At 46.1% G+C, this 240,722-nt stretch overlaps 7 protein-coding genes across 8 annotated transcripts; 3 read left to right on the top strand and 4 right to left on the bottom strand.

The window, feature by feature from the left end:
* Positions 1-5,359: 5,359 nt before the first annotated feature.
* Positions 5,360-65,625, bottom strand: SELENOI (selenoprotein I). 2 transcript variants are annotated; one of them, XM_056852491.1, is made up of 10 exons: positions 65,549-65,625; positions 27,733-27,801; positions 27,254-27,362; positions 20,919-20,993; positions 20,010-20,272; positions 14,054-14,162; positions 9,452-9,500; positions 8,128-8,308; positions 6,160-6,342; positions 5,360-5,746 (listed from the first exon to the last, which is right to left on the bottom strand). In XM_056852491.1, the coding sequence occupies exons 1-10, from the start codon at positions 65,603-65,605 to the stop codon at positions 5,618-5,620; spliced, it is 1,224 nt and encodes a 407-aa protein (XP_056708469.1). In that variant the 5' UTR covers positions 65,606-65,625; the 3' UTR covers positions 5,360-5,617. The 2 variants fall into 2 exon arrangements, with proteins under 2 accessions (XP_056708469.1, XP_056708470.1); XM_056852492.1 differs by having other exon boundaries at positions 5,681-5,746.
* Positions 29,259-133,195, top strand: CCDC25 (coiled-coil domain containing 25). The gene is made up of 10 exons (XM_056852494.1): positions 29,259-29,264; positions 117,710-117,743; positions 119,619-119,666; positions 121,422-121,461; positions 124,262-124,313; positions 125,260-125,335; positions 126,549-126,652; positions 129,512-129,714; positions 131,525-131,570; positions 132,908-133,195. Exons 2-10 carry the CDS (start codon positions 117,719-117,721, stop codon positions 132,935-132,937), a joined length of 624 nt encoding a protein of 207 aa, XP_056708472.1. The 5' UTR covers positions 29,259-29,264; positions 117,710-117,718; the 3' UTR covers positions 132,938-133,195.
* PBK (PDZ binding kinase) lies at positions 78,870-84,866 on the top strand. Its single transcript, XM_056852493.1, has 7 exons — positions 78,870-78,959; positions 79,641-79,734; positions 81,102-81,244; positions 81,883-82,052; positions 82,667-82,796; positions 84,024-84,206; positions 84,646-84,866. Exons 1-7 carry the CDS (start codon positions 78,902-78,904, stop codon positions 84,849-84,851), a joined length of 984 nt encoding a protein of 327 aa, XP_056708471.1. The 5' UTR covers positions 78,870-78,901; the 3' UTR covers positions 84,852-84,866.
* Positions 89,585-97,097, bottom strand: ESCO2 (establishment of sister chromatid cohesion N-acetyltransferase 2). Its single transcript, XM_056853413.1, has 9 exons — positions 96,036-97,097; positions 95,174-95,264; positions 94,964-94,994; positions 93,668-93,800; positions 93,349-93,480; positions 92,873-92,962; positions 92,167-92,307; positions 90,130-90,305; positions 89,585-89,717 (listed from the first exon to the last, which is right to left on the bottom strand). Exons 1-9 carry the CDS (start codon positions 97,095-97,097, stop codon positions 89,585-89,587), a joined length of 1,989 nt encoding a protein of 662 aa, XP_056709391.1.
* On the bottom strand, positions 104,823-116,175 carry LOC130480789 (serine/arginine repetitive matrix protein 1-like). The gene is made up of 5 exons (XM_056853412.1): positions 116,130-116,175; positions 111,715-111,757; positions 110,947-111,039; positions 105,757-107,538; positions 104,823-105,465 (listed from the first exon to the last, which is right to left on the bottom strand). The coding sequence occupies exons 1-5, from the start codon at positions 116,173-116,175 to the stop codon at positions 104,823-104,825; spliced, it is 2,607 nt and encodes an 868-aa protein (XP_056709390.1).
* Positions 133,196-178,148: 44,953 nt separating the features above from the next.
* SCARA3 (scavenger receptor class A member 3) lies at positions 178,149-217,846 on the bottom strand. The gene is given in 10 exon segments (XM_056853411.1): positions 178,149-178,588; positions 185,244-186,287; positions 191,645-191,743; positions 197,043-197,162; positions 197,973-198,029; positions 207,489-207,585; positions 207,587-207,634; positions 207,636-207,684; positions 208,614-208,659; positions 217,546-217,846. Coding segments are annotated over 10 exon segments (2,301 nt in total).
* A 7,788-nt stretch (positions 217,847-225,634) lies between these two features.
* On the top strand, positions 225,635-236,226 carry CLU (clusterin). Its single transcript, XM_056852464.1, has 8 exons — positions 225,635-225,749; positions 227,777-227,925; positions 228,907-229,077; positions 230,853-231,252; positions 232,988-233,101; positions 233,813-234,039; positions 234,768-234,949; positions 235,988-236,226. Exons 1-8 carry the CDS (start codon positions 225,662-225,664, stop codon positions 235,992-235,994), a joined length of 1,338 nt encoding a protein of 445 aa, XP_056708442.1. The 5' UTR covers positions 225,635-225,661; the 3' UTR covers positions 235,995-236,226.
* Positions 236,227-240,722: the final 4,496 nt, after the last annotated feature.

The following is a 240,722-nucleotide window of genomic DNA, read 5'->3' as shown; positions in this document are numbered from 1 at the left end:
AGAGGTAAGGGACTCTACAAGGCTAAAAACGGGCTTATAAAAATACTTCAGAATTCAAGACCTAATAAATGGTAGTAGTAGATTATGATGTTATTGTGCTGTCATGATCTACCAGTTGCCAATTAAGAAGGGTCTCCTGTGGAATGGGGGGGGGGGATGGCTGCCACAGGGCAGGATCTTAAAAAATGTACACCTTCTGGTCCATATGGTCTGCCAGGGTGCTTTGACTGTGGTCTTTCCAAAAAAGATTGTATCAAACCAGGTCTGGGGAAGATTGTGAAGCAGGAGTAAATCTAGTGGGCAATTTTAGAGGATGGCATTGTGAGGATGTTCCCCTCTTCCTCCAAGTCCAGTTTGGATGCCAAAGCAGAGCACAACTTCCATGTCGAAGCAACCGGATTGTGCTTCAAGGTCCCCAAATAATTTTTAAACCATTCTGTGAAGGAAAGTTTTGAGAATCACTTCCTTTGAAATGAAATAATCTGGAATATCTTTAAGCAGCCCTGACCTGGATAACCCAGGCTAGCCCAATCTTGTCAGAGCTCAGAAGCTAAGCAAGGTCAGTACTTAGATGGAAGCTCATTGAGAAAGTCCAGGGTTGCTATGCAGAGGCAGGCAACGGCGAACTTCCTCTGCTAATCTCGTCTTGAAAACACTACAGGGTGGCTATAAATCACCTGCAGCTTGGTGACACTTTCCACCACCACCTTTATGCATACCACGTATAGTCTTTTGTTTTCACCTGGGCATGGCTGCATGGGTGGGGGAGATCCCTAGTCATCGTTTATACTTCTAAAGTATATTTACTGGAGCACTTCCACAAGGCTTGTATTTTTACTGCTAAGCATGTGCAACTGCTAATCTCGATTAAGTTATTTGAAGGAACAGCTACAGTGTTCAGGGGCCATTCAAGAGCCATTGCTGTGTTACAGTTGGCTGTTGGGGGTAGGAGATGGATAGAATAAAGAATTCTTAAGTAGCAAAAAAGCCAAAAAGCAATTTGGGTCACTCAAAATCACTGTGCTATTCAGCTGTACTCCTTGTTCGCCCAACACATCCTGAGGAGTACTCAAGATGTGGCATATAAATTTCCTAAAACACAAGTCCTAAGGGCCTGCATGTATGTTCCCCATCATCTACAGAGACTCCTAGAAACCCAGCCAGATCTTGACAGTCTCCATCCTCCTCCAGTTATATAGGAACAGCTATTCCTTTTATAACCTTGACTTCAACCCTCAAAGCAGTTTCTTATTTTAAAGAATTCAACAGAAACACCTTCAGAGGCTGGAAGAGAGATCTTTAAAAAGCTTGAAAATTTTTTATTGAAGTTTATTTCCATAGTAATTTTTAATACAATAAATATTTACCAGTAATAGCATTTTATGGATCAGAATTCAAGTCCATCGTAAGACAGTCAAGCTTTCCAATAATGCATGTATAAGACAGGTATAATTCCTGGTGGAGGGCTGGGAGACACCCCTCCTCCCCCGGCTGTGACAGGGTGTAGTTTCCTATAGCAATTTTATTCCACTAATAATAATCTGTACAATCAATTTGCATTGATGCAGCCAGTCCTGGTCAAAGCCTGGTGGATTGAACCCATTGCAAAATACAAATTAGGGAATCCCTTGCCTTAGAACTGTGGTAAGCCCTTCCAGGCAGAAAGTACCAAGGACCGAGGTACCATGTGAGGGGTCAGATTCACAGGACTCAGCTTTTACATTACCCTAAGGGGGGAGGGACAGGAGCCAGATTTGAGCCTTCCAAGTATTCTCTTCTGGAGAATGAGTCCATCTTTAAGGCAACGCTCTGCAAATAAGCTTTTTTAAAAATGCCAAGATCAAGTCCCTGCCCCACAAAAAAAAGGATAATCCAGAATTTATGCGCAATTCATTTGTGATAGAGCTGGCACCTGCTTCCTGATGGGCCTACACTGAATGCAAGCAAGGTAAGGGCCCTTTCCTGTGCAGAGAAAAGGGCTTCCCGTACTCCCTTTCCAACCAGAAAATATCAGCAATGAACCCTTTTCAGCCTGGCAGATCTCCCATGTCTGAACAGGCAACATCTGTGGCCCTTGCTAGAGCATGGAGGGCCCAATTATATATACAGCTTTAGAGGGAGGCCTAATGTAACCTTTTGCTATGGAGGCAAAGCCAAGGCCTGAAATGCCTGCATTTCCAGATGGGCCTTCAGTACAGAATATGCCTCCAGTCCCAGAACAACTGGTAGTGAAGCTGGTGCTAAACCTGGGGACGGGTGGGGTGGAAATCAACTGATATGGGCAGGACTTCTCTCAAATCACCATCACACAACTGTACACCTTACGATTGCTTTGCAAAGTAACAAAGGGTGCTTTGGAATTGTGATGTTCATACTCCCACAATGCCCAATCGACACTGCTGGATTAAGTCAATGCTGTATTGTCAGCGTTGCCCAGAACGCTCTGCTATGAGACATAGTCTACAAACAGCCAGCAGGTCCTCATGAGGCATGCATCAGCCCAAATTATTAGGGTCCACTCCACAAACGAGCACATCCTCAAAGTTGGTACCAACTAGAAGGTTTGTAAGCCAGCTAAGTTTGCTATCCAGTTCCAATCCATTTTACTCCCACCTCCATGGCAGAAGCTGAAATTACATTCTACAGGAATTTTCTGGACTCAGCCAAGTCTCTCTCATCGGCAAGGATTTGTGGAGCAACTACGAAAGCTTCACTGGAGCACATTCCTGGACCAAAGTTCTGCCTCCAGTTTGGGCCCTCCAGAATGCAAACATCTCTGCCCTGCAGCAGGTCTCTGCCCACAGATTACTCTCTTGAGCAACTGTTCTTCATAGTGTCTTAAAGCGTCAAAAGCAGATGTTGAGGGGCAGTGAGTCAAGCCCCCAAAAGCAAAGCAGCGAGATGGAGCCATCATTTTAGATGGCGAAGAAAGGGAATGCCAGGGCGGGCAAAATGACCGACTCTGCCTCACTATTGGAAAGTAATGCCACTTATTCACAGAGGGAATCCAGGAAGCAGAGAAGACTCAGAACATCTTTCGGACTTTTGCAAATTCCTCTGGATGCAGGGGAGAAAGTGGCAGAATGCACAGTCACCCCCTGCAGTACGTAATACCTTTATTGAATACTTACAACACACACACACAATGGCGCTACAAACACCAGAGACAAAAAAATTGGTGCATTTCATTCCCATTAAATTTGTAATAATGCGTACAGTGTTACTAAAATTAAGACAAAACCAGCGCAAATTAAATTCATTCTCCTTATTTTCATATAAGAAGATGCTATCCTTACACCTTTAACTTGGACAGAAAGTTTTAAAAAAAGTTTTTAAGACAGCTGACTCCTTTCCTCAGCTTGAGGCCAAGTCATTTAAGGCACCAATTTCCTTGTTATCGAGAAGCTCAGATAGATACGGTATTGATACAGAAGGATACAGACAAGTGATCTGCCTCAGAATAAGCCAGTAACTTAAACACAGAAATATTGTCAAGTGGAAACTGTCCTGGTGCACTGGTGGGCCTGTGCAACTGAGCATGGATATTAACAATTATGCTTCCAGGCAGTGTCTGAAGGAATGATTTACTGCACAATATAATTGTCAGGGGTTTGCATGCAGGTAATATACCCCCCTTATTAAAATCTTCGGCTTCTGTGAAAAGTCAATCTTCTATCCAAAGGATTTGTACATGACCACAGCCTGCAGAACGTTGTCCTAGAACCCCCACCCCCCATTAGAGGAGCCCTGCTTCGAAAGAAAAAGGAGACTGAGCATTCCTGCAATGATTCTATGCACAAACACACATGCGCACACAAAAGCCATGCTCCTGCTCTGAATCAGCAGCCTCCAGAGCCAGAAAACATGGCTCTGTATGATTTTAACTCTGCTCTGCATTTTTGCAAGGTGCAATTTACAACTCATTACTATATTTGATTCCACTTGGTACAGCATCAGCTATTCAAGCACATCTGTACACCCCTTTTCCTGTGCAAAGTCATTTAATGAAAAAAAGGGAATCCCCTTTCCCATGTCTGTTTGACATTCATCAAACGAGCAAAATCAGAATTTTTGTTTTGTCACCCGTGCCCCATTGTCAGTCTCTTTTGCCCCTGCTCCTTTCTGCAAATTGTACCAGTAATTACCAGAATCTGCTCTTCTCTTGCACATTAAACATTACAAACAGAATTTGTGGTCAAACTTAATTTTAAAAAAACCTTATATACAGGAGAGAAAAAAGTGAGCTAAGAACCGGCTCCTGGATTTTACATTGCTTACATCTCGCTTGATGTAATGATTCAAGTTTACAAAACAAGGAAAAAAAGTTAAATAGCAATTTCACAATTGAGATTCCCCCCCCCCCACAGAAATATATCTCACCCACAAGAAGGATATTCCAAGCTAGATTCTCCTCTCGTTTCATAAAATGAAACTTTTACCCTGCTGTAAATTACATATGAACATCCTCGGCTGCGCTCCTTTTCTTCCGGGTGCGGCCTTTCCAAGGAACTTGGGTTTAGGCTGCACTCTTCATACAAGCACAAAAATTAAAAAAAAGTATTCTTCATTAAATAAAGCAACAGAAGAGAAAAAAAATCAGCACTTGAATCTTCACCACCACTTAATTTAAAACAGGATTAGGAACGGTTGAACACAACGTTGCCAGTTGGAGAAACAGAAACAAGCCACTTGGTTAGAGAGGTCTACTAAAAACAGGTTGTGAAATGAGTTGCTCTTTCGTTTTTCCGTCCTCCTCCCCCAAGAAAAGAGAAAGCAAACTAATCCCCTCCTCTCCCCATACTAAAACAACACAGTGCTAGGAAGGTTTATGTACGTACACTTATGTGCCTGCCGAAAGAGCCTCCCAATTTCACAATAATTGTAGTTGTCAGCGTACACATCACGAGAAACACCATACACCACAAACAGACAAACAGAACCCCCTGCAGTAAACATAACGTATGAGGATGTGACTATTTCACCAAAGTACCTCGTGCTCCAAGTGCGGCTACTCACATCTAGTGGGATGATGACCCCTCCGGACACATTTGAGTTTACAACATCTGCAGCATCAATATCTGCAGGGCCACAATGGTGGTAGGCAGAGGGGAGAAAGGTGTGTGCACATGTGGAGGGAGAACGTTTTACACGTTAGTCACGCTTCAACCAAATGACTTTCACTGAGCCTCTTCTACATTGGATTTTCTACAAAAGGCCCTTGGCACGACCGAATCTGTGGCAGGAGATGTGGACCAGTCCACCCACTTTGTCCTTTGATTCCAAGAAGTCACATTTTCAGCGCAGCCCTCGGATGTTCTGTGGCAGCTCTGTGGCTCCTGAGTGCCTGGTTTTTGTTTTTGGGTGTCTCAAGGGTTCCACGTGGCACTGCCCCCATGCCTGGTCTTGAGGTTTCCCTGGGCACATTCCGTCGGTCTAGTGCAGGCTCCTGACCGTGAAGTCTCTTTCCCTCTCGTGTGGCATGATGGAGGGGGCAGGGAAAGAATGGTCTCCACTGCCAGTCTCTCTCGAGTTCTCTGCCCCCTCCCACGACCTTCCAAACTGGGTCAATTTTAGTTCCATGGTGATGGCTGAAGTATATTTACACAGGCTGCTGAATTTACACAGCCTCTGCAGACTGCAGGCTGACTTTCTCCTCTTCTGCTGCCTCCTCCATGTCTAGTCAATCAGAGCTGGGCTTTCGTAAAGAGAAGGGCCGAATGTTGAAATGTTTGCTCAGTTGGTTCACCTGTGGGGGAGGGGGGAGGAAGGGGAGAGATCAAATGAAGAGGAAGGATTAGCTTGAAAGCAGGGAGGGAGAAGAAGAGCTGGTATTTATACCCTGCTTTTTCTCTACCTTTAAGGAGTCTCAAAGCAGCTTAAAATCTCCTTCCCTTCTTCTCCCCCACAACAGACACCTTGGGAGGTAGGTGAGGCTGAGAGAGTTCGGAGAGAACTGTGACTAGCCCAAGGTCACCCAGCAGGCTTCATGTGGAGGAGTGGGGAATCAAACCAGGTTCTCCAGATTAGAGTCCGCAGCTCATGTGGAGGAGTGGGGAATCAAACCCAGTTCTCCGATTAGAGTCTGCTGCTCTTAACCACTACACCATGCTGGCTGGCTGCTTGGTGCCACGTACACAAACACTGTGGAAACAAACTTACCACACTGACTCCGTAGTGGATGTGTGCCAGGGTGATGATGGCAGTGAGCAAGTAGAGGAGGAGAGTTTCATATTGCGGTACCAGCCCTGACATGACAATCAGGATGATCAGGGCAAGCGGCAGGAGCATCCAGTTGAGAGGTTGGCACCGGGTGTTGCTCATCTGGCAGACTATCAGCCGACACTGGAAGGGATGAAAGAGAAAACATCAAAAGGCGCTCCAGCACAACACAGCGCAAGAGCCAGACTCGCCATCAGGCACCGCATTCATCACGAACAAAAGCAACCCTCCCAGGGATGCAAATACCAAAGCAATCACAATTCCATCATGAGATTAAGATAGTTAGATCTGTATGCATTGGCGTAGACTGCACAAGTTTGTTCCCAGAAATCCAGAGGGGCAGCAGCTCAGTAGGAGAACACACGGCTTGCATGCAGAAGTTGCCAAGCTCAGTCTCTGGCATCTCCTGCTTGTCTACAGATGTTGGGAAAGACTTCTCTCTGCCTGATATTCTGCACAGTCGCTGCCAGTCCAACAATGGATCAGGGGTCTGAAGCTAGAAGAAGGCAGTTTCATATGTTCTACCATTGGATACTCTAATTATGGAAGTTCAGCCCTGACCTGGATGGCCCAGGCTAGCCTGATCTCATCAGATCTCGGAAGCTAATCCAGGATCGGCCCTAGTTAGCACTTGGACGGGAGGCCACCAAGGAAATCCAAGGCTGCTACACACAGGCAGGCAATGACAAACCACCCCTGTTCATCTCTTGCCTTGAAAACCCTGGTCACCATAAGCCAGCTGTGACTTGACAGCACTTTCCACCACTATGGAAGGGCAGGATGACCAAGACTCTAAAATAGCCTTGACAGAACAGACCAAGGTGGTTCTATGTATCCAGCATCTCATTTCCAAGAGAGACTAAATACTTCCAGCAAGGATGCAAGCAGGGCGTGAAGGCAAATCTCTCTCCCTTTTCCCAATCAACAGCTATCCAGAGCACTACTGCATCTGAATATGGAGGTTCCGTATAGCTATCACTGCTCATACCTGTTAACAAACCCATCCTCCGTACACTTGGCTCAATCTTTCTCCCTCTCATATTTTAAAAGGCAGCTTACAGAGCTGGAAAGCTAACTCTGGGAAAGGGTGGCTCAGTGGTAGAGCAGGGGCTTTGCAAGGCAAGGGTCCCAGATTGAAATGCGCACGTGAACACATGAAACTTATTCCGAACCAAACCAGCGGTTTATTAAGGTCAGCACTGTCTACTCAGACTGGCAGCAGATCTCCAGGGTTTCAGGTCCACGTCTTTCATGTCAGTTCCTACCAGGTCCTTTTCAGTGGAGATGCTGGGGATTGAACCTGAGACCATCTGCATGCAAAGCAGACGCTCTACTGTTCAGCCACAGTGCAGTCATTCATGCCTCCAGTTAAAAGGATCAGGGTAGCAGGCAATGTGAATTATCTTCATCTTAGACTCCAACCCATCACAGTAGACAATACTGTCTTTGACAGATCAATGCTTGGATGGTGGAAGTCAACTTCATCTGTAGAGCCCCAAAGCTACTGCTCACCAGGAGCCCTTCTAAGCCTACGCTGGAATCACCCATCCATTTTGGATGTTGCTCCATAACCTTAAGGGGTTGAAAAGCTGCCAATTCCAAGGGCTGGTTTTTTAAAAAGCAGTTCGATTCTAGGCTCATCCATGAATCCCCCAGACTCACGGAACATGGGCAAGCGTGAATAGGCGTGATCTTGGAGGCAAATGTGATAGCTATGTAGGAAACGCATAACTTGTGGAGGATCCCTTTCGTCACCTCTAGGCAGGCCACTTTCACCACAGAGTGCAGGCTTTCTCCTTCTTGCCCCACCACTTGACTTGGACAACTAACCTAGGCACTTGCCCTACATCAGTGAATGTTACTTTTCCCTGTGTGTTGGTTTTAACAGGGGCGTGGAGGAGGATTTACCGAAATATTTGCAAACGCTGTCCCAACCATGAAGTAAAAGAGGCGAGGGTGGGTCTCCAGGATGTCTGACGGTGACTGGAAGATCCAGATGATGCACAAGATGAAGAGCAGCACTGGTGAGAAAAAAGGCAGCATCGCCTCATAAAAGGAGTCGTGCTTCAATGTTTTGCTTGAGTAGGCTCTGAAAAGCAGTAAGTGGTGGGAACAGGCATCATTAGTGAGAGAAGAATATTTCGTACTAGCAAGAAGCAACAATTTGAGGGACTTTTAAAGACAGCTTGGGAATGCAGCATCTGGAGACGTCTTTTGGAAGTAAAGTTGACAAGGATGAAGAGCAGGGCCTTTTTTGTGGTGGACCCCTCTTCCGCAGCATTTGTTACTGAGGAGGCACTGTCAGTCCTATTTACCTGTAGCTTTTAGAAAGGTGTTTTCAGAAGGCTTTTGGGAAACAACAATTTGCTTACAGGTCATTGGGGGGGGGGTTAGTGTTTTTTTTATAGGTAGCTGTTTGATGACATTTTCTTGCTGAAATCTATGGTGTTACACGATTTGACTGTTTTCGTGAACTGTTTGTCTTAAAGGACCAAGTGGCAGCTTTTATACTTGAAATAATAGAAATACAGCACCCTTCCTTTCTTCTAGATACTCCATCTCAGTCAGGTCTCTGCCAGAAAGCAGCAGCTTCCTACATGCCCAGGCAGGCACTGAAGCATTCAGACATGAGAAAGGGAACAGCCTCACAGAAAAGCCAATGCCATCCCCCTACCAGGCTGCTTTCTTGGCATTCACATGCTCAGGATGGGAAACAAAGCTCTACTATCACCAAGCCTAGAATTGTCTGGGCGAATCTTAAGCACTTATTTGTGTTCCTGAGAGGAAGGGGAGATTTGGGGTGGGGGTGGGAGTGGAAGAGTGATCAAGCAGCAGAGCATGTGCTTTCCATGGACCAAGCCCCAAGTCCAAAACTCCAACAACTCGAACACTTGCGCTGGAAAATGCCTCTGCCAGGACTGAGATCCATCATTAAAATAGGCTGAACAGCAGTCTGGTAGCATTAGCAAAGGCAGGCCTAACAGCCTCCCCCCTCCCCCCCCCATTTTCACAGCTGCAGCAGAGAGCCGTGCACCCGAATGGAGCATTTGGCTTTGCTCACCAAATGGAATAGAGAAGTGGACAGCCAATATTTGCCCCCCCTTTTATATCCCAGGGAAAGTTCTTTGAGTCTCACCCATGGCGTCGTTAACAATAGCGCACTGGATGGGTGGCCCAGAAAGTGCTACAGCACATATCAAGCACTGACACTTGATTTTTGGAAAGCACTTACTTGTAGTAATTATGCAGGCTCATGGGAAGGGTCACAGTGAGCGCACAACCTAAAGGAAGAAAGGGCAGGTTACTACTCCACCAGAAGCACCTACGTTCCTTTAAGCAAAGTCCATCAGAAATCCTCCTCCATATTGCAGCTGCTTTGAAGTCAAAAAGCAGCCTTCACACTACGTTTTTGGAGCTATATATGAATCAGCCTTATATGGAGTCAGACCACTGGTCCATCAAGGCCACTGTTATCTACTCTGGCAGTGGCTCTCCGGTCTCTCATTTCACCTCTCATTTCACCTTTTAACTGCAGATGCCAAGGATTGGACCTGGAAAGATCTGCATGCAAAAGGAGATGCTCTACCTCTGAGCTATGGTCTCTCCAAGTTACTCCGACAGATCCGCTGCATAAGAATAAATGTACCTAACACGCACAAAAATGTCAGGAGAACACACATTTATGTCCAAGAGATTATTGGCAAGCTCCAAAGCCGGCTCTAGAGGCGTTCCCTTGGAGATTTATCCTGATTATGCAATTCTAGTGCCTTTTATGGGCATCTCTAATTGAAGATGCCACACACACACACACGCCCATATTTTCAAGCAGAAGAAGAAGCTTTTAGATAACCCCCCTCCTCCACTTCTCCAGTGTTTTATTGAGATTTTCTTGCTGATATCTGGAGATGGAAATGTACAATCTTTTAAGAGAAAATGCTGACCGGTTTCAAAACTCTTATTAAAATAGATGAAACAGAAAAGTCCAGAAACACAGAGAACAGAGCCTTTGTTTTGCAGGGATACTAGTAGGCTGTAATGGGCTCACTAAGGCACTCCTCCCACCCCCTTCACACTCCAAACTCTAGGTACCAAAAGGAGCAAGTGTTTCAGTTTGCTTAAAGGCAGACCACAAACACCACAAGGTAATTGTGTCAACTTGTGTTTGGCCTTGATGTAGACTGGAATGCTCTCCTGCTCCAAAGGCGATGCAAGGGGGGGACAAGCATAACTTTGCCCTTGCATAATTCTGCTGTGTTTAATTATTACAGAAATACCTTCTATATCATTTTGGTTATGAAACCGGTCTACTATATACATGGATGCAACACCAGCTGGGTAACAGGTGCTGCAGGTTGTTAAAAGAATTATTAACCAGCAATAACCTGGTACTGCATTGCCCCCTGTGACAAATGGCTTGGTTTTTAAAATAGTGAGCCACAATAGCAAGGTTAGAAAGTGATGAAGCCAGACAATGACTGCCTTCTCCTGGCCAGCTTGTGTCTCAGTCCTATTGGAGAGCAGCTGTGGCTCAGTGGTAGAGCATCTGTTTGGCATGCAGAAGGTCCCAGGTTCAATCCCTTTGGCCTTTTATGCATGACTGTTTCCCTCCCAGTCACCCCGCTAATGACTTCGGGTCTTCATTTTGATTATGCATGCCATTTCCAACCGTCAGAAGTCACTGTGCTCTCCCCCAGAATTTCCTCGTGTTGTGCCCATGTTTTCAGAGACCAGTTTTATCTCAAATTTGAAAACGAGGGCAAAACGCACGGAAATGCACTGGAAGCGCAAGGCGACTTCTGATAATCGGAAATGACATGCATAATCAAAACAAAAATCCGAATTCGTCAGAGGTGTGACCACGAGGGAAACAGCCAAGCATAAAAAGCCTTTCTCCCTTTAAAGACCTCTGCTTCAGCCAGCCAGAGCAGACAATACTGCTCTTCCTATACCACTGGTCTGACTCAGTTTGAGGCAACTCCATGTGCACATGTGTCTTATGACTCATTGTATAAAGGATTCTTCTGAAGCTCAGCTGATGTTCAGGTGAAAAGCTTTGCCTACAGAGGCTGGCCAGGCCAATACAGCATCACTGAAAAACCCTCACCCATCGCTTGTTTATTTACTTAGAGCAGGGGTCCCCAATCTTTTTGAGCCTGCGGACACATTTGGAATTCTGACATGGCATTGTGGTCACAGCAACGAGGTGGCTACTGCAGAAGGTGGAGCCAGCCACAAAATGATACCCACAGCTTAACTTCCCAGCACAAGGATCTGCACTGTTTTACTGATGGCAGCTGCTGCCAAAGCAACATTTTTAAAAATCTGCACAGCCAATCAAATCTCCAACAGTCAATCAGAAGCCTTGATGGGCAAAAGCCCTACCAGGCCCCACCCCACTCCCTAAAAACACTTGGCAGGTGCCAGAAAAGGTACTGGCATGTGCCACGGTGCTCATGAGCACCATGTTGGGGATCCCTGGGTTAGCGCATTGCTATCCTGCCTCTTCCAAGCTCTGTTTAAGGCAGTTAATAATTTTTTAAAAAATTGCTTGTACTATTAACACTTAGCTCAGCAAAGTGTGAAGCCTTCCTGCAGCCAAAGGAGCTTCCCTCTGGTAGAAGAGGCTCTTCTGTCCAGCGGAAGGGCAATTTGTCAGAGGCTTCAAACTTCACTGAGTGCAGGATACAAGCCAACAACGTCAATAACAGGACCGATGCAGTGGTTTTGGTGATCTGGCCGCTGTTTGTTTTTATTGCCGCAATGTTATGGTAATGTACATGTTCTAATGTTGATGATATCAGGGTTTAGGCCAAAGGATGCTTTCTGCCAGCAGAAGGGCAGGGAGATTTTTGCAAGAACTTCCACCCATTTCTCCCCGCCCCTTCTCTGAGTTCTCCTGCTCCTCCTAGAGTAACATTTTGGAGAGCTCAGCCAGCTGCAGCACAAAAGGGAAGACAGGAAAATTCTGTTCCATGCCAGAAGGCGCTTCCAGCAGTGGAAAGCAACATTTGGACCCAAGCCACTCTTTTATGGTGAAGGCCTTTTAAAACATATTTAAAACCAAAATTATAAAAAAATTACATTTCGCAGCTTAATCTCTTTTGGTTTGCTTTTATATTAATTGTAAGGTTTATTGTTTTTACTGCATAAGCCTCTGGAGAGGCAGCCTGTAAGTTTTCTAAATAAAGGATAACAAAATTAATATCCAGAAATTAGAAGCTTAAGTAAAGGAAATCTAAACTGAAGAAAGGTTCCCACCACTTGCACAAGTCCAATCTCAAAACCGTGAAAGGCAAAAAAATACATTAATCAGAAAAAGGAGCAAACTCAAAGGCTGACATGAAAGGAATGCTAATTCACCTGAATCAGTTCTGCTTTCACACACACTGGGATAATACACTTTCAGTGCGTTTTACCAACCACTTGTAAGTAGATTTTCACATTTCACATTTTAGCAAGTGCATCAAAAACACCATTACCCAATGTGTATGAGAGCAGCCCATGATACTGCAGCAAGGCTGGTACCTATTTTGCAAGGTATGGAATTCTGCATTAAGGTGGTGGTCAGAGAAGACATGGGAGATAGGCATGGCTTGTGCAAGTGGTTGGAGGCACATTTACCTATCAGGATGAGCCAGGAATTACAGTGATGTAGGTATACAGTGATGTAGGTATAACCTAAGCAAATTCCCCCATGTTTTCTAGGGCTTGTAGATAACATCCAATACGAGTTCAGCAGCACTCATTAGTGGCCTAAAATAGAATTTTGCAGGCTTCTCTTCTCTTTAATTGTGCAGCCTGTGTGCAAGCACCCTCCCTCCTGTCCAAGGCACAATCTGGCAGCCCTGATGCTGACACACCCTGCCAAACGCCCCACCCAAATCTCTTGCACCCATAGTCTTAACAACTGAAACCACATGGTTTCAGGGAGGGAGATTCTCGGTCTTTTGAAAATCCAGTTCTCCTAATCCAAAGCGAGATCATGCAATCAGCCAATTTGTAGTCCACCTCAGCCACCATTGTAATATCGCCTAAGCAGCATCATTCGATCCATTCCATTTAGCAGTCCTGTTATTTACAATCCTGTTTGCTTCTGATTAGCTCTACTGAAATCTGGACACAGGACTACTGTAATCTGGACACAGGATGGGCCAGGCTAGCTCGATCTTGTCAGATCTTGGAAGGTAACCAGGGTTGGCCCCAGTTAGTGTTTGGATGGGAGACCACCAAGGAAGTCCAGGATTGTTACACAGAGACAGGCAAACCACTTCTGCTTATGTCTTGCCTTGAAAACTGTATGGCGTTTTATGCTTACGTGAGAATAGAATAAACTAGGAGGAGTTAGCTAAACAGAAATATAGAAATAGAGAATAAATATATTTTAGAATGTTAGAGACTAATTTGGGACAAAAGGTACTTCTACACCCAGTGTATATATATTTGTCATATAATTGAACAGCAGATATAAGATTTTTGAAACATCATTGTAATCCTCTATTCTCCCCTTATCCCTTTTTTATTTTCATTCCTTTATTCTTTAGAAAATAAGACTTATTACATAAAAAAAGAAAAGAAAACTGTACAGTGTTGGCTGTAAATCGGCCGCGACTTGATGGCACTTTCTACCACCAATCTGGTCACAAGTCACTTGGATTCAAGAGAGAGTAAATTTAAACAAGGCTAGGCTAGAACAAGCGGCTTCTTAGCTGTGAACCAATTTTTAATACATTAAAAAAATAATACTCAAATATCAAGAATTTCTTTTACAAGCAACACTAGATTGTATCAAAACAGTGACAATTACAAAGATAGGCTTCAACAGGAAGCTCCTTACCAATAATCATTGTAGTGAATAGGTCTCTATATAAGAAATTAAACAGGAAAGGTTCATACCAGGCCTCCACTCCCACAATCGAGGTCACTATGTACACTATGGAAATGGTCTGGAAAAAGAATTGCAGAGCGTTAGCAGCTGAAGAAATTGATCTGATCAGGTATCCTTTTTCCAGCACCGCCTCACAATTAGAATGTTCTTACTTATATCATGTTACAACACAAAGAAACCTGCAGCCGCAGAGGCAGAAACTACACTAAGAGCTGTTTCTTCCTGGCTGTCCCTTTCCACGCACACAACTGAACTTTCAAGTTTATGCACTGGTAGCAACTGGCATCCAGACTCAACCTTAGTCAAAGTTCAGGCAAAATTGCAATGCAGCCTCTCCTAAAAATTCGTTTCATTTAAAGATGAAGAGTATGTGGGCTCCGAGCCAGAAAGCCAGATATGGGTCTCAACATCTGCCACAAACTTACCGGGTGACCCAAGTCAAGTCATGTGCATGGCCTCACTGTTCCTCATCTGAAACCGGGGGGTGGGAGACAGCACCTGGCTTACTTTACTTGCAAAGAGAACTAAGGTGACTTGAAGCATTTTGCATGCAGAAGGTCCCAGGTTCAATCCCCGGCATCTCCAGTTAGAGGGACTAGGCAAGTAGGTGATGTGAAAGACCTCTGCCTGAGACCCCAGATAACCGCTGCCGGTCTGAGTAGACAATACTGACTTCAATGGACCAAGGGTCTGATTCAGTATAAGGCAGCTTCATGTGTTCATATGCAGAAGAGCCCTCTCAAAAATCGTAAGGCTTATGTAAAGCCTTTTTCCTCATCCTATTCCTTTCGGCATCTAGTTTATTTCTATGGTCTTGCTGGATGCCAACTCTTCCGCTGTTTTGAACAAATCACCCTGCCTCACTATCGCTGATGAGCAAGTGCGGTGTCAACAAGCAGTCTTAGATGGGAGGGTTGGTGCTCAAATCCACAAGCAATCTTGGACCAGCAATTGCTCTCACAGGTGATGGGAGGATAAAAGGGGGAACTGACTGACGTTGCCCTTAACTCCGTGCAGGAAGCAAATGTACCAAGTAACAGCCGGCCCAGAAGCTGTGAACACCTTTACCCAAATCCATGACAGCCTCTAGCAACTTAAGTATACCTCAACTGCTTTGACGGTGTATCCATGCAGGTTCATACCAGGCAAATTATTTAGGGTGGTTAAAACAAAATCGGACTGTGAAAAGCTCCAAAAGGATCACTTAAAATGGCAAATGAGAGTCAATGTGAGCAAGTGTAAAGTGATACATGATGGGGCAAAAAATCCCAACTTCACATATACACTGATGGGATCTGGGCTGGCAGCGACAGACCAAGAAAGGGATCTTGGGGTGGTAGTGGATAGCTCAATGAGGAAGTCAACCCAGTGTGCGGCTGCTGTGAAAAAGGTAAATTCCATGCTGGCCATAATTAGATGAGGAATAGAGAATAAAACTGCTGCTATCATATTGTCCTTGTACAAATCTATAGTGAATACTGCATACAGTTCTGGTTACTACACCTAAAAAAGCAGAGTTTGAGAAGGTACCACAATGATCAGGGGGCAAAACGCTTAGGGCTGTTTAGCTTGGAAAGAAGGTGGTTAAGGGGAAACATGATAGAGGACTATAAAATTATGCATGGTATGAAGAGAATGGACAGGGAGAAGCTTTTCTCTCCAGGATCAGAGGAGCATGCCTATTATATTAGGTGCTGTGAAACACAGGCAGGATAATGCTGCTGCAGTTGTCCTGTTTGTGGACTTCCTAGAGGCACCTGGCTCGCCACTGTTTGAACAGACTGCTGGACTTGATAGGCCTTGGTCTGATCCAGCATGGCTATTCTTATGTTCTTATCGCTCAGCTCTTTCTAGCATTGCCCAAACCTTTTTTCTCCTGGGGCACATCCAACACTGACAGTGAATGCCACAGGCAAATGGCATAACTCAAAACCTAAAAATCCAACTTGAAAAGCAGATAGATTCAGCTGGAGCTTTTAAAAAAAAAAGGACTGCCACAAATTTTTGTTACACTACTGGAGATTTCAGCATCTACTGTTTTGATGTATGAAGCAACAGGTGTTTGTTCCAAGAACCTTCTTGCATTTATTAGTAGTCTTTGTGGCAAATTCCTTCACACCCTCCCCCCACACCCAAAATGTTGTCAACATGCAATTTATAAGCCAATGTCACATAGAGGGAGACAAGGAGCCAGGCCCGGGTATGAGAAATCAAAGTTCAGTTCCCTTATCAACCATTAAACCAGTGAGTTTCCAGTCAATGAAATCCCACTAACTGGGTGAGGCTACAGATGTAAGAGTGCAAAGGGCTTTTGAAAAGCTCCAGCGTAGTTAATTACTTGTCAAGAAATGCTACACAACGCTCCTCAAAAGCACAGGAGTTAGATCCTCTTTCTGCAAAACTCTGCTAAGCAAGTGAGAGACGGGGGGGAAAGCTGACTAATGGCCAAAATCTAGAAAACAATCCCTTCCCAATTATCCCAGACTCCAGAGCAATCACACCTGTCAAGTAACAGTGTCAGAGGCTACCCCATGGGATGACCCCACAAGGAAAGGGGAAAATACCCAACCAAAAAAAAGATAGAGTAAACCAAAAAGGTTGAGAAAACAGAAAAAAACAATATATGATGCAGTATACAAATATTTTATTTATTTACTTTATTTATATCCTACCTTTCTCCCCAATGGGGAAGAAGAAGAGTTGGTTTTTATATGCTGATTTTCTCTACCTTTTTAAGGAGAATCAAACTGGCTTACAATCTCCTTCCCTTCCTCTCCCACGACAGACACCTTGGAAGGTAAACGAGGCCGAGAGAGCTCTAAGAGAACTGTGACTAGCCCAAGGTCACCCAGCTGGCTTGATGTGTAGGAGTGGGAAAACCAACCCGGTTCACCAGATTGGAGTTCGCCGCTCATGTGGAGGAGTGGGGAATCAAACCTGGTTCTCCAGATTAGAGTTCATCGCTCTTAACCACTACACCACGCTGGCTCTCATAGGTTGGGAGCTCATTGGTGGTAGCACAAGTTTGGGGAGACTGGTCAAAGGGTCAACAGAGTGGCTGACTTCCTTAACGAGTCTCCTCTGAGCACTACAGCATGATCTTGGACACATCAAGCAAGACAGTACTCAGTGCCACTGGAGTTCAGGAATCGATCCCAGGCCCTTGTGGTAGCAACAGAGATGGAAACACTGGCAGAGGAAGAACTACAAGGTCATGAAAGACAGAGTGAGGACATGGGGATACGAAGAAACGGCATTGGAAGGAAAAGGAAAGTGTTGGTCATTGATGACTCTCTGCTGAGGGGTACGGTACGCCATGTGTCCAGGCCTGACCCCTGGGTCCAAGAGGTGCATTGCTCACCGGGGCAAAGATTAAGGATATTGCAGACCACATGCTGAAACTGATCAAACCTATAGATCATTACCCATTTGTGATGGTCCACGCAGGAATGAACGATATGGCCATGAACACCACCACATTAAGGCAAACTATGAAGTTCTCGGGATGCAGCTGAAGGGAATGGGAGTACAGGTGGTATTCTCTTCAGTCCTTCCTGTTAGAGGAATGCGATGGGAACATAAGATAATGGAGGTGAACCACTGGCTGTGTTGGCAGTGCCAGCAGAAGCAATTTGGATTCTGGGACCACGGGCTAGGTCTTCTGGAAGAAGGCCTACTAGCATGCAATGGACTTCACCTATCAAGGATGGGGAAGAATTTGTTTGGCATGAACCTGGGGAGATTCATAAGGAGGGCTTTAAACTGACACCACAAAAGGACGAAGATGATCAACACAGAGATTTCAATGAAGGCCAGGCCAAATGGAGCCAAAGGTGTGAGGCGTCAGGTGCCTATGTGCCAATGACCAAAGCTTGGGCAATAAGAAGGAAGAGCTTGACCTTGCAATGCATACAGAAGGATAAGATTTAGTAGGCATTACAGAGACTTAGTGGGATGATTCCCATAACTGGAATATAGTAAGCGGAGGGATTATGAGTTGTTCAAGAAAAACTGAAAAGGGTCAGAGGCAGAGTGGCGCTGTATGCAAGAAGAGGGTTTGCTTGTCAGGAAATACAGGCGGGTGACAGCCCAGTGGAAAGTACCTGGGTGAGGATAAGGGAAGGAAGGACTACCAGTATTTGCGGCTGGAGTCTGCTACAGACCTCCTGACCAGGCTGAAGAGGTGGACGCTGCCTTCCTTGAGCAGCCTGACAGTGTATCGAAGCAACATGACCTTGTAGTTATGGGTGACGTCAACTTCTCTGATGTGTGCTGGGAGAAAAACTCTGCTAAGTGCTGCTGACGCTGTTAACCTAGATTCTGTAAAGCTTTTGACAGGGTTCCCCATAATGTTCTGATGGGTAAACTGGAGCACTTCAGACTAGACTCTAGGATACTTAGGTGGATAGGGAACTGGTAGGAGAACCATACTCAAAGAGTAGTTGTCAATGGCATTTCATCTGATTGGAGGGAGGTGTCCAGTGGGGTGCCACAGGGCTTGGTTCTGGGCTCGGTACTTTTTAGTGTTTTTACAAATGATGTGGATGAGGGGGTGGAGGGACTACTCATTAAATTTGCAGATGACACCAAATTGGGAGGAGCAGCGAACACCCTGGAAGATAAAGATAGAATTCAACGAGATCAGAACACACTGGAAAAGTGGATGAATGTGAACAAGATGCAATTCAGAACAAGATGCAATTCAACAAGGATATGTGCAGATTGCTACATCCAGGTAACAAAAAAGAGAAGCACACATACTGGATGGGGGATACACTTCTGGGCACCAGTGTGTGTGTAAACAAGATCTTGGGCTACACATGGACCTTAAGCTAAATATGAGCAGTCAGTGTGATGCAGCAGTAAAAAAGGTCAATGCGGACTTGGGGCGCACCAAATGAGACATCACATCCAAGTCACAAGATGTCATAGTCCCACTGTACACTGCATTGATCAGTCACACCTGGAGTACTATGTGCAGTTTTGGTGGCCTCACTTCAAAGAGGATGTGGACAGAATGGAGAGGGTCCAGAGGAGAGCAATAAGGATAATCATGATCCCGGAGACCAAGCCCTATGAAGAAAGGCTGAGGGACTTGGGAATGTTCAGTCTACAGAAGAGGAGGGGGGGGACATGATTGATCTCTAAGTATTTGAAAGGTTGTCACTTAGAGGAGGGCAGGGAGCTGTTCTAGTTGGCAGCAGAGGACAGGACTTGCAATAATAGGTTTAAATTACAGGCAGAAAGGTACTGGCTGGATATTAGGAAGAATTTTTTTACAGTAAGAGTAATTCAGCAGTGGAATCTACTGCCTAGGAAGGTGGTGAGCCCCCCCTCACTGGCAGTCTTCAAGTAGTGGCTGAACGAACTCTTGTCAGGGATACTTTAAGCTGATCCTGTATTGAGCAGGGGGTTTGACTAAATGGTCGGTGTGGCCCCTTCCAACGCTATGATTCTGTTATTTAAAATGTGCTGGCCTATACAGGCATTTGTATGATGCAGCTTGGTAATCCAGTTTTTACAAGGGTGCAGGGCAGCCCTTGGAGGGAAGGAGGGATGGTATAGCCTGATCTTGTAAGTTAAGCAGAATGAGTACTTGGATGGGAGGTCACACCAAGGAAAACTCTGCAGAGGAAGGCAATGACAAACCACCTCCGCTCCTCAGCTGCTCTGAAAGCCTCTTGCTTGGGTCACCGTAAGTCAGCTGTGACTTGATGGCACTTATGTCCGTACACAGGGCAGCCCTTAACTATTTCAGAAGAGACACACATTGGGTGATAGCCATGCTCCATTGCCCGCCATGACTGCCTGCCCCTTGAACAGCATGCAAGCTGGACTAAAGTTCCTTCAACAGGTCCTAGGGCTTTCCTTGGGAAATTCACAGGGCAGAAAAGTCAACACTTACCACCTGGCTGATGTCATATCCCCACGGCAGGAAGAGAATCCCCGTGTTATATTTCTCCCAGTGGGAGAGGATAAATGAGAACAAAACCACCCACAGGAGTAGGTAGAGGACAAAGACGCTGACGCCATTGGGGCCCCGGCCGAAGGTGGAGTAAACCGTCACCACGAAGAACATGCAAGCCCAGCTGTCGAGGCCATGGTCAAAGAGCTCGCCAAGCGGGGTGCTGGATTTGGTCCGGCGAGCCTGCTTCCCATCCACGCCATCTGGGAAGGGGGCACAGAGAGTATAAGAGGAGGCCTTGTTAAAATTCACCATAGCCTAAAACTGCTTGCAGCCCCAGTGACTGGCTGCAACTGACATGGGAAGAAGAGAACGACTGGGAAAAATCCAAACCTACCATATGTGTTTGTTTAAAACAATCAGTGTCAACTTTCCTTTTGCTGTCAACCATCTTGACTCTAGTTCAACTCATAATAGAGACCCGGAACTAACTAATAGCCTCATAAGTATTTCTCCTAAAGGGCTTTAACAGCTGAGGATTACTTCAAACTAAGGTGCTGGTGCCTTCCAGAGCCTGTCCTCTTGCCTATAATCAGTCTGAGATGGAAGGACAACAGTCAGCTCAGAGATGAATACAGATACCCTGCTACAGGGATAGCCAAAGTCAGAGCTTGCTGGCTTCTGAACCATTCCTTCTCAGCCTCAGGGAGAATTTCCTTATCACTGCACAAGTTAGTTGCAGGAGGAAGCTGTGACAGGCTCCACACCAAGGAAAAAGGAGGAGAGCCTGCTTGGAGTGTGCATTTTGGGATTAGGGGTGCGAAAAGTATATGGCAGTCAAGGCTAGGGAGTTTGCTCATATTGTCTACTACATACAGATGCTATATGCATGAAGTTGGAAACTCTTACCTAGCGTGTAAGCAACGAAATTGAGAAGGCCCACTATGACCCACAGTTTGTTCGGAACGTGCACATGATCAGGTGCTGCAGAAAGAAAACGTTGAGATAAGAGTCAACTAGGCACGACGTGCAACAAATGCTGTCAGGGAACACGTTGAGACCAGGGGCCATTCTCTTCTTGGCACACAGCTCATTCAGCCGCCTTCAACCAACCTTCTGTGTAGGCATTAGCATGAACTTAGTTGCAACAGGTTGGATCCAGCGATACACAAGCAGAAAGGACAATGTAATTAGTGCAGCTCTGTTTGCACAAGTGGTAGCACAAGGCTTGTAACAGGTAGGATTTCAATATAATTTTTAATGAAACAGCAATGGAGCCAACACAACGCACAACAGATGTTTTGCACAATTTCATCCCATGTGCTTCTGAGATTGGCTCAGAACAGAAACCTTGTGCTAAGTCTTGGGCACGCAGACAGATAAAACAGTGGGGATACAATCACTTTCTCTTTAGCACAAGTAGACAGCAAGGAGTAGTTTTAGTAGTTCCTCTTGAGCAAGGACTATTCTGCGCGTGGTGCTCTTCGATGGGATCCAACCCAACAGCTGCTAACCCCACCTGCTTCTGACCACTCTAAGAGAAGGGTGCATGAGGAAAACTGGACTGGTGCCAAATGTGTTCGCCTGTTCTAACTAATACCTTAGATTGCCAAAGTGATGCCTCCAAGCTCCTGCCTTCTCAGGGCACCCCACATTTCCAAACAGCACCCAGAAGATAGACAGCACCTTTGTTTGACTTAAGTTAGAATCTATGGGATGCTAAAGACAGGAAAATGTTGGTCCAGAAGGCCAAGGGCAGATATCACAATCCTTCAAAAACTCTGTGGTCATGAGGGTTGTCTGCTCTGGGTTGAGAAATACATGGGGTTTTTGGGGGTGGCGCCTGGGGAGGGTGGCATATAATGCCATAGCGTCCACCTTTCAAGGCAGCCATTTTCTCCAGGGAAACTGATCTCTGCTGTCAGGAGATCAGTTGCAATAGAGGGGGTTCTCCAGGTACCACCAGGAGGGTGGCAACCCTAATGGTCATGCACATGATCACTGAATGCAGATTACAGTAACTAGGTGGTGTTTTGAGGTTGTAATGTGTCAAAAGTTAAAGGCAGAAAAGCACAATTATTTCCCAGGTTCAATGCATGTTTAGGGCTGAAGGCTGGGAATTTAACCTGGGGCAGTGACTGTCAGCCCAGAACTAGGCCCAGCCATTTAATCCAGAACTATGTTAAACTGAATTTACATACTGAAGTGACATACATGACTCTTGTGGTATGTCAGCAATGACAAGAAGGTGCTCTTTTGCTTTGAGATTTCCCCCCGAAGGAATTTTCATTTATAAAGGTTACAACATTCTTTCCCCCTCCTCCATTTTACCTTAGCAACAATCCTGTGAGGTAGGTTAGGCTGAGATAATATGACTGGCCCGAAGTCACCTGTTATGCTGCCCTGTCTGAGTAGGGATTTGAACCTGGGCCTCCCAGACTCTAGTCCAGTACTCTAACCACTACACCATGGTGGCTCTCAATCTATTCATTTTTCTGGTGAAACAGAAACCTTCCTGTAGTCTCCTTCAGTGATTTTGGAGTATAATACTACCCTGAGATAGATTAACTGGAAACAAAACAACGCAAGCAATAATGCAACTGTCAAGGGTGGGCTCACATAGGACGAGGACAACAAAATAAAAAGCAACATACCAGCAGGAAACAAGGGGCAGGAACAGATGTATCTCTAATGATGCTGATGAATGCAAGGAGGAAAAGGGACTATAATGCAGTGACCTGAAGAGGGGAAGGAGCGCCTGGTCAGCAGCACTGTACTTAATACAGGTTTATGGCAGCATTCCAGACCGTTCAAGGTCAGCAGATAATGTGAAAATTGTCACCTACTCATAAGATGCCCCTTCAACAAATTGACAGCTCCTTACGCATGTCAGGCTGGAGCATTTTTTTGGAGTTCCCTTAGGAAAGGACACACTGCCACCACATTCCCAACATAACTACACTGTCAAGAGTTAAGGAAGAGAACATCCTAAGCTAGGGTCCCTGACATGGTGCCCGTGGGTGCCATAGCACCCACAGACAACTTTCCTGGTGCCCACCAAGTGTTTTTTAAAAAATAGGAAGGGCCAAGCAGAGCTTGTGACTGGTTTTGCGGATTTTTAAAGAGCCGCTTTGGCAGCAGCTGCTACCCCAACACAAGGATCTGCACTGTGCGACTGAAGGTAAGCTGTGCGTATGCAAGAAAATATTTTATTCATTTTTAAAAAGGCATCCTGTTAGAGCTTCTGCCTGAAATCTTGAAGAGTTACTCTTAGGTAAGCATGACCTCATTCCCTGACAGTTCGTGGTTGGCTCCGCCTCGAGTCCTGTGGTAGCCGTTTTGTGGCTGCGCCCACCACCCTGTGTCAGAATTCCAAAGGTGCCACAGGTTCAAAAAGGTTGGGGACTCCTGTCCTAAGCCAATCAGACTGGTGTGTGTGAAGGGGGGGAGATCTGTGGTCAGCAAATGGCAGCAGAATGTAGCCCTGGTACTCACCGAGAGGGTTCTTTCTGCTCTGAGGTAGAAGGGCTTGGGTTTTCTCGCCCTTTTGCTCGGGGAGGCAGGACTTAAATCAAACTTCCTGTCTCTCTGGCGGGAAAGCCCTCAGCTTCCACTTTACATCACCAGCTAAGACGGAGACAGGAACATTCTGAAAAGTAACTATTGTAATTCACGACAACCATGTGAACAACATGTAACAAACTTTGGGTAACAACCGAACACTGGACTACTGGACAAACGGAACACAACGAGCCAGAGCCCAGGAAGAAGACATGAGGAAGACTAATTGATTGGTAGCATCCCTTGCTTAGCAAGCCACCCTTGGTGTTGTATTGTTCTCATCGGGTGGGGCAAGATGCCCTTCTACCTCAGAGCAGAAAGAACCCTCTCGGTGAGTACCAGGGCTACATTCCCGCTCCGAGGGAAGGGCATCTTGCAAGCTTGGGATGTCCAAGAGCTACCTTTCCGGGTGGGATTAAGAGACTTGCATGTCTTCCTCAATGACATGTTGCAGAATTCTTCTGCCAAAGGCCGCTTCAGCAGATGCCAGTGTGTTAATCCAATAGTGTCGGATGAAGGTAGAGACAGACGACCAGGTGGCTGCTCTGCATATCTCTTCAAGAGAGGCCTGTTTGTGAAATGCCGCTGTACTAGTGGCGCTACGGAGTGCTTGCTGGCCCAGTATGCCTCCGTGATGCAGAGTTTAACGTAGCGACTCAAGGATTGTCTGGACATCTTTAATCCCTTATTCGGTGAAGTTGAGATGAATAAGGCTTCTGAGCGGCGAAATTTAGCAGTCCGATGGATATAAATTTTGAGTGCCCGACGGACGTCGAGGTAGTGGAGTTCCCTTTCCTTTTGGTTTGAAGGATTTGGGCAGAATGAAGGCAAATGAATCTCTTGCTGCCTATGGGAAGTTGAGTTCACCTTTGGGATGAATGTAGGGTCAAGTCGAGGTGACTTTATCCTTATGAAAAATACAGAGATCTCTGTTGATGGAAAGTGCTCTGAGTTCTGACATCCTTCTCGCTGAAGTGATGGCGATCAGAAAAATGGTTTTCATGGTCAGGAACCGAAGAGGGACCTCTGTCAATGGCTCGAAGGGAGGCTTTAGAATAGCCTGCAAAACGGTGTTGAGGCGCCAGGTAGGGAAACGGTTAACAACTGGAGGATTAGACTGAGTCACTTCCTGTAAGAATGCCTTGATTTGTGGATGAGAGGCCAGCCGATGACCCTCCAAAACGGGTATGACTGAAGCCAAGGCTGCCACCTGTTTGCGTAGGGTACCTGGTCTAAGTTTCTGAGCTGCTCCATCCTGTAAGAAGTCAAGAATGGATAGTAGTTGGGCAGAGAGAGGGAGCAGGCCTTTTCTTTTGCACCATAGTGCAAATGTTTGCCAGGTGTAATCGTAAATCCGCCTGGTGGAAGGCCGTCTGGCCTAAAGGAGGGTGGTGATGACCTTCTCGGATCCAGCTGGGTTAAACGGAACCTTTCAACATGTCGGTCCTGATCAAGATGTTCTTGCCCTTGATGACGGAGAGAAACTGAGGAAGGGCCAGACGAATGATTCTTAATTCCAAAATGTTGATGTGGAGACTTCTTTCTGTCTGGGTCCAAAGATCCTGGTTTATTAAGACTCCAGTCGTGGCACCACACCCATCTAAGGAGGCGTCTGTATAGATCTGTATCGGTTCTGGTAGGATGAACCGGTTGCCCTTGAGGAGATTGGAGTTCTGAGTCCACCAGTGAAGGCTCCTCTTTACTTCTGATGTGAGAAGTACTGATTTGTTGACCTTGTGGGCAATGCTGAGCTGGTGGGGTCACAACATCCATTGCAATGGATGGGCATGTAGTCGGGCCCAAGGAACAGCTGGTATGTAGGAGATCATCAGGCCCTGAAGTTTTGTGAGGGTGCGGAGAGAGGACTGACGGGATCTGGAAACAGACTTGGCCAGGAGGGCAATTTTTTGTGCCTTTTCCTGTGGGAGAAAGACGGTATCTGTTGAGGTGTCTAGAATCATCCCTAGATGAAGTAGCCTTTGGGTAGGATGGAGATGGCTCTTGTCGCGGTTTATGAGGTATCCGTGATCCTCGAGTAGTTGAATGACCCTTGTTGTATGAGTCAGAGAGGCTTGAACTGATGGTGCGCAGATGAGAAGGTTGTCTAAGTATGGGTGGACCTGAATCCCCTCTCTTCGTAGAACCACCACGAGGGTCACCAATATCTTGGAAAACACACGAGGGATGGACCCCAGACCGAATGGGAGGGCCTTGAACTGGATGTGAATGTTGCTGTAGGAGAACCTCAAATATCTCCTGTGGTCTGGGTGAATGGGCTCTTCCCTGGTTTCCTCTACATAGGAAGAGTCCATAGAAATATCGTCCTCCATTGGCCGGAGTGATTTTAATGCTGCTTTTGCTAGCCAGGCTCTAGCATTCCCCCCATGAGAGCAGCCCGGTTCACTACCATACTGGGAGTGGTGAGGTGGTGGTATTTGGGCTACGTTCTCCCTCCCTACTGAAGGATCCAGGGGTGGGGTGGGGTAATTGTTTGCTTGAGTCCAGGCAAAGGCTTGGGCGATCATGGCAGCCACCTGCTCGGGGGACATACAGTGATGTTCCGTCCTGTGAAAGGCTGGGGGGGTGGGTGCATTACTCACAGCCGGCCTCTGCGTCCCCTGATCCTCACATGGATGGCATTCATCCACTCCCCGGACGGTGGAGGGAAGGTCCGCAGATGAGACCAGCGGGGTGGCTGAGCAGCGCTTCGGGCCCCGCGGCCATTTGGTGCGACTGTGAAGCGGCGCTGTGCCAGCCGCATGCCTCTTCGCCCCCGCCTTCCCCCCCCCCGATTTCTTGCCGGGTTTGCCTGCTGCCGCGGCTCCCGCAGCGCCGGTGGGGCCGGCATCAGTGGCTTCTGCCCACTCCCCGGACTCCTGGGAGCGGAGGGCAGAGTCAAAATCGCCCACCAATAGGAGGTCGTCTTCCCGCTCTTCGGCAATAGCCACCATTTTTAAGGAACTGGGAGCCGAGAAGACGCGATTACAATAACGAAAGAATTTTTTTAAAAAAAAATAACTTTAAGGGACTAACAACAGGGAAGGTAACGTAAAACGAACACAGAACACAGAAAAACCTAGGTATTCTAGTCGATTCACAAGAGCAGAGCTACTAGCGAGCCTTCCCCGGCAAGGCAGGAAAGAAAAGTGGAAGCTGAGGGCTTTCCCGCCAGAGACAGGAAGTTTGATTTAAGTCCTGCCTCCCCGAGCAAAAGGGTGGGAAACCCAAGCTTGCAAGATGCCCTTCCCTCAGAGCGGGAATGGAATCTAGTGATCAATCTGGGGCAAAGAACACAGACATCCCCTCCCATACCTGAAGATAGCCCAGGAAAAGACATAAGCGTACACTTGTAGCATCCCTATCTTTCCTCTTCTACTCTCACAGGCCATTACTCTTCCACCTTCTTGGGATGGGCAGGACGCTGGGGTCATCTTCACCTGCACTTTCCAAAGCAGCCCTACAACAAAAATCCAAGTTGTCCAGCTCCTGGAACATGCAGGGCCCTCACATTATTGCAGTCAAATTACTACTGGGGCCCTCACATTACTGCAGTTAAGTGAACAAATAAATCAATCAGAACCCTTCAGTGCGCAGACAGTGCCAAGAACATGCATCTCACATCTCCATCATTCTGGTGTCCATAAACATATATACTTTTTGTTTAAAAAAAGAGGCAGCCTTACCAGATGCATAAAAGTCAGGATCAAAGTATGCCATGAGGAAGAAGTTGAAGACAAGCAGCAGGAAGCCAGAAAACGTTATCAAATTTGGGGCCAGCCACGCAGGGAAAATCTATGGGAAAGCAGTAAGAACACATGCAAAAAAACCCACATCAGTTAGCATGTACAAATGGCCTCTCTGTGGCATTTTAAGAGAGGAGAATGTGACTGTTAGTGCCTGACAAGGCTGGCCTTTAGCAGCTATCGCTGTGCAGCAGCACAAGAGCTTCAGGCCGTAATGTGATTTGTGTCTCCAAACACTTAACATCCCCTTCAAAAGGCCAAGCTTTTTGCATTAGTCACAGACAGACAGGGTTCATGTCAACCAGGAAGAACCAGGCTGCTCTGGAGATTTCTCTGCTCACAGGGACGTTATGCAGATTTACTTCAAACACAGACACACTCAAAAAGAGCAGAAACTAAAACTAAGGAAAACAGCTCACCTTAACCACCGTATTCCAAAATGGGTGCATAACATACAAGGAGAGGGGGTTGTTGTCCACCGCACTGTACTGTGAAGGAAACAAAACGGGGAGAGAGGTTACGCCGAAGGCCTCAGCGAGCCTTTCAAGAAGCCCTCTTCTAACAGGCACAAAGAAAGATGCACCTTCTTCCCCACTGCCAAACATATTACCAAGCCACAGGACACCATTCAGCTATTTGGAAGCTTCTGCTCACCTTTCACCAGCAAACTTTGAACCAGAGAGGTTCAATTTGCATCTCTTACTCTGTGGTACCAACACAGCACGATCTTAAATACACCATGACTCCAACATCAGATGTCGCTCTTGTGGTGTAACAGCAGTAACCTTTCAGACAAGGAGGGCAGGCCCTACACCAAAAGGATCCTATATATCAACTCGTCCCCTTGGCATTTTCAGAACCTGTCTAACATCCATTTCTGAACACACAACTTCAAAGTGGTTGAGGAGGTAATGAGATTTCAGTTAAATGGAGGGGGATACTTGGCCGATTGTTTATATCCCATTATCTCTATCCCTCTTGCAGAATTAGAAAAAGTCTGGCCTGGTCGCTTGGAGTCGGTGAGTAGAAAGGATCTCTCAAGCCAGATGTCTGCCTGCACTATACAAAAACCTTAGGACAGGAGGTGGCTGGAGGGCAACCTGATTCAAAATTTAGCCTGAAGACAATGCCATATATCTACTAGTTCCACCCCCTATCTGCTGCAATTTGGAATGGCACAAACATGAAACAGATGCCAATAAGTAAGAGGTCTGCAGAGGAAAGCAGAAATTCATCACAGCCAGCATTCTGCCTTGGGGTACAGCAGACACTAGAGGGAGATGGAACCTTTCCGGCTCTAAGTGGTCACACAGAATGGACCTGAAAAGATAACTTTCCAGAGGCTTAACCTATTTCATCTGCAACCCCAATGTCTTTCCATTTACATTTTTGCACCTGTAGCTAGATGAAGCTTTTGATTTCCAGTTATATTTTTCAGCTTCTAAAATACATTTTGAAAAACCCTGGATCCCTCCAAAGCTGTTAATATCCCGATTTATAAAATGCTATCCATGTAATTGGATCTTCCAGATTACTTTTAGAGTGTCTGGGTGTGCTAAAAGTAAGGACACCAAAGATGGAGGGTCAAGGATAATAGGAAGTGAACAAGCATAGCTAATTAATACATTCTCAAACGCTGCTGCTGGGGACCAGGGGATTAAGGGGTTCCTGGAGAAGCTGGTTTTTGAGGAAGTGTTTAAAGGCAGTTTCGGCACCTAATAGGCGATCAGCACAGAGAGAAATTTTCAGGGCACAAAGAGAAGCAAGAGAGATCAGGCAGGAGAGTTTCAGGTAGCTCTGGTTAAACAGAATGTGTACAAGCAAACAGAGTGCACAGCGAGCAGAATGTCTATTTCTAATTAAGCATCTCTTACCTTAATATCCTTAATTAGTGTAACAAATACAGGGCCCAGAATTAGGGTTGCCAGTTCCAGGTTAGGAAATACTTGGGATATTTTTGGAGCGGAGCCTGAGGAGGGTGGGGTTTGGGGAAGGGACTTCCATGCCATAGAGTCCAATTGCCAAAGCGGCCATTTTCTCCAGGTGAACTGATCTCTATCGGCTGGAGATCAGTTGTAATAGCAGGAGATCTCCTGCTACTACCTGGAGGTTGGCAACCTTACCCAGAATCCAGCTTTCCTTGGTGCAGAATTTTGGTTACATGCATTGGTCTAGCACTCTGATGTTTCTAAAAACAGCATAGTGTTACATGCGCCACCTCGCACAAATCCTTGCTGAAACTAGTCAATTTTAATTTCACAGCCGGTTGAATCATCCCATTAGATGAAGTGGCCAGTCTGCTGCCCTGAACAGCTCTGGCAGCCACAGTCTATCCTCCAGGCTTGTTCATTTCTCAAACCTTTCAGCACTACCAGTGGGTCAGATTACTACCGGGAAGTATCACAGCAACACAGAGAGAAAAACCACAACCACATGTGGGGTGTGTCAACCAAGTCTGGAACAATGGAGAGAGAAGCAAGGCTGTCCACAAAAAACAAACAATGTAATCACACCAGTTTTAAAGTGATCCAATTTAAAGGAATCCAGGTAAGAACCTCACAACCTTTATCAATACAGCCAAACGATATGGCCACTTAGATGTTCCCTTACAGGAGATAGGAAAAAAATCTCTCCTTATACCTTTGTTATGCTTGCTAAGCATAACAAAACATAAGCAAGGAAGTCTTGAAACTTGCGCCATTGCTGGTCTAATTGAACCAAGCCTTGGCAACTTCTTCTCTTTGTCCATCACGAGATGCAGCCATCACCACCCGAATGCCATTTTCTTTGATTCGGCTCCTGCGCTTGAAGGACGATACCAAGCAGTTCAAAAAGCGCCCACATTTTAAAATCCTATAGCAGAAGGGTAGCCAACTAAAGTCAATAATCTTCCAGAGTTTGAGAACTGGTAATGTGTGCATATGCTTTTTGCTGGCACTCAAACTGTTTGAAGCTGATTGCTTGGGTCCGTTCCAATAAGGACTGCCTACTCCCATACAAACCCGCCCAACTGCTAAGGCCTTACAAGGTCCTGCTTCAGATTAGGTGGGTGGCAACCTGAGAGAAGGCCTTCTCAGCCATGGTGCCAAAACTCTGGAACTCTCTCCCCGGGGATATCTGTCTGCCTCCTGCAGTCATTGTCTTCCACCAGCAGGTGAAGAACTTTTTGTTTCATCCAGCACTCACTCAATAATCCCTCCTTCCTGCCCTATGTTTTAATTACTGTTTTATCGGCTTCTAACACGCAATTTAGTTTTGGTTTTAATAGTTTTTATGATATGTTTTTATGACATTGTGTTTTAATATTAAGGGGTTGGAGCACCTTTCCTTTGAGGAAAGGCCAACGAGCCTGGGACTTTTCAGTTTGGAAAAGGTATGAAAAAGGGAGGGGAGCATGATAGAGGTTTATCAAATTATGCGTAGTAATTCCAGGGTTGTGACCTAGAGGCAGGCAATGGCAAACCACCTCCAAATGTCTCATGCCTTGAAAACCCTGTGGGGTCACCACAAGCCAGATGTGACATGACGGCAAAAACAAAAAACAAAAATACAAAGGATAATGGACAGCATCCTCCTACTCCCTGCATGGTATACTTTGTTTTCCCAGGTTCCCTTTTGTTTTTGCAGCCCTTCCAAATCCTGGAAAGAATTCCTGGGACTGAAAAACCTCACACACACACACACACACACACACACACACACAGAAACAGCCAGATAGGTCAGGGGCCTAGAATGAGGAGGCCAAGTGTGCTGTGACTGTTCTTTCTTCCTCTCTTGCAAGCACGGCTCCACCAAGGAAGGGGGTCAGACCGCGACGGTGCGCGCTCCTTGTAGAGCTATTCTTCCTATTTCGTGAGTAACAGGGGTTGAGTCTCTCATCTGGAGAGGGGACAAAGAGGATGGGGTTAGCCCCCCCCCTTCCAGAAAAGGCCAGTTTGGCGAGCAAAGATGGCTGACAGCAGCAAGCTAGGCAAGACGTCTGCCCACTTCTTGTGCTACCCTCAGCTGTAACTGGCAACGGGTAAAGTGGTGCCCACACAAGACAAATGAAGGGGCAGAAAGCAGAAACTGGTACCATGGCTAACCTCATTTCTTTTTTATTTTCACCCCACACTCCTCTCCGCGGGCTCCGAAATATAGAAGGGCAAAGCAAAGCAATCCACTTCAGCACCACAGCTGGGTGCAGGGAGCAACTGGCATTATTAAGAGGGAGAAGTGGGATGACCAATGGGAAGGGGGAGAATACGAATGCTGCGGGAGCTACACAGTGGGTTGGAGCACAAGCCACACACTACCTATTAAAGAACCACACGTGGCTTCTGATCCACGGTTTGGCCACCCCGCTATAGTGCAACTTTCCAAGCCTCTGGAAGAACCTGAAGTCAAGGAGCCTCAAATGATTCTCCAACGCAGGGATCCCCAACGAGGTGCCCATGTCACCTTCCAACACTTTTTCTGGTGCCCACCAAGTGCTTTTAGAACATGGGTGGGGTCAGATGGGGCTTTCCCCCAGTATGGCGTCTCATTTTTTAAAATGTTGCTTTGGCAGCAATTGCTACCACAGCACAAGGATTTTACTGTGTTACTGAAAGTAAGCCGTGGCAGCCATATTCTGGCTGCCTCTCGTGGCAGCCGTTTTGTGGCAGCCATGTTTTGGCTATGTCTACCATGCTGTGTCAGAATTCCAAAGGTACCCACAGGCTCAAAAAGGTTGGGGACCCCACTCCAATGTATGTGAGCAAAGGTCAACTGTGGACTTGCTGTGGCAGTGAAGAAACTTAATCTACACAAATCCTGATAAACACAAAACCATTATCCCCCTCATCTTCCAGGGATTCTAATCTTGATCCTGCTACCCCGAGCACCACCCATCTTTCCAGATGCCTTCCCCCTCAGAGTGAGAACAGGTTCATGTTTCAGAATTCTTCCATCTGCAGCAATTTTAGTGAGGGTAGTTATGCAGGAGCCCCGTGGCGCAGAGTGTTAAGCTGCAGTACTGCGGTCAAAAGCTCTGCTCATGACCTGAGTTTGATCCCGACAGAAGTCAGTCTCAGGTAGCCGGCTCAAGGTTGACTCAGCCTTCCATCCTTCCGAGGTCGGTGAAATGAGTACCCAGCTTGCTGGGGGTAAAGGGAAGATGACTGGGGAAGGCACTGGCAAACCACCCCATAAAACAAAAGTCTGCCTTGGAAACGTCGGGATGTGACATCACCCCATGGGTCAGGAATGACCCAGTGCTTGCACAGGGGACCTTTAACTTTTTACCTAGTTATGCAGACCTTCACACAGAGAGAAGTAAATCTAACCATAGTCCTACCCTGAAGATTTTGTCAATTTATACTGCTTTATAATATTTAATTTCACTGCTTAGTTGACTGAACATATGTTGTTCAGTACTGTAAAAAGTTAATGTATACTCACATTACATAAAACACACATTGATCTAACATGCTCAATTTGAAGAACAGTTTGTTTAAGAGTTCCACCTGAGACTGAAAATGCACTGGGCTTATTTACCTTTGAAGGTCTTCTCCAGAACTTCAAATAAATCTATTTGTGCGTCCTTACACAAACTGTCCTTTTGTAAGCAAATGTAAACACACAAAGTTTGAAGGATCATGTAATTACTCCTGGTTTCAGTGGACAGAATTTAGACTGAGTGACAGAAGGATTCTAAAATGGTAAACCCAGGAGCAGGGAAGAAGATAAATGTCTGTTGAAAAACGACAACTGAAAGGAGTTAGAGAGGATACACACATGAACACATGAAGCTGCCTTATATGGTGGGAGCTAGCGTGGTGCCCTGACCTGGATGGCCCAGGCTAGCCTGATCTCGTCAGATCTCAGAAGCTAAGCAGGGTCAGCCCTGGTTAGTATTTGGATGGGTGACCACCAAGGAATACCAGGGTTGCTATGCAGAGGAAGGCACTGGCAAACCACCTCTTGTTAGTCTCTTGCTATGAAAACCCCAAAAAGGGGTCGCCATAAGTCGGCTGCAACTTGGCACTTCACACACTCACACACAGCGTGGTGTAGTGGTTAAGAGCAGTGGACTCTAATCTGGAGAATCGGGTTTGACTCCCCACTCCTACACATGAGCAGCGGACTCTAATCTGGTGATGAACCAGGTTGATTTCCCCACTCCTACACATGAAGCCAGCTGGGTGACCTTGGGCTAGTCACAGATCTCTTACAACTCTCTCAGAGCTCTCTCAGCCTCACCTACCTCGCAAAGTGTCTGTTGTAGGGAGAGGAAGGGAAGGAGATTTGTAAGCCGGTTTGATCCTCCTTAAAAGGTTGAGAAAGTTGGCATATAAAAAACCAACTCTTCTTCTACTACTACTGATGTAGACCACTGGCCCATGAATGTCAGTATTGTCTACTCAGACCAGCGGCAGCTCTCCAGTGTGTTACACAGAGGTCTTTCACATCACCTATTGCCTGGTCCTTTAACTGGAGATGCCAGGGATGGAACCTGGGACCTTTTGCATGCCAAGCATATGCTCTACCACCAAGCCACCGAAAGCATGAGTGAGAAATAAAAGCACACAAGGAGGAAACAGGGTAGCAGTATTAATATTTTTACGTAATAGCCATAGTTGTGTTGAGTTTGTTAGCCTTTTATTTACTTAATTTATAGCCTGCCTTTTTATACCCTGCCTTTCTCCACAGTGTGCAAAGCACCTTATATCACTCCCCACTCCTACACTGCTAGCCTCTATTTAATCAAAGATGCAGGAAAGCTTGACATATTGATGGGAGGTGTACGGCGAGTAGACTGCCTTTAAACAAAGATGCCCTACAGCAGCGTCTATCCTGGCAGATTCTCCAGATAAAAATGAGAGCTGCCGAGAACCAGCACAGACAAGGAGAGGCTACCCAAATGCTGGTCTACAGAGAAGATCTCTAGCAGCATACAAAGAGGAGCTGGACCAGAAGGGTCAGTACTTATGCCAGCGCCAAGCCGAGAAAAAAGAAATGCTGCAGAAGCTCTCCATGACCACCCGGCAGTTAGAGTGAGAGCTGAAGCAGTGTATGAAGGGCACAGTATTTGTTTACCAACACTGGTTATTTTAAATGGCTGGATAAATAAGATTCACCCTTGTGCTAAGAAAAAACACACACATTATAAGTGCATTTGGATCACCCAAATCCAACACTGACCAGGGTTGGACACTCACCCGCAAGAACCGAGAGGGATCACGCTAGTGTCCTAGAAGTCACTGATCCCCTAACCATGCCCCTATTTTATCCTCACAGCCACCACCATGCTGTGAGGTAGGTTGTGTTTTTTGGTCTTCTGACCTTTTTTAGGAAGCCACTTTGGGCTACTGAGGAAAGAATAGTGAGAGTATTTTAGCATAACAATTGCATTGCATAAAACATTAATGGACAGAACAGCAAAACAATCTGCAGGCCTCTAATTTAAAGGCATTTTTAACAGGGAACTTATTTGAAATACAGTTATTAAGATATTCTTGACAGGGGCTAGGTTAGAACAGATGTGTCTCTACTTGGCAGGAATAGAATCAGTATAACTGAGACTGTCCTAGGAGGAGGGAAATGTTTTACTTGAGAGCAGAGTCCATCTGTAAAGCGGCATATATTCTTTTAATTCAGCACTGACTACTTATTTTAATCAAACGTCTACTACATTAATTATCATTGCAGAAAATGTAATGTACTAAATGCACTAACACTGAAGAAGGGATGTAAGGAGATATTTCCTCAAGAGCCCGTAAAAAGATAAAGGTCCCCTGTGCAAGCACCGGGTCATTCCTGACCCATAAGGTGACGTCACATCCCTACGTTTCCTAGGCAGACTTTTGCTTTATGGGGTGGTTTGCCAGTGCCTTCCCCAGTCATCTTCCCTTTACCCCCAGCAAGCTAGGTACTCATTTTACCGACCTCGGAAGGATGGAAGGCTGAGTCAACCTTGAGCCACCTGAGACCGACTTCCGTGGGGGTCGAACTCAGGTCGTGAGCAGAGCTTGGACTGCAGTACTGCAGCTTACCACTCTGCGCTACGCAAGAGCCCGTAAGACAACCAAAAAACACACAACACTGACAGGAGAGCCTTGTGAACAAAATAGCATGGGGGAGGTCTACAGTGGAGTAGCAAGTCAGACAAAATGGCCTACCTATTTGTACCAATGGAAAACTTGTTCTGCTTCCTCCATCAATGCAAAAAGGAACTAAGGTGATTTGCTCAACACCCCTCTCACTATGGCACCCTGCACCTTGAGGTATTTTGTCCACAAAGCTCCCCTGACCTCTAGCACTGGGTTTTTTTTTGGGGGGGGGGTTAAGAGGAAGACAAGGAACAAGCCACCTCCATGAGGGCCTTGTACTTATGGTTCATAGGATGTACCAAATATGGTCACCCTACATCTAAATTATGAAGGTTAATAGTAAATTTCACAATAGTAAAACCCTAGCCAAATCACTGAATGACAGGCGTGCGGCAGCAGACATTTGTTTAGTAGCTCTTGAGTTTACTTACTAATGTTTGCCTCTGCTGTAAAAATAAAAGAATGCCTGTTTAACATACTGGCTAGGAGTAAAAAGAGAATGCCCACAATTAAACCTTACCTCTGCTATGAACTTAACAGTCATCTCACTTATTCTCGACCTCAGCCTTCCCCCACAAACCAGCAATACAGGATAATAACTGCCTAATTTACAGACCTGAATTAAGGATGCAAGTTTATGTGTAGATTGCAGACTCCATAAACAAGAGTTCATAACACTTAGCATATAAAAACAGGAACATAATGAAAGCCATCTGACAGGACATGGAAGCCAACCTGGATACTCCATTTGTGATCTTACACTAATTGTAGGCACTTCACACAATAGGATTTCTTGCATGGATATATCACCCCTGTTAACATGCAGTGTTCACATACATTGTCAGCCTCCATTTAAATGATTTTCCTACATAGACCATACATGACCATGCAGGAAACTCATACATGAACACATGAAGCTGCCTTATACTGAATCAGACCCTTGGTCCATCAAAGTCAGTATTGTCTACTCATACTGGAAGCTATCCAGAGTCTCAGGCGGAAGTCTTTCACATCACCTACTTGCCAAGTCACTTTACCTGGAGATACCGGGAATTGAACCTGAGACCTTCTGCATGCCAAGCAGATGCTCTACCACTGAGCCACGGCCCCTCCCCATGAAAAGATTCCAGGGCAAAAAAGATGGAGAAGTACAGTATGGTAGCCCTAAGGTTAAAGTCAGGGTTATGGGTTAATGAAAGGAAGAGTTTTTTGTACTTCGAAGTCCACCCCCACTTCCTAACACACAGATTATGCAGTTTTTCTTTTTAATACCTCAGCTATCATGTGTTATATATTCTTTTCAGACAGCCCTTTATTAATTTTATCTCTGTACACAGAGGCCCACATATTTGCTTGTGGCTGCAAATTTACTTCTCTTCGGCTGGGTACGTACGATAAGTGACCACCATCTTCCTGAGCAGGAACTAGGAAGGGCCCACAGGAAATGTCCCTCAATTTTGTGCTGCGCTGAGGATCAGTTATCACATCTGAGGCAAGATCCCACCCATTCCTCTGAGTTGTGGGAAAGGCAGGCCTATAACAACCACACATTTTGACAACAGCTGCAGAAGTAGGCAGTACCTAAGTGGATCCTTTCTGCACGTCCTGCATCTGTCCACCATTTTGTTTTGCATCAAGAATTTGGACACTGAGGCTCTTGCCTATGAAAGCTGATGTCACAATGAACTAGCTCTAAGTATTTGAAGGGCTGTCAGTTAGAGGAGGGCAGGGAGTTATTCCTGTTGGCAGCAGACAATAGGACTTGCAATAATGGGTTTAAATTATGGGCGGAAAGGTACCAGCTGGATATTAGGAAATTTCTTTTTACAGTAAGAGTTGTTCGACAGTGGAATCAGCTCCCTAGGGAGGTAGTGAGCTCCCCCTCGCTAGCAGTCTTTAAGCAGAGGCTGGACAAGCACTTGTCAGGGATGCTCTAGGCTGACCCTGCATTGAACAGGGGGGTTGGACTAGATGGCCTGTATGGCCCCTTCCAACTCTATGATTCGAACGGTGCCACAGAAACACTACCTGTTAGGCTGAGGCCTGTGCGCCAACTTGGAAGACAACAGTTGCAAATTTTTCATGTCACCCATTTCTGTTTTTCTTGGGGGGGGGGCAGTATTTTTAATGCATGACACAGCATGTACACAATTAAACCATGTATACAATTAAAAAAATAGAAATGGACCCCTATATTCCGGTTTATTTTTCAACAATGAATTCCAGGAGGAGGAGAGGGACCGATGTGACTGCCAAGGTCTGAAGTTCACCTTGCAGGACTCTAATTACTTGTGTAAACTCCAGAGTTCATATAGCTTAGCCCCAGTTCCATTACATAAGTACTTGTTCTTATTTCAGAGCTCTACAGCACAAATGAGTGCAAATCCACTCTTTGGAGACAGCTTCACAAAAACACTTGATCTTACTTGAAACTGCAGGGCTCCTGTCTCTTTTAGCCAAATGCTGTTGAGCCTTAAAATGCGTGGGGCTTAGCTTTACCACTGATGGACACTTAAAAGAGCTGGGGGCATACAACCCATAGTTTGCATGTTTGGTATGGTGTCAAAAACAACACTCTGGAGGATCTCTGTATCCCTCTATCAGCTGAGGCTGGTAAAGCTAAGCCAACTGTGACCACTCTTGGATAGAGGTAACCTGGCCATAGACACCCATCTTGATGCTTGTCAAAACGAACTGTACATAGGGTTGCTTTTGAAGAGTATTTGGAAACTGATCTACAATACGGCAGCCAGGATGACTGAGACTGTCCAGACTATAGTACAGCAATATTAAGAGACCTATAAGGCCAGCTTTGGGGAAGGGATTTATTTGAACAGCTGAAAAACAACTCCAGGCTATGTAACTAAGTTGACCCCAACCTAAAGTTTCTTGCTAAAAGGCAGAGCATAAGAAAACAGATCCAAAGAGAAACAAGGTAAGAGGCAGCTATGAACTTGTAGGAGGTCTTTCTATGATTTCATACACCAGAGCACTATTAGAGCGCGGCCGATCACGGTGTCTAAACAGAATTCAATATAATTCAGTCTCCACAACAACAAAAAAGGCAAGACTGAACCAAGCTGACTATATATACTGCCAGAATGGAAAAACTGCACATATTTCATAGAGGTTAGAGAGCCAGCATGGTGTAGCGGTTAAGAGTGGTGGACTCTGATCTGGAGAACCGGGTTTGATTCCCCACTCCTCCACATGAGTGACGGACGCTAATCTGGTGTACTGGATTTGTTTCCCCACTCCTACACATGAAGCTAGCTGGGTGACCTTGGTTGGGGTAGTCATAGAGCTCTCTCAGCCCCAACTACCTCACAAGGTGTCTGTTGTGGGTAGGGGAAAGGATGGTGATTATAAGCTGGTTTGATTCTTCCTTAGGTGGTAGAGAAAGTCGGCATATAAAACCAACTCTTCTTCTAAATACAGCACAGATAGTTCCATAACCATACCACGGAAATGGCTTTTCGATGCTCCCTATCTACTATAATCTCTGTTCGGCACACACAGGGAGCCAGAGCTCGGGACAACCATCTTGCGCTCAAGCCCCTTCCACAATTCCTGCACCTCCTAATTCGTCCAATTTTCTTACAGCTTCAGTAAGTCAAGACACTTGCAGCGAAACACTGACACCAAATCTCTGTCCCCAGGAAGAGATTTGGGTTACCAGTATTTCTACAGTACTAATATACTCTCCACTGCGTTTTCTTCTTGCATCACAGGATTAAGCAAAATGCTCTACTCAGAGACCTTGCAGGGGAAGGAGGCAGGTGATGTCATGGAGCTAAATAAAAAGTGAACTTGCTTCAGACTGAAGTCGGTTGGCTTTTAATTACAGCTACGGGTGCATGGAAAAAGAATACTCAATTTCACTGTTATCTCAGTTGCATGTTTAAAAATTACGAACATACAATAACTGTATTGACTGGGAATCTAATGACCAAGAAGCAATTTTTGTGAATCATTGCACAGAAAAACAAATTCTGCTGCTGGTTCAGCTCACATGCCCTACCGTCAAACCTGGGAAACTCAAGAATGATATGGCATTATGTCCAAATTGACAAAACAAGAAGGGCAAGCAGCTGTAATCCATACATCTGCTTGCTGCATGTTTGGGAGCTCAAGCAATGGCTTGGGTTCTCAACTACATGAAGTGCAAAGAAAAAATTGTCCTCATGTCTGAACTGAACCTTTGTTTGCCTCCCAACTTGGATTGCAACATGTTCTACTTTTCTTAGGTACATGTTCCTGCAATAGCCAGGAAGGAAGAACACACAGCTTTACTTGCTTACTAGAAAACTGGTGATGCTGGACACACGAGAAAAGAAACCGACTCACAAGTATATGCTGTTCACTCCTCTGGCGTATCATACCCAAGTCAGGCCCACTGACCCCCACAACCAGTATAAAAAAGCTCACACTTACTGTCATATCTTTTTTCTCCAGGCCAGAACTGTTCCATGTCTGGACTTTGTCTGCACCAGTGGCTGGCCTTTGAGCAATTCACAATTCCAAGCCAGTGCCGAAAACACACAGAATATCTAGAGTGCAACGTGCCCAAAACCTTAGCAAATCCAGCTTTTCTCCTTACTGCAAAGCAGGATGGATTTGATTTAAAACAAATTGATTTAAATCACTAGCCAGTAAGACTATATTTAAACCATGTTTTTCTACCTAAACAGCACTTCTCGTGATGTTTCATTTGGGCCACTAGGCCTCGCATTTCCTTGTCGCAGTGTTTGCGCTTTGCACACATGCCTGCCTTACGCATAGGTTGAGGAACTTCATTAAAATATTCCCAAAGGGGGTATTTTTACAGCCTGCTGCCATTATAGGTTTTCTCCTCCAGGGAGAGAATAATATGATAAACCTCAGGCTTCACACACAAAGATCCCAAGACTTGTGGAGAATTCTGCTTAAAAGGTCCCCCCTCACACCTAGCTCCTCCTGCAGATCTACTCCCCTCCAATCAATCTTCTATTCATTGAACTTCTTGAAACATAGTACTTAAGAAGGGGTTTATTTTGTTTACATAGATTTGCAAAGAAGCAATGGGATTAAGGATTCTCAACTCTGTTTATTTTATAACATTTTTTGCCATGAAGAAGAGGCATTTTATCTCTGCAGACACAAATCCACAGTTTTGAGAAAACAAGCATCTATGATAATATCTTCTAGACAGAAAAACTGCCCAGGATAATTTTACAGAAACTTTTGGAAAAGCATGACACTGTGAATGGATTAATGGAATTCGTTTACCAAAAAATGTAAGCATTGCATCAATAAAAAGCCTCATGCTACATTAACTAAAAACTAATCCTCCTTTCATGATGAATAACTTTTGGACTATAATGTATATTAAACAGATTTTTCCTCAAAAACATTTTATTTAAAAATCCAATTAAAACTTTTAAAATCATTGATTTGTATCCACCCTGCTGCAAAGTGAGACTGATGGAGAAGACCCACACACAAACAGAGAAACCATTCCAGACCCCTGCAGTATATTCCTTCTGAACGGCAGTATATCATGTTGGCCTATTAACCTGTCAGGAAAGTGAGATTGCTGCTGTCGCCAAGGAGCAAACTCTAGAGAGAATCATTTGTGTGCATTAGAAAGCAGAGCAGAGACCTTATGTGCAATAAATCATGCCACAAGGATGTCAGAGGACAAGCAGATGATGCATTTTATAGTTGAACAAAATCAATTCAGATTCCATATATGGCTGTTTTTCCCCCAGCCTAAAATTACTCCCTTCTAAGCTCAATACAGTACAAGGCACTGATTCAATTATGACTATTGTTGCCAGTCCGACTTTGGTACTTGACTTCCCCCCCCCCTTAAAGCCCTTCAAGGTCAGTATTGGTTCTCGTAGGTTATCCGGGCTGTGTAACCGTTGTCTTGGTATTTTCTTTCCTGACGTTTCGCCAGCAGCTGTGGCAGGCATCATCAGAGGAGTAACACTGAAGGACAGTGTCTCGAGACACTGTGTCTCTTGAGAGACACTGTCCTTCAGTGTTACTCCTCTGAAGATGCCGGCCACAGCTGCTGGCGAAACGTCAGGAAAGAAAATACCAAGACCACGGTTACACAGCCCGGATAACCTACAAGAACCAATAAACTCTGACCGTGAAAGCCTTCGACAAGGTCAGTATTGTCTACTCAGACTGCCAGCAGCTCCCCAGAGTGTTAGGTAGAGGTCTTTCACATCATATACTACTTGATCCTTTTAACTGGTGACGTTGGCAATTGAATTTGGGACCTTCTGCATGCCAAGCAGATGCTCTACCACTGAGCCACTGACCCCTCCCCTCGTAGAGTTTGCACACAGTAGAGTCAACCGGGAGCCTCAGCCAACTGGCAATCCTTGAGAAGCCATATCATCCCTGTACAACAAATGTGCTTGCTGCAGTCACGCTCAAGCATTTTACATGATTATAAGGTAAAGGTCCCCTGTGCAAGCACCGGGTCATTCCTGACCCATGGGGAGACGTCACATCCCGACGTTTCTAGGCAGACTTTGTTTGTGGGGTGGTTTGCCGTTGCCTTCCCCAGTCATCTTCCCTTTATCCCCAGCAAGCTGGGTCCTCATTTTACCGACCTCGGAAGGGTGGAAGGCTGAGCCAACCTTGAGCCGGCTACCTGAAACCGACTTCCGTCAGGATCGAACTCAGGTCGTGAGCAGAGCTTTTGACTGCAGTACTGCAGCTTAACACTCTGCGCCACGGGGCTCCTTGCATGATTATACGCATCACATATTCTACACATTCCTAAAGGAGACATGTGAACTGGTCCTAAGCTAGCCTACCTCAATAGAGGCCATTCAGAAGTTATGCGTTTAGAGTGCAAGGGAAACAAAACACATGATTTGCCCACTGTAGTGCATCAAGAGCCCTTGGGACAAAAGCCGATGATCTGTGCAGCTAAAGGACAATCACCACTAATTTGGCTGCCTGCCTTCATGTAAACAGTGACAAGCAAGTTCAAGTACATTTACTGATTTATGCTTCTGGTCTGGAGTCAGTTGAGTTCAGGAAGGTTTGAACCATCAAAATTCCTCCACCCCCACCACACTCTAGTGTATCCCAGCTGAAAGAGTTAATCCTCTGAACTGCAGAATATTAAAGCAGTTCAGCTTCGACATGGCCTAGGAACAATTGGGCATTGATTAACTCAGGTTCAAAAAGATCATCTGTTTCCCAGAGGCTTCTGTATGTTAGGCAGCTGCCATTTTTCTACCACACATAACTTTTAAATTCACAAACTGGAATAAACCATGATATGGAAGAACTGTCAGACATGTGTCTGGCATGAGACTGGCTCAAAAAGCACAATTATCAACACACATGGGATGGTCATGTGAAAAGGCCTATAGGGATCTGTATCTCTTACTTGCCCAAGAAAAGGGGTCTTCACCAGCATCAGAAGCCACTTTAGGATTGAAGAACTCTGAAACCAGTTCAGTTTTTCTGGAAAGAAAATGTGCTTAACTGCTATTTTGTTCTGGAGTATTTGCCCACTGACATGGTCTGCCAGTTCCCTGACAATTCAAGCCACTGTTAGAAGCATTTTCCTCTTGCTGCCAGCAGTCACACGCACATTCCTTGCATGAGTTAGGAAGCCCATGAGCAGCTTAAGAGGAAAGCATGTTTCTTCCTCCTACTCCTCAAAGGATTTTCAAAAACTCACAACTAATTCTTTACTAAGTTTATTCCAAGGCTTATGAAAACACAATGGCACCGATTCTGTACCTTTGTTTCCTTCCTTGCCCAAAAACATGTTGGGAACTGCTGAGGCAGTCCTTACCAGAACCCAAGTGTCCTCAGGATTTCATACAACAGGCTTACGTGATGTAGAAATTAGCACTTTAATATGCCATGCTAGCTCTTCAACTATGCCCCGTATGACACCTGTGCTTTGAAAGAGTCATTACGCCACAATCCTTCAGGGCATAATATTACTCCTACACATTTATGAAGGAGGTAACTCACCAATATACTTTTTTCAGACAGCAAAATAAACCTATTTTGCTCCCTCATAGTTAATGTCCTGGTCTTTTGTAGTTCAGGGAAGAAAAATCTATAAATTTGTCTGTGGCCAGGATCCAAAACAACTACTTTAGGTGTACCCGAGGAGCTTGTCCAGTGGGAATTACTTTCTTTGAACAGCAAACTGCTTTTGAAAATCCCCTTAACTTCCTTAAGGAGGCATTCCACAACTATACCACCCTTATGATGAAAGTAAAGTGAGGTCTATTTCAAAGGCCCATCGAAAGGATTACAGATAATGACATGCTTGGAATACCTAATTGAGCTGCATGAATGCTAAAAAACTGACCCGGATCTGGCAGTAAAGTATGCATTGTCACTGGGCTTTGAAATTGCAGGCCTAAAGCCATGCAGTTCTAGAGAGATTTCTGTACTTTTAAGCCAACTTCTGTAAGAATTCTGTACTTTTAAGCCAACTTCTGTAAGAATTCTTACATTTGGGACCTTGACAGGTTTTGTTAAAGAAACAGCCTGCGTGTATTTTCTGTGCTTCAGTCCTGTGCCTCAATTCCAGTTTCTCTGAGCAGTCATTTGTTTGGATGTTTCCTAAGATAGTCTGTCCAGAAATCCTCTGCCACAGTATTTGTAATGACTTATATCCATCTCAATGGGTAACATAATAGGAGTCCAGGAAAGCCAATTTCCACCACATTTCAAAGGAACCAACTTTCTTCTTTATCTGGTTTAGCAACCTTATTCATGTCAAAGCCAGATAAAAATTAAGAACTTCAATGGTTATGATTCCTTGGTTTTTGTAGGTTATCCGTGGCTGTATAACCGTGGTCTTGGTATTTTCTTTCCTGACGTTTCGCCAGCAGCTGTGGCAGGCATCTTCAGAGGAGTAACACTGAAGGACAGTGTCTCTCAGTGTCAAGTGTGTAGGAAGAGAGACACTGTCCTTCAGCGTTACTCCTCTGAAGATGCCTGCCACAGCTGCTGGCGAAACATCAGGAAAGAAAATACCAAGACCACGGTTACACAGCCCGGATAACCCACAAGAACCAGTGAACTCTGACCGTGAAAGCCTTCGACAATATTTTGTTATGATTCCTATTTGCAATATTCCCTTAGACACATTTTTCTAGCTTCCTAGCTTAAATACTGCATGTGTAAATTAACAAGAATACGTGTTACTGAGTCCCAGAATGGCACGTGTCTCAGTTTTAAGAAAAAGAACTGTGCTTCAGAAATCAAGTGTTTGAAAAATACTAGTCTGTGCCTTGGTATACACCACTGGTCCCATACTAGCAAGATGTTTTTTGGTATTTCAAAAGTACCTGTGGGAATTAGATGGCCTCAGGGCTTCGAGGGCTATTTGCCAGCATAGCATAGTGGTTGGACTAATATCTAAGAGATCCAGGTTCAAATCTTCACTGCCATGGAAGCTTGCTAGGTGACCCTGGGTCAATCGCATACTCTCACAAAGTGATTGTGAGGATAAAATGGAGGAGAGGAGAATCATGTAAGTACCTTTAGGCCTCCACTGGGGACAAATAGTATATTGCCACATGCATACAGAATCTGTATGCTTGTCCAACAAGGCAAACCACAGCAATTGGGGTAGGGAAAATGACACAAGGGAAACGAGCCTTGGATACTCACTGTGAAGGCTCCTTCTGCTCTGGAATACGGAGGTCATCTGTAAAGTGGGTGTTTCCGTTCCTCTTGCTTCTGGGAGGCAGGACTAAAACTTTGACTTCCTGTCTCTGAGGAAACGCCCCCTCATTTCCAGTTTGAAACTTTCCGAGCTATAGGGCACAAGAACGCCTAAATTCCCCCCCCCCTTTTTTTTTTAAGGACAGGAAGGTTTAAATAGAAGGAACAACAGTAACTGTGAGAAGAAAACAACAAGTGTTAATAACAGCAACTCAACTAAGAGCCGTGGCTCCATTGTGGAAAAGGCAGGAAGTTGCTAGATCCCCAAACGAACTAGCTAATCCTGAACAAAATGCTAAATTCCTGAGAGGTGGGCCAGATGACCTCCGTATTCCAGAGCAGAAGGAGCCTTCACAGTGAGTATCCAAGGCTCGTTCTCGCTCTGGAAGAGGAGGTCATCTGTAAAGTGGGACTTACAAGAGCTGTCCCTGGCCCGGGTGGGTTAAGAATTTTGCAGAATGCTCTGAAGGACTCTGCGGCCAAAGGCCGCGTCCGCAGAAGCGAACAGATTCAATTTATAATGACGGACGAAAGTGGAGACGGACGACCAGGTCGCCGCCTTGCAGATTTCCTCTAGGGAAGCCTGTCGATGGAGGGCAGCTGTGGTAGCGGCACTCCTGACAGAATGGGCCGTGATGCCTTGTTGCACGGCCAACTTGTTTGAGCTATAGGCCTGGGAAATGCAAGATCTGATGGTGCGGCTTATTGCCGTGCGAGACATGGGTTTGCCTTTATTTGGGGCTGACAAATTGATAAACAAGGATTCAGAGGTCCTGATGCCCTCAGTGCGTGAGATGTAGATCTTGAGTGCCCTCCTGAGGTCTAAAGTGTGCCATTCTCTCTCTTTGGGATGTTGGGGGTTGGGGCAGAAGGAGGGCAGCACTAATTCCTGGTCCCTATGGAATTTGGTGTTGACCTTAGGGAGGAAGGACGGGTCTGGGCGAAGGACCACCTTATCCCTGTGAAAGGTACATAACTCTGGGCTAACCGAAAGAGCCCCCAACTCTGAGACCCTTAGAGCCGAGGTAACGGCCGTTAGGAACAAAACCTTCATTCTCAGGTGTCTTAGGTCGGTAGAACGTAAAGGTTCGAAAGGTGCCTTGGAGAGGGTGGATAAAACCGTATGGAGACTCCATGTGGCAAATCTATGGGCCACTGCTGGGGAGGAGAGACTGACCCCTCTAAGGAAGGCCCTTACATGAGGAAGTTTAGTTATCTGGATGCCTGAGATCTTGGGAACTAAGGTGGCTATTGCAGCAAGTTGTCGGCGAAGGGTGGCTGGCTTGAGACCCTTGATTCGTCCAACTTGGAGAAAGGACAGCAGGTGAGAAACTCGGGGTTTTAAGGGCTTTGCATGCTTGCGGGTGCACCACCTAACGAAGGTCTTCCAGGTCGTGCCATAGATGCGACGCGTGGATGGACGCCGGGACGCAACGATGGTGTCCGCAATTTCTGGATTGTAGCCTAAGGCTAAGAGCTGGTCCCTTTCAACAGCCATGCGGTCAAGCGGTACCACCCCGGGTCCGGGTGGCATATGGGACCCTGTTTGAATAGATCGTGTCGCACTGGGAGTCTCCAGGGATCACAGATTGACATCTCCACGAGAGTTGGAAACCAGGGAGGTCTCGGCCAAAATGGTGTGATTAGAATGATTGACGCTTTCAGAATCCTTACCCGTCGCAGGAGTCTGGGGATAAGTGGAAGAGGAGGAAAGACGTAGAGAAGAACTTTCGGCTACGGAGACAGCAAGGCATCCGTCATTTCCGCCTGAGGATGATAGTAGCGGGTAAAGAATCTTGGGAGCAGGTGGTTTGTAGCTGACGCGAAAAGGTCTACCTGCGGGAAGCCCAGGCGCTGGGAGAGGAGAAGGAAGGTTTCCGGATGTAGGGACCACTCTGACTCGTCCAGATTCCATCTGCTCAGCCAGTCCGCTTGTGTGTTGACTGTCCCCTGGATATGTTCCGCTGAAATGGAGGCGAGATGGATCTCTGCCCAGGATAGGATGAGCTTGGCTTCTCTGTGCAGGTTCAAGGACCGAGAGCCCCCCTGTTTGTTTATGTGCGCTTTCGCTGCCACATTGTCGGTCCTGATGAGAACGTGTTGGTTTTTGACCTGAGCAGGAAAGTGTTGTAGGGCCATCCGGATGGTTCTGATTTCCAGGGCGTTGGTGTTCATAAGTCGTTCCTTCGAGTTCCAGAGGTCCTGTGCCGGTTGGTTGAGAAGGGAGGCTCCCCAACCCGAGAGGGATGCGTCGGTGAACAACTGGATAGGAGGAGGAGTGATATATTGAAGACCCTGAGAGAGGTTGCTGGGACAGGCCCACCATCGGAGGCTTGACTTGACAGCTTTGGGTATAATCAAGCGTTTGAGAGACCAGAGGGAGATCTCCCTCTGATACGGGCGAAGGAACCACTGAAGGTCCTGGCATGAAGTCTGGCCCACCGTACTGCTGGAATGGTGGAGATCATAAGGCCCTGGAGCTTTGCTAGGTTGATGATCTGAGCTGACTTGGAGAGAAGAGTGAACTTGGCTAAGGAGGAGATCTTGGTTACCTTGTCCTCTGGCAGTGACAGAGTGTTGGAGACTGTGTCTATGTGGACGCCCAAGTGAAGCAGATGCTGGGAAGGGGAAAGATGACTCTTTTCCTTGTTTATCAGGAAACCATGGACTTCCAAAAGCTCCATGACTATCCTGGTGTGGTTGAGGCACAGATCCCTTGAGGACGCACAGATCAGAATGTCGTCTAAGTAGGGGTGCAGTCGGATCCCCTTCTCCCGTGCCCGGGCTATCAAGGTTACAAGCACCTTCGTGAAGACCCAGGGGGCGGATGACAAGCCGAAGGGGAGCGCCCGTAACTGGTAGTGTCTGAGATGAAAGTGGAAATGGAGGAATTTTCGATGGAGGGGATGGATCATGACGTGTCGGTAGGCTTCCTTTAAGTCGATGGATGTGAGGAAGTCCTGTGGTCGTAGAGCCTCTGTGATTGAACACAGAGTTTCCATCCTGAAGCGTCTTCTGAGGATGTGTCTGTTGAGGAACTTGAGGTCTAGGATAGCCCTCCAATCTCCGTTTTTCTTTGGCACCGTGAAGAAATAGGAGTAGATTCCCGATGAGTGCTCCTGTGGATTGACTGGTTCGATGGCTTGGATGTCGAGTAGATGACGGATGGCTTCTGCTGTTCTGAGTTGCTTTTCTCTGTTTGAGGTGCGAGCCGATGCTACCAGACGGTCTGGAGGAGTGGAAACCAGTTCCAGCTGGTAGCCCTGATGGATAACGTTGAATACCTAGGCATCTGGGTGGGAGGTTTTCCACCGGTGACGGAATTGGGTCAACCTGCCCCCCACAGGCTGAATGGGAGCGTCATTGTTTTGATGGACGAAAGAATTTGTCGTTCCTTTCTCCCTGGAAGTTGGTAAAGCGTGAGGGTTTGGAAAAGCGGCCCCCCCTCCGAAAGGAACCCCTGGAGGAGCTCCACTGACTTCTTCTTTATTCCGGTCTGTAACTAGACAGGGTGTGGGAGGTGCGAAAGGAACCCTGGGAGGAAAAGCTTTTTTGTTCTTTACTGAAGACCTTGGGTAAGGCCTTCTTCTTATCCTTGGTTTCGACCAAAATCTCTTCCAGCTTTTCCCCGAAAAGCTTCTTTCCCTGAAAGGGGAACCCCATTAAAACTGTTTTGGATCTGTGTTGTACTTGCCAAGGGCAGATCCATAATGCCCTTCTAGCCGCCGCAGTGGTTGCCATGGCTCTAGCCGTGAAGGCCATCATGTCTAAGGAGGAGTCTGCTAGAAAGGACACGGCTTTTAGAATCCTAGAGGCCCCCTCCAAGGCATTCCTGTCGTCCTCTGGGATAAGTTGACTCAGTTTTATGGTCCAGACTATTGCCGCACGAGAGACAAGGGCTGAAGTGATGGAAGCTTGGATGGCCCAGGCTGCTGCATCGTGGGACTTTTTGCAAGCCAAGTCGGCTTTTCGGTCGACGGGGTCCCTAATAAGGCCCTGGCCCTCCTGTGACTAGGTCAGAGGTATGGAGAGCAGTGACTGCGGGTTCCACTAGGGGGACCTTGAATAGATCAGCAGAGTTACTGGCTATGTTATAAAGCTTCTTAACCACTGCTGGAGGTTGGCGAGAAGCCAGGGGTTTATCCCACTCTGCATTGATAAGGGTTAAGAAATAATCAGGGACAGGGGCTACATGTGGAGGAGCGTGGTGCATATGGAAGAACTTTTTGGCCCCTAACTGCTTCTCTTGAGGCTGGGAGTCAGAAGCTGCATTTAAGTCAAGGGCTGCTAGGGTCTTGGAAAGTAGGGATTGATAGTCATCGGGGCTAAATAACCTGAGTTGCTTTTCCTCGGTAGCGAGGTCCTCTCCTTCGGAGGAGAACTCGCCTTCTTCCCTCTCATCGTCAGAAGAGGCAGGGGAAAAAGTGACTGTGGTGGTGGCTGATTTGGTCGGAGGAGCCTTAAGGGCTGCTTTGGTAAGCCACTGGCTCCCTCCCTCCCTTTGGGGTGGTTGGGAACTGGGTCCCTCCCCCGGGTCGCTAACAGAGAGTTCGGAGGAGTCACGGACGGAGGAGGTAGGGGAAGCGAGCTGCACCGCTCTGATGCCTTCTGCAAAGGCCTCCTTAATTAGGGCCGAGAGTTCCGCCTTAAGGGACAGCAGTCCCGTCGCCTCTATGGCGGCTAGGAGAGGGAGCGCGTTACCCTCCGAGGAGGGAGTCGGCGCCTTACCGGCTGGAGGGTTCTCCGAGGTTGCGGCTTGTGGCGCAGCTGGAGCCGTCGGGTTCTCCGGCCTCATCACCACGGAGGAGAGCCTGCGTGGTGCAGCTGCGGCAAGAGAGCGGGGGACAGTAGTTGTGCGAGCTCTTTTGTTACTTTTAACATGAGCCGCATCGGTTCCTTTCCTTTTAATGGAACCGTCTCCCCGCTTCTTCTTGCTCTTCCCCTTAGAACCACCGGAGTGGCTGCCAGGGTTTTTTTTGTTGGACTTGCGGGGCTGGGACAAGCAAGCCGGGGTCCAAATATTCCTGCGCGATAAAGGCATCAGGAGGAGCGTCCGCCATTTTGATTTGGCGGGAAAGCCAAAAACCTAACTAAAAAGGCCTATACTGTGCAGCAGGAAGACAGAAAAAGAAACAGTACAGATTAGAAAATAGACCTCTAAGAGGAGGAAGAAAGAAATTTTAGAAAAGTAGACTTCTAAGAAGAATTAGTAGAGAGCTGCTGATAGAGCCTGCTCTCCCGATGCGAGGCAGGAAAGAACTGGAAATGAGGGGGCGTTTCCTCAGAGACAGGAAGTCAAAGTTTTAGTCCTGCCTCCCAGAAGCAAGAGGAACGGAAACACCCACTTTACAGATGACCTCCTCTTCCAGAGCGAGAAAGGCTTGAACAATCTACCCCACCTCCATACCATGATGGAATCTGGGTTCTGCTACTTATTCAAAGCAAACAAACAAACCCTGGACGCGCCATACATGGAATTCCCAGAGTCTCATCTTTGTTCGGTGTGAGGCTTTCAAGTTCTAGGCGCTTCAGAGACTGGAATGGTCCCAGCAGGAACAGTCGTTTTTGAAGCTGACAGTGCCAAGTTGACATCTAAGGAGCTGTTTGGTATATGCACCGTTCTTTTCAATATGAAGGTGGGCTAAAATTGCTTTTGGGTCCTTTTCAGCTAGTTCACAGAATCATAGAGTGCAAGGGACCACCAGGGTCATCTAGTCTAACCCCCTGTACAATGCAGGAAAATGCAGGAAATTCACACCTCCCCCCATACCCCCAGTGACCCCTAAAAAAGATGGCCCCCCAAAAACCTGGTCAATCTGGCCTGGAGGAAAATTGCTTCCTGACCCCAAAGTGGTGATCAGCATTATCCTGAGCATGTAAGAAAGGGACACGAGAGCCAAAGCCTGACACAACCCTTCATGCCCTTCCTCTCATGATCTGCCTAAATTCATAGAATCAGCATTGCTGACAGATGGCCATCTAGCCTCTGCTTACAAACCTACAAAGAAGGAGAGCCCACCAACTCCCAAGGAAGCCTGTTCCACTGAGGAACCGCTCTGTCAGAAAGTTCTTCCTAATGTTTAGACAGAAACTCTTACGATTTAATTTTAATTCTATCACCTACTATTGCTCCTTCAAATATTCAAAGACAGCTCCTCTCCACAATGGACTCTTAAGATCATCTGTTTGGACAAAAGTAGTTGGATAGGAAAAAATGTTCTCCAGAGATGAAGACCAGAGTTAAATGCCTTGGTTGCATAATGCCAGGATCAAGTCCAAAGGAAGTAGCGGAGATAGCAACCGAGGAAAACCCCTCAAGCCCAGTTAATAGTACAGGTACACCAGCATAAACAAATTCCCGGATGACAAGCAAACAAGCAAGTTTAATTATGGAATTTATGAGCCTGGTTCTGCTTTTGCCCTCTGGGGGAAGGTCAGTGAGTACAATGGATTTTTGTTTTGTACTGCGAATTCCCAGGGAAAGACAGAATGAGATATTAAAGCAGCCACATATGCCAGTAAGAGCACATACCTCAGCAGCAAAAAAGGCACAAGATGTTTAGAAGCACAGTGGTTCAAGATGTCTAAAGCGCTGCTCTGCAACCACATGTCTCAATCAGATAGGTAAAATAACTAACTAACCTCACATGTTACATGCATGCGTGAGAAATCTAACCTGTTAAATTATGCAAGGTAGCATCACAAGCAAGCTCTAAATACATTCCTAATCAGAGTGGATGAAGAGCAAAGCTTTGAAGCCAACAAAGAGACTGGTTGTCGTCCATGTTGAACAGGCACATGGGCTGCTCGCTGAATATGGGCTTCACCTCTAAGGACAACTCTCCCTCCTTCCTCTTGGGTTCTGACTGTGAGAATAGGCTTTCCATCCCTGAGGGGCTGCCCTGGGCCCTGGCAAGGGTGGCAGCAAAGGAAGAGGCTTGCAGGCCACCTTAGTGGGCCACGGTAAGCAAGGGTCCTGGTGGGATGAAGCATGTCCCTCCCTATGCCTGGTCCCTTCCCTAGGGGCATGTGAGGGTGACCTCAGGTTGGAGCACTTGGAGCCCTGAGATGGGTGGGGGAGAAGTGCTCTTGTATCCCTTGCAGCTCTTATCTCATGACTCTCCTTAGAAACTCCATCATCTCAGTCAAGCAAGGATTGGTGCTGACGGTCACCACACTGGGGACCCCTGACTTACTGAATCACAAGACATGAAAGCGCTTTATAGAAACAAACAAAGGAAAGACCTGTAACGAAAGAGATAACACGACAATGCAACTAACTCACAGGGTACGTTATTGGATAAATTCTGGAAACCAAGGGTGGGTGCTCTAAAATTCTTCTCAATTCACTGCCAGTGAGACTTATATCCTCACTTCATCTTTCAGTGAGTGGTCAAATGGGAATCTATAAGCATGACTGATCAAGATTCCTGGACACGTTCATTCTGGATGTTTTCAGACCCATTTTGCCCCCCTTCTTACATTATTACATTTCCTTCAGTCACATGTTCAGCTTCCACAGGACATGCCTAGTTCGGAGAGGCCAACATCAAGTATGAGCACAAACAGTACATAGTGGACAGATCACAGATGTTCATAAAGCCAAGAGAGAAACACACAAAACCCACGCTGTTCATAATAACATCGCATTCAACCCCACCCCTGTCCTTTTTATTGCTTCAAAGAACCAGAAAAAAAGCCTACAAATCATGGTGTGGCATACATTTTATATGTAGGGCAGCAGTGTGTGAGAGAAAACCAGAACTGCAACCTAGAAAAGCCACATGTTAGCAAAGGCTAATCCCACAGAAGACCAAAGCAGTTAACTATTTGCTTACTAGGGGACAAAGCTGCAGGCAAAGTGACAGCATTTCCTCCTTCCTGACCTTTAAAGATCTACCTGCAGAATTACGGGATTCATTACAAATGACCACTGGATATTTCTGTTTCTCCTTCCTAACAGCCAGATTTAGTGCATCCCCCACCCCCCGAGTCTTCCATTTTCCCTTGCATGCACAGCACACTGGTAACATACAGCGCTCATCTCTGCACTCCAATTTTTAAATGCTTGGCTACACCTTTGTCTCCAATCCCAACGGAGACAGAACATGCAAACCTTGTCCGTGCCTGGACCATCCTCATTGGAAGAGGAAGACTTCACCTAGAAGGGAGTCTTCAAAAGGGAAGGGCCCCTCTATTCTTGGCCCTCAGGGTTGGCCTCATTTGCAAGTCAGTCAAAATGACTCCTCCTCATAAATGAAACTTTATTTGACCTGCGATTTTAAAAGCCCAAGGTCCAAACAACCTTACAGTTCCTGTGATACATACAGTAAGATAATTAGGGCTTAAGCCAGGGATGGGGAATGTCAGGCCCGCGGGCCGTTTACGGCCCCCGAGGCCATTTTCGGTGGCCCTCGGGAGCTCCAGGGCCCTGCCACAGAAACACAGCGCAGCACTACCCTCTCTGAAGCCCCAGTGTGCAGGAACGCTGTGGCCCCTTTAAACCCCCTCTCTCCGACTGTCAGCTGTTAATCGGGGAGAGGAGGGGGGAGGGAGAAAGACGCTTCCCCCAAGGGAAGGCGCGTTCCTGCACACCGCCTCTCTCGCCGCTGAGGGGGCCAGCGGCGGAGCAGGCGGGTGGGAGCGGATCAGGTGGAGGACTTTTGTGGACTGAGGGGGGAAGTTGGAAAGTCTGAAGCCCGGTCGCATGGAGCCGGCTGTGTGTGTGTGTGTGTGTGTGTGTGAAGGCTTTTCTCTCTTTTCTTCCTTTTTCTGTCTCTCTCTCTTATTCTTTCTCTCCTCTTTTTCTGTCTTTCTTTCCCCCCTCTCTCTTTCTCTCTATTTTTCTTTTTTTCTCTCCTTCCCTTTTCTTTTTCTTTCTTTCTTTCCCTGCTTCCTTCTTTCATTCTTTCCTTTTTTCATTCTTTCCTTCTTTCTTCCCTTCCCTGCAGATCGACTGCAGGCTGCAAGCTGCACCCCCCTGGCACCTCGTTTGCCTGGGCCCACCGCTGGCTGCCCTCCCACCTGGCAGGGGGGGGAAGACCTGGGGGAGCAGAGGCACCCTCCAAGCCTTCTCTGCATAGCCTCCCTTAGGGTTGCCAACCTCCAGGTGGTGGCTGGAGATCTCCTGCTATTACAACTGATCTCCAGCCAATAGAGACCAGTTCCCCTGAAGAAAATGGCCACTTTGGCCATTGGGCTCTATGGCTATGCAGTCTTCCACCCCAAACCCCGCCCTCCTTAGGCTCCACCCCCAAAACCTCCCACCAGTGGTGAAGAGGACCTGGCAACCCTAGCTTCTCCCCCCCCCCACCAGGAGATCTACACCCAGTATGGCCCCCGAATGATGTTATAAATATGCAAATAGCCCTTGGCAGAAAAAAGGTTCCCCACCCCTGGCTTAAGCGGATACAAATGAAGTTTCTAAGAAAGATCCAATGAAAAGACCACGGCCTTTCCCCAGGGTTAAAAACGAGGGTACCTCTCAAGGAGATGGAGAAAAACTGTCATTGGGACAAGCAACAACAGGAAAAAGGAAGTGCCCGATGCCAAGGAAGAAACTGTGTCACATGGCATTCTGCTGCAACTGCTAACTAACAAGCACCTCTTCTTAATAGTACACTAAACGATACACAAAATCTACTAACAACAGCCCTACAGGGCAGCACACCCTCTACATTTCCCATCACATCCCAGGCTTATTGCCCTCCACTCAGGATATTCAGAAGACCCCCCCTGCCATCTGTCACAAACTGTTCCCATCCATGAGCCAGAGGCGGATTAGGACCTGGCTCCTACCCAAGACTTAGAGCCCCCGGCAGAACAAGAGCCCCTTGAGTGGCCCCATGTGCCACAAGAACCCTGATAGTCTCCCCAGGACACAGAAAGTCAGTGGCGAAGCCTGGACCAAGTGGGGGGGGGGGACACGTCTGGCAGCCTGGGGGACTCCCTCCTTTAGTTGTGCACGAGAAGACGCCAGTCCTGGAGTCTTGGCAGGATCAGCAGCCCAACACCGGCTACAAGAAGGTCATCTGACCTAGCTCACAGTAGGTTTTGGGCAGCAAGGCTCCTGCTTGGCCTGAACTTGGCTCCCCACTAGTGACCCTGTGCCTTCATCCTCAGGCCGGGTAGAAAACCATGAAGAAGAGCATCTTTTAAGCCCATTTTTATTGGTTAGTGACACATTAGTCAATCCTGGACTTATTAAACCACTTGTCACAATTTGTGGTTTGCTATTGTCACAGATACTCCAGGAAGGGCAGAGGAAACCAGAGTTGGAGAGTCCTACTTTCCCAGCCTCCCTGGAGCCCCTCTGGCTACTTCTTGCCCCTGAAACAATAGCCCCCTCCACATTCATCAGGTAGCTGCCACCACCTGTCACTTAGAGATCTGAAGCAAAGTCTGACACGTCCACGCCTGCATTTAAGCCAACACGCACTTCAGAGAACAGAACCTAGTCCTTTCACATCCGAGCAATCTGGGGAGGATACAGGCTACCTTAAACAACAACTTTATTTGGAGAAAACTGAATAAGAAAGAAAGGTGGATATAAATAGAGGGGAGAAATAAAGAAAATAGAAGGCTTTCATGCACATGGAGTAATGCAAAACATATGAAATATGATTCTCTAGTTTAACAGCTTACAGTTTTCTATAGATCCTGAGCCATGTCAGCCTGATATGGACCTATCCTTCAAGAGACTCCTCCTTTGCTTGCTCCTGGGAAAGTCAACTGAAACTCTCCCTTCAGGGTTTTATCATTTTTGCAATAGTCACTCTTCCCCACCCCCCTTGGATAGGTGCTCTTTTCCTGCTCTAGATGGAGCTAAGCCTTTTCAGTCAGTCCCTTGTAGAAGAAAAACCCTATCCCTCCCTCTGGGGCTGTGTGATTTGCTGTTCTGTTTTCTTCTCTTACCATAGAGCCTGCCCAAAGGGATTGTCTGAGTTTGAAGCTGTATAGGGAATCATGGGGACCAGGTGGGGATTCATGACAGTTACGCTCAGCTGTCCCTTGGAAAGACATTGTCTGCTTTCCCCAGAGATCAACCAAGCTTTTGAGCGAAGAAGCAGAAGCCTGAGAAAAAGCTACAAGGGTTCTCCTGCCACTCGTGCACTTACCACCACCTTCCATCTAAAAAAATAAAATACAAAGTGTGTTCATATTTTACATGGGTAGCTCGAATGGCAGACACTAAACTGATTTGCCCCAAATTAAAGACAAGCTAGGGGTTTCTTTAAGTAGTACTGACATCCATGAACTGCAGACGAAGATAGCCAGCCAAACATGCGTCCACACCTTCCCATGTTCAGAAAAACAGATCAGAGGATTGCTATCAAGTCTTGTTTTCTTACAGCAGCCACCATGTTAATTTGTTTGCCATGTGTCAAAGTTAATCACTATGGGGAACAAATTATTTTTAGCCTTGAAAATCCCAAGGGAATCTGAGAAGTATTACAGACTAAACTGCAGCAGAAAGCCACCACACATGCACCATGTTTAAGCCACTCTTTCCACTAGACCCTGCAGGACTGGAGAGGATGATAGGAGTACACGAGGGGAATAAAAAAGGAAAGAAATTTGGGTTTTTATACAACCTTAATGACTAATTTAAAGATGACTACCAATTTACTCTCAAGATATAAGAGACCCATGCATGGAAGGAAACAAGAATAATCCTCCTTCCTCGCCAGTATATGCAAAGCAGGGAAATTAAAAGATATCATCTCCTTTCTTGCTTTGTCAATCATTTCACTATTTCTGCACTAATTAAAGGGCATGGGTTTACTTCTTATTGATCAGCGGGGTTGACTCTTGACTCCACAACTGTCCCTTTATTCCCATGTATAAGAAGGCTTCATACGTTTATTTTAAAAGCTGAGCCTTCAGGATGTTGCCTTCGAGCCCCACTTGCAAGCTCTCCATAGGTATCTCATTGGCTGCCTTTAAGAGACAGAACGGAATTGGACAGTTGGGTCTAGAAAGGTTCTTTTTCTACTCCTATAGATAAACCTCTGCAGCCACTCAGGGCTCTGGACAGATCAAAATTTCTACCCCCCAGAGCTGCAGAGAAAAACCTGAAGTCATCAGCTATGGCTGCTAAACACTGGAAGTAAAAGGGGATTGCAGAAGGTTTCTGTTCCTCAGGACTCATTATGCCAGCCTACAGAACCATAGCCACAACCCACCTTGCCATCACTCTGTGCCTTAATCTCCCCTCTTCCATTCTGCTACACAATTCCAACTTTTTTCATAACATCAGAGCTAAACAAAATATAGAATCTAAGTCATGCAGTTCCTAGAATCCCTTAGTAACCATGCCATTTCCCCTGCTAAGGGGTAATTTTCAGGATTTATATTCTCCCTGGTTCCATTTCCAGGGTGAGCAAAAGCTAAGAGGAGGAAAGAGTCCAATGGATCCAAGTTTCATTAGGGCAAACTGAAACTGGCCACCTGGAAGTTAGCAGCTCTCTTGTTTCTTTATGACCACATTTTTCAAAGGTCATAAAAGCTCAAATCTAAGAAACCCACTCATCTTGTGTGTGTGGTTTTTTGGGCACAGGCTAAATGCAGTACAGAGGCATCAACAAATAATATACACCAGCTCCCAATTTCTTAAAAACTGTTCCCTGTAATGAGCCAATAACAATAATAATAAATCATCACAGCTCACAGAAATGATAAAAAATACAGCCTAACCACAGAACTCCAAACCAAAGTTCATGCCCATCAACCATATCATTAAACTAGGAAATGAAACTGAACAGCCATCTGCCTACACTCTAGAATTGTGCAACCTTGGCTACGATTGAGCTCACTAATACTGCCAATATCCAAAAGTTCACACTGTAATAAAATAGCCTTATGAACCTTTGCCAGGAAAGGTACTCCATGCATCTATTCTGGTAAGACAGTCTACAGGGTGGGTCTTGATCTTATGGTACACAAGTACACCTCCCTCTGAAAAAGGCACCAGGCTGGCTAAGCTGGGAGGTGGGTCTGAATAGGGAGAGGCAGTCCTTCAAATATGTGGGTCCCAGGTTGTCGGGGACTTCAAATATTAAAATCAGCACCTTGAGTTGTACTAAGAAACAAACAGGCAATCCGTGTAGCCACTGGAAGACTGGCGTTCTTGCACAGCATGCTGTCATTGCCAAAAGATGGGCTGCCACATTTTGCAAAAGGTTCTGTGATACCTTCAAGGGGAGCCCCATGAAAAGCACACAACAGTCCAGTCTGGAAGTTACAGAAGCAAAGATAAATGTGGCTAGGTTGACAGAGTCAAAAAGGGAGACACCTTTCTAACCAGACAGAAGTTATAGACTGCACTCCTGTCAGCACCAAACTTTGTATCAGAAGACAAGGCAGGGTCCCAGACGCACAGCCAGACTATTAATATCATTGGACAGAGACAACCTGAATCCATCCAGCCAAGGTATATCAGTCCCAACATCTACCTTCCCACCCAACATGTCCGCTTCGTCTAGATTCAATTTCAGCTTGTCTGTCCTCTTCCATTTGACCATGGCCTCCAAACACAGATTCCAGGCAGAAACAGCTGTAACTATAGGCGATGATAAAGAAAAATATAGTTTCCACAATACATGGATGACATCTTACTGCGAAATTCCAAATGGATGCTGAATTAAGCTCTCTGAAGGAAACTGCTACTGATACATTTGTTTCAGTCCTACACCAAAACTTTGACCAAGATTGATCAACAGAACAGTACGGTCCCTGTAAAAAAGATTTTTAAAAATACTGCAGACAGCTCCAACAGAATTCATTTTGCATCCAGAGATCATTCATTGTCAATACTAAAGCAACCTCATGACTGGCCTGGAGAATAGTTTTGAAATGGTCAAGGAAAACACACTAATTCAGGTGAGCCTGGAGCTGCTCTGTCACCTTCTGGGAAATCACCTTGCCTAAAAGAAACAGCATGGCAGGACAACAGTGAGTGACCCTGTCCATAAATCCAGACAACATGGAAACAAAAAGAATCCATAAGTCTCTGGACAGGTAATGGGTCCACCACCATGTTGGGGGAAGAGGGAAGAGAAGAACAGCTAAAACCAAATTAATCCTTTGAAAGATGATGATCTGACCATGAAAGTGATCTCCATTCAAGCCCCATAACCAGACTACCTGAAACCTGCTTGATGGAGAAGATCCAACACACACCCCTTTTCACACATCAGGCCCTAAGAAACCTGGGATAGTACCATAGCTGCTATGTAGGCCATGAAGTCCTTACAAAAGCTCAATAGGATGAACTTGGCATAGATGCTGAAGTCCCAAAATAATTTCATCTAGGGCTTCCAGCATGAACACCACCTTCACAAGCTGAGGCAGGGAACTCACTGGAGATACATGGACGGTATATTAGAAAGGTTCCTAGATCAACACAAGAAATGTACAGTGAAAGACATTCAGTATTTGCATTGGAAAATTGTGTAAGTAGAATAATTTGAGACAATTATTGCAACCCCAAACTCAGCCTCCTAACTGAGGCTGGCAAAGGATCACAAACCCAGCTGGGTCAGAACTGGTTCACTACTGAAATCCACGGAGATAGATCACAATGAACAGTCGTGTCAGTCTGCCTGTAGCAGATGAAGAGAGCAAGAGTCCAGAAGCACCTTCAAGACGAACAAAGGCAACACTGCCAGCAATTTCGTTAGTCTTTAAGGGGCTACTGGACTCCTGCTCTCTTTTACTGTCATCCAGTCAGGTTTTACCTATGCGAATGTTTCACATTCTCGCCTCAACCTTCAAGATAACAGCAGACAGCATCTGCCTTCCAGTGTTACTCCTCTGAAGATGCCTGCCACAGCTGCTGGCGAAACGTCAGGAAAGAAAATACCAAGACCACGGTTACACAGCCCGGATAAGCTACAAGAACCAAAGAAGATGCGGAATTGTACCATGCAATGAAGCAACTAGGTATCCAGCTAGCAGGAGACATCAGAAGCCAACCATAGTCTCTTGCAGCAGTGAGCCATCTGTGACATCTGCTTCCCTGAATCTCCCTCTCATTTAAGCAAGTATTTGGTCCATCACTTGAATGAGCAGAGATAGCTGATCACTCCTTAATCTCTTCTGCCAGAGGCACTGATTCAAAGAATGAAACCCCAGGGGACTTTGCATTCTTTACAAAAAATGCCTGATCCAGAGTCACAGGACAGCAGCAAGAGATGTGCAGAGCTGTAGAGTCTGACCTTTATGAAGCTGTGCCACCACTATACAATGTCTTTGTTTTGTTGTTGTTGGGGGGGGGGACTATCACCCTTGAAGAAAACCAGGCAGCAGTTCTCCATGACCCAGACTCTGAATTGTCAATTCTGCTTGGCTTCCGGCTGGTCTTGACAAAGAACAGTGCTATTCTGGAGACAAAGCACTGTGTTATTAAGTTTTGCTTGCAGAGATGTGATAAGATCAGATTTGTCTTAATCTTACACTACCCCCAGAAACAGTGCCCTATGCTTCAAGCCTCGCCACTAACATATTCTATCAGCAGAGAAACACCCCAGGGGCACAGCTATGCCCAGTGAGAAGATGCATACTGGATTTCGGGAAAGCCAGAGTTGAGCTGGGCCAAGAAAAAGAAGTCAGAAAAGGATACCCACCTTATGAACAGAAACATTTCAACTGGGTAACATTGTTCCATCAAGGCATTCTACAAACTAAGTACAGAAATTGGTTCCTGTAGGTTATCCGGGCTGTGTAACTGTGGTCTTGGTATTTTCTTTCCTGACGTTTTGCCAGCAACTGTGGCAGGCATCTTCAGAGGAGTAACACTGAAGGACAGTGTCTCTCAGTGTCAAGGTGTAGGAAGAATAATATATAGTCAGAAAGGGGTTGGGTTTGAGCTGAGTCATTGTCCTGCAAAAAGTATCAAAGGTAATGTGCTAATCATTGTCCTGTAAGTATCAAGATAATGTGCTAATGAGGGTGTGGTATGTTAATGTGGAACCATTGTATCCTGAAGTGATCTGTTAACATGTGGAATCCAAAGCTAATCCACATGGCTATTGTGGACTGTAGTCTTTGTTAGTCTGGAGGTTTTCAGGACAGGAAGCCAAGCCTTATTCATTCTTAAACTCTCTTCTTTTATGTTAAAGTTGTGCTGATGTTTATGAATTTCAATGGCTTCTCTGTGCAATCTGACAAAACAGTTGGTAGAATTGTCCAGTATTTCAGTGTCTTGGAATAAGACCCTGTGTCCTGTTTGGGTCAGTCCATGTTCAGCCACTGCTGATTTCTCAGGTCGGCCAACTCTGCAGAATCCTTGTTTGTATGCTGCGTTGTGTGGTCCCAATATAAACTTGTCCACAGCTGCAAGGTATACGATATACTCCTGCAGAGGTGAGGGGGTCTCTTTTGTCTTTTGCTGATCATAGCATCTGTTGTATTTTCTTGGTGGGTTTAAACACTGTTTGTAGGTTATGTTTTTTCAAAAGTTTCTCCATCCTATCAGTGACTCCTTTAATAAATGGCAAGAATACCTTTCCTATTGGAGACATTTTCCTGAGTTTTCTGATTTTTGTTTGGTTTAATGGCCCTTCTGATTTCATTTCTGGAATAGCCGTTTGCTAGCAGTGCATGATTTAGGTGATTAATTTCTTCCTTGAGAAACTGTGGTTCACAGATCCGTCTTGCACGGTCCATTAATGTTTTGATTATTCCTCTTTTCTGTCGGGGATGGTGGTTGGAGTTTTTACTTACACAAAAACTCCACCGCCACCACCCCCCGACAGAAAAGAGGAATAATCAAAACTAGATTCTAGTTTTCCCTTGGGACATTACACTTTAGCAGGACTTTTCTTTAGACCTTACAACCATCCCTTCATTTCTGTCATTAACCAATGGGACAAGGAAGAATTGTTGCTGTGGAGACTAGATCTACTACAAACCTCATTCAGTAGGCAAAAAAAAAAAAAAAGGAAAAAGGAAAAGATATCAGCAAAATGTGAATAATTATCAGTTAGAAATCAAAAACATCAATATAGCCCAGATATCCTTGAATTCTGTTTCAGCCCCTTAATAGAGAAACCAGTAAACAAGTTTCCAAAAAATTAGACCTGCAATATAGACATTACTTGCCCAAAAAGCTCAGGCTTGTGAAAGGCCATTTGTTTTTGTTAAGTTACCACACCCTCGAGAATACACTAGGAAGACACAGTGAGACATAGCAGAGCACACTACCCATGTCTGTTCCCATTCATCTCAAAGGAAACACACGCATCTCATTAAGGTAGACAGTATCGCTTAATGATCAAAATAGAAAGAACAACTGAGCACACCAAGGCCATAATCTCACTTCTGTATTCACTCCAAATACTCAGATTTTTGAAGTCTACTTTTGGGGATGGAATAAACTGTTACATTTAATGTATATCAAATGAATTAATGAGTGCTTTATTCCAGTGGTACCAACAAGTCTAGGGGCAGGGAGAAGTGTAAAGCTTTTAAAATTACAGACAAAGAGGCTGCCTGAAAAATAAAGGTAGGAAGGGGGTGGGGACTATGGTTAGTATCCAAGTTTTATCTCATACCATGCTCTTTCAGCTTCTTCCATTTTCAGTCAAAATTACCACCAGATTATCAGTGCTTTCTTAACAACCATCAGAAGCTTGTTGTTCATGACAGTGATGGAGGAAAATTCAATTCTGACCCACGGCAATATGAAAGGTGTAGGCACTAGCCTTACATAGTTGGAGGGGGGAAACAAAAGTTATTTGGCAGATAGGCACCTGGCATTTTTATAGCCCTACTTTCTGGAAAATCAAACCCGTGATCTAAATAAACAACAATTAGATGCATTGCCGGTTTAATTAAACTAGTTCTAATTGTCAGGATTTCCCAGATCTATGAGAGAGTTCCCATCACCAGTTTTGCAACCATAAACCCCACCTATTTGGCTGCCTTAAAAAAAAAGTGTTATTTTGAGTGATCACCAGAGCTAAATTCCCACAAATCCCATAAGCAACTGAAGATTCTTCAGATGAGTCAGATACCAAGAAAAGCCGGTAGCATGGACAGGCCACTACAGATCCACAGCTATTGGCAAAATTGCATCACAGAAAGAGAAACATGTGTGCTTGGTACACTTGGTACAGTTTGTTAGTTTCAGGGAGCAAAACTGAATGGAGGAAAATGTTGTCTCTTTTTGGGCTAGCTACTGTTAGAAAGACAAGAATCTTTTGCCTGAAGATACAGATTTACCATGGCAATCTGCAAGTGAAAGTTACGCATGTAACCACCCACAACAGGACTTCCAGAGAGAAGCCAAGTGTGTGCTACTAGCTATAGAACTCAAGCATCAACAACTGCCACAGCGCCTCAGCTCTGTTAAAACCCCAGCCTCCAAAATGTCCTCTCATTAACAGCTTTGCTCAGGTCTTGAAGACTGAAGGTCATGGCCTCCTTTATTGAGTCAATTCTCTCATGTCGGGTCTTCTTTTCCTACTACCTTCAACTTTTCCTAGCATTATTGTTTTTTCCTCAGTGAGTCCTGTCTCATGATGTGACCAAAGTAGTAGTAAGGAGCAAACTCATATCAGCATCTAGATAGCTCTAATAGGTAGCACACAGGCAGGCAAGCATTTCTCTAAAGCAGTCTCTTCTGCAATAATGAAAACTTTGCATCTCTTCAAGTAGGCTAGAGAAGTCATGCAATTTCACCTCTGTGCTTTTGCAATTGCAAAAAAACTTTCATTAGATATAGTCTCAGCACACATTTGCCTCTTCAGCCAACAATCCAAACTTGGTTGACAAGCTGATTCCTTTAATCATTGAAAGATCCCTCACAAAGTCCACTGTGACAGGACCAGGAAGAAGAGAAACCCAACAATTATCAGAAGCTCACTGGGCAGGGCCCGTATCACCTGCACATATCTCACTGTTGGCACTGCTTTCAAGTGCGTAGGAGGACAGCACATCCCAGAGGCAAGTGTGGTTGCACCTCCACCCTCTTCCCTTGTCTTCTACATTCTTCCCACATGTACCCTAGGCAGGTCCTTACAGCATAAAGAAAAAAAACCCCAAACAACTCCATGTTTGAAAGCCAGAGAGAGATTAGGGAACGTCTGTAAAAGCATTCACACAGGAAGCCAAATGGGTTTCACACAATGTATGTATTTTTGCCACCATCCAACTGCCATGAACAATAAACAGGGCACTGAGAAGAGAAACTATGAAGACTCAGCACACAATCTGCTGTGCACATCTTCCCTTTTAAGTTGCAAGCAGCAGAAAGGTACAGAGACACCTCAGTGGAAGATACCTCTGCACTGCTGCTTCCATCTCCTCTTTCTCATGCCAATGCAGATTTTGCTGATGCTTCCAGTCAGATGCACACAAAAGGGGAAATGCCTTACAGAACAGAGAGGAGGGAAACAAGCTTCCCACTTACATACTATCTTGAATACTGTAACAGGGAAATTGGTATCTTGAAAGGATACCCAATGAGCGTGTGTGTAGGGGGAGAGGTAACACTCCCAATCCAGCCATGCCATTCACACCACCTCAAAATCAAGTGTGTGGGTGGGGGAAAGGCAAGGAGGAGAAAGTGAAGTGGCAAAGGAGAAGCACAGCCTCCTCACTGAAAGGCAGTCAGGAGAAAGGAGCTGTGGACCGGGAGAGGGTCTTGCACAAGAATCTCACATTTGAAGAGACCTTAAGCAAAGCCGGAGCAATGGTTTGGCTAAGCCACTGCAATAGTTGTTAAGAGACAGGGATTTTTTTTAAAAAAACCTTTTCTAAGCACTGGGGATCAACCTTCTATATGAAGCCGTGCATTACCAAGCACCCAGGAAACATGCCCCCTTCCACAGCTTCCCAAGCCAGAGACCTTCTCCAGCACAGCGCGCGTGCAAATTAATGTTCAGAGACACCACATACCAAAATCAGACTATAGCCAAGCTCTGTAAGGCAGAGAAATTTGCCACGTATCTTCTTGGTCTTAACAACTTTGGAACTACGAACTTATTAATAAGTATATATATAGATACTCTTTTGTATTATCTTTTTTGTATTATTTTATGTATATATATAAATTTGCCACGTGAAATCTTTTAACTGGACATGGCAAGGGATTGAACCATGGACCTTCTACATGCATACCACGCCATACAACGGCCCGCTCCCCACAGCACTTCAATAACATGCGACGTGCGGGAACGAAGATGTCTTACACCGAGTCAGAGCAAAGCCCAGCAGCCTCTGGCCGAGAAAGGGCGCTCCCATGTCCACTACCCAAGACCCTCTTGCATGCAAACCATGTGCTACCAGCACCTCTGCAAATTCCCGGGAGCAGCCATTCAGCATCCATCCTCCCTCCCTGCCCCAGCCTCTTGCCCCTCACCTCTGTGCTTCCCCCCTCATTGCCGGAGGCTCCTCCCCTGCAGGGACCCCAATGGAGAGGGGGACCCCCCACCCCCTTGCACACCTTATACTTGTCGAAGCCGGCCAGCTGCTCGGCGCTCACGTACTCGTAGCCGGCCATGGCTACGATGCAGGGAGAGCGCGGGGCCGGCGGGTCGCTCTGTCCTCCCGCCTTGCCTTCCCCACCTTCCGACAGAAAACAGCAGCAGCAGCCGCGGCCTCACATGCGCAGTAGAGCCGCCCGGCTTCGCGCGCGACTGGAGCGCGCGGCGCCCTCCCCGGCTTCCGTACACCACGCCGCCTCCTCCCCGACTAGTCATCGCCCGCCCCTCTCTTCCGCCTCGCCGTCCGAGATCAGCCCACGCGTGACGCCGCTTGAGCGACACCCCGCCGCCCTCTTGAAAGAGGCCGCGCCCTCCTCCGTCATCGCCCGGCAATGACCCGCCTCCTTAGAGTCGCTTGTGGCTTATTCCCCACCCCCACCCCCTGACTGGGCCTTGCTGTTGTCAGTCAAAATATGGGATCCAATACAATCTCGTGTTTTCTTTCCGGCTTTCCTACTCTTTGATTTACGAACTGCCTTATAGAAGCCTCTGATTGGCCATGCTTGCATAATCATCATTACTGAGGGGGAGCCCCTTGAGTTAGTTTTTGGGCAGAAATAAAACAGAACTCCTGTTACAGGAGCCCAACAACATGTTAGAGGTAACGAAATTTATCCCAGTACAAGCTTTCTTGTTTCAGAGTTCACAGGGGGTAGCCTGACGCGGAAGCCAAGCGGATTAGCAGTCTTGTCCAGGATACCCATCAGAAAGTCCACTGCCACATAGAAAAAGTGTAGTTTATTTGTACAGTGCAGAAATATATACAGATACGCCTTTCACACTCTCCGCTCATAACATCCCGCATAGAACTGCGGTTTCACTTCATTATATACACCTGGTGGACGCAGCCACCAATCACAGTAGATTCCCAATTATCCTGGCATTGCTACTGCATTGCATCAGTCACCTGGCTCTAACTGGATCAGGCCAGCTTTCTCTAGCTCCCCAGGTACTTTCCAGGCTGATTACATCATCCTTAGATCTCACTGATCTATCCTGCACCTGTCAAACTATCTGACAGACTTGTAATCTTGACACTCCTTCTCAAGGATTTCAGATTAGTTTCATGAATCTATTGCAATCCACAATTTTTAGTAAATAGATCTGCCACATTACCAGCACTGGCACACTTTACAATACATACCAAGCCTTTGTTCACAGATTCAATTACATTGACATATCTGATTCTTATATGCTTACTTCTGCCTTTAAAGTTTTGCTCAGTCGCAAGTTGTAGCGCTGATTGACTGTCAGTATACACCTTTACTGGTAATTGTACAGACACATTGAGTTCCTTCATGAGATAGACAAACCATTCCACCTGATTTATACATTCACTCACAGCACTATATTCTGCTTCACATGAACTCATGGCTACAAATGACTGTTTTACAGATTTCCAATGTATGGGTGCTTCACCAAAATACAACACATACCCGGTCGTTGATTTCGCGTTCCCCTGATCTGACCATGATGCATCTGCATACGCAGTCAGTTCCCCATTACATGCATTCAAGCATAACTGGTTGTTCACAGATCCCTTCAGGTATCTGAGTACACGCTTAGCTGCTTTCCAGTCACTCTGCTTTGGTGACATATTTTTCCTGCTCAGGCAATGTACCGCCTGATATATGTCTGGGCGAGTCCAACAAGCAAGATATAACAAACTTCCTATCAGGGACTGATACAGAGATTTGTCACACTCTTCTTGTTCCTGAGACTCTTCACATAAATAACCTGTGACCATTGGGGTTTCAGCTGCATTAGCATCAAGCATGCTAAACCTTTCCAGCAACTGTTTTATTTTTTCTGTTTGAGACAAGTAAAAAACACCTTTACTGTCTCTGTTTATTTTTACCCCTGGAATCACATCCAGGTGCAGCCAATTTACAAACTGCCACCTGTTAGATTAGAGTGAGAAACCTTGAGCTATTGGCTTGCTTCCAGTTCAGCCTTCCTTGCTCTGAACCACAATAGCTTTTCTCTTTCATTATCAGCTACTATTCTTTCATAGCTGCCAGGTTCACCATCATCCATACTGTAAACATGATCACAATCTTCAAAACCATATCTTGATGGAGGTACTCCTTTATTACTTCTTTCTGATCGTCTGACCACCGTGCCACTAGACTTCCCTCCTTCTGGAGTCTCAACCTTTACTGTTTCCCTGCTTGCAACAACTTCAGGAAAAACACTTTCATCTGCCTCTGGCTGTCCATTAGCCGGCAATAAAACTTCTTCAGAAACCTTCTCATTTCCATGTAAACGTGGCCAATTAAAAGATTCTCCGAAATTCGCAGATTTGCTAAAAGACACCTGGTTCTGATCATTAGCAAAGCGATAAGATTTTGCTGCATTCTGATATCCCAGAAAAACCAGCGGTTTGGATTTCTTGCCACCTGCTCTGCGGTTCTTTAAAGGTATATTCACCCAAGCCTTTGTACCAAACACTCTTAAATGCTTTAAAGAGGGATTTCTATTGTACAATGCCTTGTAGGGAATATTGTTAATGCTGGAGGTCCAAAGTCTATTAATCAAATAACAAGCCACCTTGATGCCTTCCCCCCAGAACCTGGGTTTTAGATTAGCATCCTCTATCAAAGCTTGCAACATTGACTTTAGATAACCAATCCTCCTCTCAGCCACACCCTTCTCCTGAGGAACACAGGGATTAGCCAATCTGTGCTCAATTCCCTTGCTTTCTAACCACTGGGTAAATGCACTAGAGACAAATTCACCGCCTCTGTCAGACTGTATACTGGATACCTTGAGGTCTAGCTGCCTTTCCACCCTTTTAATCCAATACTTGATGGTTTGACATGCCTCACTTTTCTGCTTCAGCAGATACACCCAGCCATAACGAGAGAAATCATCCACAATGCATAAAGCGTATCGGTTCTTAGACACACTCTCAGGAAATGGAGATCTAAATGAGATCTAAATGAGTAGATCTAAATGAGCAATTTGCAGAGGTCTGCTTGCCACCCTTTGGCTTACCTTAGCCACTGGACTACGTCTGCTTTTAACAGATTTGCAGACAGTGCAATCTAGGAAAGAATTACACCCATTCAACTTAATGTCATCCTTCCCTAACACACTCAGGGTCTTTTTTAGAATGGAAAAGGAGGCGTGGCCAAAACGCCTATGTAGAAGGTGTATGCACTCATTATGTGGATTTTTATTCACAGACTCCACTACCATAGAAGTTTCTCCTGTCCTTCTATGCACCACATAGACATACTTTTGCAAGTGCCCTTCTAACATTACAACCTCCCCCTGGCTTATCTGGCAGGTGTTTCCTTCAAACTGCACCTTAAAACCAGTCTTAGCCAGCACAGAAACACTTAGCAAACTATGCTGTAACTCAGGCACACAAAGTACATTTTTAAACTTATGTTTTAACTCTGGGAAAAACACCTCCCCTTCAGAGTGTACCTTTAAGTGTCTCCCATCTGCTAGACTTGCATAAGACTTAGCAGACTGCTTTTGGTTAACTAACATGGAAGCTTTGTTAACAAAACATGTACTTGCCCCACTGTCCAAGAGCCAAATGTCCTCTTTGTCTCCAGCCTCTGCCAGCACAACAGCAGTGTAAGTTCCATTCACTGACTGTCTCTTTGGTTGCTTATTCCTGGCCAACTGGGGACAATGTCTTTTCAAATGTTGTGAGGACCCACAAAGAAAACACTTTCTGACAAACATCACGCATTCCTCATCTTGCTTTTAGCTCTTACTCTGCCTTCCGTCGCCTCCCCTCTGCTGCTGCCACTGGCTCTGCGCTGAGTAGACCTCTTGCCCGTCTCGGGGTTGTCTAAACAGCTCGGCTGCAGTCCTCGGCGTAGACTCTATCCAGTCTCTCTGCCTGGGATGAAAAACGCGCTGGGGGGCTGAGGTCTCGGCAGATGGGCGATTCGTTGATTTAACCTCGGGGGTGTATCTCAGCTGGGCTGCTGTCTTCTGCTTACGTCCCTCCTCCCGTCGTTCCTCTTCTTCCAGAATTCGTCCAGTCAAGTATTCATAGGTTAATTGCCCTGCTGCCAGGTTCTCCAGCGAGGTTACTAAAACATCAAAGCTCGCATCCAGAGAACTCAAAAGCAAATACACCCGGTCCTCCGCAGATATAACTTTTCCCCTCAACTCCAGCTGTCTAAACAACTCTGCTAGGGTCTTCAAGTGGGCTGCGGCCGGCATGTGCAGTGATTTATGGCATCTATAAAGACGCCTCATTAGTGCTAGCAGCGTGCCAGCTGAGTCCCGTAGATACACTGCTCGCAAACTATCCCATGCCAACTTTGCATGCTCTTTTCCAACAACATAAATAAGCTGGTCATCTCCCACCGTCAAGGTGATATTGGCAAGGGCTTTTATGTCCTTGGCAATCTCGGCTGCTGTAGTAGGGAGTCTTTCCACAGCATCCCATAAATCCTCCCTTTTCAGATATTGCTCCAACCTCACAGACCAAACGTGGTAATTCTCTGAGGTGAGTTTATCCACCGGGATAAATGATTGTTGTGCCATTGTTACTCACACACAGCCGTCACTTCTCCAGTAGCCTCTGAAAATCCTGGACTCTGCTTAACTACCACCACACATAAAACCTGCGCAGTGTAGCAGAAACACTCCTGTAACGTAGAGGAGCTGGGCCCATAACCCTGACGCGGAAGCCAAGCGGATTAGCAGTCTTGTCCAGGATACCCATCAGAAAGTCCACGGCCACATAGAAAAAGTGTAGTTTATTTGTACAGTGCAGAAATATATACAGATACTCCTTTCACACTCTCCGCTCATAACATCCCGCATAGAACTGCGGTTTCACTTCATTATATACACCTGGTGGACGCAGCCACCAATCACAGTAGATTCTCAATTATCCTGGCATTGCTACTGCATTGCATCAGCCACCTGGCTCTAACTGGATCAGGCCAGCTTTCTCTAGCTCCCCAGGTACTTTCCAGGCTGATTACATCATCCTTAGGTCTCACTGATCTATCCTGCACCTGTCAAACTATCTGACAGACTTGTAATCTTGACATAGCTGTGTTAGTCTGTCTGCAGCAGTAGAAAAGGGCAAGAGTCCAGTAGCACCTTAAAGACTAACCAAAATATTTTCTGGCAGGATATGAGCTTTCGTGATATCTGAAGAAGTGAGCTGTGGCTCACGAAAGCTCATACCCTACCAGAAAATATTGTTTAGTCTTTAAGGTGCTACTGGACTCTTGCCCTTTTCTACTATTGATTCAGAGTGTAAATTCATAAGGCTGTAAACAACGGGAAAGGGGATGAGAGTGGGAAGATGTAACAAAGAGTGGCTGGTTTAAAATGAGATCCAATCTGGGTCATGATATAATGCTACAAAAATGGGAAAGGCTTTGGACGAGAGACCTGAAACTTATATCTTCGCAATTACTAAGAGAAAATGTATATAAAATGATGTATAAATGGTATTTAACACCGATAAAATTAGCAAAATCGTATGCTTTAATGTCACCAAACTGCTGGAAATGTAATAAATAGGATCTTTTCATCATATGTGGTGGACTTGTGAAAAAGCCAAGAAATTTTGGGAGATGATAGATAATGAAATAAGGTTGATTTTACAACAAAATATCTCTAAAACACCTGAAATGATGCTACTGAGTATGATACCGGATACCATCTTTACTCATAGAACTTTTTTGATTTATGCCACCATGGCTGCTCAATTGATATATGCAGCTAAATGGAAGACAGTTGAGATACCAGACAAAAAAGACTGGATAAAAAAGATGCTGGAATTGACCGAGATGGCGAAGCTTACTGCTTTGATAAATCAGAATGATAATGAACAATTTTTTGGGGAATGGGAGGCTTGAAGAATATATTGTGAAAATTATTTTTTAACGGGACCATTTAAAGGATACTCATTGATCTAATCCCTTACTCATATTTTGTGTTAATTTTTATACTTTGGTAGTGATTTAATAATGTTGGATATGACAAGAACAGGTTAATTAAAATAATATAGGGATTAGTTCCGTTAGCAAAAGATTATACAAATTTAATTTTAGATGGAAGAGGGAGAGGGGGAAGTCATTTGATAGTTAAAATAGAAATACTATTTGTTTTTCTTTCTATTATTAGTATTATAATGTTGATATTTTTGTTGATATATTAAATGAAGAAAAATAAAAAATTATTTAAAAAAACTAGATACAATCAAAAAAGTAATCGATGCTCTCAGGATGGGTGAGGACCACTCCCATCTTTTGTTAGATAGGGCTGCGTAGCCTACGGTGAAATCAGATTTAAAGAAGGGGTAAAAGTAGATAAGCATGTTGGATAGCGGCTACATACAGCCTTAGCTGAACTACCGGTAATTAACATCTGTAAATGGTGGATGGGTTATATTAAGATATTAGCACCTATAGTGGGTGGGTGAGAAAACCCAAATCCTTGTTCTGTCTTGAGGGAAGGGGAAGATATTTTATTATTTATTTATTAAAACATTTATCTCCTGCCTTTCCTCTTGGTTCGAGGTAGCTTACAAACGTCCCCAGGTAAAACAAAAAATAAAATAACAAGGCCCAAACCCCTCTGCCCCCTTAAAAGATGCCTGGTATTCAAAACCCCTCAAAAGCCCTGGCAAACAGGCAGGTCTTGCAGCACTTCTTGGAGGTCTCCAAGGAGGGCCCCCCTCTCAGCTCCTCAGGGAGCCTCTTCCACAGAACCAAAGCCATGATGGAAAAGGCCCAGGCTCTGGTTGATGCCAGACAGGCCACCCTGAGTGGTTGAACAGCCAACAGATGGCTGCCTGATGACCATAGTTGGCACACAGGGGCATATGGAAGGTGGTGAGCTTTCAAATATATGGGTCCCAGGTTGTGAAGGCCTTTAAATCATACCCAGAAAGTTGAATTAAACCCAGAAACAGACTGGCAGCCAAAGAACCTGTTTCAAAATAGGCTACATATGTTCCTGGTGGCTAGTTCCTCGCTGCAGGTAGGCCACCACATTCTGAACCATTTGTAATTTCTGGATAGTCTTCAAGGGCAGCCCCACATAGAATGTGTTGCTCTAATCCAACCATGAGGATTATTTTATTAATCCTTATTCATCACTTGAGGGTTGAAAGATCTTTTGTAGGAGGATAGTGACTTTTAAATCTGCAGTAGTAGAATGCCATTGAATATTAATCCTATTGAATATTAATAGCTATTGAATATTAATCCTCTTGACCATAGTTTTCCACCGATGGCCCTCTTCTACTCTGATTGTATTATTCTTTTTATTGGATCTTGTTTAAACTAGCCTCTTCCTTTGTAACATATCACTTCTTTCTGTTATTTGTAGCACTTAGGTATACATGTGTGACATGTACATCCATTACACAGATACATCTGATGAAGTGAGCTTTCAGTCAAAAAATTACATGGGAATAAATATTGTTAGTCTTTAAGGTGGCACTGGACTCGTTTTATTTCATTTTTGCTGCAACCAACATAGCTACCCATCTGAAATTTGTGCAATCAACCTTTCTGCCCCCCCTTCCCACATTTGATTGGCAAGGTTGCAGGCAAAATGGGGGGGGCTGCAATTGACACCCACAGCCCCTCTGTCTTTTCCTTCCCCACCCCACCCTCAAATAAAGTTACACTTCTCATCCTTTAGGAATGTTGTGATTAAGCACAGGTTTCCTGACAGTGTCATCCTAAACAGGTCTTATAATCATACATAGGTCTATTAAGTGATGCTTACTTCCAAGAAAGTGCTTAGGATTGTATTGCAAATGAAACAGAGGAGAACTTGGCTAAACATGGGAGCCTTAGGCATATTAAGCTGGGGGTCAGTGGCACTTACATCCAATTACATGTGCTTAGAACTGGGTATGAATTTTTGCAGTAGGCGTGTGTGGCACATAGGACTGACAACCAACCTGGAGGAAAAAAAACATCCTGTCCCTTTAGTAGAAGCTTCATGTGTGGAAAAGAGCAGTCAAACCTTTTTATGGCATAGAGACAAATAATATTCTATTAAGCCTCTATTAAAGGGATATAACACTTTGCTCCAGAGTTGTTGGCAACCCTAGCGCATGCTGTAAATCTGAGTAAAACATGATGTGCAGGAGGCACAACGCATCTACAGGAGTTTGCACTCACATAACATCTGGTGTAAACTAAGCTGCTACCTATGCTTCAGGAGGGTAGCTGTATTGGTTTGCAGTAGAAGAGCAAGATCAGAGTTTATTAGCATTTAGAAACCAACAAGGTTTCCAGGGTGTACGTTTTTGAGAGTCAAGAAGGGAGCTTTGGCTCTTGAATGCTTATACCCTGGAAATCTTGTTGGCTGTAAGATGCTACTGAACTTGAATCTTGCTCTGCTTGTGCAAAGTATTTTATTACAATTTTTATATCCTGTTTCTTGCAGTTTACAGATTAGTATTTAAAACGTACAAAATAAAACCTCAAATAGAATAATAGAATTATAGAGTTGGAAGAGGCCATACAGGCCATATAATCCAGGATCAGCCTAGAGCATTCCTGACCAGTATTTGTCCAGCCGCTGCTTAAAGACTGCCAGTGAGAGGGAGCTCACCACTTCCCTAGGCAGCTGATTTCACTGCTGAACAACTCTTGCTGTAAAAATTTTTTCCATATAGCTGGTACCTTTCTGTCCATAATTTGAACCGATTATTGTGAGTCCTATCCTCTGCTGCCAACAGGAAGAGCTCCCTGCCCTCCTCTAAGTGACAGCCCTGTGAGTCCTATCCTCTGCTGCCAACAGGAAGAGCTCCCTGCCCTCCTCTAAGTGACAGCCCTTCAAATACTTAAAGGAAGCACTCATGTCTCCCCTCAACCTCCTCTTCTCCAGACTAAACATTCCCAACTCCCTCAGCCTTTCCTTGTAGGGATTGGTCTCCAGGCCCCTGACCATCCTCGTCACTTTCCTATGCACCCGCTGGATTCTGTCCACATCCTTTTTGAAGTGAGGCCTCTAGAACGGCACACTTTACTCCAGGTGCGACCTGACCAATGCAGTGTACAGCGGAACTATGACATCTTGTGATTTGGATATTATAACTCTGTTGATGTACCCCAAGATCGCATTAGCTTTTTTGTCGCTGAATCACACTGGCTACCCAGTAGTTGGATTAAAATAACTGGAAATGGTTTATTTATCACAATGCACAAACCAGCAAATAAAGTAACACAAAAGCAATAAACTCTTCAATCAAAGATAAAAATGAACTTATAAGACACTTTGTGCTAAGCATCCAAAAGTCACAGACGAATGAATAAAATAACATAAATGACTACATAGCAATATGATATGCAATAGCCTAATCTCCCAATCACCTCCAGCCCGTCTAGTTAAAAGCTAAGCCCAGCCCTCTAAGCCATCCTGTGATTCTACAAAGCAGTTTGTATAGCCAGCATGGTGTACTGGTTAAGAACAGCGAACTCTAATTTGGATAACCTGGCTTGATTCCCCACTCCTCCATACTAAGCCTGCTGGGTGTCCTTTGACTAATCACAGTTCCCTAAGAACTCTCAGCCCCACCTACCTCACAAGGTGTCTGTTGTGGGGAGAGGAAGAGAATTTGATAGTAAGCCACTTGAAAACTCCTCAAGGTAAGAAAAGTGAGGTATAACAACCTACTCTTCTTCTACCATTTCTTCATCTTAAGTTCCCAGATGGAATACTCCAAAAATACCCTCAAAAGACAAACCAAGGAGAAAAGGAAAATACAACAATCAGAAAGAAGCAAAGCAACGCAAGAAAGAAAGGAAAGGGGAGGAGGAAGGGTGGGTTGAAGATGGGATACTGTTTGACAATTGGGAGAGGAAAGTCTACCTAAGATATGTTCCACTCTAATTTTTCATACTAACTAAAAGTAATTTACACATTAAAAAAGAGTATGATACAGGGGGGCGGGGGCGCTGTGGCACCCATGCCACAGACACCCCAACAAAGGGCTGCCGCCTGGACCGTGTGGCTATTCCAGAGGAAACTTGATGCTCTCAAGGAGAAGCCCCTCTTGCCTTGTTGGGGTGTGTGCTGCTAGGTATTTTTTAATGTTGCAGGTAGATAATCCACAGGTTTAACTTTGGCAGCGACTGTTACCCACCATGCTGCAGTGTGTCTTGAATGGCTCCATTCTGTTGATTTCCATAGACATCTGTGAGGCTTGTCTCCCTCTGGAAACAAGCAGCAGATGCTATCATCCTGTTGGGTTTATATGGCTGGTGGGGTAACTCAGTCACACTGAGAGGCCCAAATGTGGTCAGTGGAGGCAATGTGGTCCATGCTAAGGTAGACTTGGCTGCCAATAACCGGAGGCCGAGCATGATCCCTGTTGCCAAGGCAGCTTGCCCAGCATTGATAGGTGAGTTGGAACTGTTGCCCACATAGAGCACAAAAGCTGTCCGTTAAAGAAGAAAAGACAGAGCACACGGAGAAGAAAATTAAGCAAGGAGGAGAGGAAGGGAGTGAGAAGGAAATAGAGGACAAGGAGATAGGAAGAGGCAAGGAGACAAAGAAAGGAGATAGTGGAGAGAAGGTCATGGAGGTTTTTGTAGGAAAACCCCAGAGGGGAATAATGGCAGAGCAAGAGGAAGGAGGAGAGAAATGGCTGACCCATGGGGGGACCTCAAGGGAGAGAGTCTTGTGCCCATGGTGAAAACAAGGGCAGAAAAGGCCTTAGAAGGGAATGTGTTTAGAATGGACAATTGTAATTGCCCCACACGAAAAGCAATAAGAGACCAAAGCAGTGACAGGCTTTTTGTGCAAGAGCTGATGAATTCAGACCTTTAAAATGTGTCCTTCCTCCCTTATGGGATTCTCAACATTCCATTTCCAAATTCTTATGAGACACTTTCTCTTGAAGTCTAATAAATATTAGATCACTATTGGTGTTTAGGCAGAAAACATTATTGCAAATGAATCCAAACTTTTGATGGCAACGCTTACACCTTGGCATCAGTATTTTACAACTAATATGGAACGTATGAAGCGGCCTTAAACCAAGAAAAACCATTGTCCCATCTAATTTAGTATTAAGTATTCTGACAATCCACCATAACCTTTCGCTTCGAGGAGAACTGCAGTCCCCATGCCTATTGCAGGCAGGGTTGGACAAGAGACACGCACGTGAATCCACAGACAACCACACATTGAGATGTTGGCAGTCTTCCTCCCCCATTCTCCTCTGAACATCTCCCCTCTCCGACCTACGGATGGACCCGCCCAGCAAATCTGTTTCCTTCTCTCCCCCTTCAAGTTGGGCCCTTCCATTGCCGCCTGTCTGCAAACCACGACCAATCGTTTTGGACCTTGGCGGCCACCGTCGCCGCGCTCGGGGGCGTGGGAAGAAAAGTGCGCGCGCCAGAATTCAAAAGGCAACCGGACGGGGGACAGAAGCAACTTTGGTAGGATTTTCTATTGTCGGATTCTTTCTTTCTTTTCTCTCTCCCTCCCCCTCCCCCCTCCCCCTCCCTCTCTCTCTTATTGATGGTATGCGTTTCTTTTCAGTGGGAACCCAGCGTGGCTTACAACGTTCTCCCTTCCTCCGTTGTATCTTTGCAACAACAGTCCCTGTAAGGTAGGGTAAGCGTAGACACACACACACACACAGACAATGACTGTCTCAAAGTCACCCAGTAAGCTTCCATGCACAATTAGGGATGAAAAGCTGGGTCTCCTAGAGCATAGTTTGACAATCTTAATCGTTACATCACGTTTGCTGTTATATCCATTAGTAGAAAAGGGTAAGAGTCCAGTAGCACCTTAAAGACTAACAAAAATATTTTCTGGTAGGGTATGAGCTTTTGTGAGCCACAGTAGTAGAAAAGGGCAAGAGCCCAGTAGCCCCTTAAAGACTAACAAAAATATTTTCTGGTAGGATATGAGCTTTCTGAAGAAGTATCTGAAGAAGTGAGCTGTGGCTCACGAAAGCTCATACCCTACCAGAAAAGATTTTTGTTAGTCTTTAAGGGGCTACTGGACTCTTGCCCTTTTCTACTACTGCAGACAGACTAACACGGCTACCCACTGTGTGTTATATCCATTTTGTGTTGCAGAGGATTCTGGGATGCTCTCTCAGGTCTTGCATGCCTCATTGTATAACTCTGCATGACTTCAGAGTACAATGTGAGGGGTAGGATCAGTAGTGACTGTGCAAGCTTCTTCCTAACCAAAGATTCTTTTTTTCAGGGGGTCACGGTTGTGCAGTTGCTGTTGCAGCTGTAACTATAGCATATTTCCCTGTAGTTTTCCTGCCTCAGAGCAGCAGGCCCCCCCCACCTCCATGGCTTTAAGTTTTTCAGCAATTGAATATTGTTCTGTTGTGATATTGTGTTATATGTATTGTGTTTTCTGAATTCGATTTTAATTTTTAAAGGCGTTAGCCCCTTTTGTTGCACAGATATGCCTTTCCCCCTTATATCTCTGCAATATTACATAGTGTTATATTGATATAACAATATTCAATTGCTGACTTAATAAAGCAAAGAAGCACTTTGGTGGTGGTGATGGGGGAGGAATTGGCAGCAGTGGGGGCGAGGGCAAGAAAAATGGCTAAGACCAGGAAAATTCAGACTTCCGCAACCACATGGTAGCCATCCAAGAGCTGCTGCGATCTTTCCCAAAACTTTGCAGCAGGGCATGTTTAGGAAAGATCAGAGAAAACTCAGGGAAACCCTGGGAGGTGCACAAATGCACTGGATGCTATGGGAAAGTAAGGGTGGGGAAAACCCAACAGCATCAAGCCTAGTCCAAATAACCTGTGTGGGAAAGGTCAAAGTCTAGGGGAACTGTGTGATTCTCAATTTCTGCTGTTGTGAATGGTCTCTGTACTTTTCTTGATTACATTTGCATTGTAGATAATTATCTCTTACCTTGCATCTTCTTGGCACCAGACAGACCAGCTTCCTGCTCTTTGACCCTGCTGTTTGCAACTTTTGCCCCTTTATAACCTTGGATGTCTGCTTACCGAGGCCTGGTTACATGCATTTGATGAATGGGACTCTAGTCCTGAAAAACGTATGCTAGAATAAAAATCTGCAAAATCTTTAAGGCGTCACATCGTTCCTGTTTTTGTTTGCATCTGCAGAAATGCTGATGTATTTACTCTGGGCACTTATATTGCACCACTGTGTTCCACAGAGCTCAGTTTGTTTTCTACTGAGGAACCTGATAGGCTTCTGAAGAACCCAAGAGCTCTCCCATAACTGAGCACTGGTGTATGGGATACTGGATCCCTTCCCAAAAGCAAATGGTGCAAGTTATGATTGTCACAGTGTGTACTTTTTCTCTCTTCTGCAAGATAATTCTTGACAATGGAAGCAGAACCTGCCTTCAAGACCCCCAGCAAACCATCTGAGAGAAAGAAAGCAGGTGAGTCTGTACTTAATCAGACTTGTAGTGAGAGACTATTTTTTTAAATATTCTAAACATTTCCAGCTAATAACAATTCTTTAGCAAAGCCTGTCATGCTTAGGGTGATTTGTGTGTCCCAAGTGGGTTGTTTGCTCCCTATACCCCAAAATGAGATTTGGACACATGTCAAGTTCTAGCATCTCAAGCTGAGATAACAAAGAGCAATGCTGTAAATCAAGCCTTCAGGGATCCTTGTCCTGTGCAGCTGCATTTCTTCCACAGTCCTAGGAACAAATAACTTCAGGTGGCAGACAACTACTTCTCTCCTTGAGGAAACTTGCTTGAGGAAAAGTGTGGTAGACTTTAGTACAGTAAAGGCTTCAAAAGGAGTGCAAACTTGTAGTGTTTTGTTAGAAGAACTGTAGCAGGAAGTCAAGCTTGAAATCATTAACATGATTCCCCTGAAAATAGACAGGTTATTTTAAGGTTATTTTAATAGGTTATTTTAATAGAAAATATCCTATTATTTTAAGTGAGGAACCCATAGAGTGGCTTACCAGAGATTCCACAGGAATCTTGTGGAATACCTTGATCACAGGTCAGAAAAGTCATTTTTCTGGATTAGGTTACCAGAATCTAGAGATGAGACCATGGAACTACTAAAGGATTTCTCTGTCTTTTTTTCTTTGTCCAATATAGGACCAGCTAATTCACCTTTAATATCTATCCCAGCTTCTCCCTTCATGCAGAAACTTGGCTATGGAACTGGAGTCAGTGTTTACCTTATGAAAAGGTAACACCTATATAGTAAAATAAGTTATTCATGGCTACAAACAAATGATTTGAGTGAAACAGACTTAATGTGGGACAACTTCAAAAAGATGGGCAGTGGGGAGAGAATAATTAGTTTTGCTTTTGGAGTGTATATGCCAAATTTGCCATAAAGAAGAAATTATTCCCGTTTCAAATTAGCTGGTGGTACAGAATGTGGCGCAGAGTGGTAAGCGGCAGTACTGCAGTCCAAGCTCTGCTCATGACCTGAGTTCAATCCCGACGGAAGTTGGTTTCAGGTAGTTGGCTCAAGGCTGACTCAGCCTTCCATCCTTCCAAGGTCAGTAAAATGAGTACCCAGCTTGCTGGGGGTAAAGGGAAGACAACTGGGGAAGGTACTGGCAAACCACCCCATTAACAAAGTCTGCCTAGTATACGTCAGGATGTGATGTCACCCCATGGTGACCTGTTGCTTGCACAGGGGACCTTTACCTTACCTTTACAGAATGTGGGAGTAGGTCAGGGCAAGCCTTCGCAAATTTTCTTTAGCTGTAGGAGCCACTGCATAAATCAAGCTTTGGAGTCATTTTTCAGCCTTCAGGATTTTAATGGTACTCTTTTCTAATTATTGCTGCTCCAAAACCTAACCCTAGATTCTTCAGTTTCTTGTAACTCTAGTCAAGCTATGACAAAAGTGTTGATGTATATAAATAAGTTGGGGAAGAGGGTTGTCATGACAACAACCTAACCTGTAACCCTTACCTAACTTCTCCCCCAGTTTAACTGAAAGTTGGAGCCAATATAGAAAGCAACTGGTTGAGAAATTGATTCATCTACCACCATGAAATGGTGTAAAGTTAACATATAAGAAAGCAGTGGCAAGAACATGCATTTATATGTCACACAACAAAGCGTATTATGATGTGAAACAAGCAAGCTTTGTACTTCCACCAAGGATTGCTGAGAGCAACTGCAATAAATTCACTGATGGAAAATATTAGGTGCCACAATGAAATTTCTAGGCACTAGTCAGTGTGTCTTTTCCTTAGTTGCTGTTTTCAAATACCATCAATAGTGTCCCTTGTCTGTTCTTGCTGTCTACTTGTGGTATGCTTGAATCTGAAATCACCTAAGGAGTAGGCTCTTGGTGGACTTCGTGATACCTAACTACCTAAACAAGAAAGTTAAATACATTCTGGGTTTATTAACCAATCTCATTTATGGTAATTTTGAGGTGGTACGGTACAGTTCTTTCGTGAGCATAGTTATAGTCATAGAGACTCAGATTGAAAGTGGTGGTCTGTTAGCTGAGTCAAATCCCTACCGTTGATTCTATATATGGCCCTAGCAATCAGAGTCCCATCTATACCTGAGGCTTTTTGGTTTTAGGTCTCCAAAAGGCATCTCTCACTCCCCCTGGGCTGTGAAGAAAATAAATCCTAAATGTGACTCCAGTCACCGAGACACATATCAAAAAAGACTGAATGAAGAAGCTAAGATTCTGAAAGATCTTGAACACCCTAACATTGTGGGTAAGTTGGAATGAGAAAAGGGGAGGGTAGCTTCTTCATTCTGAGATTCCTGAGTCATCCTCAGTTTATTGGTAGATAAGTGGCAGCCAGTCTAGCCCCTATTGACAAACAAGGGTAGTTTCTGAAATTTTCTACTTTTCTGCCCTGGTGCGTCTATTCACCGGAAGCCACCTTGAACCAAGAGGAAAGGTGGGGTATATTTTAATAAATAAATAAATATAGCAAGGGTAGTATTTCAAAACTCTTGATCTTTCAGGGTAAAATGTGTTCAAAGAGATTCACCTTTAAGCACAAGGAAATGGAGCTGGAGATGTGGAGATAAACTTTAAAGGATCTGTAGTAGTCTTGGTGGATATCTGCTATGCCCTGGGGAGCAATAGGAGAAAACAGCTCTTGCCATCTTCTCCAGCTGTGAAGTAGGAATGAAGGGACCTACTGCACAGTGGTGTTGGGAACTGCAAAGTATATGCCTGTGGGGAAATTCCATATAAAAGGATTAAAAACTGGTCTTTTCCTACCACTTCAAAATATGCTAAAGGCATGAATTTCTCTTTTGAGTGTGAATGTTGGGAGGCGTTGGGCTGAACACGCAGGCTTTCACGAGACCCTAAACAAAAGAATTGTATGTGTGCTTGAAGGGTATCGTGCATTTACGGAAGCCAGAGATGGGAGCATGTGCCTTGCCATGGAGTATGGGGGAGAAAAATCTCTCAATGACCTAATAGAAGAGAGGAGAGCACAACACCAGGGGCCCTTTCCAGCCACCACCATCCTCAGAGTTGCGTTGCACGTGGCAAGAGGGTTGAAGGTATGTGTCTGATCCTGGTTGCAGACTCTGTCAGAGCAGACCTGTTCTAGCAAAGTTTGTAGTACGGGGAACAAAGGTGTGGCTCTCTGGGTATACGCTAGAGGAAAGTCATTTGTCTATGGCTCAGGTAGTGGGGTCAGCCTTTGTTGGGTACTGACTGTCTATTACAATTAGTGGGTCTATATTTACCTAGTACCAACAGTGCAAGATGCTGTAGGTAACTTGGAAGTAATTTGGTCCATACTCAGGGGGCTTAATGGCCCACGTTAAAATAGAGAAGACACAGATGGGAGTAGGCAGAGTGCTGGGATTAAAATATGTAGAAGGGAAGGGTGGTGATAGAGAAGATGAGGTGAAAGGGAAACTAGGGAGAGATGTTTAAAAGCAAGGGTTGGAGGAGCAAAGAGGTATGGGCATAACAATGGAAGTAAGGAAGATGAGTCTAGCAGGAATGTTTTAAAGAATCTGGCAAGGGAACCAGGGGATCGGGCATTGACTGAGTGAGCAAGCTAGCTGTCTGGCTTGCCTTCTGCTCTTGGTTTCCTGTCAGTGCTGCCGTAAGCAAAACCACTCCCTGAAATCTCATCCTGCCCCCTTCCTTTTTTCTTCTTCAGTATCTACACAATGACAAAAAATTGCTTCACGGAGACATCAAATCTTCCAATGTTGTCATTAAAGGTGCCTTTGAGTCAATAAAGATCTGTGATGTGGGTGTTTCATTACCTCTGGATGAGAACATGATGGGTATGTTGAACTTGTGGCAACCTCTTTATGGCCTTCGGCATTCTCTTGGATGCCAGTCTTCAGCTCCTTTTTCTGTGACCTGGGACAGCACGTGGCCTTTGTGCTCAAAAAGCTGCAGAGGATTTTTAGGATTAAGAAACCAGAGTTTCTCTGTCAGGATACTGGAACAACCTGTGGCTGAGCAGATGTCTCAAAGTAGCTAAATAGCCAAGAGGGAGATATCTCTTTAAAAGATTAAATGACCATTAAAGTTCCTTGTCTGCATTATTGCTCAGTAGGTAACATCTAAAAATATAAATACCTGCTTAAAACAAGAAGTAAAGCTGCTGTACTCCAGGAGAGAAAGGGAAGCTAAAGACTCAGTGTAGCTTAGCTATTCAAGATTTCTAGGAACCAAGGCTTGATGTCCATCTGGTCGTTCTGCTGCCAATCCCCTTTTCCACTAAGCCTCGTAAAATTGTATACAGGGAAGAGATGGAGGCTTGGATATGTGAGTGGAATCCTTTTAAATCGGTTTTGTGGTCTTCCCAACTTGCTCCCTTACCAGTAGGAAGAGAAGGGGCAGCAAGGAGAGGCTGAGAGACTTTCCTTTCTCCATCTAAGTACAGAAACCAATGGTTTCTGTGCCGTGTAAATTATATAGATTAAACAAGTAAAACAAGTAAAAGGTAAAGTTCCCCTGTGCAAGCACCGGGTCATTCCTGACCCATGGGGTGACGTCACATCCAAACATTTACTAGGCAGACTTTGTTTACAAGGTTGTTTGCCAGTGCCTTCCCCAGTCATCTTCCCTTTATCCCCAGCAAGCTGGGTACTTATTTTACCGACCTCGGAAGGATGGAAGGCTACCTGAAACCAACTTCTGTTGGGATCGAACTCGGATCGTGAACAGAGCTTGGACTGCAGTACTGCAGTTTACCACTCTGCACCACGAGGCACTTCAGATTAAACAAGAGCAGTACTGAATTCCCCCTCCCCCAAATTATGCTAATCCACCTGTATCACCTCAAACACCTGAAGTTTCACCAGTACATCATCAAACCACAGTTGCTTGGGGAGGTGGGGGTGTATGTGCATGACTTAATGGGGGGAATTTAGTTCTTTACATGGCTCTTGTTTCATCTGTAATAAGGTATACTTTCACCCTTTTCCCTGGGGACTTGGGAGGTGTTGATTGGCTCCTGCAGGTGGCTCTGCATTTCACTTGGATTCTCCTTTTCCACACAGTGAGTGACCCAGAGGCCCACTACATTGGCACTGAGCCCTGGAAACCAAAGGAAACTCTGGAGGAAGACGGCATCATCACCGACAAGGCTGACATCTTCGCATTTGGTCTGACCCTGTGGGAAATGATGACGCTTTCCATACCTCACCTTACCCTTCCTGGAGATGAGGAAGTATCAGACGAAGGTGTGCTTGGTGGGGGTTCCTCTGGCTGAGCAATGGCTTTCATGGCACTTCTCCCTCTTTTGATAGAGGTGGTTCAACAGGAAGTTAATCTGTGTATGGCCTTGAGTGGGGTGGGGAAGAGACTCTAGTTCAGTCATTTTAGGCATGGGGCTGGGACCAAACACGTTCTTCCAGTAAAAAGGGAGCTAACCAAGAATTGGTTGAAAAGAAAGCAGTTAAATTTTTAACATAAAAATGCCCATTAGCGCTAGGGCCTCATTGAGTTCGTAAAAATGGCTCTCGAGTAAAAACCCCTCTTAGAATTACTTGCTTTCTTTGTGCACTTAGGCACACACAGGGTGTCTGATGTATTCTTTGGGGTGAAATGTGGAGACATTCCAGCTTGTGACTGGCTTAGTGGAAAATGGCTCCCACTGACCTGATTTTAATGTCTTCTCAGATGCTTCTTTTGATGAGGATGACTTTGATGAATCTGCGTACTATGATGCTCTTGGGACGCAGCCACCACTCAATGTGGAAGAGCTAGGCCCACCCTATCAAAACGTCATCGAGCTGTTCTCTCTCTGCACCTTGGAGGATCCGAAGAAACGTCCTTCAGCTGCACTTATTGTCGATTGCTTAGAGGCAGAGGGGTCCATACCATAAGTGCTGCCTCTGTGTCCCTGCATTGCTGTGGCAGCTTCTCTTATTTTTCTTGAAGTTTCTTCTTTTGGCCACCATTGAAATCACTCAATGTTGGATGTATATAGTTTAATTACATAGAGAAACATGAGGATACCTTAACTTAAATGCATAGAAAATAGGTGGTCTTACACTACAGTGAAAACATTTTATAGTCTTGAAACATTTTCCCAAGTAGGATTTTAAGTGGTGGAAATACTTTGACTTTCTGATAAACTGATGTTTCAGGGACTTTTGGAAGGCTCTGTGTTGTATTGTTTCCTTTCTCCATTCCCCATTGTGTTGTGAAATAATTTGTCGCTTATTTCTTGTGATTAAAACTTGTGAATTATACCCTCCCTGTTGATCTCATTTGACCATGGGTACATAAAACTAGCTGTAGGTCTTCATTAATGCAGTTTCTCACATAACTAATGCAGTTTTTCACATTACTCTGCTCTGGTTAGACCTCAACTAGAGTACTGTGTTCAGTTTTGGGCACCACAATTTAAGAAAGATGTAGACAAGCTGGAACGTGTCCAGAGAAGGGCAACAAAGATGGTGAGGGGTCTGGAGACCAAGTCCTATGAGGAAAGGTTGAAGGAGCTGGGTATGTTTAGCCTGAAGAGAAGACTGAGAGGGGATATGATAACCATGTTCAAGTACTTGAAGGGCTGTCATATAGAGGAGGGTGCCGAGTTGTTTTCTGTTGCCCAAGGTTGGACCAGAACCAACGGTTTGAAATTAAATCAAGAGTTTGTCTAGACATTAGGAAGAATTTTCTAACAGTTACAGCGGTTCCTCAGTGGAACAGGCTTCCTCGGGAGGTGGTAAGCTCTCCTTCCCTGGAGGTTTTTAAGAAGTTAGATGGCCATCTGTCAGCAATGCTGATTCTGTGACCTTAGGCAGATGATGAGAGGGAGGGCATCTTGGCCATCTTCTGGTCACTAGGGGTATGGAGGTGGGAGGTAGTTGTGAATTTCCTGCATTGTGCGTGGGGTTGGACTTGATGGCCTTGGTGGTCCCTTCCAATTCTATGATTCTAGGGCTGGTAAAAGGCACTCCTGGCCATAGCTGCCACCTGCTTATCTTGCAGCAGGCCTGGGTCTAAGAGTACCATCCAGGACAGGTGACACCTTAAATCCTGGGTCAGACCTGCTTGCCAGTAGCACTTCTGTCTTGGCAGGACCAACCTTCAGTTTATTAACCTGCATCCTCTCCAATACTGCTTCCAGGCATCGATTCAGCCTCACCGGGATCAGCTGGAAGTGCAAGATTGAGCTGAGTGTCATCCAAATATTTGTGACAACCCTGCCCAAATCTCCAGCTGGCCTCTTCCAGCAATTTCAGATCGATGTTCAAGAGGATAAGGAACAAGATGTAGCCAGCTTATGGCAGCTCAAACATGCATTAACATTCAATTACAAATTCCTATTGTCCACTTAAATTATGCCAGAATGTAGCCAACCTGAGGCTAGTCCAAGAAAAACCACTTTGAAAGGAATGGTATATATACCCTTTTCTGCTTGTGCCAGGAAATAAATAGGATATTTATGTCGGAGATATGTGAGTGGTCTGAGAGAACCACAGAATGGCTCTTGGATTAGGATATTAGACTGCCTTCCTGGCTGTTTCTCTTGCTGCCTCAAACTCACCAAAAAGGAGATCACCCCTAGATTGATGAGCCATACCATTGCCCACTGCACATTTCCCTGTCTTCCCTGTTGCTGTTTATTTGCTACACCCTTCTCTTTTCTGCAACCCCCCCTTTGCTTGCTTCCTCTTTTTTGTGACCTTGGTCCAGTCAGTTCTCTCAGCCCACTTGGAGGCAGGCAGTGGCAAGCCACCTAAACTTCTCTTGCCTTGAAAACCCTATGGGACCACCATAAATCAGCTGTGACTTGACAGCACTTCACACACACATTTTGCATTCTGTAATATACTCTGGCATTTAATGTAAGGTGTGACATCAAGATAAAGCCCGATTAAATGGGTCAAGCTCATTGGGGCTATTCAAGACAATGGATTGCCATTTCCATGATTCAAAGTCACTAAAGGCAACCTCAGCTTCTTTTTTTCATTGCAACATAAACCTTATTCAAGGGAGAAGGGCAGATTTGCATGACAAGCCTACTTTTACCTTTAAGTGGCATAAAGAAAGCACAAAGGAGAAGGGCAGATTTGCATGACAAACCTGCTTTTACCTTTAAGTGGCATAAAGAAAGCACAGAACAAGATACAGTATAATCCACTCTGACATCTCCAACTGTTCATAATACTCAAGCACCACCATTCTGAAAAACTAAGGAAATTCTTTGTGAATGTCTTGTTTCTGTCACTTAATTACAAGACTGTTCTGCTTTGCTCCTCTGCATTCGCAAGCAATTGAGTATGAGGTGGAAACATCTTGGCTGGCTATCCAGTTTATTTGCTCTTAATGAGAGATTACTGTAGTTAAGACCAACACAGCATCAGAGGTAGAGGCCTGGGTTCAATCCTTCCCATCCAGTCAGCTAACAGCAGCTCCTTCTCATACCATGAACCTTATCTTTCCTTGAGCCTCTTGCTTGAATGCAGAGTGCTGCTATTAGGAGAATCCCTGGAACTTATGATCTTGCACTAGAGAAAGAAAAAGCTGCACAAGTAATACGTAGCTTCCTCTACTGTGAATATATCTTGAAAGCACTACAAGGATGTATGAAGGAAACTTTGGTTTTCAGAACAAGTTAAACAAGTCCAGTAGCACCTTAGATTCCAACAAGATTTTCAGGGTAATAGCTTTTGAGTCAAAGCATCTGACGAAGGGAGCTTTTGACTCTCAAACATTTATACCCTGAAAATCTTGTTTGACTCTAAGGTTCTACTGGACTCCAATTTAACTGTTTTATTGCAGACCAGAAGTGGTATCCTCTGAAATTTGGTTTTCAGATACCACCTTTGAGGCTTTATTAAACCTTTACTTACTTCCTAAGTGCCATCTCTTGCCAAGTGTGCTGCTTTAGCTCTGCTGTGGCACTCATAAAATATTAGGCAGCCCTGCTGGGTATCAGGAAGGAGGCAGAAGTGCACAAGAGAGCCAGCATGGTGTAGTGGTTGATTGGAGCGGCGAACTCTGATCTGGAGAACTGGGTTTGATTCCCCACTCCTCCACATGAAGCCAGCTAGGTGACCTTCAGCTAGTCACAGCTCTCTTAAGAGCTCTCAGCCTCACCTCCCTCACAGGGTGTCTGTTGCGGAGAGGGGAAGGTGATTGTAAACCGGTTTAACTCTTCCTTAAGTGGTAGAGAAAGTCAGCATATAAAAACCAACTCTTCTTCTGTGCCCCATCTGAGGGCAGGCTCGATATTTGGAGCACTGCCTAGCATTAACAGTTCTGGGGCATGTGTGCTGGGGGAGGAGATATTATATACAAAACCCAAAGAAAGGGAGTCAAATTCTGAGAGCTTCATTACAAGCAAAAATGTTGATGCTCTAAGACTACTTAAGAGCACAGGAGCCCTGGTGGATCAGACCAATGGTCCATCTAGCACAGCATCCTGTCCCACACAGTGGCCAACTAGTTCCTCTGGTGGGCTAACAGCAGGGCATAGAGGCCAAGTGTTGCCCTGGTGCTGCCTCCTGGCACGGGGGTTCAGTGGTTTACTGCCTCTGAATGTGGAGGTTCCCTGTAGTCACCATTGGCTAGTAGCCACTCATAGACCTATCCTTCATGAATCTAATGCCCTTTTAAAGCTGTCTGTATCTGTGGCCATCACCACATCCTCTGGCAGTGAATTCCACATTTTAATCACTGAGTGTGTAAAGATTTCCTTTTGTCTGTCCTGAATCTACTACCCATCAGCTTTGAGTATCTTGGGAGAGGGAGAAAAGTTCTGTCTACTCTCTCTACCCTGTGCATAATTTCATAAACCTCTATCATGCCCCCCTTAGTCGTCTCTTTTCTAAATTCTCAAACTTCAGACTTTCCTCTTAGGAAAGGTACTCTGACCCCTTAATCATGTTGGTTGCCCTCTTCTGTACATTGTAGGATGGATCCGCTTGGTAACTGTTGGTTCTTAGTTGTTGCAGAGAGCACATACCACTACCATAAAGAAATACAGCACAGGCTAATTCACAAACATTTATTTGAACAGATGTGATCAGCTCACAAAATTTAGTGCAATAAATTTAGCGCTTTGTAGACACAGCCCATGCAGTCTCTACCCTCATCCGAAATACTTCAAGGTTACCGTCCCAGTGCTGCACATTCACCACCAGGTACTACAATATAGCTCATTAGTCCATAGCAGCATACAACTCCTCACGCATTATACCCATTTATTTTCTAGGAAGCAGATTTTACTGAGTTCCTCAGCCCAGAGCTGGTTTTGCTAGCACAGAAGATTCTCATATCTCACACCTAGAAGCCCAGCTAAGAGCAACCCACCAGGTTTGCCAAGAACATGATGGGAACCAAGAGGCTGCAGATCTAGGTAGCTAACAATATCAACCAGAGAGATTAGATAAAGTATTAGTCACTATTCTCTTCCAAATCAATTTTAGAAGTTTTAATTTTGGCAATAAACTTTACAGAAGCAACAGCAACTTGATACATTTCTCAGTTAACATCGAACACCACTCCACCTCATTGTCAACTTCCTGAAGAACAGGCATCCTTCCCCATAAAAAAAGATAACCTTTCAGTAACTTCATTGAAACATACTGAAATTGTGCATGCCCTAATTAAGAAAATTATAAACAAGAAAGTTGGGAGTTTGGCAGTATTTGGCTGCAAACAGCTTGCCATCTGGGGTGGGATCTGAGAAGGCGATTTCATCAGTGCTTATGCAAGAGCCAAATACGAATGTACGCCTAGAACAGAAAATAAAAACTGATTACCAATGCAATACAAATATCTAGTCCTAGAACCACCACATAGAAAATATGTTGTTTAAAACAAGGTTCGTGAAAACTTGCAAGCCATGGGACCATTTCACTCAAACTTACTCAACATTCTTCTCTGGCTCAAATCCAACATTTATATGCTCCCCAGATCCTGCTGGGGGTGGGGGAGAGTTGACAAACAAGCTCAAAGCTCTCTGTATGTTGCTCTATGTAGAAGGTGAACCAGCTTAAGGTGTAAATGACCTGTGTGCTTCCTTGTTATTTCTCCCTTAACCCAAGCTAAATTTGGGCTGCATCCCAGCAAATATTCCAGTCTTGTGTTGAATTCTGGACTTCAGTTCATTTTTTGTATTGGAAGAGACCCACTATAGTTTCTTACCTGACCACATCGACCAAACGTCTGGCAATGCCCTTTCTCCGCATCAGGCTAAACACCCAGATTCTACTGACCCCACAGACCACTTTTTCCGGCTTCGTTGAGCAGCACCAGGCACGATGATGCTCCAGGCTGTTCTTAGTGGGAGATTCCGCTGGCTCAGAAAGCACCCGAAAAGCCTAGGAAAAACGCAATAGCTTATAAAGTGGTGGAATGGGGAAACATCCACAAGCCTGAACCAAAAGGGACAGATGATGATGTCTGTGGTTGCTTAAGCACATGTCACTTTGGGTGTGCCACTGTCTATCAAGAGCTGCAGATCCTGTGATTGTTCTTGGATGCTTTATTTATGTCAGGCTTTGTTATCCAGCACTTGATTATCTGGAGTGCACCACTCAAAGGGCAAACTCCCCCCTCCCTCCAGCCACCACACCCCTGCCCACCACCCCACTCTGGCTTCTCCAGATGGCCAGCTTGATACCTCTGGCTGTTGTTGGGCTTCTGACAGTTTGCACTGCCTATGGACATCATCCTCTGTGCCTCCATCCCCCTCAGCCTGCCTCCCCTGAAGGGCTCTCCAGGCAGCTGACCTGCTTGTTTCCTGCTACATAGGATGGCTCTGTGGCTTGGGGGTGGTCGCATCAGGCATGGGGGCTGTTGCCATGGTGTTTTCAAGGGTATGAGGCCTGGTTGCTGTGGATTCCAATGAGTAGGGGCTGGGGCAGAACAATAAACCTGAATATTTGGAACATTCAATCAATCGGCAACCCCATTCTCCACAAATACAGCAAAGCTTTTACTGTACTGAATTGTGTCTACAAGCCACTCAAATCCCAGATACATCATGCTGTAATAAAACCTTTCGCCCTTAGGAAGCCATGAGACTACTGTTTCTGTTGCAAGTGACTAATATAACTACTAGTGGCAACAGCTACAACCAATAAAACCCCAGAGGAATAAGAGCCAGTGTGGTACAGTGGTTAAGTGTCAGACTAGGACCTGGGAAACCCAGGTTCAAATCCTCACCTGCACCATCAAAGCTTGCTAAGTGACCTTGGGCCAGTCACACACTCTCAGCCCTGACCCTGGCTAGTATTTGGATGGGAGACTACCAAGCAATACCAGGGTCATGACTTCTGAATGTCTCTTGCCTTGAAAACTCTATGGGGTCACCATAAGTCAGCTGTGACTTGACAGCAAATTAATAATATTAATAAAGAATCCATTAATTCATAGGAAGCCATGAGACTGTTTGCTTTTGTTGCAGCAGACTAATTCAGCTACTTGTGTCAACAGCTAGAACCAAAACAAAAACACTCAAAGGAATAAGGCCTGCATCTCAACAAGAAGTTTCTCAATAAAAACTGCATCTCAACAAGAAGTTTCTTAAAATAAAATGAATAGCTAGTTGAAGGATTCTGAAGACAGACTCATTGTGAAGAATGGTCAGCAGCGTGTGCATTTTCATTTTACTTGAAACATTCCTTTCCCCCTATACATTTTCTTTACTTAGGAAGAGTTAAGGATTAAACTCTAATAGGAGTGGGCAATCCACCTCTTGCAATCATTGCATTTCCCTCTTGTCGCTGCAGAAGGAGCACAGCTGCAGAAGGAGCACAGCTGCAGAAGGAGCACAGCTGCAGAAGGAGCACAGCACAACAGGCAGCCCACTCATTTAATAAATTACAGCTGACCATAACTCCTTAAGCAAGGGCCTAGAATTAACAGGCACAAAGGAGATCCTCAGCCAATGCTCTCAACGAAGCCCCTTACAAGCTTACAGAAAGCAAAGAGGATTTGCCAAAGATTAGAGAGGAACAATTACATTGCTAGCAACTATTCATTTTTGAGAATTTGCCAAACCATTTTACTCATACTTTGGCAAATAGACATTCCCTGCTGTCCCAATGCCTAAATAAAAGCAACGGATAAGTAGCTCAAGTGTTAGCGGAGCCAGAAGCACCTCCAAGAATGAGTTTTTTCCATCAAGGATATGCCCGGAATGAGCTTTGAACACTCTTCACGTTGCATGTTACTCACTTGCCTGACTGGTTCAGCAATTAAACAGCCAACTATTTTGTTAACTGATACAAACAGGTACGTTTGAGTCTGGGTTGGACAGGCCAGAGCCACTTGTTTGAACCCAAGTTCATTATCGACTAGCTCCCGTACATCTTCCACCTATACATGAAAAACGAGACATGTTGAAGTAAGTTATTGAGTTGAATCAATGTCAAGGTAGTTACAATAGGAACACTTCTTGATAAAGCCATCCATTGTACCTTGTAGCAGTTTGGTATGGAACTAACAGGAGGAGACTCTCAACTAATCCTAAATAGCAGTCAAAATTTGGTGCAAACTGCTTGGTGCAATCTACTTGGTACTTGTGTGGCTAAAAAATTGTTCTTTATCACAATCCTATTTTGCATTAAATAAAATACTTTGAAAAGTCAAATCGATTTAATTTCTATATAGTCAAATAAAAAAGAGAAAGCTACTAAAGAAAATAACTGAGTTGGGGAGATGAACAATATTCCTTATTAAAAAAACCCCAAGCTACCGGGTTATATAATTCGAGAAGGATTTTTGCTAGATTTTATACAATTATTACTTGTGTCATGTGACATGGGGGGGGGAATCACTCAAAAATACAAGAACTTTGGATTATCCCAGAAATTGATAGGCAGCAGCTTTATACTACTTCACAGTAGGAGAAACAATGCTAGAAGAAAACTCTAAAGTGTACCTTCTTGATAGCATATTTGGGATCATCCTGCCGGACCAAGATAATTTTCCCATCCCAGAATTCTGCAACTACACGTTCGTTCTTCCAGCCCTGCCAAGAGGAGAGAAAATTAGGGGGAGAAAAATGTAGATCTTTATTAACCTGGAGCTCAAAACAAAAAAATCTCAACATATTAAGACTTCAATTATTAAGAAAACACCACACCCACTGCTTGTTCCTCACTATTAAGCTCTAGTGGCAATCTGCAAAATGCCAAAGTGAACTTATACACCAACACAAAAAACAACCCCAGAAGAGATTGCTGGAACAAGTGATTATTAGGAATTTTCAGCTGCCAGTCAGACAGTTCTGCTCAGTTTCCTAGCAACTGCAAATTGATATTCCATTTAGTGAGGTGCATTCCTGGGATCTCTGTTGTCCAGAACAAGACTATTCACTCATAAAGGGGACTGTGGCCCATCCAGCTTTTGTCTTACCACATATTTTATTCCCTCAAGAAACCTCTGATGGTACTGGACATGCTGTGCTTCATCCTCTGGGTTGGCAGCCGAGTAGACCATGCCACATGCTTTGCAAACAGTGGCGCCAAAATGTTTCTGACCAGCATCCTGTCAGGGCAGAGACGGTATGACTATTTTAGAGAGGCATGAATAAATTGACATCTGAGTTGTAAAATACAGATGCACAGAAAGGTCTTTCTGGCAGCTACAGGATGGGTTACTTCATTCTAACGGTTATGTGGAAACCTTTAAAGTATACAATACTACAATTTACCACACACAGAAATATACTCACAATGACCATCTGATCTTTTAAGTCTTTATGCAATTCCTTAGCCTTCTTGCTGGTTTTCAGTTTGGCAGGAACCTTCTGTACAACAGGACTGCGCTCCACAAGTGCAGGCTGCTCATCTGGGAGAACCTGCGGCCTGGAATTATTTATTTAGGTGTGTCACCAACATAATTCTGTGGAGACTCCAGGACAATCCATATTTCCTTTTTTAGCTACCCATGCCTAGAAAATGTTGTGATGGGACATCACCCCATGGGTCAGTAATGACCCAGTGCAGGCACCTTTACTTTTATTCTGCACAAAGGTCAGACCACACTGGTGAGTTGATCCCCGGAACAAAGCAATCAGTCCCTGCACCCCACCAGAAAAATCACAACCAGTGTGACTTGGATTCGCCTATTTACAGAAGTGAGATTCAAGAGTGGCTCTTTTTCCTCACAGCATTTGGAGCATGTTCCAAAACATTCGTTTTGACCTACACAATCCTAAAATTTTATGCTGGCAAGATCATACCTGCTGGTACATTCTCCTGCACATCTTGTCCAGTGTGAGCTAAATAAATAAATGGATGATGCTTTACCACACATCCAGCCAGAACAACAATTTGTTCTATCTGTACCGGGGATTCCAAGAATCAGTCCACAGCTTAGATACTGAAAAGACGAATGGTGACAACAAAAGGTACAGAGTCTGAGATTAAGTGTTTTTTTTAAAATTAAGATCCATGTCCAGATGGAATATTTAAATAGTTGATTTGTAGTTACATTGTGTCCCCAAAGTATTGTAGAAGAAGCTAGAGATTTACGTGTATTCCATCATGTCAAGTAACAGTAGAAGTATGTGACAGACTACACTGATGCTAAGAGTGCCCTTGTGCCATGCAAGCACCTCATACTTGACCAGCACAGCCCCTTTTTCATAGGCATTATTCAAGGATCCTGCATCCTATATTAGCCTGGGGCTGAGGCATTACCTTGGAAACAGTTAACAAGCCCCAGGGCTGGGAAGGGGTCAACCCTCTTCCATACACAGAATTTGCTAAGACCCTCTCCCAAAGAAGAATTTTGTTAAATTACCATTTAATTGCTATTTGTATTGGATTTCACTAAGCCTCCATTTGATGTTTCTTCCAGGACCAATACAAAGACAATGGTGAAGTGGGATTTTACTACAGCTCCAGTATCATAGTAAGTTTTCCCATATTTTATGCCACATTTGGACTTAAACCAAGAACAAAAACCAGTTCATAAAAAGTATCTATACACATTTCATTACTTAAGAAAACCAGGATAAAATTACCTTTTTTGGTTGTCATCTGCCACAGAGGATGCTGAGGAGAAAAAACAAACAAACCCTTGAGATTTCCCCCATGTACTTCACTTGAGTATTTGAGCCAGGCACCAAATGCATTACATTACCAGTATTAGTTTGAAAATGTTGAAGAATGGGATAATACCAAATTTTTATGACAACACAGTAAAATGCATAGAGGATAGCAATGCTACTTACAATTAGTAGTCTTAACAGGGATCTTACTGGAGGAGGCATTCTCATGCTCATCCCTATTTTTGGTTGGTCCTTCTGATATGTCTGCAAAGACCTGTGACAGAAAAACATTTTCTAAACACATAACTTTTCATGTGACATAATTTTCAATATGGACTCTTAAGGCATGACTCAGCAAGCTTGCTGAAGGTAAGCCAGTATAGTTCAGGCCAGTGCTGAAAGACTATCTAGGTAACTTATATGAACCCTAAATAAAATCTGCAAATTGCAGTAACCAGTCTTGCCTTGTTACTGTGTCTGTTTGAGCAAGGCAAAATGCAATAAGCAATATTCCAAAGCACAATTACACTTTCAAATGCTGCAAGACTGCATCACCATCACTGTATCGTACAACATCACTGAACGATTTTCTCAAAAGATGTGATAGTGGAGAGAAAAAGGGCTATTTCAGAGAATAGAACTGTACTTGTGTTAATTTCGGGGTTTGGCAATAACCAAGGAAGTGTTTAAGGGTTTTTTAGGCCTAAGGCTCACTCTGGCCCAACTTGTCAAGAAAAATTAAGACAAAATAAAACAAACAAAAAATCCAAGCATCTGGTACTGCCTATTACAATACTGTTAGGATCAGGCAGGACTACAAAGTAATTTTCAGCATCTTCAAAGTTGCTGTACCTGTGTTATTTGGGAACAGAGACTGCTAGAATACTGATGTTGCAAGTTACAACTTGTTCACATACAGCACTTTGTAACATTCCATACCCTTCCAGAGAACAAAACAGCAATGTCCATCACTACAGAAGCAAAAAAGGTGTGAACATTAGTGTGCACACTGAACAACTTTCCTGCTTTCATAAATTCTACATACCTCTGTATCAATTGTCTTTTGATCTAGGGTGTTTGAGTCATCAGAGTGAGAAGGTTGGAGGACCTCAGTTTTCTGCAAAAGGTTCACTTCATATACAGTCTTCATATCTTGGCTTGTGTTAGTGGAAAGTGTCCCACTATTCTCCACATGGTCTTGTTTCTTCTGATTTTGGGTCTCATATGTTTGGTTTCTTTTCTTGCCAACCTCAACTGCTTTGCCTTCAGTGGACAAACGGAGCTCTGTATGGGCTCGGACTCCATTTTGCTTCTCCCTCATCACGGACTTGCTAACAGAGTGCAGTGATGGAGATGAAAGCTCCTTCTTAGAGCCAAAAGGCCTCTTCTTCCCAGTGGTGAAGAATGCTGCACCTGTCTGGAGTTTCAGTAGAGGTTTGAATTTCATGCTTAAGATTCTGAAAGGAGTTTCCATTTTCTTTTCAACAACAGAATTAACATTCTCTTTCTGCTTAATAGGCTTTGCAGGGGTCATGTCTGTTTTAGTCTTTTTGGCATTTCTTGACAAAGTCTTGGCTTGCCTCAAAGCTGCTGAGCGCCTGGATATTTTTGAACTGGTATTCATGGCTGGCATTACTTTCACCCAGGCTGTCTCTGTCATGTTGGCAATAGGTAGGTTGCCTTCATCTTTTCTTGGACCAAGAGGAAGGCTTTTGCTGGCCAGCTTTCTATCCAGGACATTGAGATATGGCTTCCCTTTGCTATAAAAGGAGTTGGAGGACACAATGGAACTGTTTGTGGTCGCTGACACAGGGGACATTCTCTGCTGGAAATCCCTTCGTGTTCCGCCTGGCACACTGGCTGTCTGTAGTGGAGAAGAGTCCAACTTCTGTGATTTCGTTGCCCTCTGGAGTAAGCGCTGGTTTTCTTTATCATTATCTTGAAAGCCAGGAGTTTGCTTTGTTGGAGATGCTACACTCTGACCTGCGGGCATTTTTACCATAGACCGATCTTCAGTGAACTCCAGCATCAGTTTTTTTACTGGATTCCCATATACTAACTGCAAGCTGCAAATAGTAAAATTATGGTAATATTTAATCCTACACATTTCAATACGAATTCAGCTATCTTGGCAATGTTTTAGCTCAATAAGAATATTTATGTCACTTTATGAATCATGGGACAATGAACTTTCTTTGTGAATACAAAAATACAGTGAAGTATACTGCTGCTCCCCTTTTAGACTGGATTTGAACAAACATCATACTTCATTACACCATTCTCACTCACCCTAACAGTGTCCCTCTAAACAAGAAACATGTCAACAATGACTCTGTATTTGTCTATTTCTGAACTTGTAGAGGGAAGAACTAAAGATGTATGGGAAACAACCTATCAATTACACATTATGAGTGATATAACTGCCACAAAACAAGCCAGCTGCTTTTAAAAGTATTCATTCTGTTTTGTGATATTGCAAAATGAACAGGAATATGTCCATGTATATCAACAGTTTTATTCATGCTCGACAGCTGTGACAAATAGTAGACTTAGGGGTAAGAAGTCATCCTAAAACTCTCGAAATGTGTAACACAAGCCTCACCTGTCAGAAGTAGAAGAACAATATTTTCTTTTTCTTGGAGTAATGGTTGCCATATTTTCAGTAAAGTGCCTAGAAATCAGAAACATTTACACCGTTTTTCAGCTACAGCACTGAAGTTAGAAAAACGTGATGCTTGAGTAACAGTCTTATGGCTGGGGGTCAGGGAAGGTACATTTTCTGCATATCTGAGGGCAGAGATAGTAACTCCCTGAACCAGTTTATTCTGTGAATCTGTTTACCGCATGCAATCCTTACTTACAGTGGATCTATGTCTATCTAGATGACTTCACATGGATCATATGTGAGGTGGTAAGAGGGCAAAATTCTCTCCATGCAAACTGAGATTTCACTCCCTCACCCCAGCACATGTTACACTATCTGCATGGTGACAGGACCTGCCCTTCTACTATGCAAACCCAACATAACACGTATACCAGGAATTTATTCACTTCATTTATATCTCACCTTTCTCCCCAACAGGAATCCAAAGTTACATACATCATTCTCTCCTCTTCCATTTTATCCTCACAATAATCTTATGAAGTAGGCGAGTTTGGACACCAGGTATGGAGTGTGACTGGATGTCTGGCTAGGAGATGTGAGGCTAGGATTGTGGCCTAGCTCAGGGCTGGGCAAGCTTCCAACACCAGGGCTTCTGGAGAAGAAGCAGGCACAGCTGTTCAGACCATAGTAGCTTTGTAGTAGGTCCAGCTGTACCCATCTAGACACACTTTCTTGTTTACGCATTGTGAGTTAACTGGACAGTTTTGGGAGCCTCAATTCTGTAAGACCACCTCTACCCATCTGTTCCCACAAGGTGGCTTCAACTATCACTGGTATGTAAGTAAATATTTATTATGGCCCTAGTCCAGAATGTTGTTATATACATAGAAACTATTACTGGTAGTTCTTCCACTTAGGTCAGTAAGAAATGCCATTGTTTGGACTTGCAGTTTCTCTGAGGTTGCACCTGTGCTGTGGAACAGGCTTCCTGAGGATGTTAGGAAGGCCCTAACCGTGAGCAGGTTTGGAGTCTCTGAAAAGCAGAGTACTTTCATGGGGCCTTTAGTAGCCCATGAGAGAAAGTTGGTGAATTGCTTCCTTTCACCTGTACTCTTTTGAGGAAATAGGCTAAAAGTGTGTGACTGGCCCAAGGTCACGGAGCAAGCTTCCATGGCAGAGTACAGATTTGAACCTAGCTCTCCCAAATCCTAGCCTGACACTACACCACACTGGTTCAGCTTCCAGCAAACTCAAAACTCTCTCTTCCAAACTGTCAGGCAACTTTTTCTTCACACATAACCACCTGCTCCTTTAAGCTGATATTTCCAAACTCTGACAGCACTGGAGACCATCTTGTAACAACTAGCACCCATGGAGGAAACACCCACAGCCAGTTATTTTAAAATAAACAAATGCCATGTTAGCTTTGGCCCTAAAACAAGGATCCCCAGTGTGGAACCCACCCACCTTTCTATGGCACCTATCAAACTTTTTTGAAAGTAGGCAGGGCAATTGTAAGGCAGATCTTGCTACTAGCTGCCTTCATAAAAATGAAAGGGTTTTCTATACCCGTAAAAGCAGCCATAGCCACTGTAGGATCATCAAGACTAGTAGGCACCCACACTTTCCTTAGTTAGTGTGTGGGTCTATTTACTCTTCAGGCTTTCATTCTTTTTACTCCTCCTCCATTCACTATTCCCCTTCTGAGATTCTTTTGCAAAGCAAGTAGGAAGGTGACATGTGTGTCTCCACTGCCCGTGGCAGCCATTTTGGGTGGTGCTCACCACCTCCTCTCAAAACTCCAAAGGTGCCCACAGCCTCAAAAAGCTTGGCTTTTTGCCCAAAGGCCCAATCCCATCAATCCTTGCTAACAGTTACTGTCCAGGGACCCTTAAAAGTTAGCAGGACTTTCTGCCCAGTGAAGCCCCACCGAAACAAGTAGTTTTTCATCAGAATACTGAATAGCATTTGGGGAAGGTTTCCTCGATGTTCTCTAACTTTTGCCTCCAGTCTCCTGTGGCAGATATACACAGTCGAGGCAAGCAGGCTTTACCTAGGATTGCACCACTTCAAGCCGCAGGAGGCTGACTGAGATCGGGCTGCATAAATGGCTTAAATGCTTATTTCTCTCCTCACTTAACTTAAAACGCATCCGAGCCTGTATGTACATGGGGGTGGAGGGGGGAACTGAGGCAACTATGGGCCTTCCCGCACGTAGAAAGCGAGCAAGATGTGTACTGGCCCAGCCTCCTTCCCTTTTTTTTTTTTTTTAAGAATTTTTTATTATTTTCAAATTGGTTTACAATCTTAATTATTTTTCAATTCACAAAATACATAATATAAAAGATTTCTATCTTCTCTCTAAGCAAGTATATATATTTAACTTCCCCTCTCCCCTCCTCAGTCCACTTAATATCCATGTTTCTCTCTTTGTATTCAGTTCTAATTCATTATAATAAAGCAAATCTGTCAATCCTACAATAGATTTTTTTAACTTTGGTAATTTAATTACTCCTAACATTGTGAATTAGATCAATTCATATCCCTTGATATTTCCCAATTTAAGTTCAGTTGGACAATATGTTGTCCACGCCTCCCACTCTCCCAAAAATTCAGCATTTTCTTTTTGATTTATTAATGCAGTTAATTTTGCCATTTCGGCCAGTCCCTTCATTTTATCGATTCCAAACGGTCTTGTCTGGTATCTCAGAAGTTTTCCATTTCATTGCACAAACCAGTCTTGCAGCAGCGGTGGCATGTATCAAAAATGACCAGCCTCCTTCCTGGCTTGCTAGTTCTCTACGCGCAAGGAGGCATTTTCGTGTGCCTCTGGCCTACTTCTGAATTGGCGAGGTGGGGGATCGCGCCTCCTCTCGTGCTCTTTTTTAGCCCGTTAAACTGCCACAGGCCCCGACTGGTTCGTTAACTCCTGAAACCGAGCTTCCAGTTTTCACCTCCTCGTGTCATGAAGCCAAAGGAGCTTCTTCCTCCCACCACCGCCGTTTAGCTCGTGACATTAACATTTTCCTTCCATAGGGAAGGGGGAAAAAAGGGTCCATTACCTCAGAGAGGAAAAGAAGCCGCAAAGGGTCCGGCTTCCCCGCCAACCGCCTCAGCTGACGCCTGGCTTCTCTCGCACCTTTCGAATCTCCGCCGCGCGCGCGAGGAGCCTCGCCTGCTCCTATTGGTCGATGTTGAGGTTGATTCCGGGGGTTCTCAACTGCCATTGGCTGCTTTAATAGCCAAGGTTGGTCTCCTCATGCCAAGTTGAAGGGGAAAAATAAATAAGCCCGCCTTAGCTGATTCTGGACCAATAGAAAATCACAGTCGTTGTGTCAAGAAGGCTATGAGCCAACGAAATCATAAGATACTCCGGAAAAGGGCGGTGTCTCCCTGTAGAGTTTGAAAAGGCGGGGAGAGCGAAGAGTTGCGCTACGTTTTGTGGGAATTGTAGTTTTGAGATGGTTTGGGTTTCTGGGTCCTTTAACAAACATCTCCTTTTGACAACACATGAGTTGTACAAGGTACAGAGAACAACAGAGCTCTCAAGAATGCTAACAGCTTGCAAGTGGCAGAGTCCAACAGCCATGCTTTTCTTAGGCCCAGACTTTCCTTAGATTCTAGTCCAGTAGCACATAAGAGACCAACATGATTTTGGGGGTATAAGCTTTCGAGAGTCAATGCGCTGGAGTTTTGACTCTTGAAAGTTTATACCCTGAAAATCTTCTTGGTCTCTAAGGTGTACAGTTCTGGTCAACACACCTAACAAATGATATTGCAGAGTTTGAGGAGGTGCAGAAAAGAGCCAGTAAAATGATTAGGGGACTAGAGCAACTGCCCTATGAGGAGCGGTTAAAACACTTAGGGCTGTTTAGCTTGGAAAGAAGGCGGTTAAGGGGAGACATGATAGAGGTCTATAAAATTTTGCATGGTGTGGAGGGAGTGGGCAGGGAGAAGCTTTTCTCCCTCTCTCATCATACTAGAACATGGGGTCATCTGCTGAAGCTGGAGGGTGAGAGATTCAAAACTGATAAAAGGAAGTATGGGCCGTGTGTCGTATTTGCGGGGCAGCGCGGTTCGTTCGTGCGCCTGAGCTGTAAGTCATCGCAGACTTACTGCCTGCAGTAGTCTTGTAGTCATTCCAGGTTGCAACGCCAATGCGGTCCACAAGTCACTTATGCTCTTAGTCCCCGCGTGCATTCAAACTGAATCCCAGTGAGTGGAGTTGTCATGATGCTTGAAATGCATATGATTAATAGCATGACTTTCTGCTTCTTTATTTGGAAGTCAGTCCCACTGATTTTTCTTTATTCGTTTTTTTTAATTTGGTAATTTATAACCCATGTTTCTCTCTGAGACGTAAGGAAGATTACATTGTGTAAATCAAGTGCAATAGAGTTTGGACTACAAAAATCTCAGCAGAACTGAAACAAAGCATAAGCTTTTAGACATGATGTAGAAACTACCCAGTGTGGAGCATACATACAGCAATAGGCAGTAATGCAGTAGTGTAGGCCACAAATTTTGCCCATTTGTGGGATGGTACCTGCAGAAAGCCCTGGTAAGATGAGCAATGCTTTTGTGGCAGAGTGTAGGGAGAGAGGTGGTCCTCCAGACAGAGGGACCCAGGCCATGAAGGGCTTTGTATGTGATAGTCAATACCTTGAATTGAGCCTTGATTGGTGGCCAATGGAGTGACTACAGAATGGTAGTGATATGCATGTTCCGCCTGGCTCCTGATAATAACTTAGCTGCATAACTTAGAGACACTGTCCTTCAGTGTTACTCCTCTGAAGATGCCTGCCACAGCTGCTGGCGAAACGTCAGGAAAGAAAATACCAAGACCACGGTTACACAGCCCGGATAACCCACAAGAACCAATGAACTCTGACCGTGAAAGCCTTCGACAATATTTAGCTGCAGTGTTTTGAAATAACTGGAGTCTTCAAATTGACTTTGAGAGGAGTACTATATAGAGTGCATTACAGAAGTCCAGTCTCAATGTTACCAAGGCATGGATTCAGGTCACCAGATCTTCAACCTAGTGAGTATGCATCAGATTGCAGCACAATTTACTTTACAATAAATTCCATCAGAGGCAGTGGGACTTACTTCTGAGTAACCATGGCTAGGGGCATCCTAGATACACTTGGGAAATAGGCTCTTTTTAAACCCGAAAAGGAGACATTTTAGATAGCATGGTAACATTTAACAAAGGGTGTTTAGGACTGCAGCCTTTGTTAAGATGAGGCGAGTTTGACCTCAGTGGGATTTATTTCTGAATATGCATGTTTAGGATTACAATGAAAGCTGTCAAAGGGACAAGATATGGAAGGATGCAATTTATGTTCAGAGTTGCCAACAGGGCTGGAGAAAAATACCCTGTCCTTTTAATAGAGGGTTAATGCATGGAAACAGGCATTTAAAGTTTTTCATAATGCAGAGATAAATAACATCTCCTGGTTGTTTTTTTTAAAGCCCATTGAGCTTATTATATTCTATAATATTGTTTTCTTTTCCAGTTGGTATATTACACATTATATTACCTTTGAAGCCACGTGCTGCCATTTATTATAATAACCTCCAGGTAATAGCAGAAGATCTCCTGCTATTACAACTGATCCCCAGCCGATAGAGATCCATTCACCTGGAGGAAATGGCCGCTTTGGCAATGGGACTCTATGGCATTGAAGTCCCTCCCCTCCCCAAACCCCGCCCTCCTCAGGCTCTGCCCCAAAAACCTCCTACCAGTGGCAAATAGGGACCTGGCAACCCTAGATTCAGAAGTTTACTGCCTCTGAATGTGGAGGGTTTTCTTTAGTCACCATGGCTAGTAGCTACTGATAGACATATCCCTCATTAATTTCCTTTTAAAGCCATAGATGCTTGTGGCCATCACTACAACCTCTGCCAATGAATTCCACATTTTAATTTGTGTAAAGAAATATTTCTATTCTTCATTGGATATCCTCAAGCGCTAGTATTTTGGGAGAGGGAGAAAAAGTTCTCTTTGTCCACTCTCTCCACCCCATACACAATTTTTATAAACCTTTATCATCCCCTCTGCCCCATTTTCTTATTTTCTAAACCGAAAAGTCCCAGCTGGACTTTTCAGCCTTTCCTCACAGGAAAAGTGCTCCAACCCTTAATCATCTTGGTTGCTCTCTACTGTACTTTCTCCACCTCGGCAATGTCCTTTTTGAGATATGATGACCGGAAGTGCACACAGTGTTTCAAATGAGGCTGCACTGTAGATCTGTCCCCCACCTCCCCATCATCACAGTCACTGTATGGCAACCCTGTCGAGTTTTCAAGGCAAGAGATATTCAGAGGTGGTTTTGCCATTGCCTGCCTCTGCGTAGCAACCCTGGTATTCACTGATTGTTTCCCAACCAAATAATGACCAGGGCTGATCCTGCTTAGCTTCCAAAAACTGACGAAATGAAGCTAACTTGGCCTATCCAGGTCATGATATAGATCTATAAAAGGGCGTTATAATGTTAGCCATTTTATTGTCTTTCCCTTTTTTAATAATTCCCAGCACAGAGTCTGCCTTTTTCACTGCTGCTGCACCCCTGGTTGACACTGTCATTGAGCTGTCCACTACAACCCCAAGGTCTCTTTCCCTTTCAGTCACAGCAAGTTCGGACCCCGTTACCAAATACTTGAAGATGGGATTATTTTGTTTCAGTGTGCATCACCTTTTGACAAGAGCTTTCGTGGAATGCAGCCTGAATAACCCACAGGCTCAGAAAGGTTGGGGACCACCACGCTAAGCAAAGTGTACACCCTTCTAAACCTATTTAAAGGACTGACAAAGGTCTATCTCTACTTCGGATGGAACAGGCAGCTTCCCTGGCCACCATCTTCCTCCATGTCTATATCTCCATCCAGCCTCCCTCCCTCCTTGACTAGTTCATCCCTTTCCTTGGGGTGACATTTTGAAACTTTCAAACCTTCCTGAAGGAGCTGGGAGGAAAGAACCACTAATTCATAGCCCCCTCTCCCTAGACTTTCTGAGTGAGTTGGGAACAGGCTGACCATCCTCCTAGGACTAATGACAGAGCGACATAAGAGTCCAGCCAATTTATTTGCAGCCGGGAAACAAAAACAACACAGACCTGCTGTGTCCCAGCAGTGAAAGTGGATGTCGGGCAGCGATAAGTCCTCGCAGGAGAAAGCTCCCCAATGGTGAGCAAGACAGGCATTCTAGTCAGAGTCCAGGTGTCAGACAGCCTTGGGGATTCTTGTCCTGGAGGCAGACTTCCTTACTAAACTGGGGGATTTCTTTGGCGTTCTAGGAGAAGCAGGCTTTTTATGACTACTGGATCCTCTCCTGGAGACTCGAGGTGAATCTGGCTCTTTAAAATGCGGGGATCGCCCCTTGCGGTCCGTTGTGGGTGTACGCTTGGCAAAAGAAGCTTTTTTTGCTGTAGGGGTTCCCACTTTTGGGGAGGTCCGAGGAGAGGCTGATTTGCTGCGAGAAGCGTCTTGTTTGCTGGCGAGCAAAGGAGAGGCTTGCCTGGCGTTTGAAACGTCTCCTTTCGTTTGGGCCCCAGAGGCGGGGTACTCAAGTGCAAGAGCCCCTGGTTTTTTACGGGGCTCAGGGGCAACACGGGCAGATGGGGGAGTGCCTGGCTTCTTGGAGGGAGGGGTTTTCTCAGGGGATAACGTCTTGGAACACAACTCAGGGCACTTCTTCTCTGCTTCCTTTCGCACCTTGGCCCAAATGTGCTTGATGGTGGAGAGCAGCTGTTTCAGAATGGAGGGGGGGTTTTCAGGAGTCTTAGGAGGGACTTGCCTTCGAGCTGGTGGGGGTGGCCTGGCAGGTGGCCTGGCAGGTGGGGGCGGCCTGGCAGGTGGGGGCGGCCTGGCAGTAGTCGGGGGCTGCCTGGCAGTAGTCAGGGGCGGCCTGGCAGTAGTCGGGGGCGGCCTGGCAGTAGTCGGGGGCGGCCTGGCAGTAGTCGGGGGCGGCCTGGCAGTAGTCGGGGGCGGCCTGGCAGTAGTCGGGGGCGGCCTGGCAGTAGTCGGGGGCGGCCTGGCAGTAGGTCGGGGCGGCCTGGCAGTAGGTCGGGGCGGCCTGGCAGTTGGTCGGGGCTGCCTGGCAGTTGGTTGGGGCGGCCTGGCAGTAGTCGGGGGCGCCCTGGCAGTTGGTCGGGGCGGCCGGCCAGGCGGTGGTTGGAACTGCGTTTTAGGAGTTTGTGGGGTTGCAGATGTTGGGGTGGTTGCAGTAACCCGCGCAACCTGAGGAGTAACCACTGGATTTCTGGTCTTCCGGTCACCACTCTCTGGGAAATGCTTCCTAGCAACCTGAGATGACATATCTGGGGTCTCGGGGTCTTGGGGTCTGGGTCCGGCTGCACGGACTTGGCTCTTTCTATGCAGCATGACTCTTTCTGTGCGCCTACTCTTCTCTCTCTTTGAGGGGCGTTCTTTGTCGCTGGGTGCCTTGAGCACATCTGTTCCTTGCGTCAACCCCCATTGGTCGGCTTCAGACCTCTTGATCTTAAGGAGGAAGCCGAGGGTCATATATGCACCACCATCCTGCACATCCAGCCGGGGGTAGACCAGGAGGCTGGGGCTGTGCTGCGTACGGGGGTGGGGGCAATATGGGGTGCAGCGACCACACAGCAGGCACAGGGGGTACTCCACACTTGGTTGGCTGAGCCCTTTGGCCAGGTGTGTTTGCAGGTCCCGCATGGCTTGCTCAGTGTCCAAGGACTGTACGATGGAGTGGGCCAAGCACAGGGGCTTAGGAGTTCTCGCAGTGGGACACAGAGGGGGTTGGGCAAACGGGCAGCTTTTCTGCTTCTGTTCTTCTAGCGCTGCCGCAATGCAGGGCAACTCTAGTTGGTTCTGGCACATAAAAGAGGGGTCCAAGAACTTCGGCTGGGCAGGTTGTTCCTGGGCCAGACTTGGTTTCTGGAAATCAGGCATGTTAGTCCAGCTCAAGGTGTGGAATCTCTGGTCTTTCCTCCCACTGACCTTGACCTCCGCTTGCTTGTCCTTGGGACTGCCCGCTGTTTCCACCCTGCTGAGATCTTCCTTGGGAGACCCAGGTCTCCTGGCAGGGCTGTGACTGTCCTTCTTTTTCTCCTTGGGGGTTCCGGGTCTCCCAGATTCTCTCAATGTGGGGCTCTTGCTACGCCCTACCACGGAGAGCTTTCCCACCCATTCCTCCTTGGGGGCCCTGCCTCTCACCTTGACTTCCACAGATTCATGGGCATTGCTGTGGATATTGTCCTTGCAGATGAGTATGGCGGAAGGTGGCAAGTCTTCTGGAGGAGGTATCATTGGCCGTGCACAGGGACCTGGACTTTGTGTGCGAGGGGACTTGGGAGGTGTGCGACGGCCTTGTGCGACGCTTTGAGGGGGTGTGTGGCTGTATATCCCCTGACCCGGACGTGGCTGCTGGGTCACCCAATGCATCATCCCACCTGCCTGAGTTCTGTCATTGCCAGGAAGTGCCCCGGTGGCGGCCAGGGCCAGTTGCACGGGTCCTGCTTCCTCCTCCTGGTGTTTCTTCTGGATGTGCCAGTTGAGCAGCTCCTGCTCCTTGTAGCTCAGGATCCTGGTCCCTCTAATCTGCGGGTTGGGATTGGTCCTTTTGGTTGCTGGATGCAATTTAGGGGCCAAGGGGATCAGTCTGGTCAGAGACTCCATGTGGGGCGTAGGTCCTCCCCACAGCTCCTCAAGTTGCTTTTGACGTATGTTGAAATTGACCTTGCGATGAGACAGGGCCTCTAGGCGGGCTTGCTGGAACCCAGCCCCGGGGGGTCTGATGAGATGCTGCTGTTGCTGCTCACTCTGAACATCTTCTTCCAGAGTGGCAGGCACCGGGGAAGGAGGTGTTCTAGACCGGCTATCTGCTGATGAATGGGTCCAACTCCAGAGTGAAACGACGCTCTCCACAGAGCTGTTGGATGCAGAAGAGTCTGCAGACCTGGGCAGGTTTGGGGAGGAGGGAGGAAATGTCAAAAGAAAAGGCATTAGGACAATCCTTGTGTGTTGGCCCCAACTGCAAGCCCAATAACACTTTCCAGGGACTAAGCCCAATTGAATCAAGTGGCGCTTACTTCAAAGTAGAGTCATAGAATCATAGAGTTGGAAGTGCCCACCAGGGTCATCTAGTCCAACCCCCTGCACAATGCAGGAAATTCCAAACTACCTCCCCCCCAAACCCCAGTGACCCATACTCCATGCCCAGAAGATGCCCAAGGTGCCCTCCCATGATCTGCCTACGGTCATAGAATCAGCACTGCTGACAGATGGCCATCTAGCCTCTTCTTAAAAGAGGTTTAGGATTGCTCTTTAAGTACCGTAGCCCAGCATCCTAGTCTCCTAATATGTTCAGGGGTACACATGTGCCATGATTCTATGAGAGCGCAAAAAAGGGGGGGGTCAAATTTTTTTGGGGGAGGGGCCAATCCTTTTAAAGACATTAACCAATATACAAAAGAAGCTGCCTTCCTCTGAGTCAGTCTATTGTCCCTTTGAATAGTCTACTGTTTTGTGGCACCTTAAGATGAACAACAATTTATTCCAGCATAAACTCTTGTGGACTTCAGCCCATTTCTTCAGGCACTATGATGTTTAGCTTGCTGGAGAAGTGAGTTCGAATCTACAAAAGCTTATGTTGGAATTTAAAAAAAAATGTCTTCAAGGTAACCACAAGGCTCTGGTTTATTTTAGCAGCTATAAAAAAAATAAAACAGGAGTCCAATGGCACTTTAAAGGCCAACAACATGTGCTCCAGCATAAAGATTCATCAGTCAGGTAAGCTTCTACTCAGAAAAGGTTATGCTAGAATACATTTTGTTTGTCTTGAAGGCGCTGCTGGACTCCCAAGTGCTTCCGAAGGACAAGTACTGGACTCTTTTGCTGCTACAGACTATGGCTACCTATCTGAAATTTTCCAGCTACCTTTATTCTTGCAACACACAACAGGGGTACCCTTCACACTGCATGAAGGAACATTCTTACTGATTTAAATTCCAGATATGGTTTAGAGGCAGATCGTAGTTCGTAACAAAAGGTGGTCACTTAACAACATTTCTTGTTCTGCTGTGTTGTTATAAAGCAGTGAGATGGTGGAGTAAAGAATGTTATTGAATCCTCCTTTCTTCAGCTGAGTGCTTGTTGATAGTTCAGGAAGATCAGCTCATATTTCCTCAATGAGAGCTAACAGCTGAGGATGTTTTCTGAAAGGGAATTTCCTACCTGCAGGGTGTACTTTGCCAGTGGGACACAAATAGGTGTGGGGGAACAGTTTGGGAATCAGAAGACAAGGTCTGCAGCTGGTTGAAAAGAAAAACCTTGGGAAGGAGGCCTCCAAGTTTGCTTTTAAGGAAACCAATGCTGTTTAATGACCAGTGTTATCTGTCTGGGTACCAGTCTGCTCAAAGCATATATTTGCATTGCAAACAGGTGCATTCACGTATGTGCTTGCCTAGCTGCAAGTGTATATGTTATTTTGTCAAATGCATTTGTGGTGCCTGCCCCAGCTTAAAGGTAGAGATGGGTATGATTTGGCTGTGATGCAGGTCTTGTCTTTTGGAGGGACTCAGAAAGCAGCAAAGGAATTTCAGTCTGCTTCTGAAACTCAGCATGGCTACGGTAATAAACAGTGGTGGGTTCAAGTTACTCACAGGGCCATCCTAAGCAGAGTTAAACCAGAGTGTAATTCTATTTAGAGATGGCCGTGTCAGCCAGTTTCACATCTGAGCAGGGGTTCAAATACAGGGTCTCCCTAGAACAAGTCCAGCACTCTGTCCATTAGAACATACTGGACATCTATACATTAGACATATTAGACATCTATACAGTCTGTACCTGTGTGCTTCCTCCTATAAGAATGGAGCCATTTTTTAAGGAGAGATCTGCTTAATGGGCTTTTGGTATTATACCACATTTGTGCAGAACCTGACATGCTTCTGTTTGAGTTTGCTAGAGGGTGCAAAATTATTAAAAGGGGATAATGGGCTTGAGATTATATTGCTGTAAAAGGCTGTAAAATAGTCAGGCATGAGCAGAGTCAGGAGGGAAAGGGCTTTGTGAAGAGGTGCATGTGTGCAGATGCAATTTTGGCATTAGTATAAAAACAATAGTCAGTATGGTGGTGGAAGAGGCAGATCCAATGGTCGAATTTCTGCTAATGGAAGAAGAAGGTGCTGTTGAGTTGCAACCGACTCAGGGCAATCCCATCTATGGGGCATTCCAGGCAAGAGACAAGCAGAGGTGGTTTGCCTTTGCCTTCCTCTGCCTAGCAACCCTGGTCTTCCTTGATGGGCTCCCGTCCAAGTACTAACCATGGCTGACTCTGCTTAGCTCCCAAGTCCCAACGAGCTCAAGATAAACTGGGCTATTGCTGGGGTGGGTGGTGAGAGAACATTCACCAATTCCCCCCTTCCACTGCAGATTTCCAACTTGCTCCATAAGCTGTTCCTGGAAGTACCCTGTATTTCAGAAGCAGCATTTTGGACAACATTTCAGGCTGCAGCAGGACAGGAGAGGTAACAAAGTCCCATTCCACTGATGGAAATCCCTCCCGTCAGCAGAAATTACTGCTGGATCCACACTAGCGTAGGAAAATCCTTGTCCAAATCATCTTTGCTTGTGCTAACACCAATTCCAAACTCGCCTGAAAACTGAGCTGCAAACAGGAGCAAGGAGTCCTGGCTTTGTTAGGTGTGGGCTAATCTACTTGCTGTAAATACTAGAGTAAACCATGCGAGAATTTACCAGTGTGGAAATAGTCCTATCCCAGGATGTTTTTATGCCACTTCTATACTATAGCAGCAGTTTCTTGGTATCTCCACTTAAACGGAACTCAGGTAGCAGGGCTGGGAAAGATTCTGCCATAGAACATGGAAAGCCGCTGCTGGTGAGAACCGACAATTTTGGCCTATGGATGGACCAATTGTCAAGACGGTTTAACATATTCAGACCTCCAACTCGTTACTTTTGCTTCTGTCACCGCTAGCCTACTACTGGCCCGGTGCTGAGAAGCTTGCAGTTTGGCATGCATTTAATTTCATTTCTTGGATTTCTATCCTGCCTCTTTCCGACTGGAGCCCCCCTGCCAGTCCCCCTGCATGGATCCTGACCCTCTGACGTGCTCTAGTAGTAGTCGCCAACCTCTAGGTGGTGGTTGGAGATTTCCTGGGATTACAACTCTCCTCCAGGTGACAGAGATCAGTTCACCTGGAGAAAATGGCTGCTTTGGAAGGTGGACTCTATGGCATTATACCTTGAAGTCCCTCCCCTCCACAAACCCTGCCCTCCTCAGGCTCCACCCCCAACATCTCCAGGTTATTTCCCAACCCGGCGCTGGCAACCCTATGTGCCTTACGGGCCAGTGATGCGTTGCATTTGCCATGCGAGATACTGGATGTTCCTGTCCAATGTACGCAGAGTGTACTCCAGGTTCAGGTCCTCAGATGATCTAGTGAACATGGAGAGAGTGGGATGTTAGGGTGCTGGCATTGTGCTGTTGTGCCATGTGATTTTCCCTTGTTGTTTTTCTCTCCTCTGGCTGTTTCAGAATACCTCTCCTAAATTATTTTTCTCTTCCTATTGCTATAGTAATCTCTCCCCTCCCCCAAAACCCTATTCAATTAAATGTCCCCAAGGTGGTTTATGACACACGCACCAATAAAATACAATACAGTAAAAATCAATCACATACAGTAAAAATTGATAAAAGTCCGTTTTTCAAAAGTGTGTCCCCCCCCTGCCGAACCATTGATTGATCCAACTCAAAGGCTCTTTGGAAAGGCTGGTCTTAAGACCCGACTGGAAGATCTTTAGGGAAACAGCCATTCTCCACTCTGGAGGGAGGGACTTCCAGAGTTGGTGAGCAACAGCTGAAAAAGGAGCAGTCCCAATACCCACCCTACCTCTGTCTCATCTTATGCTTTACTGCAGAGAGGCAGTGGTTCAACGGGACAGCACTTGCTTTCCATGCAGAAAGAAAGCCCCAGATTCAGTTGTGGCATCTCCAGTGCAAGAATCTAAGTAACAGGCATTGGTGGTGGTGGTGGGGAACTTCCTTGGCCTGAGTGGCAGATGTTGGGTGTTTTTTATTTTATTTTAAAGGAAGGGCCTTGGAGCGGCTCACCTCTCTAGGTCTTCGCCTTTGTCCTTTGTCCCTTGCAAGGATGCTGTAAAAGAAAGACAGGAAAGTCACATGAGCCTGGTTGGGTGCACGGAGCAGCATCTCAGCTGCCATCTCATGAGCCAAAAAGGAGGAAGTACATTTGGCCATATCTGGCTGCTTACTTAGGCATGGTGTCAAGTACTTCTTCAATTTCTTCTTGGAACCAGGAACCTGTCAGAAAACCCCCCCCAAGAAGAATTAGAAAATGCCTCATGTAAAGAGACTGGACTGGACCTCTGTCTCCTGATTTGTTTGCTTACTTTATTGATAACCTGCCTTTCTCCCCAGTGGGGCCCCAAAATCGCTTGCATTGCTCGCCTGTCCTCCGTTTAATCCTCACATCAACAACCCTGTGAGGTAGGTTAGGCTGAGAGTATGTGATTGGCACAAGGTCACCCAGCAAGCTTCCATGGCAAGTATGGAGTTGAACCTGTGTCTCCTGGACCCTAGTTTGACAGTCTAACCGCAACACAGTGTTGGTAGTCACAATGCTCTCGAACACTGACAGTGTGCACACATGTTCCAAATGATGTCCAAGCTGGAGAAGGGACAAGATAACACGTGCCTGCAAACATACCATCACAAAGACAATTTCCAAGAAACTATTCCTTCTCCAAAGTCAGGATGAAAAGGTATCGGCTTGACTACTGCAGTGTGTTATACAAGGAGCAGCCCTTGAAAACTGTTTGGAAATGTACACATGAAGCTGCCTTATACTGAATCAGACCGTTGGTCCATCAAGATCAGAATTGTCTGCTCAGACTGACAGTGGTTCTCCAGGGTCTCAAGCAGAGATCTTTCACATCACCTACTGCCTGGTCCTTTTAACTGGAGATGCCAGGGATTGAACCAGGGACCTTTTGCATGCCAAGCCAATGCTCTTCCACTGAGCCACAGCCCCTCCCCAATGCCAGCTGGTTCAGGACACAGAGCCTAGATTATGAACAGGAATGTACCAATTTCTATTGGTATTTATGTTGTAAGCCTCCTTGAGCTCCGTAAGGAAGGCAGCTAATAAATCTTTCAAATCAATATTTACTGATTATATTTTTGTCCCATTCTTTCTGCAAAGAGCTTGGAGTAGTATACATGGTTCTTTAGTGGTTTTATGTTAATCCTGCTCTGCCCATCTTCAGCTGTCAGGTGTGGTCCTCCCCTATTCTAAATGGATCGATTTCTCCTTGATTGGTAAACTCTCCCCACTCCTGCCTTTCTGTTGCCTGTAAATTCCAGTATAAATAACTGCTTGGATGTACACCTCATACATCTGATGAAGCGAGCCCTGACTCATGAAAGGTCATCCTTTTGTGAAAAATGTTGTTAGTCTTTAAGGTGCCGTTGGACTTTTGTTTAATTGTGCTGCAACACAGCTGTCCCTCTGAAATTAATACCATGATCCCAAATACATGATCTGAATTTCTGGTCACGTAGAAAAAATAAACAAGCAGAGGGAACTAGTCCTTAATTTCTTGGGGCGGGGGAGGATTCTATAACACATCCTTCTCAATGTACGAAGCCAGCATCCTAAATTGAGTCTGATCCAAAGCCTGCCTCTTACCCAGAATTTTTTTATCGTTTGGATGGTCCAGCGGGTGACAATCAGAAACAAAGGGACCAGTAGTAAGTGGCAGATGCTTGGGATGTCATGGAGCAGAAACATCAGCATGATCCTGTGGCCAGGTTGGAATAACAGCAGCTGCTCTGACAGCCACCAGGGTGGGAAATCTCAGGGCTCTTCCCCCCCCTCTTGAGGTCATGCCTGCATCACAAATGTCTTTTGCAGCCCATCCTGGCTTGGCTACAGGGTCTTCTCTTATCCCTGGCTGGCTGTTCATTCATCCCTCTACCTGTCCATCTGAAGTGTGGCTTCGTCCGTCCAGCCGGAGCCCGTATAAGTGCTTAGTACCTAAAATGAGACAACCTTGTGCTCGGATCAAGCCTGCCTGCATAGAAATTACACTCCCTGATCAAGAAAACCCCTAAACCCAGATGAGTGAGACCCCTGGCCACGAAAATTCATCCCAGTGGACAAATGGCACCTCCTCTGGGCTATTTCATGTGAGGAAAACAGTTCCGGGGAAAGTCCCAATCTGTAGGGCTGCCAATTTCCAGGTGGGCCTGGAACTCTCCTGGTATTACAATTGCCTTGCAGTCCATATAGATCAGTTCCCTTGGAAAAAAATGGCTGCTTTGGATGGTGGGCTCTATGGCATTATACCCTGGTTGAGGTTCCTCCCCTCCCCAAACCCCACCCTCCCCATGTTCCAGCACCAAATCTCCAGGAATGTCCCAACCTGGAGCTGGCAACCCAAATTTGGGCCTGCACAAAACCCCCAGAACAATGTCCATTGTATGGGGGCGGGGGTGGATGGACATGGACTTTGCAGTGCGTTAATTGCCTATCAGGTTAATACATTGAGTATTCCAGAACATCTCATCATCTCAGGAATCAATATAATATCTGAAAGACACACATCTTGGTGTCTGTACCCATTTGGAATCAGCCACCTCCATTATGGTAGGATGCTTGGTTCGTTTTTCATATTTTGCCTGCTCCTAGCCACCAAGAATGTAAAGAAGGGGGTAATTGTTAATTTCAGGTCTTTGGGTACTTTTCCACAGAAGAGCAAAGGGGGTGTTTTTTGGAAATATCTCTGTGCAACCTTTGATGCAGGCAGGGATCCAGATCAGCAAAACAGTGTGGGGAAAAGCCAGGTCCTCAGAAGCATAACATGAGCCAAAGGCACTCCTCTTCCACCCTAATGGCCATAAGTAGCCCTAAATTGTACGTTAGGAGCCAAACACCTCACTCACCTTGTTGCTGTAACAAACCTCCTCAAAGCTTGGGGCATGGATTTGACGGAGCAGGCAGCCTCCAAAAGACCTGATACTCAGCAGTGCAGAGCTTTAGGAAAACCTTCCTTCAGAGGTGACTCTCAAACTTTTTGAACAGAAACTTAATATACTTTTCAAATCCACTTCTAAAATTGCTGTGGTTTTCACAACCCACTTGCAAAGTAACTCAGTGCAATTTCCCCCCTCTCTATCTTAAACCACAGGGACCTCACATCAGTTAGCAGTGAACACACTAATGGTTTTTCATGTTTAGTATTTATAATTATATAGCATATATATGGGATGTATTTCTCAGCCATTTCACACATTGCGTGTGTAAAGTGCCATCAAGTCACAGCTGACTTATGGTGAACCATAGGGTTTTCAAGGCAAGAGAAAAAGAGAGGTGGTTTGCTATTGCCTGCCTCTGCGTAATGACCTTGGACTTCTTTGGGATGACCCTGCTTAGCTTCCGAGATTGGGCAAGCCTGGTTCATCCAGGTAAGGGCAATTTACAAATAAGGGAGAAGCAAACCCAAATTTGCCATCAAGACCCTCCCTCCCGAGCCTCCTCTCCCAGCTCAACCCATTTCTCTTCCTCCACACTGGACTTGTAATCAGCCTACAAGAAAGTCATGACCCACTGCCCTATAGCAGTAAAGGAGTAGGACAAGCTTTCTACATGCCCTCTAACCTAAGCTCTGTAGGACAACAATATTCTATTTCTTTAATAAGAACAGGGACCCCCACCACTTTCCTCCATCAAATAGAGGAGGAACCATTGTAAATCTCCCTTCTCTCCTGAGAGCCAGCATGGTGAAGTGGTTAAGAGCGGTGGACTCTGATCTGGAGAACCGGGTTTGATTTCCCACTCCTCCACATGAGCGGCGGATGCTAATCTGGTGAGTCAGGTTGGTTTCCCCACTCCTCCACATGAAGACAGCTGGGTGACCTTGGGCTAGTCACAGCTCTCTTAGAGCTCTCTCTGCCTCACATACCTCACAGGGTGTCTGTTGTGGGGAAGGGAAGGTGATTGTAAGTCGGTTTGATTTTGCCTTAAGTGGTAGAGAAAGTCGGCATATACAAAGACATCTCTTCTTCTAGATGATGCTGGAGGATATAAGTTCTTCCCAACCAAGAAGATCAGCGAAACATCATTACATCACAGGATGCCATACTTTTGAAGCCTTTCTCTTTTTTCTCACTCCCAATTGGATTGGAGTGGGGAGCCAATGCTTTCATGACAGAAGTTTAAAGAGATACATCTGATCATGACTCTCCAACATCTTATCTAGTATGGCCCACAGCTTGCTTCCACTTGCATCAGCACTCACTCTTTTTTGTTTTCCTCTGGCTACTCTCCCCTTTTGTCTTTTCTCTTGTTTCTTCTGTAGCACATATAAGCCATAGCTTATTTGGATAAACAAACACACACAAACCCACTTTGACATTCCACCAATTTTAATCAGGATTGTCTTCCTCAAGTGCCAGGATCTCAGAATAAGCCCAGTTTCCTTCTCACTTCCTTGATCTCTCCTCACTGTTCATCTGCCAGCTCTCTTCCCCTTCCACCATTCCAGAAACCATGGCAACAGTTGCCTGGAACCGTGCATGCTCTCTTGATCCTAGGTGGACCATTTTGCATTTGCTGACATTTCCTTTCCCTTTCACCCCCCATCACCATCTGTTGTGATTTTACTGAGAAGTTTCTAAGAAGGGATAGTTTGGGAGATACAAAATCAGTGAAATTAACATTCTAAAAAAAATTATTTGAATGACAAAATATGGCTCTTGTTTGGAAAGAGAATATGAACTGGATGATAGCCTTTTGCTGTGGTTGTATTTATTGTAATTTTAAAGTCCTGTAAGTATGGATGTTTTGTATATCTGAGTAGTCCTATCCGGACTTGTTATTAATGTTGAGGAAAGAAAGCATTATGATCAGCTAAGGCATTTTGTTTTGTCATCTGGAGACTTTCTCGAAGGATCACCATCTAAGTAACCATTTATGTAATGCCTTCTGACGGCCACTGGAAACATAATAAATTCCTATAGAAGCCTGGAAGAAACCAAAGGGCCTTTGCCTTCCCACCCCTTCAACATGCTGGCACTACCTCCACTGTGTCCATGTGCTGCCTTATCATCTGATTTGGTGTAAATAGGACGTCAAGCAGCACACAGCTGATATGCACCAAATCAGATGTATGAATACCTCGGGCAATGGAGGAGGGTCTGGAATGCCAGGTACTCCACCACTCAGCAGTACTTGGACAGAAAAGAGTCAGAAGAGCAACTCATAATTTTAGAACCCTTATTCATATACAAGATCACCTCAACTCTTAATGGGACCATTTAAAGGATACTCATTGATCTAATCCCTTATTCATATTTTGGGTTTTTATATTAGTTATTGATTTCATAATGTTGGATATGACAAGAACAGATAAATTAAAATAATATTGGGATTAGTCCTGTTAGCAAAAGATTATACAATTTAACTTTAGACGGGAGAGGGGGAAGTCATTTGATTGTTAAATTAGAAAAATATTTGTTTTTCTATTTATTATTATATTGTTTTTATGAATATATTAAATGAAGAAAAATAAAAAATTATTTTAAAAAAAAGATCACCTCAACTCAATCCCATCTTTGAACTTTTCTGCCTGCTTTCTTCCCACCCATTAATGACCTTTCTCTGAGAGCAAAAGAACTCCCGCACCTGCCCCGATTTATTAGAAATTTCAAATGCGATCGATCCCCCTGTACTTCCGCCACTCTTGCCTCGCGCAGGGAGGTTTCGCCGGAAGTGAGTTCTTGAATACCCCAGTACGCCGTCAACGGTCACTTCCGGTTTTCTTTAACATCCAATCTCCGGAAGCCTGGCGGGTTTTCATCATAGAGATGGCCAGCGCGAAGCTACTCTGCGCCAGTCGAGGATCGTAGCGGTTTCAGTCCGTAGGTCATTCTTCTCCATGGGCGGGGCTTAGAAAGCGTCATTTCCGGAAAGTCGGTGTGGCTGAAACAGGAAGTAGTAATCTGCGGATTGCGGTTGCCGTCTAACGAGTGTTTCCGGCTTGGTCTCCAGGGCGCAAGAAGTGCTCGTTGCAGGCGGGTACCGCTAGCTGTTGCCATGGTGTTTTACTTCACGTCCAGCGGTAAGTGTGGCCTAACTTTGCCTGTAGGGCGTTAAGGGTTCCTTATGGTGGCCCCCCCCCCACCCCCGCTTTGGGTTTCCATGCCTGGGTCTGTCCATATTATGAGTTGATTGGTAGAGCTAGGGACAGACTCTTTCAGCCGAGACTGTTCTCAAAACGGAAGGCAATCAAACATTAAAACTTCTCGGGGGGGGGGGGATCCACAGTGGTGCCAGCCCTAAGGTTCAACAGTGTGAATTTCACAGAGAGGTTGTGAAGGGGGAGGAGGGAGGTGAGGGCAAAGTGGAGAAGGGTTAGTAGAAAAGGGCATCTTCATATTTTTGTTTGTCTTTAAGGTGCTACTGGACTCTTGCTCTTTTCCACTACTGCAGACAGACTAACATGGCTATCCACTGTGGAGAAGGGTTGACATAGATTTGCATATATATAATAAAAACCACAACAGTGCAGCGTGGTAGACAGAAATTCAGTGGCTGTAGCATCTCCCACCCAAAGGGAAAAAAGGGTGGAAGTGCTCCCTCTCCCTCACAATCCACATAATTGGGATTTCACCAGCCCGTTTCCCAAACTGCTGCCTGCCTGATAGATATAATTCCTTCCTGTTCACTTTCTTCTGGCCAGCTTCTGCAGGGAGACTTGTGCAGCCTTTTTTGATAATGGGATTTCCCCCCTTTGGGCAGTGTTTTATTTGTTTGTTCCATGTATATCCTGTTCTTCCTCAAGCGATGATAGGGTGGGATGTGTGCGGCTTTCTCTTTTCGATCTTCTAAAGTTACTTTAGATGACGAGATGGTGCTCGACCAGTGCCTTTGGAAGTATGTGGTCTCCGAGGTGCAAATTTGGCATGCTTTCGCTATTCCTGTTCTTCCCTATGTGACCAAGGCTTATGATTAAACCTGAAAAAGAAATCAAAATAGGATTAGGAATCATGAAATGGAATTAGTATTCATGAAGCCTTATACTTCTTCACTGTGTTCATATGATAGAATCATAGAGTTGGAAGGGACCACCAGGGTCATCTAGTCCAGTCCTCTGCCCAGTGCAGGAAATTCACAACTACTTCCCCCCCCACATGGAGTGACCCCTACTCTATGCCCACGTTCCCCACATGAACAAAACTGCGAAGCAAAAATTTTGTTTTTGTTGCCCATCAGTACTAGCAAATGATGTGAGTCATGTTTCAAACAATGTAAAGGCTTTCTTAAGTTAAATACATCTGCTAGGTATGGTGCAAGTTTATATTTGCGTTTAAACTGAGCATAATGTGGAATTTTAGACTTGGAAACTAGTTGTAGATCATACCTTATTTTATTGATTTAAGTCCCTTTACTTTTTGGGTCAAGGTAATAATTTTGTAAGTGCAATTAAACGATAATTCTCTTGCTACTATAAATTCTGAAGACTTTTTAGGCATTTAGTGTGTGCGTGAAATCCTCCTTCAATGAAAAAGTGTCCTGTGATCTGCTTGCATTGTAAGGGATGTGATTTGAACTCCTGTCTAACTTGTTTCAGAATGAATAAGAGCCATGCTTCTTACAATACTCTGTTGAGGACTGATGTTTTGGGTTGCTAATTTTTCAGATTGAATGCTTCCTGATTCTCCTTGAGAGTCAGCACGTGTACTTGAAATGCTGCCATGTTAAAACTTCATAGCTGAATTTGGCTGCATTCAAACATCACGTCAAGGTGACATTTAGCCTGAAGAACCTGGTTGCCAGGCTTGTGCACTTCTCCATACTTGCAATGAATGCAGTGAAGGAGTCTGGGTTTAAAACTGACACTCTGGGTCTGTTTTCTGGAGTATATCTGTTTGTGCTGTACATCTGTGTATGGTTTGATCCATAACACTTTCTATTTTCCTTTTTAATCCCTCAGTTGTCCCCTCTGCTTACACCATTTACATGGGAAAAGATAAATATGAAAGTAAGTATGAAACTCCTTGTAGGTACCTGACAAGATAAGGTCAGTCTTATATACTTTGTTTTAAGCAAAGGCCCTGTGGCCTTTATTTAAACTTTGATGTTCTGATGAGTTATGCCTATTCCCTAGAGACCTCATTGGCTCTTGTTAATGGAAGTTGGAGTGACACAAGCCATCCCTTCTCCTGCTAAAAGGCTGTTTATTGTGAGCTCTGTATTCATGTCTCTTGAGAGTGGCTAGACGCATGCAAACTTCACAACCACCATTACTATGTCACACACAATTCAATATAAGATTGCACTATAAGGCCACTTATGCATGGGAGGTTTTGCCTTATATTTGCCACTCTCTAGATGAACATTTTCCCCGTCCGAATTTTCAAAACTCTGCATGGGGGCTTATTTTTGAGTTCTGAGAATTCAGATGGGGAAAATGTTCATCCAGAGAGCGGCAAATCCAAGGCAAAACCTCCCATGCATAAATGGTGTAAGAGTCTTTATTCCTTCCTACAAATAATTACATTAGCATGGAGTTGTACACAGTTCAACTTGGAAAGGACACGATTTTTGCCGATTCCCCTCTTCCACTGTAGAGCCCCACACTGCAGCCGATGCTGTTCCTGGCACCCTTTGATACTTAGGGGCAGCAGTTCATGGGGTGCTGTGGCAGGGAGAGATTATTATTAACTTCATTTATAGCCCCCTTTCTTACAGAGACAGCAGATGGGTTATGGTATGATCCTTTCCTCTTGTTGAGCTCTTATGCAACTTTGAATCCAATCCAAAAACTGCAGGGCTCTTTCTTGTTGTTCTCATCCTGTAATTCTAAATCATCTCTAAATCTCAGATGTAGGCTGCTTATTCTTTTCAGAAAGTACTGGGTGGAGTGGCAGTACTGGGTGTGAGAGCGCAGGTTTTGTATACATGAGGTCCTAGGTTCAATCTGCGAACAAAAAGGACCACGAGGAGCTTGGTGGGAGAGATCTTTCTGTGCCTTGGTAATCTGTTCTGGTTAGAGAAGACACAGTACTGGGCTATAACTGGCTTTGCATAAGGTAGCTTCCTTTATTTAATGGAGTTGGGCTGTGTCTCAATGGTAGTACAAGCTTTGCATACCTAAGGTCTCTGGTTTATTCTCTGTGATTGCCAAGTAAAGGTTTCACAACTGAGAAAGACTTCTGCCTGAAACTTTAGGGTGCTGCTTTTCATCACAGTATGTACTACTTAGCTGCGGTCCGTCTTGGTATGTGGCGTCTTCGTATATTGTTGATACAAACTGAATTAGACAGTTAATTTGTTTCTAAACCGTTAGCAAAATATTTTGCTTGAATTTTTGAAAAGCCTGTTGAAACACTGATGGTAGTAGATAAGCACTGAATAGAAAAGATTGAAGCTCATTGTTCTAGGATGTTTTGTGCATACCACAGAGTGCTTCCATCCCTGATGTGACTGTGGAAAATATGCATGCATCAGTCTTTAGAGATGCCAGTATTGTGATGTTCCAATCCTCCTTTCATCGAGGCTGCAGCTCTGTCATATCTAATGAGAGGCCATCACTCAGAATTCAGACTGAATAACAAGCTATTTCTTGGGAGCTCTGTCTTGGGTTCTCTCTCCCCACCCCCAAAGAGATCTTTGGCATGCGCTTCAGTGTGCACTGTAATCTGTTTAAATGATAAATGTGGCATAAAAGGTTAATCTCTTGATTTGAGAATTGTCTACTCAAAATTGACTGCTTTTCCCCCCACTTCTTTATTAGATGAAGACCTAATAAAGTATGGCTGGCCAGAAGACATTTGGTAAGTTCTGTAAGCATCCTCTTTGATTGCATTAGGGGTAGCACACTGTCAATTAAATGCTAGGGTATTGTTAATTGGCTGCCTGTTATCTGCTGGTGGTCAAATACTGTCAGATAAGGAAAGACTAAACTGAGGCTATCGTATTTTGGTCACATCATGAGACGACGAGAGTCACTGGAAAAGACAGTCATGCTAGGAAAAGGAAGCCACAGCCCTCAATTTGCAAAATCTGAGCAAGGCTGTCAAAGATAGGACATTTTGGAGGACATTGATTCATAGGGTCGCCATGAGTCGGAAGCGACTTGACGACACTACACACACACACACAAGGAAAGTGAAGAATGCACACACACAAGGAAAGTGAAGAATGGCAGCTTACCTCTTTTGTTTTGTGGCGCAGTCATTTGTTAGGGCAGACGTTGAAGGCCACTTGATCACTTAGGGTACTTCTAAAAATTACAATAAGTGAAATCATGGCACAGCTGCTCCTACTGACCACCTACTACAACTCTAGGTACATTTGAGCAGAAAGTTAGCCTGTTCAATGGACTTTTATTTAATCATTGTTACTTTGATTTCTTTCTGTTTCCATTTAATTTTTTAAAAAACCTGAACCTTTACGCTGACACTCATGGTCCAGATAAAAGCCAAAGAGTGTAACTATTAAGTGAAGCATTTATAGAATATTTTATTTGTATTTATTTATATTTGACAAATACCCTGCCTTCAATCCACCGGCCATTGTTAAAAATTATTGACGTTTAAAAAAACCTCTTAAGTTAACTGATTTATTTTTGTAGTGAGGAAAAGTTTCAAGCCTGAAAACAATCCAGGTAGCTTTTGTTCTAAAGATGTTAATGCTTTAGAAATGTTTGATCAATTCACCAAATCTTTTTTAACCTGTCAGGTGAACAACTCAAGGGCGCAGTGAGACCTTCATGAAGTTGATCAACAAATTCAGATAATCATAAAGCAGGCCCTTTTCCCATGTACCTGCCACTGGGGGCTGTTAAGTTTTTGAATACTGTTCCATATAAGAAAAAACAAAAAGTAAACCTCTGTGTGCATATAAACATCTGCCACACCAGGGAGAGGTCTGAGACATTTTACCTTGATGTCCTAGTTTTCTAGGACTTTTTAAGCAAATAGGCAGCATTCAATTGGGCTACTCTCTTTGATTCAATCCTTTTTTGCAAGAATTTTATAGTCCGGTTGCACTTTTGGGGTCTTGTCAAACGACTCTGATTTTAGGGATATCCCATTTTGCATTCTTCTCTAAGCCCAGTTGGCTTCGTGCCAGCTCAAGGTCTAAAAAACTTATCAGATTTCTGGCATGCAAATATGTTACTTTTTTTGCTTAGGTTAGATGGTGGTAGCCTCAGATGTAGAGGATCCAAAAACATTCAAATGGACCTTCTGGTAGACTTTAGTAGATCCAGTGAGAGATTTTACTGGTAACATTTGGATGTTATGCAAGCGAATTGGCAGGACTCCTTTCACTAGGCCCTGTCAACCCATAGAGAAAGTTGGCTGATACCGCTCATTCGTACATAAGCCCATTTAAATTGGGCTGAATACGTTGACCTAAAAATGGCTTGAAGATCCCATCCTTAGTTCTGGCAGCGTGGGTCCTACAAGGACCTGGTGGTATTTGCCAAGAGCCAAACCTCTGCCTGTATTAGTTATTCTCTGTAGACTCTTCCTCAAATTGTCACATCTTTGGCTCATGTAAAGGTGAGGCTGGCAGGCAAGAAGAACTGAGTGTGGTTACACTGAGCTTGACCTGCACATAGAGCAGCTGAAATGCCTGCCTGGGGTGGATCTTTGGGATACCTGCTTTACTCTGAAGTGGCTGAGGGCTCAGGCTTAATGAGACACTGGGCTTTTCCACCATGCTTAAATCAATCCTTTCACCCCTGGCAAGAACTGAAATGATAGGGCTGGTTTGTAGGCTATTCAGAGTGGGTGGGTTTGTCAATCATCTGCTGGAGTGATTTTGCGCATGGGTATCTAATTTAATTTTGTTTTAATCCTGCCTCTCTGTTGAGGGTTTTTGAGATGGCTGATAAAACTGCCATTAAAACATCAACAATCAGTTAAAGCGTCAATAATGTCTCAGTGCAAGGTAACAAGCCAGTAGTATTTGTTTTTAAAAGACCCAACAATTGTTGAGCAAGGTAAAAGGAACAAAAAAGAAGATAAAACCAAGTATGTACAACCTCTTTAACCAAAAGCCTGTCTCAATATGAATGTTTTTGTCTAATGCATGAAGCTGAGGAAGCGAGATGCAGGGAGGCGTTTCCATAGCCAAAGTGCCAGTGCAGAAAATATAACTGTATATACGCGCCACATACAGTTGGAAATTAGGACCTAAAACACAACTGAGTTAAGAAGTCCAAGAGATGGGAAGATATTGAAACTAATATCTGGAATGATTCATGAACTGGCTGATATTTCTTGGCAGGATAATATCTAGAGGATTTTGCAAAGGAACACTTTCAGCTGTGATCTCATTGATTGAATGCTGGGATCACTAGAGGGAGCAGTTGGCCACACATCTTTACCTTTTTTTTTTAATAATGCAAAGAAAACGTTGGCCATTTTAGCAGATGTTTCCTTCAGCCTTTTCAGTCTCCTCTTGAGGCCGCAGGAATATTTGCTCAGAGATGTGAGTATGATAAGCCATAAGAATCCCTTCTCATGCTATAAAATATGCATGCTTTAAAATGGCCGCATGAATGGAAACGTTGCTTTTGGATTGAATCATCGCCTCTGTTCAATCTGTGCTTGTGTTGTGTAGGTTCCATGTGGACAAGCTCTCCTCTGCTCATGTCTACCTCAGGCTACACAAGGTAATTGCAGGGCTCTACTTCTCCTCCTCGATAGGCAACGGTGCTTGGTTGAGCTTTGAGTTTGCTCCTCACACTGGCTGCTGGCATCCCATCAGGAAACATGCTTGCGGGGGTTGAGGTGCTGGAAGCCGTTAATGGCTGGGTCTACACATGCAGCAGGAATGATGTGGAAGAACAGTCTGTGCCACTTCAGGTACAAGGTTGCCCTTTTTGAATGCTCCCCTAAAACTGTAAACTTGTGCAGGTGGAAGCAGGTGGAATGAAAACTTCCTTCCCCAGTATTATTTACCTGGGGGGAGCATTCCAAACTGGCGTATTCCACCCAGATTTCTTCCATTGCCACGTCATTTAACTGCATGTGTTCATGAAAGTCAAGAGCAATAGAGCTGTGGCCCAGTGGGATGAAGAGGCCCAGCACACCTAATGTCTGCTTGAATGTCTAATGTCTGGTTGAAGATCAGTTTTGCAGTGCCTCTGGGTGGGATGGAGCATGGCATGCAGGCCCAAGGTTGCCGGAGAGAAAGAATGAGAGGCTTCATCTGCAAAGGCTACATGTAATCATTGAAGTGCCTAAATATCAGTTGCAGTAAAGAAGGCTGAGACTGAGCTTCTCTGTGACAACTGCATAGGAAAGTAAGAGAATGGGAAGACTTCAGTCCCTGGTTCAAATGTTGTCTTGGCCACCAGGTGATCTCTCACCCTCAGTGGTAGGAGGGAAATAATGCTGCCTTGCCTTACAAGACTATGGTAAGGATTACTGTGGGAGAGAACTACACGAACTAATTGAAAGGCTAAAGTGGTAGTAGTATACAATAGGAGATAGTCTATTAATAGTTTGTACGGTGCAGAGGCCCATTGCTATGTTTAAGGACCAAGTTGTTTTCATAGCATTCATTTTGACGTCTGCTGCTCATGGATTTCTCATGTCAACCTTGGACTGTTTTAGGGGCAAACAGTGGATGACATCCCGAAAGAGGTTTTGATAGATTGTGCACACCTGGTGAAGGCCAACAGCATTCAAGGTGAGAAATTAAGGCCATTGCATTGGTGACGATACCGACAAGGGAGCAAGAATTCAAGAGGCGAGTGGCAGAGGGTGGGGGAAGGCTTAGAATTTGGAGAGATATGGGGGTACCCTGAAGCAGAAGGGGCTTAGGACCGTGATCCATGTGGGTTGAGCTAGCAGATGTGCCCCAGAGAAGTTACAGAATCTGTTTGTCCAGGACTTGAAAATGGGTGAGTCTCTTCTAGAGCTGGTTTTGAGCCTCAAGGCTTTTGGGAAAACTTTGTGTGAGAGGTGTTTACTATATTTAGGAGGTAACCGGATATCAAGTGCAATGAGGTGATGTCGAACCCTATTTTCCTGCCAATTTGGACCTTATGTATTTTGAATTGTGTTGGTTCCACTCCACCCCTGAGCACTAGGGTCCGAGTAATGAAGTCTTAAAAAGCACAACAGGCAGTGAACTGAACATAGAAAATGCCACACCAAATGATATGAGCCTGATCCTGTCTATCAAAGGCCAGTGCAAACCGGAAGGTCTGAACAGTACCAAGGCTCTGGTACCAAGGCCTCCAAAAGAAGAGAATTCCACATTTGTGGGTGAGATGTACATGAATGGGCTTACCCCAACGAGTAGACGTGACTCTTCCTCAGAAGAATCCCTAGCATGCATGGGGCTTCGTACACACCAATACTGTGGCTGGGTTGCAGCCCTCAAGTTTTGAAGCACATTTCATGTTTTGCTGTTTCATGTGAAGTAGATTTCTTGTTCAGTGACTGCTGTCGCTATTCAAAATTTTCATCTTGAGCATCCTTTAAACCTCTTTTGAGTCCTTTGTGTTGCTTTCTTGTTGCAGCCTGAGCCAGTTGAGGTAGGGGAAGGGGGGCCTTGAAGTTCTCTTTGCCGTTTGTGTCCTTCTGGGGCCAGTTTAGCTCTGATTTAACCCTCAGGTTTGCACGAAGGGTGCGATGTAGCTTTTCTTTACATGGGCAGCAGAGCAAGAGCTGTGCCAGACTTGCTTCTTTTCCTCCTAATCAATAACAATAACCAGCTCATCACCGTATAATTTCCTATCTCTCAAAGAGTGACTACAGGCACTGTATTGTTACAACAGAAGAATTCTATTGCATAGTAAATACATAGATGAGGAGAGAAATATTGGCTTTGCTTCTTTTGCTCTTGGTGAAAGGAGTGACTTTACCCCTCACCTCTCTTCTCTCCCCGCCCCCAGGCTGCAAAATGAACAACGTCAACGTTGTGTACACCCCGTGGACTAATCTAAAGAAAACAGCAGACATGGACGTGGGACAGATCGGGTTCCACAGACAGAAGGACGTAAGTGTGTGTGTTCTTGCCAGCTTCTCCCAAGGCACCACCTTCCTCCTCCAGAGCCTTGGCATGCTTCCCAAGAAACTAGTGGGAAGCTTCGCAGATACGCCCCATAGAGAGGGGCAGGGGATTTTCCATGGAAGGCAGATTGGTGCAGGCACATCTCTGAGTCGCTCCATTACTGCATTGACAGCCAGTGTGAGGCACGGAAGGACCAGGGATTACTTAAGGAGGGCTGTGTTGGCAATATAAAGCTGTATAACTATTCAGCACCCCTAAAGGAAGAGTTCTTGTCCAGTTAAGCTGCCTGTGTATGGCTTCAGGGGAGTTGTAAAAAATTAATGATTTAAACTGGTAATGGCTGTACAGCTTTAATGTCTACTGGGACAGTGCTTTGTGGATTGATGCTCATTAGCTTGGGATTTGGGAGAAGACGTAGCTCACTCATAGAGGACATGCTTTCAATCCACAAGGGCTCTGAGCAGTCCTTGGTGTCCCCAAGGATCTTGGGTAGCAGTTTGGGGCAAGATCTGTCTCTGTTTGAAATTTTAGAGAGCTGCTCTCAGTCAGAGGAGGGTAGCACTAGGCTAAGATGGACCAGTAGTCTGCCTTGGTATTAGCTGCATATGAGAGCCAGGGCGGTGTAGGGGTTAGAGTGTGGGATACCCAGGTGCAAATCCCCACTTGGTTATGGAAGTTTGCTGGGTGACCTTGGGCTGGTCACACACTCTCAGCCTAACCTACCTCACAAGGTTGTTGTGAGGATAAAATGGAGGAAGGGAGAATGTTGTTAGTTCTTTGGGACCCCACTGGGGAGTGAAGTGGGGTATAAATGAAGTAAATATGTATGTTAATTTCCCTTGCTTTCATAGTTCTTCTAAACAACCATCAGTTGTGCAATTTTTAATAAAAGCTAAACTTCAAGGAATCTGAAAGCTAGAAGCCAGAAGCGAACTGTGAGCTGTAAATACAACCTGTACCCTTTAATTTGGAACAAGAAACTTCACTTTCATTAGCTCTGGTTTTTCTTCAAGATCACAAAACTCCAGAGGTGCTTTTTAAACCTCAGAATGTAAATGAATCCGTTGCTTGCTGAGGCCTTCCTCATTTCTCCCCTCCCTAGAATGAGTGACCATGTTGTGAAGTTGCGTGTCAGAGATCAGGCCAGCGCTGAGTACAAAGAGTGGCTAGTTTCCAGTAGGGGAGAGAGCCATCCTGCTTCACCTCCTGGGGTTATATTTTGGCTGTTCCTTAGACTTCCTCTGTTACCTAGGATGAGTGATGTCATCTCCTGAGCCTGGAAAAAGAAGCCTTTCCAATTAAATTAAAGAGCTAGGAATTGGTTACTGGAGGCCCCCACAGCACAGCGAGGTTTTTTTCCCCCAAGGCAGGAAGCGTATGTGCGAATATTTTGACCTTATGACATTATGGAAGGGCGAATGAGAGTTCACAAGAAACTCCATTCATAGCCAGTATAAATAAACTAGGGACAACTGCAGCCTTCCATTCAGTCCTGGCAGCAGCGGGGTCTTGCCCATTCTGAGATTTCTCTGTAATCCAGAGGCTTTGCTTGCATCTCACAGCATTAGCTTTGCAGGAGTTGGGAAGATGCATTGGCAGGAGCTCTGGCTTTATTGCCTGCCGGTTATCCTGCCACAGACTCTGGGATCCAGGAAATTGCCAGGATCCTTGATACGTCTTTCTGTCCGCCTCCCATAATCCAGTCCATTGCCTCTTCTGTTGCAGAGGACCATTTTAAAAGGTCTGCTAAATTCAGAGGAGCTGCGAGTGGTTTGGGTGGAGGCTGTCATAACTCTTGAGCATTCCCATGAAGCCCCATTCCAGACTTCCTTCTTTTCGCGCGTCTTCGCTTCCTTGTTCCCTGGTTCGGTAGCCTGGATGTTGTGGGCCAGGGAGCATTGATCTGCATAAGTAAATAATGATGTGCAAGGGCCAAATTTTTGTCTGTGCCTATAGTCTGATAAGGCATTTCCATGTTTGCATAAATTGTGTAATTCTGCTCTGTTAATGGCTAGTAGCAGAACAAAGAAAGTGGCACTGCAGTGCAGGCTTGTCAGTAGCCCTTTGCCTGGTCCCCTGGGGCAAGTCAGAATCTGAACAAGTGGAGGGAAAATTGGTTTTTGTAGCTTTGAGGACATCAACGAGGTCCAGCCAGCTAATGCAGGTATGCATGGCTAGATGGGGCTGTAAGAATCTTGAGTGGGCTGCTAGCTGGATTCAGGAAAAGCTCTGAATGGGTGAGATTTGAGAATGGCCGAAGGAGGAGTAGACAATGGCCATTTCCAGAATTGAGATTAGAGAATGGCCATTTCCAGAATTGTGGGAGATGGGAGGATGCGAAGGAAACAAGAAGCTGAGTGGAGGGCAGGTGAGAACAGAGATGTGTTCGGGATGGAGAAGCTGCAGGACAGGAGGGGGAAAGCGGAGCAGGGATTTCAGAAAAATGGATTTCAGTAGAGGATTTCTGAATAAACTGAGTAATAAAGAAGACAGCCGGAGGGAAGGCTGGGTTTAGCTTTCCTGAATTCCAGCTGCTGGGGTTTGACCTGCTGCTTGTGTGGAGTCTTACACTTGTGCAATTGTGTAGGACATCTTGCCTTCTTAAGTGTGTCACAGGCTCCCTTGCAGTGCTATAGAGATTGCCGTGGTGCACCTGCTGCATTGGTGCCTTCAAGAGCACTACCTTCCCTTGTGGTTTTCTTGTGCATTGGGATTGCTCTAGATTTACACAGCTCATCTGCATCTCATATGAATGTGGTTTTAGGGGTTTCCTTTCTTTTCTGTCCTTCTGTTACATACCCGTTAACAGAGTTTTTTCCATCATGGTTCTTTCCTTGCCCCAAGGTGAAGACGTTGACAGTGGAGAAGAAGGTGAACGAGATCTTGAACCGACTGGAGAAGACCAAAACGGAGCAATTCCCAGACCTGTGTGCAGAGAAGGAGGCCCGTGACCGGGAGGAGAGGAACGAGAAGAAGGCCCAGATCCAGGAGATGAAGCGGAAAGAGAAGGAGGAGATGAAGAAGAAAAAAGAGATGGAGGAACTCAGGTGAGGGAGGATGGAGGGGCCTGTTGCATTTGCCAGGGTGCTCGGTCTGTCAGCTGCTAGAATGTTTGTAGTTTTTGTGCCTGATTCACTAACAGCCATGAGAGCAATAAAAAGCAAAGGGAGGCTGCTCTGGTTTAGGGCTTATGCCGCTTGTTACCCTAAACGAGCAATGCCTGTTCTCTTCCTAGTGCAGAAAATACATATGTTTGTTCATTTAAAGGTGAAAGTTGGCAGGCATCTTCATTCTTGACACCTTGGAAACTTTTTAAAGTCTTTTGGTGGCAAAAATTAGACTCGGATTTGTGTTTAGCTGCTACGATCTGTATTAAGAAAAATGCGGGATCTGACTGAACCTTATACTGAATCAGATCCTTGGTCCATCAAAGTCAGTATTAACTACTCAGACCGGCAGCATCTCTTCAGGGTCTCAGGCAGAGGTTTTTCACATCACCTACTTGCCTAGTCCCTTTAACTGGAGATGCCAGGGATTGAACTTGGGACCTTCTGCATGCCAAGCAGATGCCCTACCACTGAGTCACAGCCCCTCCTTCAACAGACTTGTCGAGTTTGGTTTTTCCTTCTGTGTTTTTTTTAAAAATATTTTTTATTATTTTTCTTCATTTAATATATCCATAAAAACAATATAATAGTAATAATAAAGAGAAAGAAATAGTTTTCTAATTTAACAATCAAATGACTTCCCCCTCTCCCTCTTCCGTCTAAAATTAAATTGTATAATCTTTTTGCTAACGGAACTAATCCCTATATTATTTTATTTAATCTATTCTTGTCATGTCCAACATTATAAAGTCAATACCTAATATAAAAATTAATACAAAATATAAATGAGGGATTAGATCAATGAGTATCCTTTGAATAGTCCCGTTAAAAAATAATTTTCACAGTACATTCTCCAAGCCTCCCATTCCCCCCAAAATTGTTCATTATCGTTCTGATTTATTTATTTATTTATTTGCTTTTATCTCTGTAACTTTTTTCTTCTTTTTGTTTTGTATATAATCTGTTGGTCGTCTAACCATCACACCACACAGTCCCTGAAGTTATGGAGAGCCTTCAGATCAAAGCACTACTTTTGAATAACAAGATTGCAGAGTTGGCTTCGGCCTGGGTGTGGCTTTTGCCCTTGGCTGAACTATTCTCTCCTCTGAAAAGTCATTAGAAGGACTGTCAAGAGTCCAGTGGATTCTGGGGCTTCAGCCTTTTCCTCTCTCTGGCAGCTAACACATAGAAAACCATTTTTTTTTTTTTTGGGCTGGAAAACAGTATATTTCCATCTCCTGTATTTTAGCGAACATCCCATTAGTACAAGGCCTCTCTCCGGGACCTTTGTTGCTTTGTTGGTATGAACCAGTAAGGTAGAAGAGTTGGTTTTTATATGCCGACTTTCTCTACCACTTGAGGAAGAATCAAACTGGCTTACAATCACCTTCCCTTACCCTCCCCACAACAGACTCCTTGGGAGGTAGGTGGGGCTGAGAGAGTGTGACTAGCCCAAGCTGGCTTCATGTGTAGGGGTATGATGAGTAGTCTTACGTGCCTCAGGGTAAAGGAGAGGCTGGCACTGGTGGAAACTTCTGCTGTGGAGCTCCTGCTGGTAATGCAAAAGAAGCAGGGAGTGCAGCACAGAGAGCAGGCACAGCTGAAGATTTTAGACTTCCTCTTGGATGGTCCAGTGTGCTTCATAAAGGCATCAGGAACTGTGGGCTAGCTTAAAGCAGTCTTGAAGCAGCGGAGGTTGTACACCCATCGGTAGTTGGTAGCTAACAAAGTTTTTCTTTTTCCTTTGCAGGAATTACTCTTCCTTAATGAAGGCTGAAAACATGTCCTCGAATCAGGTATGTCCAGGCTGCTACAGTGAGGCGCTTGTGGCCGAAAGATTGAATCCAGTGATTTGTTAGTGAAAGTTGCTGAAGGTCATGGATCTTTCCTGCATCCCCCTCTCCCTGTAGTTCTTTCTGACTCTGGGAAATTTTATTCACGAGGCTCTGAGACCCTAACCCTTTTCTTCCCCACTGTAGACTTCCAACCTGTGTGGCTATTAGATTATACGGCCCCTGGGGAGAAACTTTCCTGAGGTCAAAAAAAGATTTCTGGTGTAAGGGAAACAGGGGCAAGATCCGCAGTCACTACCCACATATCATGGGCTCCAACTGAGAATGGCCAAGTGAGTTGTGGCTGTCACATCAAACTCATTTCTGTTCCCCTCACCACTTCCCTTCTGATGTTTACTGAACAGAATCTTAGACCTCTAGAATCTAGGCTCACTCTTGGATCAGCTGGTCACCAATCCATGCCCTTGGCTCCTTTGCACGCTACTTCTGCAAGGAAAGTGGGATCTGTCCAGTGCCTCTTGGCAAGGATGGACAACAGAGCCTTGTGTGGAAATGTGACGTCAGCAGTGGGATAGAGGAATGGAGGACACTGGCTGGCTGACCTCTCCCTTTTTTCTTATTAAAGTTCAGGGAAGGAGTTCGATATGATTCTTATTTGTACTTATGAGGGCTGTAAACCACTTTTGTGTTGTCAAGTCGCAGCTGATTTATGATGACCCCATAGGTTTTTCAAGGCAAGAGAAGAAGAGAGGTAGTTTGCCATTGTCTGCCTGAGCGAAGCAACCCTGGACTTCCTTGGTGGTCTCCCATCCAAGTACTAACCAGGATGGACCCCCTTAGCTTCTGATATCCGATGAGATCGGGCTAGCCTGGGCCATTCAAGTCAGGGTGTAATCTGCATTACCTTTGGTGATTCATATAGCCGCTTTTGACCCAAACATCAAAAGACTGGTCATCCCATCAGGTTTCCTACCCCAAAGCAGAATCCTTCACACACATCAGTCCCTTCCCCACATACACACCAATTAAATCATCGTGGGCTGCATCCACATAATTCATTATCAGACAGTGAGGCACCTGAGGAGCACCATGTCAAACAGATGAACAGTAGACAGCCAAGCCAGAAGAGAGAAGCGGCCCATCCCCTCACATAACGTACACCTTAGTTACGTGTCAGTCAGAGCTAGGGAGAAGTTTCTTCTTCCAAGTGTGGTGATAAATTAAACCTTGAGCAAGAAAGAGAACAGTTTTGGACTGAAGACTTGGTACCTGACATCCTGTAAAATTGTACGGTACTCAAAACATCCATCAAAAAATCTCTTTTCCCTTTCCTCCTGCAGGATGGCAATGACTCGGACGACTTCATGTAAACCAAGGCGCTCACCTTTCAGAAGACGAAGATGGACCGTGACATCATAGCTCTTTGACGCTGATGGCAAAAACAAGCAAGTGAACCTTGGGAGTCTCCGCACTTGTTTCCTCGTTGGCCACGTCTGGGAGGAGGTGGGCTAATCCTCCTCAAGTGAGCATCCCCTTGGATGCTCTGAGAACGTGAGCTCTGTCTTGTAAGCCACTATGATGTGTGTGTTATCTGGGGGATGGGAAAGAGGAGGCTGCTTCTGGAAGCTGTTGAGCCAGGCAGGCGCTTCTTCTGCCGTAAGCCTCCCTTGGGAACAGATCAACTCGATAAGCTTTGCTGTTAGAACTGCTGACCTGAGGACATCATCATCCTCATCTTGCAGGGGAGGGGGTCCTTCTTTTTTGTGTGCGCATGTGCAAATTTCAGAGTGCACCAGAATTTTGCTATCCCTCTAAACTGCACACGGATACGATCTTTGCACAGCTGTGTTTCCACACTGTAAAAACGCTTGCCTGGATCCTTTGTGCGTCGACACCGCAACCTCCCCCATTGCACGAATTAAACCCTTATTGACCAGATCCAAGTTTGGGGCAAAGTGCAGAACAAGAGCAGACGGCTCTGGCAAGTAAGCCGGTCCTGAAACTATTGTTCACTCAGCCCGCGTAGCCATCGTGTAGGTTTTGCCTCAAGCACCCTGCAAAGGCCGTCACTGCTGTTTGTTTGGTTTGAGATAAAGCAGCATGTGCCTGAAGCTTCTGGCCTAGTCTCCTTGGTCTTATCCCTCCAATTCCGACCACAATGCTGGTACCATAATGTTCCAGAACTATACCCAGAGAACTGGCACTCTTCCCTGGACTCACCCCAGGAGGTCCTTGACTGTCTGCACAGGCCTGGAGGGCGGGCCAGCACTCTCCTTTTCTTTGTGATAGCTGCACTCAGTAAATGTTCCCTGTAGAGTTTCCCACCACAGCCAGCCTGAGGCCCGGCCTACTGCCTACATGTTACAGTGTCGTGAGGAGGAGTCAGAGGAGAGCGAACGGACTGTGCCGCTTCAGACTGCAGGTGAGGGATTACATTGTTCATGGATCCTTCGCAGTAATGGTTCCTTGTAAATGACAGAGGAGTACAGTGTACAAAGAGCTAGGCTAGACTCAGGGAAAAACAGAGTAGCCTAGCTCTTCGAATGTTGTGCCAGTTTGCCATTCTCAGGGAATTAATGTGGAGGAACTGTGAACAGTTTAGAGCAGGGGTGTCAAACATAAGGCCTGAGGGCCGGACCTGGCCCCTTGAGAGTTCTTATCCAGCCTGCGAGCCAGCCAAGGCAGCCCCCCCCACTCTTGATCTGGGCTGACAAGGCAAGGCCCGTCCCAACCAAGTGGCGTTTATGTCATATCTGCTCACGTTACAGTTCAGTTCAACACCTCTGGTTTAGACCTTTCTTACAGTCTGATGGGGTACATTCAGTCGTCCTGGAATTCATGCCCCTGATTCTGCTACATTTGTTAAACCAGGCCTCAGTGTGTCTTTTCTCACCTTTTTTAAAAAAACCTTATTTTTGTGGGCTTTTTAGTGTAATTGGGCATTCTCTTCTGAGTTTTCCCATGCTCCCCGATGGAATGAATAGAAGACATGGGGGGCTGCAGGAAGGCCTCTGCCACAGATGAGCACGATTGCTGCTTGGTTTGTCTTGGCAATGAGCCCGTGATGGACTCCTGCCTGCGTTGTTTAAACAATACCGAGTAAGCATTATTATTTTTTTAAGTTATGTTATTTATAGTCAGCCTGTCTCACTTAGACTCAAGGCAGATTACACAGAGTGAGTTAACACAATCGCCTGGATGGGACATTCATTAAACAATACAATAGGAATTAGGGTTGCAGAGCCAACCGGAAGTCTAAAAACAGAACTGAAGCAAAGCATGAGTATTAATGTGACACATTAAATGATGCAAAAAATTGCATAGCAGGATCCTAGCTTCAGCAAGTCACACACAGCAGTATAGACCACAGTCCCTAATAATTTATCCAAGTAACTAGTACAGCGCATGTTGCAGTTGTCCTTCTAAGCTTAGATTGGCATTTGCTTTTGGATGCAAAGTGCTGGTTGCCGCTATTTCTGATCAGTTTATGCAGTGCCAAAGAAACCTGGCCTGGATTCCACGGATCCGGTCTGCGTATGGTGGCACTTTCCTCCAGGATGTTGGGGGAAGTTCCATGAGCTTGGAGGAAGGGCTTCTGTTCATGGACTCGATCCATGGTGTCCATCTCCTCCCCCCCCCCCGTGCATTCAGTCCCAGCTGTTCCAACATCATAGAGTGCGGAGAAGGAACAGTGTACATTATTCAACACCTCCTTCATGGCAGAGGGTTTGCAGCAGAGATGAAACCCGGAAAGAAGCCTCTGAAGTCATGTGCAGAACCGTGAAGTCTCCTTTTTAAGCGAGAGAGCCAGTTCCTTCGCTAGAGCATTGGGATTATCTGGAGCTGCCTCCATGTGCAGGCGCATGATCTGCATGTGTCAGAAAACAGTGGTTACAGGTTTTTCCTATGAGCCTTGGCGCAAGCCCTTTCTTCCCAATGTTGGCCGCTTCTGGTTGTCGGGGATGCACTTTGGAACCCTCCCATAAGCATGGAGCTGATGGGAAAGCTGCTGCCTCCCCAAATCTGTAGTGTTACAGGGATGCTGCTATGCCGGGGGTTTTTCCTATGAGAGAAGTCATGTGCAGAAGCCTCTGAAGTCATGTGCAGAACCTTGGTGGTCTCCCATCCAAGTACTAACCAGGATGGACCCCCTTAGCTTCTGATATCCGATGAGATCGGGCTAGCCTGGGCCATTCAAGTCAGGGTGTAATCTGCATTACCTTTGGTGATTCATATAGCCGCTTTTGACCCAAACATCAAAAGACTGGTCATCCCATCAGGTTTCCTACCCCAAAGCAGAATCCTTCACACACATCAGTCCCTTCCCCACATACACACCAATTAAATCATCGTGGGCTGCATCCACATAATTCATTATCAGACAGTGAGGCACCTGAGGAGCACCATGTCAAACAGATGAACAGTAGACAGCCAAGCCAGAAGAGAGAAGCGGCCCATCCCCTCACATAACGTACACCTTAGTTACGTGTCAGTCAGAGCTAGGGAGAAGTTTCTTCTTCCAAGTGTGGTGATAAATTAAACCTTGAGCAAGAAAGAGAACAGTTTTGGACTGAAGACTTGGTACCTGACATCCTGTAAAATTGTACGGTACTCAAAACATCCATCAAAAAATCTCTTTTCCCTTTCCTCCTGCAGGATGGCAATGACTCGGACGACTTCATGTAAACCAAGGCGCTCACCTTTCAGAAGACGAAGATGGACCGTGACATCATAGCTCTTTGACGCTGATGGCAAAAACAAGCAAGTGAACCTTGGGAGTCTCCGCACTTGTTTCCTCGTTGGCCACGTCTGGGAGGAGGTGGGCTAATCCTCCTCAAGTGAGCATCCCCTTGGATGCTCTGAGAACGTGAGCTCTGTCTTGTAAGCCACTATGATGTGTGTGTTATCTGGGGGATGGGAAAGAGGAGGCTGCTTCTGGAAGCTGTTGAGCCAGGCAGGCGCTTCTTCTGCCGTAAGCCTCCCTTGGGAACAGATCAACTCGATAAGCTTTGCTGTTAGAACTGCTGACCTGAGGACATCATCATCCTCATCTTGCAGGGGAGGGGGTCCTTCTTTTTTGTGTGCGCATGTGCAAATTTCAGAGTGCACCAGAATTTTGCTATCCCTCTAAACTGCACACGGATACGATCTTTGCACAGCTGTGTTTCCACACTGTAAAAACGCTTGCCTGGATCCTTTGTGCGTCGACACCGCAACCTCCCCCATTGCACGAATTAAACCCTTATTGACCAGATCCAAGTTTGGGGCAAAGTGCAGAACAAGAGCAGACGGCTCTGGCAAGTAAGCCGGTCCTGAAACTATTGTTCACTCAGCCCGCGTAGCCATCGTGTAGGTTTTGCCTCAAGCACCCTGCAAAGGCCGTCACTGCTGTTTGTTTGGTTTGAGATAAAGCAGCATGTGCCTGAAGCTTCTGGCCTAGTCTCCTTGGTCTTATCCCTCCAATTCCGACCACAATGCTGGTACCATAATGTTCCAGAACTATACCCAGAGAACTGGCACTCTTCCCTGGACTCACCCCAGGAGGTCCTTGACTGTCTGCACAGGCCTGGAGGGCGGGCCAGCACTCTCCTTTTCTTTGTGATAGCTGCACTCAGTAAATGTTCCCTGTAGAGTTTCCCACCACAGCCAGCCTGAGGCCCGGCCTACTGCCTACATGTTACAGTGTCGTGAGGAGGAGTCAGAGGAGAGCGAACGGACTGTGCCGCTTCAGACTGCAGGTGAGGGATTACATTGTTCATGGATCCTTCGCAGTAATGGTTCCTTGTAAATGACAGAGGAGTACAGTGTACAAAGAGCTAGGCTAGACTCAGGGAAAAACAGAGTAGCCTAGCTCTTCGAATGTTGTGCCAGTTTGCCATTCTCAGGGAATTAATGTGGAGGAACTGTGAACAGTTTAGAGCAGGGGTGTCAAACATAAGGCCTGAGGGCCGGACCTGGCCCCTTGAGAGTTCTTATCCAGCCTGCGAGCCAGCCAAGGCAGCCCCCCCCACTCTTGATCTGGGCTGACAAGGCAAGGCCCGTCCCAACCAAGTGGCGTTTATGTCATATCTGCTCACGTTACAGTTCAGTTCAACACCTCTGGTTTAGACCTTTCTTACAGTCTGATGGGGTACATTCAGTCGTCCTGGAATTCATGCCCCTGATTCTGCTACATTTGTTAAACCAGGCCTCAGTGTGTCTTTTCTCACCTTTTTTAAAAAAACCTTATTTTTGTGGGCTTTTTAGTGTAATTGGGCATTCTCTTCTGAGTTTTCCCATGCTCCCCGATGGAATGAATAGAAGACATGGGGGGCTGCAGGAAGGCCTCTGCCACAGATGAGCACGATTGCTGCTTGGTTTGTCTTGGCAATGAGCCCGTGATGGACTCCTGCCTGCGTTGTTTAAACAATACCGAGTAAGCATTATTATTTTTTTAAGTTATGTTATTTATAGTCAGCCTGTCTCACTTAGACTCAAGGCAGATTACACAGAGTGAGTTAACACAATCGCCTGGATGGGACATTCATTAAACAATACAATAGGAATTAGGGTTGCAGAGCCAACCGGAAGTCTAAAAACAGAACTGAAGCAAAGCATGAGTATTAATGTGACACATTAAATGATGCAAAAAATTGCATAGCAGGATCCTAGCTTCAGCAAGTCACACACAGCAGTATAGACCACAGTCCCTAATAATTTATCCAAGTAACTAGTACAGCGCATGTTGCAGTTGTCCTTCTAAGCTTAGATTGGCATTTGCTTTTGGATGCAAAGTGCTGGTTGCCGCTATTTCTGATCAGTTTATGCAGTGCCAAAGAAACCTGGCCTGGATTCCACGGATCCGGTCTGCGTATGGTGGCACTTTCCTCCAGGATGTTGGGGGAAGTTCCATGAGCTTGGAGGAAGGGCTTCTGTTCATGGACTCGATCCATGGTGTCCATCTCCTCCCCCCCCCCCGTGCATTCAGTCCCAGCTGTTCCAACATCATAGAGTGCGGAGAAGGAACAGTGTACATTATTCAACACCTCCTTCATGGCAGAGGGTTTGCAGCAGAGATGAAACCCGGAAAGAAGCCTCTGAAGTCATGTGCAGAACCGTGAAGTCTCCTTTTTAAGCGAGAGAGCCAGTTCCTTCGCTAGAGCATTGGGATTATCTGGAGCTGCCTCCATGTGCAGGCGCATGATCTGCATGTGTCAGAAAACAGTGGTTACAGGTTTTTCCTATGAGCCTTGGCGCAAGCCCTTTCTTCCCAATGTTGGCCGCTTCTGGTTGTCGGGGATGCACTTTGGAACCCTCCCATAAGCATGGAGCTGATGGGAAAGCTGCTGCCTCCCCAAATCTGTAGTGTTACAGGGATGCTGCTATGCCGGGGGTGACCATGGTGAAGACTGGAACAGCAATGTACATACACTAGAATTAATTAAACACTGTTTTATTGAAAAGGGCCTGTATTCTTTGAGTCTTGTATTAAAACAGGAATTGGGGGTGTGGGGAAATGTCTGCATCGTAGGTAACTCAGGATGCTACCAGACATGACATGTTTTATTGATAATATGCTTAGCACCTTTACAGAACTTTAGATTGTTCAGAATACCTCACAAATTTTGATGTGATCCTTAAGACAAATATGTGAGGTAGGCCTGTGTGGTTGGGAGTGAACGAGGGTAGGGGATTGGGAGTGGCTTACTTAAGGCCACCCCGTGAGTTGATGGACAACGAGATTTGAACCTGCAGCTTCCTGTTTCACAGATCCAACTTTCGCTACAGCAGCACTGGCGCTGAGCCTCCTCTCACACAAACTCCTGCAATATTTTAGCTCATTTCTATGCTAGTTTACAGGCTATGATTTCTGCATATGTGGTCGGTACTGATCCTCTTCTGCTTTCCTTCCAAGCCATGCTGAAAAAGTAGGAAGTTATGTGTATTTCAGATTTCAGTAAGAGGAGTCTTTAGGTCATGCAGATCCTGCAGTCAGTGAATTTTGCTGATGAAGTACATGGCCGTGGTTTTATCTCATCTCAGTTGATTCTCCTAATGCTGTTAATGGAAGGGCATGGAGGGGTTTGGAGCATTCCAGTTTGGTCCCCTGACCACTTCTCAGAGGTGCTCTGGCTTGTGAGATCTCGTCTGATATTGCCCACATGTTTGGAAAGTATCTGTTGCCAGCAGGGCCTGAAATCTAAAGGAGGAGTGGAATAACAAAAGCAGAATTCTTGGGGAGCTAAATGTTGGTTCCTGTGTGTGTTTGATTGTGAATGTCCAGAACTTCCACAACCTTGTTGATAGCATTTTAGAAAACTAAAGAAAAATAAAGGCAAAAAGGGCTATAGCCATGAGTGTTGTAGAACTGGGGAGGGCCTTAGCACATGCCTAGCACAAAGAAGATTGATCACTGGCATCTGGTTAAGTCCTTTGCTTGCATGCCAGTCAGAATAGTTCGTATTGGGCTACATAGGATGAGATTCTTAAGCAGAAGAGTTGGTTTATATATGCCAATTTTCTCTACCTTTTTAAAGGAGAATCAACCTGGTTTATAATCTCCTTCCCTTCCCCTCCCCACAACAGACACCTTGTGAGGTAGGTAGGGCTGAGAGAGTTCAGAGAGAACTGTGACTGGCCCAAGGTCACCCAGCAGGCTTCATGTGTAGGAGTGGGGAGTCAAACCCAGTTCTCCAGATTAGAGTCCACTGCTCTTAACCATTACACCATGCTGGAACCTTCCTATTTGAGAGAGGGACTGATGAGTACTGAGCTTTTCACACTGTGTAGCTTGGTATTAGAGATCATTTAAAGCATATTCCTCCTGTGAATTTCCCCGGAGCATTTCCCATGACTACATTACACAATGCAGCCTATGAATGAAAACTACTGGTGACATGCTGGTTCCAGAGCCCCTTGAAATGCACTGAGGGGGACTCAACTTTCTCCAAAGATGCTCTGTTGAAGTGAGGTTTGCCCAGTCCCCTGGGCATCTGGCTGGCTGCTTGGGAACAGGATGCTGCACTAGAGGAACTTTTGAACAGATGCAGCAGAGGAGTTCTTGATTCTTACCGTTTGTGCGTTGTGTAACCAGGGAAAGAATTTGTTTTTCTTTGAGCTCCAAGTAGATTAAGAAAATCTGTTTGCATGACCTTTCTCCACCCCCCAAAAAAACCACTGTTTACTGAGGCTTTTCACTGTGCAAAAATAAAGTAACTTATGCAACTTGGATCATGCACAGTTGAAGCGACATGCCTTTTAAAGATAGCATTTTGTCTCTAGCCAAAATGTTATTTGAATTTAAAGATGAATTAGATGAGGTTCGGTTTTTTTGCTTTTGTTCGAACATGAGAGAATTCCGTGTGGCTGCTGCCCCCATGTTGGATGGGAATCCTGGAGGTTAAATACTGTTCATAGGAGAGACTGGCACCAATAAAGGGCACTGTGGCCACTGCTGTAATGCCAGCAGGAGGAAGGCAGCCCACAGTCCTGTTTAAAAGTTGTGCCGAGGGATGAGAGGATCTTTGTACAGTGATGTAAACGAAAACTATGGGGGAGGATGCTCTTCTTATTCACTCGAATAATGAACTATTGTATCTGAGGCATAAAACGGTATCATTTATATGCGTGGCAGTTAAGACAGTAGCAGAAGGCAAAGCTCCTTCATGAAGGAGCCCTGCCCGCTGCAACCACTCTATCAATTAATTTATAAGCACTTTTATTTTTTGATGCCATTATTTGTTCTCCAAACAGCCCAGGTTTGAGAGCAGGGTCAGAGACTGGCTTGCCCAGGGCCACTGAGTGCTTTGGTGACATGAAGTGAGCACTTGGGTCCAATTTCAGCATTGGAGCTGCTGAGCTGTGCTGACGCTTTCTGCATTTAGCATGAACTTGCTCCATTGCCAGAGGAGGTGTATTTTTGGTGGTTCGATGGAACCTCCATTTCCCATGGCAGTTGTGCCTCTGGATACCAATTTGGGGGGGGGGCACAGGGGAAAGGCTTTGGTTTCTGTGCCCCTGTTTGTGCCTTTTCCAGGGAATTTCATTGCCCTTGTAGGGAGTGGGAATTCGGATTTGCAAATGGACTGTCATTCTGATCCAACAGGGCTTTTCTTATCATCCTAAGTCGGTAGCTTCTTCTGAGCACAGTGTATGATGTTTTGTTGATGCAGAATTTGGGCTTAGTGTTGGAACGTCTTAATCCAAACTAGATGTGTGCCACAGTGGCAAAGGAAAAGCCTCCAAGGAAGGATTGTGCAGGGACACATTCTCTTGCCTCCCTTGTGTGTACTATATAATGGTTCATTTTGTCTCAGCTCTAGTACAGGGTTAGGAGCTGGTATACTGGGATGATATTTGCCGGCACTGCAAGGCTGTTGTCAGCATTACAGCGGAGGGAGAAGTGTATGTGAAGCATGCAGAGCCAGCGTTATCAAGCGCTGAAATATTGGGATATCTTGTCTTTCCCCCCACTTTGCCTGCTAAAAATTGTCTCCTGGTTGCTGCCCTTTCAGGAAAGCAGAAGCTGCCACATGGGCAAGGAGCTCCACCTTTCTCTCTGAATTCTGCCGTGCATTCTCATTGCAGATGCAGCAGCTTGAGCCAGTGCCCCTCCTTGCTTTCTGCGTGGTGGCCACCAGGGGGCAACATGGCTTAAAAGTTCTCTGTAGTCACACACGTGCATCTTTTTCACAGTGTCTTTTTCTGTTATCCAGCTTTGGTTAATATTGTCTGTAAAGCGGAGGAAAATAATAAAGGATTTTAGAAGTCCTCAGGGGGCAGCGGAAAAAAGATCTGGGTGTCCTCTCTGGGCATTCTGGATGCCAGGTGGCTGTTACAGTCCTTTTTCTGGTAGGGAACAAGTAACGGAGGCTTTGTGTCAGCGGCGTTAATGCTTCTGCTTCTCCCCCTCCCTGATTAATGGGACTGCTGTGATCTCTGATGCTGGGTCGTTTAATTTGGTTGGTCAAAGGGCTTCCGGACGTGTGCGTCTTTCTGAGAGGTTTCTGCATTTTCTGGGGTCTTAGCAGTTATTCCAAAGTGTGAAAAGCAGTCTCCCGAGCAGGGAAGTTATGACTTTAGAAAGTGTCCGTTTGGCTCAGCGACGCCAGCAACCCAAGTGGGCAGCTATATTTTGGTGGGCAGAAGATGGTGACAGTGCTCAGAGGTGCACCTCGGGCTCGCTTGCAAGGTCACACAGCATGAGCAGGTATGCAGGCTGATCCTGCATTGAACAGGGGGTTGGGCTAGGTGGCCTGTATGGCCCCTTCCAACTCTATAATTCTATGACCATATGAGGCACGGTTGGCAACTCCAGATTCCTGGAAGTTTGGGGGTGGGAAGGGCAGGTGTGGGGAGGGACCTCTGTGGGATATAATGCCATACAGTCTACCCTCTAAAGCAGCCATTGTCTCCAGGGGAACTGATCGCTGTCATCTGGAGATCAGTTGCAATTCCAGGAGATCCTAGGCCCCGCCTGGAGGTTGGCAGACCTAAAGGAGCCTTAACCTAAGTTAGACTGCTGGGTCATCTGGCTCAGTCTTGTCTGTTCTGACTGGCATTGGCTCTTCAGTCAGCAAAGTGAAAAATATTGTCCGGCACCTGCTGCTTTGAGGTCCTTTTAAGTGAAGATGGCAGGGAGTGAACTTGGCCCTTCGGCATGGGAGTCAAGGACCATAGTCCCTCCCCTCAGGGTACCAGAGGTCTCTCTGATCACTTGCAGTGACAGCAAAAATGTCTTGAGCCAGTCCTGACAGCTCTTGGGTCAATAGCCCACAAAGCAAAGTAAGAATGGATTTGAGATGTGGGAGCTCCATCTATGTCCATTTGTATGGCACCTTAAAGAGTTAGGTAAGTTAAAAAAGGTTCTTGCCTCAAGGGAACTTTACAATACAAAATAGACAATGGGAATGGGAAAAGAGGGAGAGACTTGGGCTGGAAAGGATGAATGTGGGCAGATGTCTTGGATCTCCCAGATTATGAGTCTCTAGATCACTGTGATGGTCCAGGAGTCCTGTAATTCTTCATGTTACAGCTGGGATAAGTATTTCTCACTGAGAAATTCATTTTTGGCAATCTGTGTGGTGCAAGTCTACACTATTCCTTACCCTCCCCCCCCCCCAGTGGTGAAAACTATGGGCTGGTTTCTGTGATGAACAGGGAGAAGCTTTCAAGTAGAGTTTTCAGCAGGGTTGTGTGAACTTACAACAAATGCCGCAATCCTACCCCAAGGTGACCCAACTTTGTGCCAAGAAAACCCAAATCCTGTGAACTGTTTGCTTGACTAAAATCAAACAGAAAAAGCAAATCTTTGCCTTAGTGCACATAATTTTGCCTCTGACAATAAACTGGCATGAAAAAGAAATTAAGCAACTGAAGTTTTCCTCACCATTTCTCCCCAGGCCTGGAGAACTTCCAGGCAGCTGTTTATAAAGCCACAGGAGCAGGGCCAGTCCCAAAGACTGGCAACCCTAACCCTGCGTTGTCATTTGATTGCATACTTTTCAATCCTCTTCACTGCTTCTGACTATGGACCTTGGAGTTCTTCCATGTTCATTCACAATTGCATGTTGGGAAAGCTGCTGAGCTCTGTTTCCGTCTTGGGGTTTTCTGTCAAAGTGGTGGTTCTGTTTTGAGGGAACCCTTTCCCTCTGGGGCTTGTTTGGCAAGGAACTACTGCAAGTCTGCCATGGGAGTTCCTGAGGGGTTTCTGGGGCATATTTGTGTGGGCCACTAGTCTGGCCTGTTTGCTCTCACGAGTAAGGGCCAAACCAAACATGGCGGCGTCCTTGTGGCCGCCATGGGGATGCCGCCACCATTTTTAAAGTGATTTAAAAATGCTGAGAGAGACTGGTCCTAATTAGGCTAGCAGCATGGCGCTCTTGTCCACACACCCCCATGCCTTTCCAAGTGCCAAAACAGCTGGGGGGAGCTGTTTTGGCATTTGATAAGGCACAGGGAGGACAAGAGCCCCCCAGCCTTCTATGCTGTGGTGTTTGTAAATCACTTCAAAATGGTAGCAGCGCCTCTTTGGAAGGCATGAGGACACGGTCATGTCTAGTTTGTCCCTCGCTTCCAAGGACTGAGCAGGCGAACTGTACCCTGTGCTCTCCTTGGAAGATGTTGTAAGGGCAGGCAGCGGTGCTTTGGTGTGAAATTAAACATGTGAGGTCCGTCACTGCCTCTCCCAACCATATTTAATGTACTGTAAAGTTCCCTCCATGGCATTTTCCTGCTGCTGTTGATCCCTAGGGTCTTTTGAAGCTTATGTGCTCTTTACTTGTACTCTTACCTAGCTGATAACATTTGTAAGGAGCCAGAGGTTACCTTGAGCACAGGTTGAAAATCTCTGAATCGGCTCTTGTTCCCCTTGCCTTTCATCCTCAGTAAACAAGAACTTTGTTTCTGATGGGTGAACTTCACAGATCCACAATTAGACACAATTATTTGAGAATGAGGTAGTTTAAAAAGGGGCATATGGCTGAAATTGTCCTGTAGTCCTTCTGGTGTGTAGATTAACTTTCTGTTAAATGATGGTTTCTATGTAATTTTTCTCCTGCTGATGTAAAAGGAAGGTGCAGATTTTGAGAGAAATGTGACTGGAAAGAGGTTTAATGTATCTTGCCATTTTTCTACTCAGTCGCCGCCTCCCCTGGCTGTTCTTAATTTTTTTTTTTTAAGACAACTTACATGCATCTCTAGCAGTGTCTAATTTCACCCTGACCAATCCCTTAATTCAGGCCCCCCCTAACCTTTTGGAGTCTGAGGGCACCTTTGGAATTCTGACCTAGGATGATGGACGCAGCCGCAAAAATGGCTGCCACAGGAGGCGGAGCCCCACACACAAAGTAAGCCCAAGTGCAGGGGAGAAGAGGGATAATTATAAAATATGCCGGGAAAGAAGAGTGAGAGGGAATAAAGCCAACAGTGTTGCGCCAGCTGCCACTGAACAACATTTTAATCTGCATGGTCAATCTGATATTCCATGGCCAATCAGAAGCCCTGCTGGGCAAGAGCCCAACCCACCTTTTCACACACTTGGGTGCCAGGGAAGGGAACCTCGGCCTTAACTCCGAAATCCTTTTTTGCTTCTGACCTGTGATGGTGTGATACAGCTTGGGGCTGTGATGGAGCTGTTCTTCCCTAGCTACTTTGTTACACACTGTATGATCGTAGCCAAGTTAGTTTCACTGGACCTGAGATGACTTCTGTGTAATGAGGATGAATGCATGGAAATCTCCACAGGGGGTATGAGGCTTGGACTAGAAGGCAGCCAAGACCATTTGCTTCCTCTTTTGGCCAGTTTTAAGAAGAAGAGGAGTTGGTTTTTATACCCCAATTTCTACCTTTAAGGAGTCTCAAACCGGCTTACAATTGCCTTCCCTTCCTCTTCCCCACAAGTGGGGCAGCCTCTTTTCCAGGCTGGTTGGCGGGTGCCAATCTCCAGCCGCAGCTGCGCAAAGGGGAGGCTGTTGGGTGGGGTCATCTTCTCATTTGCTTGTTCTGGAGGCCTTTGCAGAACATCGTGAGTCTTTCCTGCTGGTCGGCTGCCTCGCTCACTTGGCTGCTTCTCCCCCTGTCTGTGTGGGAGGCCTGCTTGGATCCAGTAGGTGTGGTTTTCAAACGGAGAACTGGCAGAACATTCACTGATGGGTTCTGGCTGCCAGATGTAGGAATTTGCCCTTGCTGTGGGTCATGCCACCTCTGGTTTGACTTCACCAGCCACTCTATACAACCCTGTCAACCTCACGGCTTTCTCTGCAGCAAAGGGGGAATACATACATGTGAAATATAAAAATTTGATGGTGTATATGAAAATCAATCATTGCAGATTTTCCCTAATTGCCTTTCCTTCCCCTCCCCACAACAGACACCTTGTGAGGTAGGTGGGGCTGAGAGTTTGGAGAGCTGTGACTAGCCCAAGGTCACCCAGCTGGCTTCATGTGCAGGAGTGGGGAAACCAACCCAGTTCACTAGATTAGAACCCACCACTCATGTGGAGGAGTGGGGAATCAAACCTGGTTCTCCAGATTGGAGTCCACCACTCTTAACCACTACACCACGCTGGCTCTCCTGGAATCCTGGAAACTATAGTTCTAGGAGGACAGTTTGGCTCCTAGGGCTCTTTTAGAGGGAAGTCCTGATGGGTTAGTAGTGCAGATGTGATTGAAATCCAAGCAAGTGCTTTTGCGGGGGTGGGTTTAAAACTAGTTTAAACAAATAAAGTACTTGCTTGTTCTGCTTCACCCATTTACATTTTAGAAAACGCTTTTCATGTTGACTTAATGTGGAGGAACAACCCCCATTCGTCTCCTGCAGAACATCTCTGTGTTGCAGAAGGTTTTTTGGGAACAGGCCTGTTGAGCAGGTCATTCTGCATGAATGGAGCATGTGCTCTGCGACGCACCCCACCTTCCCATGCCCAACTGCATTGTATGGGACCAGAGGCAGTGGTGGACCAGTTCTCTTCCCATGAACCTTGTCCATCATTGTTCTTTCATTGAAACGTGTGTGCGTGTGTTAAGTGCCGTCAAGTCGCTTCCGACTCATGGTGACCCTATGAATCAATGTCCTCCAAAATCATTGAAACACGCTCATTATTATTGTTTGGCCTGCAAAACCTGGGCCAACTTTGTATGTCATAGCTTCTCCTTTCCACTCCAGTGCTTTCTAGCTGTGGGCCATGCTGTCTCTCATGTGCAGATGAGGTTACCCTAACTCATACTTGGATCAAACTGAATGGGGCTTGAGGGCACTTGCTTCCCTGCTGGTCCCTTAGGATGGCTGAGTCAGTGTGTGCGCTGGGGCCAGCTCTGGGTTGTTTCCTCCGCCTCTTGCCTTCCCTTGTGATCTAAGATGAGCAAATGCTCTCATGTGACTCAGCCCACACAAATGCACACACTGTGTGTTGCAGACACAGATTGAGCACCACATCTTGCCAAGCTTTGACGCCATTTTTTTTGCTTTGTTTTTGATAAAATCCAGCACAGCCTCAGGTCAGTGAGCACCCTATCTTGGGGTAGGAAAATTTGGAGCCCCGTCTAATCGCAACCCACAAGCCATGAAGAGTAACCCTGCAGGCTTTCAATAAGATATCTGTTTCTTTGCTGAGAAAAAGGGCCACTCAAACATGCCCTACAATATGTAGTCGGGGTTGTATTGGGACTGATGGGTCACAATATTTTAAAATAGTTTCAAATATTTTTGCCTTGCCTTTTCATCCACATTTGGCGTGCTGGAGGCCATGGTGGTAAGCACTAGTAAGAACACCACTATAAAAAAGGCATTCCATTGAAACAATACAGCAGCAGATCCAAAAACAAAGTAGCAAACCAGTTACAAGCCCAATAGCTCAGAACTAGTCAGATCAAATAAGCTTCCATTTTCTCTAGGGGAACTGATATCTGTAGTCTGGAGATGAGCTGTAAATTCCGCGGGATCCCTGGGTCCCAACTGGAGGCTGGCATCCCTATGAGACAGCCAAAAAAGGTAGCCATTACCATTCCACTCCAAGGCATGCTGAGATTACATCTTTACCCGGTATGTTCAAATGCGAAGGCAAGAAGCCAACTGAGCCTCCCAGAGCAGAGAATTCCAAAGGCTGGGTGCCGCCATCAAAAAGGTCCTGGGTTGGATCCTATGAATCATGAGCATAAGGTGCTTGGACTGGTGGATATTTTCTCACTTCCCTTTTCACTGGCAGCCTCTTGAGATGCTGTCCCAAGCATCTGCTGGTCTTTGGAAGAGCCTCATGGAGGGGCAGCTGCAGCGAAGAGGCACAAGAGCTCCTCTCCTCCTTATGCTGAGAGAAAGCTCACTGCGGGGCATTTCTGCCACCAGTGGAGGGAAGGAAGTAAGGGTGACATTGCCTGTTTCACACTTTTTGTGGTAGCCCTCTTTGTACTCATAGCATTTGTCTGCAAGGCTCTTTCACCTTCCCTGCCCAGCCTGGCCTTAGTTCTGCTGGAGGAAAAGGAGGATGGGCAAAGATGCACTATAGCAGTTCATAGGAGCCAATCTCCTGTCATCTGTGCTCACTCAAGACTGTACCTGAGAAAAGTGATGGGTCACAGCAAAGGTTTCCCATGGACCCAAACACATGGGTAGGTTCACATGGACTGAGGAATTCCTTCAGATGTTCTGGTGCCAAACTCCTCAGAACTTCAAAGGTCAAACTCAGCGCTTTGAGTGTGGTTCACAAGCAATGATTGTATAGGCCCAACCTAGAGACTGGCCTCACGACATCCAGTGTTGTGTAGTGCTTAGAGGGTCAGACTAGGATCTGGGAGACCCATGTCCAAATTCCCAACTTGCTGTGAAAGCTTGCTGGGTGACCGTGGGCCAGTCATACATGCTTAGCCTAACCTATCTCACAGAGTTCTGAGGATTAAATGGAGGAGAAGAGAATGAAGTAAGCCTATTTGGTTCCCCACTTGTGTGTGTGTGTGTGGGGAAAGGAAGTATATAAATAAAGTAAATAAATCATGATCTATACATATGGTAAGAAACAATAATGACTTGTTTATGGTGTCAGGTATAATAAACCAACACAAACTCTTCTGTGCAAGGGAGAGGTTATCTGTGTTTTTTCAAGGGCTGGTATACCCACATCACCTCCCTTCCCCTACCTCTGACCTAGAAGAAGAGGAGTTGGTTTTTATATGCTGATTTTCTCTACCTTTTTTTTTAAAGGCGTCTCAAACCGGCTTTCTCCTTCCTTCCTCTCCCCACAACACACACCTTGTGAGGTAGGTGAGGCTGAGAGAGCTCTAAGAGAACCGTGACTAGCTCGAGGTCACCCAGCAGGCTTCATGTGGAGGAGTGGGAAGTCAAACCTGGTTCTCCAGATTATAGTCCACCGCTCATAACCGCTACACCATGCTGGATCCCAGAATCCCAAGTGTTGGCAAGCCAGCTGTTATTTTTTTCTGAAATGAAACGAATATGATCACAGAGGTACTTTTTCAGGTCTCTCTCCCCCCAGTGCCTGTTTTTGCTCCTGTTCTGACTTTTTTTTTTGCCAGCCTTGGCCCGGTGTAAGCCAGACCTATTTAACCTGCTCTGGCCCTTCCTGCCCACGTCAATAGGCCCTTTCATCAAAACCCGATATTTGCCAGGCTCCCAAAAAAACAAGGAGCATCTTTTTAAAGTTACTTTGTCATCAGAATCGGGCGTGCCAGCAGCCCCAACAGCTGTGGAAATGTTGTCCTTGGCCTGGCCCGCTGGAGCAAGCGAAAAACCGGCAAGCCCCGAGTTGAGTTTTTGGACCGCTCCTGGCACTTCACTTTATGTAATCGCTTGTCTTCCTGCTGAGCCAGCACTGCTGGGGAGTTCTTGGTTGACTGAGGGGTAACATGACTTTGGGGGGGACTGACGCTTTGTCCAATGCCCTCCTTGAAAGGATTTTTGGAGGGGGATAATTTATCTGTGTGTTTTGTAGCAGACTGGTGTAGAGAGGAGAGGAATTCTATGACCTCAGAGTCCATTTACATAACTTTTAAAAGCTTAATATTTATGTGAGGAATCTGCCATGCTAATTAAACCTGGGGAGAATTTTGGAGAGGGGTTCCTGGTAGGTTAATTTCCCAGTTGGTTTTGGAAACTCCTCACTATGGCCTGAAGAACTGTCAGAGGCTTCAGTCATGATGATGTGGTGAATTACAAGCATTTCATAACGTTTAGAAAATTATTTAATAAAAGTCTAGCTTGTCAGTCTGGGCACAGCCCTAAATCTGCCCCTGTAGCCTAGATGGAAGACCTCTATGTAGTTACCAGTTGGATAAATTGCATCCTCTTGATTTTGTCTTCTTAAGTGGTGGGAAATCCTCTTCGCAGAGATTCATCAAAGTTAGGAATGAGCATCTTCCAGAAGTGGCATTTATTTTATTTATATCCCGCCTTTCTCCCCAATGGGGACCTAAAATGGCTTGCAGCCTTCTATCCTCTGTTTTAACCTCACAACAACCCTATGAGGTAGTTCACAGTGGGTAGCCGTGTTAGTCTGTCTGCAATAGTAGAAGCGGGCAAGAGTCCAGTAGCACCTTAAAGACTAACAAAAATATTTTCTGGTAGGGTATGAGCTTTTGTGAGCCACAGCTCACTTCTTCAGATACAGCTAGAATGTGAATCCATCTGTCTTTAAGTAGAGGAGAGTGAATTCAGACAGGCATTAGTATGTAAATGTTAACAGTATGTAAATGTGAATAGCAGGAATGATGGGATTAGGTGTGATGGGATTAGGAGCACAGGGTGGTGTAGTGGTTAGAAAGTCCCATGTTCAATCCCTGGCATCTCCAATTAAAAGGACCAGGCAGTAGTTGATATGAAAGACCTCCGCTTGAGACCCTGGAGAGCCACTGCCAGTCTGAGTAGAGAATACTGACATTGGTGGACCAAGGGTCTGGTTCAGTATAAGGCAGCTTCATGTGTTTATGTGTACCTTCCCAAACAGTTTCCCAGGGCTGCTCCTCGTATAACACACTGCAGTAGTCAAGCCTAGGAGAGGGAATAGTTTCTTGGAAATTGTCTTTGTGAGGGAATGCTTGCAGACAAGTCTTGTCTTGTTCCAAATGCTGTCCACACCAGAGAAGGGACGTGTGTGTACACGGTCAGAGTTTGAGAGCACTGTGACTACCAGCACTGTGTTGTGGTTAGACTGCCAGAGTGTGATCTAGGAGATGTGATCTGTTCATGTGATCTAGGAGACTGCAGGTGTGAATCCCCACTCTTGCCATGGAAGCCTGCTGGGTGACCCTTGGTCTTGTCAAACACTCGGCCTCACCTACCACGCAGGCTTGTTGTGAGGATAAAATGGCGGGGAGAGCGACGTAAGCTGTTTTGGATCTCAGTAGGGGAGAAAATAAAATAAATTGTATCACCTGAATGGAAATTAAACAGGAAATCGGTTCATGGGTTGGATCCAACCCGCTTTTCTGCTGGAGAAGAGAGACTCCACTGACTCACAATAACAACCCTCTATTAAAGCACGCGGAAGGGAGAGGGGAAATAGGGTTGCCAATCTCCAGGTAGAGCCTGGAAATTCCCTGGAATTACAACTAGTCTCCAAACTACAAAGGTCAGTTCCCCTGCAAAAATTGGCAGCTCCAGAGGGTGGACTCTATGGCAGTACATCCCGCCACTCCCCCAAACTCTGACCCCCCAGGTTCTGTCCCAAATCTCTACGACTATCTCAACCCAGAATTGGCAACCCTAAGGGGAAATCATTCTCAACTTATCTCCTGTTCTCTTAGCAACTACAAGGTTAAATTGTCAGCATGCTAAGAAATGTGTGGGGAGGGAACCATCCAACACTGTCCCTCTGCCCAGATTTGAAGGAGGGGGGTCAGTTTCATTTCCAGGTCTCTGGGGAATCTGTTTCTCTCTCTCGCTTCCTTATCTTATTGGGTGGCAATTTGTACTCGCCACTTGGCACCTGCTGATAACATGCTCAATAAATGTTACCAGCTGCTGCACTGGCACAGCCTGAAAGGGCTTTCTTGTCTTGCTTGCCTTGGTTACGTAAAGGCCGGTCAGGCTGTTCCCAGGGCCTTTGGCATGGACCAGGCTGTGTTTGGAATAAGGGCAAGGGGAAATTGCTCGGCAAGCCCAGCCTAAGGCGATCTGATGCCTTGAAGTGGGAAATCCAAATGGCACCCCTTCCCGTTAGTTGTCATGAGGCACGACCTGCCAGGAAGCTCTGTGGAGCAAGCCTCCTTGCAATGAACAAAGTACACAGTCGTCCACTCAGCCTGCCCCAGGATGTGGTAATGGTTGTCAATCAAATTTCTATCCTGCCTTCCCTGGCCAAGAGGGAGTGGACATGTTTATGGAAGATAGGGCTATCCATGGCTACTAGTCATGATGCATACCATTCTCTCCAGGTTCAAAGGAGCCTGCCTATTATATTAGGTGCTGTAGACACGGGCAGGATAATGCCGCTGCAGTCATCTTGTTTGTGGGCTTCCTAGAGGCACCTGGTTGGCCACACTGCGAACAGACTGCTGGACTTGGCCTTGTTCTGATCCAACATGGCTTTTCTTATGTTCTTATCCAAAATACGCCACTTCACCTTGCCTTAGATTCAGGCTAACACTACAGATGGTGTTGGGACTGGGGCCCCTGCCCCAGCCTGTTTCTCTAGGGGCCTTTTGTACTCACTTGCCTGTAGGGTTGCCAACCTCAAGGTACTTCAAAAGTAATTTGAGCAAGTGTGCTGTATTACTTTTGAAACCTCCAGGTACTAGCTGGAGATCTCCTGCTATTACAAAGGATCTCCAGCCAATAGAGATCGGTTCACCTGGAGAAAATGGCTGCTTTGGCCATTGGACTCCATGGCATTGAAGTTCCTCCCCTCTCCAAGCTCCGCCCCAAAAACCTCCTGCTGGTGGTGAAGAGGGACCTGGCAACCCTACTCGCCTGCCTGTTGCAGCCAGTGGCAGTTTCCTGTATTTCTTTTTTTTGGGGGGAATGTACATGCTGCCTCTCAAGATAACTGCACAAGGCAGCTCACAAAGTAAAAACAACACAATAAAATCATTTTTAAAAGCAGCATAAGAATTATCAATAATGAAACAAGCTGGGGCATAAAACCAGCATCCTGCAGCCTAAAATAATAGCCATAAAATGGAACAGAAGCAAATAATAAAAACAGAAGAGGTGAAACCCCTCACTTAAAAGGCTGGGTAAAAATCCAGGTTCTGGCTGGGTGCCTAAGGGACAGTAAAATAGGCACCAGGCAAACATCAAAAGGGAGGGCATTCCACAGGTGAGGTGCCACCATTGAAAAAGCCCTGTCTCTGGTTGCCACCTTCTTTACCTCTGCAGGTGGGACGCAGAGAGTACCAAATGTTGGAAGAAGGTTTTAACTCAGGGGCTGGACTGAATGCAGGAGGAAACAGTTCTTCAGGTACTCTACTCCAACCCATTTAGAGCCTTAAAAATATGAACCAGCCATTTTAATAGTGTCCCAGAAATATTTTCCAGCTGCTCCACTTTATGTCCCCTTCAACATACTGCGACATCTAATTCTTTCCATCTTATTAGCCAAGTGTCACATTTCTTTGTGCCAACTCTCCCTTTTAACACTGGCTTGTCAGTGCTGCTTGAGCATTGGTGCACTGTCGAGCATGGAATCTGCGCTGCTTTATTGAGGTGTCTAGTTCCCACTATTATGTCTGTCATGGTACGAATGGGGTTTCTCATTTTGTGTATGTGATAGTCTTTTATTGTTTTATGGCTCCTGCTCTCCCCACTTCCCTTTGCTGATGGCGTTGCACGAGATGTCAAAGATTTGTGCACACACACCCAGGCAGTATCGGAAAACGCTTGGCTTTCGAAGCCCAGAATGCTGAAGAAATGGAAACTGGCAACACTTTTGTAATCTGCTGGCCCAGGACACTACCACTAGGGTCGACAGCAAGGTGGACGCGCCAAGTGATGGCGATGCTGTGCCTAGACCGATTAGCAACTCTGCTGTGGCAGCTGCTGGAAGGCAAGACAGCACATCTGGCCTTTGTTAGCAACCTGCTTTTAAGAAAACACCCTGATGTTAATTTGCCTGGCGGGTTCCTCTATCACCTCCCCCCTGACCCCGGCTCCCTTGGGCCTTGCTTGGATTCTTTACTGGTCTATGTGTACACTTGGATTCATGACCATGTTGTGCGGGGAGCCCCATTCTGCTTTGGCTTAGCCTTCCCAGCGATCCAGCTCACCGCCCACTCACTGTTTGCCCAGCTGGACAAAAGAATCAGCCAGCCTCTCTCCCCTAAGGAACAGCAGTGCCAGAGGACTCTTATCAACCACCTGGTGCGGCTGCTGCAGACAGTTCTGCATTCCCAGTACTGTCTTGCCCTGAGGTTGAGATCCGGGAGGCAAAGACCGATTTTATGCTTCCACAGGGCGGCTTGTAACTCGATCTGCAAAAGATGTTTGGGTGCAATCATAGCCAAACTGGGGTAATCGTTTCTCACTGGTAGTGATTCCTCATTGCAAAATGTACGAAAGTTGCAAGAAGACTTGGGCTGCTTCTACATGGGTGTTTTGCTCCACCCTGGCTCTCAAACTGGGGTCTGCTTTCATTTCGAGCATCCACACCACGTCATCCTCCAATCGTTCTCCTGTCTCCTTCCATAGTTATCTGTTGTTTCCCAAGACTGCTTTGTTCCGATTGGAGTCACAGTAGATTTGACCTTCATATGGACCAGACTGTTCTGATTTCCATGCCTCCCTGCACACGTTGGTGCCATCTTGCCTGGCCTCATGCCTGCCATTCCTGAACCCCTCCTCCAGAGAGGTTTTTTGCCAGCTTAAAAAAAAAGGTACTTGCTGTATTGCTATAGCATTATAATACTACAGTGATATAGCTATTACTTTTTTAAAAGTCAGCAAAAAGCCCTCTGGTGGCATGGGAGGGAAACAGCAGCCATGAGTAGTTCCTGAGGAAAGCATGGAGAAAAAACCCTGTATGAATAGTCTCTTGCCACTCAATTCCTCTGCATTCGTAGCAGCCATGAGTGCACACTGGAGAATCGTCTCCATGTAGAAGCAGCTTCAGGCACACCCATTTAGTCCCTGCCTTTTCTAGAATGAACATGTACTCTTTACCAGTTTATCACATCTTTATCCCACTCTTCCCCTAAGGAGCTCAAGATGGCATACGTGACCTTTCCCGCCTCTGTCGAATCCTCACAACAACCCTGCAAGGTAGATTACAAGGTAGAGATTTTGTGACTGGCCCAAGGTCATCCAGTGAGTTACATAGCTGAGTAGTAGGGTTGCCAGCTCCATGGTTAGACAATAAGTGGAGATTTGGGAGGTGGGGCCTGAGGAGGGCAGGGTTTGGGGGAGGGCAGGGACCTTGATGTGGTATAATGCCATAGAGTCCACCTTCCAAAGCAGCCATTTTCTCCAGCTGAATGGATTTCTGTCGCCTGGAGATCAGTTGTAATAGCGGGAGATCTCCAGCCACCACCTGGAGGTTGGTAATCCTACATGGTGTAGCGGTTAAGAGCGGTGGACTCTGATCAGGAGAGCCGGCTTTGATTCCCACTCCTTCATATGAGCGGCGGACCCTAATCTGGTGAACCAGGTTGCTCTCCCCATTCCTACACATGAAGCCAGCTGGATGACCTTGGGCTCGTCACAGCTCTCTTAGAGCTCGCTCAGCCCCACCTGCCTCACAGGGTGTCTGTTGTGGGGAGGGAAGGCTGGTTTGATTCTTCCTTAAGTGGTAGAGAAAGTCAGCATATAAAAACCAACTCTTCTCCTCTTTCTGACTGGGGATTTGAACCGAGAGCGAGACTGGGATGCTGAAACAGCCCTGGAGTAAGCTAAGCCCAGTGGGCCCCTGTGATGCTGGCCATGCCACGGGGTCTACTCAGCTCAGATCCAGACTGTAGCAGCAGTGATTATGGTGTGGGCTTGCCCAAACAGACCCTGCAGCGCTACCAGCGCCACAAGGGGCTCTTGGCTCAGCTTGTGTCTGGCTGCCAGTGGCCTTCCTGGGCAACAGCTCGGCAGGCACTTTCCTAGTGAGTCAAAGAGCCAGACCATCCCCAATCTGAATTCAGGTCTCCCACAGCCTCACCACATGCTCTAAGCACACCACCACACTAGCTCATGAAATCTGGCCTCCTCCCCCTTCCTTTGTTTCCTCCCTTGCCTCACATTTAAAATTGTAAGCTCCTTGGGGCAGGGCCTAGTTTAAGGTTGCCACCTCTGGGTTGGGAAATACCCGAGATTTTTGGGGTGGAGCCTGAGGAGGGCGGGGTTTGGGAGGGGAGGGACTTCAATGCCATAGAGTTGAATTGCCAAAGTGGCCATTTTCTCCAGGGGAATTGATCTCTGGAGATTGCCTGGAGATCAGTTGTAATAGTGGGAGATCTCCAGCCACCACCTGGAGGTTGGCAACCCTAGCCTGGTTCCCTGTACTCTGTAAAGGGCTGTGCATCTTGAGGGTGCTATATAAATAAAACTCCGCAACAATATTAATAAAGGCAACCAGTTTTCTGAAGGTTATGTATGTCGCAAAGCCAGGATATTTCCTGCCTCTGAAATCTATTTAGGCAGTTAGTGCAAGGCAAGAGAATGATGGCCAAGAATGAAACTGCTAATTCAGCTTGCCCAAAGCTGGGTGGGGGTGAGGGTTTGAGGCTGGAGGAGGGGGTGGAGGTCAGAGCTCCAGTACAGGCTGAAACGTGCCGTTCTCCACAGCCTAAATCTAGTTGACTTTTCAAGAGTTTTTGCTAACATGTTTGAAATTCTATTCTGCAATTCCTGCCCTTCCTCTTGCCAGACTCCCTGTTCCCTTCCTGCATTAACAACCATAATGTGCTACTTTAGCAGAATTTCCACCCATAAAAGAGAAAACCAGTCCTCCCTAACACATTTTTAAAAAATAAAGATGGGAAGAGCTTCCATCCTCAAACAATGGCCCATTTTGCTGCCTGATGTTATCCTACGGTGGTTTCTAAGGAACCTCAACCCCCTCCTTTGGGAGGGTTTCAAGACCTCCCCCCCCCCCCACCGTCACAGACCTTGGGTGTCTCTGATGGGCCTCTGTTTTTCCTTCTGAAGTCTGGTATGGTTCCAGGAATTCATGGGAAAGAGGACTCCGGCATTCTTTTGCAGTTCCGTGTAGAGCACAGGTGTTTTGTGGAGAGAGGCTGGTTCCTGTCTTTGTCAGCTAAGCCCCTGCTCTGGCCTGGGGTGACCTGAAAGAGGCAAAGCACATGGATCCTGCATCCAAGTTCTTTAGAGGGACAGAAGTATAATAATTAAGACTAAAGATCTCTGGAGCTGCTCCATGTGAGGGGCTGTGGTAGAGCATCTGCTTGGCATGCAGAAGGTCCCAGGTTCAATCCCTGGCATCTCCAGTTAAAGGGACTAGGCAATAGGTGATGTGAAAGACCTCTGCCTGAAACCCTGGAGAGCCGCTGCTGGTCTGAGTAGATAATACTGACTTTGATGGACCAAGGGTCTGATTCCGTATAAGGCAGCTTCATGTGTTCATGTGTTTTATGTGTGTTCAAGATAGCCAGCAAAGTAAAGGGTTATTAAAATCAGAAATGCAGTATCATGGTTAGTGATAGCAGGATGGTTTCCCTTCTGCTGATGGTGGCGCTCCTGCCACTACAGGGAGCCTTTGCAAGATGCAAGAACCTCCCTGCGCTGGGAGAAAGCACCACTGTTACCAAAAGGGATCCAGCCTCTTATCTCCAAGGAATTGTTGAGAGATTCACTTTGTTCACATTGGTTACCAAGGTTTTGGAAGGCTACATAATGAGGAGAATCAGAACCATCTTCCCTTGCCAAGTGAACATTTGGAAGATACCAAACAGGCTGAGTTGCAAACTTACCTGGAAACTCATCTGGAGTTGAAAGCACATCACATGACCCCTTTGAGATGGGGTAACATCTGCTAGTACCAACTGGTAGGGTTGTAGCTGGGGTTGCCAACCTCCAGGTGGGCCATGGCAATCTCTCAGAATTACAATTGATCTGCAGACTGCAGAGATCAATTCCCATGAGAAAACAGCTGTCTTGGAGGATGACCTACATAACATTACGCCCTGCTGAAGTCCCTTTCCAAATCCTTCCAGGCCTAGGCTCCACCCCCAAATATCCCGGAATTTCCCAACCCAGAGCTGGCAACCCTAATAGCCAGGGAGGGGTCAGTGAGCACTTGGAGCACTGTTTGGCCCCAGCTCCACCAATACCGTGCCATCTGAACCCGCTGCATTTAGTTCAGTATTGCCTGTTCTGACTGGCAGCTCCCCTTCCGTCACCAGCTTCCTGGGACCTTTCGCTGCAGATGCCAGGGACTGAATGTGGGGTACCTTCTGCGTGCAAGGCAAATGACCTGAGCAAGGATCTCCCCCTGTCACAGTCCAAACCAACCCTGCAAGCATGCCACATGCTAGTCGCGCTCCAGCGTGCATCCCACTGAGGAACGAAGCAATGGTTAACAGACATGATTTGGAATGTCTGTGATTAAGAAAATAATTTTGGAAAGAAAAAAAACCAGTACAGAGGAGAGCTCTTTGAAATGGAACTGAAGAAGAAGGACGAAATGGAGTAATCTCGAGAAAAGCCGTCTTCCAGATTCTCCTGTGCACTCTCCTGCAAAGAGAAGTTATACATATGAACTGTTCAAATTATAAGCTCCAATGTACTTTTGAGCTGGGAGCTCACATTTATACTATCACAGTTTTTGTTTGTATATAGACTCTCTTGTTTTCGTTTGGGTACAACTACTTGTATTAAGACTCTCTTATGTGTAGACAACTGTGAGTTTTGTAACAATATAGAGATATTAGGTATCTCTGCCTTTCCGTGTTGGATTTTGGTTGAGCTTCAGTATATAACACAGAGGTGACATATTTTTTATAAGCCTCCAGAAGGTGGCTGGAGATCTCCCGCTATTACGGCTGGTCTCCAGGCGGCAGAGATCAGTTCCCCTGGAGAAAATGGCCACTTTGGCCATTGGACTCTCTGGAATTGAAGTCTCTCCCCTCCCCAAACCCCGCCCTCCTCAGGCTCCACCCCCAAAATCTCCAGGTATTTCCCAACCCGGAACTGGAAACCCTAACCCCCTGGAACCCAGTTCTCCAACTGTGGTTTACATGTCCAGCGCTGCCGTCAGCAGTACTCTTGTCTCCCATGATGCGTTGTCAGCATTTCTGCTCAGGCAACCGGAGGTGGCAGTTTTTTGCCCTGTTTTGCAACATGAGCCCCCCCCCCCCCCGTGCTTGTGAGTCACTTGGGTGCCTGAGGGGGTGGGCTCCATTCCCAGTGACTGGGCTGTGTCATGCCAGAGTATAATTTAATGGAAAACCTTAAAGCCCAACCAAAACAATCACTGAAGCCTCCCCCTTTCTACCCCCGCCTTGGAAGCTGAGCAGGCCCTGGCAGTGAGCACGGGCCCAGCAGCTGTTTGGGGGCCAGGCAGGAAACGTTACACCACTTGGTTACGGAAGATGGAAAAACACACCGTCCTTAAGCAAGCGCAGTAGCCGTCAGGGCAGAGGCGGGGTAGTCTGGAAGGCCGAGCAAAACTGAACTGGGTCTTCACCTACCGCAGGCAGGATTACTAGGGTTGCCAACCTCCAGGTGGCACCCGGAGATCTCCCACTATTACGACTGATCTCCAGACAACCAAGATCAGTTCTGCTGGCGAAAATGGCTGTTATGGAAGGTGGACTCTATGGCATTATTTCCTGCTGAACTCCTTCCCCTCCATGGGGTTGCCAGGTAGGTGGTTTCGGTGGGCAATTGCCAGTCAATCCACCTGGCTGCTCCTAAGCGGAGTTTGAGTGCTAAAGTGGCTGCGGCGATGTGGCGCTTCTGGGGGTAAACCCGGAAGTGATATAATTGTGTCACGCAGGGCAGCCCTAAAACCCGACCCCTAAAACCTCATACTGATGGAGAGGGGGGACCTGGCAACCCTTCCCCTCCACAATTTCCAGCCCTCTCCAGGCTACATTCCCCAAATCTCCAGGTATTTCCCAAACCAGAGCTGCAACCCTAAGGGTTACCAAAATCAAGGAAGGGCCAGAATTACCTCCAGACTGCAGGCATCAGTTCCCCTGAGGAAGCGGCATCACGTCTCCACTGAGCTCCCTCTCCTCCCCAAACACTGCCCTCTCCACAGGCGCTGCCCAAAGACCCACACTGATTCAGACAGCATCTCATTGAGTGATGGCTAGGCTTTTGAAAAGGGTACCACCTGCCAAATCCTAAGCATGAAATATTGCTGCTTGTGTGCATAGTGCAAATCCCAGTAATGGCACCAGGGCTAGATTAACCATTAAGCAAAAATAAGTGCATGCTTAGGGCCTCAAGGGAAGGGGGGACCACAGAAATTTTCCATTTCTGGATTTACCACGGACCGTATGGTGCAAAACTGCAAATGGTGCAGCTGAACCAGGGTCCACAAAAAGTAGGAGAAAACTTTTCAAATATGAATAAAGTGGAAGTATGCAAAAATAAGTGTTATTTTCCATCTTGCTGTAAGTTTTGTTTCCTTTCAAAAATATTTTTTATTTGATGTTTTATTATTATTTATATTTTGAATTGCATATATATATATATGCAATTCAAAATATAAATAAGCTAATATATATATTATATAATATTAAGTGTGTGTATATATATATATATATATGGGCACCAAAATCTTTTAAGTATTTAAGGCCTCTAAAAGTCTTAATCCGTCCCTGAAGGGCACCTACTCAAATGATCTCCAGAACAGACTCCCGTGGCACCTCAGCAGTAGACCATCCGCCATGCATGCAGAAGGCCCGGATTCAGTCCCTGCCATTTCTAATTTAAAGGAACAGGAAGTCAGTGATGTGAAAGACCCTGAGACCCAGGAGAGGCGCTGAAGTCAGAGAAGACCATCTGACTTTGTTCAACCACTACTCTGACTCGGAATAAAACAGCTCCATGACCATTTATGTGTATATCTGAAAGATTAGACAATACGAAAGTACAGAAAGGTGTGACATATCTGTGAAAAAGATGTATAGTGAAACCAGCTTGAACCCACTGATTGAAAATATTAAATATATTAAAATGATATTTACAATGGAAATGTTAATTATTACTATTTTAACTGCATTAAATAGCATAAGGAGCATAAAAGAGCCATACAAAAATAAATACATTACAACTGAGAAGTGATTCAAACACAATTCCTCCAAGCATATGCTGCATGACAGTATGCTAGCAATTCCATTTCAATGGTTCTTCAAAAACACATAATCTTTTTAAAATGTCACCTGAATAATTCAGTTACTCTAAACACTCATTAATGCTAATGAGGACACAAAATGATATCAGCAGACTGTCTCAAAGTCTATTAAATACCAGCAAGTTTTGAAAAACCAAGGTATACAGTTAATAACTAATATCAACCATTAACTAGCAAAATAATTTTAAAAACTCACATTTACCAATGAAGTACAGAGCAGTGTAAGAACATTCTTGACAAAGGGGCTTGAGTCAGCATTTGGCTAGCAGCTGCAAATTAGACTTGTTCCTTGATATGGGAGAAAGCTTGTGAGTCACTGCTTATTTGTTATCTTCAAATAGTAATATTCACTTGAAATAGTAATAGCTGACATATCTATTCTATATATTATTTGAATGTATTTGTCATTTTCAGTCAGTGAGTTCAAGGTGGTTTCACTGTACATCTTTTTCGCTTATATGTCAAGTCCTTCTGTACTTCTGTTTTGTCTGTTCGTTGGAAGGGTTTCCTCTATTTTTTTAAAAAACTTTTGACCTCTTAAAGATAAGTCCATTAATAGTACCACCAGCATTCATTGGTTAGTTAGTGCCAACTTCACCAGAGGCACAATGAGCTGGTAGGCATTTGCCCGTTGGAGGGGCCTGGTGCAAAACAGCTGGTGTATGTGTGTAGTGAATAACTGCCATTAGTATCATTGGGTTGGATCCTATGCATCATGAATGCAACTGTACTCGCAACATGCAACTCTCCCCCTTTCTGCTTTCGCGTGATGTGCTTGTCAAAATTCACCTCCTGGGAGTCTGGCAGGTGGATCCTTGGAAAAGTGTGGTGTACCTAAAGGGGGTAACTGTAACATGAGTGAAAGAGTCCTTTGTACCAGCAGAAGAGTCTTAGGATCCATCCCAGTGCCTGGAACCTGCTGTAGCCAGGAATGTGTATCCGCTGCTGAATAAATGAAACGTTTCACCAAGCTAATATAAATCCTACCAAGAAATGCTGAGTCCTGGGATGTACATGATCATTTAGATATACATTTATTTTAGCTGTGGTGATGGCCACCAGCTTTAAAAATGGTGGAGCAAATTCATGGAGGAGGAGAGGCCTACTGACAGCTGTGAGAACTGAAGGGGACCTCCATGGTCTGAAGTGGTGAATCTGAGTTCTTGGAGGGAAGGGCAAACAAGCACCCAAAGGCTGCTCTTTCCATATCTTGCATGTAGGTTCACTGTAATTATCTTGCAGCTGGCCATTTTGAGAAGCAAAATATCTCGCAGTGACTGAGGGCACAAGCAGAGGAGGCTAAGATCACATGCATATTCTGTCAATAAAATGCTAATTGCAATTCAAGGCTACCTCAATTTGCCTTGGGGTTATGCGGGGAAGAAAGAAGAGGATTAAGTCCACCGCCATTAAGTTTTGCTATTCAAAACTGGGTCCTGACTTTGTTCTTAGCATTATAAAAGAGAAAAAGACATGTTTTTATGGGCACATGTGTTATGTCTGCTAGCTCATTTGTTGCAGGGACTTCTCCGGTTCCAACACACAAGTTTTTGCATCGGTCCTAATCATGGCATGGATTGGGAGCAGTTGCAGTGGACTGGGCTATCAATTTGTTTCATTAAGCACCTTACCAAGATCAATAGTGAACTCAAAGGCCTGTTCCCCATGACTCATCTGGCCACTGATGCTCCCTCCTTCAGACTGGAGGGAAAAGGTCTGGTGGTGTCTCACTTCCTCTGAACAGATGCCAAACCCAATGCTGCAATGGGAGGGGGGCTCTTTTTGTGAACAGCTCCCTCTCCCACAATCCAAGGGTAGTGTGCAACCTTAATGGGCCATTGACAAGGAACTGGGCCAAAAATCTGCCTGTAATCTGACCCAGGCCGTGGCCCAGCTCGGGGAGATCCCTTCCAATTGATAACAGGCATGAGTATTTTGCTTCACTTCTCTCCCAGTCACGGAAATTAGTACTTCATCTTTTGATCATCCTTTTTAGTTTGTGGAAAGCTGACATTTTGCCAAGCAAGGCTGTTCTTGGGTTGAATTCCTTTCCTTTTGCGACAGCAATTGTTTGGTTCCACATTGTTTTTTTTCTAGCATCTTGGGAGGAAAGTAACACGTTTTCAGTGGTAACTTAAGACCAAATGGCTGGTGGTCAAGTATTAAGCCTACATAGGTAGAGGCACTTGCCACATAACAAGGTAACCCAAAGTCCTGTCAGAACACTTCCAAAGATACCAACTCTAAAATCTGGGGCTGAATCTATAACAACTGCATTGTGTGTATGAGTGTGTTGGCTGATTTTTGTGCACAGCAACTGACACAATTTAACTGGAGAAGGAAGAGCAAAGAATTTGGCCAAGGATGGTATCCTCACTTCCTGAGCAATGAAAATCCTGGTGAACTTCCTCCTGGCTTTTGAGATGCTGCTCAATGTTGTTCTCACAAGCCCTGACCAGGATAGCTCAGGATAGCCTGATCTTGTCAGATCTCGGAAGCCAAGCAGGGTTAGCCCAGGTCAGTATTTGGATGGGAGACCACCAAGGAATACCAGGGTTGCTATGCAGAGGCAGGCAATGGCAAAACCACCTCTGAACATTTCTTGCCTTGAAAACCCCATGAGAGGTTGCCATACCTTGGCTGTGACCCGATGGCAAAAAATAATAATAATAAGTTTTTGCAAGTATTGTTCTCTCAAGCACTGTGAGTGGAATGCAACATTATCACTTCCCCTTCCTGTGGCAGCCTGTTGTGATGCCCAAAATCCATTTCCTGAAGTTTTATGGACACTTGGGAAGAGTGTGGGTAGCCTGTGGGGTGGGGTGAGAAGCAGTCATCTAGCATGAGCACAAATGTCCCTTGCACGAGTAAACAGGATCCAACCACTGGCAATGATAAGGACTTTAATCTTAAAAACAAAACATCCGCTCCCAAATCCCATGGCTGCACAGTACATTTCAGAAATATGCACACCCTTGGCCATATTGTCCTCTTCTGTTTCTTTCTCCTTTCTCTCCAAGGTTCATCTTGCACTTGCAAGCTTCTTTTAGCCTTTACCCAGAGACAAGCTATAGCGATTCGGCAATACCTATTATTTTTTAAAGCCCTCCAGTGGTGGTGGGAAAATGATGGCCGTGGAGGGAAATGCAGGGAAAACATTTGTGTGGCCTGCTCTGTTGCCACTGCAAACACCTCTGCCTTTGCAACAGCAGCAAGAGCTACAAACAGAATTGCAGCCCTGGTTCCCCCTCTACACTTCATCCTTATATTTTTCTGCCTCTTTGCTAGTAAGAAACTTAATTTTTTGTTTGCATCGGAGTGCTCTATTTTTAGGAAATCAAACAATACCCTCCTCCTCCTCCTTGGATCAGCTTTCCCAGATCTCAGGGAGGGTGGGTGTTGTGGTTTTATTCAACCCTTCATTTGATTTGAAGGCCGTCATCAGTCTGACTATTTCCCATGCTGTTGGCTGTTCCCAAACTGTAGGGTGGTGGGGTGAGGGGATGTTTGGAGAAGGAGGGGAGGACATGCTTTGTTCCAGTTCCACCCTGCAATTAGACATCAGCACTGGTGGCGTCTCTCTGGCCAGGCAGGCGAGGGGGTGGGATGATAGGGGATAGCTTTTGTGAGCCAGAGATTGCATTTCAAGGACCCCCAGCTGTGAGGACCCCTCTGGAGACTCCACCCCCAGAAACTGAACAGCTTGGAAACTGTTACATTCCCAGGGAAAATGTGGCTGCTCCCAGTGCCTGAAGAAAACAGTTCTTGCTATGTAGGGTCCAGAGTTTCAGACAGCGTCCTAGAGTAAGAAGGGACCTTAAAGTTCATCTAGTCCAGCTCTCTTCTCAAAATACATGAAACCTAAAGTTAGAGCAATCTAAACAGATTGCCTTTGGCAAATGACTTAAGCTGATGGGCGGGCACATAGATGGGTCTTTAGATACCCTTGTCCCAGACTGTTTGGGGGTTCAAAGGACCAGCACTTTGAATCATGCCTCACAGTCAACTTGGTAACCAGTGTAGTTTTAATAATGTGGGGGAGATGTGATCCCAATAGTTTTGAGCCTGTCAGCCATTGATATTCTGCACTGTGAACCAATTAAAGCTTCCACGATAAAGCTGCAAAGGTAGGCATTATGTAAATGCATTACAATAGCCTAATCTAGATGTTATCAGAGCATGGAAAACCATGATCAGATCCTGCCGACTGAGGAACTGTAGCATCTGAAGAACCAGCCACCTCAGGTGCTGCATACCACAGGAGAGAACTACGCATCCATTATTAGCTATAGATCTAGTTGAATCCCCAAGGTGTGGATCTGTTCCTTCAGAGCAAGGGCAAGCCCATCTGGTACAAACTGACTCTTTAACCCTTAGTAGGATGATCAACCAACAGCACCTCAACAATATCTGGATTGAGCTTAGTTTATTGGGCCTCATCCAGTCTTTTATTGCATCCAGACATCCAAACAGCTGAGAGTCAAGTCAGCAGTCTCTAAATATAGAAGGAAAACTACCAGTACTGGCAGAGTCTACTAGGTGTGCGATTTGTTCTCAGTGGGTGCATGACCGTGAACAATACTGTTGTGCAATTCCTTTTCATTCTTTGCAAAAGAACTCAGTAGAATGGTGAACATATTAAACTGCCTTATCCTGAATGAGACCGTTGGTTAGGGTTGCCAGCTCTGGGTTGGAAATACCTGAAGATTTTGGGAGTGGAGCCTGAGGAGGGTGGGTTGGTAGAGGGGAGGGACTTCAATTGCCAAAGCGGCCATTTTCTCCAGGTGAACGGTTCTCTATTTGCTGGTGATCTCCAGACACCACCTGGAGATTGGCAACCCTACCATTGGTCTACCAAGGGCAGCATTGTCTACTCTGATTTGCAGTGGAGCTCCAGGGTCTCCAGGTAGGGGTCTTTCACATCACTTCCTCCCTGATCCTTAAAAAAATGAGAAAAACTAGAGATGCCAGGGACTGAACAGACTTCTGCCATTGAGCTCCTATAATACCTTACAAGCCATATGTATAGTACCTTCACAAGCCATGTGTTCTTGGTAGTATGTACCAATATTTCTTCTGTTCTGCATAATGTTTTCCTTTTGTGAGCTATGCTGCATGTTCAGGCCCATAGAGTGAACAAGATCTTAGCATGAGAGGAACTAGAGGGTCAAAAGTTTGGAATAGAAACAGTCAGGGAAGTGAAAGAAGAAATGTCTGTTAAGTTCTTGGGCAAGAATTTGGAACATCATTCTTTTCCCATATGTGATTTTAAGTATTGATAACAATTAGCCAGCTGCAGCTAGACTTGAATAGGTCAGCAAATCTCTGATGAAGTTAGGAAAGGTCAGCAAACGATCAGCAGATGTGTGACCTGACCACAGAAAGAAAATGGACATGCTGTATATTTCAGGCCTATTTTGGGCCAATGGGAGGATCCTTCCCGGATTACAGACACATCCCTAACTGAAGCAGCATCAGATATGTCACATGATAAGAGCTGATTCTGGACAGAGTTTTCTCCTTCCTTCAGCCTCAGATCCTGGATGCAGTTGCAAAGGTTGCTTACAAAAAGACCAGGAATGTATAAACCAAGATTTGTGGGGACTAAGGGCCAACTTTAGTGTTATATGGGAGATGTAACAATCTCTCAACAACAACAACAACAAAGATAAAAAGAAAAGAAAAGCTGCAGGGGGTGGCATAGGACCAGAGTAATGTCAGGGCAGAAGAGGTGGCTTAACCCTTCCCCTCTGGCTGTTTTCAGCTCAAAATTGCTTTCTCTTCAGGGTATTACTTCTCATAGTATATTTTAACTTCCAGTGGTGACTCTTGCATCTATTTTAAATGGGGAATCTGACAGTCATTTAATGTCAAACACATATATGCGCCAGTGAGGCAGGGTGGAGTAGAGTTAATGTGATGAACGCGGCAGTGGAAGAACCAAAATCAAATCCCCGCTGAAGTTGCTGCGTGACTTTGGACCAGTTGCACTGGCTTAGCTTAACCTACCTTCTGAGGTTGTTGTGAAGATAAATGAGGAAAGGGAGAACCCTGCATGCTACCATGCATGCTTTAGGGGGAGGGGCCAGGGCTTAATGCCAGAGCATCTGCTTTGCATGCAGAAAGTCCTAAATTCACTCCTTGGCATCTCCAGTCCAATTGCTGAAGGGGCCATTTTCTCCAGTTGAACTGATCTCCATTGGCTGGAGATCAGTTGTAATAGCAGGAGATCTCCAGCTAGTACCTGGAGGTTGGCAACACTATTGATAGACCAATGGTCTGATTCAGTATGAGGCAGCGTCATGTGTTTATGTGTGCCCTGAGATCCCGCAAAGATGGATAACATACAAGTGAGATCATTGATCTTTCTGTGCTTTAGAAAAAATATATAAAAACTGGCTAACTCTCATCCGGTTGGCTGTGGCTCTTTGGGTTTGACAGAGAAAGGACTTTCATGGGCTCCCTCTCTGAGATCTCTTAACATGAGGGGCTGGAGGAAGTGCAGATTTGGGCTCAGACTACACTGTGGGGTTAGTGTTTGAACTCTTCCCCCCTGCATCATCCCACATGAAAATGGCCTCTGCAGAGCTGCTACTTGCCCCACTGGGTTGATATAAAGGCACTAGAGCTGCCAACCACCTGGAGAAAAAATGTCTTGCTTCTTTAATAGAGGCTTAATGGCCAATGTGGTGTAGTGGTTAAGGTGTCAGACTAGGACTTGGGAAACCTAAATTCAAATCCCCTCTCTCGCCACGGAAACTTGCTGGGTGACCTTAGGCCAGTCACACAGGATAGCATTTGGATGGGAGACCACCAAGGAATATCAGGGTTGCTACACAGAGGCAGGCAATGGCAAACCACCTCCAACATCTCTTGGCTTGAAAACCCAACAGGGTCGCCATACGTCAGCTGTGATGTGATAGCAAAGGGCAGGGTTCCTGGTGATGTTATTTGTCTCTGTGCCATGAAAAGCTTGCCTGCCAATGCCATAATCAAGGCTCTGTTAAAGGGGCAAGACATGTTTTTTTCTCCAGGTTGTTGGCAACCCTAACAGGCACCCTTCTGACAGTGAAGCCTGGGTGGACTACAGCTCAGCATGTCAGTGCTTAGCTATTGTGGCCCTTTCTTACATGCCCAGGGAAATGCTGATCGCCACTTTGGGGCCAGGAAGCAATTTTCCTCCAGGCCAGATTGGCCAGGGATCCTGGAGATTTTCTTTCCCATATTCTGGGCATGGAGTAGGGGGTCACTGGGGGTGTGGGGGGAGGCAGTTGTGAATTTCCTGCATTGTGCAGGGGGTTGGACTAGATGACCCTTGAGGTCCCTTCCAACTTTATGATTCTATGTTGGACCAGGACTAAGAATATAAAGGTTGAAAAAAAAAAACCCCCAATCATATAGTGTGCTTGCTGGGTAACCTTGGTCCACTCACTATCGTTCAGACTAACCTACGTCTTAAAGCTGCTGAGGAGATCAAATAGGGAGATGAGAGGATTCAACCTGTCCTGAAGGAAAAGGGTGAATAAACAAGTTGCATGTTTTCCCCATCAGATGCAATAGCAGTTACCCTGGAGAGCCTGATGTAATGAAAATGGTGCAGGAGCAAAGAGTTAACCCTGTGCCTTGGTCACAACCTGAATCATGCCTCCCGCAGCTGTTATTTACAACAGAAACCTGCTGGAAAGCCAGTCCTGAATCTTCCACTGTCTAATCTGGTTTGACCTTCAAGGCATTCCAATGCTCTCGAGAGCTCAACTGCACAATGTTTACAACCTTTGTTGCCAGTCTTTGGTCCCCCAGTAACATCAAGCCCAACCCTTCACATGTTTACTTGGAAGAAAGTCCTACTGAGTTAATTGGGATGTCATCCGTGGTACGTGTACATAAGGATTTCAGCCTTCATCCTGCTTGGAACACACCTCCCAAAGAGCTCCAGCTTGTTGTGCAATCGTTCATGTTGATCTGATAATCTGTCACCCCTGGGGGGGGGAAATGGTCAGAATTCAGGCGGATCGCAATCAATTTCCTCAGGGCCACTCACCCAACTTGGGGTCTTGGCATTTCTCTGGCTGGTGTAGTTCTTCCCTGAGATCAAATATATAGCCTCATGAAAGCATTTCCTGATAAATAAACACATGTTGTTCACCCTCCCAGTCTTTTCTCTTCCAAAGTATTTGATTTTGTGTCTCAAAAACAACAGAAACGCTTGCTGGTTGGAAAAATTACAAATATTTATTTCCTGGATAAAGCTAGATGATACTTATCTTGCATATTCAGTATTCAAAGTACTTAACCCCCACTATCCTGTAATCTTTACAATAGCCCTGTAAGGTAGAACAGCATTATTTCAGATGGGAGGCTTTCTGTGTGTGTGAGTGAGAGAGAAGACAACACCTTCACCTGTTGAATTTCGGACTGTCATAGTAAAGGCTCAAGAATCCTGCTAGAGAACTCCTATGGTGCGGGGGAGGGGGAGATGTGAAAATAGTAAGCTTAAAAGCACAAATGAGGCCCTTCGGTTCCAAAGCAGAAGCCTTTTGGTCTCCCAATACCTAATTCCGTTCTCCCATTTCTGTCACTGTGTTTCAAGCAGAGTTTTAGGGATGCCAACTCTTTTTTGACTAGGCCCTGCTTCTGGGGGTCTAACACAGACTTGCCAACACTGATCATTCTCATGTGTGTGATGTGAAATATTATTTGCTGATGTTTTGCAGATAAAGGCACAAAAGCAACCATGATGGCCTTTTTTCTGGTCACTTGACAACCCTACCTGATCCAGATGACCCCACCCCCATTTTTCTAGATTTGGTACTCTCCAGTCCTGTTCTTACCTAGTTTCTCTCCACCCCCCATGAATGTGCATTTCCCCAAACAGGAAAAGGGACTAATTTGCTTGCATCTGGGAGGTCTTAACAATTACAGTTGCCGCTTAATTTTCTAGCAGGGCTCCTGTGACCTTAGTGCAGAACCTCACTAGGTAGGGCTGCCAGGTCACTCTTTTCAGCTGGCGGGAGGTTTTAGCCGTGGAGCCTGAAGAAGGCGGGGAACCAATTTCCTGCAGGGGAACCAATTTCTGTAATTTGCAGATGGAGGTTGTCAAAGCCATCTTGCTTTCCCCAGCACAGTGATACGGTAAAGGGAACAACTTAATCTTCTGGGTTTCTGGCTGCTACACAGCTGGTAAAGGCATAAGTATCCTGCCACAGAAAAGGAAAGACCATACTAGTAAAATTAGCTCCTTCTCTTCTGGAACACATGGCCTGCTCTGAAAGACTAGCCAGATTTATTTCAGACTAAGCTTTTATAAGTAAGCTCTGACTCAGCAAATCTTATGCTGGAACAAATTGTGTTAGTATAAAGAGCCGGATGGACTCCAGTTTAATTTTGACGCAACACACAAAGCTACCCAGTTGGATTTATCCACTGCAAGTTCGCTTGCATAATGATTTTCTTACGTTCTTGACTGAGGAAGCTGCCACAAGTTGCCTTTTTCATGCAACTTCTGAATGCTCCAGCATACCTCTAATGTATGTTGTGATAATGAATTTCTATATCTTGCCTCAGTTTATCTCAGCATAGAAAGATGCAGTAGGTTGTGCCCTTGAGGTGTGTCTGAGCTACAATAGAGCATTCACTAGATGGAGCTCTTGCTAAAATGATGACAACTTGCACTGCCTTTATCTTATCATCGCGCCTTAATGTCCCAGTTTCATTTCCCTTTGTTACCACCCCCCCTCATTTCCACAGAGCCATCCCTCGGTGTCCCCTTTTTTCAGCATTTCCCCCCTGCGCTTTCTGAAACCTGCTTTCCGAAGGAGCGGGGGAAGACGTGAGGATTTGCTGACGAAAGTGGAAATTAGGTAGGGTTGCCAGCTCCAGGTTGGGAAATACCTGGAGATTTGGGGGGGTGGAGCCTGAGGAAGCTGGGGTTTAGGGAGAGGAGGGACTTCAATGCCATAGAGTCCTACTGCCAAAGCAGCCATTTTCTCCAGGAGAGCTGATCTCTGTCACCTGGAGAACAGTTGTAATAGATCTCCAGCCGCCACCTGGAGGTTGGCAACCTTTAAAATGAGGGGGGAAGGTAACAAAAGGAAATGAAAGGGGAACATTAAGGCTGTCTGGAAAATGCCACAGTCTAGATCACAATTGGTAGGCCAGAATGTGTCCTACCCAGAATGCGCTTTGCCCTCTGATCCATCTCTCTTGCTTCTGATCACCGATGTTGTCTTGTGCGAACCCCCCAAATGGATATCCAAAATGAAGCCCCAACATTCTTCAGAGGATGAGGAAAATCTCCTCCCTCTCGCCGGGTTTTCAGTTTCTCAGCTTTCCCTCTAGAGCAGGCTGGACCCTCGGTGCATCTGGGAGTGGCCAAGCGGCCATGGGGATCTGTTCTCCAGATGCTCACAGCTGGGAGTCTAGTTGAGATGGCGCCACAGAACCTGCCTGCTGCATGTGCTATGTGAAATAGCCAGATTATAGTGTGCATAAATCACGTGGGCTTGCAAATTAAGGTTCATTAGCATTCTGCGTGTTGGAAGCTCTGAGGGCTTGCTGGCGTCTTTGCAAATGGAGGACGACAGGAATGAAGAAACCCACCCTCCTTCTTCCCCCAAATCATCGGAATCACACATAAGACCCAGCATGGGAGGAAAGGGTGGAAGTTTTGAGGCACCCCCTCCACAGCCGTCCCTGGCAGCTGAGTCATCGGCCTGAGTCAACGGGTTGTTTCTGTGGCGCTCCCCTTCCCCCTCGAATACTTCGGGGCTTCATTTTCATTATGCACGCCTTTTCTGACCTTTAGATGTCCCTTCGCTCTCTCCCTGCGTTTCCTCCGCGTTTTCTGGATGCTGTTTCTGGCGGCATCCCGAAAATGCAGGGGAAACACATTAGAGAGTTAAATGACTTCTAAAGGTCGGAAAAGACATGCATAATGAAAATGAAGCCCCGAAGTAGTCAGGGGGGTGATCGCCACGGAAACAGCCCGTGCATAAAAGGTCATCATATGACCTGCTGATGGAAAAATAGTCCTAGATCAGGTGGAGCAACAACAAAAGAGCATCTCTGAGCATGTACAGACCACTCTTTGTTCAGGTCAAGGGACCACAAACAGCAACTGTGTTATTAATCACAGGAGATGCCCCAAGAGCTTCGTAAATGGGCTGCCGTATGCGTGTTTAGTAGGGGTGGGAGTTTGGCTTGCTTGCTAACCATGAAAAACCCTGGCTCTGTTCTTGCACCTTCAGTGGCAGCTTGGTGTGAGGAAACCAACAAGTGAAGAGTTCTAGACAAGCATTATCAATTGCTGTGAAAGGCAGAATAACTGGGCTAGAGATTTATAGGCAGTCTGGGTTTTTACCTTGGAGGCTTTGACCCAAATGTACCCCTGCCACTTTAAGGTGTGTTTCCCTCTTTCCCCCCCTCTTAGCACACACATGTGAAACCCACTAATGCAGTTTTCAATGTGCTTTGAACTTAGCTTTTCCATTGACTGATGGCCATCCAGGGAACTAGATTCAGCATTTCTTATGAAGCCACCTTATATAGCATTCAGACCATTATTACATTGAGCTCAGTTCTGTCCACTCTGACTGGCAGAAACTCATTGGGGATCTCATGAAGGCTCAGTTTTATGGGTATTCCATGAACTCCTAGGGTTTGTTGAAGTTTTATTTTAAGGCACAAGGGCCTGATTTTGTTAATGGTTGCTGTGTAAGGGGTTAAGGGGCCGTGGCTCAGTGGTAGAGCCTCTGCTCGGCATGCCGAAGGTCCCAGGTTCAGTCTCTGTCATCTCCAGTTAAAGGTAGCCAGGTAGGTGATGTGAAAGACCCCTGCCTGAGACCCTGGAGAGCCACAGCCAGTCTGAGTAGACAATACTGACTTTGATGGACTAAGGTTCTGATTCAATATAAGGCAGTTTCATGTGTTCAAGTCCCCCCCCCCCTCACTGGTTGCTGAGCTTTAAATGGCCCCAGACAGCAGCTTTTTGCCCTGCTGGGATCTTTCCCACTACCAGTTTCCTGATATCCTTCAACTGCAGATGCCAGGGCTTAAATTCTGGAGCCTTCTTCAAGGAAAGCCAATGCTGAATCTGCCCTCAGGGCTTCTCCATGTTATAGTTCCTGAGTCTACGCCAGGTCCTCCAAGCCAGACATGTGTTGAGAGAGTTGTGTTTGGAGCTCCCATAAATGTTTGAAACTTGTCAGGCATGAGGAGGCCTGATTCAGATCAGGATGACAGTGTAGAGGAACAAGGGGCTTAAGTGCCCCCCCCCATATTTTCTGACCTGTCAAAGGCTCTGGGAAGCCCATCAATACATATGAAATTCCTCAGTGGCACAAATGTTGGCTCCTGGGGGCTGTTTCAGGTCAGGAAAATGGCAAAGGGGGGCATGCTTAAGCCCCTCTCCCTATTCAACATGTTTCTGATCTGAATTAGGCCCCCCCACACCTGAGTATGACATCTCTGCAAAGAATTCCCAGTGTACATCTGGATTAAGAGGACTAGATATTTACACCCTGCTCTTCTGCCCAGTGGGGACTCACAGGAGGAAGGTCTAAGCCCCCTCTCTCTGTGGACCATGGTCATTATCCAGATCAGGCCCATGCACACCTGAACACATGAAGCTGCCTTATACTGAATCAGCCCATTGATCAATCAAGATCAGTATTGTCTACTCAGACAGGCAGCAGCTCTCCAACGTCTCAGGTACAGGACTTTTCTGTCAGCTACCAGCTGAACTTTTCAACAGGAGGTGGAGGCGATTGAACTTGGGACCTCCTGCATGCCAAGCAGATGTTCTACCACTGAGCCACACCCTAAAGGCAATTTACAGTATCATTTCCCCCTCTTCAATTTTATCCTCACAACAATCCTGTGAGTTCACTTAGGCTAGAAAGTGTGTGACTCACACAAGGTCACCCAGCAAGAGTGGGGATTCAAACTTGGGTCTTCCAGATCCTAGTCTGGCACTCTGACCACTATACCCTGTTGGCTCTGTTGGTTTATGAAACCAGCAAACAAGTTTTGAATCGAGTGGAGGTCTTCCCCTCCCATTGCCCCACCCAAGTAAGCAAGGCAACTATTCCACATCTGCACATTCATAACTTTATTGGTCTGGGAATTATACACGTGGTTGTCATATCATACATAGATAACAGTGTTACACAGCTGAAGGGGAACGATGACGCAAACCAGCTGCACCATGGAATGAATGCACACAACCACATAAACAAATGTGCACGCGCGCGCGCGCACACACACACACACACACACACACACACACACAATGGGAAGCACAGCAACCAATTGCTACATTCACATAGCTGACATCAGAGCACTGGCAGGAGGTGAGGAAGAGATTGTATAGTAGTCTTTTAGGCCTGTGAGGAAGGCAGCAACATTTTAGAGGTAAAAGCCGAAAAATAAACAATTCCCTTGGTTTCTTCAATATTGCAGAGATGCAATGTTCAGGCTGTATTTCATGCTGGTCCTGCAGGCTGTATCTGACCAGCCAAGATGCTTCTCCAGCCAGTGGTGCTGTGGGTGTGTATTGCTTTCTCCTGCTGTGAATTACTGTAGTGGAGGCAGGATGGAAAACCTATAGATTCACCTCTCTTCATGTTGTGTGGAAAGGATATGACCGGAATCAAATATATTCTGTGGATCCAGCCCAGAAGATTAGATGGACACTCTCGCTTTACTCAGGACACTTGGATATGGTCGGATGTTTTTCTGGCCCTAAATGTTTGGAACAATGAGAGATCTCAAGGCTGTGGAGGTTATGATGGGAATTGGTTTAATTTCTGAAAGCTGTTCAGGATCCAGGCACACTTGGCCATCCTAACTGGAGGGGCTGCATCATCTAATTATTTAGCCATAAATAGGGCTTTGACTTTTGCGTCACTGCAAGCCCCCGCCCCCCTCAAGTTGGGTTGACTGGAGGGTGCAAAATTGATGGTCACAGCTCCCCTTCCTGCTCTAGACTGCAAGAGAACAGATGATGACACGTGTGAGTTTTTGCCTGGATGTACAGAGTGTTGCAAGAAAAGAACAGCTGGTTCAGGCATCCTGATTGCAAGGCTCAAGGCAAGACGAGGCAACATGCTCTGTGTAACTTTCAGAATGGCAGAGCAGGAGACTGATGGATCTGAACTACATGGCACAGCCCACTGCCCCCCAAATGTAACGTTTTGAAATTCAGATTCTATGAAAATTCACACAGGAGCTGGTTTGGCTGGAAGCCATTTACCCTTCATTCCAGCCAATGAGCCAGTCAGAGGTTCGAGCAGCTCCTTTGATGATATGAAGAGGGAAACTTTACCCATCTCCTCCTGAAAGGGCTTTGAAAATGAGACCTCTGGCATCACCATTATCAGCATGCCCTAAGCATCTTTTGTAAGGTCTTCAGATGCTTTCTAACTCTGAATGCTTTTTTCACTGCTCATATAGGTCATTATTGTTCCCATTTTACAGATCAGGAACTGAGGCTAAAGAATAATGCCTTGCCCTTCCAGCTGCTTACACTCTTTGTGCTACTCAGTAATTATTTTTCCACATTCAGCTGCCACAAGTTCACAAGGTTGGAAGATACCACAAGGGCCATCCAGTCCAACCCCCTGCCATGCAGGATCCCACAATCAAAGCACTCCCCTCAGATGGCCATCCAGCCTCTGCTTAAAGACCTCCAAAGACGGGGACTCCACCACCCTCCAAGGCAGCGCATTCCACCATCGAACAGCCCTCACCATCAGAAAGTTCTTCCTAATGTTTAGGTGGAATCGCTTTTCTCTTAGTTTAAATCCATTACTCCGTGTCCTAGCCTCTGGAGCAAAAGAAAACAAGCTAGTTCCCTCATCAACATGACATCCCTTCAAATTAAACATGGCTATCATGTCACTCCTTAACCTTCTCTTCTCCAGACTAAACAAACCCAGCTCCTTAAGTCTCTCCTCATAGGGCATGGATTCCAGACCTTTGACCATTCTGGTCTCCCTCCTCTGGACACGCTCCAACTTGTCAACATCCTTCTTAAATTGTGGAGCCCAAAACTGGACACAGTATTCCAAGTGAGGTCTGACCAATGCAGAATACAGTGGTAGTATTACTTCCTTTGATCTAGACACAATACTCCTATTGATGCAGCCCAGAATTGCATTGGCCTTCTTAGCCGCCATATCACACTGTTGACTCATGTTCAGTTTGTGGTCCACTAAGACTCCCAGATCTCTTTCACATGTACTGTTGTCAAGCCAACTATCTCCCATCCTGTACCTGTGCCTTATGTTGTTTCTGCCTAGGTGAAGTAACTTACACTTCTCCCTATTGAAATCCATTTTATTGCTTATGGCCCAGCTCTCCAGTCTATCAAGGTCATTCTGAACTCTGACCCTGTCCTCTGGGGTATTAACTACCCCTCCCAACTTGGTGTCATCTGCAAATTTTATTAGCGTATCGATTAAAAACAATGAGAGTGGCATTGATTACAAAGTGAAAAGAGTATTTATGCATTGACAATTAACCATGAATGGTATGGCTGGACCAGCCAGGCAATAAACAGGAAGTAATTGATTAATCTGGAAGCAGCAGGAAAAATAAAGAGTAAGTAGGAAGTCTCAGTAGTGCTTTGTCAGTCTATGGCTGGATGCCTCACATTGCAATTGCTTTTATATTTTAGAAAATTGCCACGTAACAGATCTGAAAACATATGGAAATACAATACAGAAAACACGAGTGTAACAGGTTGCCAATGGTGTCGTCTGGATTCTCTGTTAAAACTGAGCGAATGAATCATGGCAACTCCAAACTAAAGGCTAGTGTAGAAGCAATTCTCGGAGACACAAAGCTCAGAGTTTTACCCAATGCAAAACAGTTTCTGGAGTATAAAATCTGGTTTACGCAACATCTCTAAATACAAAATCAAATGAACAACCAAGGCACACCCATCCCCTCTCTTCCTTTTACTGGCATCAATACTCTTCATTTCTGGTACATCAATGTCCAGTTTCTTCACTTACCAGGGCAAAATCTGCTTATGAAGATATTAGGCTGCATTGTGCCTGGTACAGTCTCCTCTGACAGGCAGCAGATCCCAGGCAATCCTTCTAATCTGACATTTTGAGCAGAGACAGCCAAGGAATGAACCAAGGACCTTTAGCATACAAAGCAGATGCTCTAACCACTGAGCCACAGCTCCTTCCTAACAAGCCTATACTTGATGTGTTCCTTTGAAAGCAAAGTGAGGTTGAAAACAGAAGGCAAACCTGCTCATAGCAAGGATGCCTACTTTTATTACTGGCCCTTCTCTTGTGCCTTTAGTAGCGACGGCATAAAGAAATGCTGTCTCCAGCCACGGAGACAAGTCATGGGAGAAGCATCATGTGATAAAGTTCTGCACTAAAGGCACAAATACAGGGCCAGGGGAAAAAGATGGCCACCTTTTATGCATATGTCCACAGACACAATGTAATCTATACCCATTAAGTAGTGTAACTTTGCTTCTTTGCAAGATTCCCATGCCCAAGGACAGCAGGAACAAAGAGGTCCTTGGAAGTCTGGACGCAAGGACTGGAGCAGAGCCGGCTTTGGCTGTCTTGCAGGACGGGGCAAAGGGATGAAGGTGCTTCAAACCAAGTGAGATAGCAGCGGCAACTCTTGGCCCTTGATGATTCCCCAGTACAGGAAGTTTGATTTCCTAAATCTGCTGCTGGAAATGGGTCCTGGCCGGCAGGTGCAGAAAAGATGAGTGCTGGCATCAGTAGGGTTGCTGTTCTCGCCATCTTCCATGGGGGGAACGCAGGTGTCTGCAGCCGTTTCACAGCCCACACCTACCACCATCCCTTTGTGGGGCAAGCTCATGGTCCTGGAGGCCCAGGTGGTCCCGGTGACCCCATCTTGCCTCGTAACCCGGGATCCCCCTTTGGCCCCGTCAGCCCGATTGGGCCTGGTGGCCCTGGTTTGCCTGGGATCCCTGGACTTCCTGGTGGCCCAGCAGGTCCAGCTGGCCCAGGTGCGCCATCTGGCCCCGGAGGCCCCACGTCCCCCTTTGGGCCCGCCAGCCCTTTGGCACCCGACTGCCCGAAGCTTCCTTTGCTGCCTTTCAATCCAGGGAGGCCTTTCAAGCCCACCGATCCTCTCTCGCCCTGGGGGCCCTGGGGGCCTGCGGGGCCCCGGGCTCCCTGGGGGCCAGGTGGCCCCATATTCCCAAGGTCACCTTTTGGTCCTCTGCTTCCAGGAGGCCCCTTTACGCCAAGCTCTCCTCTGAATCCTCTGGGGCCCGGGGGCCCAGGAACACCTAGAGAGGAAAAAGAGCAATGATTTTAAAAAGGGTAGCTAGGGAGGAAAAAGAGCAATGTGTGTTGATGTCTAGTTTTGGGTTGTCAATTCTTGTTCGGGAAATTCCCGGAGATTTAGGGGTGGGGCCTGGGGAGGGAGGGGTTTGGGGAGGGAGCTTAGCAGGCTTCGCCCTTCAAAGCTGCCATTTCCTTCAGAGGAACTGATCTCTGTCGGCTGGAGATCAGTTGTAATTCCAGGTAGGGCTGTCAAACTCCAGGTGGTGCCTGGAAAGCTCCCACTATTACAACTGATCTCCAGGCGACAGAGATCAGTTCCCTTGGAGAAAATGGTCACTTTGTCCATTGGACTCTACGGCATTGAAGTTCCTCTCCCCTCCTCAGGCTCCACACCTAAAATCTCCAGGTATTTCCCAACCCGGAGCTGGCAACCCTAATTCTAGGAGAGTTCCAGGCCCCTCTATGGGGCTAGTAAACCCTACTAGTGGTATGTGAATCTGCCGTTTTGCCTGGACCATACAGCTGCGTGTTCTTTCTCATAAAAGCTATCTCCCTGTGAACACTCATGATCCAGAATCCTCTGCTAAGTTAAATGTAACCTGCCCTCTTTAGGGCATTAAAAACAACAACCTCGAACCATTTGCCAAGAAAGCAGTTCTGGGTGTATATGAGCACATCTTATTTTTAGCAGGTATTGCCCACTCACTTTTAATTCACAAGGACTAGAAGCTTAGCCTGTACACTTGCAAAAAAAAAAAAAGACTTGCAAATAAATAGCTTTGTTTTGGAAGAAGAACCATTTGCACAGAAAGCAGTTCTGGGTGATATGACCACATCTTATTTTTAGCAGGCACTGCCCACTCACTTTTAATTCACAAGGACTAGAAGCTTAGCCTGTACATTTGCAAACAAACAGATTTGCACCCCCCCCCCACAATGCCATAGGTTTCCAGCATGCTCTCTGAAAGCTACCTTGAATTTCCCATTACACTTTTCCAGCCGCCTTGGAGAAGCTGAGAGCGCCTAGCTTTGTTTTTGAAGAAGAACCATTTGCACAGAAAGCAGGCTTCTGTGCAAATGGTTCTTCGAAAACAAATTCTATCTGGCCACCTGGATAGGAGAGGCCGGGAACTGGGTGCGCTCAACCCCACAGACAGCGCGCTAAACATCAGCCAGGCTGATTCCAACTTGAGCTGCCTGGCTCCACCCAAAGAAAGCCAAGGAAAACCTCCAGGTGTTTTCGACCTGCCGACCAGCCTTTTTAAACCTCTGTGCCCATCAGACTGGGGGATGTAGTCATCTATTGACTCAAGCAGTTCTGCCAGGCCAGGCCAGGCCAAGCTAAGCCAGACGGAGGCGGTACCCACTTACAGCCCTTGTCTATGCCAGCCTGCTGGCTTGCTGTATATTGCACTCTTTTTCCACAGTTAAAAAGAAAGAAAGAAAAAAATCCATTACAGAGCTCAGAAACAGGAATGACAAACCAATCTGTCTGGTCTACAAAGGCCTGAAGGCCTCTGCCATAAGTGGATTCTAAGAGGGCTATAGCTGGAGACCAGCTAAGAGGGGTATAGCTGCTGAGACCAGCAGGCTGGTGGGGAGAGGAATATGGCACCCCAAACACTTAGAATCATAGAGTTGGCAGGGACCACCAGGGTCATCTAGTCCAACCCCCTGCACAATGCAGGAAATTCACAACTACCTCCCCCCACCCCCCACCCCCCACGTGACACCTACTCTATGCCCAGAAGATGGCCAAGATGCCCTCCTTCTCATGATCTGCCTAAGGTCATAGAATCAGCAATGCTGACAGATGGCCATCTAGCTTCTGCTTAAAAACCTCCAGGGAAGGAGAGCTTACCACCTCCCGAGGAAGCCTGTTCCACTGAAGAACCGCTCTAACTGTTAGAAAATTCTTCCTAATATCTAGATGGAAACTCTTTTGATTTAATTTCAACCCGTTGGTTCTGGTCCCACCTTCTGGGACAACAGAAAACTTTTCTTATTTGCAGGATTAATTTGATTCTGGACTACCACAAAGGTCCTGCCATTGGCCCAGATTTCAGGCTCAGCCGTGCCATCCTTTCAGCACAAACACCCAGCGCACCCAGCTGCTCCTTAAATTGTCCACCAACATGGTTGCTGACCTGGAGAAAATATGCCCTGCCCCTTTAACAGAGGCTTCATTTATGGAATTGGCAGATAAGGTTTGCATGGCACAGAGGTAAATAACATTTTGTTAAGCCTCTATTAAAAAGGGTAGGGCAATTTCCCCCCCCAAGTTCTGGACAACACTATGCACCAACAACTCCAGCCCTACCCCACCAGAGGCTCCCTCATTATTATGGCAATTCAGGGTGTTTGCTCTCCCAGCGTGTAAAGTCTTTTTCACCCTCTCTTAAAAGTATCAGAGCAGCCCAAATAGCCCACTTTGGCCCAATCTTGTCAGGGCTTGGGAGCTAAGCAGGGAGGAGGGTGGGGTTTGGGGAGGGGTGGGACTTCAATGCCATAGAGTCCAATTGCAACGCGACCATTTTCTCCTGGTGTTTGCATAATTAATTGTTTCGTACTATTTTTTTCTCAGTGCCTGGAGGTTGGCAACCTGAAGAAGCTGCCTTCCTTATAAGTGTCGCTAACATCATCAGCTTGCAAGAAGTGAAACCTTCCATGCAGGGATGGGGAGACTTTGGCCATTCCAGCTGCACCCCCAGACCCCCAAACAGCAATCCTGGAATCCAAAGTGAACCCCAGAATCTGTTGTGGAAATTCAGTGCCACTCAGTGTGCAACAATGGTAGCAGCTAAACGTCTTGTGGGGTCTGAATGGGAACCTCACATCGCACAATGGAGTTCCTCTGCCTGCCATAGATTTTTCACTGCCTGCTACTGCTTGCTCAGCTCAGTTTCCCACGTGTGAAGCATCTTCATGAAACACAAGCCCCGTTTCTGTCCCAGGGGGCAGATTTCGCAGCCAAAGAGTTGTCGCTTGGCTGTTTCCAATTGAGTGAGTGCGTGTTTCACATTTGGTGTTGCAATGTCAGCTCGTCAAATGGAAACCAGCTGCACTGACATCCTCCTTATAGTTCTTCTCTAGAGGCTGCATTCACATGTGCAGAGACCGAGTGCGCTGGGCCTCACTGCGGTACCGTACCGTACACACCCTTTTCATGTTCGAGGACAGCATTGCCTGCAAGGAAGATCGTGTTTGAGTGATGACATGGGATTAGGCAGCCAACCTTGGAAGTCAGCCCGCTAGCATTTTTTCCCTAACCCTACACATTCCTCCTTAGCCTTTTGCGGCCCAAATAACTTGCTTTTGTCATGCTTTTTTGCCTGATTGCCCAGAGGTGATTTTCAAGCTTCACAACTGATCACGCAAATGGTTATTTACAAATCTGAATTGGCATGTGAGTTCCTGGGGCCTCTGCAGTTAACTCTGAAATGTTGATGAGAAAATCCAGCATTGATACAGAGCCTAGACTGGCCTTCCGACTCATGGCAACCCTATGAATGAAAGTCCTCCAAAATGTCCTCTCTTTGACAGCCTTGCTCAGATCCTGCAAATTGAAGGCCGTGGCTTCCTTTATTGAGTCCATCCATTTCTTGTTGGGTCTTCCTCTATGAGCCAGATTTAAGGATTTTTTTAAATCCAGCTCATCAGGGTTGCCAGCATTGGGATGGGGAATTCCTGGAGATTTGGGGAAGGAGCCTAGGGAGGGAAGAGTTTGAGGGAGGGGGTGGACTTCATTGGGGTATAATGCCATAGAGCCCACCCTTCAAAGCAACCATTTTCTCCAGGGAAAATGATTTCTGTCATCTGGAGATGAGTTCTAACTCCAGAAGATCTCTAGGCCCCAGCTGGAGGTTGGCATCCCGATCAGGGAAAATATGGGAGCCACTCCTGGATTGCTCCCAAATGCAGCAGGGCTTCCTGCTGTCCTCACAGGGAGATAATCCTCATGTGGAAGAAACCAAAAACAAAACCACAAAGGAGAAGCAAAACCTCAATGGGGATTTTCAGGTCAAGACGGGAGGGGTGAGATATTCAATATGTTCCCTAACTCTAAGCCACCCCAGATATTCTTCCATTCTAACTAAACCATTAGCAGTAATTTTGGATTGGGGAGTCAGGAATAAAAGCAGATGATCTTAAAAACCACTCAGTCTGAAGATCCCTTTTCTGATGTTGGTTCAGAAGACGCAGCAGTGTCCAAAAAAGCCAGCTCTACAAATTGGACAAAACATGCCCGTGAAATAGCAGAGGTTGTTCCTTAAACCTGTTACTCATTTATTATTTAGGTTTCACAGCCCAAAGAAACCAACTCTGGAGCAATAATCCAAAACCAAGCAGAAAAACAACTCATATATATAAATCCCTGACAGATGTCCATGACCATCTGTTATGCCACCAAGGCAAAGGTTGCTAGCTGGGAACCAAGCCCAAGCCTGAGTTCGAATCAGATCCAGGGGCTTACGAGTCCACATGGTGGCCCTCAAGCCCATAGGGTGAGTGAAGCTTTTGTCACTCAAAAGCCACATCTGGCTCCAAGCAAATGGGAGGCTTCACTGTTATAAGTAGGTGCCAGGTTCTAATTCTGTAACAGATACCACTGAAGACCTTCCTTTATAGCAGCCAGGAGAGGGATGTGTAATTTAGAAGGGTTAACCCTGATAAAAATCCTCTGCCACCTAGCCCCAAACAGGTTTTAAAATGGTTTCAACTTGTATGCAGATATAGACTATATCAGTAGGGTTGCCAGGTCCCTCTTTGCCACCAGCGGGAGGTTTTGGGGCCAGAGCCTGAGGAGGGAGTGGTTTGGGGAGGGACTTCAATGGCATAGTGTCCAATTGCCAAAGCGGCCATTTTCTCCAGGTGAACTGATCTCTATAGGCTGGAGATCGGTTGTAATAGTGGGAGATCTCCAGCTAGTACCTGGAGGTTGGCAACCCTACATATCAGCAGAAACTTGCCTTTGCTCACAGAGGGAATAATAAAACAGTTGAAAAGATTTTCCAGAATCGTTTTGATGATCCAGTTCCACTTTCTTCATTGCCTCCCCCTCTACTGACCCGTTTAGGATTGTAAATCGCAATTTTCTTGCTCATCCATGGCCAGTCAGAATTATATCCAATCAAACAGGTAAGGAATAGTTACAGAACTGTTGTGATTGAGTAACCACGTTCAGACACCCAAGCTACATGCATAGCCAAGAAGCCGCTTGTCAGAGGCCTCAACCCCCCTCTTTAGCATCAAGCAAGCAGGCATACACACAAACATGCCAAAGGCTGGAATGTTCCCTCTCACATAAGGAGGAACAGCCTCCCTCCCACCTATTCCTCCCGTTCTGATACTCGTGTGTCTCCATGTAAGGGAGCAATAGAGTCCCATTGTCTATTGTAGCAATGCTCACACAGGCGGGGTAGAAACTATGACGCTGCAGTGACAAGCTATATCGGATGTGATTGGAATGTCAATTGTCTATATAACCTCTTGCATTCCCCCCCCCCTGGGTGTGACCAGATAGCAGAGCTCATCAAGTCTGCATCTGAGATCACCCGGTTCCTTCTTCCTTGGCCAATAAAGAGAGCCGTGAAGCTCAACCCAACCTCCTCGTCTTCATTTACTCCATTGGACTCTATGTAAATGAGGGGTCACATCAAAGTCAGCTGTGACTAGACGAAAAGAATTACTAATATGTGTGCAGACTGGTTATGCTATCAGAACTAGTAACTTTTGTAGCTGTTACAGACAGGTAGCTAAACATACCTGATTTGTATTATCTGTAAAAGTCTTTATTTTAAAATATCCATGTTTCATAAAAAAATTTTAAACCCATTCTTCCTTCAGTGAACTTAAGGCAGGCTATTTGGTTCTCCTGTTTTCCATTTTATCCTCTCAACAACCTTGCGAGGCAAGTTAGGCTGAGGAAATACAACTAGTTCAAGATCATCCTCACAGCTTCATGGATGAGTGGGGAGTTGTATGTGAGCCCCCTCCCCCACATTCTAGGCAGGGGTCCCCAACCTGCTCATGGCTGCGATGGTACCCATCAATGCCTTCTCTGGTGCCCACCAGGTGTTTTTAGAAAGTGGGTGGGGCCAGGTAGGGCTTTTGCCCAGCAAGACTTCTGATTGGTCATTGGAGATCGGATGGGCTGTGCAGACTTTAATAAAGTTGTTTTGGCAGTAGCTGCCACCACAGCACAAGGATCTTCACGGTGTGACTGAAGGTAAGGTGTGCATAAGCAAGAAAATATTTTAAACAATTTGTTCATTTAAAAATGCATCCTGCTAAGCAGAGCTTCTGCCTGAAATGTTGAAGAGTTACAACTAGAGTTATGCATAACTTAACTCCTTGACATTTTGTGTTTGGCTCTGCCTCCTTTGGCAGTCATTTTGTGGTCATACTCACCACCCTGTGTCAGAATCCAAAGGTGCCCGCGGGCTCAAATAGATTGGGGGACCCCTGCTGTAGCCACTGTACCACACTGGTTTGGTCTGCTTAACCACATCAACATACACATCTTCTTTCCATTAAACATAAGAGACGACTCTGATTTTAGAAACCATAGCTCCAAAATCCCTCTGGGTTTTGTGGGATTTCATTTTGGAACCCCGCTTTCATCCCTACCCTGTTTCCCGCCATGCTGTTCCTCACCTCGTAAGATGGTGACATTCCGGAGGATCTCCCCATGTTGGGTGTCGACCGTCTTCATCTCTTCCATGATCATAGAGAGGTTGCGGATGTCAAAATCCAGCCGGGCACTGAGCAGGCTAAAGCGTTCCCGTAGGAGGTCTGTGGTACTCAACATGAGACTGACCGATTTGTTCAGGTAGTAGAGCTCCTCAGCATGTGTGTGGAAGCCCAAGGTGCACGAGAGCCGCACATCGTCCAGGTACTTGAGCATGCTGTGGACATGGCTGTCGGTGGCGTTAATGTTGGTGAAGATAGTGGTGATCTCGATTTCATGGGAGGTCATGCGGCCTTCCAAGGTTTCAAAGCGCTCGGCCGTCCGGTTCTGGGTGTACCGTGTGTGGTACTGAAAGTCGTGCATGTTTTCCTCGTGGTCGTCCAGAAAGGAGGAGATATTGTCCAGCTGTAGCTGCAAATTCATCACCTGAAGGACTAAGTCATGCATCCCTTCCGAATTCTGGCTGATCCTTTGCGATGCGATACCCAAGCTGGTCTGGATGCTCTTAACCAGCTCCCCCGTTTTGGAAGACGTTGCTCGCAAACCGCCAAAGATCCGAGTGTAGTTCTGCCACTCTGACATGATCTTCTGCAGCGTCAGCGTCTCCTCGTCTGTCTTCCTCTGGATGATGTGGATCCAGTCGGCAGTCTGCCCCACAGTGAAGTTCATCTGCTGCACGGCAGCCTCAATGTCAAACCGCTCCTGCGATAACTCCTTCAGCGAACTGCCCAGCTCAGAGGTGGCTGCCTGCCAACCTCGCACCTGGGCCAGGAAGAGACTCACACTCTGGTTGACCTGCTGAATGGCAGAAGAGCAACTGTCCACCTCGCCGGTGATCTCCTTGTTGGTGGAGGTAAACTTCTGGTGGGCTTGAGTGGTGCGGTCGAGGAGCACATCTTGGGCCAGGAGCTTCTTCTGGATCTCCTCCAGCTCCTCCTGCAGTTTGCTGATCTCCTGGCCCAGCTGGCCTGTGTCGTGACAGAAGGAACAGTTGCCCGGGGAATTCTGATCTGGACACAGGAGAGTGGGAAGAAAGAGGTGGGAAGGGTGGCTTACAGGACTGCAGAGACATAATGCCAGTTCTACAAGGATGGGCTGGATCAGTGGCCACCAAGCTCAGTTTCCTGTTTCCTTCTAGGGCAGCCAGATGTCACCTATCAACAGGAGGCTGAATTCAGTCCCCCGTTTATAATCCCCAGCACCACAGAGAAGACTGTATGTTGCAATTCCATGAATGCATACACAACACTGCATTCTGGGGATCTCAAGTGTAAGGACATAAGAAGAGCCCTACTGGATCAGACCAGTGGTCCATCTAATCCAGCATCCTGCCTCATCCAGGATTCTGCCTCATACATCCTACCCTGGACCCAGCTTTGGTTGGGGATAGAGGGCGGGATAACAATCAAACACATACATACATACGTACGTACGTACGTATGTACGTATGTACATACATACATACATACAGTGGCCAACCAATTCCTCTGTAGGACCAACAACAAGGCAAAGAGACCAAGGCCTTCCCCACTGTTGCCTCCTGGCAGTGGTATTCAGTGGTTAACTGGCTCTGAACATGGAGGTTCCCTTTAGTCATCATGGCTAGTAGCCACTGATAGATCTCTCCTCCAGGAATCTGTCTAATCCCCTTTTAAAACTGTAGGTTGTTTTTTTTTTAGCAGCAAGGCTCTAAGTGCAAAGTTAGGCTTGAAAGCAACGTGCAGCGGTCTGTCTCCTTTTTATCCCACCCATAACCGTAAACCATGCTTTTTACCCTTATAACAAACCCGTGAGGTGGGTTCAGCTGAAAGATAGTGACGGCGTCAGGAGGACACAGGGAGCTGCATGGTTTGAACCGAGGTCTCCCCAGTCGAACACCCCTACACCAGCTCTCTTTGTCTGCCTTATACTGAGTTTGACCATTGGCTCAGCTATTGCAATACTGTCTACTCTGACTGGCACCATTTCTCCAAGGTCCCAGACAAAAAAAGGAGGCATTGCTTTGTCCTAACACCCCTTAGCTGGAAAGTAGGGTTGCCAGGTCCCTCTTCGCCACTGGCAGGAGGTTTTTTGGGCGGAGCCTGAGGAGGCCAGGGTTGGGGAAGGGAGGGACTTCAATGCCATAGAGTCCAGTTGCCAAAGTGGCCATTTTCTCCAAGGGAACTGATCTCTACCGGCTGGAGATCAGTTGTAATAGCAGGAGATCTCCAGCTACTACCTGGAGGCTGGCGACCCCACTGGAAAGGCTAAGGATCGAACCTGGGATCAGGACTATAATAAAAAGGCCTCCTATCATTCAGCAAAGGCCCCTTGCTGGACTGTGTCCCATACGGCCAGAAACATCCATTTAAAATAGCTTCCCTGCAATGAGTCACAGGCGTGCTGATCATTTGCAGACGCTCGTAAATTTCACCCAACATTTGCTGACTGAAGAAAAACTAACCACAGTTCGCTGATTGTCCCAAACAATTTCACTCATACACAGAAAAGATGCTTTAATTTCGTGCCCAACAATGAAGCAGATGTTTTGTGCTTCACCCGAAAGTCTGCCTCAGAGAGATCTTCCGATTTGCTTCCTCTGTTATTAATATCTTGAAGATTTTGGCTAAACATAGACCTTTAATGCAGAGCAAAACTCAGCCGTGTTGCCCCAAGTGGCCAGAGCAAACACCCACAGACGCTTACAGTAAGAGTATATTAAAATATAGAATACAATCTAAATTAAAATACTAAAAGCAACAAATAAGCAGCAAAATACTCAGAAGCAGAGGACTAAAAAAGATCAAGATCACTGAAAAGCAGCGAGACAGAATAAAAAGCAATGCATTTTCTTTTGGAAAATATCCTAGCAGCATTTTTAAAAAACCCTCTAAAAGATCAGTTAAACATTAAAACATCAGTTGGTTTCAAAGGCCCTTTGGAAGTCTTCAAACTGCTCCAGAGAGCCAGCAAAGAAAAGGGAAGAAACTCCACAATTTGGAGGCTTCTGTGAGGTAAGAGGTATGAAAAAGGAGATTTTTCTGAACAGTTGATGCTGCCTTGTACTAACTCAGAGCGCTGGGCCATCTGGCCCAATACTGTCTACTCGTGAACACATGAAGCTGCCTTGGTACTAGCCCTTTTCAGACGGCATTGCCCATGTTGAAATCAATTTGCGTTGAGGGACAATGGGCACAAAAGCATTATCCCGGCACGATCGCAGGCTCGTGAGCATGGATTCCATGTGCAGAGGAAGTGCATGCTCACCGGATGGGAATCTATACATGTGGACTCTGTGCTCATGAGCCAGTAACTGCAAGGGGGCAGGGCACTGGTGTCCACTCCTCTTCAATCCATGTAATCTTGGCTCAAAGGTCTACTTTGCCAGGTTGCAGCTCTTTGGGATGTCAGGTAGAAGTCTTGCAAATCGCTTGCTATCTTGATCCTGTAACTGGAGACGCCAAGGACTGAACCTGAAACCTTCTGCATGTCAATCAGGTATTTTAGTGCTGAGCCATGACTTTCCCCCACCCTGCTCTGAAGAGATCCAAGGTTTCAGGCATGCCAAGATCTTTCTCAGCTGCTGTTACTGGAGCTCATTTAATGAGATGCAAGCGACTGAACCTGGGACCTCCTGCATACCAGGTATGGAACCTACCACTGAGCTACGGCCCTTGATGTTGTGCCAGCACAGAAAAAAGCTCCTCAGTTGTGTCCTGGACCACAACATGCCAGTGGCTGGCCATAACATCTGTCTCGAGGAATGATCTGAACTGGACTCACGGTGGGTGCACAGCAGTCCTAAGGCTTTTTGTGTTTGGAATAGTCTGGCAGGAGATGACCAGGACTTGGGGGAAGGCTTCTTGTGCCCAAGGGAAATACCCCTTAGCAGACTGACTCTGTGGGATCCAACCAAATGTTTACTTATTTATTATTTACTTAGTTCATTTATACCCTGCCTTTTTCCCCAGCGAGGACACAAAGCCCACTTACCTTGTTTTCCTCTCCTCTGTTTTATCATCACAACAACCCTGTGTGTTAAGTTAGACTGGGAGTGTGTGACTGGCCCAAGATCACCCGCTAAACTTCCATGGCAGAGTGGGGATTCGCACCTGGGTCATCTGACACTCTAACCGCTATTGCATGCTGGCCCTTGGGTTTTCATTTATTTCCTTACTTGCGCACACAATACTGTAAAGAAATAGTTGGCTTTTTCAATCTATTGCCCATTCTGTAGAGCATTCTCTCCAAGGAGGCTCAACTTTGTGTGCCTTTCAGCAGCTAATTAAAAAACAATTTCTTCTTTCTAAGGCATTATAGTTTATTTTTTACACCGCTGCTTGAGGTTATTTTCAGCTGCTACAGTGGGTGGTTGGAACACTCTCCTTGTTTTATAGTGCAGTTTTATTTTAATTGCTCTATTGAGTGGTTTTTTTTTTTTAAAGCTACATGTCGCCTTGTGAACACATTGGATCACTGAGGTGAGGAAAGGAAGAGGGGCGTCTTGGGTCCCCTTGGGCCTGCCCCTTGGGAAGGGGTTTGCTCTCCATCTTGTGCTCTCTCATGGATTCACTCGTCTTGTGGTGAGGTTTTCCTCTTGCACAAGGAGTCTTCCCCTGACAACAACAGGCCCTCGTGTGCTAGAACTTCTTGTGCTGGAGGAAAGTAGTGTGTGCGAAAAGGATCTTGGGGTCTTAGTAGACCAAATACTGAACATGTGTCAGCAGTGTGATGCGGTAGCTAATAAGGCAAATGAGATCTTGGGCTGTATCAACAGACGTATAGTGTCCAGATCACGCAAAGTGATGGTATCACTTTGCTCTGCTCTGGTTAGACCTCACCTAGAGTATTGTGTTCAGTTTTGGGCACCACAATTTAAGAAGGATGTAGACAAGCTGGAACGTGTCCAGAGGAGGGCAACAAAGATGCTGAGGGGCCACCAAGTCTCATGAGGAAAGGTTGAAGGAGCTGGGTATGTTTAGCCTGAAGAGGAGAAGAATGAGAGGGGATATGATAACCATCTACAAGTAGGGTTGCCAGGTCCCTCTTCGCCACCGGCAGGAGATTTTTGGGGCGGAGCCTAGGGAGGACGGGGTTTGGGGAGGGGAGGGACTTCAATGCCATAGAGTTCAATTGCCAAAGCGGCTTTTTTCCTCCAGGTGAACTGATCTCTATGGCCTGGAGATCAGTTGTATTAGCAGGAGATCTCCTGCTACTACCTGGCAGTTGGCAACCCTATCTACAAGTACTTGAAGGGCTGTAATATAGAGGATGGTGCAGAGGTGTTTTCTGTTGCCCCCGAAGGTTGGACGAGAACCAAGTTGAAATTAAATCAAAAGAGTTTCCATCTAGACATTAGTAAGAATTTTCTAACAGAGTGGTTTCTCAGTGGAACAGGCTTCCTTGGGAGGTGGTAAGCTCTCCTTCTGTGGAGGTTTAAAGCAGAGGCTAGATGGCCATCTGTCAGCAATGCTGATTCTATTACCTTAGGCAGATCATGAGAGGGAGGGCATCTTGGCCATCTTCTGGGCATGGAGTAGGGGTCACTGGGGTGTGTGTGGGGGAGGTAGTTGTGAATTTCCTGCATTGTCCAGGGGGTTAGACTAGATAACCCTGGTGGTCCCTTCCAACTCTATGATTCTATGAAAGCACCACTGAAAGGGATCCACAGGGTCCACCCTCTTGCCTTCCTCTGCCTTTCAGCTGCAGTTTCCTAGCCATGCCCACAGGGAATAGGCAGATCCTGTTTTCTTTGCCTTGATCACAAGTGGGCCTTTCCTCAAAAAGCAGAGGACAGGAAGTAAGAAATTAAGCTGGAAGTAGCAAGGAGGAAAATTGGGCCGGGAAGAGCGGGATAGAAGTCTAAAGAATAAATAAATAAATCTAAAAAGACAGTAGCCCCGAGAAACCTCAATAGTGCTTTGATTGTCAGCAACGGGCAGCCTGGTGCTATACTTGTCTTTTAGGTTTTCATCATCACCACAAATCAGATCTGTGAAAAATATGGAAGGGCAGAGGGGAAAACACCAAAATGCACCTATTTGCCCATGATATTGTTTGCATTCTCCATTAAAACTGAGAGAACAAATCAAGGCAATTGCTAGAATTGGAATAAATATATATTTGAACCATTAATTTGATAACAAATATTTAAATTGTATAGCCATTATGCTGTATCTCAGGGTCCCCAGTGTGGTAGCCATGGGCTCCATCGCACCCACTGACACCTTTCTTGGTGCCCAGGCTGAAAAAGGTTGGGGATTCCTGCTCTATCTAAAAATTGCAGAAAATATGGAACCAGCTTTTGTTTTTACCCTCTCTCTTTCTGTTCCACGCACCCATGTACATGCCATACAGGTGAACATCACCCGAGAGATATCATACTTACCCAGTTCTTGGAGATTGCCCTGGACTGACTCAATTTTCTTCTCATAGTATGTTTGAGCTGAGGTAACATCATAAGCTATAGAGTCCACCTTCTTAAAAACTGCAAAAAAGATATGAAAAGTGTGAGTCCCCTATCAACTGTGCCCAGTGACCTTGAACTCAGGACTGTGACTCCATAATCATGGACTTGTGATGTTTGCGGGGACAGTTTCCCAAGTGACTCACCCCAAAAGAATGGACATTCTTTGTCATCCCCCATGACAATTACAACCACAGCCTAAAGAGCCTCAAAAACGGACAAGCTGTACCCCGATTATCAAATCTTGACTGCGCTAGATACTAACTGGCTGCCATTAAGTAATCCTTAGACTAAACAGATGGGAATCTTACAGCTCAATTACCATCACTAATCTCCTTTAATTTGCAACGGTTTAATTTGCTCATTCATCTTCCCAGAAAGCCGATGTGGTATAATGGTTAGAGTGCGACTAGGGTCTTGGAGACCTTGCTGAGTTATCCTCACTGAATAACTGTGGGGCAATTCTTCTGTCTCTGCCTAGCTCACCTCACATGGTTGTTGTTGTGAGAATAAAAGAGAAGAGAGCCATTTATGCTGCTCTGAGCTCCTTGGAGGAAGGGTGGGACAGAAATGCAATAATTGTGTTCATCATCCCGTTTTACTTTGCTTTACACCCCAAGCTTCGTCAGCCTCTTTCTTCAAGGGTGGAGTCCCTCTTCCAGCCAAGGTCTAAACAGTGCTAAGCAGAGCAGAACTTGTTCTTACTCTTCTGTAAATACATCCCAAAAATAACATTCTCTTCTTTTGGCAACTGCCCGGTTTTGCTGAATCATGTTTAGTTTGCATTCCACCATATCCCACCAGTTCCTTCCAGCCAGCGGGTTAGCAGTTCCCCTTACATTTTGTATTGTCCCACTGGGATTTCCTTGCTTATGGACAACTCTTGCCTGAAGCAAAACAGGATGAAGATGACTTGTGTTGATAAACTGAACAAAAGACACGAGGGCTCGTATAAATCAGGATTGTGACACATCTGCAGTTTATAACAACTTTGTAGTGGTGGAATCACTATGGTGGAAGACGTCGGCACTAGTCATTTTTCATGCAGATGGAGTCATAGATTTCAAAACTGGCTTCTGCGTTTTTGCTCCTATCTATTATGCTGTCCCTAGGGACATCCCTGGGTTGGGTGGAGAGGCAGGTTCTGAAGTTCCACATTTCCCAAATTCCCAGGAGTTGGGAACTCTGCAGCAGGTTTCATGCTAGAGGAATACCGGATACAAGCAATGCAGAACAGGCCCATCAAGTCCAGCAGTCTGTTCACACAGTGGCCAACCAGGTGCCTCTAGGAAGCCAACAAGACAACTGCAGCAGCACTCTCCTGCCTGTGTTCCACGGTTCCACGGCACCTAATATAATAGGTATGCTCCTCTGATCCTGGAGACAATAGGTATGCATCATGACTCGTATCCATTTTTACTAGTAGCCATGAATAGCCCTCCATGAACATGTCCCCTCTTAAAGCCTTCCAAGTTGGCAGCCATCACCACATCCTGGGGCAGGGAGTTCCACAATTTAACTATTCTCATGAAAACAAATCTCATGATGCTGCTAGCATGAACAATTATCTCTGTGTGCACCATACTTTTTATTTTGCAGTTCAGTTCCTTGCATTTGTATCTTATTCTTCCTCCACATTGCTCAGGGCAGTATACCTGGTTCCCCTCCACTTTATCCTCACAGCAACCCTGTAAGGTAGGGTAGGCTGAGAGAGAAAGAGATTGATTGGTTCAAGGTTGCCCTCTGCTTCAAAGCTCTTAACATGGGGTCTGCCCCGTCCAACTCTGACACAACTCAAGATGACAAGAACAGGCAGTATTGACAGAAGCTGCCTAGCCCAGCACCCTTCTCATCAGAAGGAATTTATGGGCAGCTGCCTATTGCCTCATTTGCAAGGCCATCGGGGCCCCTAGAGTTTTGTCCCCCTAGCCCCTTTCTCCAGAAAAGTTCTGTTGCCAGCAGCATGGTGGCAGTGTGAGAGCCAGTGTGGTGTAGTGGTTAGGAACGGTGGACTCTAATCTGGAGAACCGGGTTTGATTCTCCACTCCTACACATCTTTTCGAACTCTCTCGGCCCCACCTACCTCACAAAGCTGCAGATTTGGGAAAATCCCTGTCTACCAGGCTTTGGATTGTCTCATCATAAGGTTTTCAAGGTAAAGGTTGGTCAGAAGTGGTTTACCAGTGCCTTCTTCTGCGCAGTACTAACCAGAGTTAGCCGTAGTGGCGCTGCCGTTGTCTACGAAAGATCCTCCGCCAGTGTCATCTTCCACTACTGCTGCTGCCCAGTAGCTAACCTTCAGGGATTCCTCTGCCCCCATCCCCATTGGAACTTCCTGTTCTCTTCTGCGGATGTGGCCATTGATCCCTTAAGGGGGTGGATGCATCTTCGTCTGGTGTCTCAGCTGTGACCATTCCGTCTTGAGTGACTCTGCTAGGAGTTTAGTCTCTTGATAGAGTCTAGACCCCTTACGGTATTGCTTCAGCTTCCCTGACACACACAAACCCCCTCACCACGTTAAGGTGTGCATCCAGAAGGGTCGTATTTTGGTCATGTCATGAGACGACAAGAGTCACTAGGAAAAGTTGAGGGCAGCAGGAAAAGAGGAAGACCCAACAAGAGATGGATTGACTCAATAAAGGAAGCCACAGCCTTCAATTTGCAAGATCTGAACAAGGCTGTCAAAGATAGGACATTTTGGAGGACTTTCATCCATAGGGTCGCCATGAGTCGGAAGCGACTTGACGGCACTTAACACACACACACCAGGCTTTGCCCCTGTGATAACAATTGTATTGAACCAGTTGCTCATGTCTTATTTTATTGTAGTTTCTATAGAGAATCTCGCAATGACCTATTAAGCCCCCTGTTGATTGATAGACAGAATGTCCCAGATTCTTTTGCCTATTTATTTAATAATCGTTCATCTCAAATATTGGAGACGGCAGCACAGTTTTAAAAGGTTTTTTTTAAAGTCCGCCAAACAGTTAATTAGATGGTATTATCTACAAACAATGTTAACTGATGTAACTGGGTACCTTTTAATATTTCCCTTCCTTTCGTATCCTTTTGTATTGTGCCTTTTTATGCCAATAAAGGAATGATTGATTACCTCACAAAGTGTCTGTTGTGGGGAAGGGAAGGTGATTGTAAGCTGCTTTGAGACTCCTTAAAGGTAGAGAAAAATGGGGTATAAAAAACAACTCTTCTTCTTCTATTCTGGGGTCAGGAAAGGGCCTCATCACCATAAAATCTTAGCTGTTCTCCTCACCCCCCACTTCTGGTCTTCAGGAATTGCTATAACACGAAACAAGATCTTGAGTAGGGTCTGAGGAGATAAAAACCTTCCCGCCACATGTTTGTCAACACAGAACTGTGCCGAGCGGAGCGGTCTCTTTTATGCCCGTCCATACAATGGCCGAGCTGCAAAATCCTCAAATTTCTTGTGCAGAGCGCCAAACCTCAGGCCGTTCTGCGCCAGGCCCACCGCTACAGGACAAGTTTGGGGCACACAGTCTCTCTCTGCCCAAAATAACAGAGTGCAACAAGCGCACTTTGGCTTTCCTTAAGCAGCAGGGAGCCCTGTCCCAGACCAATAAACAGCTCTCCGGCCGGGCCACCAGCGGTTCCAGTTATGCCAAGTGGCTGTGGGTGGTCTTAGCTTAGCCTCCAATAGAAGGACCTCCTTGGGGAGTCTGATAGGAACTTGGATTCTCTAGCAGGCAGCCAGGTTAGCAAGCAAGAAGTTGCGGGCATACTTTAACCTCAGGGGCAAAGCCTTCCTATAAAAAACTCTCCTTTGGTGCAGACTGAAGACAGATGTGAAGGAGAGGGCAGCTGAAGAAGGCACAGCATTCCTTGCTCTCTTCGGACAGGAGTCAGGAGCTGCCTGACTTCCTCCCAGAAAGATCTGTTCTCTGGGGAGCGGGCTCACACATCGATGAGGTCCAAAGATGTATCCTGGTGATAAGTTATAAACAGTGCCAGGCAAAAGGGATGTAATACCACAGGAACAAGCTGCTTTGGGTTTGGGTCACTTTAGTCTTTTGAGACTGTCTCGTACAGAGTCAGTTCATTGGGTCATCTAACCCAATAGAAGAAGCAGAAGAAGCAGAAGAAAAGAACAAGAACAACAACAAGAAGAAAGTTGGTTTTTATATGCCGACTTTCTCTACCGCTTAAGGAAGAGTCAGACTGGCTTACAATCACCTTCCCTTCCCCTCCCAACAACAGACACCCTGTGAGGTAGGTGGGGCTGAGAGAGCTGTGACTAGTCCAAGGTCACCCAGCTGGCTTCATCTGTAGGAGTGGGGAAACAAATCTAGTTTACCAGATTAGCCTCTGCCGCTCATGTGGAGGAGTGGGGAATCAAACCCGGTTCTCCAGATCAGAGTCCACCGCTCCAAACCACCGCTCTTAACCATTACACCACGCAGTATAATATAGTACAGGGTTCTCCAACATGGGCACCATGGCACCTGCCAAAACTTCCCTTTGTGCCCGCTGGGCTTTTCAGCAGGGCTTGTTTTTGGCTGTGTGGTTCCATTCCCTCTTCAGGCTTTCCTTCTTCCTGGGCAATGTGAGGAGGGAGGTATTCTGTTTTGACTCAGCCTTCTGTGGAAACATCTTTTGGGGTGGCGCTCACCACCCCCTCTCAAAATTCCTAGTGTTTCCACAGGCTCAGAAAGGTTGGGGGGGATGTCAGCCATTGTTCAGAGCCTCAGGCAGGAAAAGGTGCTTCTGAAAACGTGCTCCCTGGAAGCCTTTAAAATGGAGGGACCAAACCAGAGACCTTGTGCATGCAAGGAAGTTGCTGCACTGTGCTGAGGGAACCTGCTTGCCTTGTCTCTAACCAATTAGATCTGGGGAAGGATGGTGTCCCATGAGTGGGTGCTGATCCCCATCTTGTAATTGTGTGTCACCTGAACACATGAAGCTGCCTTATACTGAATCAGACCCTTAGTCCATCAAAGTCAGTATTGTCTACTCAGACTGGCAGCGGCTCTCCAGGGTCTCAGGCAGAGGTCTTTCACATCACCTTATTGTCCTGGTTTCTTTAACTGGAGATGCCGGGGATTGAACCTGGGACCTTCTGCATGCCAAGCAGAGGCTCTCCCACTGAGCCACAGCCCCTCCCTGGAAAACCATGGGAAAGCAACATGTTTTGCTTTTGTTAGGTTTATGGTCCTGATTCTCAACTTCTTGGGCTCCTGAGTGCGGTTACCAAGGTCTCTTCTTCCTCTGCTTTGCCTGGAAACTGATGCCAGAGGCAAAATAAAAGGAACAGCAAGATACACAACAGGCACACTCAGCAACTCACCCAAGGCAGCCAATACAGCTACAACGATGATCAGCAGGACGACAAAGACATACAGAACCTTCACAGAAGTCTGGAGGGTCAAAGTCTTCTCACATTGGCTGCAGTTGGTCCTCATCCGACCTGGGGGGGGGGCAGGATGAAGCAAGGACGGGGAACCATTTTGTGTCTGAGTGCCAAGTTTAAATTGGATACATCTACCATATTGATTTCATCCTGCACTAGGTTTTACGTTTTAGCTATCTAAAAACATTTAGGAGTGTTGGATGCTCACTCCAGGATAACTGATTACTCTTTGGATTCATTATTGCTTTGAACCAGCCTTTCTTTGTAAAAATTTTCCCTCCCTGCCATTCTGTTGCATACATAAATCGGCCTGATGGTTAGGGTTGCCAACCTCCAGGTACTAGCTGGAGAGCTCCTGCTACTACAACTGATCTCTAGCCAAAAGAGACCAGTTCACCTGGAGAAAATGGCCGCTTTGGCAGTTGGACTCTATGGCATTGAAGTGCCTCCCCTCCCCAAATCCCGCCCTCCTCAGGCTCTGCCCCAAAAACCTCCCGCCGGTGGTGAAGAGGGACCTGGCGACCCTACTGATGGTTGTGCACCTCATGCATCTGATTAAGTGAGCTCTGACCTGGCTACCCACCCTGAATTCTGATCTCAACCCTGTGCCTCAGCTTCCTCTAAGACATGGCAAGGAATATTGAGGATCCACTCTTGGACAGCAGGTTGATTTCTGAATGCCTGTAGGGTTGCTGGTACAACCTGGAACTACCACAGCCCAATACAAGCATTGTTGACTTGCTACCAATCCAGCGGTAGAGCCAAAGGGAGAAGGGGGATTTGTAAAAAGGCCAAGGGGCATGAGAGAAATCTGTCTGAAATTTCACACTCCTAGAATAAAGGAAACGAGCAACTAAGGGCCCTTACCATTTGGTCGGTATCTGAAGGATGGCATCTCGTCTTCTTCTCCAATGAGTTCTTCTTCTAAAATAATAAAAAGGTATGATTACCAATTAATGGCATCCTATTTTAATTCCCCCTTTTTAAAAAACTCCATCGTTTTAACTGGACTTTGCTATTTGGGGCACTATTTCTAATTTTGAAATCTCTGTAGCTGCTTTTTGTTTGTTTCTAAGTATGCATTTATCTGAGCAATCTTTTGCACGGCTACTCCAGCTGATTTCAGTGGGAGTAACTCTGCATAGGATTGCACTGCAAATCTTTTCTTTGCACCCCACGTTTTTCTTGAAGGAGCTCAGGGCTGTGTACACAGGTCTCCTTTCCTCTGTTTTATCCTCACAACTACAACCCCGTGAGATAGGTTTGGCTTAGAGATCGTTTGATAGGGTAGCCGTGCTGGTCTGCAGTAGAATAGCTAGATTTGAATCCAGTACTACCCTAGAGATCAACATGGTTTTCAGGGTATAATTTTTTGAGATTCAAAGCTCCCTTTGTCACATTGATATGATGAAGGGAGCTTTGACTCTTGAAAGCTTGCACCCTGAAAATCGTGTTGGTCCCTAAAGTGCTACTGGACTCGAATCTAGTTAGGCTGAGAGTGAATGGCTGGCCCACGATCATCCTTGCTTCATGACAGAGTGGGGGATTAAATCCAATGTTGTAGTCTCTATCCCTTTCGGGCAAGACTAGCCAATGTTTTGCCTCCCTTTATTGCTGCCACCATTGCTTTGGCTAAAATCCATCTCCCCTCGTGTGGGCTGCCCAAAGTCAACCTCACAGGGGTATCGCTCTGTAGTGCACCAGCTGGGTGGGTAAGGACTTGTGCAGACTCTCTCCAATTAAACAAACTATTTCTACAAGGCACAAACTCAGGGTAATGCAAAGGCTAGAATCTAGGTACATGAATGAAGTAAAACAAAAGACAGTCGCTAACTAAGTACTCGCAATCCATGTTATATCTGATCTTTGGCAGATCTCTTTTGCATCATTTTCCTCTGCCATCCTTCATGGTAAAACACACACTCCAAAGAGCCCCCCAAAAAGGAACAGCTCCTCTTTTCATATCCTACCCCACATGTGGTCTCAGGGTCTCAGCCCATGTGGGTGCTAAGCCTCAGGGCTCCAGCTCGCCAAACTTGGACTCTCCAATCAAGAGGTGTTAACTCATCAAAGAGCTATGGTGTTATTCCTCCCTGTTGGAAAGGATGCTTTGAATCTGGCAAACAGCACCTTCTCCCCTTCTTTTTGGCCAAAGAGATGCCTCGGCTCTCTTCCATCACCATAACTGTCAAGGCATCTCTCCACCCCCCTTCTCATCACACCCATGTTTTAAAATGACCAGTTGTTTTCTCCTTTAAAATGCTACTGCAGAAGCAAAACCAAAGGGAAGTTCATGGGTTAAATCACCTCTTGTTTCCCTATATGGCCCTGAAGCAAACTGAGGCTCCATAAACCTGCAGTTTGCATAATCTGCTTGAGCCCTTACACCCCACCATCTTGGTCTTAGAGATATCCTTTGATTTAGCTTAATTTGGTTTTAATGTTCTGGTTTTATTGCATGTTGTTTTTAATGTCTTTAGAGACAGGTGAAAAATAATCAAATGAGTACATTCAATACTCCAAACTCTGCCCACCAGGGTGCTGAAAGAAAGAAAACATGAAAAAGAGTGAGATGCAGGAGGGATGGGGAGAGGAGATGCAGGGGTGATTGAGTCCACTTCAATACATGCTTTATGGTTCCCTGCTTTATGGTTCATTGTTGCAGATTATTTCATGTTATTTTCATTGCAAAACACTGTTGTCACTTTTCTCTTTATTGCAGTATTTTTGCTGCCTTGGATGCTTTTCTTTGATTTTCTCTTTGCGTTACTGATTTTATCATTTTTAAACTGTACGTCATCCTGACTCATTTTAACAGTCCTGGATAGCGATAATGGTGATTTGGGGTGTTTTGAATTCACAGAGGCCAAGAAACTCTTTTTTTGGCCCACTTTTCTTCAGGCTCCTAGCCAGGAGTTTTGGGAAGCAGCGGATGGCCAAGTCGGATGACTCTTCCTTCTTTCTGTGTGAGACATCCATGTTTTTTGGACACTGTGGTTAGTTTAAGAGATTGGGACGACACCAGGGATTTCCTTGCCAGCCGCAAGTCGGGCACACTGACAAAAGAATCACAGAGTTGGCAGGGACCTGGACCATTGAGGGGTGAAGAGAGATGCTGAATTTTAGGAGTAGTCACAGAAGGTTCTGCATCCTCAGGGTGAACCCAGATTTGCAGCTCCCACTACAGTTGACAGACATGTGTTCTACCAAGTCAGACCCTGGACGGACCTTCAGTCTTGCTCTTCCCCTGAACATTGGAGCAGTCTATAAATGTATAAATTTAATAAATCATATCAATCAATCTATTCACTTTTAAATTGAGCCAGCGTGGTGTAGTGGTTAAGAGCGGTGGACTCTAATCTGGTGAACTGGGTTGGTTTCCCCACTCCTACACATGAAGCCAGCTGGGTGACCTTGGGCTAGTCACAGTTCTTTCTGAACTCTCTCATCCTCACCTACCTCATAAGTTGACAGTTGTGGGGAGAGGAGGAAAGGAGATTGTAAGCCAGTTTGATTCTCCTTAAAAGGTAGAGAAATTCAGCATATAAAAGCCAACTCTTCTTCTTCTAAAAATGTTATGGTGGCACATTGATCTGTATAAACACACAAACACACAGAGTCATCCACCTTATTGTTCCTTACAGATGTTGATTTATGGCAGATTTGCAGCCATACAGCACTGTGAAGTCAGCAGAGACAGGCAGCTTCTGGCCACATCCGGTTTGCTATAACAATCTGAGGCTGGATTAGCAAAGTCTTGTAGTGTGGCTAGTTATGACCTAGTTAGAAATGAATCTCCATCAAGGGTGGAGGGGAGAGAGAGAGAAGACATATCTTACTCTTACAACTTTGTTCGGGTGTGTGCATACCATCAAGTCACAGCTGACTCATGGTGACCCCAAAGGTTTTTCAAGGCAAGAGACATTTGGAGGTGGTTTGCCATTGCCTGCCCCCGCATGGGCTGAGAGAGTTATGAGAGAACTGTGACTAACCCAAGGTCACCCAGCAGGCTTCACGTGGAGGAGTGGGAAATCGAACCCAGTTCTCCAGATTAGAGTCTGCCGCTCTTAACCACTACACCACGTCGACTCTCCTTCTTACAACTATTGGATGCACCGAGGGAACTTCTACTGGGTTTGCTCCTAGACTCTTAATTATAGGGAAGAGAAAGGGGCTAGATTCCAGTTCTTCAGAGGAAAGCTATTAATAACTTCCATTCCTTTATTTATTTTGTCTTAGAGCCTTTATCCGGCCACATGGCTCCATAAAGCCCTCAGGGCAGCTGAATATGTACATACAAAAACAAAGAATAAAAACTTTGCATAACAAAACCAAACAGAGGTAAAGATATCTTCAATAACATAAATTATCAGCAGCAAACCATGTCCCAAGTAAAAAAAATATATATCTCCATTACTAATTAAATATTCAGACCAAATATCCAGGTCCTAAGAAATCTTTCATGATCCCTTTAAAACTAGAAGCCCAGCTAGCCTTGGGGAGAGAGTTCCAAAAGGGGGTGCCACCACCGAAAAGGCCCTATTTTTTCATCCTTGCCAGTCTCATCTTAACTAGAGAAGGGGCTGTGGCATCTGCTTGGCATGCAGAAGGCCCCAGGTTCAATCCCTGGCATCTCCAGTTAAAGGGACTAGGCAGGTAGGTTGTGTGAAAGACCCCTGCCTGAGACCCTGGAGAGCCGCTGCCGGTCTGAGTAGACAATACTGACTTTGATGGACCACGAGTCTGATTCAGTATAAGGCAGCTTCATGTGTAGGGTTGCCAACCTCCACGTAATAGCAGAAGATCTCCTGCTATTACACCTGATCTCCAGCCAATAGAGATCAGTTTACCTGGAGAAAATGGCCGCTTTGGCCATTGGACTCTATGGCATTGAAGTCCCTCCTCTCCCCAAACCCTCCCCTCCTCAGGGTCCGCCCAAAAGGGACCTGGCAACCCTATTCACGTGTTCATGTGTTCTGTCTCTTGATCTTAGCACACAGGTCAGGGGTTGATAGAGGCAAAGGAGCGCCTAATGTAGATGTTTCTCCTCACATCCTAAGACTGCCGGCCCCCTTCCTCGAGCTCAAAGGAACTCCACCAGTTGCTTCTTCACCCATTATTGCAGCGCTGACTGAAGCAGCAGCATCCAGTGTGGCACAGGAGTGCTTTGACATGCAGAATGAGGCATGTTTTCCAGAGCCGGACTGACTTTGCCTTTCAGAGCCATGTTTTCCTAGTTGCAGGTGGCCTCGAGTTCAACAGCAGCCGCACTTTTCATGTGGGATTAGTTCAGAACTACAAACAGGTATGCAAAGAGCCTTGCGTGTGTTTCAGCATCTGAGAGGTTTCCTTAGATCAACAGCTTATAAAACTCCCAGTTCCCGTTACGTAAACAAGAGAGGCTGCAAGGCGGGGGACGAGGAGGATCCAGGTTCAAGTTATTTTCCAAAGCAGGAAAACTGCAGTCTGGTTTTCCCTCTCTTTAGAGGATACCACAGTGGAGTGAAACAAATATTTACTATATGAAGGGATTAGGATTGCCAGGTGAAAATCTCAAAAATAAGAGGCACCTTGGAGGTATACATGTAGAAGTGTCCAAGATTAGGGACACTCATTAAGCCCTGTGGAAGTGGATTGGGATCACGGGTAACCATGGCATCCCATGTCATTAATTTGCCATTCAATTTGATGATAGACTTCTATGTAACTGACACTTGCATATGCTTCCATTAAGGGATACTGTTTCAGGAAAGGACATCTGCTTACACATTTCCCCTCCCCCTGCCCCATCCTCTGGACCCAGAGACACCACAAGGATCTATACCAGAAATTCTCAAACTTGCAATACCCAAGGCACTAACTGTATACGGTAACTTCATAAGCAGGCTTGTTCCTGAATTAAAATTGGGTGGTTCATTTTTATATCCCCAAAAAGATTTACATGGGAGGGGTTGTGGCTCATTGATAGTGCATCTGCTTGTAATGTAGAAGGTCTTAGGTTCAATCCCCAGCATCTCCAGTGGAGAGGATCAAGTAGTAGGTGATGTGAAAGACCCTTGCCTTAGACCCTGGAGAGTCGCTGCCGGTCTGAGTAGACTATACTGACTTTGATGGACCAATGGTCTGATTCAGTATAAGGCAGCTTCATGTTCTCATGATGAAAGCAAAAGCATTAGTGATCCTCAGAGAAGGCCACTCCATGCACCACTGTACCAAACATGCTTCCAGATGGAAGGAAGCAAAGCTAGAACGGCAACTCATTCAAAGACAAAACAGGCAACCTCCTCAGAGGAAAGGGAATCGTGCTGCATCTCTTCATTGCAAGTCACTGAATGATCCAACTGTACCCAATGCAGATGATTACAAAGCACCAGAGAAAGACTGATTGGAAAAGGTCAAAAGCAGAAGGGAGGAGCTGTGGTCAGGTTGCCAACAGGCCTGAACTAAAAGGTCCTCAGCCTTAAAAGAGGCTTAAAGTGTGGAAATGGGCAGCTTAAGCTTTGCAAGGCATGGGGGTAAATAGCACCATATAATAAACAGCCCATTAAGGACCTCTCTTTTTTCCAGGCAGTTGGCAAGCTTAGGCTGTGGCTCCATGGAAGAATACCTGCTTTGCATGCTGAAGGTCTTAGGTTCAATCCCTGGCATCCCCAGTTACAAATTATCATGGGTAGCAAGAACGAAAAAAGAACCCCTCTTCTGCCTAGAGAGCTGCTGGCAATGAGAACAGACTAAACTAAGCTAGGTGGGTATGAATGACCTGGCTCTGTATAAGGCAGCTGTGCAGGTAGTGAACCATGCAGAAAAGAAGCACGCCGGATTCTCTGCAGGTGGCTTCTTTGATGGCTCTTAGTTAGGAGCCTGCTTCATTCATCCTCCCAGCACACATGCAGTTCTCTCACAGCACGCCTGGGAGTAGTCAGTCTACACCAGCTGAAAACTCAGGAAGAATCAATCACATTTCTGGCATTTCAAAAGACTGGCCGTTGCAGCAGCAGCAAGTGCTCTGCACTGTTTGTAGGCCCCTACACTACCGGGCGATGAACCAAGCTAACAAGCTAAACCTCTGAAGTTACAAGGTATGCAAAGGGGTGGGTGGGAATTCTGGCAAATGCTAACATGAATATAGTAAAAACATCTGATGGGGCATCAAACACCACAGGTGGGGCACTGAACATGAATAGCCAATGGAGAGACAAATGGATTGAATTGATTAGGAAATATTCCTGCACAAGCCTCATCCATTTCATGGAATCCCAGGGTTAGAGGGGGCTTTACTTCCCGTCTAGTCCATCCCCTAGGGCTGGCGTCATAACCACCCTTGGTAGGGTTGCCAGCTCTGGGTTGGGAAATACCTGGATATTTGGGGGGTGGAGCCTGAGGAGGGTTGGGTTTGGGGTGGGGAGGGGCTTCAATGGGAAATAATGCCGTAGAGTCCACCTTCCAAAGTGGCCATTTTCTCCTGGTTTCTCTGTTGCCTGGAGATCAGTTGTAATAGCACGAGATCTCCAACCACCACCTGGAGTTTGGCAATCCTAAATCATGGACAAAGGAAGGAGTCAGATGTTTTCGGAAGCCAGATGTTTTTGGAAGCCAGACCAGCCTTTGGGCAGTTGTGCATATGCGCAGCCAACAATGATTTATTACATTCCATGGGTTTTTGTTTCCCAGCTTTCTCCAGAACATCAAAAGCTGTTACAATAAGCAAGGACAGGTTAGAGTGGAGATGTGGTGCGTAATTCCATTTCCCTTGTGTGCTGTCACATGCCCTTTGACTGGGAAGTGACACAGCAGGATATCTCATTACTATATGACATCACATTCTTGCTAAGAACCACCCCCCAAAAAATCTCCTGGCAACCCTATCACTGGAACAAGGCTGGAACAAGACATTTCACCAGCACAGGTCAAGCATGCCCCAGAAGCCCTTGCAGTGTTGCACAGGATGCTGAGATACAGTTCATGGTTCATGATGTGTGCCTTGTGAGGGGTTCGGCATCCTCTGTACCAGAAGTGCCTCTTGCCTCACTGCTACCTTTCAAGAGTATAAGAAATAGCTAATACAATTTTTAAAAAAATAAGTTTTAATTTACCTTTAACATACTTTTTGATTTAATTTTTTTTTTAATTGGCATGGGAAAGGTGAGATTATTAGCCAAAGACCTACCTTTGGCTTCCCTTCCCTTGAAGCACATGACTTGGCAAGTCTGTCATGCGCCTGCTTGTGGAACCATGTGGCTAAGGGGATGTTCCTGCTCTGCCTCATGGCAGGGGAGCATTTAGCCACTTCCAACATGGTAATTCTAAATGCTTAATACAACCTTTGGACTTGTGTCAGGGAAATCCCACTGCAGGCTTTGCAAAAAGGTAAACATCCTTGCTGTCTTGCTGACATCAGTTGCTCTGTGGGTGTGTGTTCTGATTTTAAATGCTAATGACCCAAGAGTTTTCACAGACTTAGGGGGGACACCAAATCTGAGATACTCCTGAACATGACCAAGGCAAACAGAACAGGGGGAAGGGAAAGGAACGGAGATCTGCCTTATTTTCCAGGAGGGGAGCAGAGGCCCAGAGAAAAGAGCAATTTGCCCCTGGCCACCGAATCAGCTCATTGTGAGGATGGAACTCACTGTAAACCTTAACGGAGTGGGGTGGGGGGCAAAGCACACATTTGAGGAGTATCCAGAACATTTCTGGTCCAAGAGCAGATTTCAGTGGCACTTCTGCTATTTCCTGCAGGAATCCACCCATAACGTGGAGTCCCAAATACATCGGAGCTGGGAATATTCATTTCCCCCTCTAGTTCCAGGCCCACAATGGGGAGCCCTGGTGCTAAATGATGGGTTTTTACACACTGGAAAACTTTTTATTTGTTTTCATGGAAATGCGTTCTCTCTGAAATCTGAGACACAGTTTTGATCTTTGAAGTCAGCCCAGGAAGGAGAGGGAAAGGGACGTGTTCTGAGGATTGCAGGCATGAAGGCTCTTCCTTCCCACCACCACCTCCACCATTCTCCGTTGCCTCTCCCAGGAGCTGTTAGCACTCTGTGTTACCCCAAGCTCCCCCTTTCCAGCCAGCCCTCTTTCTTCCACTTCCTTCTCAGCCTGTATACTCTCAGGTTCCTCCCCAACCCTGACCCCAATTCCTTACTATCTCATCATGCCCCTACCCTGCCACCCACACCAGCAATGTCCCTCCAAAATTTGATGGAGGGAAACAAATATTCTTGTTTTGTATTGTGAGAACACACAATCCACAGTACACTTGGGAATTAGGGTTGCCAAGTCCCTCTTTGCCATTGTTGAGAGGGTTTTTTGGATGGAGCCTGAGGAGGACGGGGTTTGGGGAGGGGAGAGACTTCAGTGCCATAGAGTCCAATTGCCAAGGCAGCCATTTTCTCCAGGTGAACTGATCTCTATTGGCTGAAGATCAGCTGTAATAGCAGGAGATCTGCAGCTAGTACGTGGAGGTTGGCAACCCTACTTGGGAAGAATTTTTCAAATGTGAACTTCAAAGCCCAAATTTTTGTGCAACCAAGACTGCACATTTCTGTACTTGTTTTCAGGGTTGACATTAGGGTTGCATAACCTCCAGGTACTAGCTGATCTTCCGCTATTACAACCTGTGTGTGTAAGTGCCATCAAGTTGCTTCTGACTTATGGCGACCTTATGAATTAATTACCTCCAAAACGTCCTATCTGAACAGCCTCGCTCAGGTCTTGCAAACAGAGGGCTGTGGGCTTCCTATGTCCAACTACCTGGTGCCCTTTAAACTGGAGATGCTCAACCACAAAGCCACAGCACCTCCCCCATCACAATCAGCACTGACTCTCCTAAAACAGAAACCACACGTGCATTTTAAAACACAGGAAGGTCAAAATGGGACAGTGAATCAGCCTTCCTGCAATCCACCACTAATGTATTCTGAAGCCTGGTACCAACATGAGGATGCCAAAACCCAATACTCACACATCTGTTTTTCACATGTGCACACCAACAACATGACATGTGTGAAAATAGTCCCAGAAACCCCACTTTTTAAAAAGTGCCTATTTCCCCCCAGTCATCAAGAGATCATTATCTGGAAGAGCTGTGTTCCAATCCTACCTTGGTTATGGACACACAACCGCTTCTCCCCTTTGGTAAAATGGACTGCCCAAAGACTACTTGAGGGCATAATAAACCACCAAGTCCCCTGGGACAGGGCTATTTGAGGGGGCAGTTGAGTGACATATGATCCGGCAACCGCTTCCCAGGATCCTTTGCAATGCCACAGCTGAGCACGAAATCTCTTGAACCGACCCTTGACGGTTGATTATCCATGTATTGCTCTTGCCATAACGCACCCCCGCCAGCCCTCCCAACGCAACCAAAGAGCTTACCTTTCATTATCCTCTTGCCCAGGAATCCTGCATCCAAGCCCAAGGCGTTTCTAGTGAAACAAACAAGGGACAGGATTGAGGCTGGACCCTTTTGGGAGAAGGGCCGCCAAGCCAGACGCGAATTCTGCCAGATGTCTCTTATCGTAAAGGATGGATCTCAAAGGGCTGCTCTGCATTCCGCAACATCACAGCTGCCCTGAACACAGCAGACACGGCTCTGAGGAACGAACATCATCATGGCTCTGGAGAACGAGACAACTATCCCCCCACAATGCTCCACCTCCCAGCAGTCCAGCAAACTGACTTTGCAGTTCTCCAGAGTGCCGCTAACACTATTTTTTGAAATTTTGCATCGAGCTAACAGCCTCGCTGCCACCACCACCCTACTCACCCCGTCACTGCCCCATGAAGGCAGCGTCCGTCCTCCGCACCAGCATCCCTCGCTTTCTTTCTGGAGTTTCCCGACTGGTCTTCTTCTTCAGTGTGCAGACAGCAGAGAGCACACTGCCGGCCACACTCCCTTCTTTCTCTCTCTGGCTTTTGGGCTGCGGCCCAGACAAACTTCCTTGATATTTCAAAACAGGGCAAGTGGCTTCACTATGTGCCGGACGTCTCCTGCCGGAGTCTCCACTCCCAAGGATGCTGCCCCCAGTCTGGGGCGGTGGGGGGGCGGGGAAGGGTTGCGAGGCAAAGAGGCTTTGGAGCCTTGCCGAGATATGTACTGCTCCCTCCCTCCGACCCTAATTGCTAACAAATGTCCTCTTTACCCATAGCGAACACGGAAAGGAAGACAGGAGGGGTGGGGAAGAAGGCAGGTTGTAAGATCGGCGTGGCTGGAAGAGTGGGAGGCCTGGTGGAAAGCTGGGCCCTGGAGCTCGGATGTGTTTCGGAAAAGGAGAGATGCATTAAACCCAGAGGGTCCTTCCTCCCTCTCCCTTAATGGTGATGTAGCCTTTGAAGAAGACAGATGTTCCAATGTGTTCAGTGGGGACACGAGAGTTGGGATAAAGGATTGCGTGTCTGTGCCAATGTTATTCTGCCCTCTGCTCTCGGTTCACTGTGAGACACTGGGCAGCATGTCACCGCCGGGGAATACAAACAAGTATTTAGCAACAGGGAACTTACCTCTCTGAGCACGTAACCACATGGGAAGCCAGTTGTCTGTAGCGGACTGCCAAGCAGGGAGGGGGATTTAACTGGGCGTGGGTTTGTGGTCAAATTCACTAAGCAATGGCCAGCATACTAAGTGGATACACACACATACACTGCAGTAAAATTATGTTTTACTCAATGGCTGTCTACTGCTCAGCCTCAGTTTGCCATTAGTAAACTGACCCAGGTTGAGGTCTTCCACATCATCTGCTAACTGATCCTTTCAACTGGAGGTGCAGGGGATTGAACCTGGGACTTCTTTCTGCATACAGAACAGGTACTCTGTCATTGAGCCACGGCCCTATCCTATCCCATTTGACTGTCCTGCTTGACTTGGCTGAAGGATGTTTGGAGCCCTAAGCAAAGAGATGTTTTGGGAAGAGGGACCTCACCTAGCTACCTTATAAACCCACTATCAGTGGTGTTGTTGTGTAAACAAATATATCAATCACATATCAGTAGGCACATATATGTTGGATTTGGACCCAAACTTGTATGAGCAGAAGGGATCTTAACCAAGTAGATCTTCCCCTGCCTTTCCCTTCCGGCAGCTTCCCCCCCCCCCCCCGCCCAGAAAATGATGTACTCAAGGTCAGGAGACCCTCGAATGAATGTATTACTGGCTGCAGTGAGGAGGGCAGATGCGACAAAATGCCCCCCCTTTGCCTACTGGAGGAGTTGGAGTGCTATTGTGGGAAGGGAAAGCCCTGTTTGCATGAATTCTTTTCATTCATCGAATGTGGGATCCAACCCAAACATGAATACGTGTAAGCACACTTACACACACCATACATAAATGGGGATGGTTTTTTTTTTTAAATCAGGGGTTAGCTTTACTAAGTATTTCCTGAAACCACAAGACTTGCAATAAAATTATGAGAATATCCTGGGTTCTCAGATTACAAGCCAAATATGCAATTAAAAAAAAACCCAACCACACCACATCACTTAAAACATTGCCGGGGCCACAGAGGCAGCATTTTGGAACAGTTTGAGAACATAGTCATTGAAAAAAAGATACGGGACCGACCCCAAGTCTTAGGGAAGGGGATAATGCATGAATATTCTTGCTGAGTATTTCCCCCCTACATCTTATTAAATGCTTTTGGAATCACAAGTCTAGGAGAGGGACAATTTTATCACTCCACAGAGGTCAAATTGCTATTCATCCAGTTATCACAGGCTGGATCTTCCCTGTTTGATCCGGCTCGGTGGACCCTGGGTTACAGCTTGTGGTCTATGAACATAAGAACATAGGAAAAGCCATGCTGGATTAGACCAAGGCCCATCAAATCCAGCAGTCTGTTCACACAGTGGCCAACCAGGTGCCTCTAGGAAGCCCACCAACAAGATGACTGCAGCATCATTATCCTGCCAGTGTTCCACAGATGTAATATAATGGGCATGCTCCTCTGATCCTGGAGAGAATAGGTATGCATCATGATTAGTATTCTTTTTGACTAGTAGCCATGGATAGCCCTATCCTCCATGAACATGTCCACTCCCCTCTTAAAGCCTTCCAAGTTGGCAGCCATCACCCCATCCTGGGGCAGGGAGTTCCACAATTTAACTATCTATGTTTCACACCAACTGGACCAATGAAAATAATTCTGGGGTAAAAATGGCCACCTAGGATACAGAGCCATACAAGTCCAGAGAAATCGGGTAGGGTGGATGATACACATGAAACTGCTGGTCCATCAAGGTCAGTACTGTCTACTCTGCCTGAAACCCTGGAGAGCCGCTGCCGGTCTGAGTAGACAATATTGACTTTGATGGACCAAGGGTCTGATTCAGTATAAGGCAGCTTCATGTGTTCATGTGTACGCTGACTAGCAGTGGCTCTACAGGGCCTCAGGTTGAGGTCCTTCACATCACCTTCTGCCTGATAGTTTTTTTAAACTGGAGATGTTGGGGGGTTTGAACCTAGGACTTTTTGAATGCCAAGGAGATGCTCTACGACTGAGCCATGCCCCCACCCAGTACAAGAGGGTGATTCTTCTAAAGTGCAGCCAAAAGATTAGGATAGGGCTGGCGTATAAGGAACGAAGATGGAATTAGGTCTGCATCCATGTGGCCACAAGTCTCCATGCCTGGTTCTGTGGGGGCCATCACGTAGCAGCCCAGCCTAGAGTGAGCAGGTACGGGAGGAGAAGGAAGAAGAAGAGGAAGAAGAGTTGGGTTTTTTAAGGAGAATGAAACTGGCTTACAGTCTCCTTCCTTTCCTCTCCCCACAACAGATATCAACCTTTTGAGTAGGGTTGCCAATCTCCAGGTACTAGCTGGAGATCTCCTGCTATCACAACTGATCTCCAGCCGATAGAGATCAGTTCCCCTGGAGAAAATGGCCACTTGGCAATTGGACTCTATGGCATTGAAGTCCCTCGCCTCCCCAAACACTGCCCTCCTCGGGTTCCACCCCCAAACCTCCTGCCGGTGGCAAAGAGGGACTGGCAACCCTACTTGTGAGGTAGGTGAAGCTGAGAGAGTTTGGAGAGAACTGTGACTTGCCCAAGGTCACCCAGCTGGCTTCATGTGGAGGAGTGGGGAAACCCGGTTCATCAGACTGGAGTCCGCCACTCTTAACCACTACACCAGGCTGAAGGGATGACAGGCCAGCAAAAGTGCTCATTCTCACTCCTTGCCAGTTCTAGGGATGGACAGCATGTGCCTGCTGCCCTCTGGTGCTGGAAGTTAGGACATCCAGTGGAAACGGAGGTGCGCCTTCAACCACCGGCGCGTCTCTGCTTCTGGCTTACTCTTCTCTGTCCCCTTGCCATATCAAGCAATCACACCAACGCCAGAGTTTCTGCCACAACTGTGAGGAGTGGCTTAAGAAGGCCCACCAAGTTCGGCTCAGTGGCCCCAGCAACACCGCAAAGCTGTAGTAGCGCTACTGGGGCTTGACTCTGCTTTCTCCTGGCTGCCAGTCCTCCCCACCCCAAAGCAAGGGACCCACTACGAATTTTTAATTTAAACGGCCAGTCCTCCCCTGTACTCCAGTTACTGCAGAACAAGAAACAAAAAGGGACACGGAAGGGCCCCAAAACAAAGGCCTTTTTATTAAAAGCAACCAAAATAACGCAATACAGGAAGGCAAGTGTTTTGTGCATAATTCTGCCTCCTGGAAAACCTGTAACTTGAGCCAAGTTGAGCAGCGAGGGGTCAGTCTAATTGACACAGCCCCATGCATCTGCCAAGGCAGGTCCTCGCCCACTGGCAGGACGGAGTGACCATAAAAAGCGCCCTGCTGGGTCAAATCAAGATAATGTCCCTCTAGTCCAGCATTCTGTTTCCAGCCCGCAAGCAGTATGCTTGGAGAATATATACCTACCAATTCAGGAGACTTCGGCATGCGACTTGTGAAGTTGTATCTGATGGAAGCTTCTGTTGCAATAGCAGAACAATCCTCTTAGGAGAGCATGCACAGAATCGAAGCCCGAGTCTTTAAGGGGCTACAAGACTCTCTTGTTTTGGCTGCAACAGATTTTCTTGTGCATCCCTCTGGAATAAATTTGCTCCTTTTAAAGGCCCCATGGGGCTCTTTATGGCTTTGCATCGGCAGACAGACACAGCTACGCTTCTGGAATGTGTCCCTAATTAACACATTGTCTGCTTCTTGGTCGTACAAGGCAACAGACATGGCCTTGTAAGCGTCAGCTGCAATTCAGCATTGATGTGGGTCTCCAAAATGCAAAGAAATCTGTAGCACATTCCCAGCTGGATGGATCTTCCCATCTCATTTGCTTTTTCAATGGTACTGCATTCACAGTGGTAGTCAAAGTCTGGAGTGATGGGAAGGGAAACTAATTTTTTTAATGAAATTATGTTGGAAAATGTAATTTCCCTCCTGTAGGACATCCTGCCCCACAGTTATAGGCCTGTCAAGAAACTTCCAAATGTTCCCTAACTCTCTTTGACTTTCCATTCTACTCCTGCTGAAGAGACCCGTGTAACTCAAAAACTATCATATTGCTACACACGGAGCAAGACAGTTTGGGAGGGTTTTTTTTGCCACTTGTAAACAATGCCAGTTTTAAATGGACTGCTTTTGGAGTGGAGTTAAGTTTAACCAAATAAATCACAAACATAGGATTGGCAACACGGCTATTTCCACAAATGACAAACTGAAGGTGGTTTAGTGAAGATGAACATAGGTGAAGCTGCCGAACACTGAATCAGACCCTTGGCCCAGCAGGATCAGTATTGTCTACGCAGACTGGCCGTGGCTCTCGAGTCCCAGGCAAAGGTCTTTCCCATCCAGCTACTGCCTGGTCTTTTAAACTGAAGATGTCAGGAATTGAACCTGGGACTTTCTGCATGCAAAGCAGAAGCTCTTCTACTGACCCACACAGCCCCTTATCCATACATCTGTTTTCAAAACAGCTCTCCTCTTTTCTACGTTACATCGAGTTGACATTCTTTCCTAGTAACGTGCTGAAAGGTGAAGCATGTGCACGAACACGGCTTGTTGCTTGAGCTCACGTAAAGACGTCCTTCAGCATCAGCCCCCTCTCTTCTTCTGTGAAGTGTAACTCAGGATTCCTGGCGTGAAACAAACTCTGGTTCCGTGACAGAGGCGATTCAGCCGGGTGCCTGCATTCACACACCACAGGGAACTGGAGCTTATTTCAAAACCAAGGATCCTTAATTGGGTTCTGCATGAGAAGAGTGGGGCGGGTGGGGGGGGGGGAGGAAGTCATGTGCAGAACCAAGGCAACAAACAGTTTTCCTGCCCCAGTCTTGGTTTAATTGTAGTTTGTTGTGACCGAATGCTTCCTTTAGTGAAAACCCCTTAAGAAAGCTCGGTATGAAAAAGCATTTTCACATAAAGACTGTGCACCTTCCTCTTTTCACATTAACAACAATCAGCCCCCCTCCCCAGTTTTTTGGCACATGAAAAGGCATAGGGGTTGTGTGTGTGTGTGTGTGGGGGGGGAAATGACTTCCACACTGTGGGCTCGAATTGCTTTAAAAAGGTGATGGTGAACTTGTGGTGGGGACATGTTTGCCGTCACGTTGAGTTTGACGCTAGGGTTCCCACATTTGCCCATAGCAGCAAGCACCACACAAGGGTTCTTTGGTACCCTACAGGGTAACATATTTGTTAGGACAGGTGCCTTAGGGAGCCAGAGTCCACTTCCCTAGATCCATTACCACACCCAAGTAAGAACAGCAGTTCTCTTACAAAGGGATTTCAAAGGGAGATTAGAAAGAGAGATTGCTGAATTAAAACTAATAATGAAGCTCAAGACAATGCATTCTCCAGGACTTAATAGAGATTTGGGATTCCTGTCTCATTACCAATGCTGATTTCTCTGCGCCTGCTACCCCTCTGCATATCACACTTAATCCGATCACGCCTGCTAATGCCATTTACTTGCTGTTGGCATTTTCATTGCCATTGTGTGTCTAATTCATTCTTCTTTACTTAAGGATAGATGGAATCACATTCTGGCTGTATCTGAAGAAGTGAGCTGTGGCTCACGAAAGCTCGAACCCTGCCAGAAATTTTGTTAGTCTTTAAGGTGCTACTGGACTCTTGCTCTTTTTAACAAACTGTAATTCAGCATAAACTCTTGTGAGTCAGAACTCACTTAATGTGATACATTATATTCAAGATCTTAATCTGCCTTGATAACAGAGACAACATTAGATCATGATGAGATATCCTTGTTAGTCTGTTTATAGCTGTAGAAAAGAGACAGAGTCCAGTAGCACCTTAAAGACTAACAAAATTTCTGGCAGGATATGAGCTTTCGTGAGTCACAGGTCACTTCTTCAGAGACAAGATTAGTGTGTCAAACTAGGAATGGGGAGTCTTTACACAAGAACTGGGTTCAAGTATCTCTTCTGAGCTGTAAACTCATTGGGAGGCCTTCTTTTGGTATAAGGACCTAGAACTGGGAAAACCAGCGTTCAAGTCTCCATTCTGCGATGAAAATCCCAGGGGGATGACCCTGACCCAGTCATTCTCTCAGTCTCAGCCTAACTACCTCACAGGCTTGTTGTGAGGAGAAAAGAACCATACACTGGCATCAGTTCCTTGGACAAAGACGTAACAAATAATGTCTAAAATGCAAAATTCTGGGATTCATGTCTACTTGCAAGCCACATCTTATGGAGGAAAGACACTCTGCAGTTTTCTTTTCAATTATGCATCAGCACTTTTTAAATACTAAAAATATCGTTCATGAGAACTGGGTTTAATTCTCTCACCTCAGCCATAAACTCACGAAGGGTGGGGGTTTAATTTTGTATAAGGCCCTACACAAGCCATTATTGCCTATCCCCCTCCCCCAGCAAGGCAATCCTGGCTCACCATGCAGGGCTGTCCTCAAGAAGTTATGAGCAGTGTAAAAAACGGGGGGGGGGGGGGTGTTTGCTATATATTAAAGCACATTTTATGGCCTCATTTTACAGCTGGAGAAAACAGTGGTGGTTTGCCTGAGACCTTCCAGTGGGCAGCAGCTGGCTTTCTTCCAGATCCTACAGGGGTGCCAGGAAGACCAACAAGGAGCCTGGTGGTCACTTTAAAAACTAACATCTGGATTTTGTGAGCGGTAAAGCCCTGCTCTTGTGAAGGACCAGCTCTTGTGATGGAAACCCTCCAAGCCCTGCCCTGGATCTCTCCAGGATTAGAGGAGCATGCCTGTTATATTAGGAGGTGCTTCGGAAGACAGGCAGGATAGTGCTGCCGCAATTGTCTTGTTTGTGGGTTTCCAAGAGGCACCTGGTTGGCCACTGTAGGAACAGACTGCTGGACTTGATGGGCTTGGTCTGATCCAGCAGGGCCTTTCTTATGTTCTTATGTTCAAACCTATTCTCTCCAGGATCAGAGGAGCATGCCTATTATATTAGGTGCTTTGGGACACAGGCAAGAGGATGCTGCTGCAGTCGTCTTGTTTTGTGGGCCTCCGAGAGGCACCCGGTTGGCCACTGTGTGGGCAGACTGCTGGTCTCGATGGGCCTGGGTCTGATCCAGCATGGCCTTTCTTATGTTCATACCTATTCTCTCCAGGATCAGAGGAGCATGCCTATTATATTAGGTGCTTTGGGACACAGGCAAGAGGATGCTGCTGCAGTCGCCTTGTTTTGTGGGCCTCCGAGAGGCACCCGGTTGGCCACTGTGTGGACAGACTGCTGGACTCGATGGGCCTGGGTCTGATCCAGCAGGGCCTTTCTTATGTTCTTATGTTCATACCTCTTCTCTCCAGGATCAGAGGAGCATGCCTATTATATTAGGTGCTTTGGGACACAGGCAAGAGGATGCTGCTGCAGTCGTCTTGTTTTGTGGGCCTCCGAGAGGCCCCCGGTTGGCCACTGTGTGGACAGACTGCTGGACTCGATGGGCCTGGGTCTGATCCAGCATGGCCTCTCTTATGTTCATACCTACTCTCCAGGATCAGAGGAGTATGCCTATTATATTAGGTGCTTTGGGACACAGGCAAGAGGATGCTGCTGCAGTCGCCTTGTTTTGTGGGCCTCCGAGAGGCCCCCGGTTGGCCACTGTGTGGACAGACTGCTGGACTCGATGGGCCTGGGTCTGATCCAGCATGGCCTTTCTTATGTTCATACCTACTTTCCAGGATCAGAGGAGCATGCCTATTATATTAGGTGCTTTGGGACACAGGCAAGAGGATGCTGCTGCAGTCGTCTTGTTTTGTGGGCCTCCGAGAGGCCCCCGGTTGGCCACTGTGTGGTCAGACTGCTGGACTCGATGGGCCTGGGTCTGATCCAGCATGGCCTTTCTTATGTTCATACCTACTCTCCAGGATCCGAGGAGCATGCCTATTATATGCTTTGGGACATAGGCAAGAGGATGCTGCTGCAGTCGCCTTGTTTTGTGGGCCTCCGAGAGGCCCCCGGTTGGCCACTGTGTGGACAGACTGCTGGACTCGATGGGCCTGGGTCTGATCCAGAATGGCCTTTCTTATGTTCATACCTACTTTCCAGGATCAGAGGAGCATGCCTATTATATTAGGTGCTTTGGGACACAGGCAAGAGGATGCTGCTGCAGTCGTCTTGTTTTGTGGGCCTCCGAGAGGCCCCCGGTTGGCCACTGTGTGGACAGACTGCTGGACTCGATGGGCCTGGGTCTGATCCAGCATGGCCTTTCTTATGTTCTTATGTTCATACCTACTCTCCAGGATCAGAGGAGCATGCCTATTATATTAGGTGCTTTGGGACACAGGCAAGAGGATGCTGCTGCAGTCGTCTTGTTTTGTGGGCCTCCGAGAGCCCCCGGTTGGCCACTGTGTGGACAGACTGCTGGACTTGATGGGCCTGGGTCTGATCCAGCATGGCCTTTCTTATGTTCATACCTACTCTCCAGGATCAGAGGAGCATGCCTATTATATTAGGTGCTTTGGGACACAGGCAAGAGGATGCTGCTGCAGTCGTCTTGTTTTGTGGGCCTCCGAGAGGCCCCCGGTTGGCCACTGTGTGGACAGACTGCTGGACTCGATGGGCCTGGGTCTGATCCAGCATGGCCTTTCTTATGTTCTTATGTTCATACCTCTTCTCTCCAGGATCAGAGGAGCATGCCTATTATATTAGGTGCTTTGGGACACAGGCAAGAGGATGCTGCTGCAGTCGTCTTGTTTTGTGGGCCTCCGAGAGCCCCCGGTTGGCCACTGTGTGTACAGACTGCTGGACTCGATGGGCCTGGGTCTGATCCAGCAGGGCCTCTCTTATGTTCATACCTATTCTCTCCAGGATCAGAGGAGCATGCCTGTTATATTAGGTGCTTTGGGACACAGGCAGGATAATGCTGCTGCAGTCGCCTTGTTTTGTGGGCCTCCTAGAGGCCCCCGGTTGGCCACTGTGCGGACAGACTGCTGGACTTGATGGACCTTGGTCTGATCCAGCAGGGCCTCTCTTATGTTCTTATGGCGCATCTCACTAGAGCCGGGCTTCTCCACGCGTGGAGCAGGGGCGCCCCCTGACGGCGCGCCTGGGCTCTGCGCTTTGCCGGGCAGACCTTTCGTTGGTCCGGCGGCCGTCGGGCTCAGGGGCGGCGGACGAGGAGGAGGAGGAGGAGGAGCCGACCTATAAAGGGCGCTCGCCGGCCACTGCGGCCAGGATCGTCCGGGGGGAGGAAGGAGGACCGGAGCAGCTGCGAGGTGGGGCTGCTGCGTTTGCTTTGCAAGGGCGGGGGAGCGAGGGTGCCTTTGGGTCTGCGGGGAGGGAGCACCCTTCTCCATCCCCGCTGGCTTTTCTGGGTCCCTTCCCCGCAAGGGCGCAACCAAGCTCCGGGCATTTGAGTGTCTCCCCCCCCCCCACGCTCCCGGGGTCAAGGCAGCCTGCAGAGAGAGTGCCCACCTGGGGATACCCAAGTGCAAATTGAGGGGGGGGGGAGAACTCTGCCTTTGCAAAAGCGACGCGTCTCGGGGCTCGTTCCCACGTACGCACAAAGGGGAGAGTGAAAAGTGGGGCATGACGTAGTTCTCTCTCCCTCGAAGGGAGGTGGGGAAAGAGGTCGAGGGTATGGATGTGGGGAGCGCACCTTCCCCGGAGGTTTTGAAGCAGAAGCTAGATGGCCATCTGTCAGCAATGCTGATTCTATGACCTTAGGCAGATCACGAGAGGGAGGGCATCTTGGCCATCTTCTGGGCATGGAGTAGGGGTCACTGGGTGTGTGTGTGTGGGGGGGGAGGACGTTGTGAATTTCCTGCATTGTGCAGGGGGTTGGACTAGATGGCCCTGGGGGTCCCTTCCAACTCTGTGATTGTCTGTAGCCCCCGGTTTCTGCTCCGCTCGGGGGTGGAGAAGCCGCCGCGATTATCGGGGGCGTAAATAGAACCGTCCGAGCCCCCCGATCGGGATCTTGCCCACGCTTTTGGCGTCGGGGATCGCTGAGCGTTTCGGCCCCGGGGGAAGAAGGCTTGGCCGTGGAAACATCTAGCTGCACCTTTCGGAATGGGGGGTGTTGGAGAGGGAGCTTGGGGAAAAGATGGACCCGATCCACCCTGGTATGGAAAAGAGGGACGTTTCTCAGCAAGTAAGAGTCAAGTTGTTGGAAGCTGGAGGGCAGGCTGCGTGGGGTAGTGGTTACATTTGCTGGGGTTGTTCATTGCCAGGTGCTAGAACGTGCTTGGAGCAGGAGGAACTGGGAGCCAAGATCTCTTGGGTTTGCTAGCCTTCTGTCTAGGGAGGTGTGTGGGGTTGCACGCAAGCTAAGGTGTAGAATGGTTAGTGCCTTCCAAGAAGGATTCCTGGCTTCTGAAAGCAGTGTTTCCCCGGAACAGAGTATGTGCTCAAGCCCTGGTCTTTTTCTGCAATCAAATGCTCTGCCTACTGGACATCCCTGTCCAGACTGTAAGGGCAAAAACGCATGGGAGGTTTTGCCTTGGATCTGCCCCTCTCTAAATGCACATTTTCCCCAGCCAAATCCTCAAAATGCAAAAATACCCCCCCCCCATGCAGAGTTTTGAGAATTCAGATGGGGAAAAGGTGCATCTAGAGAGCGGCAAAACCTCCCATGCATTTTTGCCCTAAGATTAAGTGGCCCAGATACAAACTGTGTCTTTAATATTCGGCCATTGCGGTGTGGACTGTTGATGCAGTTAAGTGTTGGCACTGCCTTTGAAACCCTGCCTAAGAGTAATGCTAACAGTGGTACTGGAGTGGAGACCCCTAGAATCAATCATGCATCTGTCTTTTCCTTCTGCAAGTTTAGTAATCCTCTTGGTATATGTACAGAAGCTTGAATTTGCATGCTGGGTGCCAGATGAACCCCCAGCTACCAGTTGGGGGAGGGACTGTGGGTTGGGTATTCACTTGCTTCTGCTCTGCCCCGCTCCTTTCCAGTTTCTTCTAGCTCCTGTCCTGCTACCTATGCGGCACCCTTAATTAGCTCTGTCTTTTTCTACCACCGCATTGTGGTTTTTGTTTTTTTTAAAGGGGGCAGAAAATTCAAGCATTACATCCTAAATAAATGGTGCAACTAGCAATTTTAGTGGGACCTGATTTTCCTTAGTAGGAAATTTTAGTTTGGCTTTGAGTTTCTACACAGGACTGGATGCTGCCAGTTTATGTTATCTCCTCTCTATTTCTGGGAGAAATGCTTGTCGGATGGTGCAGAGCCTTGCTTTGGCCAATAGAAGTCTTACCCTCGCCTTGCAGACTGATTCCGTGAAAACCTGGCTTCAAGCCCGGGTGTGAGAATATGCAGAGTGATCTGCAATGAAAACTGTAACAAATTTCAGAGCAGTGGCTGTGTTAGTCTGTTGCATCAACACTGAAAAAGAGAATTGCGACACTGTAAAACCTTACAGATTAATGATGGCGTGAACTTACTGGCTTCAGCCTGCCTCTTCTAATGCAGGAAGGGGCCTAATTTGGCAGGTATATGTAATGTGTGTGTGTGTTCAGTGTCATCAAGTCGCTTCCAACTCATTGGCGACCCTAGGAATCAATGTCCTCCAGAATGTCCTGTCTTTGACAGCCTTGCTCAGATCTTGCAAATTGAGGGCTGTGGCTTCCTTTATAGAGTCAATCCTTCTCTTGTTGGGTCTTCCTCTTTTCCTGCTGCCCTCCACTTTTCCTAGCATGACTGTCTTTTCTAGTGACTTTTAATGTGAGCAAAATACGACAGCCTCAGTTTAGTCATTTTAGCTTCTAGGGTCAGTTCAGGCTTGATTTGATCTATAACCCACTGATTTGGGGTTTTTTTTTGGCAGTCCACGGTATCCGTAACACTCTGCTCCAACACCACATTTCAAAGGAATCTACTTTCTTCCTGTCGGCTTTCTTCAATGTCCAGCTTTCACACCCATACATAGTAATAGGGAATACGATGGCATGAATGGTATCTGCAATAGAATGGTGAAAATTAACAATTTGAAAATGGTAGGGTTAAAAGGCAATGAAATGCAAGCACCCCCTTTTCCTCCAGTGAACTCAAGGTGGCATACATAATTCTCTCTTTTTTTATTCTCACAATGCCCCTGTAAAGTAGGCAATGCCGAGAGAGTAAGTGGCTCAATATGTGACACTTCCATGCAACATTCAGTTGTAAATAAACAAAGGAGGTGACCAATCATAACAGCAGTAATAGGTGGAAACTCAGTCATCCTAGAAATGCTAAGCAAATCTAACCCCTGTAGTGTTAAGAGAAACCCACAATTATGACTGAGTCTTGAATGAGTAGTGTCAGGCTTCCTTATGAAATCGCAGTTTTCCTCTGCAAATCTCCCTGTGAAGTTCTGTTGCCGAAGGATGTTGACTTTGTGGGTCTGCAAGAGAACAGTCTTTGGTATCAGGTTTGTGTTCATTCATTGTGTTGTGCAGAGGCAGAACTGGGTGTCACATGTTAATAGCAGGGCCTTATTGACAGATAATGGTGTATATTGCAATGGAGGCCGAATGGGGGAATGAGCCCCTGATGGTATGAACTGTGAAGCAATTTGAAAGGCCCTTGCCTGGACTTCTGGAACCAGTTTCTCTATAATGAACGGAAGAGGCCCTGAAGCTAGAACAATCCAATCTGTAGTAATCTGCATTTTCTTTGATCTTGCTTTGAACTGGACTTGCCCCAGATAGCTGCTACACATGAGTGCTCAAAGAGCAGGAAGGAAAAGATGCCAAACTCTGGGGCTATAGACAATTGATCTGACACATGCCTATGGAATGCGGGACCCTGGTTTATTAATAGTACATTCAGTGTTTTTTGTTCGGAATACCTGTGACAAAAGGTTTGTTTTCTGGAAGGCCTATATACCTTGTCTTAGTTTGCAGGAACGGCCAGCGTGTTCTTGGGCATTTCCGATGACCATGAGATTGAGAAGTTTGCTTTAAAAATATTACTAGAAAGTAAGGTGTTCATATCATTGCCTTTTTTTCCTTTTGCTGTCAAGTCGCAGCCTGCTTAATGGCGACCCTGGAGGGTTTTCAAGGCCAGAGATTATCAGAGGTGGCTTGGCGGTTTGCCATTGCTTCCCTCTGTGTAGTAACCCTGGACTCCTTTTGTGGTCTCCCACCCAAATACTAACCAAGGCTGACCCTGCTTGGCTTCCAAGATCTGGCAAGATTGGACTAGCCTGGGCTATCAAGGTCAGGGCATTCATATCTTACCCCCCAATATATGTACCCATACCAACTTGCCTGAGCTTGAGGGCCGATGAATGAACCTACACCTTCTAAGTAACATCCAGAGGAACTTGCAGGAGGGTTTTTTGGAGAGGTTTTTTGCCTCCCAGGTTATGGAACCCTTTTGTGCCAGTGGGATGGGGCTGTAGCTCAGTGGGAGAGCATCTGCTTGGCATGCAGAAGGTCCCAGGTTCAATCCCTGGCATCTCCAGTTAAAGGGACAAGGCAAGTAGGTGATGTGATAGACCCCTGCCTGAGACCCTGGAGACCCACTGCCGGTCTGAGTAGACAATACTGACTCGGTATTTGTTTTATAGTGATCTTAATTTCATTTTGTGTGAGTGTTTTATACAAATTGTCAGCTGCCTTGGTTGCCTTATTCAGGAAGAAAGGCGGCATATATATTGGCGAAATGAATATCGCAAAAAAAAAAAAAAGTTCTTCCCTGAACAAAGTGGCTTGTTTGCGGCTAAGCAAACAGAGCTCCCTTGCCACAAACTGCATGATAAAGGCTGGAGGGTCTGGCTAGTGCCACGTTGAGGGCTGTGCCACATTGGCTATTCTGAAGCTATGAAGAAAAGAAGGGGGCCGTACCAAGGCAAAACAAAGAAACAAATGGTGCAGAGGGAAACGAATTCTTTAAAAAAAATTATAACCTCTGTGCATTTTGCATACAGCTTCAACAGGGAGAATCTTTCAGATTCTTTTCAGTAACGTCCCCATGCATGCTTTATGCATTATTCTGAACCTATGCCTATACCACAACATCTATTCTGAACCTATGCCTATACCACAACATTTATTCTGAACCTATGCCTATACCACAACATTGTGCAAGTGTTTTGCTTCCTTTTTTGGCAGGAAGCCCTGCCTACACTGAAGTCTTGAGACTACTGCATTCTATCAGGTGGGCCTGCCTCTCTGTTGAAAGTATGCAATGAGGCCCAGCATAGAATTCATGGCTTGGATACAGGCTGGACTGTTTCATGGCTGCACGAATTTCCACCCATGGAGTTCAGCTCTCCTACCTCCTCCTCTCCCGTGACAGCCCAAAATGCTCCCTGAAATCCTGTTTCTGGAAGGAAAGAACTGCCTGCTTGAGCTTGCTGAGAGTGGCAGATCGTTCTGGGCTGGACAAATTGATGGTACAAAGCAGCATGTAAACGCTGACCACTGAAAACCGGGACTGGAAGAAACCGGCAGAGCTTCTAGTGTGTCTTAATCTGGCAATTCCCTGAAGGTGTGAAAGGGAAGGGGTGTGCCTGTGATTCAGAACTAAGAAGCATTGAAGTGCATGATGGGGAGGTAATGCAGGGGCTCCCACTGCTTTTCACACAAACAGGAACAATCTTGACCTCCTTCCCGTCTGGCGCCTTATCTCTAGGAGCCATTGAAATTGTTCCAGCATTTCCTTGCCTCTTTTGTTTTCCAGGCTAGGCAGAAGGGCACGTTTCCAGCTTCTCTGGCTTTCCACAGTCTCCTTTCACTGTCCTTCAGCTTCTGTTGAGTCAGTTGATGCTTCACTGGGCCAGGAGAATGACGAGATACAAAGCAGGTGCTGGCTTGCCTTTCGGTCAGACCACTTTCCCTCTGATGTGTCTGAAAAGACCTCGGCGTTCGTTGCACTCTGCTTGGTAGAGGGCACATTTTTCGCAAGCTGGTTCAAAGCTGCTTTGCAAGTCTGCTGGTTTCACACGAGGAGTCCTGGGATGGTGTATCCCAGGACCCCTTGCAAGTTGCCAGAGGATGCTGATGATAGAACACAAAGTACATCCTTGGGCGAAGCAAGAAAGTATCTTGGGCTGGCCCCAGGAGTGAGGAAGGCAGCTCTGTGATAGGGAGTCAAAAGGTGGAGAGCTTTACACGTGAAGGCTTGAAGCTGACGTGGAAAGCAAGAAAACTTCTCTGCAGAAGAGCTCCCTAATCATAGAGCTGCTGTCTGAATAGCCCTGACTAGCCTGAGCTTGTCAGAGCTTGGAAGCTAAGAAGAGTTGGCCGTGGTTAGTACTTGGATGGGAGACCACCAAGAAAGACCAGGGATGCAGGGAAAGGCAGTGGGAAACCAGCTCTGTGCACCTCTTGCCTTGACAACCCATGAAGGGTCACAAGAAGCTGGTTGCGACTTGACGGCACTTGATTATAATTAACCACCGAGAACCGAGGGAGTTAGCATGGGTGGCTTCCCGGTTAGTATGTGTGGCTGCAAAAGGAGACCCGTGTTGCTCAGAATTTAGGCATGAAGCTGAGTCTATCCATTTCTCTAGCCTAGTATTTTCTTCCTTTTCTTGGGTGTCTTGAGTGTGCTTGTTTTCCCTTCCATTTGTGGATCTTGGCATCATGGCTGGCTGGCTTGTGCTCAGCTGTTTTTGGTTTTGGAACTCTGCCTGTAGCCAGCATGGGAGGAAGCCATACAAACCCCGACCACTTTCAAGTGAGTGTGTGGTGGGCACCTGAAGTCTTTTTGGCCACTGTGAAATGTTTGCTCCCACTGTTGAAAGGCACAAGTTTTGACACCTCCCCCCCCAAAAAAACTGATGTTGAACTCCTGTTTCCAACCAATCCGGTTTGTTTCAGTAGCCAAACCAGGTTAGGCTATGGGGGTTACCGCACTTTGTATTCCCAGCAATGTATTAAGAGTTTGAAAATGTAAAAAACATCGCTTTAAAAGGGTTTTTGGATACCACAGCTTATAAATGGTTGGAAGATGTCTTCACAGCTAAAGGGGCCAAACAAAGTGCGAACAGTATTTTTTATACCGTTTTCAAACTCTTAATACATCGCTGGGAATACAAGTGCGGTAACCCCCATTAACTGAAATTTCAACAATTCCAGCATTTTTTTGGGGGCAGGGGGAATCAAATTGACTTTGAGCCTCTCGCATTATGTATTTAAAGTGTCTTGTTTGTAATGTGAAACAGAAAGCAAGGGAGAGGCGTTTGGAACTTGACGTAACATTCTAGTTGGTGTTGGCTTTTCCATTTGCATTATGAACTAATTTAGTGGAAAACTGCCCATGTCTGAAAATGCCCCAAGTGGCTGTGGGAACAGTTTATGTATTTAAACCATTTTTTAGCCCCTTTCTACCTCGCAGAACTCGAGGTGGCTAACAAAGTAAATAAGTGAATGTCCTGGACAGACGGCTACACTCCTAGGAAAGCAGCAAGAATTTGTATGGGACACACAGACATCTGCCCTCCAGATTGTAGGGAGCCACTAAAACAGCAGTTTGTTTAAAAGGGGAAGGTGGGAACAATCTTTTTTCCTTTTCAGCTTATGCACATAGCATCCTCAGGGTAGAGACATGTAGCATTCTTCTTTCATGGTCAGCTATCAGAGTGTCCATATTGCTTCTGATAAGAAAGCTGCATGTTGATCTGAAGAAATGGCTCTAACCTGGCTGCTACAGAACATCCAACTTTCTGCAGGGATGCAGGAATTGTAGGGGTGGGCTTGGGGAGACAGGAACATAGCAGAAGGAACCAGGTGTGCTGAGTTCTCCCTGAGTTCTCTGGGAGAGCCATGGCTCAGTGGGAGAGCATCTGCTTGGCACGCAGAAGGTCCCAGGTGTTCAATCCCTGGCATCTCCAGTTAAAGAGACTAGTCAAGTAGGTGATGTGAAAGACCTCTGCCTGAGACCCTGGAGAGCTGCTGCCGGAATGAGTAGACAGTGTTCATGTAGTGGCTGATGCTACCCAGAGCTGTACAGAGAAAAGGATTTCTTTATAGGTGATAAGACCTCTTCTATGTTTTCCCAAAAGGAAATGGGTCGTGCAATATCCTACTGCTTGGGAGAAGAGCCAAATAATGGGGGCATCCCTCCCCTCAAACAGAGGCTTGTTCTAATTCAACCTTATTTGATTGGGCTATTGCATTTTTCTGTTGTGTTTTTTCCCCCCTGCAGGACTCCGGGAATTCTTTCTGGAGGCAAGATGACGCCTACTTTCCTGCTCCCTCTGCTGGGGCTTCTCCTTTGCGGGGAGGGGGGCTTTTGCCTTGTTCCTCCCAATAAACTGCAGCGTAAGTAGGGGATGGGTGCTACTCTCTATTCCTGGTTGAAGGCAAGTGTGTTGCTGCATTCTGTGTTTGTACATAGAGGTGTGTGAGTTTGTGCATCAGAATGTCAAGTTAAGACAGTAAAAGGGGTGTGCCTGACAGAGGTGCTGGAGAGTTTTTGAGTGTCAGACAGGTTAGGTTCTGGCTAAACCTCTATCGAAGTCTTGCATCCTTTCCCAGCTTTTATTTTAGTCATGGAAACTTGGTGGAATTAGCGGGCAGGGCAGCTTGCTGAGACTTCATCCTGGGTCTGTAATAGGTGCAAACAATCTCCTTTGCCGACCACAAATCACCCACATTTGCCAGATGTGCTGGCCCTAGCTTCAGCCGTGAGGGCACTGTTTCCCAACCAGACACCTGCATCATGAGGTCACTTCCCAGAACAGTGACTCACTGGCAGCTTGTGGCCAGTTAGCGGGAAATTTTGCTTGACAAGTCACAATAGTCTGCAGACACTGCCAGATTGTGCAACAGCATTGGCAATCCAGCAGGCTGGACAGAGGTTAACCTCTCTCTCTTTGGAGCACTGAAGTTCATGGATGCTCTTTATTGATTGTGGCACAGCTTGGAAATGATTGGAGAACTTCATTCATTCATTTTTAAAATGATCAGCTTTGCTTTTTAATCAGATGTTCCTTAAAACAGCAAATGATATAAGGGGAGTGCTTAAAAAATATAACCTCCCAAAAGCAGATGGCAAAAAGAAATTCAAAATGATGCTTCATAAACAAATCAATAAAAGGCTGGAAGAAATCAGAAGGAACATCTGCAGATGATCAGATGAAACCAAAAATCAAGCATTCTCCGGTGATTGTGGGAAAAGGACTGCTTTGATCATGCATTTAAAAGCCAAGAGGGTGCTTTCTGAAATGCTGAGGTCCAATGTCTAAGAACTGCCAGACAAAATACCCTGTTGCCTGTGGTGATCTCTGAGCAGGGCATCTGCAGAGGTCAAGGTATAGGCAGGTTGCTTCAAGAGAGATATTCAGATGGTGAGTTTAACTCTGTGTGCGCATATAAGGCAGAGATAGTTGTTTGGTTTTGAGTCTCAATGTTCCCCCTCCAAGCCACAGAACATCTGGTACTCTCAACACTTTAGCCACTGTGATACTAGCTCAGTTGCCACAGAGCTGTATTAGCAAGTGGGTATATGTGGCCCTGGTTATGGTCTCTAGCCTATCACTTGAACCGTGGAGTATGTCCCCAGCTAGCTCATCTAATTTAGCCATCAAAGAAACATGTGCTGAGGTTTTGGTAAACTGCAGCCAATTTGGTTAAATTCTGTAACCGTCAGGGAGAAATTCGTGAAGCAGGTTTTGATGCTAAGAAATGAATTTGCCAAAGTAACTTTCTTCAAAATTTTGTAGATGGGAGTAGGTGACTGAGCGCTCTTTGCCTAGTTGGAGGGTTGTACGTGTAGCCCATTAGTACACATGTAACCCCTCAATGGGGCAAATTATGCTCCCTCAGACTGTTTTGAGGGGGGGAAATGACACCCCTTCCCTCCCTGTGCCATGGACCTGATCCAAATTGGGGCCCAAGGCATTTGGAAAACCAGCCCCTCCCTTCCACTCCTGACATCTGACTGTTGGTGTCCAAGTCAGGTCTGGGGAACTCCAGCCCTGCTTTACAGACTCTAACGTCTAGTATAGACCTATTACACATTGTATACATGTTGAATAGTGTATACACGTTGTTGGAGTGGTCACTGGATAGAATCTTGGTAAGGGTCCTTCCCAAACCTGGGGCCGCCCCGAAAGATCTTTTCAGTTTCCAAAACTAGTCCTGCCAGAGACTGCTGTTAAATATACATACAGTTCCTGAAGGGGTGGACAGCTCTCCTTGTGTTCATTATAAATGACTTTTTGGTACAATTTCTGCACCAAAATGCCTTCAGCGTAGGAATTTTGTATTGTGTGAAGTGGTTCCTAGAGTGATAGTACTGTTGAGATAATTAAAATAAACAAAACCTTCCTCTTCCCCTTCCCCAGAAATGTCTGAAACGGGGAGCAAGTACATCGACAGTGAGGTGGACAATGCCATCAGCGGAGTCAAGCAGATGAAAATCCTCATGGATGAAACAAATAAAGACCACCAGAAGATGCTGAACACCTTGGAAGACACAAATAAGAAGAAAGAGGTCTGTGTTGGTATGAGGGCCCACAGGCTTGGGAGCCAAGATATTTTCCCCTCAAAATGTCTTTCTCTGAGACCACAGTGCTACTTAATTTTAGTAATCTCAGAACACACACTGGCTAAGCTTCTTATACACAACAAGGGCAGTAACAGGATGCAGGCTTTAGACACATGTTTATATACGGTGTGGTTATTCTGACCTATGTTAAGTGACAGTGGCGACAGAACCAAGGGGTGTTTATATATCACTGAGTAGGCTTTGCATAACCCATGGTAGACTTCACATAACCCATCCTAGTCCAAGTTTTAGTGACAAAGTGGATGTCCTGTTTGGAATAAAAAACTGAGGTTTTTATTGCTACTTACGAGCATGCCAATTGTTGGATGGCAAGCAAAGTATCCTTCCCCTCTCCTCAAATTAAGCCTTGACTAGGTGTGGCTACCAACTCCTCCAGTTAGAGTGCCTTTTGAGGACTCCTCTCTCTCCACAATAATATTCCAGTTGGTGGGAAGATAGGCACCGCATTGGACTAATTTTTGTTAATGTCTAAGATAATTCTGCCCTGACCTGGATGGCCAAGGCTAGCCTGATCTTGTCAGATCTCAGAAGCTAAGCAGGGTCAGCCCTGGTTAGTATTTGGATGGGAGACCACCAAGGAATACCAAGGTTGCTGTGCAGAGGAAGGCAATGGCAAACCACCTCTGTTAGACTCTTGCCATGAAAACCCCCCAAAAGGGGTCGCCATAAGTCGGCCGTGACTTGACGGCACTTTACACACGCAAGATAATTCCTCTGACACTTTGTTAGGCTTCTGCCAGCTTTAAACAGTGGGGAAACTAGTATGTGACCCTCCCATCTGTAGTTGAGGATTTTCCTTGTGAAAGGAAGGACAGTCTCCCTCATCTTTCAACCTCTGGTTTGGTCTTGCCCAGGAAGGCCCCTTGACACATTTGAGAGGAATTGACTTCCGGGTTTTGTCTTTAGGAGGCCCTCCTCCTTGCCAAGGAGACTGAGCAGCAGCTAACCACAAAGCAGGAGGTTTGCAACGAGACCATGTTGGCCCTTTGGGAAGAGTGCAAGCCGTGCCTGAAGCAGACCTGCATGAGATTCTACTCCAGGACATGCCACAGCGGTGCTGGCCTGGTCGGCAGGCAGGTGAGTTGGCCAGTTAAGCATTGCCAGTTAAGATGCACTTGGATGGGTTCAAGTTTTGGATCACAGTGTGGTGCAGAAATGTGGGATGCTTCGTCTGTGCTGATCTAAGTGGTTTGTAAGAGTGTGGAGTAGAGGGGTTGCATGTTTATGGAGAAGAAACCTCCTAATGATGGAGACAGGTGCCTTCAGCCTTTCTCATCATTCTTGTAGTTATTTCCCTTGGTTTACATTGTGAGCTCTTGAGTGGGAAACCCTTTTTTAGATGTGTGGATGACTGTAACGGGTGTGGGGTAGGATTGGGCAGGGGTGTAAACTATGGGGGAGGAAGTAGTACTTAAGCCCCCCCCCCCCCGCCAGGATTTCCCAGCAGGGGCAATGTCCCCCCAGGTTGCCAGGTAGCATCATGAAGCTGCTCAGGCTGTCAGCACCTTATTTCAAGAGTCAAAAGCTCTCTTTGTTGGTTATCTGTTGAAGGGAGCATTGACTCTCAAAATCTTATACCCCCAAAATCTTGTTGGTCTCTAAGGTGCTACTGGACTCGAATCTCGCTGTTCTTCTGCAGGCCAACATGGCTACCTTCTGAAAGTATCTGATCTAGCAGTAGAAAAGAGCAAGAGTCCTGTAGCACCTTAAAGGCTTACAAAATATCTGGCAGGGTGTGAGCTACCAAGGACCCCCTTCCTACCTAGATGTGTGTTCTGTCTGCCCTGATTCCATCCTGGCTAGGTTTACCTCGGCAGCCATGTGAGGAGCTAGCAATGCTTTTCTTTGGAGAAAGCGAGGGCAAGACTCTCCTCAGTCTATGCTAACAAGAGGCCAAAACTTTGAGTGGGAGACTGATTCCCTGATGGGACATCTGCATGCCTCCCCATTGCCAGAGGGGCTTGCAAAGCCAGGCACCCACACCTTGGTCTATCAAGATAATGTCATCAGCAAATGCAAGTCTTCTTGAGAGCAAAATTTAATTATCAAGCAGCCAGGTGTTCTTATTACTTTTTGCTGACCTTCCCTGACCTTCCCTGAATGTCTCCTAGCCTACAAACTTGCTCCGTGCATGTGTGGGAGCTTCCAACCTGCCAGCATTTTTGTCCACCCTGCCTGGATGCAATCTCCTTTTGTCACCATTTGTTGTTTATGGTTTTTGGAAATATAAACAATTTCATATTGAAATAATTTAAAATAGACTAAGTATGGACCTGGCTCAGGTTCAGCCCTGTGCCGCCACCCCACCCTCAGGAAATTGAGAAGTCTATGTCCCTACTGAGAGCCAGCTTGGTATAGTAGTTAAGAGAGGTGGGCTCTAATCTGGGAGAACCGGGTTCGATTCCCCACTCCTCCACATGAAACCTGCTGGGTGACTGTGGGCTAGTCACAGTTCTCTCAGAACTCTCTCAATCTACGCAGAGTCAGGAAATGGCAAACCACCTCCGAATGTCTCTTTCCTTGAAAACCCTACGGGGTTGCCATAAGCCAGCTGTGACTTGACGGTAGGGTTGCCAGGTGCCCGGTAATTTGTCCCTCTGCCCTCCGACCACCTGAAGGTCGGCAAGCAAACGTGCGAGCACCGATGCGCCCACACCGCTCTCCTGCCCCCAAAGCTCCCGCCGGAGGAAAGGGGGGACCTGGCAACCCTACTTGATGGCACTTTCCACCACCATACACCCCTGCTGTTGAGAGCTGTGCTGTGAGACAGTGTGGACATCTGTGCTGTGAGACAGTGTGGACATCTGTGGTACTCTGTTTCGATGCTAAGAGCCTGGCCTTGTTCCTTGCAGCTGGAGGAGTTTCTAAACCACACCTCTCCTTTCTCCATCTGGGTGAACGGAGAGCGTGTTGACTCCCTGATGGATGAGACTGAAGAGCAAGGCCGGAGATTGCATGACCTGGAGGAACGCTACAGCGTGATGGCGGATGGTGTGGACAACCTCTTCCAAGAGAGCAGGCTGGCCTCTGGGCGTCTCTCCCCCTCCTTCAGTATCTTCCCAAATAACTTCTGGAATCCTTTCAGTGGCATCAGCTTCCCTTTTACTCGGCCCAGAGTTGCCAGAAGCGCCCACTCTTTCTTTCCAAGCCGTCTGTTCCCCTCCCAGCTATTCCAGCCATTGCTTGAGGCTTTTGAGCACGATCCGTGGCTGGGGGGAAACCACGGACGTTGGCTGGGTGGATTCCCAACAGGTAAGGAGCAGAGGAGGGCCTGTGGCTCAGTGGCAGAGCATCTACTTGGCATGCAGAAGGTCCCAGGTTCAATCCCCGGCATCTCTGGTTGAAAGGACCAGGTGGCAGATGATGTGAAAGAGCACTGCCTGTTGCCTGGAAGAGCCACTGCCAGTCTAGTGATCTTGATGGACTGATGGTCTGATTCAGTATAAGGCAACTTCATGGGTGCACTGATCGGAGCTGGTCTTAACCATTTGAATGTCCTGCCTTACCCTGTCTTATTTTTTGCATTTTTATTCTACCCTTGCTGCAAGCCTTGTGGACGTGGTTCTCTCCGTCTCCCTTTTTATCCTCATAGCAGCCCTGTGAGGTCGGTCATACTTGGAGGGAACGACATGCCCAAAGTCACCCTGAGAGCTTCATGGGATTGAACCTGATTCTCCCCAGCCACAGTCTGGCACTGTCCCATACTGTCTAGAGAGACAGCATGGTGTAGTGACTAGGAGTGGTGGACTCTAATCTGGAGAACCAGGTTGGTTTCCCTAATCCTACCCATAAGGCCAGCTGGGTGACCTTGGGATAGTCAGTTCTCTTTGAACTCTCTCAGCCTCACCTACCTCACGGTATCTGTTGTGCAGAGGGGAAGGGAAGGAGATTGTAAGCCAGTTTGATTCTCCTTAAAAGATAGAGAAAATTGGCATATAAAAACCAACTCTCCCTCCTCCTCCTCCTCTGTGGTTTCTGCTATGGAAATGCTTACCAAAACATTAGAGTTTGATGCATAGGCATTTGTTCTGGGGAAGAGGGTATCAAGATTATTCTTAAGACTGGGAAGACTATGTTCAGTGAATAGAGCATTGCCAGTGGGCTAGGGAGCCCTTGTGTTGAGTCCTTGGTTTTCTGGTCACTGCCTCATAATCTTACCTTACTTTATGAGAAGAGAATGGGAAAAGTGGTGTAGTGGCTAAGAATGGCGGACTAGGATCTGGGAGACCCAGGTTTGAATCCCAACTTGTGCCATAGAAGCTTGCTGGGTGACCTTGGGCCAGACACACACACTCAGCCAACCTCCCTGACAGAGGAGTTGTGAGGGAAAAATGCAGGAGAGGAGAATGATGTCAGCTGCTTTGGGTTCCCATTGGGGAGAAAGGTGGAGTATAAAATGAATTACTTCAGTAACATTTTAATTTATTTATCTGTAAGACAATCTTGCAAGGTTGGCCAGTATTGTTTCCATAGTGCAAGCTGCTGTCAGACCTCTGCAAAAATCCAGGTAGTGAGTTTGTAATGAAGGTGTGGTTTTATTCAAGGGTTTGCCTGGCTCCCTCTTGCCTAATGACAAAAAATGGAACTTCTTTTTTAAATCTGCTTTTGTTATTCCACCTATGATATCTGAGGAAGTGCTTCCTGCATTCTATTTGGAAAGGTACACAGAAACGGGATCGGGCCATTTAGTGCCTTCTAGATTTTAACAGTTGCTGCCAGATGTTCCCAGGAAGCTGACAAGGAGGGCAGGAAGGCCTGCCCCATTATTAATCCCCAGCACTTGGTATCCAGAGGTGTAGTCCCACTGGACATGGAGGTTCTAGTTTTATCATAGTCATGCAGGCTGAAATGTAAACCTGGGGACCTGAATGAAGCAATGCATTCAAAATTCAGAGGTCAAATGGCACTACTAATCCTCATGACTTAAATGTATCTGGTAGGGCCGGAGGCTGATAGCGTTCTAGTGACATTCCCTTACCCCTTTCAGAGGCGCGCAATTTCAGCAACGACCGCATGGTGTGTCGTGAGATCCGACGAAATTCTTCAGGCTGCCTGAGGATGAAGGAGAAGTGTGAGAAATGTCAGGCAATCTTGGATGTGGGTAAGTCTGGGGAGGCGTTGTGCTTTGCTCCTCCCCCCATTTACCAATTGTAATCAGTTACAAACAGTGTTTAGCATATAAAAGAACCCATGCAGGCTTATCTTCAGCTGGCATCTTGGTTAGGGTTGCCAGTTCTTTTGTGCGCAGTAATGCTAGCATGCCAGTGTGGCATACATCGGGCCCATCAGTCTTTGCAGAGGAGCCAATAATCTAATTTAAATGTGAGGTCTGCATGGGAATGAGCTCAGCATTGCTTTTAAATTGGGCCAGAGTTTGCCTGTCCCTCCAACCTCAGAATGGGGAGCTAGCATGCATTTGGGGTAATTTTGCTCCCTGGTGTGATGAGATGGTCCATTTGAATACATCATTAGAACATAGAGTTCAGGAACATGTGAATACATCATTGGAACATAGAGTTCCAAAGATAATGGTACTTTGCTTTGGGATTAGTTTCAGAGAGTGGCTGTGTTGCTCTGCTTTAGAAGCAATAAGCTCAAATCCAACAGCACCTTTGCAATCAACATGATTTTTGGGGTGTATGCTCTTGAGAGTCCAAGCTCTCTTCATCTGATACCTGACAAAGAGAGCTTTGGCTGTGAAAAGCTTCTGTCCCAAAAACTTCGTTGGTCTCGAAGGTGCTGCTGGTCTCAAATCTGGTTCTGCTTTGGGATTGTTTCCCAAGACCCCTCTTATCTTCCGCACCCCACACAGATTGCTCCCAGACGGATCCAGATCAGAGCCGGCTGAGGGAGCGTTTTGAGGAGGCCCTGCGGAGGGCTGAACAGTTTAGCCGGGTGTACGACAACCTCTTCAAGACCTTCCAAGAGGACATGTTCAACACCACGAGGCTTCTTGATCAACTCAATTCCCAGTTTGGGTGGGTCTCTCGCCTGGCCAACCTCACCCGGAACGACTACAGGCCTCTGCGGGTCACCACGGTGAGTCACCATGGTGTAGATGTGTATGTAGAAGTGTTCATGCTGATCTACATGCCGCGCCTCGTTCTGCATATGGGTGAATTCAGGGAGGGGTTTGTGCTATTATAACCAACGCCGATTAGAATTGCTGTACAAATGGGTTGGAAATGTGGAAGAAACGACCCTTTAAGGAAAAATGGAAGGCGGTCTTCTTGGGCACCTTGATTCCGTTGTTTGTAATTGTGCCTTTGCCCTGACCTGGATGGCCCAGGCTAACGCGTCTTGTCACATCTCTGAAGCTAAGCAGGGGTGGCCCTGTTTAGCACTTGGATGGGAAACCACCAAGGAAGTCCAGGGTTGCTACGCAGAGGCAAGCTGTGACAAAACACCCTTGTTCATCTCTTGCCTTGAAAACCCTACGGGGTCCCCATAAGGGGCCTGCAACTTGGCAGCACTTTCCACCAATTGTGCCTTTGCACGGTGAAGGACATGAACAGCCATGAACATTTATTCTGTTCTCTTGTTTTTAGAGGCTGGGAAGGGAACTTAAGCATGTGCCTTGCCCAGGGCCACAGAGTGAGTCTGCGGCTGGGCTGGAATGCCCTTAGGTTGATGTTGTTAAACATAACTTGTCGGTATCGCACCGTCTTGCCCACAGTCCGAAGAGGCGATTGCTTGTTTCTCTAGCAGCGTTGGTTTTCCAGGTGAATGGCTTGTGTTTAACAACCAGGGGCTTTCTTCTCTTAAAGGTTCTTTCCAAATCCTCCAATCCAGAGGAACCATCCAGGCCATCTGACACCGAGGTGACCATCCAGCTCTTTGACTCGGAGCCTCAGCAGCTGACTGTGCCAGGAAGCATTCCTTGGGAGGATCCCAGGTTCATGGAAATAGTGGCAGAAAAGGCACTGCGCCATTTCAAAGACAATGAAGTGTAAGTGAGGCACTGAGTGAGAGTCTGGGTGGGTGGGTGGGTGTAGTGGGGCAGGGCAGACTGCAGAGTGAACCTGAAGGCAAACTGTTTAGCAAACAGGTTGCCAGAGTATTGTGGAGGGATCATCTGGTACAGCTATGGCCAAGTTCTTGTTGAGATAGACAGCCTGTTTCTGGACTGTACCATTTCGGATGGCGGGGAGGAGTTTTGTGACTGAATAATCTCACGTAAAAAGGAACATCCTCTGTACGTGGAGAAACTGGTACATTGGGGAGGCACCTCAGACCGAACCTTGATGCTTGGTTTGTGTGTGGAGGGATGGTTGGTCTAGAGGAGCAGTCAGTCAACACATGAACACATGAAGCTGCCTTATACTGAATCAGACCCTTGGTCCATCAAAGTCAGTATTGTCTACTCAGACCGGCAGCGGCTCTCCAGTCATATGGAGCCCAGCTGTCAGTCTGAAGTGACAGCCTGGATGCAAATTTAGTGTTTCATGTGTGTGTGTTGTTAAGTGCCATCAAGTCGCTTCCGACTCATGGCGTTTCATGGGACATGCCAAAACATCTCCACCATATACTGGCAAGAAAAAGTCTTAAAATCATGGCCTGGAAAATCTGCCCCCCCATATTTTGTGACATCTGGGCCTGATGAAGAGTTCTGGAGATCTTGAAAACTTGTATTCTGCTATTTGATACCTCTTAAAAGGTATCCCATAGATTGTGTTCTACCCTTTCTGGATTTTGCTCCATGGAAAACCGGTTATCTTTCTAGGGCATGAAGAGATGATGCAGCAAGAAGGGCACCTCCTCAGATATTGGGTTCCAAATGGTTTTTTCCCTTTACGGGAAATGAGAACTGAAAAGGGAAAAGAGGGTTTCTCTTTATTCCTACCTTTGCTTGTGACCTGGAGCAATGTCTACCGAAGGGTTGTGCTCCATGGAATCACATAATGCTCAGAAATGTCCATTTCCCCCCCTTAGGACTGTGTCATCAGGAAACCCCCCTCCTAAAGGTGTTTTTTCTTCTTTCTACTAGGATGTAGCCATTTCTGCTGCTTGGATCTTTGGCCACGACAAGGGAAACAAAGAAGCCATAGCCTTCTGCCGTTCCTGCCTTCCTGCCTCGTAGCTGTCCTAGCGCCACAGCGGAGCTGCGCCCACCAAATCCCATCTGTTTGCACTTGTAGTTCATACACTGTGTCGCCTGCCCTACTTTTGCTGCTGGGTCTTGGCTGACCCAAATCTGAAATAAAAAGATTTAGGCCTGACATTGAACAGTGGTGTTTCTAGATTTGGTTTTCTAGAGAATTAAGTGGTGAAGTAGCAAGCTTGGGTACCTCTGAGGTAGCCGCTTATCTTAGAGCCAGCGTGGTATAGTGGTTAAGAGCAGTGGTTTGGAGTGGTGGATTCTGATCTGGAGAACCGGGTTTGATTCCCCACTCCTCCATATGAGCGGCAGAGGCTAATCTGGTGAACTGGATTTGTTTCCCCACTCCTACACACGAAGCCAACTGGGTGACCTTGGGCAAGTCGCAGCTCTCTTAGAGCTCTCAGCCCCACCTACCTCACAGGGTGTCTGTTGTGGGAAGGGAAGGTGATTGTAAGCCAGTTTGATTCTTCAAGTGGTAGAGAAAGTCAGCATATAAAAACCAACTCTTCTTCGCCAGTATAAGCACTTGTTTTCACTGCTAGAACTAAGCCCTGTAACAGATTGAGCCCTGTGCAGATTGCTTTTTCTTTATTATTTCCTAATCTACTTCTGCGTGAACTGCCCCTAGGATGTCCTGGGACTACCTGCTGGTACAGATGTGTCCCTACAGATCTTTTCTTGTTCCACAGCAGTCTCAAAAATTTGTTGGGAACAACCTGTTCAGCATATCTTCCATGGACAAAGGATGTACTGTATGTAAGGTATCGTTCACTGACCTACCTTTTCTACTTCCCACCCCTTGATGAATATAGCTGAAACTAGCAGAAAAAGGGGAAGATCCAACATGAGATGGATTGACTCAATCAAGGAAGCCATGGCCCTCAGTTGCAAGTTGTAAGCAAGGTTGCTAAGGATAGGACGTTTTGGAGGTCATTGATTCATAGGTCACGGTCAGACGTGACTTGACGGCACTTACGCACACACACACGTGTTTTTGTATCAGATTAAGACTCGGGAGATCAGGGTACAAATTGCTACTTGGCCATGAAGCTGTGTCTGACCTTGGGCCGGTCATCTTCTTGGCCTAACCTATCTCAAAGGATTGTTGTGAGGATAAAATAGGGAAAAGAGAGAACTATGTGAACATGCCTGAGTTCCTTAGAGGAAAGGCAAAATAACCGTGATGGATAGATGATTTTAAAATCTTATTTTGCCTCAGTGGAGTTCCCAAGAACGCAGTGTCAATCCGCAGGCCATTCATGAAACATAAGACAAGAATATAGCAAATCCCACCAAAACTAAAGAGTCCCACCAAAGTACCTTGTAAAGAGATAAAAATCCAAAGGCAAGGGGCAGGGAGGGAAACATACGTACTTCTTCCCAAAAGCTGGCAGGAATATCTTCCACCAGGTATCTAAAATGCCAAGTTAGCCAGACGTTTATTTATTTATACCCCTGCCTTTCCCCTCACCAAAGCACCCTGCACTTTTCTCCATTTAGGGTTTTCAAGGTAAGAATTAGCACTCTGAATTGTGTTCAGAAAAACACTTGAAGCATAAGATGTTCTGTCGGAACTGGTGTGGTGTTCTGAATGACTCTGGTCAGGCCTGATTCAGATAGAAGTGTGCACTTAAGAAGCCTTAGCCATCTAGTTAGCTTTCCTAAATCAGTGCTTTCCTATATCAGATCATTTAACTCCTGGCACGAGGTACACATTCAACATCATAGATGCTATAGGTAACATCATAGATGCTATAGGTACAGAGAGAATCTTTGCTTACATTTTAATCCTTTATTAGAACATAACTATTCTGCTGTGTAGTGGCTAAGAGCGACAGACTCTAATCTGGAGAACCAGGTTCAATTCCCCACTCCTTCACATGAAGCCAGTCACAGTTCTCTCAGAACTCTTTCAGCCCTCTCAGAGGCAGGCAATGGCAAACCTCCTCCGAATGTTTCTTGCCTTGAAAACCCTATGGAGTCGCCATAAGTCAGCTGTGACTTGACAGCACACACACACACATTCTGCATTTTTAACACTGGTATACCATCCATTACTGCAACATGGGTAATTAAAGGAGTGCATAAAAATAGCTTACCTACAGATAAGCAGATCACAAGCAAGGAGCCCCTTCTAAGAAGCTCCCAATCAATTCACCTTCCCATATTTGTTGGTTTTTATTATAATGTCCTAAAAACAGATAGCTGTCCCACTTGATAAGGGCATTCATTCTTGGCTATCGTATACAGTTCTAATATCTTTTTAAAATATGTAAAATTGTTCATTCTTGCTGCTTTTTATCATAAGCAAGTCTATTTAAACATAGTGATTACAAGTTTCTCATGTGTACAAATATCTGTTGGCACACAACCAATGTACCCTGTCTTTGAACTATATCTTTGCCTTTGTGAAGTTGAACATTCTGGCCATTCTCAGATGCTTCTGTACCTGGGCCTCAACTTAAAATAACTATTGATGTGGGTTAGATGGCTTCTAATCTACAGAAGGCCATATCACTGTGTTATTCTTTTGTTTCTTGCCCAAGGCTATCCTGTTCTGGTACAATGAACTCCCTTTTTGGCATGCTTAGCTAAGAGACTAGGCTAATTCTTTCTGCGTGCAGAAACAGCCTCTTTTTGGTCAAGCCCAGCACCTGTTCCCCTATATTCCCTTGCCATATCTGTGACAGTGGTGTGTTTCGAACGTCCTTCAGTCAGCATCCTTGCTGCTGTCCTGGACCTACTGCAGTTGAGAACATACCTTAAAGGGGCTAGTTTAAAGATGTAATCGTTGTGCAAATTTTGAAGCCAGAAAACTGCCCTCTCTCTTTAACAAAAGGAAATTTGGGGGAAAGTTGAAAGCATATGCAATACTTAATTGAGCATAAGCTTATTTCTACAGTGTTAACATAAAACACAGCATTCCTAACTTAGCACATACATTGTGTGTTTGTTTGTCACATTTACCAAACTGAAAAGTATAAATGCCTTCTACAACCAAACGGGCATATGCACATGTGCCGTACCTGAGTTTTTGCCATCCGAGGTTGGAAAAAATGAAAGTTGTAAAAGAAAATGTGTAGTATGAACAGTGTCTCATACAGTCATTATTTGGTTAAAATCATACTTCGATATCAATTATAACATTGAATTCTTTAATAGTGTATCTTCACCATCATACACATTGTAGCATTTTAATTATGGACAAAATTAGTCACGTATGAAACATGTTGGTTAAATTATTGGACTAGGATTTGGGAGACCCGGATTAACTAGCAAGGACTCAGAAGAGAAACCTTACAGTCATTTTGGGTGTCCTTAAGAACACCTCTTTGATTCTCCTTGAATGTGATTTGGACTGAGTTTGTAACAGGAGAGATTTGACCAAGGTATGGATTGGAATCCCAATTCTAGTGTAATTTTGGCCAACAGATTAAAAATTCTCCTCGGCTCAAAGACATGAAGTTGTTATAAGGCACAAGAAGTTTCCATATCCTCTATGGACTTTGATCAAAGGAGACTGCGCTTTAACAAGACACCAAAGGTGCTAAATCAGAGTATTCCCAACACGTACTGCAACAAGCTTCCTAAATGCTTGAAAGACTCTTCAGATCTGCAACACCATTCCTCCTTAATGGGTCTTCCCCTCCTACTGTTTCAGAAGCATTCTTTCCATGTTTTAAAGATGGACGTTCTGTTTTCTACAATGATCATGAACAGTACGAACATTTTTTTTAAAAGCAGATTAAAATCAGTCAGATGGCACCTCAGAAGCTGTGCAGTCTCTCCTCAGCTCCCTTGAGCAAGCTGCCTGATGGTAGTTGCCACAGACTCCACGGCTTCCTGATTGGCCTGGCAGTGGTAGAATCCATCTTGCATGGAGAAGCAGGCATGCACAGTTCCTACCAGGGCTGGGTGTGGAATTTGTGGCTTGATGTCAGCGAAGAATTTAGTGTTGCTCTTGTGCTTATGATGGAGAACAACCAAAAGGGCCTTTTGCATAGCTGGAAGGGGATTCAGAGCAACAAGTAAGAGGTGGAATTAAGAGGCACCTGGGCAGGCCATTGATTGGAGAGATTCGCTACAGTGCCTGGGGGAGGGAAGAGACCTAACTGCACATTTATTTAAAATGTTTCCATGCCGCCTTCCTGCCCAAATAGGGTCCCCCAGGTTGCCTAACATCAAACATGAATACATTTCTACATCAAACGTTTAAAACAAAGTATATGTATAATTCAATAAAACATATAACACCAATTCCAGGGAGGAGGCCAATAAGAGTTATCGAGGATATACCAAACAGGAAAAAAAAGTCTCTCTCTTTTGGTGGAAGATAGCAATAGAGGGAGACAGAGGAATCTCCCTGGGGAGGGAGTTCTAACATTTCGGTGCCATGACCGAAAGGTCTTTTCTTGGGTGGTCACCCTTTTAGCCTCAGATGGTGGAGGCACTCACAGCAGGGCCTGCAAAGATGGCCATAGAGGACAGGTAGGTTCATATGGGAGAAGTTGGTCTATAAAATATACTGGCCCCAAGCAGTATTGAGATTTAAAGAACCTTGAATTGGGCACGGAAACAAACTAGAATCCAGTGTAGATGTAACAAGACTAGAGTGATATGG

The sequence above is a fragment of the Euleptes europaea genome, chromosome 7, assembly GCF_029931775.1.
Source record: "Euleptes europaea isolate rEulEur1 chromosome 7, rEulEur1.hap1, whole genome shotgun sequence".
Lineage (NCBI taxonomy): Eukaryota > Metazoa > Chordata > Lepidosauria > Squamata > Sphaerodactylidae > Euleptes > Euleptes europaea.
Note: the sequence above shows the minus strand (reverse complement) of the source record. Positions and strands in the feature narration are given on the sequence as shown.

Coding starts and splice junctions, on each gene's coding strand:
- CLU (XM_056852464.1), top strand. CDS start 225,662: ATGACGCCTACTTTCCTGCTCCCTCTGCTGGGGCTTCTCCTTTGCGGG. Junction 229,078..230,852: donor CTGGCCTGGTCGGCAGGCAG/GTGAGTTGGCCA, acceptor TGTTCCTTGCAG/CTGGAGGAGTTTCTAAACCA. Junction 231,253..232,987: donor GCTGGGTGGATTCCCAACAG/GTAAGGAGCAGA, acceptor TACCCCTTTCAG/AGGCGCGCAATTTCAGCAAC.
- LOC130480789 (XM_056853412.1), bottom strand. CDS start 116,175: ATGGTTTCTGGAATGGTGGAAGGGGAAGAGAGCTGGCAGATGAACA. Junction 111,758..116,129: donor AGAGAGCTGGCAGATGAACA/GTGAGGAGAGAT, acceptor TTTCTTTTACAG/CATCCTTGCAAGGGACAAAG. Junction 105,466..105,756: donor CAACCACCGCCTGGCCGGCC/GCCCCGACCAAC, acceptor GACTACTGCCAG/GCCGCCCCCACCTGCCAGGC.
- ESCO2 (XM_056853413.1), bottom strand. CDS start 97,097: ATGTGTAGGATTAAATATTACCATAATTTTACTATTTGCAGCTTGCAG. Junction 93,801..94,963: donor GCAGATGACAACCAAAAAAG/GTAATTTTATCC, acceptor AAATAATTCCAG/GCCGCAGGTTCTCCCAGATG. Junction 92,963..93,348: donor TTGAGGGAATAAAATATGTG/GTAAGACAAAAG, acceptor TCCTCTTGGCAG/GGCTGGAAGAACGAACGTGT.
- CCDC25 (XM_056852494.1), top strand. CDS start 117,719: ATGGTGTTTTACTTCACGTCCAGCG. Junction 124,314..125,259: donor TCTACCTCAGGCTACACAAG/GTAATTGCAGGG, acceptor GGACTGTTTTAG/GGGCAAACAGTGGATGACAT. Junction 131,571..132,907: donor AAAACATGTCCTCGAATCAG/GTATGTCCAGGC, acceptor TTCCTCCTGCAG/GATGGCAATGACTCGGACGA.
- PBK (XM_056852493.1), top strand. CDS start 78,902: ATGGAAGCAGAACCTGCCTTCAAGACCCCCAGCAAACCATCTGAGAGA. Junction 78,960..79,640: donor ATCTGAGAGAAAGAAAGCAG/GTGAGTCTGTAC, acceptor TGTCCAATATAG/GACCAGCTAATTCACCTTTA. Junction 82,797..84,023: donor TCTGGATGAGAACATGATGG/GTATGTTGAACT, acceptor TTTTCCACACAG/TGAGTGACCCAGAGGCCCAC.
- SELENOI (XM_056852492.1), bottom strand. CDS start 65,605: ATGGCCGGCTACGAGTACGTGAGCGCCGAGCAGCTGGCCGGCTTCGAC. Junction 14,163..20,009: donor GATATGACATCAGCCAGGTG/GTAAGTGTTGAC, acceptor TTCTTTTTCCAG/ACCATTTCCATAGTGTACAT. Junction 9,501..14,053: donor ATTCACTACAATGATTATTG/GTAAGGAGCTTC, acceptor TTCTTCCTTTAG/GTTGTGCGCTCACTGTGACC.